This window comes from Homo sapiens, chromosome 16 (assembly GCF_000001405.40).
Source record: "Homo sapiens chromosome 16, GRCh38.p14 Primary Assembly".
Lineage (NCBI taxonomy): Eukaryota > Metazoa > Chordata > Mammalia > Primates > Hominidae > Homo > Homo sapiens.
Window position 1 is genome coordinate 50,691,281 of NC_000016.10, and position 285,801 is coordinate 50,977,081.

Here is a 285,801-nt window from a genome sequence, read left to right on the forward strand (position 1 = left end):
GCGTGGAGAATGGCCAGGAACTCCTGCTATCACCCAGGTGAGAGATGATGGAGATGTGGACCCAGGTGGTAATGGTGCATATGGCAAAAATGGGCTGCAGCTTGGAAATATTTGAAGGCCAAGCTGAAAAATTTGCTCCCAGATTGGATAGTGGGGCTGAGAGAAGATGGGTCGGGTTAAGTGTTCTAGGTTCAGATGTTCTGTCAGTTTTCTTAATTAATTTTCTGTTACTGGGCATTAGGGAGGTTTCTAGCTTCTCACTGCTGTAGGCAAGATGGTGGTGAACATCCTTGTAGATGGTTCTGTGCGCTGCCCAGAATGAATTTTCTAGGGTAGATTCAGTCCTTCTAATGCAGCATTTTCCAACCTTGGCTGACTGTGCACCACCTGCACAGGTATTTACTTGAAAGCGGTATGGGGTAGTGGTTAGAGCATTCATCTGTGCCAGAGGCCTGGGGCAAATCCCCATCTCTGGTGCCAGAGGAAAGGGGGCATCTCGAGGCTGGGGAGGCCCCTGGCAGGAGTGAGAAGTCCTGAGGAGCCCGGGCTTCAGGTCTCAGAGGGGGCCACTGTTTTTTGAGTACCTTCCTCTCTGTGGGACTCAGTTTCCCCATCTTCACCATGCCAGTGAGTGGGTGGGTGTAAGTGAGCGAGTCTGCCTGGAGGATCCTACTGCTGCTCTCTGCACCTCTTAGGGGAATCTCCTGCCTCCTCCTTCTCCCTTGGTGGGCGTGAGATCAAAGTTCAAATGTGTACCTCAGTTTCTGCATCTATAAGTTAGAGGCAATAATAGTCAATACCCTAGAGGTGGAAGTAACTGAGTTACTGTCTGTAAAGACTAGCACATGGTAAACACTTTCTAGATGCCAGTTATTTTCGTTATTTTTAAAAATTGACTTCACATTTTTTAAAACAACCAAATATGAGTTTCAAAAGGAACATTTACATTAACATGTTAAATGGAAAACCGGTGTCATTTGCTCCGGAGAACAGAAGAATGTAAAATAAAATATATTTAATGGAAACAAAAACAATGCTATTAAAGCTAATTAGATAGTTTCAGAGCCAAGTAATCTAGGCAGTGCTAGAAAGGTACTCAAACCCTATTAGTACTAAACTGAGAAATAAACTCCATTCAACATAAACGGAAAAACTGAAAGGAAAATGAAAAAAAAGAACCTTAAATGACCAGTCCACTCTTACCTAACATGTAACCTGTCACACTCTGGAAAAGTTTTCCTAGTTTTGGCTGTGTGTGCGTGTGTGTGTGTGTGTGTGTTGGGAAGTGAGGCGTGTGTTGGGAAGCGATGTGTGTGTTGGGAAGCGATGTGTGTGTGTTGGGAAGTGGGGTGTGTGTATATTGGGAAGCATGTTTGTGTGTGTTGGGAAGCGGTGTGTGTGTTGGGAAGTGGTGTGTGTGGGGTGTGGTGTGTGTGTGTTGGGAAGTGGTGTGTGTGTGGGGTGTGTGTATGTGCACGTGTGTGTTGGGAAGCAGTGTGTGTGGGGTGTGTGTGTGTTGGGAAAGCAGGGAGTGTAGTGTGTGTTTGTGTTGGAAAGTGGTGTGTGTGTGGGGTGTGTGTGTGTGTGCACGTGTGTGTTGGGAAGCGGTGTGTGTGGGGTGTATGTGTTGGGAAAGCAGGGTGTGTGTGTGTTGGGAAGTGGTGTGTGTGTGAGTGTTGGGAAGCAGGGTGTGTGTGTTGGAAGTAGGGGGTGTATGTGTATCGGGAAGCATGTTTGTGGTGGGGGGAAGCAGGGCGTGTGTGTGTGTGTATGTGAGTGTTGGGAAGCAAGGTATGTGTGTTGGGGGAAGCGAGGGCTGTGTGTGTATTGGGAAGCATGTTTGTGTGTGGGGGGAAGCGAGGGCTGTGTGTGTGTATTGGGAAACATGTTTGCGTGTGGGGGGGAAGCAGGGCGTGTGTGTGTGTTGCGAAGCGGTGTGTGTGTGGTGTGTGTGTGTGCGCGTGTGTGCTGGGAAGCGGTGTGTGTGGTGTGTGGTGTGTGTGTGTGTGTATGTGTATGTGTTGGGAAGCGGGTTGTTCCGAGGACTCCCCGATTCCCTCCTGGTTGAAACGTGGCCCAGAAAGAGAGGCACACTGGCTAGGGCACACAGCCAGGGCCGTCCAGCCCCGCAGGAAGCCCCGGTCCTGCCCTGTCCCAGGTAAGCCTGGCCAGCCCTGGAGCCGGCGCTGCGGGGCTGCGGGGCTGCGGGGCTGCGGGGCCACGGGACAGGAGCGGGTGCTGCGGTCCCGGCAGAGCAGGGGCGGGGTCCGGGCGGGGGCGGAGCCGAGCGCCCGCGCACCCGGAGCCGCAGCCCGAGCCGGAGCCGGAGCCGGGAGTCGTGGCCCGGAGTGGGCCTTGGAGTCGGCGCGCAGGCGGCTCGCGGTGAGTGCTGTGCCCAGCGCCTGGGGGTGGGCTGGGGGGAGACTGTGGGCGCCGAGGGTCCCACCCCCGGGACTTGAACACTTGGCTTCTGAGCCGTCCTGGCCGCAGGGCTTGGGCAAGGGTTGCCTCGGTTTCTCCTGGGGGAGTCCCAGAATGTAGATGGGAAGTGAGACGGAAAGGGGGCATCTCGAGGTTGGGGAGGCCCCTGGGCCACTCTTTTGATTTCCTTCCTCTCTGTGGGACTCAGTTTCCCCAGCTTCACCATGCCAGTGAGTGGGTGGGTATAAGTGAGAGAGTCTGCCTGGAGGATCCTGCTGCTGCTCTCTGTACCTCTTATGGGAATCTCCTGCCTCCTCCTTCTCCCTTGTTGGGTGTGAGATCTAAGTTCAAATCCATCCCTTCCCAGACAGCCCACACCAGGACCTGCGAGGCCACATCCCCCAGCTGTTTGCTCTCCTATGCTTCTCAGGTTGATGGAGCAGCCATCTGGTCCTGCTTTCATTCCAACAAACTGAAAAGCCCTCCACCCCAATCCCCCTGGGGAGGACCTCCTGAAGCTGCATGAGGGCTGGGGGCTGGACCCCTGCTTCTGAGTTTGCTCTTTCTGAGCCTCTCCTGCCATGGCCTTGGTTTCCCCATGGGCTGTGACCTAGCCTCCTCCAGGGTCCTTGTTCTACAGAGGGGAAACACCTGCCCTGTCACCCTCCCCTGACCCCTTAGTGAAAAAGACCAGAGTGACATCCCCACCACCTGTACTTGCCTGTCCCGATCACTCAGCCATGGGGCTGCTGGGGCCCCTGAGTTTGTTGGCTGCTCAAGGCCCCTTTGCCTCGCTGCACCCTGGGATCTGAGGCTGGAAGCATCCTCATCCAGCCCACCTCCCTCCTACCCAGTGCAGAGCCCCTCTGTGACACATGCCCAGTGGTGGGGAGCTTATTACTGATGAGGTGGCTTTTTAGTGCCTTGCAGCTCTTGTTTCCTTTAGCTAAAATCTGTGGCTTACAGATTCTACACCTTGGTTCCATGTCTGTCTCCCGGAGCCATGCAGAGCAAGTCAGTTCTTTCATTCTTTCCAGCAGTCATCATTCATGCACTGGATGAGACACGAGACAGAGCAGTAGGAAAATCAGACAAAACCCCCTGCCCTCATGGAGTGCACACTCTAGAAAGGAATGGACAGCAATGAAATAAGTAAATACATGGCGTAGCAGGTGGCGGGAAGTACTACGAGTAAAACAAAGCTGGGAAGCAGGATGGGGTGCTGGGGCTGGGTATTGCATTGTATATAGCACAACCAGGGAAGGCTTCCCCAAGACCACGATAGCTGGGCAAAGTCATAAGGAATTGAGGGGTGAGCCACATGAGTATCTGGGGGGCTGGGAGGCTTTGGTTTTCACTCTGAGCATGATGGGAGCACGGGTTTGGAACAGAGGAGTCACCTGCTTTGACTTGGGGTCTGGCAGGCCCATCTAGCTGTGGGGTGGAGAATGGATCATGGGGGGGGTGGGGTAAGGGCAGAAGGAGAGCCCGTTGAGCGGATCATTGCTGTCATTCTCGGGAGAGACCATGGTGTCTTGCCCATGGCCCAGAGGTGGTTAAAAAAAAGAAAACCAGACATTCAGATTTGGGATATATTTCAAAGGCCGTGTCGATAGGGTTTGGGGTGCAAGAGAAAGGTAGAGTCAAAGATGATTCTGAGTGTTTGGCTCGAGCTTCTGGAGGTTTGAAGCTGCCATGAACTGAAATGGGAGTTGCTTAGCGGAGAGATCAAGAGTTTGGTTTTGTGCTTGTGGAGTTTGAGCTGCCCATTAGGCATCAATGATGAGTAAGCAGTTGGGAAAAGTTAAGGGCGGAGGTTGGAGTTGAAAATAAAACTTTGGGCATCATCACCATATAACTGGTATTTAAAGCCACAAGAGCAGGTGGGCTCATCTAGGGATGGAGTGATATGGAGAAGAGAAGGGGTCTAACCATTGAGTGCTGGGGCCCCCAGTGTTAGGAACCAGCCAAGAAGACAGAAAGAGTGAAAATCAGAGAGTTGGGGTGTCCTGGAGGAAATGAAGAAAATGCCCCAAAGAGGAAGGAGGGAACAAATATGACCAATGCCCCTGGCAGAGCAAGCAGGCTGAGGGCTGAGGATTGAGCAATGGGAGGTCACTGGTGACAGTTTCACTGGAGCTGGATGGGGAACTAGAGGGAATGGGAGGGGATGGGAGGACTTGGGGACAGCAGTACAGGCAACAGACAAGGGGGCCTGCTGTAAAGGGAGCAGATAAATGGGATTGGAGCCAAATGAAGAAGGGGAGTGTCAAGAGAGTGCTTTACTTTTACAATGGAGAATTAGAGTGCATTGTGCACTGGTGGGGGGATTTGATCTCTTAGGGAGAGAACAGTGTTAGGGAGGGAGAATGCAGGATAGCTGGGGGAGGGTGGGGGGCTTGGCCCCAGCAGAGACTCAGGACACTTGGGAAGTTGAGCTTCCCTGGGCTTCCCCTCCTCTCCTGTCTGCAAGGGGTCAGTGGGCTGAGATTTCAGCACTTAAGCAAAGCATTTGCTCTTGGCCCCAGAGAAACCGGGCTGGCTGTGGTCTCAGGAAGGAAGGAGGTGTCCAGGCTCAGGCCTGGGCCTGGGTTTCAGGGAGGGCCCACGTGGGTCGCCCCTTGACCCTCTCTTTCAGCAAGGAAGTGATCCTTTCTCTACATGGGCCTCACCTTGGGGAGGACAATGGTGTCTTTGAAGTTGTAGTAACTGAAGTAGAGATCAAAAGGCAATGCAGATAGACTGACAGATTTCGCCTGAAGAGGGGAAGCCCGACCAGGTAATAAAGGAGTAAGAGGAAGGATGTTAAGGACAATTTTAGGAAACAGATAATGAGTGAATATTTTTTCTCTCTCTTTCCCAATTTAAACTGAAGCAGGAGAAACTGAAGCTAGACATAATGATTAACTTCCCAAGCTGGTGAGCTTCCTGAGCTGGTTAGTGAGAACAGCACTAAGGCCAGGTTCTCCTCCCCAGATGTTTAAGATGAGACAGGACAATGCCTGCTCAGAGACAGGGCCTGGCTGAATTGGCCCTCAGGATTCTCTCTGCTCTGAGGTTTCTGGAAGAAGGCCAGGGCAGAGGTGTGGTGATGTAGCTGCTGGGAGGACAGAGCTCCGAGTCACGTGGCTTGGGCGGGCCTCCCCTTCCTGGTGTCCACAGAAGCCCAACGTCACTAGCTGGGGTGTGTATGGCTCACACGTAGGCCAGGCTGCCCTAGGCTTGGTGTGCAAGGGAGGGGCCCCTACTTACTTGTGGCCTGTCCCCTCGTGAATGTGTCTCATGTCCCCAGTGGGGTTTTTCAGTGAGGGTCATGGTCTCCAGGATGCACAAGGCTTTGTGCCAGAATTGCTTGGAATTGCCTAGTTCTGGAAGGCTGGTTGGCCAACTCTGGCCTCCGGCTTTTCCTTTGGGAATTTCCCTTGAAGGTGGGGTTGGTAGACAGATCCAGGCTCACCAGTCCTGTGCCACTGGGCTTTTGGCGTTCTGCACAAGGCCTACCCGCAGATGCCATGCCTGCTCCCCCAGCCTAATGGGCTTTGATGGGGGAAGAGGGTGGTTCAGCCTCTCACGATGAGGAGGAAAGAGCAAGTGTCCTCCTCGGACATTCTCCGGGTAAGAGGAGCAGGCATTGTCCCGTCCCAGCTTGATCCTCAGCCTTCTTTCATCCTTGGCCGCGACATGCTCCCAGGCCTGGGGTCAGATGGGGAGTGCTGACTCTGTTTCTGGGCTGTTTTCTGGGGAGAATGGGTCGGCGGGTTTTTTTCCCCAGGACCTGGGCAGGGTCAATGGTGGGGGCCGCTGTCGCATCCTTGGCTGGTGTTTCCACAGCTGAGAACCACTCCAGGGCCAAGCCCAGAGCTTATTCTACCCTTTTTTGTCCTCTCTTCCCCTGTCCTCGGCCACCCCACCCTCTTGGCTCCTCTGCTTAGATGTGGGCACAAGGAGGAGAACTCCTTGGCCTGAGAGAACTACCTTAGATCCTGGCTTCCAGTGGCCTCTGCAGGGGGGTACACCCTCTCTCCCAAGCAGCCAGACACACAAGTAACCTCATTGCCTCAGTTTCCCCATCTGACCAGCACAGGGCCCCCTGTGCCCCAGCAGCGTTCTGAGAGATTGGAGCTTTCTCCTTTTGCTTACCTTGGCTACCGTATGAGGACGGATACAGAGTGTTCCCCCCACCCCCAGCCCAGGGGATATTTGATTCATGAACATTCCCTCAGTGTCTTTGTGGGGGACAATGCTGTGCCAGGCTCAGGGATGCCAGGACGAGTAAGACCCAGGCTCCCACGTGGCCCAGGCAGGGAGAGAGACACATAAACAACCATCAGGAAAGAGGTAAAATCCCCAGGCCACTTGGCATCTGCTCCCTTGAGTGTCTGGGAATGTCCCTGATTTATAAAAAGAAGCTGACGGCCCTCTTTGTTGTCCATGCCTACACCCTTTCACTTTCGTTTCTTCGGGGCACTGCAGCAGCCCTTGTCCACAGACCCCATGACAATCGCAGAACTGACCATGCTGAGAGATTTTCTTGGCTGCTCAGGGACCCTGCCAGGGCTTGAAGCTCCTGGAGGGTCACTTGCCCTCAAATTCCCAGAACGCACAGCAGGTCACTGATGATAGCAGTGGCAGCAGTCTGTGCACGGTGGTTTCGAGGGCGTGGGAGGGAGGTGAGGGCCCTAGGGCAAGTGTGTGTGGGAAGTGTTGATGGGGGACAAGGCACCAGAACGCTCGGAAACAACTTAGTTTGCACCGTAATTTTTCACTTCGCCTAGGACAGGACCTTTAGAGCAATATTCTGAGTCTACCCCTTGGAGTAGCAGTGTGCAAAACACACAGCACGGGCTTGGGGCCCCCGTGGGGAACCCAAATGTAAGAGTTAGAGACATGCATTCCGGAGTCATACATGGCTCGTGTTGAAATCCTGACTCTGCCTGTCTAGCTGTGACACATCGTACAAATCACTTAGCTTCTTGGTGCCTCAGTGTCTTCCTCTGTAGAATGGGTAGATCATAGGCACTACTTCAGAGTGGCTGGGAGGGTTCAGTGAATTCCTGCAGGAGAGCACTTAGAATGGCACTTGGTGTGTAGTTTATGCTTAATTAATATTAGCCGTTACTGAAACTGCTGTAGCCTGAATCCAGCCAGCATGAAAGAGCCCCTCTCACCCTGCTTCGAAGAGAATGAATTCCCTGATTGTTTGGAAGATCTCTCTCTCTCTCTCTGTCTTTTTTTTTTTTTTTTGAGAAACGGTCTTGCTCTCTTGCCCAGGCTGGAGCGCAATGGTGCCATCTTGGCTCACTGCAACCTCTGCCTCCCGGGTTCAAGTGATTCTCCTGTCTCAGCCTCCTGAGTAGCTGGGATTACAGGCGCTCGCCACCACGCCTGGCTAATTTTTGTATTTTTAGTAGAGACAGCGTTTCACCGTGTTGGCCGGGCTGGTCTAGCGCTCCTGATCTCAAGTGACCTTGGGAGATCTCTTGCTCCTAATATTACCTCAAGCCTTTTTAAACGTTTTAAGCCGGAGACCAAGCATGGATATGGGAGTTAGGGGTCTTGATTTAATTCTTGGTTGCTTCAAACTCTGTGGAACCTTGAGGTGTTTCTTGCCTTCTCTGGGTCTCAATTTTCACATCTATATGGTGGGGAGCTTGGATTGGGTAATGTCTGAGGCTAGAACCATGGCCAACTCGGGTTCTGCTGGGGCTGACTTGCCCTGGCCTTCCCTGACCACCCTGCATCTGGCTTCTGGAGAAGTCCCGCACTGACCTTGTTCTCCTCCCCAGGTTGTGAAATGTGCTCGCAGGAGGCTTTTCAGGCACAGAGGAGCCAGCTGGTCGAGCTGCTGGTCTCAGGGTCCCTGGAAGGCTTCGAGAGTGTCCTGGACTGGCTGCTGTCCTGGGAGGTCCTCTCCTGGGAGGACTACGAGGGCTTCCACCTCCTGGGCCAGCCTCTCTCCCACTTGGCCAGGCGCCTTCTGGACACCGTCTGGAATAAGGGTACTTGGGCCTGTCAGAAGCTCATCGCGGCTGCCCAAGAAGCCCAGGCCGACAGCCAGTCCCCCAAGCTGCATGGCTGCTGGGACCCCCACTCGCTCCACCCAGCCCGAGACCTGCAGAGTCACCGGCCAGCCATTGTCAGGAGGCTCCACAGCCATGTGGAGAACATGCTGGACCTGGCATGGGAGCGGGGTTTCGTCAGCCAGTATGAATGTGATGAAATCAGGTTGCCGATCTTCACACCGTCCCAGAGGGTGAGGCACTCCTGGTGTGCATCACAGAGTTCTCAGGAAAGGGGTGCTTAGTCACCAAGACTGATTTGTCCTCATGAAGTCAGCCTGTGGGGTAACTTGGTCCATGGGATTTCCCCTAAAAAGGTAGCCAGGCAGGTAAAATTTGCTCTTGACTCTTGGCAGGAAACGTACAACTCTTTCTTTCTTCTTTTCTTTTCTTTTTCTCACTCTGTTACCCTGGCTAGAATGCAGTGGCACAATCATAGCTCACTGTAGCCTTGAATTCCTGCGCTCAAGTGATCTTCTGGCCTTAGAGTAGCTGGGACTACGGCTGCTGTACCACCATGAACAGCTAATTTTTTTTTTTTCTTTTAGAGATGGGGTGTTGCTATGTTGCCCAGGCTGGTCTCCAGCTCCTGGCTTTAAGCAATCCTCCCGCCTTGGCCTCCCAAACTGTTGGGATTGCAGGCATGAGCCACTTTGCCTGGCCAACAGAACACTTCTGCCGAGAGGAAGTGTGTGGTGGCCAGGAACTCAGATTCTGGAGCCAGAATGGTGCAGGCTCAAGGTCAACCCTGTGTGATCTCAGGCTTCCCTATGGAGCCTCTCCAGCCTCAGTCTCCCTTGTTTCAGTTTCCTCATCTACAAAACAATGTTAATAGTCAAATGGTGCCTATCCTATAAGGCTCTTGGGAGGATTCAGTGAGTTAATTTGAGTAATGCTTAGGATAGTGTCTATTACCACTGGCTGCTATTTATTATTTCTGTTATGAGTGATACTCTGTACTTGTACACTTTTATTTCTGTCTGTTTTAAATTAACAGCACAACAGACCATAACACTGCAGTATATTGAATTTATTTTATAATTAACATAGCATATTATAAACTAATATAGCTTAAATGTTTATGTAGGATTTCTGACATGAAATTGCATTAGATCATAGATGTTCAGAGTTGGTATATAACAGCCCCTGAGAATGTAGTAACTCAGCAGAGACCAGAAGGTCAGAGAAATGACCACTGAGTATTTTTGAAACTCTTTTGTTTTCTTCCAAATAGTGATTCTTAGGGCTCCTGAGAGGCAGATGGAACAATCATTAACATTCCACTTTATAAATCGGGAAGTTGAGACCAAGGAAAGTAGTTTGAATAAGCTCACAGTAGTTAATGAGGGGGCCAGTGCTGGACCAATTGGCCAGCACTGGTCATTGACTTATTCATCCATCATTCATTTATTCAGCCAGAATCTATTAGGTGCTTCATACATATTTGCTTAAAGTTTGTTGTGTTCATAGAGCTTTGCACACGGTAGGTACTCCATAAACATTTGTTGATGAAATAAGTGAGTTACTGAATGAATGATTGAATTAGAATGACACTGCAGTGTTAAAATGGGCTGGGTTGGGGAACATTTTAGTTTTTGTTTTTGTCTGTTTTCCAAAAATGTATGTGTTGTTCACATGAGTCTGGATAACCCTAGATTGAGATTGATGACATAAATAAATTTGTCTTCAAGGCTGCACTAAAGCTGGCTCACATGGCTAGGTATTTACAGAGCAGAAGTGGTGCAGTCCTCTCTGATTAGTTGCACGTACAGAAGACATATTCGTTATTGGACTGACCTTAGTTTCTCTTATAATTTGTTAGGGGAATTGAATCAGCCCATCTGAGAAGTTACAAGATTGTGTCTTGTCATCTTTAAAAGTTCAGCAATGTGATGTGGTACAGATGGTCTGAGGGGTTTGGAGAAGGTAGCCTAGATCCCTAGGGCCCAGAGAAGACAGGATGTGAACAGAGGAAGTACATGGATTGGTGAAGAAAAGAAATGGGATAACTCATGGGTCAAAGAAGAAATCATGATGGAAATCAGAAAATATTCAGAACCATACAATAATGAGAATATTATTTATCAAAATCTATTGGATGCAGCTAAAGCAGGACATAGGGGGAAATTTACAACCTTAGGTGCCTAGATTAGGAAAGAAGGAAGGCATTTGTTTATTTATTTGTTTATTTATTTATTTGAGATGGGGGTCTCACTGTGTCACCCAGGCTGCTGGAGTGCAGTAGCACGATCATAAATCACTGAAGTCTCGAACTTCTGGGCTGAAGTGATCCTCCCGCCTCAGCCTTCCAAGTAGGTGGGACACAGGCTAGCACCACCATACCAGGCTAATTTTTTTTTTGTAGACACAGGGTCTTGCTATGTTGAGGTCTCAAACTCCTGGGCTCAAGTAATCCTCCTCCCTCGGCTTCCCAAAGTGCTGGGATTACAGGCATGAGCCACTGCGCCCATCTAAGGCTGAATTTTAATGAGCTAAGAATTCATCTTAAGAAAGGGCTAAATAGACAGCAAAAGCAAACATTGAAGGTTGGGACTGAGCTGAGTGGGTAGCAGGGATGGGAGACAACAGATCTGAGGAGAGCAGGAGATTTTGAAAGGATTGCACTGCCTGAGGTTTAAGCCTTTAGAATCCAGCTCTCTCTGAGCTCCCTTTGAGCTCTGACATTCTGTGACTCTGATTTGGTGGCCTTCCCTTAGTGGCCTTACTGATTTCATTTGGATGGTGCTTGTGGTATATCCAACCAACATGTCTTCCCAAATGGCCTTTTAATTTCCTATAAAGAAGTAGTTGTCATTGATTGCAGGTTAGGGACAGAAAATGCTGTGGAATGAAACAAAATGCAAGTTAAAGAACTAAATTCCAAAAATACCCATTGCTACTATTGACTGAGTGAATTCCTACTGTGTGCCAGACACTGTACCCAGTCCATTCCCTGTATTGTTTTATTTAAGCCTCACAAGGGTATAGTGTGACTACACTGTTTCTTAACAATGAAGAAACTGCCCAAATCGCCCATCTGGGAAGCGGCCCAGCTAGAATTTGAATCCAGGCCTGTTTTCCTCCAGAGCTTGTGCTATTCTCTGTCTGTCATAAAATGTGGGGGCTTTGTGTGGTAAACTTGCTCAGTTGGGCATAGCAGTTGTTAGGAAACCTGAGGCTGGTAACACCAGCTGTAATACCAGCTGTCCGTCTGACTCATGCAACTGTTAAAGTTGATAGGGCTGAGGTGTCAGACTGAGCTCTGAATTGCCTGATTCCTATAACAATATTAACTTAAACATTTTTTAAATTGGGAAATGCACCATGCATACAGAAGAGTGTGTATATTTCATATGTATAGTGTAAACTGTTCCCATCACCCAGGTTAAAAAACAGGATGTTGCCAGTACCTGGGGCCTTCTTTAACTGCAACTGCTAGAGGTAAACACTGGCTTGACTTTTGTGTAAATCATCTCTTTGCCTTTCTTTAATGTTTTAGCATCTTTTAAAATAAATCCCCAAATAATGTATTGTTCTATTTTGAAAAACTGAGTAGCAAGCCAAAAATAGCTGTGTAAAGAAAGGTCACTTAAATTAGGCTGGGTGCAGTGGCTCAAGCCTTTAATCCCAGTACTTTGGGAGGCTGAGGCAGGTGGATCACAAGGTCAGGAGATCGAGACCATCCTGGCCAACATGGAGAAACCCCGTCTCTACTAAAAATACAAAAAATTAGCCAAGAATAGTGGCATGTGCCTGTAGTCCCAGCTACTCGGGAGGCTGAGGCAGGAGAATCGCTTGAACCCGGGAGGCAGATGTTGCAGTGAGCCGAGATCGCACTGCTTGAACCCGGGAGGCAGAGGTTGCAGTGAGCCAAGATCGCACCACTGCACTCTAGCCTGGGTCACAGAGCAAGACTCTGTCTCAAAAAAAAAAAAAAAAAAAAGAAAGGTTACTATTGCCTTTTCTTAGATGAAGGTTCCCAAGGCAGGGAAAGCTAAGTGGAGTCTCAGGGACTTGGTCTGGCTTTTCCTTCCCTGGGAATTTATAAGGACCTCTTCTGGGAAGTCAGTCGGCAATGCCATGAATGAGTCTGGGGAAATATTGGGCTCATTGCAACTGGAGGGTCTGGTAGGACTGATGTGAATTAGGTGCTGTGTCCGGAGGAAAATGGCCAGAGGAAGTGGGCTGCTTTGTACAGTCAGTGGTAAAGTTGCCAAAGGCTATTATAGCTCACAGGAATGGGCCAAGGCTAAACACTCCTGTGGAGTGAAATGAATGTCCTCAGCTGACTGAGGCAGCGGGAGTTGAAAAGAAACGATATTAGTTCATGGTGAAGACAAGTCAAATATAGATAAAGGTTAGGGTCAGGCTTGCCTGGACATCTAGGAGATAACTGCCCTCAACTTGTTTGAATCTTGAGTCACTGCTCCATTTTGTTTGAACTGGTGGCCATCTACTTATAGTATACAGCCATCAACCTGAGATTTCCCTACATGGTCTTCCTGCCTTGGTCTCCTGTATCCTGAATCCTATGGCCTCTTCTTCCCTGGTTTACTACATTTTGCTAGACCGTATCCTCCAGTCAATTCCTTAGAATGAATGTATGAAAGTTAAAATTTCTGAGGTCTCACATGTCTTAAAGTTCCCTCATACTGGATTGATAGTTTGGCTGGGTATAAAATTCTGGGCTGGCCATCATTTTCCTTCAGAATTTTGATTGCATTATTCCATTATCCTCTCTTTTCAATATTGCTTCTAAGAATTCCAAAACCTTTTTTTTTTTTTCTTTTTGAGACAGTGTCTCACTCTGTCACCCAGGCTGGAATGCAGTAGTGTGATCTCAGCTCACTGCAACCTCCACCTCCTGGGTTTAAGTGATTCTTCTTCCTCAGCCTCCTGAGCAGCTGGGATTACAGGCACCCACCACCACACCCTTTAGTAGAGATGGGGTTTTGCTATGTTGGCCAGGCTGGTCTTGAACTTCTGACTTTAGGTGATCTGCCTACTTCGGCCTCCCAAAGTGCTGGGATTAAAGGCGTGAGCCACCACACCCAGCCTCCAAAACCATTTTAAAACTCTTTCTGGAAGCTTTTAAAATTTTCTTTTAGTCCCCAGAATTTTAAAATTTCAATTATGTGCCTTGGTGTTCTTCCATTATGTTAGTCACCCAAGAGGTACTTTCAATCTGGAAACTTCTCTATGTTTTGGGAAATGTTCTTGATTAGTTTACAGGTGATTTCTTCCTCTCCATTTTATCTCTTCTCTTTTCATGAAACTACTATTAATTCAATGTTAGAATTCCTTGACTGATCATTTAATTTTCTTCTATTTTCCATCTCTGTGTCTTTTTGCTCTACTTTTCTATGATAGTCACAGCTCTATCTTTAAACTCTTGAGTTTTTCATTTTTGATGTCATGATTTTAATTTGCAAGGGGTAGGTTTGACTGATTCTTTTTTGTAGTATCTTACTCTTGTTTTATGGATGCAACATCTTCTTTGACTTAAGGATCATAAGATAGGTGGGTTCTTTGTTTGTTTGTTTGACTGTTTTTCACCCTATGTAAACTTTTTCTACAAGTTTCTTTCCCCTTCCCCCCTTTTTGGCTTCTATCTCCCACATTAGATGCTTTCTCTGGGCTCATGATACTCTTTGGTTTTCTTTCTCAAGATTGACAGGTAGGACTTTAAAACTTGTTGAGCATGCGGGTGAAACTTGTCTACCATGAATTTCACTGTAGATATTTTGGAGATTGACAGTGTTTATATCTTTAGATCTCGCCTCCTGGGTTGATCAAGTTATCTGAGTACACCACAGACCTTTTGCCTGGGGATAAACCAGAAATCTGTTTCAGAAACCACTTTGATTCAGTCTTCCTTGTTTTAGTCATTTCCTTCAGTTCCGGAGGTCCCTCATGCTGATCATTCCAGAGCCCTTTACAGATCCTAGGGTACACACTGCATGGTTTTCAACTTTCTTGTTTTGGGGTTAAGATTTGGCTTTCAGGAGTCTCCTCAGTCCGTTACTATTCATTCAATCAGCAAGTCCTTGAGCACCTGATTTGTGCCAGACATTCTTCTAGGTGTTAGGGATACCTCAGTGAACAAAACAGACAAAAATCTTTGTCTTGGAAATACACACACTCCAGTCAGGGGAGAGGGACAATAAGCCAAAGGAAGGAAATTACAGCGTGTGCTAGAAGGTGATAAGTGCTGTAGAAAGTAAGTAAAGTGGGTTTGGGAGTTGAGAGTTTGGGAAGGGGATAAATGATGGCAATTGTAAATAGAGTAGTCAGAGTTCTCACTTAGAAGGTGAAATTCAAGTAAAGACTTGAAGGAGGACAGGGAATTAGCCACATGGATGGCTAGGGGAAGGCTTCCAAGCTGAGAGGACAGCCAGAGCCAAGGCCCAGAGGCAGGAGCATACCTGGTAGTTTTAGGAAACAGGAGGCCAGGATGCTGAGTGGAGTAAGAGGGGGCATGAAAGGAGAAACTTGGGTCCACGTGGTTCTAGACAGGTATTTTTGTCTGTTTTGGGCCCTGAAGGTTACTATTGGACTTGGACTCTTACTCTGAGGAAATAGGGACGCTATTGGGACGTTTGTACAGGAGCAATGTGACCTGAGTTTTGTTTGTAAAGGATTAGACTCTGGCTGTGGCATTAAGGCTAGGCTGTGGGGGCAGGAACAGAAGCAGGGGGACCAGTTTTGCAGCCTGTGCAGCTTTCCAGATAAGCAGGGATTGTGGCTTGGAGGAGGATGGTATAGAGGAGGTGACAAGAAATGACTCTATGTCTGGTATGTAGATATTGGCCACAGATGGCATTTGAGCACTAGAGACCTGGCTGGTCCACATGGAGTTTCCATAAGCACATAATACACATCAGATTTCAAAGACTTAATATGAAAGAAAGAATGAAACGTACCTTGCTATTTCTTTCTTTTTTTTTTTTTTTTGAGACCCAGTCTTGCTCTGTCACCCAGGCTGGAGTGCAGTGGTGTGATCTCGGCTCACTGCAACCTCCGCCTCCCAGGTTCAAGTGATTCTCCTGCCTCAGCCTCCTGAGTACCTGGGACTACAGGCACCTGCCACCACGCCTGGCTAATTTTTTGTATTTTTAGTAGTGATGGGGTTTCACCATGTTGTCCAGGCTGGTCTGGAACTCCGGACCTTAGGGGATCTACCCGCCTTGGCCTCCCAAATTGCTGGGATTACAGGCATGAGCCACCATGCTCAGCCATATCTTGCTATTTTCTACATGGATTACATGTTGAAATGGTAATGTTTTGGCTATTGTGGATTAAATAGAATATATGATTAAAGTTGATTTCATCTATTTCTTTTAACTTTAAAAAATATGTCTGTTAGAGGATTTGAAATTCCACATGCGGCTTGCATTTGTGACCTGCATTTCATTTCTGTGGAACAGTGCCCTTTTTGGGACATGCTTTGAAGGTGGAGTCAACAGGATTTGGCAGATTACAGACGAGAGGCTTCAAGGGTGACTCCAAGACTTCGGGGCAGAGCACCTGGAAGAAAGGGGTTAATATTAGCCAAGATGAGGAAGGCTGTCGGTTTGGCAGGTGCATGGGCAGGTTAGGAGTTTAGTTTTGAATATGTTGGAGGTGTTTATGAAACTTTTAAGTGGAGATGGAAAATAGGCAGTTGGATGTGCAAGTCCAGGGTTCAGGGAGACAGTTCAGGCTGGAGATGAAGATGTGGGAGTCTGAGGAGAGATTGTATTCAAATATTCAATCCATGAGACTTGATGAAATCACTTCTCTTCCAAATGATTTACAGCCTGCAGAATCATTTTCCCTATCTTTGTAGGTTTATGTCTTCATTTTGTTTCATTTATTTTTCAGTTATTCACTGTTTTAGTGAGTTTTGAGTAGGAGCCAGATTGGATGCATGCGTTCAATTCACCATCCAACACTGTATTAACTACTTGAAACTCATGTGGTTGTTCGGTTGTTTTTTTGACCTTTTATTCTGGATGGAAGAGAGATGCTTATGAAGTTGCAGTAATCAGTAAGCCTTCCCACATTGCTCCATCAGCCTTCCTGGAAGAATAATGTCTTCTGCCTTTCCTGTAGGCAAGAAGGCTGCTTGATCTTGCCACGGTGAAAGCGAATGGATTGGCTGCCTTCCTTCTACAACATGTTCAGGAATTACCAGTCCCATTGGCCCTGCCTTTGGAAGGTAGGTGTATGTTCTCAGTTAATCAGAAAGGGAAGGGCAGTCAGTGCAGATCCATGGTTAAGAGCAGAACACACCTCGGTTAACATCCCATATGCTGGCAGTATAGCCTCCCTATGACTCAATTTCCTTGTTTTAAGGCTAGCACCACCCCGTCTCATTGGGATTTTGGGAGCATTAAAAGGACAAAAGCGTGTAATGTTAGCTATTAGCTTTCATTATCTCCCACACAGTATACTGACAATTGGGCTACCATATATTGAGGGCTAACTAAAGGTGTTACTTACCATCCAAACTCTCATTATCTGTACCGAAAAGATATGGACACATGTTTTGAGTTAGGGCTGGTATCTCTTGATCTCTGAAATTTAGCAGCTCACAATGGGAAACTCAAGAACCAAGTGGATCTAGAGACTCTGGTATCCCTCAGTGCCCAGGGTCACCACCCAAACTCAGGAACAGGAGGGGCTTGGACCGCACCACTTGAACATACCAGGCATCCTGCCAGGTGCTTTATGGACAATGTCTACCCTTTGCAACAACCCTGAGAAGTAGGTGGTGTTTTTTTCCACCTTATAGATGTGGAAACTGGGCAGGGAGGTTAAGTGACGAGGGAGGGGAAGATGGGTCTGATTGTAAATTGTCCCCACCTACACTTTCTCTTTTCTTGGGAGAAGAAATGTCAGTTGTAAAGAGAGAGTGCAAGCCTGGCACTCTTTAGGGCTTGTTCCTACACCACTGTAGGGAAAGCTCATTGGCACTGAAGCCCCCTGAGCTGTGTGTGGTGCTGGCAGATGGGTCTATCACCCTGGGCTGTGTCCTCTGGGCAGCAAGCAAGCCTGTGGGCGGGGTGGCTGGAAGTCTGTGCCTGGCACTCGCGAGTGCACCGTCTCATTGAAGAACAGGATCTAAACATCAGTGCGCCACAGCAGGGTGCGCGGCACGGAGTGCAGGCCCTGGTTTGGCCCTTGGTTGAGGTTTGCTGTTGACATCATCAAGCACAGCTAGTCACTGTAAGACCAGGCCAGGGTGCAAGATTCCCCACACTTCTAAAGGTGACAATTGGTGTGTTTATTTCTCTATAAAATGACATTTTTTTTTTCTGGAGAATTTTAGTATCATTGGTGATGACTGGAAAACCTGCATCAGAAATCAGGTCGGAAGAGGAAGATATATATCTGATATGTACTGGAGAGGAAGATATCTATCTTATGGTCTAAGTTCAGGGATCCTGGTATATTCAGAGGGCAGAAAGCTCAGCAATAATCATCAACTCTGGGAACAGAGGTGACATAAACACAGGGCGTCCCCTTTGTGTGACTGCAGATAGTCATCAGTGAGCTCAGAGCTCTATGAAAATTACTTGCTAGTTTTTGGGTTGAAAATAGTGGGCCAGTGTTTGGTTGGGGGCAGTGAGGCTGTGATGGCGGGGGACCATGCCAAGCTCCTACCAGCCTGGGACGCTAAACCAGCACTTCCCCATTTCCTGAAAGGGGAACTAAACTCTGACACAGGAAATGGTTTGCTTGCATTACTTTCAGGATGAGAAAGGAAGAGCACTGGCCTTCCAAACACACCCCGTGCATGAAAACTCTCCCTGCATGGGGTGCATGGGGAGGATGGGGAAGTGGAGGCAGGATCACAGACTCTTGTTCGAGTGCTCAGCTGGGGCACCCCGGTGACCCCGAGGCCTTCCCTTGCTAGGTCCACCCAGATCAATCAGGATCATCTCCCCATCTCGAAGTTTAACTTTATCACATCTCAGAGTTCCTTTTGCCACGTAAGGTAACATATTCACAGGTTCTGAGAATCCGGACATGGACATCTTTGAGGGTCTATTGTTGTGCCTACTATATCCATGAATAATAATGATAATAAGCACCATTTTTTGAGAGTTTGCCATGTCAGATATTCTTTTAAACTGTATTTTATCTCGCTGCCTCCTGAAAAAATCCTTCCAGGTGTATATTGTCCCCATTTTTACAGATGAGAGAACTGAGGCCCAGAAAGGCTAAATGGCTTGCCCAAGTGTATGGTGGACCCAGGTTTTCAAACTCAGGTGTGTCTGGCTTCAGAGACTGGGCTCCTGAGCCCTTAAGCCCTTTGTTCCCCTTTAGAAAAAGTCACCTGAGGCTGAGTGGTGAAGGGATTTATCCAAAGCCACCCGGCCACTATGGCAGGACAGATATCAGAATACAGGTCTTCCGATCCCAGCCCAGAGCCCCTTCCCGTCATCTAGAACTCCTCCTGGTGTCAGTAATGATAACGGCAGTCACTGATGTCTTTTGAGCACTTACTTTGTGTTGAGCACTTACACTGTGCTAAGCACTTGACATAGGTCATCTTAGTTGATCCGTGTAAAACTCTGTGAGGTAGTGACCAACATTTCTCCCACCTTACAGAGGTGGAAACTGAGGGTTAGGAAGTTTCCTTGACTGTCCTCAAAGTGCACAGCTTGTGAATGGAGGAGCCAGGATGGGCGCCCGCTGGCTCTCCTATCCCTTCAGTTATGTCAGCGTCCCCCGCAGCAGCCCATTGTCTGGTTAGGTCCCGTCTTCACCATGGTGCCACCTTCATCTGCCTCTTCTTCTGCCTTCCAGCTGCCACATGCAAGAAGTATATGGCCAAGCTGAGGACCACGGTGTCTGCTCAGTCTCGCTTCCTCAGTACCTATGATGGAGCAGAGACGCTCTGCCTGGAGGACATATACACAGAGAATGTCCTGGAGGTCTGGGCAGATGTGGGCATGGCTGGACCCCCGCAGAAGAGCCCAGCCACCCTGGGCCTGGAGGAGCTCTTCAGCACCCCTGGCCACCTCAATGACGATGCGGACACTGTGCTGGTGGTGGGTGAGGCGGGCAGTGGCAAGAGCACGCTCCTGCAGCGGCTGCACTTGCTGTGGGCTGCAGGGCAAGACTTCCAGGAATTTCTCTTTGTCTTCCCATTCAGCTGCCGGCAGCTGCAGTGCATGGCCAAACCACTCTCTGTGCGGACTCTACTCTTTGAGCACTGCTGTTGGCCTGATGTTGGTCAAGAAGACATCTTCCAGTTACTCCTTGACCACCCTGACCGTGTCCTGTTAACCTTTGATGGCTTTGACGAGTTCAAGTTCAGGTTCACGGATCGTGAACGCCACTGCTCCCCGACCGACCCCACCTCTGTCCAGACCCTGCTCTTCAACCTTCTGCAGGGCAACCTGCTGAAGAATGCCCGCAAGGTGGTGACCAGCCGTCCGGCCGCTGTGTCGGCGTTCCTCAGGAAGTACATCCGCACCGAGTTCAACCTCAAGGGCTTCTCTGAACAGGGCATCGAGCTGTACCTGAGGAAGCGCCATCATGAGCCCGGGGTGGCGGACCGCCTCATCCGCCTGCTCCAAGAGACCTCAGCCCTGCACGGTTTGTGCCACCTGCCTGTCTTCTCATGGATGGTGTCCAAATGCCACCAGGAACTGTTGCTGCAGGAGGGGGGGTCCCCAAAGACCACTACAGATATGTACCTGCTGATTCTGCAGCATTTTCTGCTGCATGCCACCCCCCCAGACTCAGCTTCCCAAGGTCTGGGACCCAGTCTTCTTCGGGGCCGCCTCCCCACCCTCCTGCACCTGGGCAGACTGGCTCTGTGGGGCCTGGGCATGTGCTGCTACGTGTTCTCAGCCCAGCAGCTCCAGGCAGCACAGGTCAGCCCTGATGACATTTCTCTTGGCTTCCTGGTGCGTGCCAAAGGTGTCGTGCCAGGGAGTACGGCGCCCCTGGAATTCCTTCACATCACTTTCCAGTGCTTCTTTGCCGCGTTCTACCTGGCACTCAGTGCTGATGTGCCACCAGCTTTGCTCAGACACCTCTTCAATTGTGGCAGGCCAGGCAACTCACCAATGGCCAGGCTCCTGCCCACGATGTGCATCCAGGCCTCGGAGGGAAAGGACAGCAGCGTGGCAGCTTTGCTGCAGAAGGCCGAGCCGCACAACCTTCAGATCACAGCAGCCTTCCTGGCAGGGCTGTTGTCCCGGGAGCACTGGGGCCTGCTGGCTGAGTGCCAGACATCTGAGAAGGCCCTGCTCCGGCGCCAGGCCTGTGCCCGCTGGTGTCTGGCCCGCAGCCTCCGCAAGCACTTCCACTCCATCCCGCCAGCTGCACCGGGTGAGGCCAAGAGCGTGCATGCCATGCCCGGGTTCATCTGGCTCATCCGGAGCCTGTACGAGATGCAGGAGGAGCGGCTGGCTCGGAAGGCTGCACGTGGCCTGAATGTTGGGCACCTCAAGTTGACATTTTGCAGTGTGGGCCCCACTGAGTGTGCTGCCCTGGCCTTTGTGCTGCAGCACCTCCGGCGGCCCGTGGCCCTGCAGCTGGACTACAACTCTGTGGGTGACATTGGCGTGGAGCAGCTGCTGCCTTGCCTTGGTGTCTGCAAGGCTCTGTAGTGAGTGTTACTGGGCATTGCTGTTCAGGTATGGGGGAGCACCATCAAGGCTAAGTGTGGGAGCACCGAGCTGGGCTCTAGAAGTCTGGGCCCAGCTTCGCCTCTGCCACCCTGCTTTGCAACACTGCCCAGATCCCTTCCCTTCTGGGCCTTAATTTCAATATGTGATGATGACAGCCACACTTTATTGACTGGCCTATGTGCTGGGTCTGGTGCTATGCTTTCCGGAATGACCTCATCTAATCTCTACAACCACCCTGGCGGGTAGGCAGGAATGTTATTATCTCCATTATCCTTGACTTGAGGCTCAGAGAAGTGAAGTAACTTGTCCAGGAAATGGCAGAGCTGGGGTTCACAAATTGCATCATTCTGATTACAGGTTTTCTGCCTCCCACCAGTCTATGGATACACTTCAGAGGCTCCCTGAAAACCTTGAGGTCACTTGCAGAAAGTTTTGTGTAGTATGTGTCCGTATCAGGAACAACACCAAATCAGAGGTGACTTGTGCCCCATCAGAGACTTTAACACCCCAACCAGATGGGAATTTCAGGACCCAAGAAATAGAAAGTGGCTGCAGGGTTACAACTACTGTTGGATTCCTGAGGTAGCACAGTGTCCAAACAGGATTTCAGCACTACCCGTATTGCTTAGAGCCCCAGCCAAAGATGTGAGGTTTTGCCCTTTGGAGAATCTGTGCCCCTGAACTCGGGGGCCTCTTTCCACATCTTGGGGGCAGGCAAGGGCAGAGGGTGTGCCTAGGCCTGCGGATCAGCATGCGACAGATTCCCCAACATCCTTCCAGCTTGAAAGGGGATTGCCCTGCTTCTATTTAGAACCTATAGGAAAGCAGAAGTTCTAGATTGAAGTTAAAATTGATTCCCAGCCTCCAGGGGCTTTGGGCTACACCTGGATGACCTTAATTGACCCTAAGCATGGGACAAACCACTTCCTGAGAGTATTAGGATGGTATACATCTTCTCTGGGGGCAAAGCAACAAGATTTATTTTTCATCATGGACCAAACACATGGATACCCACTAGAAACTGTGTAGTGAATTTTGTTAACCCTGACATAGGGACCATGGTCTTTAGGTTAAAGCATAATAACAACATAATACATAACATATATAGCGAATATATATATGTATTATATGCAATGAATGTAAATATGATTATACCCATCATGGTCTTGGAGGAAACAGATGACACACTTAAAATGGGTGTTTTGAGGAGAGTTTGAAAAACAGATTGTTTACAAGCCATGGGCAGGAGTTAGGAAGAGTGAGAGGGTTGGTGCAGGGGCCTGGGGTTAGTAACAGCTGGGGGAGGGTAGACTTGAAGGGGGAAGGGGAGGGAGACTAATTAGCTGGGGGGAAGGTATGGAGACGGCTGCCTGAGCTTCTGCAAAGTGGAAGAATACCGCTTGGCCCTAACTCCTCACCCCAACTCTTGCTCCTGGCCAGCGCCTTCCACCAGCTGGACCCATCAGGGAGGCCGAGTGGGCTGTCTGCTGGAGTAGTCCCCAGGCATCAGCCTCCCAGGAGCCAGGGACGGGTAGAGAAGGGGGAGAGTGGATCTGGCCAGGCAAATGGAAAACAGCCAGCACCAAACTCTATTTCCCTAGGAGGGAGGATCATGATACTTTGAGTGGGAATTTGGAAACCTGTCTGTTGGAGCAATTTCCCTGATAGAAATAAGAATGTGCATTTTCCTGGGTAGTAGACTCAGTTTTTACCCCAAGAGGCCAGGCATCACTGGCCTGTGTGATCCTCATAGGCCAGTCCATCTCTGGAATTCTTGAATGGATCATCCATCCTTGATTAGGGATGTCCCCGTGATTACCAGGGTGTGCAGAAGGGCTCTGGGAAACCTGTGGGTCTGTCTCTGTGTTCAGAGAAAGGTGAGGGTGGCCTGGTTCTAGCTCATGGTGCTCAGACTGTGGTGTGTAAAGGCACTCGTGGCAATGCAGATTCCTGGGCCTGCCTCTAGTGATTCCCATTCAGTAGGTTTGGGGTGGGGCCCAGGAAATCTATATTTTTCACAGACACCCCTGGTGATTCTGATACAAGTGGTCTCGCCCTGGGAGAACTACTGGTCTGCAGCAACCAGCTTGGTTTTCCATTAGCAATTACTGTCCTTGAGCGAGTTTTACTGCTCTTCACCTTACACACACTAAAACTGCCAAGGCCGTAGGGGAGGGGAAGCAACCATGAGGTTGCTGTGAGTGCACTGTGTGTGTGTGTGTGTGTGTGTGTGTGTGTGTGTGTGTGTATGAGAGAGAGAGAGAGATTGAGAAAGAGAGGAAGGGAGGAAGGGGGAGGGCACAGGCTCCTCTCCCACAGTGCCAACCTGCCTCTCTCCCACTTGAAGTGTTTCCATGCCAACTGAAATCCTCAGCCTCTAGGAAACCCTATATACACAGTGCCCCTATATAGGTTTCTTTAGACTCTGGCTCTCTCAGACTCTAGAGTGATGGCTTTAAAAGTTTTTTGAATGTTACCCACAATGATTGAGAAAGAGAGAGAGAGAGCACGCACCACCATGTAAACATGGAACCTAAGTTTCACAAAATGACTTCGCTTTATGAACTCTGAGACACTCTGCTCTCTTCTGTTCTGTTCTATTTCCATTTTAGAAATGCTGCTCAGGACCTTCAAAATGATTTGCATGACCTGCAACCTGCAGTCTGAAAAATCACTGCACTACAGAAGTGGCCATAAGAGGCCCTGAGGGAGAAGCTGCACAATGTCATGGTTAAGAGTGGGGTTTGGAGCCAAGCCGCCTAGGCTCAAAGCCTTTATGTGCCGTACAACCTTGGCAAAGTCACTTCGCTTGTCTGTGCCTCAGTTTCTTTCTCACGAATGCTCATAATAATGGTTCCCATTTCACTGGCTTGTTGTGAGGATGAAATAGTGTTATTATTGAGAAGTGGTAAGGGTAGTGATCAGTGCTAGCGATCATGATTCTAGGTGACTTTTACTGTGTACCGGGTGCTCACAAGGCTTTATGTGCACAGCCTGGTGAGGCTGATAATACTATTGTTCCCTCTTTTTTTTTTTTTGAGACGGAGTCTCGTTCTGTTGCCCAGGCAGGGGGTACAGTGGCACAATCTCGGCTCATGCAAGCTCTGCCTCCCGGGTTCACGCCATTCTCCTGCCTCAGCCTCCCAAGTAGCTGGGACTACAGGCGCCTGCCACCACGCCCGGCTAATTTTTTTGTATTTTTGGTAGCGACAGGGTTTCACTGTGTTAACCAGGATGGTCTCGATCTCCTGACCTCGTGATCCGCCCGCCTCGGCCTCCCAAAGTGCTGGGATTACAGGCGTGAGCCACCGTGCCCGGCCTGTTCCCTCTTTTATAGATGAAGAGACCAGCAAATAACTAGTAAGTCGCTGATCAGGATCACAATATCCAGCTGAGGCACTCCAGAGCCTGAGCTGTTAACCATTCAGTCAGGGCCTCCCAAGTTTGCCTAAAGATAAAGAATCATGTGCACAGTTGTTAAAATATACAGATTCCTGGGCCCCACCCCGCAGATACTTGATTGCCAGCTCCAGGGTATGGGCCTGAGAATCTGTCTTTTAGGGAAGCTTTCAGATGATGTTGTGATCAGGTGAGTTTTGGGAATGGTGCCCCAAGAGGAGTGGCAGACAGGGCTTGCTCGGCAGGGACTAGCCTGTTGGAGTGGTGCCATTGGGGTTAAGGACTGGGCAGCAGGGCCTCACTAACCACAGCCTATATGCCTGTTTCTGAAGTTTTGGCCACTCTCATCCAGCTGGTCTACTGTCTGCTGACCTAGATGATGGTAAATTGTCCCCAGGGGTAGCCTGTCTAGTTCAGGCTGCACCTTTCGCATATATCAGCTCCTTTCCACCATCATCCCCTTTGTGAGGCTGCTGTGATTATCATGTTCCTTTTGCAGAGATGGAAACATTGCCTCAAATTAGCTCTGTCATTTCCTAAGGATTCCAGGGTTCTTTAGTAGGGGGTCTGGATCCTACGTCCTGGGCCATCCCCATCATAGTGCACCACGTCACCTCCCTGGCCAGGGACCGTGGGGTCTCCACTTTTTTGGGGTGCTCCATCTATGCAGGGTTTCCTGGAAGCACAGATGCTGGCACTTCAGGGATGAATGAAAGTCTTTTTGGGGGATTTGTAGATTTTTTTCTTGTCTTACTAGCTCCATTTTCAAATGTATTTATTTTGTCTCTTTAGTTTGCGCGATAACAATATCTCAGACCGAGGCATCTGCAAGCTCATTGAATGTGCTCTTCACTGCGAGCAATTGCAGAAGTTAGCGTAAGTCAGCCTGGGCTGTGGACAATGGGCTCCAAGTGCCCTGGTCTCACCCCAGGTCGTGCAGCCTGGGAAGCTGTGAGTGATGGGCTGGGGCAGGGGCTGTTTGCATGATGGGGGGTGCAGGTGATTCCTGCCCAGAGGGGAAGGGCAACCCTGGGATTTGGTGCTCACTGTCCAATGTGCTTTGCTTCTGTGTCTCCTCTCTTCTGGAACTGAACAGTCTATTCAACAACAAATTGACTGACGGCTGTGCACACTCCATGGCTAAGCTCCTTGCATGCAGGCAGAACTTCTTGGCATTGAGGTGAGCCCAGGTTTTCCTTATTCCCTGGAAACTATTTTTTGCCCCATTCCTGAGTCAGTCTGATCTGGTCTTGGCCTGGCACTGCCCACACTGGCTCCTGACCTCCTGATTGAATGCAGGGACAGTGTCTCATTTTAAGCAGGGGTTCTCTAATGCTGTGATCTCCCCAGTAAACTCTGGACTAGCTCTGCTGAGGACTTCCTGTCTTTTGACCTTTAGCCCGTAGGGCAAGAAAGCTTTTCTAGGCCCCTTTCCTTTTCTGTGTCTAAGAGTGTCACAGCTTTCTGGGTTTACTGAGTTCCACGATGCATGTTGAGCTCGTCCTGGTGGGGGAGGCATACACAGTTACTTGCCACCCCAGCTGTGGCAGCGAGTTGCTGCAACACTCCCAGGAGGTCCTTTCACCACTCAGAGCATGCAAGGTTTGCAGTCCATCTGGTTCTGCATTTCTGCTACTCCAGTGTCTCCCAGTTTCAACAGGAGTCTCTCTCTCTCCTACCTGATGCCTTTAAATTGCCCCTCTAGCTGGCCGCTGGGTTGGCCTGGCTTCTCTCTCCTTCTCTCTCTCTCAGATATTCTTGCCTCCTGTGATTTGTGAGGCAGTAAAAAAAGACAAAGTAAAGAATTGCTTCCATCTATTCTTTTACCTCTTGGGCTGGGTTTGTGGATGGGAGCCGCCATTTTAAAATGGCGGGCCACATAGCTCAGTCTCGGCAAGGGCTACTGAGATCAGAACCACAGGTGCCAATTTGTACAAAGGACTCAGTCCTGCTACCACTGCCTGATCCCTCAGACTCACAAGCCTGGAATAGGCTGTGGCCAGACCTGGCTGGCCCATCCCTGAGAAGGGTGCTAGTTTCAGAAATGGAGGCTGAGTTTGTGGCCAACACAGTAGTCCTCCGGTATGTGCAGGAGAGATGTTCTAAGACCCCAGTGGATGCCTGAAACCATGGAGAGTATCAAGCCCTACACATACCATGCTTTTCCCAATACCTACACACCTGCAATAAAGTGTAGTTTATAAATTAGGCACAGTAAGAGAGTAATAGCAACTCATAATAAAATAGAACAATTATAACAATCAATGTACTATAATAACACTATGTGAATGTGGACTCTCTCCATCTCCCTCAAAATATCTTCTTGTACTGTACTCACCCTTCTTCTTGGGAAGATGTGTGGTGGTAAAATGCCTGTGTGATGGGAGGAAGTGAGGTGGATGACGCATGCAGCACTGTGCTCTAGCGCTGGGCTGCTGTTGACCTGACCACACTTCAGGAGGAGAATCATCTGCTCCCAGAGATCCCTAATCTTTGAGCAACAATGAGGTCGGCAGCTGGATGTCAGGAGCAGACGATCTTGATGATTACCAAATGGGAGCGTATAGAGCGTGGATGCGCTGGACGGGGGGCTGATTCACGTCCTGGGTGGGATGGAGCTGGATGGCACGTGATCAGAATAGCATGCAATTTAAAATGTATGAATTGTTTATCTCTAGAATTTTCCATTTAATATTTTTGGACTGCAGTTGATTTCAGATAACTGAAACCATAGAAGGCGAAGCTGCGGATAAGCAGGGGGCAGGGATTACCGTATATCATTGTAATAGAGAGCACAGGCTCTGGAGCCAGACTGCCCGAGGTTTGAACCCTCATTAGCTGCGTGACCTCAGGTCAGCCCAATGTCTGTGTGCCTCCGTTTCCCCTTCTGTAGAATGGAGGTAATAACCCTGGCTACCTCACAGGCTGTAGTGATGAGCAAGCAAGTTAATCCACATGAAGGGCTGCACCGTCTGGCAGGGGCTTTATATAGTAAGCGAGTGGCTGAAAGATGATGGGTAAATCACACAAGCACTCAGCTTGTTTCTCCTTATGTGAGTCCGGTCCTCCAAGCAGGGATTCAATGTGCCACCCATTTATTGGGGAAAAGTCCTAAAAGGGGAAGTGGGGAAGGGAGCTGGGGGAGGCTGGGAGGTGTGTCCCTGAGTGAAGGAGAGAGGGAAGGAAGGAAGGTTGAGACTGGGCACCTTGGACTTCAGTGCAGTCCTAAGACATCTTGGCAAGGCTGATGAGGAGTTCTTGAACCAAATTCACCAGGCAGGGGAGCCTGATGTCTCAGGCAGGGGCTGGCAAGTGCAGATGCGAGGATGTTAGATTTTGGAGCACAGCAGCTGGGGCCCTTGGCTACCTCCAAGGAGCTGAGGCTGGAGACCTGAAAGGCGAGTTCTCCTAGCTGCCACACCCCTTCTCCAAGGATACAATAATATCTGCCTTATAGGATTGTTGTGAGCTGAGTGGCTTGACGTTCCTTGAAAGAATGAAAGCGTATAGTTATCCCAGGAAGCCTAGGGTTGCAGGTGAGAGCTCTGGGGCTTCTCCGAAGCTCTCCGAGGTGTCTGGATTCAGTTGCAGCAGGAGCCTTCCTTGCTGGGATCTTCCCCCACCCCTAGCCTTGGCCCTCCCTCTCTCCTTCCTTTCTGGAAGGCTCAGTGGGCCCCACCCCTCCCTCCAGCCACCTGGACCTGCCCAGCGCTCTTGTGCAACAGGTAAAGCCTACCTGTAGCAACAACAGATCTGGGAAGGCTGCAGAGGGCACGATGGGGTCTGGATCGAGGGCGGCTGAGACCAGAGGGAAAGGTGTGACCCTGAGTCACCCTCGCTGTCCCGGGGAAACCACCTCCCAGGACAGCTGCCTACTGTGGCTCCTGCCTGGAATTGTCACACTGCTGTGCAAACAGCGTCCCGCTGCCCCTTTCCCTTTGCTGGGGGAAAATGAAGTTGTGGGAGCCGCTGAGTAAACTAGACCTAGCAGCGAGGGCACCTGATGTGGCTGCTGCCTCCCGGGCAGGTCTTCAATGCTTTCTTCCTGTGTTTCCCTGGCCAGGGCACAGACGGCCCTCCTTTTCTGCCTGCCGCTGTGTTCTCTCAGCCTCCTCTGTCTTCCCTTCCAGGCTGGGGAATAACTACATCACTGCCGCGGGAGCCCAAGTGCTGGCCGAGGGGCTCCGAGGCAACACCTCCTTGCAGTTCCTGGGGTAGGTTGGATTCCAGGAAGAGGGACCTGCATGGAGGGGCTTGGGACTTTTGAGGATTTAGGGGCAGGTGAAACTCTTCAGCCAGGAGGCCCCAGAGGCAGCCCAGCTCCAGTGGGGAGGACAAGCCAGGGAGAGAGTGGGCGGCCCTTGACTGCCACCTTCATACTTGGTCTATGCCTGACAAACAGGAAGTTTGGGATGTTGGGGCTAGGGGAGGACAGTGCCCACGAGCTGGTGACAGGAAGCCCTCTGATCCTCAGGGGGCGCTAGGGCTGTACTTTAGCTGCATATTAAAACCACCTGGAAGCTTCTAAACACTATTGCCAGGCCTCCCACCCCAGACTGATGAAATGCAAATATCTAGGTGCAAGGCCCAGGTATCAGGAGTTTTAAAAAGCTTCCCAGGGGATGTACAGCCAGGGGTGAGGACCCCTGACCTAAGAAAGAGAAGGAAATGGGGAAGGATAGGAAGGCACCCAGGATAAGAGGGGCTGTGCTAGGTCCCTCGGAGCTCTTGCTCCCTGTAGGACCATGCTAGGGCCTGCCAGGGAGGGGAGTACCCCAACCTGCAGCCCCAGGGTGGGCTTCCTCTGTTTGCTAGGCACCCAGGCTTGCACCTGTGCTGTTTCCAGCAGCCTCTCTCCTATCCTGTCATGCCCTAGTGTGAACTGGAGTCCATTTGACAAGAACTGGGAGTTTTAGAACCTGGGACTGTAGGAAGAGAGAATAACCTTAGGGCCTAGGTGTTCCAGCCCATTTCACAGGGAGGCAAGTTGCCCCCAAGCTCAGTTTTTTGTTTTGTTTTGTTTTGTTTGAGATGTAGTCTCACTCTGTTGCCCAGGCTAGAGTGCAGTGGCACGATCTTGGCTCACTGCAACCTCCGCCTCCTTGGTTCAAGCGATTCACCTGCCTCAGCTTCTCAAGTAGCTGGGATTATAGGCACCCACCACCACGCCCAGCTAATTTTTGTATTTTTAGTAGAGACAGGGTTTCACCATGTTGGCCCGGCTGGTCTTGAACTCCTGATCTCAGATGATCCGCCCGCCTCGGCCTCCCAAAGTGCTGGGATTACAGGTGTGAGCCACCGCACCCGGCCCCCAAGCTCAGTTTGAGCCACAAATGGGACTATGTTGCTCTAGAAATCAACATCTTTTCCACACTGCATTAGTAGCAACAGAGTCTAGAACAAAGGAGGCCACAGCCCCACTGAACTCTCTTCTGCTTGAGGTCACATCTGCCACATCAGGGGTATTTACCTCTTTCAACACATATTTATTAGGGCACCTGTCTGGGCCAGGCGTTGTGCTAAAACCCCCAAACGCTGTCATATGATACAAAGTGTTCTGTAACTTGCTTGGTTTTTTTTTTTGTTTGTTTGTTTGTTTTGTTTTGTTTTTGTTGTTGTTTTTTTTTGCTTCGCCATATATTATAGGAATTTTTTTAGGTCATTATGACCTCTTTATTTACTTAATTATCTATTTATTTATTTTACTAATATTTACAGAAAGGGTCTCACTCTGTCACCCAGGCTGGAGTGCAGTGGTTGCAATCATAGCTCATTGTAGCCTTGAACTCCTGAGCTCAAGTGATCTTCCTACCTCGGCCTCCTGAGTAGCTGGGACTACAGGCACAAGCCACCATGCCTGGCCGATATTTTTATGTTTTGTAGAGACGGGGTCTCACTATGTTGCCCAGGCTGGTCTCAAACTCCTGGGCTCAGGTGATCCTCCCTCCTTTGCCTCCCAAAGTATTGGGATTACACAAGTGAGCCACCTTGCTCAGCCTGACCTCATTTTTCAAAGAGCTGCAGAGTGTTACATAATGTATTTAACTGGTCACTTTTTGATGACTATTAAGTTGTTTTCAGGTTTTTTGTTATTACAGTGTCATATCCCTGGGGCACAGAGCAGTGCTGGCACATAGCCAGAGCTCAATCGATACATACCTAATGAATGAAAGTACAGTGGACATCCTAATTCAGCCATTCTTTGCTAACTTGTGTACATACCTGTCCAGGGTAGGTCCCTAGAATACAGTCAATAAGTCAGAAGGTGTGAGTTGGGATCTACCTTTTGGAAAGGGATGTTTTCAAACTACAGTGAGTCAGAGGAGGATGGCCCAGAAGCTGGGGGAGTTGAAGCTGATGGCGTGAAGGAATTAGGGGTGTTAGGAAGAAGCAGGAGATAAAGAGCTAGCTTGCAGAAGAAGTGTTAGACTTGTTATGGGCAGGTACTGGAGGGTAGCTAAGGACTTGTGGGTGGCAGTTACCAGGAAGCGTATCTGAACTAAGTGTCAGAAAAAGTGTCACAACTGTAAATTACTCTTGTCAGTGAGTTCCTGTCCTTAAGGGTTAGGGCTGGGTAGCCCTCTACTATTCTCTAAGTCTGTAATGTAAAGCCACTGAAAACTCTTGGGTTAAGTTTGGCCATCCCACCCAAAAGATGGAGGCAGGTCCACTTTGCTGGGACCAGGAGCCCCAGTGAGGCCACTCTGGGATTGAGTGGTCCTGCCCCTCTGGCTGGGACTGCAGAGGGAGGAGGACTGTTAGTTCATGTCTAGAACACATATCAGGTACTCACTGACACTGTCTGTTGACTCTTTTGGCCTTTTCAGATTCTGGGGCAACAGAGTGGGTGACGAGGGGGCCCAGGCCCTGGCTGAAGCCTTGGGTGATCACCAGAGCTTGAGGTGGCTCAGGTAAGCTTCAGAGTCTATCCTGCAGTTTTCTTGGGGAGATCAGGTGAAGAGGGAGGAGCTGGGGCCAGTTCTGAAGGTCTTTGAACTTTATTTCTACCCCACAATGTTAGGCAATGGAGTAAGGAAAAAAGACCATTGGATTTCAAGAGAGGACACTCGAGTCTTTCTGGGTGACTTGGAAATGTCCCTTGTCCTCTCAGGGTTTTGATACAGTATCTGTAAATTGAAGATATTGGGCTGGATCAGGTACATTTTATCTTAAGGACCAATTCCAATCCATTGGTAGTGGGTGCCCAGTGCACCACATTAAAAAGAATTCTAAGGCTGCACCTGGGCTTAAAGAAGAGCACTATAATCAATTAGTGATGTCTAAAAAAGCTAAAAAAAAAAAAAAAAGAGCACTGCATTCAATTAGTGATGTCTAAAAAGGGTAGAAAAAAAAAAAAAAAGAAAAAAGAAAGAGCACCGCAATCAATTAGTGATGTCTGAAATGGAGCAGACCAGGAGAGCACCACGAATTTTGCCCTCCATAGGTTAGCTCATCTCTGAGGTCTTTCCCTGCTCTGACATACTTTTGTTCCATGATTACCTCCAGCCTGGTGGGGAACAACATTGGCAGTGTGGGTGCCCAAGCCTTGGCACTGATGCTGGCAAAGAACGTCATGCTAGAAGAACTCTGGTGAGTTTGGGGGATTCTCTGCTCTGGGGAAGTGGATCACAATCTCTGTTGATCCCCTGGCCTCATCCATAGGAGCGGTTGTGTGGACAGACAAAGGTGGATGATTGAGTGATTGACTGATTGATTGATTGTGTTTGTCTTTATATGTACTGAGTGGTATGAAGCTTATAGAGCCTGGTATGTACATGCTAATTTTTTTATTTAATAAAATATATGGGTTTGCTGGTTTGGTGACTGCCTCCACATGGCATAAGTGTTAAGAGCACAGACTCTGTAATCAAGCAGGCCGTGATCTTAGGCAAGTTAAATAACAATTTCAGAATCTCAAGTTTCATGTCTGTAAAATGAGGGTAAGAATACTTCCAACCATAAAGGATTTTTGCAAGAATTAGATAAAGTAGTGCCTGTGAAGACCTTAATATAGTGCCTGGCATATTTGTAAGTGCTCCATAAATGTTAAATTAGAATAATGGCAGGGTTACTACTACTATTACTGCTGCTGCTGCTGCTGCTGCTGCTACAACTACTATAGTACTGTGACTACTACTACTAATAAAGTTTTGTTATTTTAAAGTGATTTTGAGTTCCTAGGAGCACTGGGTATTCAAGTCTTAGGTCATTTTGGAAGGTGTAATGGAGTTTTGATAGTTGAAAGAGGAACCATGAATCATGCTTATACTGTTGACCTGAAGCAGATTCTAAGTTTCTCATCCTTTAGATGCCACTAGTATAGTTTTCTGACATGTTCTGGGCAGCTTCAGATTATGTCAGGGAGATAAAATACTGAATGTTTGATTTTCCCGGGAAGCAGAAAGGCACTGCAACATATGGGCATTGCCATAAACAGATTTTATGGATGGACCTTGGCTGTTGCAGGGCTTACTAGCTCTACTCAAGTATGATTGATTCTATCCTGACTGGATTTTGCCACTTGGAATTTCTTAGTAGAGGAGAACCTTGTTATGAGAGCATCAGTTATGATTACTGTTAAAAGAAAAACTTTAGGCAAATTAAATTTAGCAGAACTGGTTTGAACATACAGCAATTTATGAATTGGGCAGCATTCAGAACTGGGAGTGCTCCACCCAGCAAGGTAGGCAAGCAGTATCTATAGACAGGAAAAGGAAGTGATGTACAAAACAGCTTGATTGGTTGCAGCTGGGCATTTGCCTTATATGGGCATGGTGTGATGAGGCATTTTCTTTATATGGATATAGACTGATCAGCTGGTAGACTGTGACTGACTGAAGCCTGGCTGCTGTGATTGGCTAAGACTTAGCTGTTTGTTATAAGGATATGTTGTTAGGTTGCAGTTTGCTACATAGGAACTCAAAGTACAGAGGCAGTCTCAGGCCAAATTTAGTTTAACTATATGTTAAGCTGCAGGTGACAGAATACCTCCATCTATAGAGGTTTAAACAAGGAAAGGGTTTATTTTTTCCTGTATAGGCAGCTGGATGTAGGCAGTGTAGGGTTTGTACAGTGGCTACAAGAGGCCAGGAGGGGTCTCAGCTCTGTCTCATTCTCTTCCTGTTCCATCATTCTTAGCCTGTGACTTCATTCACATGGTTGGTTGTCTCATGATCACAGGATGGCTGCTCCAGGTGCAGCACTACTTCTGTATTCCCGGATTCGATCTATATACCCAGGAAAGCCATCTGGGTTCTCTCCTTTAAAAAGCATTCCTGGAAGCCCCACCTGTCGACTTCCCCTTATGTATCAACCATGTGTATGTCACTTGACCAACCCACTTGTATGTTGTTTGACCAGCCCTGGCTGCAATGGAGAGTGGGAAATACAGTTTTTTCACCAAGTGCATGGCTGTCCAAATGAAATGAGACTTCCATTAATAAGGAAGAAAGGAAAGATGGAGATCAGGAAGCTGGGGGATCAGGGAACTTATTACATTGAGAGCCCTTGGAGTGAATTCTCTTGCAAATATGTCCCTGGAATTGAGAATCCCCACAACGTACTTTATCTGTTCTTTCTTTATCCATGAGTTTGGGTTTTCAGATGTTGGATTTCCTATATGGGGGGCATGTGAGTTCATCATCTTCCATAATCAATGTTGTATCAACTGGATTTTCTCTCTTCTTCTCACCAGCCTGGAGGAGAACCATCTCCAGGATGAAGGTGTATGTTCTCTCGCAGAAGGACTGAAGAAAAATTCAAGTTTGAAAATCCTGAAGTAAGGAACCCATAAGCAGGAAACAGGACAATAATTGCTGGCCTTTGGAAGGGGCATTTCTGAATAAGATCTGGGCCGCTCTCCGCTGGGCTAACTCATGTGAGGTGGCCTGGTAGAACAGCTTGCCTTGGTCTAGGTGGACAAGGATTCCAGTGCAAGTTGTTTATCTGGGAGGTGGTCCCAGTAAATGCTGATAGGAGAGTGGTGAAGTGAGATGGGGAAGTGAAGGTAACCAATAAAGGGGAGTTATCAAGCCAGTTATCAATGAGGGAAATTGGAGCTCAGTACTCTGGGGCACTCCTGGAGCCAGTGCAGAACACACATGGTCACCTACCCAACCAATGGGCAAGAAAGCCATGGCATTTATCCACCAACCCTCTGTCCTTCCTATGTTGATGTGCGCTCATGGGGCACTGATTCTCCAGCACTTCCAGCTCACCCTCACCCAGCTGAACATGCTTCTGGGGTCAGGAGAATGGCCTCAGGCAGAGAGTGGAAGGTCTTCTCTGCAAGCAGTGGCTGGGGAGGTGATGTGATGGGGAGTACTGTGGCCTCCTCCAGTGGCTGACTCAGTGGCTTGGGACTTGTGCCACAAAGAGATGGACAGCTCAGGTGAACATGAACCCACCTAGTGACCATCATGGGTTTGTCAGGGTGCTCTCTGAGGCTGATGCCAAAATTCTTATTTCAAGTAGACCTCAGGAACCCCATCAGATGGCTCCTTTTGCTGGAGGAAAGTGGCATCTGCCTAGGCAAATGTGGTCCTAGGAAAACGCTTGCCTTTAGAGACAGACAGACAGACAGCTGCCTCTGTGAGTGCCAGCTTTGCTGCCAGGCTGCTACCCACTCTGGCGACACTCATTTGTGTTGCTTTCACAAGCTAGGAAGTTTCCAAATATTTGGAGAAAACACTTCCACTAATTATTTGGGTGGAAATGGGCTGGGAAGTTGGGGTGAAGCCCGGATGTGTCTGAGCCAGATGCCAGCTTTGCACTGAGGGTCGGCCTTTGGGAATACCAAGCCCATTATCAACCAGGTGTGGATATGGCAGGTTTGTCTTCCCTCCTTGTCACAGCCTTACTCCACTTGACTCCCATGGATGCCAGGCAATGAGGCTGGGGTTGGTCCCATGCCACCCTGTCATCAGCCTTATTTTTCAGCATCCTAAACTATATCATCCCCCACAAAAATTGAACTTCTGATATATCTTTTATAAAAAAGAGAAATGCCTACATCTTTCTTTTCCAGGCTTAGTTTCTGCCAAGAGTTGGTTGAGAGCCCAGGCTTGCTGGGTGCAGTGGCTCACACCTGTAATCCCAGCACTTTGGGAGGCTGAGGCGGGTGGATCACCTGAAGTGGGGAGTTCCATACCAGCCTGACCAACATGGAGAAACCCCATCTCTACTAAAAATACAAAATTAGCCGGGCGTGGTGGCATACACCTGTAATCCCATCTACTCAGGAAGCTGAGGCAGGAGAATCACTTGAACCTGGGAGGTGGAGGTTGCCATGAGCCAAGATCACACCATTGCACCCTAGACTGGACAAGAGAGAAACTTCCATCTCAAAAAAAAAAAAAAAAAGGATGAGAAAAATAATAATTTAAAAAAAAGAGTCCAGGCTCTGGAACCAGACAGCCTGGGTCTTACCCCTGCTCCACCATTACCAGCCAGTTCTTCTTGGATGAGTGCCTCAGTTGCCTCAAGTGTAAATGGAGATAATGGCTGGACCTTCATTATAGGCCATGAGCATTCACTGAGAGAATGTAGCTAACAAAAGTGAGTTGTAGGTTGGAGCAAAAGTAATTGTGGTTTCAGACCATGAACTTTAAATTATTATAACTAGGCTAAAATACATCTTTATTAATCAAAATAGGAACCATTAAAATCAACACATTTTTGCCAATAAGAAATAAGTTTGTTTATTCCTGTAGCATAAAAATTCATGCTTCGGGATTCAACAAACTCTTGGAAAGCATTTTCTGCATCCTCCTGGTTGTGGAAGCATTTTTCCTGCAGAAAGTTGTCAAGATTCTTGAAGAAATGGTAGTCAGTTGGCTAGAGGTCAGGTAAATATGGCGGATGAGGCAAAACTTCATAGTCCAATTCATTCAACTTTTGAAGCTTTGGTTGTGTGACATGCAGTCGGGTGTTGTCGTGGAGAATTGGACCCTTTCTGTTGACGAATGCCGGCTGCAGGTGTTGCAGTTTTCAGTGCATCTCATTGACTTGCCGAGCATACTTCTCATATGTAATGGTTTCGCAGGGATTCAGAAAGCTGTAGGGGATCAGACTAGCAGCAGACCACCAGTGACCATGACCTTTTTTTTTTGGTGCGAATTTGCCTTTGGGAAGTGCTTTGGAGCTTCTTCTCGGTCCAACCACTGAGCTAGTCATTGCCAGTTGTATAAAATCCACTTTTCATCGCACGTCACAATCAGATCAAGAAATGGTTCGCTGTTGTTGTGTAGAATAAGAGAAGATGACACTTCAAAATGACGATTTTCTTGGTTTTCACTCAGCTCATGAGGCACACACTTATCGAGGTTTTTCACCTTTCCAATTTGCTTCAAATGCTGAATGACCATGGAATGGTCGATGTTGAGTTCTCAAGTAGTTGTAAGAAAATCAGCTTTGATGATTGCTCTCAATTGGTCATTGTCAGCTTCTGATGGCCTGCCAGTACACTCCTCATCTTCAAGGCTCTTATCTCCTTCGCAAAACTTCTTGAACCACCACTGCACTATACGTTAGTTAGCAGTTCCTGGGCCAAATGCATTGCTGATGTTGTGAGTTGTCTCCGCTGCTTTACAACCCATTTTGAATTCAAATAAGAAAATTGCTTGAATTTGCTTTTTGTCTAACATCATTTTCATAGTCTAAAATAAATATAAAATAAACAGAAAGTATTAAGTCATTAGCAAAAAATCATAAAGTGAGAATTGTGCATTAAAATGATGTATAGCATAACCACATTTATTTAAGAATGTATTCCAATATCAAATGGCAAATTTCAACAATGCAAAAACTGCAATTACTTTTGCACCAATCTAATAGAAGTTCAATAAATACTGGCAATTACAATTGGCATTGCCTTAGGGTCAACTTGTAAGACATTCCTGAAATTGTGGGAAAGGGGGAGGACCTGGAGTGGACATTATTGGAAGGCAAAGCTGTAACCAAAAGAGCAACCTGGGAAACACATGACTCCTCTGTTGCTGTCCCTGGCCCTATCCTGTCTCCCCTCCCTGTTGTCAGCTACCTCATATGTTCTCTAATCTCTGTCTCTGTGCCCTCAAAGACCCCCCTGAAAATAGAAATATTACTGCTCATTGGTTATTTTCTATCAATTAAGTACTGTATTAGTCCGTTTTCATGCTGATGATAAAGATATACCCAAGACTGGGCACTTTATGAAAGAAAGAGTTTTATTGAACTTACAGTTCCACGTGGCTGGGGAGGTCTCACAATCATGGCTGAAGGTGAAAGGCACATCTCACATGGCAGCAGACAGGAGAAGAGGGCTTGTTCAGGGAAACTCCCCTTTTTAAAACCATCAGATATCATGAAACTTATTTACTGTAATGAGAACAGGATGGGATTCAATTACCTTCCACTGGGTCGCTCCCACAACACGTGGGAATTCAAGAGATTTGGGTGGGGACACAGCCAAACCATATCAAGTACTGTGCAAGTGTTTTAGGCATGCAGAGAGTGGTGGGTCTTCCCAGCAAGCAGAGTGTGGGGAGGTAATGGGGGACTGGTGGCTGACTTAATGGCCCAGGACCCATGCCACAAGGAGATGGATGGTGGATGTGAATAGGAGCCTGCTTACACCCATCACAATTTAGATTCTTATGCTCGATGGCACGGGTACTCTTTTAGGCCCATTTTACCAATGAGGAGATTGGGACTAATTTGCTCGAGATCAAAAAAGAAGTGGTGTAGGTGGGATTTAAACCCAGGATGTCTAGCACTAAAATGCAGGTACTTAACCACTATCCTAAGGGAGTGGCTACTTAATTTGATAAACTCATCTAGTGAATGGAAGAGAGACGGTTACATTTCACTGATGGTACTGAGCCTTTGTTGATGAGCTCATTGGGAATCTCAGACATGAGCAGGATGTGTCTAAGGGACAGGTGGGCTTCAGTAGACTGGCTAACTCCTGCAGTCTCTTTAACTGGACAGTTTCAAGAGGAAAACCAAGAATCCTTGAAGCTCACCATTGTATCTTCTTTTCCAGGTTGTCCAATAACTGCATCACCTACCTAGGGGCAGAAGCCCTCCTGCAGGCCCTTGAAAGGAATGACACCATCCTGGAAGTCTGGTAAGGCCCCTGGGCAGGCCTGTTTTAGCTCTCCGAACCTCAGTTTTTCTATCTGTAAAATGGGGTGACGGGAGAGAGGAATGGCAGAATTTTGAGGATCCCTTCTGATTCTGACATTCAGTGAGAATGATTCTGCATGTGAAGGATCTGATTCTCTGTCTAAGAAAGAAGTCTTTACCTCTTTAAGTAGGGAGCAATGATTTCATTTTTAAACCTTGACTATTTATTCAGCAACTTCTCTGCTCTATGAGATAGTGTAGGAATGGGGATGTGGTTGAAGAATGAAAAGAAAAGTCAGCTCCCGCCCTCCTAGAAATTGCATCTGCCTTCACAGGTCAAGGATATTGGATCAGACCTTCTGCGGTTCTGAATGGAGATTACACAGGTTAGGAGCAGGTTGCACAGTGTTTCCAATTCTCTATAATTAAAGCCATAGACTTTCATGTATTGAAAAAAGCAAGAATTGCATTCTTGACAGATTCTTTCATTGCCTTAAAAAGAATGACTAGCCTTGGGAGTCTGGGCAGCTGGGTCCAGTGTTGTAGACTTTCTCTCTGCTGAGCCACAGCTTCAAAGATTTGTCCTTCTTGTTTCCAGGGATCTATTTCTCAGACAATAAGTAAAGGCTTTCCCTGGCCTAATGTGCTGTAAGTGAATGCTACTATATATGTTCCAGGCACTGGGCTAGAGACTAATATTTAAAAGCCAGGAAATTTCCTATAGAAAATCTATATCTCAGGGTTTTCTCAAAAGAGCTGGGAACTCTGGATGCCCATTCATGATTCCAGTAGTTAACCAGAGTACAAGAAGGGCTGAGTCTTCTCAGATGGGCAAACCCACTCTGGCTGACTGCAGATCCACCAAGCCTATTGTCTTAGACCAGGACCCTTTGGCAACTCATTCCCATAAGCCTGTGACCCTTGCTTTAAATATGCAGGCCTTGTCTTCTCTCAAAAAGCACATCAAGGCTGCAGCGAATGCAGATATCAAATGATGAAGTTAAAAACAAAAGCTTTGCTGGGCGTGGCAGCTCACACCTGTAATCCTAGCACTTTGGGAGGCTGAGGCAGGAGGATCACTTTAGGCCAGAGGTTCAACACCAGACCTTGTCTCTCAAAAAATAAAAAATTCAGCTGGGTGCGGTGTAGTTCCTAGCCACTTGGGAGGCTGGGATGGAAGGATCCCTTGAACCCAGGAGTTCAAGGCTGCAGTGGGCCATGATTGCATCACTGCACAGGCGACAGAATTAGATCCCATCTCTTAAAAAAATAAAAAATTTAAAAGTGACTTCAAAAATCTATGCTGTGATGGAGAGATTTTTCCTTCTGTATGATTGTGATAGCTCTGTGGCCTATGACGTCATCAGGTTCTGGGCAAAGTGTAGGTTTTCTGTTTCTTTGTTTTTGAAACCATTGCACAGTCCTAAGAAACATCACATTCTGGGTCCTGGGCACCAGCCAACATGAGGTTGATATTTTAAGGGGTCTGATGTTATTTGCTGCCTGTTGATGGAACTTGGGAGGGCACCAGGGTTTGCTCATTGCATTCTTGACAGATTCTCTTATTGCCTTAAAAAGAATCACTGGCCTTGGGGAGTCTGTGGCTGGCTGGGTGCAGTGTTGTGGACTCTCTCTGCAGAGTCATGGAGCCTTGTTCAGAATGCTTCCTGAGCTGCCCTGGTTGGCCAAGGGTAAAAACAGCCCTGACTTCCCTGCAAGAAACACTGCAGCTGGGCCAGAGAGTCAGCCCATCCCAGGCATGGGTTTAAAAAGTGGAGGCTTTTGTTTGAAAGCCCTGCTCTAATTTTGTCCTCACTCAAACCTCTGTTCACTTGATCTGCTTTAGGCTCCGAGGGAACACTTTCTCTCTAGAGGAGGTTGACAAGCTCGGCTGCAGGGACACCAGACTCTTGCTTTGAAGTCTCCGGGAGGATGTTCGTCTCAGTTTGTTTGTGAGCAGGCTGTGAGTTTGGGCCCCAGAGGCTGGGTGACATGTGTTGGCAGCCTCTTCAAAATGAGCCCTGTCCTGCCTAAGGCTGAACTTGTTTTCTGGGAACACCATAGGTCACCTTTATTCTGGCAGAGGAGGGAGCATCAGTGCCCTCCAGGATAGACTTTTCCCAAGCCTACTTTTGCCATTGACTTCTTCCCAAGATTCAATCCCAGGATGTACAAGGACAGCCCCTCCTCCATAGTATGGGACTGGCCTCTGCTGATCCTCCCAGGCTTCCGTGTGGGTCAGTGGGGCCCATGGATGTGCTTGTTAACTGAGTGCCTTTTGGTGGAGAGGCCCGGCCTCTCACAAAAGACCCCTTACCACTGCTCTGATGAAGAGGAGTACACAGAACACATAATTCAGGAAGCAGCTTTCCCCATGTCTCGACTCATCCATCCAGGCCATTCCCCGTCTCTGGTTCCTCCCCTCCTCCTGGACTCCTGCACACGCTCCTTCCTCTGAGGCTGAAATTCAGAATATTAGTGACCTCAGCTTTGATATTTCACTTACAGCACCCCCAACCCTGGCACCCAGGGTGGGAAGGGCTACACCTTAGCCTGCCCTCCTTTCCGGTGTTTAAGACATTTTTGGAAGGGGACACGTGACAGCCGTTTGTTCCCCAAGACATTCTAGGTTTGCAAGAAAAATATGACCACACTCCAGCTGGGATCACATGTGGACTTTTATTTCCAGTGAAATCAGTTACTCTTCAGTTAAGCCTTTGGAAACAGCTCGACTTTAAAAAGCTCCAAATGCAGCTTTAAAAAATTAATCTGGGCCAGAATTTCAAACGGCCTCACTAGGCTTCTGGTTGATGCCTGTGAACTGAACTCTGACAACAGACTTCTGAAATAGACCCACAAGAGGCAGTTCCATTTCATTTGTGCCAGAATGCTTTAGGATGTACAGTTATGGATTGAAAGTTTACAGGAAAAAAAATTAGGCCGTTCCTTCAAAGCAAATGTCTTCCTGGATTATTCAAAATGATGTATGTTGAAGCCTTTGTAAATTGTCAGATGCTGTGCAAATGTTATTATTTTAAACATTATGATGTGTGAAAACTGGTTAATATTTATAGGTCACTTTGTTTTACTGTCTTAAGTTTATACTCTTATAGACAACATGGCCGTGAACTTTATGCTGTAAATAATCAGAGGGGAATAAACTGTTGAGTCAAAACAGCCATCTTCCTTGTGACCAAACATTTAAAAATATTCTGGCTGGGCACAGTGGCTCACGCCTGTAATCCCAGCACTTTGGGAGGCCGAGGTGGGCAGATCACCTGAGGTTGGGGGTTTGAGACCAACCTGACCAACATGGAGAAACCCTGTCTCTACTAAAAATAGTGGAGGTTGCAGTGAGCCAAGATCACACCGTTGTCCTCCAGCCTGGGCAACAAGAGTGGAACTCCATCTCAAATAAATAAAGAAAATAAAAAATAAAAATATTACTAAAACTTGTCAAATTTTAAAGCACAATTTTCTACTTGAAGCGGAGGAAAATGATGTTTTCAACCCGATAATGTATAGCTTAAGGCAAAAGCAATTCTTAGAAAATAGCCAGGCAATCAAAACACTTTTGGCTTCAGTTTAGAAAAGTTTAACCCCGTGAAGTTTTCAGCTGTGCAGGAGCCTCCCCGTACCCAGCCTAAAAGGCTGCAACACATGTGAAAAGGCCCCTTGGCCCCCCTCGATTCCCTCAAAGTGGCTCCAGGAGTCTTTAACAGAAGGATGGAGAAGGTTTACTTATGGCTGGCTCTCCACAGCGAGCAGCCTCTCATGCAGGCCTTGTGTTAAAATAGTGCTTAGCTGCGTTTAATAAGCAAGGGATCAGGTGGTCACCCAGCAAGGTAAAATCCTACTTCCTTGAAAGGTTTTGCGTCTGGCTGACTCGGTGGTGTGGCATCTCCCTGGACCCTGCATGGGAGTGTGTCTATGGGTTTTCTTTGTGATTGGTGCCCTGTTCTGCCCAGACCATTGTTTCTGATACAGCAGATCAGGAGGAAGGTGGTGTTGAGTCTCCTTTCGCTGAGGAGTACACACAGCAGCCCATTTGCATAGCACTGTATTGGGTTGTCAGTTTGTCATCTTTAAATTCATTCAGCAATGAGGCCAGGCATGGTGGCTCATGCCTGTAATCTCAGCACTTTGGGAGGCTGAGGCAGCTGGATCACTTGAGGTCAGAAGTTCAAGACCAGCCTGGCCAACATGGCAAAACCCTGTCTCTAAAAATAGAAGAAGAAAAAAAAAAGTTAGCTGGGTGTGGCAGCGCACGCCTGTAATCCCAGCTACTTGGGAAGCAGAGGCAGGAGAATCGCTTGAATCTTGGAGGAGGAGGTTGCAGTGAGCTGAGATCATGCCACTGCACTCCAGCCTGGGCGACACAGCGAGACTGTCATAAATAAATAAATAAATAAATTCAGCAATGATTTATTAACCAGTTATATTAGGATGACCAGTGGATTGACAAAACAGACATGGTCCTCAAGGTGCTTAGGTGAGGGTGGAGGGAGAGGCAGGCAGAAAACAAGTCAGTTGAAAAAGACATGAAAAAGTCTTCATCCAGGCACTGTGGCTCATGCCTGTAATCTCAGCACTTTGGGAGGCCAAGGTGGGCAGATCACTTGCGGTCGGGAGTTCGAGACCAGCCTGGCCAACATGGTGAAACCCTGTCTCTACTAAAAATACAAAAATTAGCCGGGCATGGTAGCAGGTGCCTGTAATCCCAGCTACTTGGGAGGTTGAAGCAGGAGAACTGCTTGAACCCGGGAGGCAGAGGTTGCAGTGAGCTGAGATCACACTACTGCACTCTAGCCTGGGCAACAGAGCAAGACTCCGTATCAAAAAAAAAAAAAAAAAAGTCTTCAGGCTGTTAAGGGGCTGGTCCGAGACAGGTTGTCTGAGGAGGTGCCAGGTAAGCTGTGTCCCCAAGAATGAGAAAGATATGGCCAAGCAAAGAGTGAGAGGGAAGAAGGGAGCATTCTAGTAATGGGGGACAAGAGGTACAAAGACCCTGGTGAGGGAAGGAGCGTGGTATGCATGGTAGGCTCAATAGTCACTCCCGAACATATGTAGATCCTAATCCCCGGGACCTGGGAATGTTGCCTTACCTGGCAAAAGGGACTTTGGAGGTGGGATTCAGTTAAGGGTCTTGAGATGGGAAGATCATCTTGGATTACCTGGGTGGGTCTTAAATGCAATCGCAGTTTCCTTATAAGAGAAATTTAAAGGACAATGTAAAGCAAAGGGAAATATGACACTGGAGAAGAAAGAAATGTGATCACCAAGTAAGATGCTACACTGCTGGCTCTGAAGGTGGAGGAAGGCGCCATGAGCCAAGGATTGCAGCTCTAGAAGCCAAAGAAGACCAAGAAATAGATTCTCCCCTAGAACCTCTGCAAGCAGCATAGCCCTGCCTGCCTTGGCTCCAGCCCATTTTGGACTTCTGGCTTCCACGACTATAAGGGGATAATTTGTGTCATTTCCTGCAGCAGCCATAGGAAACTAATACACTATGTTGGAGGCAAGCTAAGGGAAAGGTGTCACTAGATGGGTTTGCAGAGGTAGGTAGGACCAGTTCAGGAAAGGTCTCACTGGCCACAGTCAAGAGTTTGGTCTTGATCTTGGAATAATGTCAAGGCCTTGGAAAGTTCTAAGCAGGGGAGATGTGAACCAATTTACAGTTAAAGAAGATCTTGTTTGCTTCTGGGTGGAGATAGGACAGGAATATGTAGGGGTGGGGATGGGAGGCAGAAGAAGTGGGGAGGCTGCCTCAGAGCTATTGCAGGTGAGAGGCGGTTGGCAGTGGAGGTGGAGAGAAGAGGATGGATTCCAGAGACATTTTGGAGGTAGATTCCCAAGAGCCTACGAATGGGTTGGATGGGAGGGATGAGGGAATGGCAAACATCAAGGATGACTCATAGATTTCTGACTTGAGAAACTGGGGGCCTGGGAAAGTTGGGTAGGAAACCAGTTTGGAAGTGGGAGGGAGTTCTGTTTTGAATTGTCAAGTTTGAGACACCGAAATGGGGAAGTTAAGTGGAGACGTCAAAAGATGGTGTGAATTTGGAGCTCGTGGGAAAGGTCACAGCCAGAGATAATAGCGTGGGTGTCCTCAGTGTCAAACTGAGAATGGGGCCCTCGAGTCTGGATGACATGAGCTAGAAAGAGATTATGGAGAAAGAAGAGGTCAAGAGGGTCTAGGTAAGATGGTACTGAGATCTTGATATGTGATTCCTGGTAGAGTTCAGAGTAGGAGAAATTCCCTAATTTTCAAAAGTCCAGCGGATACCACCAAAAGCCTCCTGGGCCTGTGTAGGGAACTAGGGAAGTAGGATTCTTGATTGTAAGCTTCTCTGATAGGGAAGTTACCTGAAAGGTACATGCTCATGGCCAGAAGTTTATCCATGAGCAGACGGATTCCAGTTTTGCAGCTAAGAATACATAATTCTTATGCACAGAAAAACAACGTATTAGAGCAGAATTTTAAAAACAGCCTCAGACTTTCATAATATTCATCATCATCCTGGAAGAAAAAGGATGCCAGTCTGAGGGCCCTTCCCTCCCCATAGCACCAAACAAAAAGCTGAAATGAATACACCCCACAGAAATGTGAGAGTTGGAGTCATATTCCAAGTGGCTGAGCTGAGACTAGCGCTTCATTCCATTGTTGTACCAGGACAGCTTCAAGCCTCCTTATTCACTCCGGTGAGTGGTCCAGCCCAGTGTGTGAAGTGCCCAGTACTCAGGGCAATGCCTGGAAGTGCCCGGGCACGAGAGGATGTGCTGCCTCGGGCCCTAGGTGGAGGGTTCCAGGTGAGCTGTAAGGTCATAAAGGACATTTCCCCTGGAGAATCGCAGGCGGAGATCGCAGCAGGGAAGACTGGCAATCCAGGCTCTTTGATTGGCTTCCCTTGGATCGTTTTTTTCCCTGTAAATTTAATCCCAACCTATTATTATTTCCTGAACAATCCACAGATCCAGTCCCCTAAGCATCACCACTCCCCTGATCACTCACCCTGAAAATGCTTCTTTTCAGGAGTGCTACATCTCTTTCTGCTTTGTAACAACTTCTCGATATCTTCAGTTCCACATCCCCCTGCACCCCTCCCTCTCACCTGCTCTGCCTCCACCCCCAGGAAACAAGGGGGTCCCTTTGGGATCCATCCTTGCCTGGGTTACTGCATCAGTCTCCCTGTTACTGACTTTGACCTGAGGCATGAACCTATTAAAACATAAGTCAGATCAGCTACTGCTCTGATGTAAACCCTCCAGGACTTCTTGTTGGTGCAGGGTAAAAGGTAAGGTCTCATCTGACTTGGACCCCCTGTATCCTCTCTGGCCTCCCCTTTGCCACTCACACCTGTTCTCTGGGCTCCAACCTCACTGGCTTCTTTGCTGTTCCCTGAGCATACCAGGCACATTGCTGAGGACACCAGGCACATTGCTGCTTCCAGACCTCTGCACTCGCCTTTCCCCTCCTATGGGAACACTGTTCCCTGAGACAGTGGTGTGGTTGGCTTCTTCATTTCCTTCCAGTCTTAGTTCAAATGCCACCTACATGAGGTAGTCCTTCCCTGAACAATCTACCTAAATAGCAGTTTCCAGCCACTGCCTGCCTTCCTTTGTATTGTCTTCTCTGCATGAACTACCTGATGCATGGTCATTTTTCCCCTCCCCTAGAATGTCAGCTTCTTGAGAACAGGAACCACGCTCACTGCAGTGTCCTCAGAGTCTACAAAGGTGCCTAGCACATAGTAGGTGCTCAATACATATTTGTTGAATGAAGGAAGGATCCACTTTCTTTATTAAAGGGGGCAGAAAATAGAAGTTGGGGCAGCTTATAAGAATGAGTCACCCTTTTTCTGACATCATTTGTGTCTCCTTGGTAAAGGAGGAAGATTCCCTGGGACATGGAACAATCCCTAATGCATCAACTGCCCAAAATGGGATCCAGATGTAGCAGAAAGTTCCCTTTAATAAAGAGCTTTCTGTGTGTGTTTTAAAAATCAAACATAGAAATTATTTGTCATTGATACCAGCAAATAGCTCAAATGGGAGAGCATGGATTTATAGTTCGGCTGGATTAGTTTAAAGATGATTAAAGTAATCCCCTTTATCTTATCAAAAAGAGCTTTTAGGTGGTCAGAGTAAAAGTCCTCAGACAGAATGTTCAGTTGCACTTGGAATTTCCCTTCCCTAAGAGATAAGCACATCTCAGAGATGGAAGACCTCAGCCCGTTATCCATGGATCAAAACACTGTGCTGGGCTACTGTGGAGAAAGCGCCTGTGACGTATCCTTGCTTGTGCGGATACCTGGTCCAGTTAGCCACTTGGCCTGGTGTTCATTCTGAATGCCCATATTCACAGGATTAGTGGGAAAATGGCTGGAACCATGGGAGGTTGGATGGACATCTGGGAGTTGCCATTTACTAAGATGGGGAGTGCAGAGGGATTGCAGGGGGTGGTGGTGGTGAATATCAGGAGTTCGCTTTTGGCTGTGTTGAGTGGAGATGCTGAGAAGGCAGTAGGATATAAAAGAGACACCAAATTTGGAGAGACTGCAAGTAGGAGGTACCCCGTGGTAGGCACTGGGAAGCATGGAGCAGGGTCTAGTCAATAATCATGACCGGTGCCACTGAGCAGGTTCCCTTGAGTCCTGACGGTGTGTTACTCTATGTCCCATGCCCCTAGCAGGCTACCTGGAGTTCACCGTCCTCCGTGGGGAAAGCTCCATTCAATTCAATAGCTTTATGTTAGGGTCCCGCTGTGTGCAATGAGAGAACTACATAAGACAGCTTAGAATCAGTGTTAGGTCAGGCACAGTGGCTCATGCCTGTAATCCCAGCACTTTGGGAGGCAAAAGCAGGAGGATCACTTGAAGCCAGGAGTTCAAGACCAGCCTGGGCAACATGGTGAGACCCTCATCTCTACTCAAAAGAGAAAAGTTAGCTGGGCATGGTGGTGCGTACCTGTAGTCTCAGCTGCTCAGGAGACTGAGGTGGGAGGATCACTTGAGCCCAGGAGACGGGGGCTGCAGTGAGCTATGATTGTGCCACTGTACTCCAGCCTAGGCAACAGAGTGAGACCCCATCTCAAACAAAAAACAAAAAACAAAAAAAGAACCAGTGTTATGTTCCCTGCAAAACCCTTCACAACTTCCCATTGCTCTTGGGATGGAGAACAACCCCTGTCCTTGGCTCCCAAGGCTCTTTTGTGCCTTCATTGTCTGCGCTCTGCCTCTTCCAGTTTCTTCAACAGGTCATGCACTTTCCTGTTTCCTATTTCTGGAGTGTTCCCCCTCACTCCTGCCTGCCAGTTATCTTTCCCATCTCATCTCAAAGGTGACTTCCTCAAACAGGCCTTCCCTGAGTGGCCAACCTCCCTTTAGGCATGCTCAGAGAGATTCTTCTTCTGAGGCTTACCACAGCCATAATTAAGTAAGTGATCATCTAATGAGTATTTTAGTTTGCCTTTTTTTTTTTTTTTTTTTTTGCCAGAGGGAGTGTGGCATCTCTCTTGTACACTGCTATGTTTCCTGGAACCTGCTCAGTAACACAACCGCTAGTTCCATGAACCCAGGACCAGGCTGGATGGAAGAGGCTGTGGGGTGGTGGATTGAGAGAGGTCATTAGTGAGGGCTGGAGCCCTCTGTGAAGACATGTCTGTAAAGGACTTTGACTAGGTCCTCCATGAAGGGAGGATTTGGAAGGCAGAGATGATGAGCATTTCAGTTGGGGAATCCATTTTAACAGAGGTGGAAAGAGTCTTGGCTTGGAATCAGGGTCTCGGCCCATCTCCTGAGTGACAGGGGCTTGTAATTTACTGTCTTTGGGCCTTCATCTACTACCTGTAAAATGAGAGGCTGGTTCACCAAGGACTGCAAATAATAGCACCATGACACTATCTCCCCATCTTATCCCCTGGCAGATATCTCTCTTCCCGGTGAGCCTGAATATAAGTTCAGAATTAGCTTTAACGCAATGTTCTAAGCAGCCATTCCCAATTGATAGGAAATGATAATTGAGATAAGCCCCATTTGTCAGGCTTGACTTGGATGAAGATCCCTTAGATGAAGTCAGGCCCCGGCACTGATTCAGTGAACGTATGACAGGACAGAGCCTGGGGACGAAAGCCCTATGGAAGTAGAGACCTCAGCAGCACCAAACACCATCAACAGAAAGGACACAAAAATAGGCCGGGCACATTGGCTCATGCCTGTAATCCCAGCACTTTGGGAGGCTGACGCAGGCAGATCACTTGAGGTCAGGAGTTTGAGACCAGCCTGGTCAATATGGTGAAACCTTGTCTCTACTAAAAATACAAAAATTAGCTGGGTGTGGTGGCAGGCACCTGTAATCCCAGCTACTTGGGAGGCTGAGGCAGGAGAATTGCTTGAACCTGGGAGGCGGAGGTTGCAGTGAGCTGAGATCGCACCATTGCACTCCAGCCTAGGCAACAGAGCAAGACTCTGTCTCAAAACAAAGAAACAAACAAACAAACACCCCAGCAACAACAACAACAAAAACAAAAAGAAGGGACATGAAAATATTCTAGTCCAGAGTGGCAAACTCAGATGCCTTAAGGGACCAGTGGATGTAGATCGTGCAGATAAGAGAAGTGGTCCCAGTGGTAACATGAGAATGTTTGCCTTGCCTAAAAGGACCCCAAATCTCTCTCCTTCACATTCTTTTCTCCTTCCTCCTTATCGTATGGGTTAGGCAAAAACAAATTTCAGCTGAAATTTTCTTCCAGACAGTTGGACTGTGACCTCTGAGTCCTACCAGCTTTGTTGGAGAATCCAGATGTAGATGAGAACGGTGTTGCCTAAGGCCACACTTCAAGCCAGGCCCGTTGATTTCCAACTTATGGCTTCCTACAGCAGTGTGGTCATGAAGCCTGGAAAACAGGAAGATAGGAGTGACAAAAGAGGGACAGGAGTAGAATGAGGCTTAGGTTTTCAAAAGATGCTCATTTCATTTTGGATGACTATGGCAAGGAAGAGTGGTGGCCTGTCTACTGCTACTGTTAGTCATCACTCATGTGACTGTTTTTATGTATTCATTGGTTTAAATTCCCTGGATCTCCAGAAACATGTCACTTTCCACTGGGGGAAATTTGTGTCATGATTAAAAACACACACACACACACACACACACACACACACACCCCTCCTCCTTTCTCAGTGTTAATCACCTTCTCCTATAATTAGCACTTAAAATGTCAAAGGAGAAGAAATTAATTAACAGGAGTATCCAGTGCAGCAAGGCTCTAGGACTGATTATAAAAAGCACTTCCTTAAATATTTTGAGTGCTTTTGGGAATCAGAAGCCTCCCTTCTAATTGAAAGATCCTTAACTACACCCTAAGTCCTGGCTGGTGGCCAGGGGTGCGGGGCTGAGTGAGGCGGCGTGTGGAAATCCCTTCTTCACCATCCTTGGGAAAATTCCCTCCAAACTGGGATAGGTGGCAACAGAGGTTCGGAAACAGCAAGCGTCCCAGGCTGAATCTGCGGAGGAGGAAGAGATGAACCTTTCCTGAGCTGGTACTGCGTGCCAGGAACTTTAGCTCGGTATTTTGCCACAATCCTGTAAGACAACCGATACTATGATCTCCATTTTACAGATGAGGACATTGAGGCTCAGCGTGGTTGTGACTTCCTCAGGTCACGCAGCCACTGAATGAAAGCGCCAAAGATTCAAACTGAGGTCTGATTCTAAAGCTTTGCTCTCTCACGGCATCCTGGAATCCTATTTCAACCTTCATCTGGACTCTTAACCCAGCCCAAACCTAAGCGTCTACAGTTTTGACAGCTGAGGCGGGAGCACGGGAGGCGGAGCTGGTGGCAGCGCAGCGCCCCGCCCCGGCTCCAGCATCAGCCAATGGTGACGCGGCACCCACAGCCTTTCGCCCAATCAGCTTGAGCTTCCCGCCTCCATCCGCCGCTCTTCTCTGCCCCGCCCCTTCGCTTTCCCTTTGGTTCCACCGAGCTTGACAGAGCGGAAAGTCCCTTCGGCCGGCGCCGGGCTGGCAGCCATTGGAGGAAGGTCTGTCACAGGGAGGCCCAATCACGGCCCGCTCAGGAGCGCAGCTCGGCCTACGATTGGCTAGCGCGGCGGCTGCCCCCTCCGCCCCCGCTCCCTCCCTCTTCCCTGTGCGGTTCGGAGGCGGGGCAGGTGGGGGCGGGCCCAGGTAGCAGGTTTGGCTGCGCGGGGGCCGCGCGTCGGAGGTAAATACTAGGGCGGTGGGTGTGGGGAGCCGGGGCCGGCCCGGGACGCGGGCTGGGGAGCCGGGGCGAGGGGCGACGCCCCGCCGCCCGAGGTTAGTGAATGAGCGGGCGGCTGGCGGCCGGCGGGCGGCCGGATCCCCTCGGCGCAGCCGCCTGGCCTCAGGGCGTCCGGAGCCGCCGCGGCGACCATCGGGCCCTCGGCGCCGGCCCGTTAGTTGCCCGGGCCCGAGCCGGCCGGGCCCGCGGGTTGCCGAGCCCGCTGACGTCAGCCCGGGTTTCCCCCCCCCACCGGGGCTTCCCCATCCCCCGAGGCTTCCCGGGAGGGCTGCGAGTCCGGGGAGCGTGCGGGGTCGCCACCATCGGGACCCCCAGAGGAGAGAGGACTTGGGGCGGGAGCCGCGCGGGACGCTGTCCCCCTCCCGCCCCCCACCCCATTTACAGATTGGGAGACTGAGGCACAGGCCGCTGGCGGGCCCCGACGGCCACGGTTGGCCTCAGGAGCCCGGGGCTGTGATTCCTACCGACCGCGCCGCGGGGCGTACGTACCGATCGATTTTGCGGGTGTTGGTGGCTCCCGTCCAGGAATGGCAGTCGGGGTTCTGGCCTTGTTAATGGCGTGTTCTGCTTTTTCTTTCAGTTTCCCCCTTTCTAGGGTGAGGATGGTTCTACACAGCCACCCGGAGTTCCTTAGTTGAAAGGTGCGCCCTGCTGTGACAGGTATTCTTTCTTTATGTTTTTCTTTCATGTTAACAATCGAGGGGGGTGGGGGGCGAATGGGGGGCGGGGGCGAAGTCATGAAATCTTCAGGAGATGGTGTTGAGTTTGGTACTCAGCTGGGTCAGCTGCCGGTTATTCATGTACTTGGCATCGTTTCTCTTCCACCCCTTGGCATTTGAATGTTTTAGGATAGTTGTCATCTTCCAGCCACCAAGCCTGTGGCCTTGCAGTCTCCCAGCCCCCATCATCCCTGCCACCTTCTTCTCCTCAATTTTTCCTGGAAAGTTTTATCCTTAGCTCAGCTAAGGAGCATGCCTACCTTGCTTTTGAATTCGGGCTAATTAGGGATCTTAATAAGATTGTTCATTTTGCAATCATTGGCTCTCAGAGAAGCACCCAGGCCTTGAGAGGGTGTTCGTTTGATTGTTGGCTTTCTACACACCCCCTCACGCCCCAAGTAGACTGAATGGCCTTAAGAATTTAGCCTCCCATTCCCCACTGAGCAGTAGGTGGATTTGAACTAGAACAGTATTAGGAGAAAATGATTTGCTGGAAATTCTTATTGAAGTAACACCCAGAACATTCTCTAATATTCTGCTGCAAAATTGTATAGTATTCTTGCAAATAAACCTTCCTCTGGGTGGTAACTTTTGTGAGAAGCAGATAAGGCTTGTTATATAAAGCACAACTAACATTAAGCAGCAATGATTTTTATAGTCTGGCACACCTAAACTGTGGTTTTGTTTGATTTAAGGAAGTCTCCAACACAGGGAGAGAGAAAGGAATAGTTATGTTGTTTATCAAACTATTAGTATTTTGTTCCTGATTTTCACACTATGATTTAAATTAGTTTTTTTTTCATTGGTTGTACAGAATTTATAAGCATCATACATGCTAGTTGAGGCTGTAGGAAGCTAGTATCAAATAAACCTCAAAACAACTTGGTTTCGTAATTGTGAAATTTTCCGTATTTGTTTCTTCTTATATGTATAACAATGAAGTGGTTTAGCATGATTTCATTTTATCTAGAGAATTACTGAAGTTTTAGGCAAAATTCATTAAATACTCCCAATTCCTGAGTCTTTTTCTCTTCTCTTTCTCTTGGTTTAATCCCTTAAACAGGAGGAGGAAATGCAATTTTGTTTTCACTGTTACCACTTGAGTCTTTCATTCATTTCTCTGTATTCAGTGCCTAGCATATGCCAGGCTCTCGTGTGGGCACTGGATAATATAAAAATGAAGGACTTGGGGAATTCACAGTTTGGCAGTGGAGTGGCTAGGTTTAACACTAGAGAGGCAGCAGTATTCCTTGTTCCAGTGGGAATATGCAGATGTGAGAGGCTCTTCTTTTCTTTTTTTTTTTTAACCTTATAAATCCCACTTGTATTAGGGACTGTGTACTTGTGACACAAATTAGTCATTGAGGAAAATTAAAACGGACTCAGTCTTTTTTCTGGCCACGGAATCTCTGTATCTCTATTCTTTAGCTGTTTAGAAATATAACAACTTTGTCTTTTAGTGAGAGATGTTCTCTTTTAAAAGGATGATCATTCTAGCTATCCAGAAGCTTTTGGAAAAAGGCCCACATGTCTTCTTTCTTTGGTGTTCAAGCTGACCTTCCTACCTCTTTGCCATTTATAATTAGGGGCAGAATTAAGTATTGTAAGTTTTATTCTAATTTAAATAGCTTCCTGTGGTTTTTAGAACAAGCAGGATATCTTTGGAGATGCAAAAAGCTCTTGAATTGGATCTGTCTTTGTGAGATCCTTATGAACAATATAACCTGATAACTTGAGAATCAGAAAAACACTGCATCTTCTGGATAAGTTAACCATTGTTAGTTTTCTGTAGCTACTGATGTTCATTTGTACTATATGTTGCCTTTCAGAATGTGGTAATTGTAATCTTTAACATTTTCATGTAAAACATATTTCCTGATCATCTTTCCATTGTCTTCATGGAAAATTGATAAATATTTGTGCCTTCCAACTCTCGTCTTGGTTGAATGACTTCATCTTAATACAAGTAAGTTCCCCTTTACTCAGAATCCAGACCATCAACAAGCTCAGATAACCAGAAATGTTTTCAAATCTATGTGAACCTGAACTGTTCTCCTTCATCAGCGTCCTTAAAGGAAAGGCCTTCTGTTCAACATGGCTTTAGGGTTAAACATATTATTGTGTTTCAACTCGTTGGTAATTTTCATTCAGTATTTATTACCAAGATATTCATAATCACACAGTTATCCAGCCTGAAGTAAGATAGTATTTAGATGAGTCATTTGTGATATACTCACTCAAAGTGATTCAACCTGCAAAATAATAAGAGAATACAAGTGAAAATTTCTCCCTTCACACTGACCCCTCACCCCCACCTGCCCTACGGTGACTTTGAATTTAGCTGTGCTTCTTTTTCCTTCAGTTGTCTTACTGTTCCCTAGGCCTTTACTTAAAGGCAGAAGCTGAGTGAATGTGGATTGATGTTGGGTTTTTTTTTGTGTGTGTTCTCTCTTTCCTCTTTGTTTTTTTTTTTTTTTTTTTTTTTGAGACCAGGTCTTGCTCTGTCACCCAGGCTGGAGTACAGTGGTGTGATCATAGCTCTCTTCAGCCTGGACCTCCTGGGCTCTAGCGATCTTCCCATCCTCCAGAGTAGCTGGGACCCTGAGTAGCTGGGCCCACAGGCAGACACCACCACACCCGGCTAATTTTCTTTTCTTTTTTTTTCTTCCTTTTGGGACAGGCTCTCATTCTGTCACCCAGGCAGGAGTGCGGTAGTGCTATCACAGCTCACTAAAGCCTTGAACTCCAGGGCTTAGGGGATCCTCCCACTTCAGCCTCCAAAGTGCTGGGATTACAGGAGTGAGCCACTGTGCCTAGCCTAGATGATGTAGTTTTCAGTATCTAACTCTGTACTGAAAGCGTAAAAAATACCAAACTAACAAACCAACCTTCTTGATGATAAATAACTCATTTACAATGTGATTTAGATCTTTCCCTTCATATTGTGTTGAGTCAGTTTTTACTGCTTGGGGTACCTAAGACTTTAACTATTTAACTACTATGCACATCCCAGTGAAAGTAGACTGTTGGTGTTATATTCACTTCTACAGTGGGGAGAAATGTATGTTAGCATATTTTTATTGCAATACTGGTATTTTGAGTACATAAAATAAATATATATATATAATGGAGTGTGTATATATGTGAGAGAGTGTGTGACAGGGTCTTGCTTTTTCACCCAGGCTGAAGTGCGGTGGCGTGATCATGGCTTGCTGCAGTCCCTCCCTCCAGGGCTCAAGCCATCCTCCCACCTCAGCCTCACAAGTAGCTGGGACTACAGGCACATGCCATCACACCTGGCTAACTTTTGTACTTTTTGTAGAAATGAGGTTTCACTGTGTTGCACAGGCTGGTCTCAAACTCCTGGGCTCAAGCTGTCCACTCACCTTGGCTTCCCAAAGTGTTGGGATTACAGGCGTGAGTCACTGTGCCTGGCCGAGAATATTAGTGATCATTCAGTTGATTGCCTTGTATATCTCTAGACTCGAGCCGTAAAGTTTCCCATTCAACTTTCTCTATCAGTTGCAGTGAAGAGAATCAATTTTTAATAAGAGAGTTTCAAACTTGTTCTTAATATATTCTTTCTGAAAGAGGAAAGGCTGTATCCTTTATTTTTGGATAATGCTTTTGAAATATTTGATAACTTGTGCTTGACTATTTTAGTTGTCTAACATGACCCATCCTATTGCTAAGTCTAAGCTCATTTCCACTTGTGCTAATGAAAGTTAGGAAAAAAGTTACCACTCCTTGTAGAGTTCACTTTAAAATATGGTACTTGAAAGCTATAGTTTATTACCCTAAAACATTTTTATAAACCTAGCAGTTATATCAATTTTTACTGTGGATTCTCTTCCTTAAATTATTTCAGAAAGCAAGCTTATAATCAAATTTATTTAACATAATGTCCTAATGCACATATAGTAATTTAGTTTTGTCTTAATAATAGATTATTAGCATTAATGATTTTTATTTTAAATTGTGACATGAATAGTTAAGCTACAGGACCAATAGAGTAGGAGCTGTTGGTATAAAGCAATTATTAAGATTCAGGGAAGTTTCTGATTGTAATATTTGAAGACATTGTTCTTAGGAATTTTAAAAAAGAATTTCTTTTCAAAATAGAATTACTTTACCTTTTTCAAAAAAATTTTGGCCCTAAAAATCTAAATACATTTTAAAGAGAACCAAAACAACAGCTCGTTTTTTTGAAAGTTGCTTTTTGACTGTCTTAACCTTCTGCTAGTGACCAGACTCTCTATTCAATAAAGCCTATGTGCCCTTTGCTCCTAAAGACCCTTTCAGAATGTATGCATTCCTCTTTTCACGATTGTTGCTTTGTGTTTTCAAACACACAAACATATTTCACTACCTGGCTTCTCAGAACTGATTCGAAGCGATAAGTTGGAAAGCAACAAGGCCGTAAAAGGAGTCAAATGCATACAGCAGGAAACCACAGAAAATGGCTGATTGCAAGGGAAAACTCTAGACAGTAGATCTGTAGAAAGCATTCGCGACCTCAGGAAGCATAAGATACAGCCTTTTAACAAAATAACAGCCTTGCAGATCAAGAGTTATGCAAAATAATTTACAGTCATAATGATACATCAATGATCAAGAAAAAAATAAGGACATTTTCTTGTGGAAAGTGTTGACATGTTAAAAGCATTTTGGTCAAAAAGAACCAACACTTCAGTTTGGTCCTTTAAAGGAATCCAACCAAATTGAGGGGTTGGATAGCTGTTTGGGCAGCCCTTATAAGGAGTTTTGTTTATATTGTGTCAAGATAGAGGTTTCCACAGGTGTCTTATATAAGTGGCAAATATAAATTGATCCCATTCTTGCTGAAGTAGACAGTGCCCTCAAGTGGAATTAAAACAAACACACCACAAAAAAGAAGAAAAGAGAACCACTTCATGCTACCTCTGCTTTTACCCTCACTGAGTGTTACACAGATATTTCAGTCATGTTGGTTTGAAGGAGGTGCCTAACCTGTATCCTGTCTTGGCTAAACCACATGTCTCATGCTGGCTTGTAGAGGGAGAGACTTTTAGGAACGTTACCATTATGGAATACTTCATTATCTAGCAGTGCTTTCTAAAAGAAGTGTTCCACTGTGTATAGATTTGCCAGGTTGTTTGATCATTAAGTGATTAAATCTAAAATTTGGTTCTTTAGGAGTATTTATTTTTTAATTGCTAGAATAAAATAAATATGATAGTGCTATCAATTGCAGCCATTACCCAGAATAATGGAAATGGATACCTCTATCTCAAGGAAGGATGAAATGAAAGTACTGTCTTTGGAAACCAGATAGCCACATTCTTATGACAGGGATACCTAGGAAGTATTGTTTTCAGCAGAAAATTAATTAAAATAATGAAGTAAAGTCTCAGTTTAAATTAATGAAATTGTGTAGTTTTTTAACCATCAGTTAAAATAGGTTTGAGAATGAGCCTACTTCATTGGAAAGATTATTATTCTTGTAAAAATTTTAAATGAGGACCAGGTGCAGTTGCTCATGCCTGTAATCCTAGAACCTTGGAAGGCCAAGGTGGGAGGATCATTTGAGTCCAGGAGTTTGAAACTGCAGTGAGCTATGATCGCACCAATGTACCCAAGCCTGGGTGACAGAGCGAGACCCTGTCTTAAAAATAAATAAATAAAATAAAAATAAATGAAAATTTGAAAAAGAAATAATAGAAAGAAATTATAATGCAGTTATATCATGATATTCCCTTGCTATGTAGTACAAGTTTTGATGCTACAAAATTGATTTTTAAAATATTTTTAATATAGTCATATTATAATATCTGATATTTGCGATTTGAGAAATCAGATAACTATGATTAATGTGATGAACATTGCCCATCTTCAGAAAAAATATATGAAATGAAGTTGAGTCAGAGGTAAAATGTTCCATTATCACAATATGGCCATATCATAGCTATCATTTATAGGCATGAGCCACACAGCTCAGCCCGAAACGCTACTTTTAAAAGTTTATTAGTGTCAGAATATGGGACAGGCCTGGTGGCTTACGACTGTAATCCCAGTGCGTTGGGAGGCCAAGACAGGAGGATTGTTTGAGCCCAGGAGTTCAAGACCAGCTTAGGCAACATAGTGAGACCCTGTCTCTACAAAAAATAGAAAGCTTAGCTGTGTGTGGTGATATGCGTCTATAATACCAGTTACTCGGGAGGCTGAGGTAGGAGGATCACTTGAGCCTGGAAGGTCTTGGCCACAGTGAACTGTGATTGTGCCACTGCAGTCCAGCATGGGCAACAAGAGTGAGACCCTGTCTCAAAACAAATAAATAAAAATAAATTAAAAAAAGTTAGAATATGTATATAAGGGTAATCTTTAAAAGTTTTTACTAGAATCTGATTTTATAAATTTCAGTGTCTTGGAAGCAAACATTGTGTTGTCTTTGAAAGTACTTTACAATTGGATTTCATTAATTAAATATGCACAGTTACAGTAGATAAAAGTAATACAGTATGTATGTCTTTTAGCCCTTTTAGATATTTTTTGAAAATATTTCATTTGTGTGTATGTGTTTACTGGTCAAATGAAAATTTTAAAAGTCTTCAGTCTTAATTTTCAGTCATGTAGAATGAAGTCTAAAGTTTATTTTTGCTTTTTCACTAGGCATTTTGATTTCCTTTCTTTTTACAGCATGGACACCACGTTGCTGAAAACATGCTTTGGGACTGCCACTGAATTTATCTTTTGCGGTTTTATGACAAAGTTATTAGTAGTTTCCCTTTTTTGAATTAGTATTTTGAAGTTAATATCACAATGAGTTCAGGCTTATGGAGCCAAGAAAAAGTCACTTCACCCTACTGGGAAGAGCGGATTTTTTACTTGCTTCTTCAAGAATGCAGCGTTACAGACAAACAAACACAAAAGCTCCTTAAAGTACCGAAGGGAAGTATAGGACAGTATATTCAAGATCGTTCTGTGGGGCATTCAAGGATTCCTTCTGCAAAAGGCAAGAAAAATCAGATTGGATTAAAAATTCTAGAGCAACCTCATGCAGTTCTCTTTGTTGATGAAAAGGATGTTGTAGAGATAAATGAAAAGTTCACAGAGTTACTTTTGGCAATTACCAATTGTGAGGAGAGGTTCAGCCTGTTTAAAAACAGAAACAGACTAAGTAAAGGCCTCCAAATAGACGTGGGCTGTCCTGTGAAAGTACAGCTGAGATCTGGGGAAGAAAAATTTCCTGGAGTTGTACGCTTCAGAGGACCCCTGTTAGCAGAGAGGACAGTCTCCGGAATATTCTTTGGAGTTGAATTGCTGGTAAGTTTGATAAACCATTTTAGTAGTGTGTTTGTTTGTGTTCATGTGTGTCTGTGTATTTGTATGCACATACATATTTTTCTCCTTAAATACGAAATAAATTTTCCCAAGAGTCTTCTGTAATTTTTAATATTCATCATCCTTGCTGATGAATCCATGTTGTGGTTGAATCCATAATCCAAAACTTGCTTATAGTTGTCACTGATAATATGTGTGAAAATCACCTTGGCGTTTATTTCTGTTGGAAAGAGACCCAAGAACTCTGTGATATGTTTCCAAGCTTAATATTCATTCTTGAGAACTTAAATGTCAATTATATTTTGACATTCTTGCAAATAGAATTGTATGCCTTCTTTGCTTCTTGATTTAATTTCTTTTGTTTACTTTTTAATGATGAATTGCGAAGATGTAAAGATGATGTCGAAACTTAAAAAACTATGTACTATGGTAGGAACATACAAAGAGATTCACCTGGCTATTGCAGACATATATATTTTAGAAATTTTAACATTGCCTGTATTAAACATGAACGCTACCAGTTGTAAATAGTTACATAAAAAATTGTTAATTACCTTGCGTTATCATCTATAGGTTTCTTAGTTCTTCTTAATGTATGTTATTAAATAACAATTTAGATATAAGATTTTTGAAAAAAAAGTTGCAGAAATTTAAACTTGCTTATAATTGTCCCCGATAATATATGTGAAAATCCTTAGAATTTATTTCTACCGGAAGGAGACCCAAGAATGCTGTGATATGTTTCCAAACTTAATATTCATTCACAAGAACTGAAATGCCAATTACATTTTGACACTCTTGCCAATAGAATTGCATGTCTTCTTTGCTTCTTGATTTAATTTTTTTTAAAAGCAGTGATTGTAAACAATTAGGAATTTGAATCCCAGTTAAGCCATTTACTAGCTGGGTTGCCAGGTTACTTAACAAAGCTACTTAACTTCTCTCATTCTGCATCCTTACCTGTACAATGGTGTTAATAGTACATGACTTGTAGTGTTTTTGTGGTACATTGATGCAGGATTTAAGCACAGTGACTGACAATAAGTGCTTAATGAATGGAGCTAACATTACTGCTATTTTAAAGTAACATTTTCTTTTTATAACCAAATTAATGTTAGAATCACAACGTGGAATTCAGCCTAGCTTTCTCATGATAGAGTTATGAATTGAAATTATCAGATAATATTATTTCAGCATCAGATACAACTTCTTATTTTTTAAAACACTCTAAATCCAACAGAAACTGCTAATAATTGTATTTCTTATTATATGTATCATTTAGAAATTTTCCAGAGTGATTTTCCTGAAATCCCTAGAGTGAACCCCTTTTCCTATGGATCGTCTTTCTATATCTATTTCTTTCCCTTCTCTCTTAAAAACTAGGAAGAAGGTCGTGGTCAAGGTTTCACTGACGGGGTGTACCAAGGGAAACAGCTTTTTCAGTGTGATGAAGATTGTGGCGTGTTTGTTGCATTGGACAAGCTAGAACTCATAGAAGATGATGACACTGCATTGGAAAGTGATTACGCAGGTCCTGGGGACACAATGCAGGTCGAACTTCCTCCTTTGGAAATAAACTCCAGAGTTTCTTTGAAGGTTGGAGAAACAATAGAATCTGGAACAGTTATATTCTGTGATGTTTTGCCAGGAAAAGAAAGCTTAGGATATTTTGTTGGTGTGGACATGGTAAGAAAATTTTGGATTAAATATCTTTGTGATATATATATTAGTTTATATATATATGTATATATATATATAAACATATATATACACACATATATATACACACATATATATGTATAGTTTATATATATATGTATTAGTTTTAGGACCAATTTACTTGCAAATTGAACACTTTGAATATTTAACATGATCTAATTTGGAGTACTTTAAAGAACATGTTCTAATTTATCTTTGGTAAAGGAGCATTGAAATAGAACAGGGGTCTAGATACAGATTACATTTACTTTTTTTTCCCATTTGAATAAACTAGAATAATGTTCTCTATCTTTAAATTTGCCTTATTGTAGCTGACCAGTAGACAAAACAAAACAAGACAAAACACAATTATATTACTTGAAGTCCTATTTTTCTTTATTTTGAAACAGTTTTTTGGGGTACTCCATTTTTTTGTGATATTCTACACAATTTAATGGCTGATCTGATTTTAATAATTAGTATAATAATCATTTATAGAAAATACCTGAGTAGAGGAAAACCACATTGATTTTGAGGAATAGACAATCAGAATATCTCATAGGATTTCATTCATTTTAAAAACCTTTTTTAATTGTGGTAAAATATACATAACAAAATTTATCACTTAAGCATTTTTAAGTGTGCATACAGTGGCATTAAGTGTATTCACATTGTTGTACTGTCACCTGTTCATCTCCAGAACTTTTTCATCATCCCAAACCGAAACTCTGTGCCTGTTTTAACAGTAACTGCCCACTTTCCCCAACCTCTGCTAACCACAATTTCTTCTGATTTCTCTGTCTGAATTTGCCGGTTCTAGGCTCCTCATAAGAGTGGAATCATACAACATTTGACCTTTTGTTTGTGTCACTTATTTTTAATGTTTCCTTACAATCATACTTTTTAATAATGGATCCATTCCAGTGTGGTTCATTGGATTATACCTGTGGCACTGAAAGAATAAGAAGAGAAAGGCTGAGACCATTTTTATCATATATTGAACATATGGGCAAGACTTTGTTATGTATAAAGAAGGAAATTCATATGGAATTACTGAACACTAGAATGAGTTAGGAGGCGATGTGAGTAGTAATCTCTTATACTCACAATGGGGATGCTTTTAGTCATCATTTTTATCTGCTCAGGTATACTTTTTGGTTGGTAAGGTAATGTTCTAGTGTAATGGTTTCCTGTGCTTGAAAATTCCAGGAAATTCTATCTGATACTCATTGGTTAGTTACTAAACAAACGTTTACTCTTAACATGTGAAAAGTTAGAACCAGAGTAAAACATGTATGCCCCTCAGGATAGCTGACAGTAAAGCACTCCTTTTAACCAATATTCTTTAAATAGTAATTCAGTCTTTATTTCAAGGAGAATTGTGGCCTTCATGGAGGGAAGATTGGAGAAAGAGGGCCACTGGTCATTGGGGTTGGTCTCCCCTTGCATCAGGCTCTTTACCTTGGGCCTCAAACTTGGCAGAAGCTGTTTAGGGTTTAGGCCTTGCCTTTTTCAGATGGCGGTCTGGGGTCAGCTTGTTTACCTGAGGCAAGCTGCCTAGAGATTTGCCCTGCCAGCTTCTCTCCTTGCCTCCATCTGTCCCATAGCTGACTTGTGCAGATATTCATTCCAAACACTTCTATTATAGTCCTTAAGAGGAAAGTTCTGGCAAATGCTAGAACTTCTTTCTTTATCTCCTTTTCCTTCTATTCATCCTTTATTTCCAGGGACATTTTAGCATGCCATGCACATTGGTGCCCAGGGCAGTTGTCTGACTGGCCCGTCTACTGATGTAGTTCCCTGTACAGCACAGTGCTAGTTGGCACTATATTAGAATATCAGATAATTAAATATAAACATCTCCATCTTGGAGAAGATTCCTATATGCTCATAAATGACAAAAGAACAATTAGAAAATAGACTTTTTATGTACAGAAAGGCATACAGAAGTTCAGATGGACTATTTAAATGCTCAGGGAATATGAAGAACTTAGGGCTAATTAGAGGCAGGTTTCTGGGTGAAATAATATATTATTAATGAAACTTCCTGTGCAAAATACTGTCTTTTTAAACCTCAAATGGGTGTTATCCTACAGATTAGTATTTATTGTTCAGTAAAGTATGAAAAAAACACTTTCAATTCTTTGCTTATCTGGGGGTTTACTATCACTTGGTTATTCTTGAATCTCATTTCCCTAAAGAAAAAAATGAACAAACCAATGAAAAAAGCAAAACCTTATTACTATGGCAACTATTCCTAATGTATTCTTTCTTTCTTTTAGGTAAAATTGTTAACATTTACCAATGTAAAATATTTTGGAGGATTCTTTATGGAAAATACAGACTTCCACATTTACATTTCATTGAGGAGGATTTTAATGTTTATTATTTAATTTCTAGGATAACCCTATTGGCAACTGGGATGGAAGATTTGATGGAGTGCAGCTTTGTAGTTTTGCGTGTGTTGAAAGTACAATTCTATTGCACATCAATGATATCATCCCAGGTATGTTTTCTTTGTTTTATACATTTATAAGGCAAACTTTATTTTTTAATTTTTTATTTTTTTATATCAATATGTTTTGGGGGAACAGGTGGTGTTTGGTTACATGGATAAGTTCTTTCGTGGTGATTTCTGAGATTTTGGTGCACCCGTCACCCGAGAAGTATACTCCGTACCCCATGTGTAGTCTTTTACCCCTTGCCACCCCCCATTCTTTCCCCCTGAGTCCCCAAAGTCCAATGTATTATTCTTACACCTTTGAATCCTCATAGCTTAGCTCCTACATATAAGTGAGAACATACAGTGTTTGGCTTTCCATTCCTGAGTTATTATACTTCTCTTAGAATAATAGCCTCCAATTCCATCCAGGTTGCTGTGAATGCCATTATTTCATTCCTTTTTACGGCTGAGTAGTATTCCATGGTGTATGTATATATATACACACACACATATGTATATATATATACGCATATATACATATACACACATATATGTATACATATATACACACATATGTATATATACACACATATATACATATACACACATATATGTATACATATATACATATATATGTATATATACATATATATGTATATATACATATATATGTATATATACATATATATGTATATATACATATAGATATGTATACATATACACACATATATACATACATATATACACACATATACACATGTGTATATATACACACGTGTACATATGTGTGTATATACACACGTGTACATATGTGTGTGTATATACACACGTGTACATATGTGTGTGTATATACACACGTGTACATATGTGTGTATATACACACATATGTGTACTACATTTTCTTTATCGACTTGTTCATTGATGGGCATTTGGGCTGGTTCCATATTTTTGCAATTGCAGATTGTGCTGCTGTAAACGTGCATGTGCAAGTATCTTTTTCCTATAATCACTTTTTTTCCTTGGGTAGACTCCTAGTAGTGGGATTGCTGGATCAAACGCTAGAGCTACTTTTATCTTTAAGGAATCCCCACACTGTTTTCCACAGTGGTTGTACTAGTTTATATTTCCACCAACAGTGTAAAAATGTTCCCTTTTCACCACATCCATGCCAACATCTATTCTTTTTTGATTTTTTGATTATGGCCATTCTTGCAAGAGTGAGGTGGTATCACATTGTGGTTTCGATTTGCATTTCCCTGATAATTGATGATGCTGAGCATTTTCCCATATGCTTGTTGGCTATTTGTATATCTTCTTTTGATAATTGTCTAAAAGTGGGCTAATGTCCTTAGCCCATTTTTTGATGGGATTGTTTTTTTCTTGCTGATTTGTTTGAGTTCTTTGTAGATTCTATATATTAGTTCTTTGTAGGATGTATAGATTGTGAAGATTTTCTCCCACTCTACTGATTATTTCTTTTGCTGTGTAGAAGCCTTTTAGTTTAATTAAGTCTCATCTATTTATCATTTTTGTTGCATTTGCTTTCGGGTTCTTGGTCATGAAGTCTTTGCTTAAGCCAATGTCTAGAAGGATTTTTCCAATGTTATCCTCTAGAATCTTTATGGTTTCAGGTCTTAGATTTAAGTCTTTGATCCCTCTATAAGGCAAGCTTTCTAATATATATTTTGAGTACATAAATGTAAGCTTCAAGATATATTTTTAGAACTTGACTTTTATATTATGGAATTGTTATTAAATAGGATATCCTTTACCCTCAAATGAAAATAATTAAGATTTTTGTTTCCAGACGTATATGAGTATAAGGGTGGCATTAATATGTTTTCATTCACTTTTTCATCACCTGTCCATTCTTAGTGGGGGAAAAACCCTTCCTGTTAATTAGAAGGATCGGAAAATGTAATAAACTGCTACCTGAGTGAGAGCTTGGTTTAAACTAGAAGGCTTTACACAGACATTGGTCATCTAATCTAATCTAATGTACTGTGGAGAAGATTCTTGCTGGATAACCTGTGAGATCCCTTTTAGTTTTGAGAAGGTGTGATTGATCAGGGATCAGGACTCTAGTCAGAAATAGATTGCTCAACTTTACATTTAGAAGAAAAATCAAGCAATCTTTTATTTTGCCTCTAACAAGTAGCACCTAGTGTCTGCTGTCAGGTAATTGACAATTTCTGTTGATAACAGCATCAACAGTTTCATCCCCCTGCTGTTAGTGGAACTCTCTGTGATACAGGCTAGTGCAATAAAGCCAACAGTGGCAGTCAGAGATGGTGATTCTCATTGAGCATTATGCAAGTCTGATTAAAATGTCAGAAGGCCTGCAGGCAGACTGTAGCCAGGAATGTACCAGGCCCTGAGTTAGACGACTTAATACTTTTTTACATTCTTAACAAACTTATAATGTAAGTCTTAATGATCCCCATTTCGCTGATAAAAAGCTGGGGCTCGGATGGACAACAATTACCAAAATCAAAGTAAATAGTAGAGCCAGAATTTAAATCCACACCTGTCTGATTAGAAAGCTGTGCTCTTTTCAGTACCTCCCCACCCCAAATCCTATCTGTATATTTAGGATGTGAAGACCTGCATAGAAAACCATACTTCTCAGTCTCACATGTATACTTGGGAATATTGTTTCCATGGAGATATATTTTGTCTCTAATTCTATAAAAGCTGAATTTTGCTATAGCAAGGATCACAATTGAATAAGCAAACTGAATTGTTTTTTTTTCAGGTCATTTCAGGTCCTCAGTTTCTTTTGTTGTAAAAATGAAAGGGCTAATACTAGATGATTCTTAAGGTTCCTTTTAGCGTGCACTGTTTGCGCTTCCTGTTTTCCTGTTGCTGAAGCAAGTAATCAATGCTTGTTTTTCAAGTTAGGGCATGCTTTCTGCTTTAGTTTTTAGCTTTACAGCAACAGCACATTAATTTAGTTGGAGGTATAGGATTCAAATGATAGCTTTATTTCAATTTTACTTCTTCAAAGTGTGACATACTTTGCTTTACTTGATGTTTGTAAAATCAATTTTTAATTTATTGCAAATTGAATTCCTAGCTATTTTTTATTTTGCTTCCCTTTGGGAACAAATGATTTACATTCAGGAAAAAGCATATATGTGCTTGATATTTTACTTGGCAAAATTTAATTTAGTTTTTCATGATTTTTTTTTTTGAGACGGGGTCTCGCTTTGTCGCCCAGGGTGGAGTGCAGTGGCGTGGTCTCTGCTCACTGCAAGCTCCGACTCCTGGGTCCACGCCATTCTCCTGCCTCAGCCTCCCGAGTAGCTGGGACCACAGGCGCCCGCCACCACGCCCGGCTAATGTTTTGTATCTTTAGTAGAGATGGGGTTTCATCGTGTTAGCCAGGATGGTCTCAATCTCCTGACCTCATGATCCACCCGCCTCGGCCTCCCAAAGTGCTGGGACTACAGGCGTGAGCCACTGCGCCCGGCCTAGTTTTTCATGATTGTTAATGGAGATAATACAATTTATTTTATGAATTAAAGTACTTTTAAATATTATAATAAATGCTTATGGTTTACAAAACAGTTTAATAAAAGGCCATTCCTTCATTCAAATATTATTAAGCCCTTACCTAGATGTTGGGGATATAGTAGGAAGCAAAACTGGTAAAAATTCTTCTCGTGTGGAGTTTTCATTCTAGTGAGTGGAGACAGACAGTAAATATGTAATGTGTATGATCAATTACATGATAATAAGATGAAAAATGATAAACACAGTGAGGAGGAAGGGAGCACTAGGTTGTAGGGCGGGATTTTTCGATTTCATGTAGGGTAGTTCTGATAAACCTTCTAATAAGGTGACATTTGAGCTGTTGACATGAAGGAAGTTTGGGAGAGAACATGTGGATTCCGAGGGAGAGCCCAAGGCCGCAGCCAGCGTGGCCAGTTTGAGCAATGTGAAGAGTTGACTGTGGCTGCGGCAGATGGAGTGAGGGAGAAAGTTGTAGGAGCCGCAGTGGGAGCTGGAACAGGTAGTGCTCAGTGGGCTGTTGTGTGGATTCTTGGCTTTCATAGTGACAGAGGTGGGGAGCTATAGGTGGGTTTTGAACAAAGGACAACTCACCCTAATTTGCATTTTTAAATGATCTCTCTGGCTGCCTGTTAAGAATAAACTAGACAGAGGACAGAAACAGGGAGACCAGGAAGGAGACTGTTGTAGTTATCCACGTGAGAGACGGTGGTGGCTGGGACTGGGGTGGTATGAAGAGGATGGTAAGTGAAGGATTTGGATATAATGTAAAGATCCCATCAAGATTTGCAGATGGGTTGGGTGTGAGGTTTGAGAGAGAGAACAGAATCAAGGATGATTCCAAGGTTTGGACTGAGCAACTGGTAGGCTGGAGAGGCAATTTACCCAGGTGGGAAAGACAACAGGAAGAGCATGCGTCGGGGAGTGGGAGTTGGAAGTCAGGATCTTGGTTTTGATCATGTTAAAATTGAGTTAGCTATTAAACAATTTCATTTGAATGTTTATGTTAATATTATACGAATTCATGTTTAATCCTTAAAAATGGGCAATGTGCTCATCATTTTCATATTTAAGAAACTTTTGGCTGGGTGCAGTGGCTTATTCCTGTAATCTCAGCACTTTAGGAAGCCGAAGTGGGCAGATCACGTGAGGTCAGGAGTTCGAGACCAGCTTGGCCAACATGGCGAACCCCCCCGTCTCTACTAAAAATACAAAAATTAGCCAGGCGTGGTGGCGGTCACCTGTAGTCCCAGCTACTCAGGAGGCTGAGGCCAGGAGAATCGCTTGAACCTGGGAGGTGGAGGTTGCAGTGAGCTGAGATTGTGCCATTGCACTCCAACCTGGGTGACAGAGCGAGACTCCATCTCAAAAAAGAAACTTTTTACTGTAGAATGTATTTGCAAAAGTATATATAACAACATATATTAAGAATAATAATGAACACTCATGAAACTGACCATCTAGGTTAAGAAACAGAACATTAGAAGTACCTTGAAAACCACCTGCAATACCTTGTTTTCATTATAATTGCAATCTCTCCCTAGAGGTGACCATTATTCTGATTTTTTCATTAATTATTTCCTTGCTTTTTATAATTTAATTATATCTCTGTAGCTAAACAATATACTGTTTAGCCTGCTTTTGAACTTAATGTAGTTAAAATCTTACTGATTTTTAAATTACTTGCATCATTTACTTAAAATGTATTTTGAGATTCTTTTCTGTGGATGAGGGCATTAGTAGTTTGTTCACTCTCACTGCTTCATAGTATATTTCGTCATGTGACTATCCCACAGTTTGGTGCCCATTGTAATATTAATGGACGCTTGGGTTTTAGGTTGTTTCCACCTCCTTTTCCACACTTGGTACTGATTAAAATTTTTGCCAGCCTGACAGCTGAGAAATGGTATCTCAAGGTGGTTTAAAAGTTTGTAGTTCCCTGATTACAAGTAGGATTGAACAGCCTTTTATATGTTTATACAACATTTGTGTCTTCTATTAAACACGTATTTTTTGCCTGTTTTTCTGTTGAGTTGCTCATTTATTGATTCATGAGTTCTCTAGTTTTAGAATTTTAATAAAACATCTTTTAATGTTTTGTTATGACATTTTAAACAGAAAAACTGAAAATTTTATATTGAGCATCCTTATGCATATCATCTAGATCCTACAATCAACATCTTACTTGCTTTATATGTATCTGTCCACCTCTCTATTCACGTACTTATCCGTCACGTTTTCTTGTGCATTTCACATTAAGTTGCAGATACCAGTTCACTTCCTCCTAAATACTTCAGTGTGCATCTAATTAACTAGAGATAAGTATTTAGGGTTTTCTTTTTCATTTCAGATAGAAGTCACACATATAATGACATACATATGGATTTATTTGGGTTCTAACTAATATATATATACCCTTGAATTAGAAACCTCTATCAAGTTATTAAAACAATTTTAAGAAGAAATCATTCATGTATCTCAAATCAAAATTAAAAAGTACAATAAAATATCTCATTTCCATTTTTATCCCCTCTGCCTCAGTTGCCTGCTTACTCCATCCTTCGTTTCTCACTAGTCACAGTTTTTATGAATTTCTTATATATCTTTCCAGTGTTTCTTTATACAATATAAATATTCTTATTCCCCCTTCCCTTTTAATTCAAGAAGTGTAGTAGATACACTATTCTGCTGTTTGCTTTATTCTCTTAATTTTATATGTTAGAACTCTTTGTATATTTGCAAACAGAGGTTCTTGTTTTTTATAGTGTATAATTTTCCATTGTACGGAAAAAAATTTCATAATTTATTTAACCAGTTTCCTATCAATGGACATTTGGGTTGTTTCTGACTTTTTGATATTGCACACAATGTTACCGTAACCTGTACATGTCTGTTTCCCACATGTGCTAGCATATCTGGAGGATATATATATTCCCAGAAGTGGAGTTGCTTGATGAAAGGGCGTATGCGTTGGTATTGTTCTGGATATTGTTAATTGCCTTCAGTCGTAGATATAACAATTTATATTCCTGCCAGTAGAATACAAGGGGGAACTTATAGCTTTCCCATGAGAGTGTGTTACTAACTTTTTTCCCAATCTGATAGATAAAAAATATATTTCAGTGTATATAATACATTTGCAAATAGAAATTTGCATTTCTCTGAGTGATGTTGAACATTTTTGCATATGATTAAGGGCAATTTTTCTTTCTGTGAACTGTTTGCATCTGTTGCCTATTTTTAAATTGGGTTAGGTTATTGGCCTTTTTTCTCACTGATTTCTTCATGTGTTAGGGTGGCAAACTCTTCTGTGATGCGAGATGCAAATGTTGCCCACTCTTCCACCCTCATTTGTCATTTGTCTTTTTTTAAAATTGCTTATTTTTCTGGTCACCCTCATTTGTTTTTATTGTGGTAAAATATACCTAACAGGATGTACCATTTTAACAATTTTTAAGTGTATAATTCAGTGTAAGTATGTTTACAGTTGTGCAACCATCACCACTATCTATTTCCAGAAATCTTGTTCATTATCCCAAATAGAAACTCTATACTCATGAAGAGATAGCTGCCGGTTCCTCTTTCCCTCCAGCCTCTGCTCATCTCTGTTCTCTGCTCTCTGTCCTTATGACTTTGCTTACTCTGGGTATCTCATATTAGTGGAATCATACATATGTCCTTTGGAGCTGGTGCATTTCACTTGGTGTGATGTTTTTGACTTTGGTGCTTTTTGCCTTGCAGGATTTATAAAATTTTTATGCTGTTGTATTCTTTTAGTTTTAATAGATTCTGGATTTTGAGTTACTGTAAGGTTATAAAGGAATTTCCCTGTGTTTTCTTCTAGTACTCTGTGGTTTTAGTACATATCTCTATATCTATCTATCTATCTATCTATCTATCTATATCTTTGACCCATTTCTGTTTTATGTGGTATATGATGTGAAATATAAATCCAATCTAGTTTTTATTTTTGCCCACAGGTAGAAGATACCCTGTTGTCTTAGTATCATTTATTAAAAAGTCCCTCTTTACTGGTTTGAGAGGCCACTTTCATCATACTAAATTTCCACGTGTAGCGTGGTATATTTCTGGACTTTCTATTCTGTCTTCCCACGTTTCAATACCACATTGTTCTTAATGATTTTTAAAAAATTGTATATATTCATGGGGTACAAGTGTAATTGTGCTACACTACTGTATTGCATTGTGGTGAGGTCAGGGCCTTCAGCACATCCATCACTGGAGCAATGCACATTATACCCACCAAGCAACCTCCCATCATCCACCCCCCGCCACCCCAAGCCCCCTTTATTCATCTTTCCACACTCTGCTTCCACGTGTGATTCTTTATGTGTTTTAATATTATTAACACTAGTCTCCTCTCACTGTTCTTTTGAATTTTCCTGTTCTATACTGTTTTCAAAATAGTAGTCTTCTTGATAGTTTTGCGTTTTTACATTTAAGTGTGTTATTCACTTAGATTTGGTTTTGAACAGGATATGAAATATGGGTACAGATATCCAATTTGACCTTCCATGCTTGCTGCGTATAAATCAAGTTTCCAGATGTACACGTGTGGATCTTTCTGAGCCCTGTCATTTCCCTACACTAAAGCCTATCCATAGCTTTAGAAGTCTTGGTAGCTGTGAGAGTACATTTCCATTGTTTGTTTTCTTAATGAATGTCTTGGCTATTGTTAGCCTTTGGGCTTCATTGTAAGTTTAACTATCAGCTTCTCAAATACTATAAGAGAGTTCTGTTAGGATTTTGGAATTGCAATTAATCTGTAGAACAATTGGAGGAGAATTGACATTTCTATGATATTAAAACTTCTAATATATAAACCTTGTGTATCCTTTCATTTATTTAATTTCCTTTTGGTAAAATTTTATAATTTTCTCCATGAAGAGCTTACTTGCATTTTGATGCATTATAAAGCATATTTTCTAACAGTGTCATGCTGATGTAGAAATACAATTGACTTTTTTTTTAGAAAACAGCTTTACTGAGATCTAGTTTATAATTCACTCAGAGTGTACAAATCAGTGCATTTTAGTGCATTTACAGACATGTGCAATTGTCAAGATAATTTTAGAACATTTTCATCACCTCTAAAAGAAACGCTGCACCCCTTAGTGATCATCTCCCAAACCCTTCATCCTTGTTTAGTCCTAAGCAACTACCAGTCTACTTCTGTCTCTGCATATTTGCCTTTTCTGGACATTTCATTTAAATGGAATCACATTATATGTGGTCTTTTGTGATTTACTTTTTTCACTTAGCATAATGTTTTCAAGGTTCCTCCATGTTGTAGCATGTGCCAGAATTTCCGTCCTTCTTAAGGCAGAATAATATTCCATTGTATGGACACATCACATGTTGTTTATTAATCAGTAGATAGATATTTAGGTTTTTTTTTCACCTTTTGGCTAAAATGAATAATGCTGCTACAAACATGCATGTACAAGTTGTTGTGTGGACATATGCTTTTGTTTCTCTTGGGTTTATATCTAGGAGTGGAATTGCTGAGTCATATGATAACTCTATGTTTAACCATTTGTGGAACTGCCAGACTGTTTCCCAAAGCAGCCACACCATTTTACATTCCTACTAGCAGTGTGTAAGCGTTTTGGTTTCTTCATGTCCTTGTCAATACTTGTTATTATCTGACTTTTTTATTCTAGCCATCCTAGTGGGAATGAAGTCATTTTCAATTGACTTTCGTGTGCTGATTTTTCTTACAAACAGACTTACTAAAATATCTTATTCACAATCCATGGATTACTTATAAAATATTCAGTCATTATAGTTTGCACATAATAACAGTTTTGCCTCTTCTGAATTCTTTTATTTTTAAAAATGGTTTCTTACTGTCCTAGCTAGGACCTCTAAATACAATATTGAATAGAAGTAGTGATGGAAGGCATCTTGGCCTTTTTTTCTGATCTTAAAGAAAATGCTTTCAACATTTCATTATTAAATGTGATGTTTGCTATAGAGTTTTATTGTTGTATCTGTCATTTATCAGGTTAGAGAAGTTACCTACTGTTCCTAGTTTTCTAACAGTTTTATCATGAATTGATGTTGAATTTTATCAACCCCTTTTTCTCTATTGAGATAATCCTATTTTCTTTTAATCTGCTAATTTTCTTATATTGAATCAACCTTACATCCATGATGTAAACCCAACCTCCTCATGATTCATACTTTGCTTGGTCCAGTTTGCTAGTATTTGCATCCTGTTTTTAAAATCTCTGTTTATAAGAGATATTGGCCTATACTTTTTCCCTTTTAGCTGTCCTTGTCTGGTTTTGGAATCAAAGTCGTGCTTGTCTCATAAAGTACCTGGGAAAGGTTTCTTTTATTTTGTTATTTGAAAGAGTTTATGTGAGATTAGAATTACCTATTCCTTGACTATTTGACAAAGCTTCTTTTTGTGGAAATGTTTAGCTACTGATGAAATATCCTTTAACATTTGTTTGTTTTTGATTGTCTTTTGCAAGTTTTATTTTTTATGAATGTATCCATTTAATTCATTTTCAAAGCTTTGGGCATAATGTTGTTTATAAAAGCCTCTTAATTTTCTGTTCAACCTCAGCAGCATCTGCCCTTGTGTTCCTATTTTCATCCAAAATGTTAATCATTTGTGCTTTCTTATATTCTTCACCAATCTTACCAGTGGTTTCTGACTTTCATTTTTTCAAAGGACCAACTTTTGGCTTTCTTAATTCTTTCTAGATATACTTGTTATTGTTTAAAATATGCTACTATTTTTACTGTGTAACTAGTGCATTTTTTAGGTCTAAGCCCGTAGTTCTCAGCCTGGGATGCTTTTGTCTCCTGGGGACATTTGGCAGTGTCTGGAGATTTTTGATTGCCACATCTGAGGTGAGAGTACTACTGGCCTCTAATGCATGGAGACCAGTGATGCTTCTAAACTTCCTACAGTGCACAGGGCAGCCCTACACAACACAGAATTATCTGGTTCAGAACCTTAGTAGAACTGAGCTTGAGACACTGTGTCCTAAGCAAATTCTAGGAGTTATGCTCATTTTATAATGTTAACTTGCTGGATAGCTATGGGGGAATCACTTGAAAAACAAATTTTCTTTCATTATTTATGTATTCTTGCAGGGATAACCAATTCTATGCTAATATTGTTTTTCCCAGAGTAACATGGCTAAATGTAATTTCACTTGTCTTACGAAATCAAATACAGGCATACCTAATTTTATAGCGCTTTTCTTTATTGTGCTTCACAGATATGTGTTTTTTATTAATTGAAGGTTTGTGGCAATTCTGCTTTGGGCAAGTCTGTCAATGCCATTTTTCCAATAGCATGTGCACACTTCGTGTCTCTGTGTCACATTTTGGTAATTCCTGCAATATTTCAAACTTTTTCATTATTATTATATCTGTTATGGTGATCTGTAATCAATGATCTTTGAGGTGACTATTGAAATTGTTTTAAGGCACCACAAACCACACCCATATAAGATGACAAACTCCACTGATAAATGTTGTGTGTATTCTGACTGCTCCACTGACTAGTGGGGCCTCTGTCTCTCTCACTCCTTGGGCCTCCCTATTTCCTGATACCCAAAAATATTAAAATTAGGCCAAGTCATAATCCTACAATGGCCTCTAAGTGTTCCAGTGAAAGAGAGAGTTGCATATCTCTCACTTTAAATCAAAAGCTAGAAATGATTAAGCTTAGTGAGGAAGGTATGTTGAAAACCGAGAGAGACTGAAAACTAGGCCTCTTGTGCCAAAGTTAGCTAAGTTGTGAATGCAAAGGAATATTTCCTGAAGGAAATTAAAAGTGCTACTTTAGTGAACACATGAATGATAAAAAAGCAAAACAGCCTTATTGCTGATATGGAGAAAGGTTTAGTTATCTGGATAGAAGATCAAACCAGCACATTCCCTTAAGCCAAAGCCTAATCCAGAGCAAGGCCCTAACTCTCTTCAATTCTGAAAGGCTGAGAGAGGTAAGAAAGCTGCAGAAGAAAAGTTGGAAGCTCGCACAGGTTGGTTCATAAACTTTAAGGAAAGATGTCATCACCATAACAGAAAAGTGCAAGATGAAGCAGCAAGTGCTGATATAGAAACTGCTGCAAGTTATCAGAAGATCTAGCTAAGTTAATTGATGAAAGTGGCTACATTAAATAAAAGATTTTCAGTGTAGGCAAAACAGCCTTCTATTGGAAGAAGATACCATCTAAGACTTTCATAGCTGAGATGAGTAGTCAATGCCTGGCTTCAAAGCTTCAAAGGATAGGCTGACTCTTTTGTTAGGGGTTAATGCAGTTGGTGACTTTAAGTTGAAGCCAGGATTCTGAAAATCCCAAAATCCTTAAGAATTATGCTAAATCTACTCTGCCTGTGCTCTATAAATGGAACAACAAAGACTGGATGACAACACATGTGTTTATAGCATGCTTAACTGAATATTTTAAGTCTACTGTTGAGACCTACTGCTCAGAAAAAGGATTCCTTTCAAAACATTACTGTTCATTGATGATGCAACTGGTCACTCAAAAGCTTTGATGGAGATGCACAAGGAGATTAATGTTGTTTTCATGCTTGCTAGCACAATAACTGTTCTGCAGCATATGGATCAAGGAGTAATTTCTATTTGCAAGTTTTATTTAAGAAATACATTCTGTAAGGCTGCCATAGATCAGGATTCCTCTGACAGACTGGGCAAAGTCAATTGAAAACTGTCTGAAAAGGATTCACCATTCTAGATGCCATCAAGAACATTCATGATTTATGGGAGGAGGTCAAAATATCAACATTAACAGGAGTTTGGGAGAAGTTGATTCCAACCCTCATGGATGACTTTGAGGGACTGAAGATTTCAGTGGAAAAAATAACTGTAGATGTGGTGGAAGTAGCAAAAGAGCTAGAACTAGAGGTGGAGCCTGAAAATGTACTTGACTGAATTGCTATAATCTCATGATCAAACTTGAGCGGATGAAGAAAGGAAAAGTGGTTCATTGAGATGACATCAACTCCTGGTGAGGATATTGTGAACATCGTTGAGATGACAACAAAGGATTTAGAATATTCCATAAACTTAGTAAAGAAGCAGCAGGGCTTGGGAGAGGATTAACTCCAGTTTTGAAAGAACTTCTATTGTGAGTAAAATGCTATCAAGCAGTATCACATGCTACAGAGAAATCTTTTATGAAAGAAAGAGCCAACTTCATTGTTGTCTTATTTTAGGAAATTGCCACGGTCACTCCAACTTTCAGCAACCATCACCGTGATCAGTCAGCACCCATCCACACTGAGGCAAGAGCCTCCACCAGCAAAAAGACTATGACTCCTTGAAGGCTCAGATAATCATTAACATTTTTTAGCAATGAAATATTTTTAAAATTAAGGTATATACATTATTTTCAATAACATAATGGTATTGCACACGTAATGGACTACAGTATAGTGTAAACATAGCTTTCATATGCACTGGGAAACAAAAACACTTGTGTGACTTGCTTTATTGTGATATTTGCTTTATTGTGGTGGTCTGGAACAGAACCTACAATATCTCCAGGGTGTGCCTGTGTGGGTTTGTGGGTTTCAATTTTTTTTTTTTTTAATTTCCATAGAGTACTTTTGAAAGCTCAAAAAATAATTAAAAAAAAAAGCATTTTAGATTGAAAGTAACCGTTCTCTTTACCTACCTTAATTGCATTTCTTTGAATTTTACATTTTACAACTGAATGCAATTCATTATACTGAATAAGTTAGGAGACTAGGGAAATCATTAGTTTAGTATTATAATTTAAGATTGAGATACCTGAACTATGAAGTTGGCTTATGTATAATTGATTGTTTTTCTCAGTTGGCTGTAGAATAAATACTTGAAGTGCTTTCTCCCACACACACACTCTAGAGCTGTATTTCCTTCTGTCTATTTTTTCCACATCTCAATTTGGTTTGAAATGTAAATTATCTTGGGTTCTACAGTAGCACTTAAAAAGCAAAGCAAAGAAAAAAACCACCCTTTCTATTTTTCCTGGAATATAACCTGACAAGGAATTCTTCATTAGTAGTATTTATCTTAAAAACATTTACGGTTTTGTTTTATTAAAATATTGGTGGAGGATTGAGATAATTAAAATTAGTTACATGAATATCTTGGGCGTCACTTGTCAGGCACACTTTGATCTTCTAAATCAGTAGTTATCATTGTCATTATTGCTGGCTCAGAGCAGTGAAGAGAAAGAAAAAGAATGATATTTTTTTTTCTTTTAAAGCTTGATTTTCATAAACCCTCAATAGGAGATAATTAAGAATGATACCAGCATTTATAACATAATACATAAATTACACTTATTTGTCAACAAAATAAAGCTTGCAAATAGACTTTAAAAACTAAAGTTGTTTAAATGAAAATTAATTTAGTTTACTTAAATGAGTCTTCATCTGCCTTTCATGTCATCATTAGGACTCTTTTCTTGAGGGGAAAAAAAAGTCAAAGTGTCTCCTTTAGTTCCTTAGTTTCTTTTTCTTGCCCAATTACCTTCATCCGTGAAACAAAATTAATATTTACAGCATTTAAAAAAGAAAAAAGATTCTTTTCAGAGCAGTTGAATGGCTGGGAAGCTTAGGAAAGAATTCTTTCTAGTCAATTGCTTGTAATAGTTGGCTTCTGAAGGATACCTTTGATTGAAAGATGCAGGAATCTTAAACCTGTTATAAAATTGTTTCTCTCTTATATTTCTGTTCTAAATGGTTAAAAACACTGCTAACATATCTAATTTGACATTATGTTCATGTTCTTGAAGTTGTTATGATGAAGCATATCAATTAGCACCACCCCAAAATTATACATTTCGGTTTTTCTAGTTCAACCTGTGTCTTCTGTTCTAGTTGTGGGGGTTGGGAGTATAATGCTGTTTTTTTGACGATCTCTACGATCAAGATAGTGAACATATCCATCACCCCAAAATATGTCCCTTGGGATCCCTCCCTCTGCCTCTTCCTGTCCTCTCAACCCCCTACATTCAGACAACCACTGGTCTTCTTTACATCAGTATACACTTGTTCACATTTTTAAGGATTTTACAAAAGTGGAATAACTCAGAATGCATTCTTTTTTGTCTGGCTTATTTCACTCGACATAATTATTTTTTATTCATCCATGTTGTCCTTTTTATTGTTGATATGGTTATATTAGTTTCTATATCCATTCACTTGTTGATGGACACTTGAGTTTTTTTCAGTTTTTGGCTATTATGAATAATGCTGCTATGAAAATTTGTGTACGAATCTTTGTATGGACATATGCCTTCATTTCACTTGGGTACTTACCTAGATGTGGAATGGCTGGTAATATCATAGGTGACTGTTAACTTAAATAAAACCCCCAAACCTTCCAAGCTGTGTTTCCAAAGTGGTTGCATTATTTTACATTCCCAGAAGCAGTATATGAGAGATACAGTTCTTCCATATCTTTGCCAACACTTGGTATGATCAGTTTTTTAAATTTTAGTAACATCTAATTGTGGTTTTACTCTGCGCTTCATTGGTGACCAGTGATATCAAACATCTTTCCATGTGCATATTTGTCATCTGTATATCTTCTTTGGTTTAGTATCTGTGAAAGTCTTTGGCCGATTATTAATTGTTTCTTTATGATTGGGTTTTGAGAGTTATTTATAAATTTTGAATACAAACCCTTTTGCAGATATATGCTTTACAGCATTTCAGATTATTATAGATTCACATGCAGAGAGAGGGACCCTGTGTGCCCTTTAGCCAATTTTTCCCAGCGGTAACATTAACATGTTGTAAAACAAGACGTGTGCAACATCACAACCAGAATGTTGACCCTGATACAATCAAGAAGCAGAACATTCCCATCCCACAAAGATCTCTTATCTTGCCCTTTTACTGCCGCACAAATTCCCTCTTCCTCCTGCCCCATCCTTAACCTCTGACAACCACTCATCTGCTGTCGATTTCTGTAATTCAGTCATTTCAAGAATGTTACATAAATGGAGTTGTACAGTATGTAACCTTTTGAGACTGGCTCTTTTTTCACTGAGCATAATTCTCTGGAGATTTATCTACATTATTTTATATATATCCATGGATTGTTCCTGTTTATTCCTGAGTAATATTCCATATTATGGATGTATCAGTTTGTTTAACTGTTTAGCTGTTGAAGGACATCTGGTTTGTTTCCAGTTTTTGGCTATTATGAATAATGCTTTTATAAATATTTGTGTGTAGTTTCCTGAGTGCACATAAATCTTTATTTCTTGACATAATTGTCCAAGTGCGTATTCGGTGATATTTGCAAATTTAGTTTCTTAAGAAACCGCTAAACTGTTTTCCAGAGTGACTGTACTCTTACTTTACCACTGGCAATATATGGGTAATCTGGTTTCTCTGTATCCTTTCCAGCATTTGATGTTGTCCCTATTTTTAATTTTAGCCATTCAGAGAGATTTGTAGTTGTATTTCACTGTGATTTTGATTTGAATTTACCTGATGGCTGCTGATGTTGAACATCGTTCCGTGTACTCACTGTCATCTGTATATATTCTTTTTCTTTCTTTCTTTTTTTTTTTTTTGAGATGGAGTCTTGCTCTGTTCACCCAGGCTGGAGTATAGTGGCGTGATCTCGGCTCACTGTAACCTCCACCTCCTGGGTTCAAGTGATTCTCCTGCCTCAGCCTCCCAAGTAGCTGGGATTACAGGTGTGCGCCCCCGAGCCCAGCTAATTTTTGTGTTCTTAGTAGAGAGAGGGTTTCACCATGTTGGCCAGGCTGGTCTCGAACTCCTGACCTCAAGTGATCCACCTGCCTCGGCTTCCCAAAGTGCTGGGATTACAGGCATGAGCCCCTGCACCCAGCCTTCGTATATATTCTTGAGTGAAAGGTGTCCTCATCTCTTTTGCCCAGGTTCTCATTGGATCCTGTGCTTTTTTACTGTTGAGTTTTGAGAAGTCTTTATGTATTCTAGATACTAATTCTTTGTTCAATATATGGTTTGCACATTTTATTTCCCAATGTGTAGCTTGTCTTTTCATCCTCTTAATAGGGTCTTTCACAGAGTACAAGATTTTTATTTTTATGAAGTCCAATTTATAGTTTTTCTTGTGTGGGTCAAGCTTTTGTGTCAAGTTCGACAACTTTTGTTTAGCTCTACATATGGAAGATTTTCTCCTAAGTTTTTAAAAATTGAAATGTAATATGTTGTGCAACCCTCACCACTATCCAGTTCCAGAACATTTTCATGGGAACCCAGTACCCATTAAGCAGTTACTTCCCATTGTCTCTTACCCTGAGACCCTGACAACCACTGATCTGCTTTCTATCTCTACAGATTTGCCTATTCTGGACATTTCACATAAATAGAATAAAAGATATGTGGCTTTTGTGTCTGGCTTCTTCAGTTAAGCATAATCTTTTCAAGGTTCATCCGTATGATAGCAAAATCAGTACTCTAACCTTCTTTATGGTTGAATAATATTCCAATAAATGGATCTGCCGTATTTTGTTTAGCCATTTTTCAGTCGATGGACGTCAGTTTCTAGTTTTTGACTATTATTAAAAATGCTGCTGTGAACATTCATATACAAGTTATTCTGTGGACATCTGTTTTCAGTTCTGTTGGGTACTCCCTAGGAGTAGAATTGCTGGGTCATGTGGTGACTGTGTGTTTAGTCATTTGTGGAACTGCCAAATGGTTTTCTGAAGGAGCTGCACCATTTACTTTTCCAGCCACAATGTATGAGGGTTCTAATTTCTTTGCATCCTTGTTCTCTGTTTTCCAAAAAGTTTCATAGATTTACTTTTTACATTTAAGTCTATAATCTATTTTGAGTTAATTTGGTATAAGTTGTGAGACTTAAGTAGAATTTTTTTTTAAAAAATCTATGGATATCTAATTGTTCCATCACTATTTGTTGAAAAGACTCTTTCTTCCATTGAATTATTTTTCTACCTTTGTCAAAATTCAGTTGGGTATATTTATGTGGGTCTATTTCTTGGTTCTCCATTCTGTTCCATTGATCTGTGTGTCTGTCCTACTGCCCATACCACAGTCTCGATCACTGCGGCTAACTAGTAAGTCTTGCAATCTATTAAACTAATTCCTCCTACTTTATTCTTTTCCAAAATTATTTTAGTTATTCTAGATCTTTTGCCTTTCCATATGCATTTTAGAGTAATCTTGTGTACATCTATACAAAATCTTCTTGAGATTTTGATAGGAATTACATTAAACCTGTATATAACTTTGGGGAGAATTGATATCCTTTGGCTAGAGAGAGCAAAACTTTGGTTGGGGCCTTCTTTTGTCTATGCCTATTGATGTTTCCAGGGTGCTGATTTTTTTATCTCTAAGTATGGGATAAGAATGTAGTCAAGAAGAAAACCCAGAGGGAAATCTCTGTGATGTTATTTCTTAGGTCTTGAGGTTCCTAGCTGGTCTACCTTCTCATCTCTACCTTTCAAAGTCTTCTTATATTTGTTTTATATATTATGTCTAGAGATTTTAGTTGTACTTAGCAAAAGAAATAGGAAGTACATCTACTTTATCTTCCCAGAAGTAGAAGTTGCACCTTCCTTTTTAACTTAACAATAGATATTAGAGATTATTTCATATTAGTACATAAGTTGTATACTTGGTCTTTTGTTTAAATCATTGAATTATATTTCATTTTATGCATGTACCATAATTTTTGAACCAGCCTCCTACTGATGAGCATTTAGGTTGTTTTCAATCTTTTGCTGTTATAAACAGTGCTTCAGTGAATAACTTTGTATCTGTGTATCAGTTAGCATGTGTGCCAGTATAAAAAGATAACTTCCTAGGAGTAGAATTGCTATGCATTTTACATTTTGATAGACAGTAATACATGGCTTTCATAGAGATTGCTTGTCAATCGGAGTCACCATGAATGTTGCCTGTATAGGCAGTACTCCTGGTCCTATGAGACAGTTAGAGCTGGAGCCCTGAAGAAGGATAATTTGAAGCACCAGATATCAGCATGCAACTTTTGGTGTTATCTATATGGCACCTTCAAGCATTTCTTGAAGAATTTTTCATATACTATTATGGAAAATATTTATTCTGAGCAGGAACCCAACCTTTTAGAGATTTTTGAATAGTTGCTATGTAGGATATTTCTGGCATCGGGTTTAATAATACCTCATTCTACTCAAGTAAACTGTATTTTCTTCACAAGATTTCTGTGGATGTTAAATTCTCATTTGAGTCTGAATTATGCTCTTGTGGCTGCTGATGTTAAGCGGTACATTAATTAAACAATTTCTCTTAATTTACTGGGTCATTCAAATTCATAGACATTTCATTTGATTTGAACAATAACTTGTTCACTAGTTTATTGTTATGATTTCCTGCTCAAGATTCTCCAAGGGATTTTTCTTTTTCTGGTTAAATCAACAAGTGATGGATAAGCTGTGAATTTTATCATTTAAATGCAATCTTGCTGTGTATACATAATGGATACTTTTGGTTTGGTTTCTTTTGCTGAACACAATGTCCATGTTGCCCTGTTTATCAGTAGTTTGTTCCTTTTTTATTGCTATGTAGTATTCCATTGTATGAATAGACCATAATTTGTTTCTCTATTCTTCTGTAGAATAGCTTGTTTCCAGCTTTTGATTAGAATGAATAGGGCTGCTCTGTACATTTTTACTCATGCTGTTTGGTGGAATTATCTTCTATATCTTTTAATATCTTTAATCAGGTTTGTTTTAATCACACAAAATTGCCAGCTGAATTTATCTTACCTTGCTTTCCATCCCATATTTATCTTTTTCTGAGTTGGTAATCACTTATAATTCATTTAACTTTGAAAGCTTTGCTTCATGACCCAAGTAGTTTTGGGCCATGAACACAGTTGTGACAAAGTAATAAGAAATATTTGGTGTGTAATTGCTGGAGGGCAATTAGAGGTGGTTTGTGCCCCTTTGTCTGTATAGAATTCTGATGGAATGTCTTCTTCTTCAGAGCTGATATTTGACCCCCTCTCAGACAGCCTTTGACAGAAGGTAGCCACAGTTTCCAACTCCAGTGCCCCCCTGCTCACATTCCTAATCTTTGGAGCTCCTCCCTAGTGTCACCTGCAGAACTGTCACCACCGGCCATCCAGTTGGCTCTCCAGTCCTGCCAGGCTACCTTCAAAGCCTAACAAAGGGAAGAGCACTTGCTTCATTTGTTATAATGGTTACTAACTATATAATGGATCTATATCGTGGTATACATGTGAACATACTTTAAAAATGTTATATGCAGTTAATTACAGTTAATAGTGGGAGTTGTTTTTCTTTAGGAAATTTATATGCTATAATTTAGGAACTCTTCTCAGTGACTAAGATTTTCCTTCTGAAGTATCTGTCATGGGTGCTATTTAAAGATATCTGAATGACAACATCATAAAAGAACAGTGGTCTCCTCTTTCATCAAGGGATACTTCCAAGACCCCCAGTGGATACCTGAAACTATGGATAGTACTGAACCCTACGTATACTGTGTTTTTCCTCTACATTCATGCCTCTGATAAAGTTTAATTTATATATTAGGCACAATAAGATATTGAAAACAATAATCAGAGAAGAGACAATAATAACAATATGGCAACATCACTACTCGTGTACTTCAGGACTATTATTAAGTAAAATAAGGGTGACTTGAATGTAAGCACTGTGATACTGCAATAGTTGATCTGATGACTGAGGTGGCTACTAAGTGACTAACAAGGCAGGGAGTAGACACAGTGTGGAGATGCTGGACGGGGATGGGTTACGTCAGGGGTTATGGATTAGGATGGTGCAAGATTTCGTTATAATACTCAAAACAGCATGCAACTTAAAACTTACGAATTGTCTGTTTCTGCAATTTTTTATTTAATATTTTTGGACAGTGGTTGACTGTGGGTAACTGATACCGTGGAAGGTAAAAGTGTGGATAAGTGGGGACCACAGTATTAGTACATAGCTTTTCTCTTATTATATCACTTGATCGAAATCGTGGTTAATTGGTATAATTTTTGAATTAAAATATTTTCATATTCTATTGGATCATATTATGAGATGTTTAAGATATAGTTTAATAACACATCCCCCTCCTCTTTCAACCATGGAAAAAAGTTACCAAGTATTTACATATAATTCATTTAGTAAATTTCCTCTTTTTTTAAGAAAAGTCTTTTCCTTGTGTTTAAAATGTAAAAATTTTCCTATTTCTTTCTTTCTGTCCTCAAATCCACTGTGGGTGATATCGTTTTTGCTGACACACAGCTTTATCAGGTATGACTCCTAAGTGTCGTGTTGGACTCCACGGATGTATTGTTGAATTTTTCAAAGGAAGAACTTTTCACACTGCCTCTTCTACATTCCCTTGATCAGTATTTAGGAGTATTCTATGATCATTGCTGGGCTTTAAGGTCTAGAGTGGTCTTTGTATTCAAAACAAGTTTGCCACACTTATTACACCTATATTTCAGAAATAATTGTGAGTGTTTTCTTCAAATATATTATTGTTGTGTGTCTCTGGCTTTCTGTATTTTTAATCTATGCATAATTCTCTATGTTTTCCTCTTTTATATGTATAAGTGTTTGTATACACATCTGTGTTATTCTTAACATATATGTTTTTAAAAACAGATATATGTTCTTAACCAGAACTTTCTTTCCTAACCATGATACATATTCCTAACCAGGCTTTTTTCAAACTGTGTTCATGAAATAATATTAATCTGAGATGCTAAGCAAAGTGGCACAAAAATTTTTATCAATAAGTTTATTTTGTTTCTCCCTGAGCAGTTCACAATGCACATTAGCATATTAAAGGCTCTGGTTCCGTGCAGTAAAGAAATTGTTTATCTTTGTTTATCTCAGCATCTTCAAGAAATATTTGAGTTCGAAACACTTCATAATACACAGGGGTGTTCTAAGCCTGCTGATTTGGGAAATGCTGTAAAAAACCGAGTAAGATTTTCTTTGTAGTGTTTTAAGAGATCAAATAAAATTGACTACAAGTGATTAAATTTTCAAGAGGTTAAAGCATTTAGCTGAATTGTATTTTGAGAGGGTATTTTCTTATAGAAATTACATTTTGAAATACAGCATTGGTTTTTTCCCCCATAGTATTATCTTTTTCAATACTTTTGATGGCCTTTAAAAGGCATTTGTAAAACTAAAAATTCTGCCTTTTTGTGGAAAGAGGGTTTTTTTATTTTGTTACTGTCATTCCTTGTTTCTCTTCTATAAGAATTTGCCTTTATCTTTAAAAAACATGCTTACTGTTTCAGAGAGTGTGACGCAGGAAAGGAGGCCTCCCAAACTTGCCTTTATGTCAAGAGGTGTTGGGGACAAAGGTTCATCCAGTCATAATAAACCAAAGGCTACAGGTATGGATTAATAGCATATAACCTTTAGTAATTTGCATAATGCCTAACTTGCCATAGCATTAAAAAAGATTATAAGCTATTACTTCTGAACATGTATGTAGACTTTTTTTCTTTCAAACATTTTTAGTAGTGAAACTAAAGTTTGTATATAAATACTGTTGCTTAAGCCAAGTGTTCCCAGCCTTTTTTACCTCAGGAAGAGTTCCCCATAGGGTCTTGTGTGTTTTGCTGGTCTATAATCAAATGGTTTTTGGAACTCCTTACTTGGAATATTTGTATGTATAGTTTAGGATTGCAACTGTGTAAAATAATCCTATATGGATAATGTTATATAGGATAAAGTATACTAGAGGTTAATTAAATGGATTTTGCTAACTAGATTTGGTACAAATTAAATCCCAAACTGCTAAGCAAAAATTTCTTCTCTTTCCCAGAAGCTTCCTCACAATATGTGTGGAGCTTACAGCTCTTTTTTTTGTTAGCTTCCACATACTTCATAGATTTATAGAATAGTAGTTATACAAGCCAAAGAGCTCATTAAAAAGGCTCTGAGAATTTTTGTTAACTCAGATGCGAGTTAGGAAAAGAATATTTTTTCCTCAATTATTACAATTTTGGCTCATTTAAAAGGAAATTGTACTTTAAGAATTATTTTATGTGACATTGGGGCCTGGGAGACTTAGGATTAATTGCAGGATATATAGGTAACAGTCTTTTTTATGTTAACCTATAGATCTATATAGGATAGCTCAAACTTGCTACTCTCACTTAAATAGAAACAGACTAAAGATTTTCTTAAGCTATGGCATGTTAATTGTATTGTAGTAGATCTTAAAGTTATAAAATGTACAGCTACCTGCTTTAATTTGAAAAGGGAAATCAGCTTTTTTGTGGGTTCTGGAGAGCCCACTGCCCTCCACTGTGTGTGGTATGTCCTTGAATTAATACTGAGGCAGGGTAATGTCATGAAATGGCTGTGGCATAGCTACACTCGCCCTCTCACGTATAATAAATCCAATCTGTAAGAAATAATAGTGCTTGATTTTTTCAAAGACACAAGGAATTTGATGACCAAAAATTCCAAAATGTTTAAAACTTAACTATTTTTAAATGTAATTTGTGTATTGATTTATATATAGAATTTGAGGATTACCTTCTTTTAAAATAATAGGTTAAATTTGTGAACCAATGGGTCTATGAAATGAAGCTGGAGAATGGTGATTTTGACATTTAGAAATAAGCTGTGGTACATGGAACAATTTCTTAAAGCAGTTCATTTTTTTTAAAAATGAGTGGGCTTTTCTTTTAACTTACTCCTGTTTCCCTCCTATCTTGACTTTTGGGCTGAAAAATATTTTTAATATTGTCAAAATGGTTACCAAATTTTTAAAAGCTGAAGACAGTTAAAAAACATATTGTGTTTATATACATTTATTGGTTATGTAAACAGTTATTAACATCATATTCATAATAATTTCTCTTACTAAAAAAAAACTTTGATGCTATATTGACTTTATTTTTAAATGAAACTTTTCTTGTTCCTATAGGATCTACCTCAGACCCTGGAAATAGAAACAGATCTGAATTATTTTATACCTTAAATGGGTCTTCTGTTGACTCACAACCACAATCCAAATCAAAAAATACATGGTACATTGATGAAGGTAATCAGTAATTTTAGTGTTCTTTATAATGATCCTTTCTTTCTAACTCATCAGAGAAAAATGGTTTTTTATATCAATATTTGTAGTTTTTGGAAACAGAATAAGTAGACCGCTCTTTGTAATATTGCTGAACTAAAATATTGTACACAGTTTGAACCGTACTGCTGTTAAGATTATTAAAATGTTTAAGAAATGTATTAGTAATTTGTTCTTTTCCTTTAACTGCTGATCTATTTAGGGTGGAAGATTTCTGTCTGGTTCCTTCCTGACCTCTTTAAAGCACTCCCTTTTAAAAAATTTTATCTTCCCTTGGTCCTGGGACATCATTTTCACCTAGTTTATTCTCTTCTTTGTTCATTTGTTCAACAAATATTTATTGAGTGCTTATGATTGCCAGGCATTCTTTTAGGCATCAAGATGAAAATGGTGAGAAAAAATAGACATGGTTCATGCCCTTTGTGAGTTTGCAGTTGTTAAGTTGTTGAGATAGAAATTAGTCAAACAACCACAGACACAGTAGAGTTGCCTTGGTGGTGTGTGCAGTGAAGGTGCATGATGCTGTGAGAATACACCAAAGATGATTTTTCTCAGGGTCTTAGGGGTGTTTCTTTGGGGCAGTGACACATGCTTAGGTTTACCAGAGGAGTGACAGATGACAAAGTGAAAGGGGCTAGAACTTCCTCGGGAGAAGAAATAGCATAGGGAAAGTCCTCCTGGAAGAATGGAAGCTAGTGTTTGCCAGGGACTAGAACACAGACAGAGGCATGACATTCATGAGATGAGAATGGAAAGGCAAACAGGCCTGACTCTGTGGTCTCCCAGCCTTTAGAGTTTTGCCTGCCACATTTGTTTTTAAGGCACCTGGAGCTGATTTTCATGTAAAGTATGAGTAGGATTCCTGTTTAATTTTTTTTTAAAAATATGGATAACCAATTATCTCAACAGCATTTAGTAAGAAGTTCATTCTTTTGTCATTGATCTGCAATACCTGCCTGTCAGCTGTATTAGTCATTTTAAGAAAATAGCTTTTGGCTGTGGCTCTCTTTATCATGTGTTTGGTTTCTCTTAAATTACATTCTGTGTTTGTGTTTATTCTGGCTTTGAACTTCTTATTGTATGTTTGTTTTCTCTCTTCTGTTGTTTCTGTTCTTTAGTTTATTCTTCTCTACTTTTTTGAGGGTTATTCTGTTCTTTTAACTTCCCAAGTTGTATGCTGAGTTCATATTTAGCTTTTGTTTTTTTCTGAAATAAGCAATGAAGTCTATAAAATTCCCTTATAAGTATTAATTTAGCCATGTTTCACAAGGATTCTTTCTTTCTTTGTTACTTTTTCTCTCTTTTTTCTTTATTGTTAAAACGTATTATTTCTTTTTTGATCCATTAGATATATAGAAGCGTTTCTTAAGGTTTTCGGTATCTTTTTGTACTGCCTTCTCAATTAATTGTATTTTGGACAAAGACTATCACGTATACGATACCCGCTGATAATAGATTTTTTTGGTTTGAACAGTTGGGTGCCATTGACTGAGGTGCATAAATATGGAGGTGGAGAGAGGAGCGAGAACACTGTTGGAGATAATAACTTTGTGATGCCTATGAGAGTACTATTAATAGCAGGGAGGTCAGGTGGGCAGTTGGACTAGATCTGTATATAAATTTTTAGAAATGTAAGACAGAGTCAATATCCTTGAATACATTTCTGTAATTAGGAATAATTTTTTAGTTGCAGAAGACCCTGCAAAATCTCTTACAGAGATATCTACAGACTTTGACCGTTCTTCACCACCACTCCAGCCTCCTCCTGTGAACTCACTGACCACCGAGAACAGATTCCACTCTTTACCATTCAGTCTCACCAAGATGCCCAATACCAATGGAAGTATTGGCCACAGTCCACTTTCTCTGTCAGCCCAGTCTGTAATGGAAGAGCTAAACACTGCACCCGTCCAAGAGAGTCCACCCTTGGCCATGCCTCCTGGGAACTCACATGGTCTAGAAGTGGGCTCATTGGCTGAAGTTAAGGAGAACCCTCCTTTCTATGGGGTAATCCGTTGGATCGGTCAGCCACCAGGACTGAATGAAGTGCTCGCTGGACTGGAACTGGTAATTTAACTTGACCCAAAAATTTCAATTTTTTTCTCTGTGAGGTTTTGTGCAGATTTCGCCCTATTATATGCTTTTTGACAAACTGTTATATTTGTCAGAAAAGCTATCACTGCAGAATAATTTTCTCACCATGTTTTCTGACTTCCCTTTGCCGCCCCTGAAGCTTGCGACCCACTTGTCCTAATGTTAGTTGATTTATGTTCAAGGAATGAAAGTTGATTTTTAGGCCAATCGATTTAGGCTCCTTATATTAAACAGAATTTAGTAAATCAAGCAAATTTGCCATCAGCTTTTCTCTTTCTTCTTCAGCCCCTTCCCCTGGTCAGTTCTAATAATTATATCACTGGCTTTAAAGTTAATCACCATTTTTAGAGATCTTTTGAGACCTTTGCTAGAGGGAAAGGTTTTCCCTTTAGAGATCAGGAGAACATATCATTTGATATTTTGTAATCAGGAAAGGAGAAGTTGAGTATGTTTAGGATTTATTTAGAGATGGGGTCTCACTCTGTCACCCAGACTGGAGTGCAGTAGCACGGTCAGGGCTCACTGCAGCCTCGACCTCCTGGGCTCAAGCTATTCTCCTGCCTCAGTCACCTGAGTAGCTGGAATTACAGACATGTACCATCATGCTTGGTAATTTTTTGTATTTTTAGTAGAGACAGGGTTTTGCCATGTTGCCCAGGCTGGTCTCAAACTCCTGGACTCAAGTGATCTGCCCGCCTTGGCCTCCTAAAGTGCTAGGATTATGGGCATGAGCCACCACACCTGGCCAATTTAAATATATTTCTTTTTTTTTTTTTCTTGTTTGTTTCCATGCTAGTGAATACTATCTTATGGGGCATGGTGGGGAGGCAAGAATGAGGGTTAAAATAAATAGCCTTCTCCTTCCCTGCCTGTTTTAATGCTTGTAGAAATGGTGCGGGAAAGCCCGTTTAACCAGGGGAGGTTGAAGCATATATTCTGAAAGGAAATACAAGAAGGACTTCATGCTGGATTAAGGAAGTCACTTCTTAAATCAGTAGCTGTGGGCTGAAGCACTGATTACTCAACTCCTTTTTCTTGATGAGGTTCTCAGTACAGGTGCGAAGAGGGAGTGGTGAGAAAGGGTATACTAGAAACAGGTCTTAGAAACCTTAGTTCTTTGTATACTATCTCTGTAAGGCACGGTATAATGCATATTGAAGCATTTCTTTTTCAGGAAGATGAGTGTGCAGGCTGTACGGATGGAACCTTCAGAGGCACTCGGTATTTCACCTGTGCCCTGAAGAAGGCGCTGTTTGTGAAACTGAAGAGCTGCAGGCCTGACTCTAGGTTTGCATCATTGCAGCCGGTTTCCAATCAGATTGAGCGCTGTAACTCTTTAGGTATTTGGATGCTTTTTGTTTACTTAACAACCTGGAATGACTCTAATTCTAATCTCATATCATGTTATATTAGGTGATGGTGACAGTGTTTTAATATATTTCTTGCCAACGCTCATTAAGCTTTAAATCAGTAAAAATGTTGCATGGTGTATAAGAAAGTTGTTTTAAGAGGGGACATCTTAAAAAAGTATTAGGACGTGCGTTTGGGACTTATAAAGTGAATAATAGTGTGGTTTGTTTTTCTCTTCCTGTTGATGACAGACATTTAGTTTTCAGCAATACTAGTGGTAGAAATTGAAATGTAACCTTCTTTTTTTTTTTTACTGACTTCCCTCACAGTGTCTTGTTTACAGCAGTGAGTGTATCTTACAAAGAAATCAGCATTTTAGTGTAAGAAGTAGATTTCAACTGATTGCTGGAGGACAGCTCTCCTCATCATGTGTAATTGGTGGCAGTTTCCTGGTGCTGTTCCTTTCCACTTCTACATAATAGTGGAAAAGCATCTTGGGGCTTCAGCAGGTGCAAACAGGAAAGCCATCTTTATGAAAAACACTCTTATTATGTTGAAATAGTACTTTGGAATTTTCATTTTCTTTTCAAACTTGAAAGTGAAGCAACTTCAGATAAATAGTGAAATATTTGGGAAACATATTTTACTTGACAGATGCTTTTTACACATAATACTCTAAAGTGTGTTTTTAAATCTTGGAGGAAATGAAGTTGAAAATGAACAATAGCAATTTTTATAAGCCAAGTCAAATAGCAGTTAACCAAAGCCTACTTTCCACTTAAAGAAAAAATTTTGCATCAAAATACAAAAACATTTTAAAATGAAAAAATATTTATGGGAATACATATTGTAATAGTTTAAAAGAATTCTTTTCATTTACTTTTTTTAAAAAAATCTTTTCAGCATTTGGAGGCTACTTAAGTGAAGTAGTAGAAGAAAATACTCCACCAAAAATGGAAAAAGAAGGCTTGGAGATAATGATTGGGAAGAAGAAAGGCATCCAGGGTCATTACAATTCTTGTTACTTAGACTCAACCTTATTCTGGTAAGTTTAAAAAGAATGCAATAGGTATAGATAGTGCCATGAGGCAGGGACACATACCGGTGTGTGTGTGTGTGTGCGTGTGAGTGTGTGTGAAAGAAACTGCCATCTGCCTCTGAGTAGAGAAACTGGATGACTGTGGGTCAGGATTGAAAGGGAGATTTGCTTTTTATGACATACTCCTTTTAAGCTTTTGAATGTTGTCTCATGTTTCTGTGTCCAGAAAGGTGAATGATATTGGTACAATGGAATAGATATACAGAGGGTATCTGGGAAATCTTTGTGCATGTCTCAAACAACATAACTTGCAGTAAAGCCATTGGCTGTTATGTGCTGTATTTCTTTTAGTAGGTAAAGGCAGTCATAAAACTACTGTCTTTAAAAAAACGATTTTCAGTAGCAGCACTGCTGCCCTCATATATGCAATTTTTTCCAAAGTGGAACAACTTAAGATTTTTTTTTTTTTTTTTTTTTTTTTTGAGACAGAGTCTCACTCTGTCCCCCAGGCTGGAATGCAGCGGCACAATCTGGGCTCATTGCAACCTCTGCCTCCCAGGTTCAAGCGATTCTCTTGACTCAGCCTCCTGAGTAGCTGGGATTACAGGTGTGAACCACCACTTCTGGCTAACTTTCTTTTTTGTATTTTCAGTAGAGACGGGGGTTTCACCACGTTGGCCAGGCTGGTCTCGAACGTCTCACCTCAAATGATCTACCCGCCTTGGCCTCCCAAAGTGCTTGGGATTACGGGCATGAGCCACCACGCCCAGCCTTAACATTGCAAGGATCTTTAAGCTCTGGAAATTGAACCAAGAATCTTTAGGCTCTGAGGATTGTAGACTGGGCTAAATTGAGAGTAGCCTGCCAGTTCTGTAGCCATATGATAAGAATTAGGAAGTTAATATGGGATGTTAACATTTTTAAAGTAGGAAGAAGAATAAAGTGGCGGCCATTTTATTTGCAGAATACTTTGACAAAAACAAACCTTGTAGCATTGATATAATATTCTTTAGATTTCCTGATAAAAATCTATATTAGCTAAATTTTCTTTTTCTTTGATAACAGCAAGTTACTGCTGTCACTCGTTTATTTTTTTGAGAAGGAGTCTCGCTGTGTCGCCCAGGCTGGAATGCAGTGACGTGATCTCGGCTCACTGGAACCTCCACCTCCCGGGTTCAAGCGATTCTCCTATCTCAGCCTCCCAAGTAGCTGGGACTTCAGGTGCACTCCATCATGCCTGGCTAATTTTTGTATTTTTAGTAGAGACGGGGTTTCACCATATTGGTCAGGCTGGTCTCAAACTCCTGACCTCAGGTGATTCACCCGTCTCGGCCTCCCAAAGTTCTGGGATTGCAGGCATGAGCCACCGCACCTGGCCTGTTAGTCACTCATAAGTGATTTTAGCATTTAAAGAAATTTATTAATGTAATAGATCTTTGCAAAGGGGCATGGGGAGAGGGAAGTGGGGCACTGAATAGTGCTTGCCTCGGGAAGTCGTTTCCAAATGCTGTCCTCTGTTGTCTGTTTGTAATTTGACTGATATTTGTAGTCTCTCTATCAACTTTTGCAAAGAAGTTTTCTTTCTTAATATTCTGTTGGCACGTTGTTATCCTTTAACACTGCCAATCTGCCGTTTGCTTTCTCAGTATTATTGGTGTTGTCCTTAACATGGAAGGATCTGTAGGTCCTGATGATTGAACCATGGGTATCTTCACAGGGGTCCTGGTACCTGTGTTAATGAAAAACACAAATTGTTATGTTATTTGTTCTCCAGACTTTACTTATTTTCCTCTTCTAATTCTGTTAAAAATCTGTTTCTTGAAAAATATGTTTACAGCATGAAGAAAATTATCCTTTTTCTTTTGCAGCTTATTTGCTTTTAGTTCTGTTCTGGACACTGTGTTACTTAGACCCAAAGAAAAGAACGATGTAGAATATTATAGTGAAACCCAAGAGCTACTGAGGACAGAAATTGTTAATCCTCTGAGAATGTAAGTAGAAAACAAATTGCTATTTTGCCTTTACATGGTGTTCTATTTGCTGTTTTCTGGTATAGTAATTAATTTATACCTTGTCTTCATGTAATAAGAGATGGGTGAAAATTAGTTCTTATGGTAAAATATTACGTTTTTAAACCTTTGGTCCTTGTACTTTTTTGCTTATTTAATTTCTTAAATGTGGCCAAGGTGTAGAACATAGCATATTCCATGAAATGATTTAACCTATTTTGCTAGAGTAAACTATAATTTAGCAATTGCAGTATGTTTAGGAAAGCTAATACATAATACTTAGGATTCTTATCTTTTGAAATAGTTTATTCCAACACTTCTGCTACAAGTAATCATGCTTATTAGTTAAATTGGTGTAGTCTAGCTTCTTAAATCTGAAAGAAAAGGAGAAAGGGAAATTCTTTATAGAATAGCTAGTGTTTAATACTTTGGACTAGCAACAGATGAGATGTATTTTAGTACCATATTTTTTGGTTAAAGGAATATATTTGGCCTCTTTCCACCTGCCTTAAAAAGGTGATTCTTTTTCCATTTCCTACTTTAGGAATTATAAATATGTCTTTTTATGGCCACAGGAAGCAATTTGTAATGGTACAAGCACAAGTGACAGGAGATATCTAGTAAAGACTTTGAATAAGTGGTAGTAGTGATATGTGATAATGTCACATTATAAAATTTAAACTATGAAGAATTAGGACCATAGATCATAAAACAAATTTGTTCATTCAGGAATATAGAGAGAAAGTGATTTATTTAAAGTCCATATTAAGATAAATTTGAATCCTTTTATATACTGTTCTTATTTATCAATTAAAGTAAAAAATAGTTTGATATCAAATTTGAACCAAAAAAGCAGAATACTCAAATACAATGAGGATTCCAAATTATCTGCTATATCACATGACTAGGAAAGTAAATTATAAGAGAATAAATTTCCTCACTTATATCTTTTGCTTTCTTTAAATTCTGTAATGATTTCTCTAATGATCTTACTCTTTAAGATAATTGTGAATCTTGATTTTCACATCAACTATTTTGTCTTATGCAAATTTTTAAACATACGATTTTTTTCCCCCAAGTAATTGATACTGGAACAAGACAGGTCAAACCCGAAACTCTAAGGCATGTTAACACCTCCTTCCTAGAAGAGAGGAAGAATAAACATTCTTTGGATCCTATTGTTCAGCCAGTTAAGAATCATAGTTAATCACACTTTCTTACCCTGTCCACGGTAAGAAACTGGTCAGATGCCCTGTTGTGATCAGGATTCCCTGTGTCTGTAGCATTCATATCTGTATATAGCTGACTGGTTTTATTTGGTGCTGAAATCTCTGCTTTTCTTCAGAGACCCTGTCTTTTTAACCTTACTCATTTTGTATTCCCAGTGGCTGACAGGTTACGTTACTATGTAAGTGGTAGATTCTCAGTCTGTATTGGTTGCAGGAAACTAATGAGTGAATGAATAGTATAAAAAGTGGATATAAAATTAGCTAGTTCTGACTTGTCCTTAGTAAACTTATGGTAGCCGCCAAGTTCTCCTCTGAAGCCATTTTTAGAATTACAAATTTAAAGTGATATTAAACTGATTGAATGTGTCTTGCATTCAGACAAAGAAGAGAGAAAATGTCATCATTATGCCAATTGGTTTGATTGCAGATTTTAGATTTTCAGTTTCTTATAAATTCCCTTTCCCATTTCCCTTGGTGGCTGTTTCACACTTCAGTATTAAAAGGATATTCTCTCTCAAAATTGTATATTCTGCTTTATAAAGTAAATGCTTTAATTTCCCAAGCAAATATTATTTAAAAAATCAGTCACAGCAAACCTAAAAATTTTTTATCTTAGTGTATGACAGTTACTTGTAGAGCATATAATAGTGTCTAGGATAATTCTGGTTCTAGATCTTTAATTTTGCAAACTTCAAGAAGAAGCTTATCATTGTTTTCTTCAAAAATAATTGTCTAACCTATTGATTTATGACATACTGGAGTTGTATAAGAAATGTGTTGGCCAGGTGTGGTGGCGCACACCTGTAATCCCAGCACTTTGGGAGGCCGAGGTGGGCGGATCACTTGAGGCCAGGAGTTCAAGAGCAGCCTGGCCAACATGGTGAAACCCTGTTTCTACTAAAAATACAAAAATTAGCTGGATGTGGTGGTGCACGCCTGTAATTCCAGCTACTTTGGTGGCTGAGGCATGAGAATCTCTTGAGCCTGGAAGGCGGAGGTTGCAGTGAGCTGAGATCGGGCCACTGCACACTCCAGCCTGAGTGATAGAGTGAGACTCTATCTCAAAAAAAAAAAAGAAAAAAAGAAATATGTGATTAAGATGTGTTATATAATTTAATACATGCCAATATCAATTAATAGTTTTTTACTAACTTAGATATGGATATGTGTGTGCCACAAAAATTATGAAACTGAGGAAAATACTTGAAAAGGTGGAGGCTGCATCAGGATTTACCTCTGAAGAAAAAGGTGACCATCTTAACTTATATGCGTTAAAAATAACTGAAGAGCATATTCACATGTCAAAGTATTAGCTGAAATGTGTGTCTGTGTAGTTGGGGGGTTTTCTTTTAAATTAGAAATTTCTTTTTATGTGATATATGGTTAGCTCCTCTTTTTGTAAATTCTTCCTCTCTTCTAAAAGTGATTGATGATGTGGAATAATGAACTCCTTTAAGAAGCTGGCTGGTTCTAGTATATTAAATGCTTAAATAAAAAGTCCTTTCCTTTCCACCTAGCAATGATATTCTCAGTTGTTTCTCTCTTGTGGTGCAGAGTTGCATTGGGTTTTCTACATTTTCCCACTGAGTCTTCCCTGTTGTAAAAGGGAGTTAGAAAGCTGCTAACTAGGATTAAGTTTATAGTCAGGGAACAGTGTTATAATCTCTTCCTAGCTAATGGGCTTACTCAAAGATTCACCACCTGACTTTGAATTTGTCAGCAGCATACTGTAAACAGCTGTAATGTTCAGAGGCTTGCAGGAAAAAACAGAGCATACTTCAGATTGTACTCCATTTACCTTAACCCCTCCAAAGGAAATAACAGCTATTTCATTATGTGCAATGTGTTACACCCTTTCAAATGTAATAAACTCACAACAAAATTGAAACATAATACTTGATTATAACTTATTAAATGTCTTTTATGTTTTTCCTTTGTCAGGAAAACTTGAAAACTGTGCTTTTAATTGAAATAATATTGGATGAATGAAACTGAATTCAGTATTAAAATTTGACTGTTAGAAATGAAAAATAAAATGATTTAAAAATTTTGCCTGTGACTTATTTGATTTTTAAATTTTCTCCTAGATCCTGAGGAATTCTTGAATATTCTGTTTCATCATATTTTAAGGGTAGAACCTTTGCTAAAAATAAGGTAACCTTTAAATTGTTCTAGAAGCATTGGAAAAATAGACAATTCTCATTTCTACTGCCATTATTCAACAGACATGATTTCCAGAATGATTTCTTAATATTGTATTTGTTTAGGGCTCTTAATAGGCTAGGGGAATATCATGCAAGTTAATTTTATTTGTTGTCCTTGCCACAGTACCATAGTTTACTTGAAGATCAAATCCAATGTAAATTTATACTACAATTTTTAACCCTAGCGATAAGTATTATTGCAAATCATTTTCTTTTGAAACTGTATATATATTTTCATAATTTCAATTAATGAACCTTTTAAGAAAAAATATCTCATTCTAACTTAATCAGACACTTCAAGAAGACTGTTTTCTGTCTACTCATCACTCAAAAAATTTAGTCTTAAATTAGCTTTCCTGTTTTTAGTTGTATAACTTTGTCTCCCCTCCCCACCCACCATGTTGAATGAAAGCCTTGTTTAATGTAGTAAAGTTCTTAATGAAATGTTCTAAATGACTGAACGTTCCAGGTAGTTTGAATGTTCTCAGTCTAAACAATGGACCTTTTTACATTTTAGCTTGGGTTTCTCTGTTGAGAATCTTAGTAATATCCTATACACTTCCCTAAAAGCTAAGCATAGACGAGCACTCTTCCTCATCTCTGTGTCTTAAAGTGATATTGTTTGATGCCACTGTTGAACTGATGGGTGAGGAGAATAGAGGGAGGCTGGGTGGTGCCATGGCTGTGGTTTGATATTGTTTGGGAAGTTCTTATGAATGAAATGAGACTGATACATAACCATCAAGAGTTCATATTATCTGTTCAAAGATGATAATAGCCATATGTACACCTAAAAATCCTAGAGAATGGCCTAAAAATTACTACAATTAGCAAAATAATTCATAATTTGTCTATGTAAAATATCCATGGAAAAATCAATAGCATTTCTGTATACCTTCAAGCAAATATGAAAAAGTAATTTAATACTTCATGAAAGTATAAAATACCAAGAAATCAATTTTATTGAGATAGATTTTTTTTAAAAGACTTATACAGAGCTAAAAGGGTTTTGATTAATTAGTGAGAAAGATTACGTTCTGGGTAGGACAATTAAATAATTTAAAGATGATTACATAATAATTTGCACACAAGCAAGATCTTAACATACTTCAGGAAAGTGGATTTAGAGTTCTCTACAAAATGAAGTGGGAAAAAATCTTGAAGAATGCTTTTAAAATAGATTTCTATTATAAGCTACGAAGGCAAAGCAATAGACTTTAAAATAGTGTGTGATACTAGCATATGATTAGAAATATGGATCAATGGGGCCAAATAGAAAGCTCAGAAATAGAATTAACTGTATGTAGAATTTCAGTATCTTATAAGTCAACTTTCAAACAGAAATGGGAAAGGAAAGATATGTTTAATACATGATGTAGGAAACCTAGAAGGCACTTTGGGAGAAAAAAGTCAATTTGGTTTTTCATTTTAAAGAGATAAATTTCAGATGCTTAAAACAGTTGTTTTCATCGTTTTTACCCTTTTTCTAGCCTACACACTTATGGAATGTAATACACGCCCAGTAATAACATAGGTTGAATACTGAGTGATCCTCAGAGTGGGTAGGGAGGGATCAGGGCATCTCTGAATATATCTCAGAGTCTGAATGCCTTGTGGGACTTGAAAGGGCCCTGGGAAGTTCTTACACCCCCTGAAGGGTACACTGTCCCCTTCACCCCTGCAAACAACCTCTTCATATTGAGAATCACTTTTTAAAGATTATAAATATTCTAAGTTGGCTCTTTTTCAAGAGTAATTCTTCCCCTCCACTAGCATTTCATTTTGACAGACAGAGTCAGCAGATGCAACAAATAGGAGGATAAGTACCTTAAAAAAAATCTAAAATAATTAAATAGTCTAAAAGAGACTATAAGATGTTCTTAAATGATTGAAGAGACAAAAGAACTAGATGACAATGAAAGGTAAAACAGATTTGATAAACAGAATCAAATAACCAAAGACAGAATCTCCAGAAATAGAAACCATATCATGATGTTACCTCATTGATGCAGTGTGCACAGCTGAAGAGAGAATTGCTCATTTGGAAGACAGAGCTGAGGAAAGTACCCAGAATGTTGCACAAAGGGATAAAGAGTTAGAAAACAAGAAAGAGAGGATAATAGACATGGAATATGGATTCTAACTGGAGTTCCAGAAGGAGATACTAGAGAGAATAGGGAAAAGGCAATGTTTCAACAGATAATAGCTGAATAAATTTTAGAATTTTTGATAGACTGAAATTCTAAGAATAAAAATATTCAGAATTTCTGAGCAGGAAGAACCAGGACTAAATTACCATTCAGAGACTTACTATAGGATGTACTTCAGTAAAACAAAACTGAGTTTAGAATAAAGGAGTGGGATGCAAGAAACAAGGGAAAGTCAAGAAATTAGTAAATTGTCTTCTCCATCCTCATTTCTGCCTTCTTTCCCTCAGTGTTTGCAATGCAGTGGTCCGTTCAACCACCAGCCCTCCTCCCCTGCTGCCATTATTATGATTACAACTACTTACCTCTACTACTTCCTGGTTTCTTATTTTCCTCTCTTATTTTTTTTTTCCTGTAAACTGTTAATTTTCTATGCTTTTTGGCTTTCACAGAAAAATTCTGGTCTTTTGTCATAGTCATCAACAACTGATTAAAACATTGGTATATCATAGCCTTCAGGTTTTTTGATTATCATCTGTTTGTATTTGTTGTGGGTCTCCAGAATCTCCTGTTTTGTTATCAATTAAATTTTGTTTATTTGGGGATATAAGTTGCTTTGGGAAGCTGAGAATTTTTGCAGGCTGATCTCTGAATAGCTGAGTTTTTTTTTTTTAAGTGAAAACTATGTTAATATTTTCTCCTAAAAATCTTAAAATCTAGATATAAGTTTAGATGTAAATAGTCTAACTTTATATCCAGAAATTCTGCTGAAAAGGTAAATAGTAAACTTAAGGATTATTAGTCCTTCTGGTAGAGTTAAAGACTAATGGCATGCTATAGTAAAATATTTAGGAGGAAAGATGCTCAAAATATAAGAGTAACACTGTGATTGGCATATGGTAGGTGCTTACTTGGTATTTGTTGAATAAATGAGTGACTATCAGACAGCATGCTTTAGCAGAAAGAATGGTAAGCAGTGGTTAGGGCCCCTAGATTCTTTACCCAGCTCTGCTTTTGACTTGCTGAGAAGTCATTCTCCTTCCCTAGATCTCAGCGCCTTCATTTTAGAAATGAAAAGTTCGATCTAGAAGGTCTGCTAAGGGTCTGTCACATCCAGCATATAATAATTTATTTTCAGGCATTAAATACAGTTTGCTGCTTTCTAGATTTGGGCAGTGAAGTTGCACTAAGTGATTTACCTTTTGGTTAGTTCTGTTCACACAGTGCTTCTTGATTGAGATTATTATTCCATTATTTTTTTCCTAATCACTAGGAGAACTTTCCAGTCTAAAAACTAAGCAAAATAAATCATTTATAAGGTCTTGTGCCTGAGCACATTTAATTATTTTATCCAAATCATTTATTTCTCTCTGTTGTTCTGACTATCCAAAGCTACACCATCAATTTTATGGTTTTTCTGTTCTCAAATACTGCTGGGACAACTTAACATTTTGATTTAAGCATTTGATAAATAGGTTGTATGTATTTTTTTCTCTGCGTGTTTTTAGATCAGCAGGTCAAAAGGTACAAGATTGTTACTTCTATCAAATTTTTATGGAAAAAAATGAGAAAGTTGGCGTTCCCACAATTCAGCAGTTGTTAGAATGGTCTTTTATCAACAGTAACCTGAAATTTGCAGAGGTTAGTGATACTCACCTGTGGTATTTTATGTGAAAGTCTGTGGGAGTCTTAAGACTATTGGTAGTTTCAGTATCTATTGATTTTAACTAGCTGAGAAAAGTTTGAAACACAAACTGTTAAGAAACACAAATTTTAAAAAGTATGCAGTGTTTCAACTTTGCCTTTACAGAAAATGTCTTAGAATTAAGATTGAATTTTTTGGATTTCTGCTGCCAAAGAAAACACCAAGCTAATCTGCGTAACTTGAAAACTTTTAGGTAGTTTAAAGCAAAAGGAGACTTACGTTTTTTAAAATGCCATTTTATGCAAGCATATTATCCAAATACATCAAAATATAATGTTTACTTCCCCCCTTCATTAAGAGACAAAATGTCAATAAATTCATTTATATTTGCTAATGAACCAGTGATAGAAATTATTTTTCTTTTATTGTCCAAGAATCTCAGTAATTTTAATAGTATATGCTTGTGGTTTATTTTGATTGTATTCATTTCTGAAGTCATTTTTGGTAAAACCTTAACAGCCACAGTTATTTATTTGTTGAAATATAATGAGTAGTATCCTTCTGTGATGACATTTTCTGTATTATATTTGCAAAAACAATCTGTCCAAAACCTTTAATAAATATAAACCCAAATAAAATGCCATGATTTTATTTGAGACTCAAGATTATTGAACTCTGTGACCTCTAGGTGCTGGTGTGCCCCTGCGATCATGAGCCACTTGAAGACTTGTGGCTTATTGGTGTCCTCTGTCCACAGCCCATGGTCACGTGTGGATCCTGTTTCATAGGACACCAATATTAAGGCAGAACTGTTTTGTTTGACAGCCATGACTATTTTGGTTTCATAGGGAAAAGTGTTTTTTTTAACACTTTGATTCTAAAAATATCTGTCTTTTTTATAGGCACCATCATGTCTGATTATTCAGATGCCTCGATTTGGAAAAGACTTTAAACTATTTAAAAAAATTTTTCCTTCTCTGGAATTAAATATAACAGATTTACTTGAAGACAGTAAGTATGAGATTTTTTTAGTTTGTTTTGTTGGTTTTGTGGAAATTGTCAGATAATTCTCATCAGTTGTGGGTTAGACTCTAACTGGACACAGTATTTCCCAAGGCAATTCAGTATCTGAAGAGCCTGGAAATATGAAACCAGTCATTTTATTTCTAGGAATTTATTCTGAGAAAACACAAATGAAAATAAATATTTGATATGCAAATATACTTATTATTATATGATTAAGAAATTAGAAACAACTTGAATGTTAACCAGAGGAGAATGGTTAAATGAGTGTGTATCTAACAATTAAACTACTGCCATTAAAATTCATGGTTTTGAAGACCAATGTGTATGAAATGGTCATGATGTAATATTAAGTGGAAAGGTAAGTACGTTGATATATTCTACAAAAGGAGCCATATACACACACACACACACACACACACACACACACATGCATATATACCTATGTAAATATTCAGTATGAAATTATTAGAGAAAATTCATAATCATATTGACAGTGGTTATCTTCTGCCAACTAAAATTGTAGATGCTTTTAGTTTTCTCCATTATACTTTCTTGTATCTTTGAATTTTCATCAATGGGTATTTTATAATGAAGGGAAAAATACTCTAGGAGACACTATTTAGAAAAACTATTTGGTCCAAAAAAATGTTTTTAAAGATATTTCAAATACTAACTGAGAGCTTAAGCAGATGGAAGAGAAAGAGACTTTTTTGAAGCCATGAACATTGTCCTTTTTAAAGCCTAACTTTTCTTTACATCTTCTTCATGAAAGAATGCATTTTTTTTAAAGTCCTCTTAACTTCCCTTCCCCTTCTCACATTTCAGCTCCCAGACAGTGCCGGATATGTGGAGGGCTTGCAATGTATGAGTGTAGAGAATGCTACGACGATCCGGACATCTCAGCTGGAAAAATCAAGCAGTTTTGTAAAACCTGCAACACTCAAGTGAGCTTCCCTTCACTTAATGGATAAACTTTTGTTGAACAGTAACTTATTTATAGTTGAAAACACAATGCTCGTTTTGGAAAGTTTTTTAAAATCATAATTAACGGTTAAAAATTCACAATAAAATGGTATTGCTTTTGCCTTTTCTGTTTACTTGAGAGCTGTTGGTGAAGTACTTGATTGCTATAAGGGATGTATTTAGTAAGAGTAAGGAAGCCCATTCACTTGACACATTGAGTTTCTCTCATTAATGACATTTTTTTTTTTTTTTTTTTGAGACTGAGAGACTGAGAGAGACTAATGCCCAGGCTGGAGTGCAGTGGCACGATCTCGGCCCACTGCAACCTCCGCCTCCGGGATTTAAATGATTCTCCTGCCTCAGCCTCCCGAGTAGCTGGGACTGCAGGCGCCTGCCACCACGCCCAGCTAATTTTTGTATTTTTAACAGAGACAGGGTTTCACCATCTTGATCAGGCTGGTCTTGAACTCCTGACCTCGTGATCCACCAGCCTCGGCCTAATGACATTCTTTTCATGGTCCATTTTAGGTCCACCTTCATCCGAAGAGGCTGAATCATAAATATAACCCAGTGTCACTTCCCAAAGACTTACCCGACTGGGACTGGAGACACGGCTGCATCCCTTGCCAGAATATGGAGTTATTTGCTGTTCTCTGCATAGAAACAAGCCACTATGTTGCTTTTGTGAAGTATGGGAAGGACGATTCTGCCTGGCTCTTCTTTGACAGCATGGCCGATCGGGATGGTACTGAAAACGCCTTTCTTCTGCATGTGGCACAGGGTTCTGGTTTGTAGTGGGACAGTTTGTAGTGGGATCGCCTGTTCTGAGTGATATTTTCTGAGAAAATCCTTTCAGGATTATTCTGGTGACAACAGTCTTATATCTTGGATTGCATTAACAACCTTGCTAGCTGAACTAAGGAATAATATGCTGTGTTTTTTTTTTTCCTTTTTTGAGATGGAGTCTCACTCTGTCACCCAGGCTGGAGTGCAGCAGCGTGATCTTGGCTCATTGCAACCTCCACCTCTCAGGTTCAAGCAATCCTCCCACCTCAGCCTCCTGAGTAGCTGGGACTACACGCATATGCCACCATGCCTGGCTAATTTTTGTATTTTTAGTAGAGATGGGCTTCTGCCATGTTGCCCAAGCTGGTCTCAAATTCCTGGCCTCAAGTGATTAACCCTCCTTTTCCTCTCGATGTGCTGGGATTACAAGAGGAGCCAGTGCACCCAGCCTCATATTGTGATATTTTGACATGCATATGCTCTTTTTTTAAAAAAAAGAATCCTAAAATTCTTATTTCAGCCCTGAGGGATCTTATTTCCAGCTTCGCTGTCTTCTTTCAGGCCCCTCTCATTTTTGTAGGAGCCACGGTAGCTGTTTATTGAGCACCATTAAGTCATTCTACCTAAATCCTGGCAAGATGGGGATTATTCCTGTTTTTCTGTTATTAAAGCTGAGGTTTAAGGGGCTTGAGGTATTGTAGTTTGTGTTTAACTCAGTCTTTCTGATCTCAGTGCATATGTTTTTTTGTACTAAACCATGTTATCTTCCAATTGCCAAAAGCTGAGAGCAGAAGTAAACATCCTTTTCAGAAAAGTAAAGCCTCTTCTGCATGTAGTATCTTTCTCCCTGAAGTGGGGAATAGGCTGCAGTTGCCAGGCCACTTTCTAGGATGCTTAATCATTATTTAACTAATGCTTAATGAATGCCAGGCAGGATAGTGGGTTGTAGGTAAGAAATGTTTGTTAAAGCAGCCCTGCCTCTACCTATAAGGAGTTTGCAGGTTAAGACCAGGCCTGGGCAAGGTTGTGAGGTGTGACTCTCATGTTCCTCCATTCTTATACCCTATTTTTCCTTTAGCTGCTCTCTCAGATCCAGCCCCCACGGCCTTCTGGTGTGGCCCTCCAGTAGCCTAAGACATTCCCTGTGGCAGCCTCTTGAACAGAGGCCCAGGCCCTAGATCAAGAGTTCTCCACCTTTTCTCAGTTCTCTGATGCTTGAGGGATACATCCCAGCCCCATCTGTAGATGTGCCCCCAACCCAGTTAACATTTGCACTAAACAGCGTAACACAACAGCATAGGTTTGGAAAAGCCACTGAGGTAACCCAGAGGAGCCTTTCCTGGAATCTCTGAAATCACACCCCAGAGCACCTTCATCAGGGCCTGGTGATGTGTCAAACAAACTGTATTAGAGTTGCGTAAGGATGTGTTTAAAGTGTAGGGAGCTATAATAGCGTTCATTTGACTAGATCTATTCCAAATTGGACAGTCTTATGGTGAAGTGTGCTGGGTGGCTTGTGTCTGGGAGGAAATGAAATGTGAGGAACAGAGTGTCGTCTACATATGTATTGATAATATGATTCAGAGAGAAGTCTGGAAAGTAGGTTGGGGGCTTACCTCAGAATTCGTGTCCTTTTACCAGGTTTATTCACTGTTGGCCCCAGAATCCTTTCAGAAACCAAGAAATGAGAATATGTCAAGGGTTAAAGGAGGCTTTCACTTCCAGAAATCAGAAGTAAAATAAAGGCTTTTAGAGCCTGAAATTAGCTTTTTGGAAATGATAGGATTATAAAATCACTGGCAAAAGGGTTTAGAACTTGACTGCCCTATAAAGAGTTCTTCCTCTGTGCCATAGGTGGTCAGAATGGCTTCAACATTCCTCAAGTCACCCCATGCCCAGAAGTAGGAGAGTACTTGAAGATGTCTCTGGAAGACCTGCATTCCTTGGACTCCAGGAGAATCCAAGGCTGTGCACGAAGACTGCTTTGTGATGCATATATGTGCATGTACCAGAGTCCAACAATGAGTTTGTACAAATAACTGGGGTCATCGGGAAAGGCAAAGAAACTGAAGGCAGAGTCCTAACGTTGCATCTTATTCGAGCTGGCAGTTCTGTTCACGTCCATTGCCGGCAATGGATGTCTTTGTGGTGATGATCCTTCAGAAAAGGATGCCTCTGTTTAAAAACAAATTGCTTTTGTGTCCCTGAAGTATTTAATAAGAAGCATTTTGCACTCTAGAAAGTATGTTTGTGTTGGTTTTTTAAGAAGTCTAAATGAAGTTATTAATACCTGAAGCTTTAAGTTAAGTGCATTGATCATATGATATTTTTGGAAGCATACAATTTTAATTGTGGAAGTTTAAAGCCTCTTTTAGTCCATTGAGAATGTAAATAAATGTGTCTTCTTTATGGACCAAGGATATGAAATCATTTTTCTTTTGTAGCTAACGGTTGCCTTGAGGAAGAAATAATTTGGTTTTATTAAGAGTCTACTCTCAATCCAGTTATTAGAGATGTACTGAGTTTGATTTGTTAATCCTTTCTATATACTGCTGATCTTGCATGTCTACAATCTGCTCAGTTTTTCTGTGTTTCTGCAATAGTGGTCAGAAAAATACTTAAATTCCCTTAATGGTGTTGTTTTCTATTTGTTCTGGTTTTGAGATAAATGAGTGATTCTGTCCCCAAATGTCCATTTTTGAAGTGATTTTCCTGGAGGATTAGGGTATTTAGCAGTTGAAGCTCTTCATTCATAGTAGTTACTGTCAGCTAACAGGTTTTTTAAGGCTTTTAACTATTAATATTTTATGGAATGGGGCAAAGTAAATTGATGAAAGAATTGGAGTGATAATAGTCCTTTACAAACATACAGTCCATAAGAAAATGAATTTGGCATATAGAATTATTACAATTTCCTGGGAGAGATGGATATTTAAACCTCTATTATTTTAGACAAGACTGTCTAGAACTTAAGTTTGATCTGTCAGCCAGTACTCCCATTAAATTCAGTGTAGTTTCACTTGATAGAATCAGATATGTTATCGAAATGTTAGCAGCAGCTTCATCCTCCTTCTGATTAAAGTAAGTAGAAATGGGATGTTTTGTTTAATAACAGCCATAGTGTGTGTTTAGACCACAGCGGATGTTGTAGACCAGGACCATAGATGATACATGTCAGTGCTGTGGAATGTGCATTCTCTGAGTGTTGTTTTGTGGTATCATTGTCTTTCCTGAATGACTTTCTAACTGTGCAGAAAGGCAGAAAAGTCATCATATGTATATGTCATATGACTTTATAAAATATTTAATGTGACAAAAAGTGGAAAGAATCTTTACAAACCCTGCAATTACTTTTTTAAAGGCACTTTTACTCTTTGGTTTTATCATTCCATTTTGCTAATATTTACTAGCTTTATAAATTACAGTAAGGTACAAAAACTCATCTTGTAATATTTTCATTTTTGAAGTGAAAAAGTACATATATTTTGCACAAGGTTTTATACTGCTAAGTGCTTGGTTGGGGTGGTGAGATGATGATTAGATCAGGGGTGAGGCTGAGAGACTCTGGGTTTAGGGCTAGCCCTGCCTCCATCTCCCTTGGGTAAAATGAAGGGTGTGGGGTAAAAGATGCATAAGGCCTTTTCTAGCTCTGACAGCCTAGAAGTCCAATCACCCTGTAATAAATATGTGTTGAATGAAGAAATGGGTGAATGAGCTTGTCAATGTGATTTTAAAAAATTGACTACCTGGAGGAATGATTAGGAATCTAAATGAAGCCAGCCCTCGGTATCTGCAGGTTTCTCATCCATGGATTCAACCAACTGCAAATGGAAAATACGATTTTTTTTAAAAAAAGGATGGTTACATCCGTATTGAACATGTACAGACTTTTTTCTTGTCATTATTCTCTGAACAATACAAGAACTCTTTATGTAGCATTTACATTTATTAGGTATTATAAGTAATCTAGAGATTATTTAATTAAAATATACAGGAGGATGTGTGTCAGTTATATGCAAATTCTGTACCATTTTGTATCAGGGAATTGAGCATCTTCAGATGTTGGTATCTGCAGGGATCCTGGAACCAAACCCCTGCAGATACTAAGGGCTGACGATCTAGGTAAGACTGGATTTAACAGTTGGAAAAAAAAAAAAAAAAGGAGAGAGAAGACAGTTCCTTTCCTGTAGAAATTAAAACAAAATACAAATTGAGGAAGCTCTGCTACCCAGGCTGTCATGGTAGAGAACTTGAAGAAGACCTGTTTGGATGGACACCTGGTTTCAAAAGTCAGGTGTGGAGACTGTTAAATGGGAGGGCCTCATCCATAAATGATTTCTGGCAACGTCTTCTTCAGGTGGAGCTTGACGTCTTTTTAATGTTACTTGGGGAGGGAGTGCTCATTAAGGGATGCCAGGGCCAGCTCTGGTGGTTCCTGGGGAGGCTGCGTCCTTCCCTGCTTCTGCATGTCATGAGGCAGCAGGAAGGTTTCCCCTGCACCTGTCTGTCCTGGCTCCCTCTGGGTAGCCCCCTACTGTTCTGTGCTTCAGCACAGCCTGGTTTGTCAAGAGGCACATAGTTGGGGCTGGGCTGCATGGCACAGGGGCTTATGTGCCTGCTGGTTATTTAATTTTCAGCCTTAAGTTTTCTTTAATATTTTCCTGTTGGCTATTTAAAGGTTTTGGTTATCTTTTATTCCTTATCTACAATCAAGATGACAATGTAATTGAATTATCTTATTTATAACACGGTTCGTGATTCATGATTCATGATTACAAGTAGAAAATATGTCATGTTCCTCACCTCCAAATAAATATGTGTGTGTCTGTGTGTGTGTATATATGTATGTGGCGGAGAGGGAGAGAGTGGGGAAGGAGAGCAGTGTTATCATACATAGAGAGGCTAAATGTGTCCCATCCCTCACTGTCAGCTTTATAAAGGAGTTTGACTCCATCCACAGAAGAATGTTTTATAAGACTAGGAAAACACGTTGAAAACTAGGATAAACAGCAACAAAAATCAACTAAATATGTTGTTACTGTTGCTAAGGATTTTCTCCTTAGAATAATTTAGGATTTTTAAAAATTTCTGTTTGCCAAATGCTGTAGATAAATGGCCAGATTCTTCCTATCCCTAGGATTCCTTTATTATTTTTTTTCACAGATTTTGAGAACAAGGGGGAGAGATAGTATGGAAGATTAAGATTCCATTAATCTTATAGAACTGTGTTGTCACCCAAATTCCTGCTTGTTTGAACATGGCATCTTCATAGATTCAGGATTCACTACCCTCTATAGCTGGATCTTGAAAATTATCTGGCCAGATAATTTTGCATCTGCTTGGATGATTGTAGACTGAGATGTGAGTGGAGGATAAAGTATTAGACTTTTGCTGAGTAACTGCCAACCAAGAAGTATTTATCGGACACTTACTAGGTGCCTAGGATTGTATCAGAGGGAATATGAAATGTGTCCCTGCCCTACCTAGTTTTAACGACAGAATATCTATTAAAGGCTACTTAGCTGAAGGGTAAGGGTGACAGGTCTAGGGGAAGCTTTGGGAGGTGGTGTGCTGTGACAGAAAAAGTGGCAGAGTAGGGACGAGAGACCTGCATTCTAGCCCTGTTTCTGTCACTTGCTCTGTACACTTAGACAACAGCTTGACCTCTTGAGCTTTAGTTTCCTCCTCTGCATAATGAGAGGGTTAGACTACTGAATTGTATGGGAAAAAAATACAAATTCCTGGGTCCTAGGCCATGCCTGCTGAATCCGACTGTTCAGGAAGAGGCCTAGGAAATCTGTGAGGGAATCCCCAGGGGAATCTCGTGACCAGCCAGGTGTGAAATCTGCTAACTGGAAGATCTCAAAGCTTCCTTCACTTTTTGTGATTTTGTGGTCATGTAACGTTACTGTATTATTCTACGTAAATGTGGGTACTTGGATGTTTATCATACTGTTTCTCTGTGTTTACATACTAATTTGTGTAAGAAATGCATTTTAGTCTGTGTACCTCAACCTGCTGTTTGTTTCCTAGAGGTGTTAGTAGTCTTTAAATACAAGTAAGACTTAAGAGGATATTTGATGTTATTTACCTGGATATTTTCTTCCCCTTTTATTTATTTAGAGGAAATTGAGATTCTAGGAGCCAAAAAAATGAAAACAAAATTCTAAGGCAAAGTTAAAGAAAAAAATTACATTATTTCTTACCATTTGCTACTTTATAATGAAAATTTAAAAATTATATGGGAAGATTTTTCTCTGGGATAACAAATCCTTGTCATAAAGTAAGAGGTCTTTTTAAAGTAGGTAGGCTATAAGGCCTGTAATTTAAAATAATACTCCTTTCTCTAGGGTTTGGTGCAATTCTCCATTAATGAAGATAACATTTGAATTCCCCAAAGCAGGTGAGGAGTCGGGGAGGAGAAAGCGATGTTAAAATGAAAACTCACTGCAAAAGAGGAGGCAGAGGAAGAAGGAATGTAAACCCCTTAAAGCAGATGTGTGTGGGGCCTTATGAAGACCAGGATTCTGCGGGTGTCAGGGGATTGCCCCTCTTGACAGAGACTAGGGTTTTAGACTGAGGCTTCCTGCAGGGTGTTCGCATTGCCCTTCTCCGTTCCCCTTCAGACCTTTCTGGGGAGAAGAGGTGGGAGGAGGGGAGAAAGACTGTTCATCTTATTCTGAATCCTGGAGCAGCTGAAGGTTTTCTCTTGAGTCAGGATGCAGTGGTAATGCATTAACCAGCAAGTGTGGCCAAGGATAATGAAAAAGTGGGAAAGGAAGGTCCTCCTCCTCCCTGATTGTAGCATCCAGCAGTCTCTGTAGCCAGGTTACTCAAGAACCACATTTGATTTCCTGGCCCTTTGCCTTGGCAGTGATGGCATTTTTATTTCACTGTGTTTTAAAGTCTTCATTTATTTTTATAACATGGGTTAGGGAGAAGGGCCACAAATGGAGGGATTGTCCTTTCAAGCACCACAGCTTCAGATAAAATTAGTACTTTCAAATATTGTCCACTTTAACTTAAAAAATTCTAGAGGGATTATATTGGAGACTCAACTGCCCTTGGTTTTAGTTTATAAAATGGCCTAGTACTGTGGAATTTTAATTTTAGAAAGTCTTAGCATCAGATCATAAACATTCATTAAAAGAACTCACATCCCATCTGAAACTTCCCAGGGGAGTTGGGATTCTTAGTAGATTGGTAGAAAGGGGCTCATTTTCTACTGCATTTCCCATTTTTGGTATCTTGTTCAGCATGTTTTATTTTTATTTCTTGTCTGCAGAACATCCTATATTTATGAGAACATTCTTTAAGAAGACCACCACATAGAATACCCCTTCCTATCAGCTCGCTCTGATTTAGCCTTAATTTTGTTAAATTTTTTAGAGATGAATGAAGTGCTGCTGTGGAAAGAAATGTACATATACTATTTCTGTATCATTAAAATTACATTTTTATGGTTCCTTTTCCTGGATTTCTTTGAGGGAAGGGTTTTGGGTTATGAGAAGGCTGGAATTGGGTCTCTACAACACTTTAAGTTTTTGCTGTGGTAAGATTTCTTTGAGGAAATGCTATACCTGGGCACACCTCTGTGTCTTGATCAAGCCTCTACCACCATTACAATTGCTTTAGAAAACCTCACACACTTACCCTGTTCTGGGAGATGTGCCAGCGGCATTATGATGCTGTGTGGCTTCTTGATCTAGCCAAGTAATTCTGACCTCTGATGCTTGTTAAAGCTCAGCTGCTCCAGCCTCCAAGCCACTCCAGCCAGAAGTTGTCCCCCGCTGCTTCATTCCATCATCTATAAACATGAACCCAACACTGTTGCCTAAGGAGTAGTGTGTCCCATTCTTTTTTCTTTTTTTTGAGATGGAGTCTCGCTCTGTCGCCCCAGTTGGAGTGCAGTGGTGTGATGTCGGCTCGCTGCAATCTCTGTCTTTCAGGTTCCAGCGATTCTCCTGCCTCAGCCTCCCAAGTAGCTGGAATTACAGGCGTGCACCACCATGCCTGGCTAATTTTTTTGTGTTTTTAGTAGAGACAGGGTTTCACCATGTTGACCAGGCTGGTCTCAAACTCCTGACCTCAAGTGATCTGCCTGCCTGGGCCTCCCAAAGTGCTGGGATTATAGGCGTGAGCCACCACACCTGGCCAGTAGTGTGTCCCATTCTACCACAGCTTCCACAGAGGCAGTTAAATATTTTACTTTTTTGTGATAACCAGAGGAATGGTCGCACGATGTACTGTGTATTGAAATTCCTACTTTAGTCTTCTTTTAGGTAACAGATCAACCTTCCTTGGAAATTATTTGGAGTTTAAGTCACTTAATGTGCCATGATAGGAAAGCTAGAATGGTCTGAGTTGGTAATACTGGTATTGACAATACATTGAAGAACATTTCTGTTTCAGAACCCCATGGGTGGATATGCGTGCTTATATCCAAACAATGCTGTTCTGACATCACTGATCTTCCTTGTCAGATTCAAGGGTTGGCACACTTTTTCATAGTCGCCACTCCTTGTGACTCTGTTTGGGTCTGTTACCGTGACGGCGACAGTACATACCTTGTGCCCATCTGCGGATCTGGACAGTTGTGAAAACAAGTCCTTGTCAGAAGAAAGCTGGCCTGGCCGAAGGAGGAGCCACTGGCCCTCCCCTAAGCCCCTTTTTCTGACTTGCTGAGGCATGTTCTTCCTCATTATCACCTCATTATCAAACTTCGAGCAGCAGTTCTCCATTCAATCCTGGTTGCATGTTGAATTCACACAGGGAGATTTTAAAGACGCCAGTGCCTGTGCACACCCCAGACCTATTGGAATCTCTGAAGATGGGGCCAGACAGTGGGTCCTTGTCAAAGCTCCTTATGCATTTCTGTTTCAGAACCCCATGGGTGGATATGCATGCTGATATCCAAACAATGCTGTTATGACATCACTGATCTTCCTTGTCAGATTCAAGGGTTGGCACACTTTTTCATAGTCCCCACTCCTTGTGACTGTGCAACCAGGATTGGGAACCAGTTGTCAGGAGGAATGGAGTTTTCTGAGGGAGACAGAATCAACTTGGCATTCCCTGGTGGAACATTCTGCCCTGCAGAAAGAGAATGTGGACATGAACGAGCTCCTAAGGGAAAGTAGAAAATTTATTGTAAAGCTACCAGCCCAGTCCCTTGAGGAAGAACTCAGGGAATATATGGGGAATGTGTTCCAGAGGCAGGAGAGAGAATTTAGAAGTAGGATGAAAATTACACTATTTGTGAAGAGGACTTAAAAGATGTCCTTAAATGGGCATGATGATGACGCTAATCTCTTTGTTTAGGAAATATTTCAGAGATAAGCCTCAGATGTATAAAAAGAAAGGAGAGAGCTCACCAAGTTGATTAGGGAAGAAAGAAGGCAGGAGAAATCTTGGGGAGGGACTGTTTTGGGGCAAGCTTTCAAGCCTGTCTTTGCACTGAACTGTGGGCAGTCAGGTCTCTGTGGGCTGCCAGCTTCAGTAGACTGCTTGGAGTGTGGATTTATTGGAGAGGAGGTAGATTCTGAGGTCTAATGAGAGTAATTAGGGGAGTGAAGACTGAAATGGATATTATAAGAATAGTGTAATTCTCCCAGCAGACTGACCCTTATTACAAAAGCGCGACTGAAATTTGCAAGTTGCGTCCACTCTTTTGACTGTACCACTTTACTAGGAGTTAATGAAAACCTTTAAATTCCGTGTATGAAATCACCTTACAACTAACACACAAATCTGTTTAAACACCTAATATGGCCTTTTCCAAACTAAGTAGTTTGAAGTTACACTGGGGTTTGAAGAGTTGGTGAGGAAGTTGACTGTACCACGGATGCCTCCCTGAGTCCCTCTCCTCCAGTCCTCCCCAACTTTAGCAGACTTTGGAAGCGACCCCTCAGGCCTTGCCTTGCAGGTTCTATTTGGTGGCAGGCAAGACTCAGCAGCCTGTAGTAAATGCAGTCAGGCCTCAGGCCATGATGAGTGGCTTCTTCGCTGTGCCTTCTTATTGGCTCCAGGGAGGCGAGGCTGCTCCTGGGTTAGTGCGTGGTGGGGTGATGACACTGGAATATACTGTGTTTTAAACAAATGTGCGTTTTGTTGGGTCCGGCCATCTCTGTAAACTTCAGACTGTTTTGTTCCGATGTATTTCTGAACTGTGCCCTGTAGGTCGCCCATTGGGGGTGGGATGGGCCTCTGCAGGTTGGAAGGACTAAGTGTGGTTTCAGGTTTCTGTTCAGAGGTCACCTCCCTGAAGAGGCCTTCACAGACCACATTAGCCAGGGGTGTGCTGGAATGTTTAACAACCAGCTCTTGGGGGCTGAGGGGCAACCCTGTTTGTAGCCTCTGCTGATTTGGTGGTATAAATACCCCCACCACGGCCAATTGCAAGCTACCAAAATGACACCTTTCAAGGAACTAGGGAAGACTTATATAGTAGGATTAACACAAGTACATAGCATTTCCGCCATACAGATACGATAGACATAAAACCACGGTGGCAAACAGCAGCCCGTGAACCAAACCAGCTCAGCACCTGATTTTGTGAATCACATTTGATTGGAACACAGTCATGACCATTTATCTAAGTACAGGTTGAATATCCCTTATCTGAAATGTTTGAGACCAGAAGTGTTTCAGGTTTCAGATGTTTTTGGATTTGGGAATATTTGCAGTACCAGATGAGCAGCCCTAACCCAGAAATCCAAAATCCAAAATGCCCCAATGAGCATTTCCTTTGAGTGTCATGTTGGTGCTCAAGAAGTTTTGGATTTTGGAGCATTTCAGATATTTGGATTAGGGAGCATTTAAGATTTTTCAGATTAGAGATGCTCAGTCTATATTATCAATGCTTTTGTGCTACAATGGCTGAGTCAAATAGTTTTGACTGAACCCTTATGGCTCACGCAGTCATTAAATGGCCCTTCCCAGAAACAGTTTGCTTACCTTTGGCACAGAAAATGGTAAAATATAAAATAATTAGGAAGTAATGAGTTGCGAGTATTTGTTACCTTTATTTTAAGTATAATTTCATTTTAAGTTTATATAATTTGTAAGTTTATATACTTTGTTAGCTTAATAATTCAATAATAGATCCATCCAAGAACTGACTCGCAAAATTCCTGAAAATTTAATAATGGGCTCTTGTGAGCCATGGATGCCAGCTCCAGTTTACTTCTGCCATCATCTCAAACACACCTACAGGCACATATAGACTCCTGTGCGCTTCATTTTCTCCACAGCACTGATCCCCTGGCTGCATGGCTTATCGTGGGCTCCTCAGGACCTCCCCTAGTCCCTTTAATTGTCTTTCCTTACCACCTTGATCAGTGCCTGGCACAAACCTCCCGCCTCAGCCTCCTCAGTAGTTGGGACTGCAGGTGCACACCACCATGCCCAGCTGGCTTTTTACATTTTTGTAGAGAGGGGGCTCTCGCTATGTTGTCCAGGCTGTTTCAGCCTTTTATTCGTGGAAGCCCCACTGTCTATTGTCAGTGTGCTCAGAATTAGATTACTGTCCCCATTTCTTTTGAGAAAGCACAAGACGTCTCAGTCTCTAGTTCCCCAAATAATGCTTCCTCTCAGAAGTGGAGACATCGTAGGACTCCCCTGCTAGGGCTTTGATGAACTTTGAATGAAACCATGCACGGAAAGTGCTTATCACAGTGCCTGGCACTCCGTAGCCCCTGAGTAAACAGCAGCCACCAGTGGCAGCAGCAGCAGCATTAGTACTAATATCGTAAACATGAACTTGAGAGACAGGGTGCAAGTCTAATCAGCAGTTCTCTTTCTGCCTCTCATCTCCCTCCACGATCCTATTTTAAGCCACACTCTTTATCCTTTAGATGGTTTTATGAGATTGAGATTTTTCTCAGGCATCTTGTCCCTGAGTGCAGCAGCGCCATCTTGTGGTCATTACTGGTTATGGCGCTGTCCTAGATCTAAGCTCCCAAACTCCGAGCCGCAGCCAGAACCCAGGCTTGGGAGGCAGCAGGGATTTTGAAAGCCAATGTGGCAGTCGGGCCAACACACCAGATTACACACTACACCCTAAGAGGGTTTAAGTTTCCTCTGCGTCATTTCGGGACAGCTGCTTAGTGTTGACCATTTCTGTTTGTGGCTGTCCTCTCTCATAATGGGCTCTGTCTTGCCCTTTCTCTGCATCTGCTGCTCCCTCTGTCTTGAGCTTTCAGGCACCGTCTACAAACGGGGTTTAAAATGAGCTAGCGCCATCTACTGGGCGAATGCCGTAAGGTCGGTTGTGAGGTCCCGGAATCTGCAAAGGAATGAATGAATTACAAATCTGTGGCTTTATGGGGGGAATGTCGGTACGTAATAGGATTCTGATGTCACCTCCCTTTATTTGCGACCCTTTCTCAGTGTAAGCCTCATATCTACTGTGTTAACTTTAGTACAGGTTACTTTGTCAGGATCCCAATGTGAAAATCAACCACACTGTCTTCAGTGCTTCCCAGAGAGGGGTCTTTGGACCAACCTGCGTCGTAGTCATCCAGGGACATTTAAGAATGCAGGCTCCGGCTGGGCGTGGTGGCTCTCACCTGTAATTCCAGCGCTTTGAGAGGCTGAGGCGGGCAGGGCTTGAGGCCAGGACTTTAAGACCAGCCTGGGCAACACAGCAAGACCTTGTCTCTACAAAAATACAATAATAACAATAAAAATTAGACAGGTGTAATGATGCACTTCTGTAGTCCTAGCTACTTGGGAGGCTGAGGCTTGAGGATCACTTGAGCCCAGGAGTTGGAGGCTGTAGTGAGCTATGATCACACCACTGCACTTCACCCTGGGCGACAGAGCAAGACTCTGTCTCTAAAAAAGAGAATTTGGTCTTGGAGGCCCTGTGCAAAATCTACAGCATCAAGCTCTCAGGGTAGGGCCCTGGAATGTGCATTTTGAACACTTCCCCCTTTTCCCACCAAGAGAATCGGGCACACGCTGAAGTGTGAGAACCACTGCCATTATGGAGAAGAGGCTTCCCGCCCCCTCACCTGCCACTCTAGAAATCCAGAGAAGAGATTCCACTTGGATTAAGACTTGCATAAGTGGGGAGTTGAGTCCAGTCTCTTTCCCCCACTGCAATACCCTGTTGCGGTGACATGTAATAATAATAAAAAGACTTGCATGAACTCCTTTCTGTGCAAATGAGAGCAAGCATCTCTGACAAAACCACAGTGCCCCTGTCGCTCATTTTGTGTGTGGTTTCAGTGATAACAGACCCAAAGTCCTGGGACCAGCATCTGGCACACCATGGGGGCTCAAATGGGTCACTACTGCTGCTGTTACCTGTGTGAGGCCGGCTGGAGGCCTCCTCAGCATTCCTCACCCCCTCCCATCCACCTCTGCTTGGGAGGTGGGGGAAAATGGTTTATACTTTCATATCAAGGCTCGGCCTGCCACCTCGGGCCCTTCTCCCAGAGCAGGGCTCACTTCAAGCAAAGCACACAGCCATGTTGGAAAGATTCCAGTACTGAGGTCACCCCCTTCCTGGGTGGCACCTCTCTGAGCCTCAGTTTTCCCATTCCTAATACAGAGAATTGTATTAGAGTCTGTGCTGTCCCTTCCAGCTCTGACGTTCAGGGTGGCTCAGTGCTTTGGAAGCCCCTTCCCCATGTGGCACTTCCATGGTGTCTGGGTCTGGTGTGTGCAGAGACCCCCCCCCTCAGAATGCTGATTTCTCTTGCTTTGGTTCTTTCTCTGCCTGCTACCCCTAACCCATTTTGCACAAATTGTGAGCCATGTAGGTGCCCGATACACGAGTGCTTGGTTTTCAAAAGCCTTCATATTGTGCATACCTCATCCCCAGCAATTCTGTTGCTGGGAAATTTTTCTAAGGCAATCATGATCGCAGATGTGCCCAAGATTAGCCATCAGACTCCGAGCAGCACTGTTTATAATGCTGGCCAAACCTGAAAAAGTTAAATGTGCAGGACTGTAATAAATTATGGTACAGCTAGACTATACCATAACCATTAACCATGTGCAGTCATTAATGATTCTTCTGGAATGTAATTTTTTTAAGGACATGAGCAAAAATTCACACTATATTAGGTGAAAAAAGTGGATTATTAAAAACTTATGTATGATAATAGATCTAATTTTGTGTATACAAAAATTTGTGGCTGGGCATGATGGTTCATGCCTGTAATCCCAGCACTTTGGGAGGCTGAGGTGGGCGGATCACCTGGGGTCAGGAGTTTGAGACCAGCCTGACCAATATGGTGAAACCCCATCTCTACTAAAAATAAAAAAATTAGCCGGGCTGTGGTGGCATGCCGGTAATCCCAGCTACTCAGGAGGCTGAGGCAGGAGAATTGCTTGAATGCAGAAGGCAGATGTTGCAGTGAGCCGAGATCGCGCCACTGGACTCCAGCCTGGGTGGTGACAGAGGGAGACCCTGTCTCAAAAAAAAAAAAAAAAAAAAAAATATTGTGCATGTACTGAAAAATTTGCTTGCAGGGAATACATTGATTCCTGAGATGACAGTGACTGCGGATGACTTTCATGTTTGTGTTTTTCTCTTGTCGGTATTATCTAAATTAAAATCCGTGGTTGACTGAATGGCAGGATGTGCAGGGAGGGTTGTCAGGAAGGGGCCATTTATCAGAAGGAGAGAACAGACACCAGAAAGGGCATGGGCTGTCAATCAAATACCGTTGAGGTGTTTGGGAGTGTGGAGTGGTCACCTCTGAGGCCATTTGCATGATAAAGACCCATGTGAACTTCCACCAGTTTTGAAAAGAGACCTGGCCATCCTGGGAAGAAAAAGACTGTCTGGAAGGGCAGTGGCTGGGCCCCTGGAGATCAGAGGCTTTTATGACTCCCTGGAGGGAATGCATTGCAGCTGGCATGGAGGGTGAGGCTGCCAAGAGCTCACCACATCAAAGGGGTGGGCATGGCAGTGGGGGGCTCTGGGGTGCACCAATGGTTTCGATCAAAACAGGAGCCATGCCCAGACCAGGAGGAGCGTTCTGTGTGGTGAGGGTCCTGTAGAGGATAGCATACGGAATAAACGTCAGGATCACACTGGGGAGACTGACGCAGCTGAGCCAGGAGGCAAGGAAGAAAGAGGAAGACTGTATTCTGTCCAGTTGGTATAAAAATCAAACTCAGCCAGCATCGCCCTCTGCTTTATGTTCAACTCTCCAGGTAGCCACCTAGAAAACCTTTTCACACCCATTGTCCCCACCCTCTGAGTAGACAGAATGGAGAGTTTTATTTCACAGCTGGAGAAACTAGGGCTAAAGGAGCTCAATGATCTCACTGGTGTTACTTCCTAACCAGACCTGTGCTGTGGGACTGTCCCGCAGGACGAAAGCAGCAGCTAGGCGTGACCATGGGGAGCCCCCTTGCCCCATAGGTAAATGCCGTCACCCTTTCCCAGCCTCAGATGATAGGGGTTCTGGGACAGAGAGACCCTGAACATAGAGTGCTGTGGGGAGTGGCGCATGCCTGGAACATGCTGTGTGGACAGAGGAGGTGGGAGAGATGAGGTGGTTTGGGCTAAGTAGAAGAGCAACTGTGGGAGGGACTGCATTCTGGAAACCCCAGAGCAGGGGATGAGGAAGAAATTGATCAAGCAATCCTCCCAGCTCGACCTCCCAAAGTCCTAGGATTACAAGCTTGAGCCACTGTGCCTGGCCTACCTGGATTGTGGTGTGTGTATCTGCTCTCTGGGCCTCAGTTTCCCCATTTGGTGAACATTGGGCCCTGGGTTAGGTGCTTCCTATATATGCTCCCTTATTCTTGTGAGAACTTCATCCCTAATTATCTGATGAGAAAGCTGAGGGTCAGGCAGAGCCAGTGGGACTTGAAGTCAGGGCCACCTGCCTCTAGTAGCCTGGCATTGACTCTAAAAATGACGAGTGGGAGGAGGGCAGGTTGGTCCAAGATGATTCCCTCAGCTCCTGCCTGCTTCTGCGGTCTCTCTGGAGATGCCTGCAAGGCTCTGCTGGGCCCCAGCACTGTCCCCTCAGCTAGGGAGCAGTTGGCAGGGTTCCCACTGTTCAGTCAGGTAAGGGCCTGCTGCTCTTCAGTGTGGCCTGTGTTTGGTGCCCATCCTATAGCCCAGAGTGCCAAGAGAGCATGCCATCTACCCTGCCTGGGAGGGCGGCCTTGTGCTTAGCTTGAGTTTTATTTCCTCCAGCCCCTGGTAGCCCCTTCGCCCCTGCCAGCCTATCTGCTGTGGGTGTGGGCTCCAGCTCTGTCATATTCTGTCCGTGTCCAGGGCTATGCACAGAGCCACAGTGCTGGCGAGGAGGGGCGCTGCCAGGGGTGGCCCAGAATCTAGACCCTGAATGGCACTGGGGAAGCATGGGCTGCTCCCTTTTCCTTTCTCTCTTTGTTACTGAGATGCACCTTGTTATCGTAAAGGGCACTGGGCCCCTGTATAGGGCTCAAGGAAATTTACATTTCCACACACTCTTGCAGCCATACATTAGGTCAACCTGGGGACCTTTCCCAGCACCTCCAAGGCTCCTTCTGCTCCCCCAAGTCAAGTTACCTCCCTGCACCAGTGATTACCACTATTTTGACTTCTGTCACTGTAGATCCCTGTTGCCAGGTTTTGAACTTATGTAAAGGGAGTCATAGATCGTGCACACTTCAGGTAGTGTCTGATGTCATGCTGTGTGCATCCTTCAGACTGTCTCTGTTGTGTATGTCAGTGATTCTACTTCATAGCTATGTGATGCTCTCTTACGTAAATATACAATCGTTTATTTATGGTTCTCATACTGATGGAAAGGGGCATTGCTGACAGTTTGGGGCTACTACACATGACCCTACTGTGATCCTTCTTGAATTGGTGGATTTTAGCTTTAGGAGAGACAGCTGCAGACTTTTCCAAAGTTTACACTCCTTCCTTCTTTCATTATTATTTTTTAACCAACTCCACTGAGGTGTAATTTACATACAGTAACATACACATATTTTAAGTAAGCAGTTAGATGAGTTTTGACACATTCATGAATTTATTTTTTATGAGACCAGGATCTCACTATGTTGCCCAAGCTAGTCTCGAACTCCTGGGCTCAAGCGATCCTCCTGCCTCAGCCTCCCAAGTATCTGGGACTACAGGCATGCACCACCATGCCCAGCCAATTTTAAAAATTTTTCGTAGAGAAGGTGATCTTGTTATGTTGCCCAGGCTGGTCTTGAATTCCTGACCTCAAGTGATCCTCCTGCCTGGGCATCCGGAAGCTCTATTACAGGCATGAGCCACCACTCTGGGATCTGACAAACTTTCTGTAGTGTTGAAGTTCAGTGACTTGGAGTAGTCACCTCCAGCTCAAGGTGCATGTGCCTGTGTGTTTTCTCCTTTTTTTGATAAAACCCAGGCTCAGCACAGGGTCGAGAAAAAGACTGAAAGTCAGCCCAGAAAGCAGTGTAGAAAGTAGAAAGCTAGTCTGGACTACCATTAGCATCAAGGACCTCAGTCACTGGAGCCATTGAGATGGGTCCACCCCTTCTCCCTCTCTTTCTCTCTCTCTCTTTTTCTTTCTTTAATTCATTAGCAAGAGGGTCTGTCTCACTATGTTGCCCAGGCTGGAAAACCTGGGCTCAAGCAACCCTCCCATCTCAGCCTCCCAGTCCCAGCTCAATCTTTCTTTTTAAAGTTGGAGAATTTTCTAAAGTTCTCCAACTTTAAAGGCTGCTGCCTAGGGAGGCAGGGCTGCACCCACGGGCAGAGTTAGAGGCAGAGCTGGAACAGAACCCCAGCATGGGAAGTCCGTGTTCACGGGGGGCCATTTCACCCTGGGACATTGTAGGGCAGCTCGAGGCTCTGACTAGGGAGGCCCAGCGCCTGGGGCTGGCGCTTGGTCCGAGCTCTGCAGGCTTTCCTGGGTGGAGAGGAGCCTCTTCCTGCCATGCACACCAGGCCTTCCTTAAGTGACTCAAACACCAATCTTCCTTGGGCTTCCTGAACTGTGAGGATTCCACAGTCTGGCAGGGCTGGTGGCCTCAGCCGTACACTCTGCAGCCAAGAGGGCTCTAGCTCCTGATTCCACCCTGTCCCTCAGCGGCTCCCCAGTGCTCTTCCAGGCCTTAGGCCTGCACCATCCCCACCTCTCCCTCCTCACCAACCTGCCACCTCCTGCCTCAGGTGGACACACTCAGGAGGAAGTCAAGCCTGTCCCTATACAAAAGCCATATTCCCAGGCACTTGCCTGAGTAGAGACGAAGTCTCAGCTCCTTCTACGTGAGCCCGAGGTGCCCACGGTCCCCACACCCCCTCCAGGAGTCCTTGCATTTGCGCAATGCTTTATACTCATCTGTCAGCTCGGCAGTGGGTCCCCCAGAGGGTGAAAACCACATTGTCCCTGTCTCATCAGCAACCAGAACAGGGGGCACCAACTGTGGCCTCCTCCCATATTTGTCGGGAGACTGAATGATTCTCAGGAAGCTGCGCGGCCACCGGCCATTTCACATGGGCATTTCCAAGCTGGGTGCTTTTTGCACCATGCTATTTTGGGCGGGAAGACTTTTCCAGTCCCTTTCTCCTTGGCATGCCACAGAAGAATTTCCTTCACCCACATCTGGATCATCTAGAATTACCCAGTTCAGCCTGTTGCTTTCAATGGCAAACGTCCAGTGCATGGTGTTGGCTCATTTTCATCCCCACTGTCTAGGAGCCCTTGAGCCTTGAGCTTTGGTTCACTATGGGCAGTCTCTTCCCTCCAGGCCTTGGCTAGAGCCAGGCAGGGACAGTGCCCACTCAGGGGCCGATCCACCTCGCTGGGGGCCACCAGTTCGAGCTGGGTGCTCTGTGAAACCAGTCATACCCAAGCTACTGGACTCTGGTCACTCCATGATCCTTGGCAAGATGTCTGTCTATGAACCGCAGTCCCTCTATCTGTAAAATGAAGGATCCTAGACTGGGACTCTCAAGCTCACTTGCCTACAGGGGCCAGGCAGGTACCTTAGGGAAGGGAGAAGGTTGGAGTGTTGGTGGAGAGCTGATATGGTAAAGGAAAGGAAGAAGCAGGCCAGTATATTCTGATTTTTTTTTTTTTTTTTGAGACGGAGTCTCGCTCTGCTGCCCAGGCTGGAGTGCAGTGGTGCGATCTCAGCTCACTGCAACCTCCACCTCCCGGGGTCAAGCAGTTCTCTGCCTCAGCCTCCTGCGTAGCAGTGAGTGCCACCATGCCTGGCTAATTTTTTTGTATTTTTAATAGAGACAGGGTTTCGCCATCTTAGCCAGGCTTGTCTTGAACTCCCGACCTCGTGATCCACCCGCCTCGGCCTCCCAAAGTGCTGGGATTACAGGCGTAAGCCACCGCACCTGGCCTATGTTCTGATTTTTCAGACGAAGTCAGAAATTTCTAAGAGAAGCAAAAGTTCCTGATCTGTACAAATCTGGCAACTTTTCTTTTTTTTAACTCTGTATGTGCCAGACGCGTTTAAGCCAGAGCAGCTCCATCTTGAATAAGGGCTGGGTAAAATGAGGCTGAGACCTACTGGGCTGCATTCCCAGCAGGTTAAGGCATTCTAAGTCACAAGATGAGCTAAGAGGTCGGCACAAAATACAGGTCACAAAGACCTTGCAGATAAAACAGGTTGTGGTAAAGGAGCCGGCCAAAACCCACCTAAACCAAGGTGGCGACAAAAGTGACCTCTGGTTGTCCTCACTGCTCATTATGAACTAATTACAAAGTATCATCATGTTAAAGACACTCCCACCAACGCCATGACAGTTTACAAATGCCATGGCAACATCTGGAAGCTACCCATATGGCCTAAAAAGGGGAGGAACCCTCGGTTCAGTGAAATCTCTGCCTCTTTCCTGGAAAACTCATGAATAATCTACCCCTTGTTTAGCATATGACCAAGAAATAACTATAAGTATACTCAGTCAAGCAGCCCATGATGCTGCTCTGCCTTTGAAGTAGCCATTCTTTTATGCCTTTACTTTCCTAATAAACTTGCTTTCACTTTACTCTATGGATTCACCTCAAATTCTTTCTTGTGCTAGATCCAAGAACCCTTTCTTGGGGTCTGGATTGGGACCCCTGTCCTGTAACATATGGACCAGCTATTTGAGCTCTGGCCTAGACATCCTGCTCTATATACCTTCCCCCTGGGGGATTGGTGGGTGGTGGCAGGGCGGGAACCCCAGAAAGGTGCAGGGCTTGAATTCTGACTACACCTGCCTCTCCCCACACACCAGCTGTCATGTCACAGGCACCCTTTGCAGTGTGATCGCCTTCCTTTTGGGGCGCCCGAGCTAGCATATGAATTTTTGATCAGCTTGCCTTTTGAATGAGTTGACTATCATGAATAACAGGGCAAAGGGCGCCAGCATTGTGTCTTTAACTATAACTGTTCCAATTAATTATGGGTGTAATTAGCATACATCGTGAGCAGCCCTGGAAAATAATACTTCATGGGTTATAGATGCCCTGGCAGCTGTAACATGAAGTGTGATACCGGGCTGGGGTAGAGATAGTTATTAATAAATTACTCCCATTGTCAGAGACCCTTATTTATACAAATTAGCAGGGGATACATAATCAACTTTAACTGTATAATTTATAATAATTGATTTCATTTTGACTGACCACCAGTCGCTTACCAAATACCCTCGGAAGAAAAATTGCCCTATTAGGGTAAGTTTAATCCTAAACATAGCTAATGAATCCTATTACTTTAAGGTCATATTTGAAGCTTTTGTTAATTGTCAGAACCATTTTAAATTGATTAGAGTTAAATTAAATCAATGTAATGTTTAGAAAAACAATATTTCTAATGGATGAGGCCAGGCTGACCTCGAATAAACATATTTATCAACCGATTCCTGCTGACGAGAAGGGGAACAGCTGGGCCCATAAGTCACATTTGTCTATAATATGGGAAATGTCACCAGACAATTAGTTATGTCAGGTAATGAATAGGGAGCACGGGGACTCCCCTCTGGCAGCTGGTGTGGATGGGGTAGAATGTTCCAGACCTGAGCCCCTGGCTGCACCCCTCTGGATGGTCTTTGTTTCCCCAACCTAAACCGAACGCTTCTCAGCTTCCTCATTCACCTCCCTGGATGCTCACCTGGTCCACATTCCCTCCCTGCCCTGTCCCCAGTCTCTCAGGCTCTAGTGCTCTGGCCTTCCACCCGGAGCTGGGAAGCCACCTGTCTTCCCCGTCCACACCTACTCATCCTGTTACAGGAAAGGGGTCCCGATCCAGACCCAAGGGAGCATTCTTGGATATCACACAAGAAAGAATTCGGGGCAAATCCATAGAGTAAAGTGAAAGCAAGATTATTAAGAAAGTAAAGGAATAAAATAATGGCTAGTCCATAGACAGAGTAGCCCCAAGGGCTGCTGGTTGTCCATATTTATGGTTATTTCTTGATGATATGCTAAACAAGGGGTGGATTATTCATGCCTCCTCTTTCTAGACCGTATAGGCTAACTTCCTGAGGTTGCCATGGCATTTGTAAACTGTCATGGCCCTGGTGGGAGTGTAGCAGTGAGGACGATCAGAGGTTACTCTCAGTGCCATCTTGGTTTTGGTGGGTTTTGGCTGACTTCTTTACTGCAAATTGTTTTATCAGCAAGGTCTTTATGACCTGTATGTTGTGCCGACCTCGTACCTCATCCTGTGGCTTAGAATGCCTTACCATCTGGGAATGCAGCCCAGTAGGTCTCAGCCTTATTTTACCCAGCCCCTATTCAAGATGGAGTCGCTCTGGTTCACACACCTCTGACAGTCCCTCACCATCCCCTGGGTTTTGCTCAGGTATCACTGCCTCGGGGAAGCCTTCCCTGACCCCCATTCTCCAACAACCTCCCAAGGATGAGCTGTCAGGGCAACATGGGTACCCTTCTCAGCTGTCGTTTTTCCATCCGTGTGATTCCAACACCAGGCTTCAAGCCCCATGAGAGCAGCCCTGTGTCACTTCCTTAGCCCTGGGTCTCGGATTCTGAGCCCTGATGGAATGCCATGAGGACCTGCTGAATGAATGAAGGAGTGAAGGATGCAGGACTGATATTGGGCTACTCGGAGAATGTCATCTACTGCTTACAGAACATTTACCAAACACCAAGTATTTTACATACATTCAGCTAGTTTTTGAGACATTCTTGAGAGGTGGGGCCTGGTACTTCCATTTTATAAAAGAAATAACTCATCCAAGATGTCTTGGCTAAGCGTGAAGAAGATAGGATTCAAACTCAGGTCCAAGCTGGGTGCAATGGCTCATGCCTGTAATCCCAGCACTTCAAGAGGCCGAGGTGGGAGTGTTGCTTGAGTCCAAGAGTTCGAGACCAGCCTAGGGAACATACTGAGTGAGACCTTGTCTTTACAAAACAAAAGACAAAAAACAACAACAAATTAGCTGGGCATGTGGTGGCATGTACCTGTGGCCTCAGCTACTGGGGAGGCTGAGGCAGGAGGATCGCTTGAGCCCAGGAGTTGGAGGCTGCAGTAAGATGTGATTGTGCTGCTGTACCCCAGCCTGGATGAAAGAGCAAGACCCTGTCTCTAAAAATCAGTCAATCAATAAACAAACAAAAAAACTCAGGTCCAAGAAAATCCAAAGCCCTTTCTGAAGCCTTTGCCTGGTCAGCCAGGATTCCTGCAGGAAACAGCATGGGGACCTCGAGGAAAGGTTTGGATTTCCAGAGGGAGGCCGAATGGATCCTCTGGGCTAACTCCTGAGAGAACCAAATCTGGGCAGGAGAAGCAGATGTCGGGGAGAGGAAAGAGCTGGTTCATTCCAGTGGCCCCTGCTTCTTCCCTAGCCCAGAGGGGTGGTCCCTGGTTGGGGTGGTGCATAGGGTGGAATTCCTGCCAGACATCCGGACCTGCGGTAAGTCCTCGATGGGAAATGTATTCACCGTGTTACCTTGGGAGCATCACTGTGGCCTCGGTTTCCAGGGCTGTGAAATGAGTTCCCAGCCACAGCACTGCTCAGAGGAAAGGCATGGCGGGAGCAGGCTCATGATGTGCACTGGGGAAGCCCCTCCTCTCCTCTGTCCCCGTTACTTCTGTCACCCTGGATTAGCGGCAGGAGGTGGGGATCTCTGCCTTTACCTAGCTTCTGCTTGGCACCTTGGAATGGAGGTGGCCAGCAGGCTGGGATCTTTCAAGCCTGCTGAAGCCTGAAAGAGGGGCCCTCAAACGGACCAAGGTGCTTAGGATAGGAAAGGCACTCAGACTCCCCACACAGGGAATAAAGATTCAGAAAAGATTCAGAAACTCACAGGCACATGCCACCACACCCAGCTAATTTTTGTATTTTTAGTAGAGAAAAGGTTTCTCCATGTTGGCCATGCTGATCTCAAACTCCTGACCTCAGGTGATCCACCTGCCTCGGCCTCCCAAAGTGCGGGGATTATAGGCATGAGCCAGTGCGCCTGGCCTTGCATGTGCCGTCTCTACAGTTGGTTCTGTGCTTCGCTTTATGAATTGAATCATACAATTCGGAGACTGCCAATCAATAGTAGCATATAATAAGGGTGTCTTCATTTTTGTAAGCAGTTGCTTGGTGTTTTATTGCTTGGTTGTGCTGTCATTTATTTAGCCATTTAGATTGTTTCCAGGCTGTAGCTGCTGCTTCCTCTTCCTCCTCCTCCTCCTCCTCTGAAACGGCTTTTCCAGGTGCTTTTTGTAGTAAACTCACTCTGGGCTGTCCTGAAAATCTGCCCACATGCCAAGTGGTCATTGAGGGAAAGAACATTTCTTTTTAGGCAGAGTCTCACTTTATTGCCCAGGCTGGAGTGCAGGGGCATGATCTCGGCTCACTGCAACCTCCACCTCCCAGGTTCAAGCGATTGTTATGCCTCAGCCTCCCAGTAGCTGAGATTAAAAGTGCCCGCCACCATGCCTGGCTAATTTTTGTATTTTTAGTAGAGACGGGGTTTCGTCATGATGGCCAGGCTGGTCTTGAACTCCGGACCTCAAACAATCTGCCCGCCTCAGCCTCCCAAAGTTCTGGGATTACAGGCTTGAGCCACGGTGGCTGGCCAGCATTTCTTTATCAAACCCGAATCCTTCTACATCCCACACCTGCCGTTGGAGGAAACATGATGTCGCTTTGCAGAGGTTGCTGTGGTGGGCGGGAGGGATCGTGGTGGGCAGGTGAACAGCTGAGGGATAGTAGGGGCCTCAGGGAGAGGAGTCCTGTCTGTTATAAGTGGCCCCTGAGTGTGCCAGGCACTTCACAGCCCTGTACTGATCAATACAGAGCACTTTGATCAGCTTATTCCAGATACAGCAAGGGCTAGGTTCTGACATGTGGTTACCTGGGAGGGAGGGAACAGGAGCCAGGGAGGATATAACAGGGAGTGCATCAGAGAGTTGAGAAGAGTCTGGTGGGTAAGGGCTGCAAGCTCAGGCTGCCTGAGAAGTCCCACAATCTGCCATCTGCAAGCCCTTTGGGCTTGGGCTGGAACTCTAGTTCCAGTGGCTCAGAGTGTACCCTCAGGGGCCCCATTCCTGCCCCTGAGGGTACACCATTCCCTCAAGGGCTGGAATGGGGTGGTCTGTGTCTCCAAGGAAGTTCTACCCCTTCTAGGAGAAGCAATAGAGATTGCGAACCATAGCCTTTTCCCTGTTTTGTGGGTCATAGAGTGGAGGTTGCAAACTCAAGGCCTGCCTGCATGAGGCTTGCAAAAACTTGTGAAAAGTTGCCAGCCATGGTGGTTAATTTCATGTACCAACTTGAGTGGGTTAGTGGGTCCCCAGATTAAACACTGCTTCTGGGTGTGTCTGTGAGGGTGTTCCAGGCAAGATTCGCATTTGCATCCGTGAACTCGCTTAAGCAATTGTGGGTGGGGGACATCCGATCCTTTGAGGGCCTGAATAGAATTTTAAAAAGAGAAAAATCCACCCCCACTTTTTTCTGGCCTCACAGCTTGAGCTGGGACATCTTGTTCTCATCTCCTGCCCTCAGACTGGGATTGACTCCACCTGCTCTCCCAGGACAGCCACTGGTGTAGTTCCAGTCCAAGCCCAAAGGGCTTGCAGATGGCAGACTGAGGGGCTCCTCGGGCTCCCTAATAGAAGGAGCCAGTTGCTCATAATAAACCCCTCTGTCTCTGTCTGTCTCTCTGTCTCTCCCACTCTCTCTCTGTATATGGAAACACACACATGTATATTCTATTGGTTCTGTTTCTCTGGAGAACTCTAATTAAATCAGTGTTTAAGAAAATGGAAGATTTCACACAAAATCTGGATCTTCAGCCTTTCTCGAAAAAACTGGAGGAGTTGGCACATCAGGCACTGTTATCTACAAGGGCACCCAGGGGCAGCAGAGGACCCCCACGATCAGCCCTGAGCTCTGCCATTCTCCGCAGTCCCCACCTGGCTGCTTGCTAGGGCCTGGACACCAGACATAATTAAGTTTGCAATCCTTAGCATAAAGGGAAGGCCATCGGGGTCCACGTATCCTGCCTCCCGGGCTGGTTCCTTCTGAGGGGTATCAGGGAAGGAACTGGTCCAGGCCTCTCTCCTGGGCTTGTGGATGGCTGTCTTCTCCCTGCATCTCTTTACGAGGCTTTCTGTCAATGCCTCTGTCTCTCTGTCCAAATGTTCCCTTTTTATAAGGACATCAGTCATATTGGATTAGGGCCCATCCTAATATGCTCATTCTAACTTGAGTACTTCTGTAAAGACCATATGTCTGAATAAGGTCACATCTAGGGGACTGGGGAATAGGACTCTAACATGTCTTTTTTTGGAGGGGAAACAAGTTAACCTATAACAGGTGGCTTTAGGAATCAACTTCATTTGTCCAAATGAATTATAGTTATTTCGCTTTCTCCTCCATGACATCGAACTCTGCTGACACCCTAGGTCAGGGATGACTTGTATATCACCGCTCTCACAGCAGACATCATTAACTGATCATCGAACTTTTGCATTGAGCCTGGCTGTGACCTCAGAATCCTTCTAAACACAGCTCTCCTGGTACCTACTACAAATCTGTTTATCGTGTCTGACCTGTGCCTTGCTCTGTTATGTGTTGCTTCTGTCTTGCTTGGTTCAATTCTGTTTCCTCTGCTTAGGAATGCTCTTAAAGCCCAATTCAGGTGTCTGCTTTCTCCCTTTGTATAGCCTTCCCTGATTATCCAAGCAAAGAATATCTCTCCTTCCATGTGCACCAATGCACTGGTTCTGAAATTGTCCCTGTAGGAAGGGCCCTCATTGGAAGAAAGAGACTTGGGGATGGGTTTGCATAAACTTTGCCCGGGAGTCAGAAAAGCCCAATTATTTACATTAAAGTAAGGGGGATGGGCTGGTGGAAATGGGAAGGAGGACCAACACCCCCAGCCCCTTATGCTCAGTACTTAGTACTCACCCTGCTTGTCTCATTCATTGCATCCTGAAAATTATCTGTGCAGAGAATGAGAATTTATGTCAACCTGAAAATGACAGCCTGCTTTCCCTTTGAAGGAGGGCTTCGGCCTATTCCTGGAGTGGTTTGAGGGGAGGGTGGATGTTCCCCAGATATATATAAATTACCCTCTCCTTCAGAGAGTGGAGATTTAGCAGTTGTGTTTTCCTAAGACAAGGCCTTCCCTGCTCTTAAGAAATGGGAAATTCAGTTTTTGGCTTTCTAATAACTTGAGCTCTGGGTTCTAGTATCACATGGAGATTTTTTCTGATTGGCTACTTAGCGGAAGGAGAAGAGGTAAACCAGGAGCGAGGAGCTGATCCCTCCAAGCCATTCTCCAAAAGTAGAGTCTGGGTGAGGTTCAACAGCAGCTTCCCCAAAGATATGTCCACTCTGAACCTCAGAAGTGGCCTTATCTGGAATAAGGATTTCTGCAGATGCGATTAAGACTAGGGCCTCAAGGTGATCTTATACCTGGATTAGGGCCCTAATGCTGATGACAAGTATCCTGATAAGAGACAGAAAAGAAGACACACAGGGCAGGTGTGGTGGCTCACACCTGTAATCCCAGGATTTTGGGAGGCTGAGGTGGGTGGATCACCTGAGGTCAGGAATTCAAGACCAGCCTGGCCAACATGGTGAAACCCATCTCTACTAAAATTACAAAAATTAGCTGGGCATAGTGGCGGGTGCCTGTAATCCTAGCTACTTGGGAGGCTGAGGCAGGAGAATCACTTGAACCCAGGAGGTGGAGGTTGCAGTGAGCTGAGATGGCGCCATTGCACTCCAGCCTGGGCGACAAGAACGAAACTCCATCTCAAAGTAAATAAATAAATAAAAATTAAAAAGAAAAGGAAAGAAAAGGAGACACACAGGAGAGAAACAGATGTGAAAATGGAGACAAAAATGGGAGCACTGAGTCCACCAGCCAAGGGATGCCCAGGGCTGCCAGCAGGCGTCAGTAGCCAGAGAGACAGGAACTGTTAGCACTTAGGGAACCTGTCTGAGTCACGTAGCATCAAATGTCACTGGCAGCAAATCCATATGGATCTGTAGCAGCCTCATTTCTTGCCTCCTCAGAAGAAAGAATTCAACTGAGGGGCATAAGGCAGCGTGAGAGACCAAGGCAAATTTTAGAGCAAGAGTGAAAGTTTATTAAAAGGTTTTAGGGCAGGAATGAAAGGAAGTAAATTACACTTGGAAGAGGGCCAAGCGGGTGAGTTGAGAGTCAAGTGTGTTATTTGACCTTTGACTTAGGGTTTCATACTTCCGGGGTCTTGCATTCCTTCTCCCCTGATTCTTCCACTGGGTTGGGCTGTCCACATGTGCAGTGGCCTGACAGCACTTAGAGGGGGCCGCATGTGTGTGTGTTTACTGAAGTTGTGTGCATGCTCAGTTGAGGCGTATTCCTAGAAGGTCATATACCAGGTAAACTCTGCCATTTTGCCTCTAAGTGCTCATGCTTAAGCCCACTCGCCCACTCCTGAGATCTTATTGGGAAGCTGCTGATCACCAGTTTCAGGTGTTTCTGTTTATTGGGAGACAGTCTTTCCCTGGCGCCGGCTGTGACCAATTATTATTTTAGAGAGACAGCTTAATAACTATCTGACCATCACCTGATGGTCGCCTGACACTCCTGGTGGGGGTGACCCTCTCCTGCTCTGCTCGTATCTGACTAACTACCGACTATGACAGAATAGATTTTCCCACCAAGCCTCAGAAGGAGCGTGGTCTTGCCAACACCTTGATTTCAGGCTTCCTGCCTCCAGAAATGTAAGAGAACACATTTCTGTTGTTTTAAGCCACTAAGTTTGTGGTCATTTGTTACAGCAGCCCAAGGAAACTAATACACTGGGTCACCATTTTTATTGACCTCACAGTAGTTAACACACTGATGAAAAGACTCTGGGTGAGGCAGAACTGTGAGGCCCACAGCAGAGGTTCAAAAAGGGTGGTGTGTTTTTGTGCCCTTCACAGCTTCTCAAGCCCCATGCGCTGTCTTCTCCGGGTATCCTCCGGGTTTGCTGTCTGCCCTGTCGGATCCTGGAGTGGCTTCAGACGGAGGGCTTTCCTTCGAGAGGGCAAAGGAAGATAGCTTTCGGAGGAGGGAGAGGGAGTAGGGCAGAGTGGACACTGGCGGAAAGGAGAAGAATGGGGGTATGGGGAAAAAGGGAAGAGGAGGGTTGGGTGCCAAAGCTCATGCCTGTAATACCAGCACTTTGGGAGGCCGAGGCAGGAGGATTACTTGTGGCCAGGAGTTCTGAAGCCTGGGCAACATAGCGAGACCTCCATCTCTAAATAAAATAAAATAAAATAAAAAATCAGCTGCACATGGTGGTGCACACCTGTAGTCCCAGCTACTTAGGAGGCTGAGGCAGCAGGATCACTTGAGTCCAGGGAGGCAGTGAGCTGTGACTGTGTCACTGCACTCCAGCCTGGGTAACAGAGTGGGATCCTATCTCTAAAAATAAAAAGAAAGAGAAAAGAAAAGGTTGACTGGAGCTCTGAAGTCTGAGGCCCCCCAAAATGAGGCTGTTGTTCAGGTCCAGGTTGGTGGTTGTAAGGGGTACTGCAGGGTGCCCCAAGACCAGTTGGGTCTGAGCCCTTGCCCACCTGATTCCAAATAGCTCCTTTGCGCCCATTGCAGACCCTGAAATTCCACTATTAAATTCTCTTGGAAGACCTGGGGTGGAGGTGAGTTCTATAGCAATTACAACTCAGTGTTGTCTTCCTTTATAAATCACATCCGCAATGCAGGTTGGCTACATCCAATTCCGGCATTTTAAAGGCTGAGTGACAAAGACACATGTGAAGCAATCTGAATACATAAGCCTGGATTTCTATGACGTTTTCTCCTAACATTTATACTTGTCTTGTTCATCTTTATTTCCATGACAAATTTTTTGTCCACTGCTTTCATAGGGAACACCACATTTTAAAAGCAAATTATAGTTATGGCATCTTTTACAAACATTCAAATTAGTTTAAAAAATGTTTTCCACTCATATTTCATTGGTTGAATATTATTTAATTAATGCTATAGAAACTCCAAAGAGTGAAAAATGGAACTAGCATTTGACCCAGCAAATACCACCACTGGATATCTACGCAACGGAAAAGAAATCATTTTATCAAAAAGATATCTGCACTTGTATGTTTATTGTAGCACTGTTCACAATAGCATAGTTATGGAGTCAACCTAGGCACCCATCCACGGTGGACTGGATTAAAAAAATGTGGTACATATACACCTTGGAATACTTTACAGCCATTAAAAATGAATTCATGTCCTTTGCAGCAACATGGATGCAGCTGGAGGTTATTGTCCTAAGTGAATTAATGAAGAAACAGAAAATCAAATACTGCATATTCTCACTTATAAGTGGGAGCTCAAAAATGGGTACACATGGACATAAAGATGGAAACAATAGATACTGGGGTCTCCAAAAGTGTGGGGAGAGAGGGAAGAGGGCAAGGATTGAAAAACTGCCTATTGGGTACTATGTTCACTGTTTGGGTGATGGGTTCAATAGACGCTTGAACCCCAGAATTATGCAATATACCCTGTAACAAACCTACACATGCACCCCTGAATATAAAATTTTTTAGAAAGCCACAGAAACTCAGTAAGAAACGCCAGCATTACATGGGTCTGGGAACATATACAATTGATATTGGTCAACTTCCAACTCAAATGGCGGGTGGGTACAGAAGTGAGTTTGTGACTAGACCAGAGCTTCCCAACCTTAGATTTGAATGATGAGAGTGTAACTGGGGAGTTGGGGAGGGAGTTTTACATATATAGGAACACATCTGGGGAAAATATCATGGGAACAATTGGGGGGTCTGATTGAAAATGCAGATTCGGAGTCGGCTGGCCTGAGGTGGGGTGTGCGGGGCTGCATTGATGAAGCCCCCCAGGCTGTGCTGGTCCTGCTGGTCTGGAGACCACACTTTGAGGAAAGAGGGGGAAGAGCAACTTCTCAGCCTTAGTGGTGAGTAAGCTCCGGGTGGAGAGGGAGAACGAGTCAGTTCGCAGTGGCCATTAGGAGGACTCTTGCTCTGAGCACACTTCTGCTTTCCCATCCTTTTCCCATTCATTGCTTTCAGTTCTGGTCTTGGAACCATGCAGGATAAATCACTAAATCACATAAGCTTCATGAGAATAGGGTCAGCTTACAGCCTTGCAGGTAGCTAGAATGCCTTAAAAGTTTTATTTTTTTCAGGTTTATTAAGGTGTAATTGACATACAGTAAAAATCACTTTTAAAATGTGTACAGTTCAATGAGTTTTGACAATATATATAGTCATGTGACAGCCGCAATTGAGAGATAAAGCATTTCCTGCAAGCAAGAAAAGTTCCTCTTGTCCCTTTTCTGTTCAGTCTCCTTTCTTCACCCCCAGTCCCCGGCAACCACTGATTTGATTTCTGTTCTTACAGTTTTGCCTTTTCCTGAACATCATATTCACGAAATCATACAAATTGGGTCTGGCTTCTTTTAGTTACCATAATGTTTTTGACATTTATTCATATTGTTATATAGATCAGTAGTTCGTTCTTTTTATTGCTAAGCAGTATTTCATTATATCCATCTATTAATGGGTTTGGGGGTTGTTTCTACTGTAAGCTAATGTAAGTAATGCTGTCATGAACATTTGGCCACAGATCTTTGTGTGGACATAGGTTTTCATTTCTCCTGGTAAAAGCCTGGAAGTGGAATCACTGGGTCATGAGGTCAGGGTATGCATCACTTTACCAAAGACTGGCAAAATGGTTGCCAAGAGAGTTCCAGTTGCTCCACGTTCTCACCACGGCTAATATTGTCAGTCTTTTTAATCTGAGCTATTTTAGTATGTGTGTCATAATATCTCATTGTGGTTTTCATTTGCATTTCTTTAATGACTAACAGTGTTGAGCTTCTTTTCATGGGGTTATTTGCCATTCCTACATCTTTCTTGGTGTAGTATCTGTTCATATTTTTGCCCAATTTTTAAATCGAATTCTTTGTCTTCTTGTGTTGTAAAGAGTTCTATATATTATTCTAGATACAAGCCCTCTCTTTATCCAGTGTTTCTAAATATGTTTTAAAATATTGCCCCTCAAGAGCCTTTTTAGACATTTTTTCCTAACGTCTCCCCCCATCCACTATGAAATGTAAATAACAGCCATATCATATATCTATTTATATACCATGATCCTTTGCAGGCTCACATATCATTATAATATCTAAAATTTTTAGCCACCAAGAACAAATTTTTGCCCCCTCAATGATATCACCTCCATTGAGAATGCATACAGTTATCAGATATGTGTTTTGCAAACATTTGTTCTCAATTTGTGACTTGTTTTTTTCATTTTTCTTAATATCTTTCGAAGAGCAGAGTTTTACATTTTTATGAAGTCCAATTTATCATTTTTTTATGACTTAAGCGTGTTGTTTTCTATCTAGGAATTATTGGTCAAAACCCAGGTCATGTATATTTTCTCCTAGAAGTTTTAAATCTTTAGCTCTTACATTTAAGTGGGTGAACCATTCCAAGTTACTTTTTGTATATGGTGCAACATAAGGGTTAAGTTTCCACTTCTTTTGAAATGAATGCCCCATTTTCTAGCACTATTATTGAAAATACAATATTTCCTCATTCAGTTACCTTGGTACTTTGTCAAAAATAAATTGACCATGGAGGTGTAGGTCTATTTCTGGACTCTTCATTCCATTCCATTGATCTATATGACTTTCATTATGCAAACACTACACCATCTCATCTGCAATTAGATAGCATTAATCCTCTAGCTTTGCTGTTCTTTTTTGAAATTGTTTTGGCTGTTCTAGGTCATTCATTGTTTTATGTAAATTTAGAATCAGCTTGACAATGTCCACAAAAAGCTAGCTAGAATTTGGACTGGGATTACATTGGATGTACAGAAATATTTGGGAAGTGTATTAGTCAAGGTTTTCCAGAGAAACAGAACCAACAGGATGTGTGTGTGTGTGTATGTGTGTGTGTGTGTGTGTGTGTATAACATATATATATTTATATTTATTATAAGGAATTGGCTCACATGATTATGGAGGCTGGAAATTCCAAATTTGCAGTGTGGTCTGGCAGGCTGAGACCCAGGAGAGCTGTTGGTGCAGATGAGGTCTGGAGGCAGTCTGCTGTAGAATTCCTTCTTGCTAGGGCAGGTCGAACTTTTCGTTCTATTAGGGCTCCAACTGATTGAATGAGATCCACCCCCATGAAGAAATGCAATCCGCTTATCAAAGTCCACCCATTTAAATGCTAATCTCATTCAAAAACATCCTCCAAGTTGACACCTAGAATTAACTATTGCAGGGAGGATTGACATTTTAACAATACTGAGTTTTTTGATCCATGAACCTGGTTTATCTGTATTCATTTTGGTCTTTTATAAAAATTTTTTTTCAGCAATGTTTTATAGTTTTCAGCATATAAATCCTGCATAGATATCATTAGGTTTATCCATAATTATTTCATGCTTTTTGAAGCAACTGTAATTTTTTTAAATTTAAATATTCAACTGTTAATTTCTAGTATACAGAAATGTCATTGATTTTTGTACAGTGATCTTGCAACCTGTGACCATGCTAACTAAACTCACGTAGATTTCTTTAAATATATATGATCATATTGATTATAAATAAAGACAGTTTTATTTCTTCTTTTTGAATATGTTTGTTTTTTATTTCTTTTGCTTTCCTTATTGCACTGGTTAGAACCTTTAGTACGATGTTGAACAGAAGTGGTAAAAATGGGAATTTTTTTCTTTAGTTTTTGTCTTTTTTTAATATTAACCAGGTCCTCACCAGACAGATAATGAGAATTTTTTGAATCTCTGTTATTAGATCTTTTGAGATGATCATTTCATTTTCTTTCCAGCTTATTGATGTGGTGAATTTACACATTTTTGGATGTTAATCCAATCTTGTATTTCTGGGTTAAACCCCACTTAGTCATGATGTAGTATCCTTTCTATATATTTTATTTTATTTTATTTTGCTGAATTTTATTTGCTCATGTTTTAATAAATATTTTTGAGTCTATGTTCATGGGTGACATTGTCTGTAGTTTTCTTGTTGTATCTTTGTCTGGTTTTGATATCAGGGCAATGTCGGCCTCAAAATGAGTTGAAAAGTATTACCTTCTCTTCTGCTTTATAGAAAAGTAGTGTTTCTTCATTGAATGTTTGGTAGATTTCACCAGTGAAACCATCTGAGCCCGAAGTTTTGTTTGTGAGAAGGTTTTAAACAATGAATCAAATTTCTTTAAAAGTTATATGAAAAGCTATTTCTTGTCAGATAAGCCCTGGTAGTTTGTGTCTTTTAAGGCTTTTTTCCATTTCATCTAAATTGTCAAATTTGTTGGTAAAGTCACCCTTAATATTACCTCTTTAACATTCTGATTTCCATAGGGTCTATCGTTGTGTACCTGCTTTCATTCCTAATATTGGCAATTTGTGTTTTCTGTCTTCTTTCTTGATCACTGTCTAAAGGTTTGTTGATTTTATTGACCTTTTCAAAGAACTAGGTTTTTGCTTTATTGATTTTTCCTATTTTCTCATGTTTTATCTTACTGATTTCTGTCCTAATTTTTATTTACTTTCTTCCATTTTGGTTTAATTTTCTCTCCTTTTTTTTCTTTCTTTCTTTTCCTTCCTTCCTTCCTCCCTTCCTTCCTTCCTTCCTTCCTTCCCTCCCTCCTTCCTTCCTTCCCTCCCTCCTTCCCTCCCTTCCTTCCTTCCTTCTTCTCTTCTCTTTCTTTTCTTCTTCTTCTTCTTTTTTTTTTTTGACAGAGTTTTGCTCTGTCACCCAGGCTGGAGCACAGTGGTGTGATATCAGCTCACTGCAACCTCCACTTCCTGGGTTCAAGCAATTTTCCTGCCCCAGCCTCCTGAGTAGCTGGGATTACACGTGCGTGTCACCATGCCTGGCTAATTTTTGTATTTTTAGTAGAGACGGGTTTCACCACATTGGCCAGGCTGGTCTCAAACTCCTGACCTCGTGATCCACCCATCTCAGCCTCCCAAAGTGTTGGGACTACAGGCGTGAGCCACATTTTTCTAGTTCCCTAAGGTGGAGGCTGAAGTTATTAATTCGAGATCTTACTACTTTTCTAATGCCAGTACCATGGGGTCTATGGAGTCACATGGTCCAAGCTACAGAACTTGTAGCATAGCCTGGACCTGCTGCAGAGCCCTCTCTTGCTTTGAGCCTCACTTAAGACTAGCATGTTTCCTTACAAGTCATTGAATGGGCAAGAGCAGTATCCCCCAGTGTTGGAGTATGCGTCCTTCAATTCGGACTGGTCTACCAAGCACTGGGGATTTTTCCTTAGTGGTAGGAATTGCACAGTACAATAACTTTACTTTATTTTGGAGGGGATTGATATTATTTGCATGCATGTGCCCACCCAAATCTCATGTCAAATTGTAATCTCTAATGTTGGAGGTGGGGCCTGGTGGGAAGTGACTGGATTGTGGGGGCGTATTTCTCATGAGTGGTTTAGCACTATCCCCTTGGTGCTGTCCTCATGACAGTGAGTGAATTCTCTCGAGATATGATTGTTTAAAAGTCTGTGGCACCTTCTCTCTCTCTCTCTCTCTCTTCCTCCCTGCTCTGGCCATGTGACATGCTTGCTTCCCCTTCTGCTTCTGCCATGATTGTAAGCTTCCTGAGGCCTCCGCAGAAGCTGAGCAGATGTTAGCACCATGCTTCCTGTAAAGCCTGCAGAACCATGAGCCAATCATACCTCTTTTCTTTGTAAATTACTCAGGTTCAGCTATTTCTTTACAGCAATACAAGAATCACCTAATACAGGGATGCTCCACTGCTGCAGACCACTGGCCCCTAGAAACTTTGCTGATACATACCTGGGATTTCTTACTTCCCATCCTTTGGACAGCATGTATCTTACCCAGGCATCCCGATGACTTGTCTCTTCTTGCTCATCTGATCCAATTAACGTATCATACAGGGAAGTAATTTCAGCTCACTGCTGAAATTGATACAGGGAAGTAATTTCAGTTTCTTTGTGAAGTGTCCAGATTGCCTAGGTCACATTATGGACTACATTATGGCAGAAATCAGAATTACCATATTCCAGGGCAGGATTATCAATATATGCTATTATCCATTGGATGTAGATGCAAACAGCTTCTGATCCTCATTTGTGATGGGCACGTGTAGTGGGTTAAATGATGCACCTGCCCCCACCCCACCAAAGAAAAGATATGCCCACCTGGAACCTAGAACTGTGGACTTATTTGGAATAAAGGTCTTGGCAGATATAATTAAATAAAGGATCTCAAGATACGATCATCTTGGATTAGGGTAGGCCCTAAATCCAATGATAAATTTCCTTATAAGAGAAGAGAGAGGAATACATACAGGAGAGGACAGAGATTGGAGTGATGTGTCTACAAGCCAAGAAATGCCAAAGACAGCCGGCAGCCACCAGGAGAGGAAGGACTCTTCCCTAGAGCCTCCAGAGGCAGCCTACTGACCCCTTGACTTCAGACCACTGGCCTCTAGAACTGTGAGAGAATAAATTTCTGTTGTTTTAAGTCATTAAGTTTGTGGTAATTTGTTATGGCAGTCCCAGGAAACAAACAACAGTATTGGAAAGAACACGTTTGGCAGATCAGAAATAAATTGCAAACCACATAGCTGAGGTTGTGTTAGTCTGCTGTAGTAAACAGACCTCCTTTGGCATAGGAACTGCAATTCAGCCACCACTTCGTTGATCCTTTCGTCCATCATCTGCAGTGAGAGCTCTGGCATCTCAGCTTCATTTAATGAGGGCCAATGTGAGCTTTTTCCAAGCTTCTAAGAGCCATCCCAGCTATGTATTAGACCCATCCCTGGAAGCCTCGCCGGGGTGTTAAATTCCATGGCAAAGGAGAGGGCTCCCTTGTCAACAAATGTTCCTTTATTCAGTGATAAATTCTGTCCACCTTGACCCAGCATCCTCAGGATCCACTCCTGGGCATGCCCTCCCAGTCCTGCCAGGGCATGTCCACTAGTACCTGCAGAGTCTTTTACTTAGAAACTTTCCCATTCCTAAGCAGGCCTCACACAGTTGACTCATGCTGAGACTTGGCCCTACAGATTAGACTGGTGGCGGGGAGAGGAGGTGACAGCAGATACGGAGGAGGCCAGTGCTGCTTTATAAAAATCCTCATTTGGGGCTTCTTGGATAGTCTCCTAACAGGGTGGACAGGCCGCTTCTGCAGACCCAGAGGACCCAAAGTTCTCAAGTACATGTACTCAAATGCACTTACCCCAAGTTCCAGATTCCTGCAGCTTCTCCATCAGAGGTCTGACTTTGGTGTAGAAAACTTGCCTAGGCTTAGAATTAGAATTTAAATTTCCTTAAAGTTGCAACTCTTATCCTTAAGTCCTTTCCTCATATCCTTAAGGCCAGGGCCTGGGAGCCAGCTGTCTGCCTCCCCAGCTGTGGGAGATGAGAGTTTCTATAATGCTGGCAATGGGGCTCTCAGACCCTCATGTTTTGCTTCACATTGTGATTGATGGCCCTGAGTCTGTCTTTTCCTCTTCTTAAGGCATGATTGGCATTCACTGGTGGGCACCCAATTCTACAGTCTTTATAAGAACTCTTTTTCCCATACCTCTCAAACATCAAAGCTCTTGCACAGGGCAGTGCACCTTTTCCACCTGTATCCCATGCCCTGGGTGTATTACAGGTAGAATCTTAGCAACAATCACTGCCTGCCATTTACCACTGTACACTAAGCACCGGTGATGGGGCTATGATTTCTAGCCATCTAGGGACTTCAGAATCCTATCCTTCTCATCTATTTCCTAGGATCACTCCTGGTGCCAAATATATTAGCTTGGGTTCCCTAAAAGCAGAGCTTGAGAAAGGAATTCAAGGAGCACATGATTAATCAGGGGAGTTTTTCAGGAAAATCCTGTAAGGGAGGGAATTAGGCACAATAAGACAAGGGAGAGAGCAGAACAAGGAAGCAAACCTCAAGCAAAGCCCAGTCTTGGTCTGAGCCATGGTGATAAGAGCCCTGAAGCTCTGAATCACATTGATCAGTCAGTCATTAGCTGTGGGCTGCCCTTGCTGTGTGTTGGGGTCCAACTTCCAGGTCATGGTCCCTGTCATGAGCTGAAGGCAATTCTCCAGGGAAGGGTGCAGCTGGTGCAAACTCACTGGAGTCCAGAAAGGCGATCTGGGAGGGGAAAAACAGCATCCTACAGACCCCAGGTAATTCATAGCCTCCATAATTCACAAGTTCTTTCTCCATGAGGTGGTAAGTGGCAATTTTATATTCTTGGAATGCCACATACCTATAATGATAGTAATTTTTTTCAGCAATGTTTCTGACATTTTTACAGAGCATGCACTTCTAAATTAGTGACACACCATGGTGATGTTTGGCCTTCTTCAGAATAACTTTATCCTTTCCCTTCTCTGGCCCAGAGCTATTGATTTTTAGGTGGTTATTTTATTTTATTCTTTTTTTTTTTTTTGAGACGGAGTGTCTCTCTGTCACCCAGGCTGGAGTGCAGTGGCACAATCTTGGCTCACTGCAACCTCTGCCTCCTGGGTTCAAGCGATTCTCCTACCTCAGCCTCCCGAATAGCTGAGATTACAGGTGTGTGCCACCACACCTGGCTAATTTTTTGTACTTTTAGTAGAGACAGGGTTCCACTGTGTTAGCCAGGATGGTCTCCATCTCCTGACCTTGTGATCCACCCACCTCGGCATCCCAAAGTGCTGGGAGCCACTGCGCCTGGCCTATTTTATTCCTTTTCTTAGCACAAACTCTAGCACAACCACGACCCTTGAATCAATGCTTGGATAATGTTCCTAGAAGATTACAAAATATTTTGAATCACAAGATCAGTTAATGTTAAAGATAATATGCACTAGTCACCAAAGATACTGTTGGAAGTTGTGATAGGGGAACAATAGCATGGGTCACACAATAATGACAAAGGACAGCACGTCCTTCTTTTCACCAGCTAGAGGCATTGCCATGTTGCACTTGGAAATGCAGTTTCAACTCACCAGCCTACCAGTTTGAAAGTTATGGAATTCTTGATGAGTTGCCAAGTTATGCAATTCTTGATGAGTTGTCAATCCCCCCATTTGGGAGGATTTCACATTTTGTATGTAACATGAGGACATTATTATTTTTATATTACGTAGTTTCAAAATCACATCATTCAAATGCACATGTGGTGTTGTGTTCTAATACTTTTCTGGATTTGTCTTTTACATTTAGCTTCTTAATCCAGTAGGAACTTACTTTTATATATGATGTGAGGTAGGGATCCAACGTTTTCTTTCTGTTTTCCAATGGAACTCCAGATGTCACAATCTCATGTATCGGAAACACCATAATTTTCTTGATTTTTCCTATAAATAGCCTTCCATTCTAGACTTTCTATTCTGCTTCTTTGATTTCTTTGCCTGGTCTTATCAGCTTCATGTTCTTGTATCCACTTAATGGTCTCTTTTAAAATTTGGTAGAATATGCAAACACTTGTTTTTCTTTTTCAAATTTTTCTTGTCTATTCTCTTGAATTTTCTTTTTCAAATGAATTTTAGTGTCGACTTGCCCAGTTTCATAAAAAATCCTGTAGGGATAGTGGTTGGGATGGTATTGAATTTATAGTTTAATTTGAGGGGATTTGACATTTTTACAATATTGAGTGTTTCCATCCAGGTGTTTGGTTATGCCTTTCCATTTATTCAGGTCTTCTTTTATGTCCCACAGTAAATTTTTATAGTTTTCTTCACATAGGTCCTGAACGTTTCTTGGTAGGTTTATTCCTAGGTATTTTATATATATTTTTTGTTTTCATTGTGAATGAGACTAGAGGGTTTCTGGGATTGTACTTACATCATAACAGGATTGTTTATGCGTGGAGAAAAAGAAATGTTTCTTGCTCCTGAATGAAGGTGCCTGTACCTCACTGTGGCAAATCAGTGGATAAAACTGATTGCAGATGCGGGTTCCCTTTTTTTACTGTGCAATCCTTCAGTTTTGACCTGGACCTGGAGCTAAATGCTGCTGCAGTCTCCTGTTTGGGTATGGGGGTGGGTGTCGGCTCCATTGGTTCCAATGAAAACCAATTCTGAACACAGTTATTTTGCTAATTTCTCTGCCAATCGCTCCACCCCCTCCTCTTTGTATTTGTTTACTCTGAACCCAAGTACCCTGGATCTTCTCTTACTTCCTCAGTAGCTCTGGCCATAGTGGTTGGCTGTGGTTTCCGCCAATCCTGCCAACCCAGTCCCATCTGCTTTCCATCTTCCAGGAATTGCAGACAAGTTCTTGTTTTTCCACATGTGGTTATAGATTCATTTTGTCTTTTAAATATGGCTTTTCTTTTGAGGAATTGGGGCAGGAGGACAGGTAGCTGGCTAGGCCTGTGTTGTCCTCCTGAGTCTATCATCTTGTGTACTCATTTTTCTTAAGTCAGGAGAGTCTTAGCCATGTTTCCATGGTGATGTGGTGGCCAGTAGGGGAAAAGGGAGGTTGAAGATGCAGAGAAGAGGTGACAATGGCTGCAGCGAAGTCCCTGGGAGAACATGAGGACTTGAAGTTCAGGTGGTGGGCTAGCTTAGGACAGGCAGGACAGGTCAAGAGCAGGCATAGGTGTAGGTGTGTTCCCAGGTTTGGTGGCAGGAAATGAACTGTGCTTCCATTTGTTCCTTCTGTGTTCCCTGTGAGATGGAACTTGAGGTTGTCATAGGCAGAAGGAGAGAGTTGAAGAGTAGAGCCAAGGAGCTCTAGAGAGGGGAGGATGTTTGAGATCACCCCTGTGAAGAGTGTGACAGAGAGCCACTTACGGACACAGAGGCTTCCTGGGTCACCCTGAGGCCACCCCTAGGATCAGATGCCCAGCCCAGAGAGGCTGCCCTGGCCAGTCCGGAAATACTCTTAGAAGAGTGCTGGTTGGGATGTGGAGAAGCTTGACAAGGTTCTGATTAACCTTTTCTACTGGGGATTCTCTTCACAAGGCCCAAGTGGACCAGAACTCAGCGGGCTGGGTTCAAGTCCTCATGGGGCCGCTTAGCAGCTGTGGGATGCTGGGAAGCCATGGCCCTCTCTAAGCCTCTTGTTCTCTCCTTTACTGAGGCAGTGGGGGCATTGACCTCATGGGGCAGCTATGAATAATTTACTGTGAACAACACTGGGACATGGCAGGGGGAGAATGTTGAAAAATTTGGTGGGGGCATTGTTATGAACTGGGCGGGGATACTTACGCCCTTATCATTTATTTTTACGTATCGAAAAACATTACTCGTAAAATCTAGAAAGAGAGTGATTGAGATGGGTAATACCATCACCCTCTGGCTAAGCTATGAAGCTGCCTCTTTTTTCCACCACACTTTGGGGGCCCTTTCCCCCAGTGCCTTGGTGTCCCCTCAATGCCAGCACATCCAATTTCTCTTCCGTCCTCTGCTCACAGATATGGATCTGGTATCAGTCATCTACATCTTAGGGGCAGTTTCTTAGACACTTGGGGGTCTGGAGGGGACACAGAAGCTCTTACTACTGATATTGCAAACCACTCTCCCATCCCCAAGCATCCAGTTTTGACATGGAAACCTCTTGAGGCCAGGTTGTTTTGCAAGGTAAGCCCAGAACACTCAAGCCCAAGCAGAAGACCACGCTCCTTTGAAACTGCATTTCTGCCATTTGGTTGTGGGATTGTTCAGGGGTGGTGTTTGAGATTGGGCGCCTTCTCCCTGCAGGCTCACCAGGCAACCACGGATTCCACTTGCCCCTGAATTAGATGGGTTGCTGGGGGTGCCCAGGCTTATCCCTGTGTGCCCACCTTGACAGGTAAGCTGTGACAGGGCCTCTCTGCTTTGGGCATAACTAACTTTATCCATAGAAGTTCTCAAGCATTGCTGGCTGTATCTGTACCTCACTCCTAGAAAGCAGGAGCTGCTCAAATACAAGTTGGTGTAATCACAGGGAAAGCCGAGCTTTGGCCGGCACGATCTGAAGTTTCTGCTGCCTGGGCCGTCAGCTCAGAGCCGGTGCTGTTTGTCAGCACCAAGCTCAACCACTGAGTGGGACTTTCTGGAGCATCCCAAGAGAAAAGTGAGACTTCAGTAGAGGACACAGAAACCTGTGCCCAGTGGGGGCAATCGGGAAACTTCAATGTGTGACTCGTTCTTTTCCAAAATTCCTCTTTTCCCCTTATTTAATTTTTTTTTCAGAAAAACGTGTGATTTTATATGCTTTTCTCTGCATGTATTAAACAAATTGCACAGCTGAATAGCTTTTCTTAAAACCTGGACATTCACCAAAAAGAAGTTTGCCAGCACAGACAATTAAGCTTTCTTCTTTGAACAATGGAGTGACTGACTGGCACATTTGAAATGCAAGCGTGTTTTTTTATTCCACTGTTCATCCTTCAAGCTGATAAACAGCAACAATGGGAAACAGCTGGGACAGGAAAACATTTGAGTTTGTATTTTCAAAGCAAGCAAGAAAGAAACCCGTCAGTGTGGGCCAGATCCCGTCTTCCGCCTGAGGGCGAGCCGGCATTTGGGGAGGGAAAAAAATACTATACATATTTCTAATCAAACATTACATATTTATTAATGTGCAGCTGGTGCATTGTATTCCGAGGGTTGGTGGTGGGAGTGTCTCTCCCCCCACCCCCACGCCACCCGCCTTGTTCCTCTAATGTGTCTTGCCTGGCAGGCTGGTATTGTTCTGTAACTGACATTACTTTATAAGAATCAGAGCTGCGCACATTTAATAGGAGTTATGGAGACAATTGCTCTCTGAGCGGTTGGGGTCTCTGTGACGTAGGTGCCATCTGAGCCTCAGTTTCTGTTCTGGGAGTGGACAGAATGGGCAATGGAGGTATTTTTAGGCAGATGTACCTGAGATACTGTTGATGGGGAAGCCCCCAGCACCTTCACTGCCACCCCTACACCACAGCCTGGGTCCCATCCATGAAGGCCATGGCTCCTGCCCACATGTCTGTGCTCTCTCTAAACGTGGGAACAAATTTATTTTGATGCTTATTGAGATTAAACTTGCTGCGCATTTCATCGGGAACAGGGGTTGGATCTGTTCATTAGGTGGGGAGGCTCACCTTGTCAATTTCCATTGAGCACTGGCAAAAGCGACCACTTTATCATCATTTGTCAGCAGCCTCGACAGGTTTTACTCAGCTCTGATTCCTCCTGGGCCCTGCTGTCATAACTTCATTGGCTTTATGGTAGCAGCTGAGTTCCCTTAGGTAATTGTCTAATAGATCTATTTTGCCTTAATATTGGTAATTCACTAAATGTAAAAGAACGCAGAAGAGAGGCTGAAACATTAAACACCAGACATGCCACACACTCCTGCAACAACCCCAGCCCCACCCTAAACTACTGTCTCCATCCATCTTTGGAAATCCCATTATATTTAGTAGGAGGGGATTGGTCTTTTTCAGCTTTGAAAAATTGGAGCTGAGACTTCAGCCTCCCTCTGGTCTTATGGGCCAAAGGAATTTAACATGGGATCGTGGAAAGGGCTCTGGGCCAGGGCTCAGGGGCATGTGGCTCCTGGGGCCCAGGGCTGGCAGCACCTTTTTCCTTTTTGGGCCTCAGTCTTCCTATCTGTTTATCAGCAGGATGCCAAGGTTCTCACCCTCAGGATCACATGGGGGCCAAGCAGCAATGGAGATGGGCTAGTGAGCTGGATGGGGACGGTGGCAAGCTGGAGGGCACATGCCTCTCTGCCTGGAGGGGCAGCCACTACAGGTTGCCTTGGGCCAATGCAGGCCTGGTGGACCCAGAGGCTTAAGTTTTAATTTTATTTTACTATATTTTTCTTTTCCTGTTTTTATTTGGTTTGTTTGTTTGTTTTTTGTTTTGAGACATGATCTCACTCTGTTGCCCAGACTGGAGTGCAGTGGTTCGATCACAGCTTACTGCAGCAATTGTAGTCCCTCTGGGCTCAAGCAATCCCACGACCTTAGCCTCTGAGTAGCTGGGACTACAGGTGCGTGCCACCATACCCAACCTTTTTTTTTTTTTTTTTTTTTTTGTAGAGATGGAGTCTTACTATGTTGCCCAGGCTGGTCTTGAACTCTTGGACACAAGTGATCCTCTCTCCTTGGCCTCCCAAAGTGCTGGGATTACAGGCATGAGCCACTGTGCCCCACTGAGGTTTGGATTTTTAAACAAAAACTAGGATTCTAAATTTATATGTCTACTGTTTTAATGTTTTAGTACTGGCACTGAATTTAAAAAAGCATTCTTAATAAAATAAAATGTCTGCTGGCAATGATGAGTTATGGTGATGACAATGGTGATTAATGATAGCTAACATTAGTGAGCGCTCATCATGTATCAGGGTCAGTTTTGGACTGGTTTCATCCTTACAACAATGCTAAAAGACATGTCCTGGTGTTGTCCCTGTTTCACAGGTGAGGAAATGGAAGCACAGTGAGTAACTTGCCCAAGATCACTGTCTTTGCTGCTCAGTTGATTGGGTAATTGACTTCCAGGAAATTAGAGATCTACTGACAAGGTACCCTGGGCCTGCGTGGAAAATATGACATCAAGATAGATTTCCTGGCAAAGGCCAACTTATTACAACATTCCACTTAGAAAAAAAATCTATGCACTTAAAAAAAACCACAGCCAGGCACAGTGGCTCATGCCTATAATCCTAGCAGTTTGGGAGGCTGAGGCAGGAGGATTGCATTAGATCAAGAGTTTGAGACCAGCCTGGGTAACACAGCAAGACTGTCTGTACAAAAAATATTTAAAAAACCAGCCATGCCTGGTGGTGCACACCTGTAGTTCTAGCTACTTGGGAGGCTGAGGTGGGAGGATAGTTGGAGCCCAGGAGTTCGAGGCTTCAGTGAGCTATGACTGCACCATTGCACTCCAGCCTGGGTGACAGAGCGAGACCCTGTCTCAAAAAACAAAAACAAAAAAACCAACACACTTGTTTTCTGGAAGATTTTACCTATATACTACCACTGTCCTTCAGAACCATGGGTTTTCCTTAAGTAGCAGGGAATAACCATGTTGATTACTAAGTCGCAGGCCAGAAGGAAAGAACTTGACTTGGGATTTCCTGAATTTATTACAGCGTACTTTATTTCATAGGCTAAAACTGTGTCTTAGGTTCAATGAACTATGTGAAAACTCTGGCTGGTCCACTCCCCATAACTCAGCCCTTTGGCCTCCTGACTGGACATTTCCCTGAAATATATTAGGTCCAGCTGGGCATGGTGGCTCATGCCTGTAATCCCAGCACTTTAGAAGGCCAAAGCCAGAGGATCACCTGAGTCCAGGAGTTTGAAAACAGTTTGTGCAACATAGTGATACCCTGTCTCTAAAAAGAAAAAAAAATTAGGTCCTTCATAAACATTTGTGGGATGAATGTTTTAATTACAAATTTTAATATAGGGTGTTTTTAACAGGATTTCTTTCTTTCTTTTTTTTCTTTGTTAAACAGTCACTGTGTTTATTTCCTGCCATTATCTCTGGATGTCATTTTTTGCACAGACTGTCACAGACCAACATGATGTGTGCATACATTTACGTGTGGTTCGATATACACATATGCGCCTGCAATGCTTCTGTGTGAGTCAACATACATGTATGCACACACTTACATGTAGCTCAATACACATGTACATGTGCAATGCACACACCAACATGTGGTTTAATATACACGTGTGCATACACTCACATGTGGATCAACACACATGTGCACTCACATGCAACTTAACACACACAAGCACACTTACCTGTGGTAGAACACACACATGTAAATCCTTGCATATGGCTTAACACACGTGGGCAATGTGCACATTTACACATAGTCCAGCCTATACATGTGCACATGCTTACATGTGATTTGATATGTATGGGTGTATATACTTCATTTGGTTCAGATATACCTGCAGGGTGGGGATTTTATTGTATCCCTGAGTGATTCCTGTCCCAGGCTTAGCAGTGATGAAATGAGTTTCTCTCACCCTAGCACCAGGGAGAAGGATAGGGAGGTATTTCTCTTCCTCACTTGAGCCAGGATCTGCGGCTGTCCCAGTGAATGTTTGACATTGGCCGATACTCAGCATTACCAGGAGGTGGTGGACGATGTTCACTGGTTGGCATCACCATTCCGGGGGAGAACCCTTCGACTGTGCACCGTTCTATGCATAGAGTTCGTCATGGAAGTCCAGTTCCAACATTGCTGATGGGCCAATGAAGGGAGGTGGGGTTTTCTGGGCTGCGAGGTTTTCTGGGCTGCAATGTGGAGGTCAGCCACACAGTGAGCCAGCATCCCGTGTGTACAGCATGTGTACATGCATACAACGCAGTGGATGCTGACGAGGGTGTGCAGGCCAGTGTAGGATGGCTCTGGGATGGAAGGAGCATCTCTCATGCACCTGTGCAGGTGCAACGTGTCCTCTGCTGGCTTGACGTGGACGCTCCCCAGTACCAGAGAATGGCAGCAGCTTTGTGCCCCTGCAAGCCCTGATTCGAGAGGAGGCTGGAGGCGTGCTGTCTCCGGCTGAGGATGGAGGTATCTCCCTAGGGGAAGCAGGGAGTGGTCAGCACCTTGGGGAATGGGAGCTATTAACCTTTCAACCTGGCTTGCATTTCTTTCCAGGATGTCCTGTCTTCTTGTAAAGGAAGTGGCAGATCTTCAGGCAGGGGGCAGCAGATTCTGTTAGACTAAGACTGTGGCAGTAGGCAGGGTGGGAGCAGGAGGTCCTGTCCCTCAAACCCACTACAGATGCAAGGGTAGAAAGATCAAAGGGGGTGCAGTTGAGGAGAGGGGAATGGTCACCCCAGAAGATAACTGAGTAAAATAATAATAATTGTTGATAATGTCATCCCAGCCCTTACTATATACCCATTTCTGTGATAGGTGCTTTTCATAGATAATTTCTAAGCCTGCCAATGACTCTTTGAGTTGATATCTTTAATATCTGGGCACATTTCTCCATTAATGTAACCAAGAAATTAAATCAATCTATGCGAAGGTCCATGGCATGTATGTGCGGACTCTGTTTTGGAAGCCAGGGCTATATGACTCCACAGCCCTTTTCTGTCCCCAGAAGACCACCACCTCCAGTCCCCCGCGTCATTTCAGGACCTGCCACTCTGGTGTCCTGGTTCTTAAGGCTGGTGGAAAAGTAAGCTGGGTTCAGGGACCAGCCTGTCTTGCTCAGGACCTCCAAGGAGGCCAGAGCTGTTTCTCCCGTTTGGAGAGGGAGATCCTAGCCTTTCTCAATACTTTTTGATTTCTGGGAAAGGAGAAGTTGGAAGGCCGCCTCGCCTCCTGTCTCGGTGGCGTTCAAGGTTATCCAGACAGCGGTCTGCGGGTTTCATTTGCAAGTCACTGCGCGGCGCATGCAGAAGCAGCCGCGGGCCGGCGGGGCGCGCAGATAAGGTCTGGGGGCGTGGGTTTCGGGCTGTACCTGCATTATCGCGGCTTCCTTAAGCTCGGATGAATATGTAAATCTCTCGCTGCAGCCTTCCGGTGCCGCAGTCGCAGCCGTGGGGGCCGCCTCCGCTGTAGCAATTCCGAGGGTAAAATTGATTAATATTTGTTTTCAAAATGACACGCGGTGATGTATGGGCCCTGTTACAACTTAAATTAATACTTTAAAGAGATGAATGGTCTCTACCGAGGGTGTTAAAGTTCAAGCCCAGGGAATTTGCATATTTATATTACAGCCAACTGATAGTAATTGTGGGAACGGCCTGTAATGCTGTTCGTTTGTCATTTTCAGCGGGGTGTGCTTCTGCCGGGGACCTCATTAACTCAGAAGGCCTCAGCCCCTCAGCCCTGCAGGACACGGGCTGGCGGCCCGGCGCCCAGGGCTTGTGGTCAGGGCACCGTCCTGCCTTGTGGGCTTCTGGAGGCTGAGTGCCTTCAGGCCTGGCCACCTGGCTTGGGAGGTGAAGACAGGTGCCCCGAGCCTGCCGACCTCACCTCCTGCTCGGCTGTAAATCCCTTCCTAATGTAGCCAGAATCCCTTCTTACTATGTGTGATGCCAACCACCATCTGAGCCACCTTCGAGTCACTTATGGCCATACTTCCCTCTTAGCTAAAGTTCTCCCAGAAGTACATCTTCAGACAAGTTTCCCCCAAGTGCTTTCTCCCGGAGGTGGTCCCAGGAAGCAGTGGTAGAGGAGAGAAGGACCGCACACGGGGTACGTCACCAAGCAGGTGACAGCTGTGGGCAACTGGGGTGCAGTCCTGCTAGGGATCCTGGGGCGGCACTGTGGGGCACACTTTGGGATTGTCCCACCTGGAGGTGGGGAAGCTGCGGTCTTCTCTTCAACTCCATTTGTCATTGGCTGAGGGCTGTTCCCTGGGGGTGTTAATTCCCAGCACCTCCTGCTGCCTGAGAACCTGCTGCAAAAGCCCGGGGGTGGAGAGTCCCGGATGCTGCTACCGGGCCGATGGCCTGTGCGGGATGACGGGTGGTGGGGAAGGCCAGCATCTCCTAGCGGGCCTCTCGGTGTCCGCCATCCCCACTTGTCCTCCACTCAATAGCCAGGCTGATCCTTTAGAAACAGGAGTCAGGCCAGGTCACTCTTCCGCTCAAAACTCTTCCCTGGCTTCCTCTTTCTCTTTGGAGTAAAAACCAAATTCCTTGCCATGGCCGGCGAGGCCCCTGTGGTCTGGCTCGGCCTTCCTCACCGACCTCGCCTCCCCCTCCATCCCTCTCTCTTCCTCCCCTGCGTCCACAGCAGCCTCCTTGCAGTTCCCCTAACACTCCAGCCAAGCTGCTGCCTCAGAGCCTTTGCTTCCACTCTCCTCTTTCTCCGGAACCTGCCTCTGCCTCCCAGTCACTGGACATGACTCAGTCTCTCACTTCTACTCAACAGTCACCTTCTCAGTGATACTTCCCCTAACCTCTGCGGTTATGATTTCATCCCCTACCCTGCACCCCACAGTGCGTGCATCTCCTCTGCCCTGCTCACTGTCCAACAGATGACATATTGATTTATCTTGTTTATTGTTTGTCTCTCCCTCTGGAATTTGAGCTCTGTGAGGGCAGGGACTTGTATTTTCACTGCTATGTCCCCAGCACTGAGCACAGTCCCTGGAGTGTCACAGACACGCAGTAAATCTGTGTTGAATGAATAAATGAATGAATGAAGGTGGGCCCAGTAGTGACTGTGTGGTGGCTTCCACTGCCTGGGTGTGATGGCCAGGGTCAGGCCAGGTGAGGAGACCCAGCAGACAGGACCAGCTTCATGTGAGTGTGACCCATGCAGGCCCCATGCTTAGTTTAATGTCCTTAATTAAATGTAACTGTCTTGAACTTTTTTAGAGACTGTATTTTTAGAGCAGTTTTAGGTTTCAACAAAACAGAGCAGAAGGTACAGAGATTTCCCGTATACACCCCACCCTACACATGCACTGCCTCCCCCATTAGCATCCCCATCAGAGGGGTCCATTTGTGTCAGTGAACCTACATTGGTTCATCATTATCACCGGACTCCATAGTTTACATGAGGTTCACTCTGGGTGTTATACATTCTATGAGTTTGGACAAATATATAATGACATGCATTCATCATTATAACATACAGAAGAGTTTCACTGCCCTAAAAATACTGTGCTCTGCATATTCACCCCTCCCTACCCCAACTCCTGACAATCACTGACCTCTTTACTCTCTCCACAGTTTTGCCGTTTCCAGTATGTCGTAGAGTTGAAATCATACCATATGGAGCCTGTTCAGATGGGCTTCTTTCAGTTAGTCACATGCGTTTAAAGTTTCTCCATGTTGTTTTATGGCTTGGTAAGTCATTTCTTTTTAGTGCTGAGTAATATTCTGTTGTCTGGATGTACCATGGTTTATTTATCCATTCGCTACTGACAGACACCCGGATTGCTTCCAAGTTTTGGCAATTATGAATGAAGCTGGTATAAACATCTGTGTGCAGGTTTTGGGACAGACATAAGTTTTCAGCTTTTTTTGGTAAATACCAAGGAGTACAATTGATTGTTGTATGGTAATGGTATGCTTAGTTTTCTAAGAAACTGCCAGACTGTCTCCCACAGTGCCTGGACACTTTATATTCCCAATAGCAATGAAGGAGAGTCCCTATTGACTCCATCCTCACCAGTATTTGGTGCTATCACTGTTCTGGATTTTGGCCATTCCAACAGGCACATAGTGGTATCTCATAGTTTTAATTTGCATTTCCCTGATGACATAAGATGCGGAGCATCTTTTCATAGGCTAGTTGCCATCTGTGTATCTTCTTTGACGAGGTGTCTTTCAGAGTCTTTGGCTAATTTTTTAATTGAATTGTTCATTTCTTATTTTTGAGTTTTAAGAGTCCTTTGCATATTTGGGATACTAGTCTTTTATCAGACGTGTCTTTTTCAAACATTTTCTCCAAGTCAGTGGCTTGCCTTCTTATTCTCTTGACAGTTGTCTTGAAATTTTTAACAATTTTAGAATAAAGGACTTTGCATTTTCATTTTGCACTGGGCCTCACAAATTATTAGCCAGTCTAGCATGCAAGGTTACTAGAGGTTAGTTCATTCTGTGGCTGTGCTAAGCATTGGGTCTGGGAAGAAACTTTGCAAGGAATTTCTAGCTAGTGCTGCCACTAGTGATAGTAGTCTCCCTCTTAGAGGTGTTTGGGGGGACAGAAGAGCCCATTGCCAACAATCTCAGAATGTGTGCCATCTGCTACCTGCCATGTGGTGAAAGTGAAGTTGCTTTATTTCTCATGTGCATGCACCTCCCAAAAGCCTAGGTGGGCAGACTCATGGACACACACATTTTTTTTTGGTTTATTTTGCAAAATTTAATTGCAAAATTAGCTGCAGTTTTCTACCCTGCTCTCCCTCCAGGGCAGTGTGACTTTGCAACTTTTCCCATCAAGAAGTGGAATCTGTTTATTTTTCCACCACTTGAACTGAGTTGTTTTGGCCAACAGAATACATTAGAAGTGATATGTGCCCGTTCCCAGCTCTCTCCTTTGTGAACTTTGTCTTCATCTTGAGAACAAGCCTGGGCTAGCTTGCTAGAGGATCAGAGACCCTGTGGAGCAGAGAAGAGTCAGCAAAGGCGTCCTAGCCAGAGTGAGATCAGTAAAGCCATCAGCACTACTGCAGCTGACCACAGATGCCTCATGGAGTCCTATTGTGCCTGGCTTAGATTAAAGAACTGCCCGTTTGACCTGTAGTCTTGTGTACAATAATAAATAGTTGTTAGATAAGCCACCGAATTGGGGCCAGTTTGCTATAAATCATTATTGTGGCAATAGATAATTGATGTGCGGCTCCTACTTCGCTAACCACTTGTTTGCACATGAGCACATGGCCACATATTTGCACATCTATACTGAACCAGCTCAGACCCCCAGTGGATTTTGTGGGTACAGAAGGGGGCCAGAGGAGCAGAGGGAGACTGGGTCTCACCCTCATGCTTGGTGGTAGAAGAAATCAAGTCTAAGGGGAAGAAACATGGAGTACGTGTAGGTCTGTGTGCTGTTGGCCTCTGCCTTGCTTGCCTTGGGGTCCTCTGGATGTGGGGAGAAGGAGAGGTTGCTTCTTGCTTGAGGGGCTGGGAATTAGTTCACCTTGAGGAGCGTGTGGTGTCACTGGGCACAGGGGGCTATGCATTGTTGAGGCAGGGGCTCCAATCTCTCCCTTGAAGATTCAAGGAGGGGAAAGATAGCCCCAGGTTTGAAAAAACTGGTGGGAAGTGGGAAGGAAAAGACATGGCCCTGCACCCAGAGCAGTTCCATGAGCAGTTTCATGGGAGCAGGAGTCTGTGACAAGTGACAAGGTCTGAGCTGGTGGTCACATCACTGAGAACTGTCTAGGGCCAACCTGTACAGGATGAGCCAGTTTTCAAAGGGGAGGCTGGAAGATGAGGGCTACCCAGCCCAAGTCACCAACTGGGTGGTGGGCACAACACTCACACACACTCATATACACACACTCACAAACACACACATACACACACAAAGCATAAGCAGGACAGAAGGCAGATAGCACTTTTAGTTTAAAAATATATTTTTTTGGGGAAAAATTTCAAGTCTATCTGAAGTTGCAAGGATAGTACAATGAATGCCCAGCTACAATTACCTAGATTCAACAATTGTTAGCATTTTGTCACATTTCTTTCTGTCTCTTTCTACATGTGTATATTATTGTTATGATGATTGCTGATGCCTTTGAGAGAAAGTACAAATATCATGGCCCTTCACACCTACACACTTCAGAGGATATCTGAGAACAGCACTTTCTCTTAGGTATCACAGTATAATGATCAAACTTAGGAAAGTTAACACTGACTTTATTGTTATCTAATGTAGTGTTCATATTCAAATTTTGCCAATTATTTCAGTAAAGACCTCTAAGGCATTTTCCTCCCAAATATAGACATATATTTGAGACAGGGTCTCACTCTCTTGCCCAGGCTGGAGTGCAGTGGTGTGATCATAGCTCACTGCAGCCTTGAACTTTTGGGCTCAAGTGATCCTCCTGCCTTAGCTTACTGAGTAGCTGGCAGGTACCACCACACCCCATTAATTACCTTTTTTTTTTTTTTTTTGTAGAGACAGGGTCTTGCTATCTTGAGCAGGCTGGATCCACCCCCAGCCCAGATATAACATGCAGCTGAGAGCCAAGAGTGGCATTCACACCCCTTTCACCTGGAACAGTGCCTGAGCCCCCACCCATGTCCTGCTCTCCCCTTTGTCATTCACAACTTTGGAATTGCTAGTGGTTCAGGGAAGTTGCTTTGTTGGATGTTCCTCCACCTGGATCTGTCTGATAGTTTCCTTGTGATTATATTCAGGGAATGCACTTTTGGCAGAATGCTGGACGCATCTTTTGTGAGAACATCCTTTAAGATGGCGGAGTGTGTGTCCTGGCCATGGTGAGGCTTTCTGACCTCTGGCTCCAATTTACCTCTCCAGATTACCTTCCTGCCCTGAGGCCAAGAGGTCTTCTTCTCCTGAGTCCATCTGATAGAGTGACATGGGTCTGGAGCTTAAGTCCTGGGCTCAAATTCCAGCTGTAACACTTGCTCTGTGGTCTTGGGTACATTACATAATGTTGAGTACATTGGACCTCCATTTGCTTAACTGCATGATGGGGATAATAGTCCCTGCCTCCTATGATTGTTATCTGAATGAAATAAACTAATTTATGTAACATATTTGGGTGGTACCTGAAGTAGCAAATATATATGATAGCTATTAATGCAGTTTATTAAATATTTCTGGCTTCCTGACTTGCACAAATGTGGTAGAATTGCACTTTTTACTCTCCTTGAAGCTAGGGGAATGGTACTAGCCCTGGCCAATGAATTATTTGCAGAAATTATGGAAGTCATTTCCTAGACCAGATTATTTAACTGCAGGTATAAGATACCCCCTGATTTCTCTTTCTTTGTGGCAAAGTGACCATCAGCTTTTGAGATGGTGGCTGCTTCACTTGCCCTGGTCTTTGAGTAACTATAATGGGCAGCGTTTCCTCCCACCCTTCCTCCAGTGCCAACCTGCAATGAACAAGTAGCATGAGCAAGAAATAAAACTTGGCTGTTTTAAGCCACGAAAATTGTGGGCTTGTTACTGCAGCATAACCTGGTTTATTCTGCCTCATACAGCACTACAAGAATGTTGGACATTGTTACCATCACTGTCGTTCTTAACATTATCCTTCCTATTTTCTGTGACCATCTTGCTCAAAGCCTTTCTACCATGTTGTGATGATCTGTTCAGGTTCTACCTCCTCTTCCCATCCCTTACTGTGAGTTCTTTAAGCACAGGATCCATGTCTCTCTCTCTCTCTGTCTCTCTCTCTCCTTTTAAATTAGAGACAGGTTCTTTCTTTGTCACCCAGGCTGGAGTGCAGTGGTGTGATTGCTCATTGAAACCTCGAACTCCTGGGCTTAAGTGATCCTTCCACCTCAGCCTCCTGAGTAGCTGGTTCTATAGGAGGTGTGCACCACCACGCCTGGCTGGTTTTTTTTTTTTTTTTTTGGTTGTCGTTGTTGTTTTTGAGACAGGATCTCACTATGCTTCCCAGGCTGGTCTTGAACTCCTGGACTCAAGCAATCCTTCTGCCTTGGCCTTCCATAGTGTTGGGATACAGGCATGAGCCACTGTGCTCAGCCTCTTTTTGTCTCTGGAATCCTAAAACCCCATCATAGGGCCAGTCACAGACTTGATGGTCCATGCTCAGTAAGTGATTGTTTAAATGTCACTGGAGAAATCTGAGTTATAACTTCTTAAATGGCTTGGCTTTGATTTCAGCATTTTTAATTGTGCAAACAATATCATAGCAACAGCCATAAAAATAAAAGGCAAAAAAAAAGTCATTTGCAATTCCCCTAAAATTAAGGCCTTGTCCCATGCTTTTGTGTCTGTCTTCCCGAATGTATGTTTTGCAGTTGCATTTTCAGCCAGACGGCATTTTGTATCCTGTCTTTTTCTCCACTTCAAATACTACCAGGGCCAGGCATGATGGCTCACGCCTATAATCCCAGCACTTTGGGAGGCTGAGGTGGGGGAATCACTCGAGCCTAGGAGTTTGAGACCAGTCTGGGCAACACAGTGAGACCCCATCTCTAAAAATAATACTTTCAAGAGGACACATTTCTATCAAATACGTAAGACCTTTATTTTAGAGGCTGCGTATATTCCATGGGGTAGATGCACCCCTGATGGCTTAGAGGGGCTCTGACTTTTTGGACATTTGAATGTTTTCCAATTCTTTGCTGCTTCAGCCAACACTGCTGTGAATATCTGTTCATCAGGTGTTTTCACTGACCCCATACCTCTTCAGGAAGGATGGATCTCAAGACACTCTCAGAACTCCCACTTTGAATACAACATTCTAGTGTATCATGTCTCCTTCCCCCATCTCCCATGCTCAAGGAGAAAAATATTAGGGGGTCGTCTAAGTGCTGCTTCCATCACTAAAAGATTTAATCTTGTTATTAAAATAAGCTCTGTCACTTTTAAACTTTGCCTAAAGTTTTCCTTTTTATTTGATGAGTTATCTGCTCATATTTGGAGCCCTTTCTGAAACAGTCTCATGATTTGCTTTTCCCTGTTTCCATTTCAAGCGATGTGGACATAACATTGCTCAAGCCCAGGTTAACATCGGTTGTAGCTTTTAATTTATCCCATTGTTTACTTTCTTAAACTGCTTCTCTTTGTATTCCTTCTTGTATTCTCTTTGTTCCTACCAACAGCATTAGCAGTTGGCATTCTTTCTTGGGACTTTTTGTCATGGAGAAACAAGCTTTCAACTTTTCACGAGAATGGTCCTGTATAGGTAAATGAGTATTGAACAACCAAGACAGGTGGAGTCCTGGAGTTGGTGGGAGGTCCACTCTGCTCCCTCCAAACTGGGTGGCACAGGAGGCCTCTTTGTACCTCACTCAAATGGCAAATCAGCCACTTCATTGATCGCTCCAGTAGGAGGTGGTGTGTGGTGCCTCCCTGAAAGTTCAGAGCAGAGCATGTGTCTGGGAGGAAAGGTCAAAGCTCCTGTCCATGGCCCCTGTGCAACTGTGAGTGCCGTAAGCTTAGGGCCCACATCTGTCCTGCTGTGTGTTGCCAGGACCCAGCTCAGGGCCTGGCTTAGAGCAGATGCCCAGTGATTGATTGTTGAGTGAATCAGCGACTGATAGGAGAAGACTTCCAGGAAGAGCAGGCATCTGCACTGGGTCTTGTCAGGTGGAGTCTATGGAAGGGAGTGGGGAGGGAGGATGAAGACAGAAAGGGATTTCAGTAGGGCCTTGTTCAGCACATAGCACAGATTGTGTGTGTGTGTGTGCATGCGTGCACATGCGTGTGCATGGCTTGGCTTCAGTTCCACTTGGGGTTGGGTAGAGAAGTCATTCATTAATTCATTCAACAAATGTATTTAGCCCAACAAATGTTGGGAAAACCAACATTATCTCCTTTCAGTTCTCACCATGTGTCATGTACTGTGCCAGGGCACAGTTATTACAGGGCCTTCCTTGACAGTGAGAAGGGTCAGGCGTTGCCAAATCCAAGGTCATGAATATTTACTCCTATGTTTTCTTCTTAGAGTTTTATAGTTTTAGCTCTTACATTGAGGTCTTTGATCCATTTTCAGTTAATTTTTTTTGGGAGGGGGACGGAGTCTCGCTCTGTCACTGAGGCTGGAATGCAGTGGCACTATCTTGGCTCACTGCAACCTCTGCCTCCTGGGTTCCAGCGATTCTCCTGCCTCAGCCTCCCGAGTATCTGGGATTACAGGTGCCCACCACCATGCCCAGCTGATTTTTTTGTATTTTTAGTAGAGATAGGGCTTAACTATGTCGGCCAGGCTGATCTCGAACTCCTGACCTCAGGTGATCTGCCTGCCCCGGCCTCCCAAAGTGCTGGGATTACAGGTGTGAGCCACTGCACCCGGCCTAAATTTTTATATATAGTGTGAGGTAAGTGTCCGACTTCCCTCTTTTTTATGTAGATATCTAGTTGTCCCGGTACCATTTATTGAAAAGACTGTTCTTTCCCCATTGGATGGTATTGGCACCCTTATTAAAAATCAGTTGACCATAGATGTATAAGTTTACTTATAGATTCTCAATTCTCTTCCATTGATCTATATGTCTGTCCTTATACCAGGACCACACTGTCCTTGATTACTGTTGCTTGTAATAAGTTTTGAAGTCAGGAAGTGTGAGTCTACCTTCTTTCTTCTTTTCCAAGATTGTTTCAGCTGTCTGTGGTCCTTTGAAATTCTATATGAAGTTTAGAATCCCCTTGTCAATTTCTATAAAGAAGTTTTCCGGGATTCTGAAGGGGACTGTGTTGAATCTGTAGATCAGTTTGGGGAGTATCATCATCTAAATAGTGTTAAGTCTTCTGATCATGAACATGGGATGTTTTCCAAATTATTTAGATCTCCTTTAATTTCTTTCAACAATGTTTTGTAGTTTTCAGGTACAAATCCTGTGCTGCTTTTGTTACATTCATTCCGAAGCATTTTATTCTTTTTGGTGCTGTTGTTAATACAATTGTTTTTAAAATGTCATTTATTAAATTGTTCTTTACAAGTGCAACACAAATTGATTTTTATGTATTGATCTTATGTCCTGCAACTTGCTGAATTCATTTATTCATTTTAATAGCTTTTTAGTGAATTCCTTAGGATTTTCTGTATACAAGATCATGTCATCTGTGCATAGAGGTAGCTTTACTTTTTCATTTCCATTCTGAATGTTTTCTATTTCTTTTACATCTAATGCCCTGGCGAAAAACTCCAGTACAATGTTGAATAGAAGTATTGAAAGCAGAAATCCTTGTCTGGTTCCTGATCTTAGGGGAAAGCATACTGTCTTTCACCATTAAGTATGACATTAACTGTGGATTTTTGGGCAGATGCCCTATAACAGGTTGAGGGAGTTTCCTTCCATTCTTAGTCTCTCGAGTGTTTTTTATCATGAAAGAGTGTTGGATTTTGTTAAGTGGATTTCCTGTGTTATTTGAGAGGATCTTGTGATTTTTGTTTTTTATTCTATTATATGATGTATTGTGTTAATTGATTTTCAGATGCTGAAAATCAACTTAGCATTCCTGAATACATCCCACTTGACCATGGTATATAATTTTTCTTATATGTTGTGTACTTGGTTTGCTAATACTTTTGTTGGAGATTTTTACATGCATACTTGTAAGACATATTGGTCTGTAGTTTTTTTTTCTTGTGATATTCCCTCTGCCTATAATCTTCCTAGAATTCCCCCCAGAGTTCAGATCAACCATCTAGGCTCCCATGTGCTACAATAGCCTGGGCCAAATTACCAGCTGCCCCCACTGGGAAGAGCACCAAAGCATCTTTGCAAACATCTACCCAAGTGTCTGGGGAGGCAGGACTGACTGGCATTGGCTGACTATTGGGTCTTTTTACATGTATTCTCTCATTTGACCCTCTCAGCAACTTGTGAATGTAGTCATGTATGCCCATGGTACTGGTGGGGAAGCTGTACATGATAGATCCATGGACTGCTCCGAGAACCAAGGCTTTTGATGATATCTCACTATACAACAAATCTGTAGTCAGTTTTATTTCAGTTTATTGTTATTTCAGAGAATAATGTAACAAACATCCCTACTCGCACCATTCAGCCATTAACATTTCTCATATTTGCTTTCAGTATTTTTTTCTTCAGTGAAATAAGGTATTATGAATAAAGCTGAAGGTCATTTAACTACTCTCCTGCTCCAATTCTGTAGAGACCATGATTCTTCCATTTTGGTGGTTATCCTTCTAGATAGACCATTTTTCTACTTTTATATATGTAAATATGTGTTTAAAATAGCAGACACTATTTTGTGCATTTATGTTCTCCATAATTTTTATTTCATGCACACAAATATTTACATATCTTTATGAATTTGGAGTTTTTAGGTTGTTGTTTCTTTTACAAAAATGGATCATTTTGTACATACTTTTCTGCTTTTTGCTTTTCTTACTCATCAGTATCTTGAGGAAATTCCCTATTGTTTGGCATAGCTCTAATACATTCTTCTTAGTGTCTGTATAACATTCATATTATCCATCCATTTGCCTTTTGATAGGCATCTCCTAATCTGGTGAACAACTGTATGACAAGCACATATCTATTCCCAGGTACCAGGGTTTTAATTTTTATAAGATACATTTCCAAGAGAGAGAGTTTCAAGTCAAAGGATATATGTATTTTTACATTCTAATGGCTGTTGCTGGAATGCATTCCAAAAAGCCTAAAATACTTCCCATTTACCCTGGTTTTGAACAAGGGTACTCATTTTCCCACATCTCCTTGGCAGTAGATGTTACTTAATATTTTTGCCAGTCTGGCAGATGAAAAATGATATCTCACTGTTATTTCAATTTGTATAGCCCTGAATTTGAACATCTTTTCATGCGCTTTTTGACCTTTTGAATTTGGTTTTCTGTGATTTGCTAATTCCTGTCCTTATCTCAATTTAAAATTAAAAAATAATTCTTCTATTGGTAACAGTTCATTAATATATTATAAATATTAACCTTTTTTCTTTGTATTGCACATATTTTCTTGACTCTTTTATGGTCTAAATTGACCGTGTGATCTGATGCTGTATAAAAGTTTTAATTTTTATATTATAAATTTTTTTGATCATAGAAAAATTATTTTTCTTCTGAGCTTTCAGGTTTTTCTAAGAAAATCACCTATATTTATTCTTGAAATTGTTGAAAAGACCAATGGAGTAGTATGCTGCTGGCTTTGTTATGTAAAACTGTAGTGATTCATTTTGGTGTGTAAGGGCCAATTCAAGGAGGAGGAGGATGATAATTCACTCAGTAAATATTTATTCATGCTTTACTATTAATGAGGTTCCTCGTATAAGCACAATATATGTATTAGTTCATTGATTTCTCATAACACTCTGTGAGGTGGATGCCATTATTACTTATTTCCAATTTATAAATAGGAACACTGAAGCACAGAGAGGTTAAGGAACTTTCTTAATATTGCAAAGCCATAAGTGGCAGAGCTCCCTCTCTCTACAACCCATACTCATAACCACTGGGTGTTTAGTTAAAGAGGAGGGTGGGGGTCTGCACAGTCTCAGAAACAGGCTCTGACAAAAGAAAAACAGGCTGTCGATGGAAACAGAAACCAAAAGGGTGGTTGGTATGGGCTCATCAGAAAGGGCTGCACTTACAGGGGATGAAAGCTCTACCTAGGATGGGGATCTTGCTAACCACAGATTGACATCTACCCCATGTTATGTACAGCTCCTGGTTTTATGGGCCCAGAGGCAGGGCTGGTGATCAGGGGCACTCCATGTGCCATGTTGTCAGCTTGATCAATATCACTGTCTTGGATGGCTGGCAACCCATACTCTACCTACTTGTGATGGTTAACTTTATATGTCAACTTGACTGGGCTATGGGGTGCCTAGATATTCGGTCAAACATTATTCTGGATACTTCTGTGAGGGTGTTTCTTGAGGAGATTAACATTTAAATTGGTAGACTGACTACAGCCATCTGGCCTCTATAAATGTAGATGGGCCTCATCCAATCAGTTGAAGAACGGAATAGAAATAAAGGCTGATCCTCTGCCAAATAAGGAAGAATTGTCCAGCAGACTGCCTAACGACTTCATCGGCACCACTGGCTGCACCTGCCGGCCCACACTGCAGATTTGGACTTGCCCATCTCCATAATTGCATGAGACAATTCCTTACAATAAATTACTTTATCTATCTACACACTCACACACACACACACACACACACACACACACTATTGCTTCTTTCTCTGGAGAGCCCTGACTAATACACTGCTGAACTGAAGATATTTGCTATGCTCCTTAGGTGGTGTGCATGGAACAGGCTCTAGTTCTAATGGGAAGACCATCTGTAAAGTTTCTTTTCTGCTAGGCAGGGGCTACTAGTTTGTAAAGGCAAAGACTTTTTTTGGGCAGCAGCATGACAGATTTGGATTAGACATTGCGAAAAACTTCCAGGAGGTGAAAAGTACTATGGCACATTCAAAGGGAAGAGTAAAAGGAATTCTGTTTGTTTGTGGTTGAGGGCATGAGGGCAAGAGGACAGAGGGATGACTGAAATGATCTTTTTAGAGCTTTTCTGGTTTTGGGGAATGATCCAGGAGGCAGCAATTGTTGCCCCTAATAATGTGACCACCTAGAAAGCGTCATGTTTTCATTCCCCATACTCAAGAATGAACACTCCTGCTAAGTTGCAAAGATGCTGAGGGGTTCCCAGGGTCATGATTAGATGGGATTACCAGGCTTGGGCTGGGCCTCCTGGGATGTGGACAGTGAGATGGACAGTTGCAGCCTCAACCCTCTGGTGGGCTGTTCTGTACAGCATGCATATTCTCAGGAGAGAAAAAAGGAAGGGGAGAGAGTTTTTTATTTTTCATGTGAGAACTCCACTCCAGGCCTGGGTAGGTGCTTTTCTTACAGTGAGATGTTTTTTTAATTTTTATTGTATTTATTTATTTATTTTTGAGATGGAGTCTTACCCTGTCACCAGGCTGGAGTTCAATGGTGCGGTCTCAGCTCACTGCAACCTCCGCCTCCCGGGTTCAAGCGATTCTCCTGCGTCAGCCTCCCGAGTAGCTGGGACTACAGGCGTGTGCCACCACACCTGGCTAATTTTTGTATTTTTAGTAGAGATGGGGTTTTGCTATGTTGGCCAGGCTTGTCATGAACTCCTGACCTTGTGATCCACCTGCCTCGGCCTTCCAAAGTGCTGGGATTACAGGCGTCAGTCACCGCGCCCAGCCTACAGTGAGAATGTTAATCCTCATATTATCTCTTTGAAGTGGGGGTTGCTTTGAAAAATACACATTGGTTTATATGATTATTGCAAATTTAATGCTTGTTCCTTATAAGATGGTTAGAGAGCACATAGGTATATAAAGTAAAAAGTGGAATTCCTGCCTCCTGTTCCATGCCCCTACCCCTTATAGTGACTATCTTGAGTAATGTTGAAGGCATCCTTTTCAACTTTCTACAAGTACAAACAATATGTGCACATAAGGGTTTTAAAAAATAGTGTGGGAGAATAGACATAACATACAATTTACTATTTTTACCATTACTGCCATCCTTCTCCAGAACTTTTTCATCTTCCCCAACTGAAACTCTATTTCCATTAAATAATAACTCCCCATTCCCCTCTCTCCCAGCCCCTGGCAACAACCATTACTTTCTATATCTATGAATCTGATTACTCTCAGTACCTCCTGTAAGTGGAATCATATAATATTTGTCCTTTTATGTCTGGCTTATTAACTTGGCATAATGTTTTCGAAATTCATCCATATTATTGCATGTATCAGAATTTTATTCCTTTATAGGGCTGAATAATATTCGATTGTCTGGATATACCACATTTTAAAAAACCCATTCATTCATCAATGGACATTTGAGTTGTTTCCACCTTTTGGCTACTGTAATAAAAAGCTACATGAGCTTTTATAAGGGCTCATGTGCTTAGATAGGGCCCACCTGTTTAATCCAGGCTGCCCTCCCCACCTCAAAGTCCACAGCCTAAATTCCATCTGCCAGTTCTGCTTGCCATGCTGCTGTGAACATAGGGGTATTAGATATCCGTTTGAATTCCTGCTTTCAATTCTTTTGGGTATAAGCCCAGAAGTGGAATGAATAAATCCACATAATTCTATGTTTTATATCTTTAGAACCTATGTAGCATATTCTACAGTAGCCAAACCATTTCTCATTGTCACTAGCAAGGTGCAAAGGTTCTAATTTCTCCAATGCTTGTTATTTTCTACTTTTTTGATAAGAGCTATCCTAATGAGTGTGAAGTGGTATCTCATTGTGGCAACAAAGGGTTTTCATTTCACAAAATGGAATTGTATGGTGTACGTTGGTCATCAATCCTTCACTTAAAAAGTCCAGCCTGGTGCCTTTTTATAGCAGCACATACAAGTTGCCTCTTTTATGGTCCATACTCTTGTTTTACAGGTGAAGAAACTGTGGCTTGGTGATTTCAGAGGACACAGCAGTTCCTTCTGGGAAAGGGGTTGGAAGCCCCCGATTCAGTTACTAGAGCTGCGCAATACCTAAATTGGCGGCAGAAAACAGCCATTTGTTCACCCCCTCTGCAGGTCAGGAGTGGGAAGAGAGCTTGTCTCTGTTCCCTGATGTCGAGGGCCTCAGAAGGAAACCTCAATGGCTGCTATATTTTCAATTGCTGCTGTGACAAATTACCACAAACATGGAGACTTAAAACTATCCCAGTTTATTATCTTACAATTGTTATGGGTTGGACGTCCTGTGGGCTTGAGTGGGTATCTGCTTAGAGTCTCACAAGGCTGAACTCAGGGCGTGGCAGGGGAGAGTCCATTTTCTTGCTCATTCAGACTGTTGGGAAAATTAATTTCCTTGCAATTGCTGGGCTGTTTTCTTGCTGGCAGTACTCCAATGAAGAGGCAGCCTGCATCCCTTGGCTTGGAGCCCCATTCCTCCATTTTCAAAGGTAGCCACAGCAGGTCGAGCCTCTCTTCCTTTTAAGTCTCTTCTGCCCTTTCTGATTACATCTCTCTGCCCCTCCAATTCTGTTTGCCAGCTGTCTGGCAGCTGAGGAAATGTTCTTTGCTTGTATAAGGGCTCATGTGCTTAGATAGGGCCCACCTGTGTAATCCAGGCTGCCCTCCCCACCTCAAGCTCCACACCCTAAATTCCATCTGCCAGCTCTGCTTGCCATGTGATGTAGCAGATTCACAGGTTCCAGGAATTAGGGCATGGAAATCTTTGTGAGACGGGAGGGGGCATTATTCTGCTGGGTGCTGGACTCATTTGAAGGCTCATTCATACACGTGGCTGTGGGTAATCTTGGCTGTTGGCTGAAACCTTGGCTGGGGCAGCCAACTGGACCCATATGGTCTGTCCATGTGACTGGGCTTCCTTACAATGTGGAGCCTGGGTTCCAAGGGTAAGAAGAAGGGGAGAAAAAGTGAGAGAAAGAGAAAGAGAGAGAGAGGGAGAGGGAGAGGGAGAGGGAGAGAGAGACAGAGAGAGACAAAGGGAAGCTGTATCTACATCTTAGCCTTAGAAGTCACATAGCAAGACTTCCTTCTTAGTGAGTTTTAAGGAAGTAGAAATAGACTGTAACTCCTCCACTTCTTTTTCCTTTTTTATATTTTTGTAAGATGGGATCTCCCCATGTTGCTCAGGCTGGTCTCGAACTCCTGGGCTCAAGCAATCCTCTCGCCTCGGCCTCTGAAAGTGCTGGGATTACAGGCATAAGCCACACACAGGGCCTTTCCAGTCCTTGATGGGATGTGATGATGTTCTCTTCAAGACCACATGGGACTGAAAATATTTTGGAAAATACAGCTTGCCATATCCTCCTAGATAGCACTAATGACAACAACACAACATTCACTGAGTTCTTACCAAGTCCCAGGCTCTGTTCTAAACATTTTACCTGCGTTCTCTAATTATAACCCTCACTGCCACCTTGCGATGTAAATATTCGCCTTGTCCACATATGCAGATGTGGGAACTGAAGCACAAAAGGGGAGCCCTAGCAGGCTTGGTGGATGGCTGGGTGTAGGGGAACAGATTGCTGAAGAAGTAGAGCTGGGGGAAGCGAGGCTGGGGAATGTGAGGGAGAGGAAGCATGCAGGGAGGAGTCTGGGGTAAGAGTGGTGGGCAAGGCTGGGCAGCCCCACACTGGAGCCAGGCTTTGAAGGACAGATCAAACTTGGGTCAGTGGTGGTGGGAAGGGTGTTCTGTGTGTAGCGCATGGACTGAATCAAAGTATGCATTACAGCTGTGTGGGCACGTTGTCTGAGTGTAGAGAAGTGGTGGGGTATTAAGGAGAAGCAGTGGAGGCCGGGAATGTCGGCTGGGATGTGCAGATCTTCTGCTGGGGGACCTGGGAGCTACAGCAGGTGTAAAAGTAGGGCTGATGGCAAGAAGGGCTTTTCTGTTCTGGAAGGGCAGTCTAGGGGTCAGGGACAGCGACTGAATTTGGGATCATGTTTGGTATGAGGCCATATATTTATCTCTAAGCAATGCCCACTCCACTCCCCATTCTCTTCAGTCCTGGAGTGAAGAAAGCTCTGTGGGCCCCCTAAGGTCTCCACACAATGTGCTGAAGGCCAGCTGGGCATGGGGTCAGTGGGAATGCATAGTGAGTTGGGCTGCCAAAGCCTCGGGCTGCCTCCCTTTCCTGCCCAGCTGGGAGACTCGCCTTATCGTGCTTTGGCGATGGTGGCAGGGCTGCCTGCGTCCCCCAGGTTCTGCAGGGCTGTCTCTCCTCTTTGCATGCCTCTTTTTGCCTCTATGTCTCTGTTTTCCTCTGCAGTTCTCATCCCCTCCTCCCACTTGCAGCAATGCGTCTCTGACCCAAGTCTGAGCCCCTTTTAAAGATGAAGAGATGGAGGCCCAGAGAATCTTGGTCCCAGGCCTCTTCAGGAAAGCTGACTTCAGGGCTTTGGGGCAGTCAGTGTGCTGAATTCCCTGTAGAATCTTCTGTGCTAGACCGAAAGCCATTCAGCAAAGCTCACAGCACTTGCCGGGCTAGCTCTGAACTCAGAGTGGCATCAGAGGCACCGCCCCCCCCGTCCCCCCCCCCCCCGCCAAGGAGCATGGTCGGGCACTTGCAAAGGTTCAGGCTCTGCATCCACATGCCTAGGTGCCAGAGCTCTGCCAGTCACTAGCTGTATGACCTTGGGCAAGTCATTTGACTTCTCTGTGCCTGAGTTTCCTTATCTGTAAAATGGGGGTAACAAAAGTATCGACCTCATGGGATTATGTGAGGATGAAAAGGCTTGATGCATGTAAAGTGCTTTGGAGAGTTCCTGGCCCCTGGTAAGAACTACAAAAATATTTCTAGGCAGATAAATATAAACATATTTTTAAAAATATACAATAAAGCCTAGTGGTTTAGAGCATAGGCTCTTCAGTTTGATGCATTCAGCACTTCCTGTGAGATCACAGGCAGGTTATTTAGTCTCCCTTAACATCTCTGAGCCTCAATTTCCTTATCTGCAAAATGGCAATTAGACAGAGTTGGAATAAGAATCGAATGAGATCATGCAACTAAAGTGCCTAGCAGACAGTGAGCGCTCAGTGAACAGGTTCATCAGGTCCCTCTCCCACACCAGGCCAAGGGCAGGAAGAGCTGCCGCTTTGGCCAGTGGAGGGTGGGTAGAGGTGGGTGGTATCTCACTGGAGCATCAGGGGCAGGTCTGGTGGGAGCCTAACCCTGAGCCTTCCTCATCTCCCTCATCAAGATGGGTGACAGGTGCTGGGGACCTGAGAATCGGGGCCTTCCATGCTGACCTGGCCAACAGAGCTCCCCTGGTCTTCCTCTGGGACATCTGAGCCAGGAGCCGGAACCCGGGAGCTGGCTGGGGCACGGCTCTGACCTTTGAACTGTGAGGTGCACTTGGGGCCTCTGCTCCTTTTGCACTGTGTTTTCTTCCTGCATGGCCTCCAGACTGGCTCTGCCTCACCCTCAAACTCCAACCCACATCCCCAGCGGCTGCCAAAGGTCTCTGCTGCTTGTCCCACGGTCGGTCCAGCCTATGCAGCCTTTGCCCTCCTTCCCCAGACCTCATTTCCAAATGGAAAATCTTGGCATTGGATGTGGCCTTCAGGTATTTGTCCCTTATTCCCTTCCCCTCTTTTGGGGAATCTCCTTCCAACCAAGGGTCCTGCCTCCCTTCCCCAGGGCAGATCATGTGACTTTTATAGGCCAATCAGGAGACCTCTCCTGCCTGGAAAGAGGGATTGGTCCAGAACTGAACATGTGATTCGCGGATGGCCAATTGGAGTTTCTTCTGGGGAGATTGCTAGGGATGTGGGGAGAGAGAGGGTCTTCGAAATCAGCAGCTGAAGGACCATCCTTCCTGTTATTGGGAACCAGCCCGCCTGGTGTCAGAGCTGATGCAGAGGAGAGCTGAGACATGGAGAGAGAGGCGGGTTTTTGAGGACACTGCTTGAACCCCTGAATCCAGCCATGCCTGAAGGTGGTGTTTGGCTCCCAGTTATATAAGTCAATCAATTAATTCTCTCTCACTCTCTCTCTCTCTCTTTTTTTTTTTTTTTTCTGGAGCCGGTTTGAATTGGGTTTTATTACTCTCAGCCCAAAGAGTTCTGACTAACTCAGAGCCATATTTGGTGCCCCTTCTTCTACCATCCATCTGCCCATGTCCCTTCCTAATCTTTTTCTTTCTCATCTCCTGATCCTTCACTGTGGTTTGAGCTTTTAGGCTACTTCTTGCCAGTGGGTAGGAGAGGAGATGAGATGAGGGAAAGGAAGACAGAGTGGAAGGACGGAGGTGATGGAATGGGGAGGCAGAGGTGTGTCATGCGAGTCCAGGGAGGCTGAAAACCAAGGATGTGGCTGCAGCAACCCCATAGATGTGCACAGCTCTCATCAGCCTGCTCATTTTAGAGAGAAGAAAATAGACACAGAGAGGTCGAGTGACTTGTTAAAGGACACACAGCTAGGAAGTGGCAGAAGCGGGGTTAGAATCTGGGTCTTTTGACTTTAAACTCTGTTAACACAAAGCCTCAGGCTGTCAGAGGGAAAGGGCCCTCACTCAAGCTTCTCATTAGGCAGATTAGAAAATCTGAGGCCCAGATGGAATAGAGGCTGGGTCACTGTCCCCCCAGTGGTGATTTATGGGATGCATGGCAGAGGTGCAAATGTGTACACACACACACATAGGCACACACACAGACAAACCCTCCTATCCGAGTTCTCAGGGAGTCAGTAAAACCATTCAGGGTGATGGGAATGGGTGAATTGGAGGCACAGTCAGGAGCATAAACAAAAGCTCCTTAATAAAATATTAAACAAAGGCCAGACCCCTTCTCCACCCATCCCCACCCATGCCTGCTCCCCAGAGGCCTCTACATTAACTTCCAGTCTTGTCTCCACACCAGTGCCCCATATCTCTAAATAATGCATGTCTGCCACTATTTCCTGATTCATCAGTTTTGGACATTATCTATTGACTTTCCAAGATGATGGATGAGAATTTTGCTCCCACTCATACCCCCTCCACTCCACCACATTCTCCCATTATTAATTTTTGGTGCTTCTAGTTGGAGGCACTAGACCTTTCTAGTGGAGGACTAACTTGGAGGACTAGACCCGCGCCTTTGTTTCTGGGTCATGCAATGCTAGAAGCATCTCCTGAAGCTTTCAAAGCTCTTCTTGGTAAGATGAGGCTCTCCAGGCCCTTGCCCTCCCTGCAGTTCTACAAGCCCCCTCTCCTGGTGGCCAATCACATCCTGCAGGGACCAGACAGTCACGAGTGTCATAGGACCCTGGGCCTTGGGTCTCTGAGCTCATGTTCCATCACTCCACTCAGTCTTTTCTCTCGTGTTCTGTCTCCCATCCCAGGCTCTGCCACAGGCCCCTGCAAGGAGAGGGAGTATCAGCCTGGTCAGAAATCCTGTGGCTTTCCTGGGGACATTCTGCTTCTTGGGGTCTTATGGCCCAAGGATTTCTAATGTTGCCTCCCCACTCCTTCTGCATCATCACTTTGAAATAGAAATGAAGGTCTCCAGTGGGCTTGCTCTTCTTTTGAAATTATCTGGCTTCATTATGTCATTAGAAAAAGAGAGAACCAAAACACCCCAAAGACTGACAGGCAGTTTGACAAGTGTCAGCAGTCAAAGTCTGAATCCGTCCTCTGAGTTTGCAATCACTTAGCTCCCCCCCCTTTACCTTTAAAATAAGAACAATGGGGTCTTTTGTGGGGTTTGTTGCTTCTGCTGGGCCCTTCTGAGTCACTGCATATTTTTATGCGTTCAGTAATATAGTGTGAGTCATTCTCCAGCTTGGGGGTATTTTGGGACTTGTGGTGTTTTACTTACAATTGCAGAAAAAAATCAAATATTACAGAGGTGATAAAAAATACAGCAAATTCATATGACCCAGCTCAGTGTGCATAAAATTCCAGGACGGGAAAGAGAGCCACGGCATGAGGTCATTGCCAAGGGTTCTTTGGGGAATGTGGTTAAGGTACAACCCATTTTTTTTGCTGAAGTCAAATAAGGGGGTGATTTTAACATTCCTAAGAAATCTTCTTAGGCCAAAGGTTGAAGGTGCCAGTCTTCATCCCATTCGCAAGAGTCCAAAGAGGGGAGGAAGTTCCTCCCTCAACGAGAGCTGTTTATTCCAGATTTTCTAGTTTCTAGACTGGGGTGTTGGCTGTGGGAAGGGGGTTGGATGGAAGCAGGGATGGAGAGGATGGTGCTGAAGCTGTTTCCCCAAATGCGCCATGGCTTCAGCTCATCCGGCTCTGACAGAGCCCCCATCTCAAGAAGCTGGGGGTGACAGTGGCTGAGTCAGGCTGGTGAAAGGGCTGAGGCGGGTGCATTTGCCTTGAGAAACTTTAGGGAGAGATGAAGGAATGCTGAGTGTCCCCAAGGGGATTCTGTCATAATGGAGAAACCGAGTCACAGTTGAGCAGCTCCTTACAGGTGATGTGTCATGGAACCAGGCACTAAAGCAGGGATGAATATCACTTTTCCCCCACCAGAATGTCCCCCTTACTGCTCTGTTCCCTCTATTATACCACACACCTTGGACGAGCCACTTCCCTACTGTGGGCATTGGTTTCCCCATCTGTAACAGTGAACTAGATGATTGACAAGGCTGACCCAGCTGGATGCTCTGCTTTTCTGACATGATCTAGGCTGCTGAGACTAGAACCCTTGTTCCTCCGGGAGCCCAAGTGTGCAGGGCACCGAGGCAGGTCCTAGGGAGTGAGGTGTGGCCCAGGTATTGGGGTTGCAGCATTAATTGCATTCTGAGCACATGTCTACCTCTCAGAGCTGCGGGGCCTGTCTCTTTCTATTAGTTTAACAAGCCCTGGTATTAATGAGATTGCTCTATAATTGAACCTTTTCACGGGTCCCTCGGTAATGAAATTATGCTAATTTGCATTCAGCACCACCAGGCATCCATCACGCGGGACCAGCCGGGAGCGGCCGGTGAGGCGGCGTGAATGCGCCGCTAATTATCACCGAAATGAACAAACCCAGCAGTATTATTATTTCATCTTCTGCCCCATCCCTTCCTCACTACCCGCCTCCCCCACCCCATCTATATTTTTGTCTTTTCATTCACATGACTGCCGGGGCAGGGGTGGGAGAGGGTGGGAGAGGGTGCCGGGGAGGATGCCGCCTCTCCACTGTGTGGCAGCATGGACCAGGGAACAGCACAGGCCCAGGACTGCCCGCGGGCTCCGTGGGTGCAGGCGTGGGGCATGTGTGCACGTGTGTGCAAGAACCCATGCTGCTTCTCAGCCCGTGTGCAGCGTGTGCTGGTGTCTGGGTGTGCAAACCAACTGCATTTATTCGTGAGGCTGGGTATGTCAGAGTGTGAACCTAACCTTGGGTGTATGTCTGTGCTGTTGCGATGCAGGCATGCTTCTGTCTGGGCAGGTCTGTCTGCTTGTGTGGGAGTGTGTGTGTGTCCTTGTGAAAGCGGTGTGTGTGTCACTGTCCTGGCTGGGGGTCACAGTGTGTGTCTCTGCTGAGGGCCTGAGTGCGTGTGTGTGTGTGTTTTTGCCAGTGTGCATATCTGTTTTAGTGGGAATCTCAGCAAATATCTGTGCTTGTGTCATTGTGTGTGAGTGTGCGGTATAGACGTTAGTACATTTGTGCATGGGGCCTGGCACATCAGTGTGTGTTATAAGGTGTGTGTTTGGGATGACTGGTGTGGTGTCTGTGTTGGTGTGAGTAGGTTCTCAGTGTGTGTCTCTATGTGCCTATGTCAGTGTTTAGATGGTGTGAATATGTGTGTGAGCATCTGGCCTTGTGTTTGGGAACATCCACTTACCTGGCCTCGGAATGGTGTCTGGGAAACCCAATGGCCTGGGAATGGTGGCTCACTGAAATGGCTACACCCATAATGGCTCTTGGTGAAGGGACAGGGCCACCATGACAAGGGGGCAACTACAGTGCCCTCCTTCCCATTCGCTGAGCCCCAAGGAATCCTCCTGGTCTCTCAGGTGAACAAAGAATAGTTCAGATTGATTTTCTGGCCAGGCCTGCTGGATGGAGGCTTGGAGGAGAAATTTTATTTGATTCAGAGAAAATATTTTGATATTCCTTTTTAACCTGAGTATGTGCAGTAAGATTCACTCTGGCTTCGTTGGGTAAACATTTCTTGGGTGCCCCTCTGTGCCAGGCCTGCTGGGTGCTTGGGGCCAATGGACTGGGAGGGAAAGAGGCCACTGAAATCCTCTCCGGTGTCTATTAGGGCAGAGGCGAAGCTCCTAATAAGAACGTGTCCTGGTTCTGCTAGCAACCAGGTATTGACTTTGGGCGAGACTCTCTCCCTTCTCAGAGACTCAGTTTTCCTGGCTATAAAATGGGAGTTGGAGACACATTGGCTAAGATGAATTCTAAGATCCCTTCTAGCAATGGAATGCCATGGCTCTGAGAGTTGTACTTGGGGAGCTGCTTTTACTGTGTGGTGAATAAAAGTCTGGACTTTGGAGACAGTCAGCTCTGAGCTTGAGCAAGTTAATTAATTTTTCTGATTCTCCATTTCCTTTCCACAAAACATTTATAATAATATATGTTATTATATGTTTGTGTTGTGGCTAAATCAATAATGTGCTGGTAAATGTATAACAACCAGCTTGATAAAAAAGTTGCATGTATATATGTAAGTTAATTATAAAACTTACTGATACAAAGGAATGTAATACAGAATTTACAAATAATAAAGTATACAGTTCTTTTTATGATAAATTCCATATGGCCAGTTGATTCTCCAAGAATTCTTTTGTTGATTTTTGTCAAACTCTCCTATTCATAGACAACCTACAGTTGCAATTGACAAATGAGTATAGTTCTGACATGAATATTTGTTGGTATTTTTGTTTTTTTTTTTAAATGAGGAAGATATAAGTGAAACAACTAAAATATCTATCAAAAATTTAATTTTTTGTCATCAGCATAAGAGACTTCTTGTTGAATTGATGATTAATATCATTTTCTTTCTTTTCTTTTTTTTTGTTTTTCCAGAGACACAGCCTTGCTCTGTTGCCCAAGCTGGGGTACAGTGGTATGATCATAGCTCACTGCCACCTTGAACTCCTGAGATCAAGCGATCCTCCTGCCTCGGCTTCCAACTAGCTAGAACTACACACTTGTCACCCCATATGGCTAATTTTTAATTTTTTTTTTAAGAGCCGGGGTCTTGTTATGTTGCCCAGGCTGGTCTTGAGCTCCTGGTCTCAAGTGATTCTCCTGCTTCAGCCTCCCAAAGTGCTGGGATTATAGGTGTGAACCACTGCTCCTAGCTTTCATCAGTTTCTTGAAGTCCAGATCATCCATAAAACAATAAATCAAGCCCTGCTTTGTGGTGTTTGCTGATTTCCACGGTGTAAAGACTTCTACTATGGCCAGTTTAAAACAACATGATGTCACTAACCCTGAAGTGGGGAAGAGATGCACAGGAGCACACAAGCACATACTATTTTCACTATAAAGTTACAATAGATATAAATAACCCCAAGAGCACGGATCATAGGAGAATAATTAGAAAGTGATGATTTTTAAGAATTACTAACTTTTGTTTTTAATATAATTTATTTGATTGTAAATTTATATGATTTGATTTTTAATGGTAGATGTATTTAACAACCCACTGACACTTTTTTTTTTTTGGAAAATTGAACTATTGACCTTTGCAAGCTGGTATGAACGACCTCCAGCATAGACACTGAATGGGATAAAATAATGCAAGACCTAATACATTTTAGTTACTCAAAATAATTTAGCTATTATTGTTAGTAGTAGTAGTAGTGATAGTGATACTACATAAGTAGTATTTTAACACTACTTCTTACCCACTAAGAGATATCTGCCCTGTAACATGTTGATTTAGTCACAAATTGTGACTAATTTTCTTCATTTGTGAAATGGAGTTCACAATCCTGTCTCTATTTCCTAGAAGTCTCAGTGAAATGTATGGAAACACTTTGGGAATGCTATGTGTCTGGAAACTGGGTAGGGCCAGGTAAAGCCACAGAGACAGCAGCAAGTATAGGCAGCTTATACTTGTGATGTGTGTGTGTATGTGTGTACAAATACTTTTAAGATATTGAGATAAAATGTCAAACACTGGAGTGCACACATCTGAAGTCTACAATTTGGGCTTTGACAAGTGTGTGACTGATAACATTTCCATCACTGTAGGGGGTTCCCTAATGCCCTTTTCCAGTTCAGTCCTTCCACTCCCACCATAGGCTATGAATGTTCTTATTTTTGTCAACATAGATCCATTTTGTCTGTTTTTGAACTTAATATACAATCATCCATCATTTAACAACGGAGAATTGCTCTGAGCAATACATTGGTAGGTGATTTTGTTATTGCGTGAACATTACAGAGTGTACTTACACAAACCTGTATGGTATAGCCTACTACATACACACCTAGGCTATCTGGTATAGCCTATTGCTTCTAGGTTACAAACATGTAGTGCACGTATACTGTACTGAATGCCACAGGCAATTGTAACATAGTGGTATTTGTGCATCCAAACATAGCTAAATATAGGAAAGGTACAGTGAAAATATGAAATAATCTTACGAAACCATCATCATTGACTGAGACATCATTATACAGTGCATGACTGTAAATGCAGTCATACATGTGTAATCTTTTATGTCTGGCTTAGTTTGCCCAACATTATGTTATTGAATCCATCCATATTTAGCATGTATCAGTAGTTCTTTAGTTTTGCTTGCTGAGTATCCCACTTGTAATTCACTTATTAATGGACATTGGGGTGGTTTCCAGTTTGGGGCTATTATAACTAAAATTTCTATGAGCATTCTTACACATGTATTTGGGGGACCACATATATTTTCATCTCCTTTGGGTAAATACTACCTACGAGTAGAATTGCTTGGTCATTGGTAAGATTTACTTCAGACACCTACCTAGGGTGGTTGTACTAATTTATATACCCACTATCAATGTGTGGGACTTCTGGCTGCTCCAGATTTCTGCCAATATTTAGTGTTGTCAGTGTTTTTAATTTTAGTTATTATCGTGGGTGTGTAGAAGTATCTCATGTGGTTATAATTTGTATTTCCTTGAAGACCAATAACATTGAGCAATTTTTTGCAAGTGTATTCTATGACATTTACATATGTTCCTTCATTAAGTGCCTATTCAAATTTGTGCTTATTGTTTATTGAATTGTTAATATCTGTTATTATTGAGTTGTAGGACTTCCTTATATATCATAATTTTTAGCCTTTCATCAAGGATTTGTTTTGCAAATATTTTCTCCCAGACCATGGCTTGCCTATTAATATTATTAACAAGACCTTTTGATGACCATTTAAAAAAGTTGATGGATTCTAAGTTATTATTTTTTCTCTATTGTTATTGTTGTTTATATCTTATCTAATGAATTTTTGCCTACCCCCCAGGTAGTGAAGATAGTCTTCTGTGCTTTTTTTCTACATTTTTATAGTTTTAGCTTTTACATTTAAGTCTATGATCTATCTCAATTTGTGTACGGTGTGAGGTAGGGGTTAAAGTTCCCTTTCCACCTTCTATTTATACAGTTGTTTCAGCACTATTTGTTGAGAAAACTTCTTTCTTTAAGTTGCCTGGATGACTTTCTTGAGAATCAAATGATTGTATATGTGTGAATCTTCTTCTGGTCTCTCTATTCTATTCTATTGATCAATTTTTCTATACTTTTCATTACTATACTATTTTGGTTATTATGGCTTTATAGGAAATCTTGAAATCAAATCATATGAATGCTTCAATTTTGTCTTTTTTCTCTCTCAAAATTGTTTTGGCTATTCAAGCTCCTTTGAATTTTGATGTAAATTTAGGAATCAACTTGTAAATCTATACAAAAATAAACTTTCTGGGATTTTGATTGAGACTGTCTTGAATATTTATATTAATTCTGGGACAATGGACATCTTAACAACATTGAGCTTTCAATCTATGAACATGGTATATCTATTTATTGAGGCCTGATTTCATTCCCCACAGCAAAGTTTTTTAGTTTTTGGTGTGGAGTTTTGTTCATATGTTGTTACATTTATTCCTTATTATGTTTTATATATTATGGCAATGGTATAATTTTTAAATTTATTTACAATAGTAGTATTTTATTTACTATTATATACAAATATAATTGTTTTTTGTATATTAACCTTGTTTCCTGCAATCTTATTCAATCCACCTCTTAGTTTGAATAGTATTTTTGGTAGGTTGCTTAGGATTTTTCTATCTAAACAATCATTGTCTAAGGCAGCTCAGGCTGTCAAAACAAAATACCATAAACTGGGTGGCTCAAACAACAGACATTGGCTGGGTGCCATGGCTCAGGCCTGTAAGGCCAGCACTTTGGGAGGCCAAGGTGAGTGGATCACCTGAGGTCAGGAGTTCAAGGCTAGCCTGGTCAACATGTTGAAACCCTGTCTCTACTAAAAATGCAAAAATTAGCCAGGCATGGTGGTGCACCTCTATAATCCCAGCTACTCAAGAAGCTGAGTGGGAGAATTGCTTGAACCTGGCAGGCAGAGGTTGCAGTGAGCCAAGATGGTGCCACTGCCTTCCAGCCTGGGCAACAGAGCAAGACTCCGTCAAACAAAAACAAAAACAAAAACAAGAAAACCTAGACATTTATTTCTCAGTTCTGGAGGCTGGTAACTGTATCACCAGATTTGGTTCTTGGTGAGGGCCCTCTTTCTGGCTTGCAAATGACTACCTTCTCTTTGTAGCTTCACATGGCAGAGAGAGGACACTGATATTTCTTCCTCTAAGAAGTGGTGGCAGTACTTATATGGGTACTAATCCCATCATAAGGGCTTCACCGTCCTGAGCTCATCTAAATCTAATTACCTCACAAAAGTCTCACCTCCTAATACTATCACATTGGGGGGTTGAAGCTTCAACATAGCCTCCTCCTCCTGAGGAGGAGACATAAATATTTAGTCAATAATAATAATGTAATCTAGAAATAAATGTAACTATTTCTTCTTGATATTTATGGCTTTCAATTAGTTTTCCTCTTCTTTAAAAAAAAATGTTTTTTAAGCCTACAGCACCCGGTATTCCCTTGAAGTCTCCCATCCAAGCACTAACCAGGCCTGACCCTGCTTAGGTTCATAAGATCAGATGAGATAGGGCATATTCATGGTGATATGGCTAATACACACACACACACACACACACACACACACACACACACACGATATTTTAGGACGAAAGATGTTGCTAAATAAATTCTTTTTCTTACCTCCATTGCACTGACAAAAATCCCCAATACATACTGAATAGAAATACTTAGAAGAGACATACTTGCCTTGTTCTCGATCTCTGCAAGGAAGTATTAAATATTTTGTCATAAGTATGATCCTTATTGTAGGTTTGTTTGTTTTTAGTTTCCTTTTATTACGTAGAGGAAAGTTTTCTTCTATTTCTAGTTTCTTGCTAGCTTTTGAGTGGGTGTTAAATTTGTTAAATGATTTTTATGAATCTATTAAGATGATCATATAGTTTTTCCTCTATTTTGTTAATGTGGTAAATTACATGGCTTGCCTTTCAAATATAAAATGAATCTTGCATGCAGAAATACATTTCATTTTGTTGACATAATGTATTATCCTTTTTATATATTGCTGTATTCTATTTGTTAATATTTTGTTAATGATTTGAACTTATGGATACGAGGGAGATTGTACATATTGTGCAATTTTCTTTTATTATAATATTGGCATCTAGATTTTTTGTGGTATCTTATCTTTTTATTGTGGTAAAATGAACATAACATAAAATTCACCATTTTAACTATCTTAAAGTGTACAATTCAGTGGCATTTAGAATTTGCATAATGTTTTGCAACCATCACCATGATCTAGTTCAAGATCATTTTCACCAACCCCAAAGAAAATCCTATATAACAACTCCTAATCCTTTTCTGCCTTTTGTCCTGTAGCAACCAGTAATATGTTTTCTGAACCTATGGATCTGTCTTTATATCCTAGATATTTCATACAAATGAATTATACAGTATATGGCTTTTGTGCCTAGTTCTCTCACTTAGCATCATAATGTTTAAGACATGTATCAATGTTGTAACTTGTATCAGGACTATATTACCTTTTGTGGTTGAGTAATATCCCATTATATGAATATCCCATATTTTGTTTATTTATTCATCAATTGATGAACATTTGGGTATTTTTACCTTTTGTCTATTGTGAATATTGCTACTATGAACATTTGTGTACAAGCTTTTGTTTGAAAACCTATTTCCAATTCTCTTGGGTATACACCTAGGAGTGGACGGGCTGGGTCAGACGGTAATTCGATGCTTAACTTATTGAAGAACTGCCAAACTGCTTTCCAAAGTGGCTGCACCATTTTACATTTCCACCAGCAGTTCATGAGGGCTTCACATTCTCCACATTCTCACCAAAACTTGTTATTTTCCATTTGTTTTATTATAGCCAACCTAGGGATAACTCATTGTAGTTTTGATTTGCATTTTGTTTATGATTAATGCCATTGAACATTATTTCATGTGCTTCTTGGGATTTTCTATATCTTCCTAAGAAAATGATTATTCAAGTCCTTTTCCCACATTTTGATTGAATTGTCTTTTGCTTGTTGAGTTATAAGATAATACATATTAGATACTATACTTAGCAGATATATTATTTGCAAATATTTTCTTTAATTTTTAAGATTTTTTATCGCTCTCTTGATAGTGTTCTTTGATGCAGAAAAGTTTCTAATTTTGATTAATTCCAATTTATCCATTTTTTTCTTTTGTTGCTTGTGTTTTCGGTATTATATCTAAAAAGCCATTGCCAAATTCAAAGTCATGAAGACTTAGCCTTACGTTTTCTTCTGAGAGTATTATTGTTTTAGCTTTTACATTTAGGTCTTTGATCTATTTTGAGGTAATTTTTGTATAACGTGTGAAGCAAGGGTCCAACTGAATTCTTTTGCTTGCAGATATGCAGTCATTCAGCATACTTGTTGAAAACTCTATGCTTTTTCCCATCGAATGATCTTGGTTGGCACCCTTGTCAAAACAATTGACCATAGATGTAGTGGTTTTATTTTCATGTTTTGATTATAGACCATTCTCAATTCTATTCTATTGACCTATACATGTATCCTATGGCAGTACCACTCTATTTTGATCTATGACTTTGTGGTGAGTTTTGAAAACAGGAAACATGAATATTACAAATGTATTATTCTTTTTCAGGATTTTCTGGTTATTCGGGGTTCCTTGCAATTCCACATGAATTTTAAGTCAGGTTTTTCGTTTTTTGCATAAAAGGCCATTGGGGTTTTGATAGGGATTGCATTGAATCTGTAGATTACTTTGGGTAATATTGACATTTTAACTATTTTAACTCTTCAAATCTATAAACACAAGATGTTTTTTCATTTATTTAGGGCTTCTTTTATTTTTCAGCAGTGTTTTATAGTTTTTAGTGTCAGTCTTGCATCTCCTTGGTTAAATTTATTACTAGGTATTCTTTTTCATACTATTAAAAATGGAATTGTTTCTTTTTTCTTTCTTTTCTTTTTTCTTTTTTTTTTTTTGAGATAGAGTCTCACTCTGTTGCCCAGGCTGGGGCGCAGTGGCAAAATCTCGGCTCACTGCAACCTCCACCTCCCAGGTTCATGCAATTCTTCTGCCTCTGTCTCCCTGGTAGCTGGGACCACAGGCGTGTGCCACCACTCCTGGCTAATTTTTTGTATATTTAGTAGAGAGAGGTTTCACTGTATTAGCCAGGATGGTCTCCATCTCCTTACCTCGTGATCCACCTGCCTTGGCCTCTCAAAGTGCTGGGATTACAGGTGTGAGCCACTGCCCCCCACTGGAATTGTTTCTTAACTTTACATATTATTCATTGCTAGTGTATAGAAATACCACTTATTTTTGTGTGTTGATCTTGTATACTACAACTTTGCTGAATTTATTAGCTTCACTTGATTATTTTTGTAGATTCTTTCGAGTTCTCTATACGTAAGATCATGTCATTTGTGAACAGAGTTAGTTTTACTCCTTTCCAATTTTGGTGACTTCATTTCTTTTTCTTGCCTAATTACTCTGGCTAGAACTATTTCAATTTTGAATATAAGTGAGGAAAACAAGAATCTTTGTCTTGTTCTTGATCTTAGGGAGACAGCTATTAATTTTTCACCTTTGACTATGATATAAGCTGTGGGTTTTTCATAGATGCCCCTTAACTGGTTGAAAAGCTTCCCTTCTTTTCCTAGTTGTATTATGAAAGGATGTTGGATTATGTCAAATACTTTTTCTGTATAAGTTGAGATGATTGTGTGGGTTTTTTTTGCCCCTTCATTCTGTTAATGTGGTATATTACATTGATTTTCATATATTGAGCCACTCTTTCATTCCAGGAATAAATATCACTTGGTCCAAATCCAAATATGCTGTTGGATTTACATATATATTCATAAGGTATATTACCTGAAGCTTTCTTTTCTTGTGATATTTTTATCTAGATTTGGTGTCAGGGAAATGCTGACCCCATAGAATAAGTAAGAAATGCTTCCTCCTTTTCAAATTTCTGGAAGAATTTGAGAAGGACTGGTATTGATTCTTCCTTTAATGTTTGCTAGAATTTACCAGTGGGTATGTCTGGTTCTAGGCTTTTCTTTTTTGGGAGATTTTGATTAACTGATTTCATCTCTTTACTTGTTATAGGTCTGTTGAGATTTCTATTTCTTCTTGAGTCAGTTTAGGTAATTTGTATCCTTCTAGGAATTTGTCCATTTAATCTGGGTTACATGTTTGGCATGTAATTGTTTACTTAATCTCTTTTTAATTCCTTTATTTCCCAGTAAGGTCAGTAACAATTCCCTTATTTTCATTCCTGTGATTTCTTCTTTGATTCATGGGTTATTCAGAAGTGTGTTGTACAATTTCCAAATGTTTGGGGATTATTAAAGTATCTTATTGTTATTGATTGCTAAATTAATTTCATTGTTGTCAGAGATTATACTCTGTAAAATTTCAATCATTTGAAATTGATTGGATTTATTTTCTGGCCAAATATATAGTCTATTTTGGTAACTGTGTCATGTGCACCCACAAAAGATGTTTATTATGCAGTTGTTGGGTGTAATGTTTTCATGAATTTCTAGTAAATCAAATTGGTTGATATTATTTTTCACATACTCTTATATTTTGTCTAACTAGTATGAGAAGCATTTTATAATAAGTTACTATGATTGTGGATTTGTCTATTTTTTCCTAGTTATGTCAGCTTTTGTTTCATGTATTTTAAAATTTATTTTTAGGCTTATAGGCATTTATAATTGTCATATCTTTCTAATGAATTCCCCTTTTGTAATTATGAAATGTGCTCACTTATTTCTAGAAATACTCTGTCTTAAAGTCTATTTTTCTGATAATATAGCTACAGCAGCTTTCTTATGTTTATTGTTTGCGTAGTATATCTTTTTTCTCTTTCCTTTTAATTGTTGTCTTAATATTTAAAATATTTCTTTTGTAGGAATAGAGTTGGTCTTGTTTGTGTGATTCAGAATGACAACAGCTGCCTTTTAACTGGAGTGTTTAAAGCATTTACACTTAATGTAATTATTGCTATGACTGGGTTTAAACCTATGATCTTATATTTGTTTTCTATTTCACTGACTTTTTACTTCTGCCTTCCCTGTCTGCTTCATTTTGGGCATACAGCATACTTTTATATTCTATGTCGTTTTATTTTATTTATTCTCTTTTTAGCTCTATCTCTTTCTATTTTTAGCTATCCTCCTCATCATAGCCTACTTAGAATTAATACTCTATAAATTCACTTAAAATTTAAGTGAAATTTTAACTTTAATTTTAATTTTAACTACGACTTCACTTTAAATTTAAGTGAAACCCTGTAACACTACAATTCCATTTATCTTTAATGTTCTTTCTGTTTTCACATATACTATTTCTATATATGTTGTAATTCCACAAAACAATGCTATTATTTTTGTTTTAAATAGTCAGTTGTCTGTTACAAAACTGAAGAGAGGAAAAGATAATCATTTATGCTTAGCCACTTATTTATTATTTCCAGTGCTCTTTATTTTTTCCTCAATAACTGAATTTCCATCTGATTTAATTACCCCCAAGCCTAAATTACTTTTGAAAGCATTTGTGTTTGTGTTTGTGTGTGTGTGTGTGTGTGTTTGTGTGTGTGTTGAAAGTCTGTTGACAAGGAATTCTCTCAGCTTTTGTTTATCTGCAAATGTCTATTTCACCCTTATTTTGAGCAACATTTTTGCTAGATATACAATTCTGAATACATATATATATATGTGTGTGTGTGTGTGTGTGTATATATATATTTCTTTCACCATCTTAAAATATGTCCTTTAAAAACATTTATTGTATTTACTCTTGGGGTCTGCTGAGATCTTGGATCTTTCAGCTGATGCTTTTCATGAAATTTGGGAAATAATCTTTTAAACATTTTTCCTGTCCTATTCTCTCTCATCACTCTGGGACCCCAATAGCATGTGTCTAACTATTCAGTAAACTATTTAATATTATCCCACAGGTGATGGGGCTCTGTTAATTTTTTAAGTGTTTTCTTTCTGTTCTTCAAATTGGATATTTTCACTGATCTAGCCTCAAGTTCATTGGCTTTTTCTACAATATCTAATATGATTCTAAATATTCACTAATTTTAGTGAATATTTCATTTCATTATATTATGTTTCTTAGTTCTAGAATTTCATTTTGTTCCTTTGTAGTTTGTATTTGAGTCCTTATTTTTCATTCATCATGTCCATGTTTTTGTTTAAATTGTTAAACATATTTATAATAGCTGTTTTCAAGTCCTTGGATGTTAATTCCAACTTCTGAACCTCTCAAGGTTGTCTGTTTTTTTGTTGATTTTGGGTCACTTTTGCCTACATTTTTGCATGTGTAGTAATTTTTATTGTGTTCTGAATATTCTGAATTTTGTTGTCATCCTTTAAATGATGTTGATTTTGTTATGGAAGGCAGTTGAACTACTGGTGGAGTCTTTTGATTCTGTTGGACTGAATTTTATTTTTTGTTAGAGTACATCTATTTAGGTTTTGTCCTTAGTGTTAGGACATGGTTCTTTCTCTAAGATGTGGTCCTTACCTTTTATGCATAGACTTTCTGATTTCTCAGCTGAATGGCTGAGGTGCTCAGTGAGGGTTTCTTCATTCTGGCTGGGCCAGAACCCCCTACACTTTGTAGCCTCTGGTATCACCATTCAGCGCTCAGCCTTCAGCAGCAGCTGTCAACTAGGCTTGCAGAGGCTCACTGTGTATATCCATAGCACATCTATTGGTCAAGGATCTTCAGGGAGTGTGTCCCAAAAGAAACTTCAGGGTCTTATTGTTAACACATCCCCCCATACTCTAATGTCCTGGCTTGAAAACCCGGAGTCATTCAGGCTGGTGAAATGCCCAAGGGAAGAACTTGGGAAAGGGAAAAGTCTTCTACAGAGTGCTTCCTACCACTTTCCAGCTATGTGAACAGGACAACTTGCCTAATTTCCCCATGACTCAGTTTAATCACTTGCAAAATGAGGATAATAGTAGTACCCAACTGATAGGGTCATATTGAAAGCTAAATGAGATAATACACGTGTGATGCTTAGAACAGGGTCTAGCACATAGTAGGTGCTGTCTAGGAATTATCTGCTATTTTTCTTCCTGGCTCTGCAGAGCTTGTCTGTAGCTCATGCAAGTAGTGGCAGCATTTGAAAGATGAAGCTTCATGGTAAGAGAAGCTCATTCTGTATCCTTGTGCTGAGCAGCATTAGAAGCTTTCTGGGGCATTTATAGGCTAGGAAGTTGTCTTAGTTCATTTGTGCTGTTATTACAGAATACATAAGACAGTGTTTTGCCCAGCATACCCAAGAGAATGCTGGATTTGTGCACAATTGTAACAAAAATTGCCATTTACTGGGCATTTGACATGGGCCAGGAACCTTGCTGACGACTTCTGTGCATTACCTCCAGTCCTTAAAGCATTTCTGTAGGTGGCTTTCATGAGCCTGTGTGGGTGTGTGTGTGTGCACGTGTGCGTGCGTGTGTGTGTTGCTATTTAATCTTTTCATTTCCAGCATACAGTTCCCTGTTAATTCCTTTGGGCAAAGAGCATTTAGCTGACTTCTTCTGATTTTTATTCTGCAGCACTGGGGACAGGCCTGCACATATAGGAGTAGACACAAATATTATTTGGAAGAGAAAAGTGGACCCAAACAGCCTTGGTTACCCTCACACTTCAGCATTCTCAGCGTGCCAAGCTCCAGATTAATCCTAGTCTGAAGGAAACTTAGGACCAGAGGTCCTTGGAGGCCACCGTGTATAATGCTTTCATTTTAGAAAATGGGGAAACTGAGGCCCAGAGGGGGGAAGCCTTGTACTAGGCCGAGCAGAATCGTAAATGCTTTCAATGTTCAGATGTCGGGGCATATAGAACAGGGCTTCTCACGCTTGGCTGCATTTTAGGATCATCTGGGAGAATTTAAAAAACCCTGATATCCAGGTCACAGCACAGACCAAAGAAAACAACTTCTGGAGTGAAACCTGGTCATCAACAGTTTTAAAATCTGCCCAGGTGATTCCAATGTGGGGCCAACTTTGAGAACCAGGGCTTTAGAGAGCACAGGCACCAGCAGTTTCCAATCTGTCTCCCAGGAAACCCAGTGGTTTGCAGAGTTATTTCAGAGGGTGCTGGCAGATAGGATAAGGACAGGGAGTCTCCAGACCTTCTTGTTTTGCCTTAATCAAAGGCTCTGCTTGCATCTGTTTTGTTTATTGCTCCCTTATAAAGTATCACTTGATACTTTACAAAGTGGCCCCTGCAATGCATCCCTAGGTCCATTCCTCCAACTTTGCAGATGGAGGAAGAGGTGACCTGTTCAACACCACATCAAGACCCTGAGAGAACCAGGACTTAGACCCCATCTCCTGACTCTCGGCCCGAGTTCTTCAGCCACCCTCTGATCCCAAATTCTTTTCTTTTGAAATGATGCAAGTCCTGCAAGTTCCCCCCCAAAGCATCCACATGTTCCCTCTTAATCCCGCTGGCATATCCACGCTCTCCTGTGGACCAAATTGTTTGTTTTGGGTTCTGCAGATTAATCAAGGATAGCTGGTGGTCATGGGGCATTTTGGATATAGAGATTATGTAGGAGGCTGTGAGTTGGGGGGGGTAGCAACTGACATCTAATTAGCCTTCATTTTAAGTCTCGATGCAGCAATTATGACTTCTGAATAGCAGTGGTTGTTACTGAGGATGGTCGCTTAAGCAGTGCACATAATTATTATAATTACTGTGTACCTAATGATGCCTAATAAGGAGCAACATTGCACAGAGGCGCGGTTGTTGCTCAGCCTGGTGGTCTGGGCTCTGGAGGGGGAGCAGCCGGGGTTCCGATGCTTGTGTGGGACTGTTTTGTAGGGACACCAGGCTGCCTGTTGGAGACTAGGGGCTGCAGAGTGCACAGGAAGGGAAAGCTCCCAGAGTGCACAGGAAGGGAAAGCTGTGCTGGCATCAGCTCAGAGGCAATGAGTGTGGAAGTTGCTAAGCTGGAGCTGTCCTCCTTCAACCATTGACTTCTAGGTTTTGCTTAGATCCATGCTAATTCCAGGGCTTATGGGAACTCTGCTTGGGGAAGGCACAAATGGATAGCCTTCATGGATGGAGTGTGTGTGTGTGTGTGTGTATGTGTGCATGTATTAATGAAAAATAACCACAAATCTTTATAGAGGGTGCACTACGTGCAAAGCGCTTTACATTTGCTATCTCATTTAATTTTTACAACAACCCCATTTCACAAAGGGGGTAATTGGGGTCCAAGAATAAACACAGCTAGCATTTATTAAACACTTGAATATCTGCCAGGCGCTGTACATACATGATTTCACCTGATTCCCACAACAATGCCATGAGATAGAAATTATTATCATTGCTTTCTTATTTATTCCTGTCCTACAGACGAGAAGCTGAGACACAGAGAGTGAAGACTTCCAAGGTCATTCAGCTGATACGTGGCAGAGCCAAGATTTAAATCCAAGCAGCTGAACCTTCCTTCCCTCCCTAACCAATACTGTATTTATTAACTAGCATATGCCAGGCACAGGCCAAAGCAGATTACATTCTAGTTTAGGGACACCAAACAAAATCAGATAAGCAAATAAATACATATTATCAATTATAGCAGGATATATAGCAGGATAGCAGGATGAGGAGGTGGACAGGAAGAGAGATGAGAGGAGGGTCTATTGTAAGGAGGATATACAGTGAAGAACTCAATAATCACGTGACATTTGAACAGAGGCTTGAATGTAGTGAGAGGAACAGCTGCGTATTAGGTTGGTGCAAAAGTTGGAGCCTGATCCTCTAAGGCCTTCTAGAACAGGATAATCTCTTGGTATTTTATTCCAAATGTATTGGGAAGCCCTAGGAGGGTATTGAGCAGGACGTTGTGTCTCAGAAGATGGCATGAGAATATTCCCAATGATCTGGCTAAAAATCTGGTGTAGCTCACCCCATCAGTGCCCCGCCCATATCCCCTGGGCACTCACCTTTAGACCTGAAGGCTGCTTACTGCAAAGTCCAGCAGCTCTGCACAGTGCGACAGAGGGGGACCCAGCTCCTTAGCCGCTCAGGTCTGAGATGGCTGCTCCACTCTGTCTCCCCAAAGTTCTCAGCAGGAGTAAGCTGCTCCCCACATGGAAGTCCTGTGCCTTCTCCATGGACAGAGCGCTTCCGCAACGTTTGCAGAGCTTGTCCTTCTCTCACCTCCACCTGCCCCTGGCTTTGGGCACCCATCAGGCAAGCGTGCTGCTCCCTCAAGACCTTTCCTCCCCTGCTCACCCCCATCTATTTGGCCCAAACACTGTTCTAATTTCCAGTTCCTTGAAGAGAGGTTCTGATTGGCTCATCTCGCTTGGAAGGCCCCACCCCTTCTGCACAGTCCAATCAATGGCGCTGGGGGTGGAGCCTGGTGGTAGAAAGGGGCCTCTTCTGCGCTGTTGTTGGGGCCGACACTCAGAGGAGGCGGGGCCAGGGTTTCATCAGGTTCTGGGGTTCCGGGACCCCCATTTGCCCAGTTTACAAACTCCCCATCTGGTACTTTCACTGCGCCTGGCACAGAATGAGTGCTTAATACAAACCATAATTCAGATAATCCGAGTTCCTGCCTCTACTTCTCCATCTACCAGCTGGGTGACTTTGGGTAAATCGCCTGGGATCTCTGTCAGTTTCCTCTTACGTTAAGTGGGAACAAGGACTATACCCCTGAGGTTGGCAGGTGGAGGCATCTCATCAGGGATGTGAATCAGCATGAGCTCTCATGTACTAGGCATCTAGGAGAAGATGCTGATATTCATGTTGGGCTAATTATAACCATTAGTACTAGGGACTACCGCCCCCGACCTAGGACAGCTCTGGAGCTGCCCTTTTTCTCCCCGCCCCCATCCACGCCCCTCCCCAATCCATGCTCTGCGCTGCTGTGCTGGGACCTTGCCTTCCAGTTAATAGGGGTATTGTCCCCGCCCTGCGGGAACAAGGCGAGCTCAGCTGGCCTTAGTCACAGGTCAATTGCTTCATACAAATCCGCAGGGATCCGCGGATGCTGTGACAAGGGGCGGGCGAGGGAGGGCTCCGCGTCAGGGGCAGACAGCTCCAGGTGCTGGAGGCTGCCGCGCGGAGAGGTCCGCCCAGCCAGGATGTGCGTTGTCCTGAGAATCGAATTACCCGGAACCCCAGAGCTCACCCTCTCTGAAGGAGAGCAGGTGCCTCCTGAGAGCAGGGCTTCTCTACCTTGGGGCACTATGAACATTCTGAGTGGGGTAAGTGTTTACTGTGGGAGGCCCTATTCATGGCAGGAGGTTTAGCAATCTCCCTGGCCTCTAGCCACTAGATGACAATAGCACCCCTGCCACACCCACTGTGTAACAACCAAAAATGTCTCCAGACATTGCCAAATGCCCCCTGGGTCGGGGACGAGAGGGCAAAAGCAGCCCCAGTTGGGAGCCACTGCTTTAGAGAATGGAGCTTGGAGCTGATTTCTGGGACAAATCCCATGGGATAGCCAGGACGTGCACCTGGGTAAGGCTGGAGGAGGGTATGAAAAAGGGGAGGGCTTAGGCCCTGACCAGAAAGCATCCCAGTACCGGGTAGAGATGAGGACCCCAAGTAGTGCTAAGTGGCAGCACTGCAGATGCAGAGGGTTGGAGCATGGCTTCATGGGAGGTGGTGTTCCTGGAGGAGGTGAGAAGTAGGCTGGCCTCAGGCAAGGAGGTGGAGGGGATACTCCAGGTGTTGGAAACAGCCTGAGCAAGGGCCCTGGGGTATGAAGTGAGCGTGAGACCGTATGAAGATCAGACACAGGCTGGGATCTGTCAGGGCAGGAAATGGAAATAATATTAATAGCAATAAACTGTGACCTTGATTTTTGAGTAATGGCCATGTGCCACATTCTGTTCTGAGCAGGTTACTCGTGTCATTTCATTTAGTCCTCAAAAATCTCTACAAGGTAGATTTGATTATTATTCTCATCTTGCAAGTGAGGAAACCACGGCCTCCAGATGTTTCGGGGTTCACCAGTGCACACAGCCTATAAAGGCAGGTTCACACTTCAAAGCCAGGCTATTGACCTGGCTTCACTCCTTGCCCTCAGAGCCACACCCCTCTGGGTGGGCTTGGGAGGGTGAACACAGCAGCCTTCTCCTAATTCCCTGAAGGTGGGATCAGGGCTAATCCATCAAGCGAATGAATGAACACATGAATAAGTGAATGCATGAATAGAGAAAGACTCTGGTCTGCTGTGTGTCCTGCTCCTCAGGCAGAAATCACCTTCCCACCCTACTCCTGGCCCCACCCAGCACCCCCAGCTCTCTCCCTAGGTACTCTTTCACTTTGGAAACATTCACAGGGCTTGGAGCATGCTCTGGCATGAGAGCCCCACGAAATGCGGGTTTTCTTTGATCCCCTAGCTGGGTCATGTAGAAAGAAGAGAAAGAGAGAAAGATCTAGACACCAAGAACTTCTAAGTGATGTAAACACCAGAGCAGCCGCCGAGAGCGCTCACTGCTTGTGTTGGTCTGCTAGGGTTGCCACAACAAAATACCATAGCCTGGGTGGCTTAAGACAGAAATGCATTTTCTCAGAGTCCTGGAGGCTGGAAGTCTGAGATAGAGGAATCAACAGGGGCGGTTTCCTCTGAGGCTTCTTTCCTAGGCTTGCAGATGGCACTCTTCTCACTGTGACCTCACATGGTCCTCCCTCTGTCTGTCTGTGTCCTAATCTCCTTTTCTTTTAAGGACGCTTGTCAGATTGGATTAGGGCCCACCCCAATGACCTCATTTAACCTGAATTGCTTCTTTAAAGGCCTTATCTCCAAATACAGCCACCTTCTGAGGTCCTGGGGGTTAGGACTTCAACATACAAAGTATGAGGGTACAATTCGGTTCATAATGTTGGTTTATTTCGCAGGCGCCCTGAACGAGTGCCCAGATGCTTGTGAGGCCCAGATCTTGGGGTGTGCAGCCAGGAAGGGCTCTGCTAGCTTTCCCACCTCCCTCCTGACCTCTTCTGCCCCTCACTGGACCCAGCCCGTTGGCTTCAGGATGGGCCCCACGGGACATGCTTTCATGGAACCTGAGGAAAGAATGCACTTACAACAGCGCCGGGAGCACAGAGGCTTCCCACTACCCTTTCCGAGAAGCACGTCTATTTTCTCTAATTTATTCAGTGCCGCTGTGCGTGTGTGGCCTCTCAGGTAAAGAGTGATTTCAGCTAACATGCACCATGCCTGCCACCTACCTGTACTGGAGATTTCAGACTGATGCCTCCCTTGGGTCTCCAGGGAACTTTCTGATTCAAATTCCATTTGACACAGATTCTGAAAGTGTGCCTTGCGAGGGCCCTGGCCTGCCATCCTCATTATACTCAGAAGCCCAGAAGTAGCAGTGGCAGGGGCACCCTGGAAGCCCCGGGGTTCTCATTAGGTGACAGATGCCACCACAGGCCTCTGCCATTTGCCAAGCTTCCTATTACAAGCCACCTGGGAACATTCACTCAGGGCTTTTTCAGACAGAGCTGCACATCTGGCACTATCTTGAGTCTGTGCCTCTGGGGACCCCGTCTGTACTCAGTTTCCCTATCTGCAAAATGAAAAACATAATACTTATTTCTCAGGGATGAATAGAGATAATTCAGCATGTTTTTCAAATTTCAGTGTGTTGCCTGCGCCCTCATGAGTTTTACTATGACCACATGCCACCTGTACCATTATGTTTATTTTATTTTTTAGAGATGGAAGGTCTCATTCTGTTGCCCAGGCTGTAGGGCAGTGGTGCTATCCGTAGTTCACTGCATCTTCAAACTCCCGGGCTCAAGGGATCCTCTCACCTTAGTCTCTAGTACTACAGGTACACACTACCAAACTTGGCTGACTCCTTTATTTATATAGAGATGAGGTCTCGCTATGTTGCCTAGGCAGCTCTGGAACTCCTGGCCTCAAGCCATACTCCCATCTTGGCCTCCCAAACTGTTGGGATTACAGACATAAGCCACCACACCCAACTTCATTATTTATTTAATTAATATTTCCTTAAATGAATCCATGTTGAAAGACTTGAGCTGATCTATTTCAAAAGGAAATTTTTATATTATTAGCATTAGAGGAAAATTGATATCACTTGTCACAAATGCAAAGCAATAAGAAAAGACAAAGAAGACGACGTCATAACTGTTTATCTGTGTACCAACTAAACTCATGATGAAGAGCCATGCTGTGCCTCCTGTGCTTTTGGAAGCACATGAATATAAAGGATGCCTAGGGTCTGGCACATAGTAAGTACTCAATGAATGATCACTGCTATGAAGAAAATGAGGCCAACGTGGTGTCGGCCCTTGGAAACATTTCTCTGAGTTGGTCAAGGGGAACAATTTTGCTCCAAGAAACTGTCATATTTATTCTTCTCTGATAATTAGAGCTCCACAATTTATCATGGTCGTAAGTTGCAAAAATGGCAACAACCATCACTCTTCCCAATAAGAAGTGAAGTCCATTTCCTGCCCCTAAAATCTGGTCTGGCCTTGTGACTTGCTTCAGCCAATGGAACATAGCAGGAGTGCTGGTATACCAGTTCTAAGCCTAGAGGAAGAGGCTTTCCAAGGGGCCTGACAGCTTCTGCTTTCTCGGGCCCCTGCTATCACCATGTGAACAAGCCTGGGTTGGCCTGCTGCTGGATGAGAGGCCATGTAGAACCCAGCCAAGGTGTCCCAGTTAAGGCCATCTCAGAGCAGCCAGCACCCAGCACCCAGCAGCCTGCCATTGGTCTCCAGATGCACGCATGAGCCCAACCAAGATCAGCCAATCCTGCCTCAGACCAGCAGAACTGTGCAGCCCAGCCTGAGATTTGTGAGGAGTGACAAATGGTGTTTTCAGCTTCTAGATGTTGGGGAGATTTGTTATGCAGCAACAGCTGGCCTTCCCATTTTGTCTTGTTTGTTGCGATGGTGCCCAGTCATAGCAGCTCCATTTGTGCTAGAATTATTTATCTATTTCCTCTTCTTAATTGTCTTCCCTTCCTTTTTCACTCCTTTGTGTGTGTTTTTGAAAGACACCTCAAGTATCTTTGGAAAGGAGCTGGATATAGATAATAAATTGAAAATCGAACTGAGAGTTGGTCTGAGAGTCCCTGCCATTCTTGAGGCTAGCCTGTGGGGACACGAGGAAGCATGGAAGATGGACAGCGGTGGTTTTGGTGACAAGGGGATCTTTTCTCTGCAGTGCCCACTTTGTTCATCTCTGCTCACTGGGGGAGCCAGGACACGGATCCAGGTTTTCTGACTCCAGGTCTCAGGCTTGCTCCATAGCGCCACCTGCTGGTGACGGCAATCGGTGTGGCGGGATGGGCTGGGGGAGGCGGGATGGGCTGGGGGAGGCGGGATGGGCTGGGGGAGGCGGGATGGGCTGGGGGAGGCGGGATGGGCTGGGGGAGGCGGGATGGGGGTTTGCTCCTGGCATTACCACTGGGCTCTTTCTGTTTGCTGGGCACAGGTAGGCACCCAAATCAAGACTCAGATTTCCTCATCTCAGAAGTTGTCCACTTCTTCTCCGACCTCCACGGTAACTCGGAACCACACCGTGGAGTTATCCCTGTGTCCTCTTTCTCGGAAGTTCCACATCCAACCCCTCAGCAGGTCTCAGCGGCACTCTCACCACCTCCTCTGCTCTGTTCCTGTTTCTCTTGGATGGTCGAATGTTTCCTAAGGAGTGTCTGCTGCTTCACGCTTGCCCCCTGGAGTGGCATCTAAAAGGTGCAGGTCAGATGAATCTTTCTTCTGCCAGGGCTCCCGGCTTAGCCAAGGAAAAGCACAAGTCCCTGACCATATCCTGCAAAATTCCACATCTGGGAACTCAGGCATATCAGGCCTGGTCTCTTTTTCTTCTTCCTTTTAAAATAACGAATACATTGACATGCCCCTTATTACACCATGCTGAAATGAAATTCATAGGCAATATCACCTATCTATAGACACAATTTACATAAATCCATGTAAGCCACATAATGCCCTAATTGTATTCTAGAGGAGAATTAAAAGGAAACGAATTTATAATAAAATAATAGTTATCTCAGCATGTAAATATTCCAGCCCAACTCTTCTGAAAAACACAATGAAGGTGTCAAAGCCCCCTCTGCAGGTAGACTTTCTAAGAATGGGACACGACAAATACAGTTTGGCGCCCACTCAGTGATTCAAACTCCATGAAGGGCATGGCTTTCACTGATGGAGTCCTCATGAAGGTGATCAGCTCCTGATAAAGCCCCCAGAATAACAGAGCATAACCTCCGCTTGATCCACACACAAGCAGCAGCCCCAGAAATCTCAGTGTTTAATGAAATTGAGCAAAACATGAACACAAAACCAAAAATAACCCCACATTCCTTTGGGTTAAATGTGAAATCAAGTTAGGTTCCAGGCTCCAAATTCTATCTAGGTTTTTTACCTGCCTTGATATATGTTGGATAATTCTTTGTGTGAGGAGCTGTCCACACATCACAAAGGTTCTAGCATGTGGGCCTCTACCCACTAAATGCCATTAACACCCCCAATCTTTGTGATGACCAAAAACAGGCCTACAAATTTATAACCTTCCCACCACTCACCTATAATCTGGCTGTTCTGGATTCCACCCCAACTTCTTTCCTGCTATATTCCTCCTCACCTACTGCATTCCAGCCCTACTGGCCTCCTGACCTATGAGTTTATCTGGGAGAAGAATGTTCTAGGCAGAGGGAATATTCAGTGCAAATATCCTGGGGTGGAAATGTGCCTGTCTTGGTCCAAGAACAGTAAAGAAGCCAGTGTGGCCTTAGCAGGGTGAGTGAAGGGTAGAGAAGTCGGAGATGAAATTAGAGGCAGCAGGGCCCAGAATGAGGGACCTGCGAGGTTGTTAAAGGGACTGACATTTTAAATTCAAATTGATGGCTTATTTTGAAATGTCAGGAGATTTTGCAAAACTGAGCCTGCATTTCTGCATAGCAACCATTGGTGAGGCTTGTTCCCTGTGGCAGGGCTGTCTCCTCTTCAATTTGCCACAAGCCCCACCCATCCCTATTGCCTCATGCATCCACCTGCTTTGCTCGTGTACATTGCCTGTCTGCCCCATAGGGATATGAGGTTACAAAGTCTCCCCACAGGGGAAAGGGTGAGGGGAAAGATAGTGAATATGGGTGTGGAGGGAGAAGGCAGTTTTCCCCCTTCCCTCCTCTGGGGAGCACAAGGCCAGGCTTTTCTGGGAAGGGACTCTGGGAGGCTGTGGGTGAGGTCTCCTCTCTGACACTGCTCTGCATGCTCCACTCCCAGGTCACCTGCTGAGAAGGCATCTCTGCAGGGGAGGCCGAGGCAAGGGCACCCATGGGGACGCCTCGAGGAAATAGTGAAAATGTTTTCCCAGGGAAAGCCAACACTGCCATTTGTTTTAGTTGCTTAAATTATATGTGTTATTTATTTTTTAAGTGGTCTGTCATTATTGGTGAATGGGGAAGCCACCCAGCCTCACAATGCAACCAAAATTTTAGATATTGCTATGTAGTTATTAACGAATGAGCTTTTCATCTTTGGAAAATGTGCTGTGCATGAAGCCCAGGGGGCTGGGTTTCTTGTTATTGGGTAATTATAGCCCATGAGGAGGGGGTGGCCTGGGTCTTCAGCAGCAGGCGGGGTGGGACTTTTCAGGCTCTCTGCATGGTGGCTCAGCCATCCATTCGTATATTTATTCAAACATGCATATTGGGCGCCTACTGTGTATGAGGTGCTGCTCCAGATACTGAGAGCAATGATATTAATATAAAGAATAAAGCCACCACTTTCATCATGCTTACTGTGTGCCAGGCACTGTTCTGAGTGCTGTACCTATATTAACTCATTTCATTATCCAAACAACCCAGCAGGTAGCATTTTCCCCATTTTACAGATGTGGAAACTGAGGCACAGAGAGACAGGAACAAGAGACACTGGCTTCATGTATGCATAAGAAATTTCCATGCAATGGAGAAAAATCCAGCAGAATTATATGACAGAGAGGGCCTGGAAGGGGCCACCTGTAGATAGGGTGGTCAGGGAAGGCCTCCCTGGGGGAGGTGGTGGGGAGAAGGAGACAACTATGGAGAGATGTTAGTGCTACCCGTGGCGAATCCCTATGGGTCTGCAGAACCTCAATTCTTGCCTCATCAGAAGAAACAATCCCACTGAGTAGGCATAAGACAGAAGGAGAGACCGAGGAAAGTCTTTAGAGCAGGAATGAACGTTTATTAAAAAGTTTTAGAGTGGGAACAGAATGAAGGCAAGCATATTTGGAAGAGGGCCAAGTGGGCAACTTGAAAGACAAGTGCCCTGTTTGACCTTTGAATTGGGGTCTTATATGTGGGCATACTTCTGGGGTCCGGCTTCTCTTCTCCCCTGATTCTTCCATTGGGGTGGGCTGTCTGCATGCACAGCAGCCTGCCAGCGCTTGGGAGGGGACCATGCACAGTATATTTACTGAAGTTGTACGTGTGCTTACTTGAGGCGTTCTTCCCTTACCAGTCAAATGTCCCTGGAAGGTCATATACCAAGTAAATGCTGCCATTTTGCCTCTTAGCGCGCATGCTTGAGTCCACTTGCCCAACTCTGGGATCTTATCAGGAAGCTGCTGATCACCAGTTTCAGATGTTTTCAGCTATTGGGAGACTGCTTTTCTCTGGCGCTGGCTGCGACCAGTTATTACTTCAGAGAAACAGAAAGAAGGAAGCTGGGGCCGAGGGAATGTGGTTTTGCTGTAAAAATCTGACTGCACTCAGAGCCTGGGACTTTCTAACCGGCATGTGATGGTCCTGGGTGGGGGGCCTTGGCTGCTAAGCTGGAGGCTGGGGTCAGGGCATGGCTGGGAATAGCGGTCTCTCAGGGTGCAGAGAGGACACTCAGGCACTTGAGTTGACCCTCACTTGTGGGTGGCTGGACAAGGAGGTGCTGAGGCCTCAGGCGGGGTTTCTCAAGGCAGAATTAAGGGCCACCTCCCCCATCCCCTACTCCCACCCTCTCCACTTAGGAATTCCCTGTGGTGTTTTTTTTTTTTTTTTTTTTTAACATATGCAGATTTATGGGCTTCACCAGATCCTTCTAATGCTAAATATTAATGGCATTTGCAGTCTGGAGCAGAGGAGCTGGGTGGGGGCACTGGGAGCTGAACACATCCCTGGACACGGCTGTCTCACTGGAGGGGGTTGAGTTCTGCAGAGAGAACCCTAAATGCAGAACCAGGACCGAGGGGCACACGTTCTAGGAAGAAATTTTAATTCAAGTTACTCAAGGATTTTGTAAAGGCTGGAGCTGTCCAAAAGCTGGAAGACGTGGACTCTAGGGTCAGGCAGACCAGATTGAGTCTTTGCTTGACCACTCTTGGTTGTCAGACCAAGGGACTTAACTTCCTGTTGCCTGAGCTTTCTCAGCAATAGAATGGGGACAAACACAGCAGCCACTCATAAGAGTGAAATGAGTTAACACATGGACAGTGCCTAGAACACTGCACACAGTAAGTGCTCAATAAATGTCAGCTGTAGTCATCCGCACATTCTTATTACTGGCAATAGAAGGACTTGCCTTTACAGGCAGATCAACCTCTTGTGAGGACGGAAGCAGACTCTAATGCCCCTTGTTGCTGATTCAAGGGGCCTCTGGAAGACCCTTCCACCCTAAAGTGATGTTTCCAACTGTCCTCTATTGCCACGGGCTAAAATGGCAATGGCTTTTGCTTCCCTGCTCTGGGGTCTCTCTGGGAAGCTCTAGAAAACTGGGAGAATAAACAGATCCAGCCTGGCCACAAGGGACTCTCTCACCATCAGATGCCATTAACCAACGGAGTGTCCTTCCCCATCACTTGGGAATCACAAAGTCACCAGAATTCTTACGCCTTTGAGAAAGGGTGTGCCATGCCGGTCGGTAGTGTGACTTGTACTGGATCAAAGTCTCTCTCTGGAGGAAGCTGGGCCCAGGGACTGCTCACTGCCAGAGAACATTTCAGCCTTCCCTCTGAGACTGGGTTCTTTCTGCTGAGAGCCTGTGGAGGCTGAGATGGCCAGGTGGGGAGTGATGATTGATGATGGTGATGATGATGATGATGATGATGATGATGATGATGATGGTGACGGTAAAGATGAAAAAGAAGAGAAAATCATAAAGATGGCAACCATTACTATTGTTCTTTCTCACTCCGCTGAGCACTCACAATGTATCAGACACAGCATTCAGGGTGCTTCCCCATTCATTATCCCAGCTAATCCTTGCAGCAACCTTTATGAGGTGCGTGCTGTCGTCTCTACTTTATTTAAGAGAGAAAATGAGGCTGGTGGAGTTGAAGCTCCATGTTCAAGGCTCCAGGCAAGCAGGAGCTGGAGCCGGATTAGAGCCCAGTTCTGGGCATCCACGCCTTTAACCGCTAAGCCATGCTGTCTCAATGTAGCCACCCCAGCAGCCTTGGCCCAGTGGGCCGGTAAGGCTGGCTTGTTGAGAAAGGGACACTGGTATAGGGCATACCCTTGGTGTCAATGGGGTGAGTTTGAGAGATGGGACCGTTGAGGACTGAGGAATGTGAAAGGCAAGACTTTTTAGCAGAAGCTGCCTCTAAGGAGAGGCCTCCTTCATCACCCTGCTCAGACTGCACTCCACCCTTGGCATTCCACACTCCCTTGGTACTGCAAGACAAGGCAATGATAACCACTCGATTTCAACTGAAATCACTTGTTTTTTCCCCCTTCCCAACTGGGCTCTCCCCTGAGACCCAGGTGTTAATGAAATCAAACAAATGAAAATGGGTAAATTATTGCAAAGCTATGAACACCTCCACAGGGCCACGCCTCACTAGTTTCCAATACCACCTCATTCTGGAGGCTGCCGGAGGAGCTGAAGCAATTTTGTCCCATGGGTGAGGTGGTGGAAGGAAGGGACAAAAGAGACAAGATATTGCAATCAGAAGGTCGCTGACCCAGGCTTTTGTATAATTATAGAATTTCATTTCGGGCCAACTGGATGGACGACTGAGCTTGTTGGCAAATTAGTGGTGAAAAATAAAGCAATTTTTAGCGTCCTTGAAAGAGTTGCCACTCCAGTGAAGTGTCAGGGCCCCAGAGTCGGGGAGGAAGGGATGGATGGAGAAGAGGGGCCTAGGTTGGAAGCAGCTAATCATTTGAACTCATGAGGCAGAGACGTTTTAGTTGGGGATCTGGGTGAACATGCCCCTTGCTGCCCAAGGGGATGATCCTGACTACCTTTGGGGTGTGTCTTCAGGATAGAAGGTGCTGAGACATGAATCTGGCCTGAACTGCCCTCTTCCTAGAATGATTCTCCAAGAATCAGGTGCGGAGATTTTTCTTTTTTCTAAGTAGTGTCCAGACCAGTCTGACATATAACCCTGGCTTTGCCTTGACATGACCAAGGACAAGCCTCTTAGTCTTTCTGAACCTCAGTTTTAATTATTTTGTTAAAATGGAGAACAGGAACATTCACCACATGAGATTAGCCCAGTTGATTATAGATGAGAAAGTACTTTACACATTAAAATGAAATATGGTTTTGCTTGATATTATTCTTTCCACGCTTTTATTATGAACATTGCTTTTTATTTTTAGCAAATAGATTTGGCCTCTTGCCTTATCACCAATTACCTTTATTATTATTATTGTTGTTGCTATATCTGCCCATGGATCCACTCTATAATTATTTTGTTGACACTTTTTTTTAGATTGTCTTACTTTTGCAATTTTCACTTAAATACCCCTTCTAGCTTTATGTTAAGCCAAAATATACATGAACATACTGGTTTCTTTTCTTTCTTTCTTTCTTTTTTTTCTGAGACAGAATCTCTCTCTGTTTCTCAGGCTGGAGTGCAATGGTGTGGTCTTGGCTCACCACAACCTCTGCCTCCTGGATTCAAGGGATTCTCCTGCCTCAGCCTCCCAAGTAGCTGGGATTATGGGCATCCACCACCACACCTGGCTAATTTTTTGTATTTTTAGTAGAGACGAGGTTTCACCATGTTGGCCAGTCAGGTCTCGAACTCCTGACCTCTGGTGATCAGTTCGCCTTGGCCTCCCAAAGTGCTGAGATTACAGGTGTGAGCCACCACGCCCAGTTCACAGTCTGGATTATTAATGACCCTATTTCAGATCAAAAGTTCCTGAGGATTGGAGAGAGGGACAAGACTTGCCTGAAGACATACAGTCAGGCAGTGGTAGAGCCAGGACTCGAACTCAGAATCCTGTGACCCCCAAAGTGCTGTGTCCTCTCCATGAATGGACCAGACCACAGAGGCTGGGAAGTGGTGTCATTACTCTCTTCCTTTCCCCATAATTAACCAGTTGGGGAAGGTGAGATAAACCAAAGCTGAACTAGGTACCCACAAGGGTTTACATTAGCCTTAGCCCATTCAGGGTTTTCCACTCATATCACACAGAGCTTTTGTGTGTTGGTGAGCCAGGCCAGGTGAGCCTTGAGAAGTGATGTGGTTCTTGATGTTTCAGGGGAAGTAAAGAGGGAAATCGTGATGTCTTTGAATTTTAGGACAAGATGGGGGGAAACTGCAGCTGGATTTATATATAGGCTCTCCAGTGGGGCCATATGTGGGCATCTAGGGATAAGTGGTGGCAGGAAGATCACCTGCCGTTAGCCCAATGATAATTTGATCACAGATAGGTACCTCTGGGAGGCTCCCAAAATAATTGGAGACATAAGAGAATTCCCAGGAAGAGAACTAAAGAGCACCCCTGCTCTCTAGAAACTGGGAGCAGAGGGAAATCATGGGATGGTTAGAGAATAGTATGAGATGGCATGTGAGAGAGTAACAGAAGATGTTACAAGATCCTAGGAGCAGTTGGCATTTTGAGGAAGGAGAGACTGGGACATTGGGGTAACCTGGGATGGCTACCTGGGATGGCTGCCTGGAGGAGGTGAGACTTTATCAGGGATTTGGGAGGAGAGTACATTAGCCAGAACGTTTAGCTACAAAGATCAGAAAGTGCATCTTGACCTGGTTAAAGCAAAGTTAAAAAAAGAAAAAAAAGAAAAAAAAAACCTTATGTTTTGTTTTGTTTGTGGCTCATATAAACACTACGCTCAGGGTGAAGCCTATGAACCCAGGTGCTACAAAACTGTGGTCCACGCTGTGGCCGTGTGTTCATTTCTTAGCTCTGCCTCCCCTGGGTTGGGGTGGTTATTTAGCAGCTTGCTACATGGGGCTGTAAAGATGCCCCTGGCAACTCCAGTTTTCAAGGTCCTTGTATCCTGTGTCTCAAAGCATACCTGCAGGATTTTAATATACGGAGGTGGCCACGGGATGACACAAAGGGGTCAATGGCATTGAAATAAGACCTTTGTTACTGAACAGCTCATGAGAGAAGGGGCATACTACACCACAAGAGGCCTCAGAGAGAAGCATCAGTTTTGGTCAGGAGGCAGAGGGAGTGAGGGGGAAGCCTCTGCCAGAGCCTTTATTAGGGTTTCCTCAGGCAAGGCAAGGCATTGGGTATGGGTGTGGGGGGTAGTTAGTTTAGAATTGGCTATTCTGAATAATTCTGTCAGGCTTTGGGGCATAGGGACTTGTGTCTAGTGGTCTGGTACTTGAGCTTGGGTTGATTTGGGGCAGGGGAAATATTGCCTTGGGGAGTGAGAGTTGAATAAAGGAGGTGTTTAGGGGTATGGACTCAGGGTTGGTTGGTTTGCATATGAAAGGCGTGTAGTCAGGTGGAGTTTATTATCTCTAGGAATCAGCTAGTCCTGGGAGAGGCAGTTTCTCTCCAGTTAGAGAGGCCACAAATGCCAGAGCATCAATACTACAGAAAATAAGCAAATATTGTTAATACAATTGGCCCAATGAGTGGATGCCCAATAGATGAATACCGACTCTAAGAAAACACAGGACATCCTGCGAGCATCTTTTTCTTCCTAGCTTTGATGGGATGGAGTCCTGTGATTGGTCAGTCCTGAGAGACGCACCTACGCCGGGAAGGCCAGGCCAACCTCGTTGGGAACACAGGAACATGTTACTGCAATGGTTGGAGGGATGATGATGATGCTTGGCTGAAAACCCTGTGTCTAGGGGAGAGAAAGGATTCTGCTGTGGTGGGCTGAGGGCAGGGGCATTTCAGACATAGGAGGAAGAGGCAGGACAGAGATGTTAGCCATTTATGAAACAGTCTTCATACATTACTGTCTTCAAACTATCTTGCCTGCTCCTTCCCTTGTCAATATCTCAGATGAATGGGTTAGCTTTCCTGTTAACTTCTGTAATTGACTCATTTTCAGGTATTAAAATGTCCAGCCTAGTTTCTATCAAATCCAGTCTTGCAGCCTTTTCCAGTCTTCTTCCTTCCTCTTGTCTCAGCTTGACTTGAGCTGGAATCCTGGAGGAGGGGAGGTTGGGGAACTGGGACTGTCTGGCATCTTCCTCCCTCCTTGCCCTCTTATCTGCTGCTGTGGGTGTTCTGTCCCCTGTGTGTGAGCCCTGAGGTGAGAGGACAGATGTTATCCTGGATAGGCTGTTACAAGGCATCAATTCTATCAGGGAGTGGCATCTTCTGTTGGCTTTCATGGGGCATCATGGTTTTCTCAGGAAGGATCTCTGTGTGACACTATTTCTGGGTATGGGTTTCCTGTTCTCTGGGTGACCTCATGGGACCTTTCTCTCGCTCCCCTTTCTTGCAGGATACCCTACAACTAACAGGCATGATGCCATCAAGACATCTTGAGCCTGGCTACCTCCCGTGGCCTGTATTTTGTCCACAGGAAACTCGCGCAGTCTCACTACAGCAAATTGAGGTGGTATGGGGTGCCTGCTGCTGCCTCTCTCTTCACCTTTCCACAGAGGGCTGCCCCAGCCTGACTCCCACTTCCAGAGTTTCTCCAGGTAAGAAATGGGTGTGAATCTCTGTACATATACGCTGTGGTGGGCATGCACCTCTCCTTGCTGTCATATTCCATGGGGTGAAAGTCGCAGTTAGCACCTGTCACTTTCTTCCTGTGGGCTCTGCTCAATGTACCAGGGGAGCTGACATGCCTGGGAATAGGAGTCTGTGGATAAATACCCCAGCTTCCTTGACTTTATTTGGGACACAGTGTGTGCATGATAGTCATCAATGGGTTTGAGCTCCAGTTGCCCACAATGGTCCCTGCTCATTAATGCATGCTGTATTGGCTTCCTTTCCATCCTTCTCTCATTTTCCTACTTCCCTCTCAGTACTTCCTGGAATATTTCTCAAACTGCTGTACTTGAGTCTTTAGCACAGGGTCTGATTCCAGGGGGAACCCAGCCTAAGACATGTGTCCTTAAGCTCCCAAGTACACACTCCCAGGATGGTTCTTATCTCATCTCATCCTATCCTAGTTGAGGGTGGAATGGGGCTCCCAGATTCCACAGCTCAGCAAGCCACCAGCCATGGGTATCAGGCTGGTCCCTGAAGCCAATCTCTTGAGCAACCTCCTATGCTTGGTGGCTGCTGTGCCTTCCATGCCTTGTCCCTTTCTGTACCTCTTCCTGAGTCACAGTGCTCTCTGCCCAGGGTGACAACTCTCAAAGCTGACTATCTTTTTACTTCCCCATATTTCTCTCAAACATTTACTCCTCTCCTTATATAGATTGGAGTGGGTGATGGGGATACTCTTAGGTCTTAGTGGGTGACCTGTTAGGCCACCTCTTAAGAAGTCTGAGGGTGTGTGTCCTGCAGCTCCTCTATAGAATATGGGGCACTTATCACTTATCTTATGACAAATTTAGCTCAGGGACTTAGTCAGAGAGAAAAGTCCCACTCACCAGCTTGTTTCAAAATACAGTTGATGCACATACACCTACCCTGAGACCCCGCAATTCTACTCCTTCATATGCACCCAACAGAAATGTGCTTGTATGTTCATCAACAGACACATACAAGAAGGCTTATGGCAGTGCTATTGGTGATATCACAAAACTGGAAAAAAAGCCAATGCCCATAGACTGTAAAAGAGATTATTATATTGTGATATAATCATACGGTGGGTTACTACTCAGCAATGAGAATTCATGAACTACAACCTCATGTAAAACCATGGATGAAACTCACAAACATGGTTGGGGCAAAGAAGCCAGACACAAAGGCATATATACTGCGTGATTCCACTTATAAAGAGTTCGAAGTCAAACAAAATTTACCTGTGATGTAGAAGTCAGGCTCATGCTTATCTTTAGAAGGGAGGCATTGACTGGGAGGTACCACGAGATGAGCTTCTGGAGAGCTGACCATGTTTCATTTCTTGACCTGGGTGATGGATGTCTGGGTGTGTTTACTTCATGCAAATTAATCCATCAATACACTCAGGATTTGTGCATCTTTATTACATATGGCATGCTTCAATTTCTGTATTAATATATGAATACCAGGCCAGTATAAACCTGCTGGGAGCATGCTAAGCCTGACAAGAGGAGAAAGAGGTCTCATTCTGAGGGAGTTGCATGAATGAGCAAGTAAGTACTGTCAGGAGGCAAGAGAATACCTCTGGGATAGGATTTCTGCAGTGTTTGATCAAAAGTCCAGAACATATAACTGAACAAGTAAGAATTCATTGAATTGACATCACTCTCTTGGAATGTAAGATTTAATACCCTTGCAAAAGCCTGAGGAGATGGGACAAACTCACTGCTAAAGAAGCTTCTAGAAGCCTAGAGAAGGCAATGGCCCATACTGAGATGAAGTAGAAATAGCTGAGTTTCCCCGGCAGGAGGAAAAAACCTGAGGGAAAGGGACATGCAGTATATGAGGCCAGAAGGCCCATAGAGGATATGTTTCATTGGAGGACCCAGAGGACACACCATTCACCAATAACATTAGGAATGCACTGGTGAGAAGCACACCAGTCTCCCAAGTAACTCATTGTTGGTTCTCCTCTGCAGATTAAGGCTGCTGATAGGAGAGACAGATGCAGAACTGGACCATTAGGAAGATGATGACTTCCTAATATATCAGAAGCCAGAGGGCTACAATTATCATAAAGACTGGCAAGGTCAGAAGGGCTGCAATGGTGGCTTGAACTGAGAGCATGGATAACAGAGCCTGGCGTCCTTAGAGGCAAAATATTTAGGCAGCCAATAAGGCTGCTGCCTAACATTTACAAACAGAAGGCAAATATGGAGGAACAGAGGTGGAGAACTTCTGCTTTCAGCCAAGATGGAGTAGCAAGTTTCAGATTTGCTCTTGTTCCTGAAACAACCAAAAATACACAAAATAAGTGAAACATTAGTTTTCTAGACATGACAATTTAGGCAATGAAGAGGAATAACCTTTCAGAAATGGGAATCAAATGAAGGGAGCCCTATGAGTGCCCCATCTTATTACCTTGAGAGATTTTCCAGTTTATGGCACAGAAAGGGGAAACTCAGGTAGACTCTCGAGTTCAGAAGGCAGAGTTCAAAGTTGGGAGAGAAAAAGGCAGTTAGAGTTTGCAGGATGGTACACTGGAGAAGAGAATGCTGCACAGGGGGATAACTCTAGAGGTCTACGGAAGGATTCCCTCAAGTATTCAGAAAAGAACTGATAAATACCTATGTGTCAGGAAACTGACCAGGGCTAGGGATAGAACCATCCGAAATGATTGTAAGGAATAGCACTCCATACTCACATAGGGCTGGAAATAGTGCTTGTTTCCATTAGCCATAAGGGAAAACCTAAAGATTCATGAGGCATTGGGTAGAATACACAGAAGGGTCTTGACTCAGTTGTGTGGAATAATTTGCTGTAGATTGGACATTGTTCTGGTTCTGCCTAATGAATCTTAAAAGCAAGACCCTGAAGGATCAAACTGTTTCTGCATAACTGAACTGTATCCAAAACAAAGCTCAAGAATATTTTTAGGAATTAAAAAATCCAGCATACACAAAAGTGAAATCCACAATGCTTGGCATTCAATAAAATATTACTATGCATGAAAAAAAGCATTAAAATATCTCCCATAATAAGGAGAAAAATCAGGCAAATAAAATTGACCAAAACTGACACAGAAGTTAGAATTAGCGGACATTAGTTAATATTTAATAATTAGTATGGACATATTTTAAAAGTTAAGTAGTGATATGCAATAGAAAAAATGATCCAAATTGAACTTCTAAGTCTCATAGTACAATATGTGAGATAAAAAATACACTGCATAAGATCAATGGTATATTAGATACTGCAGAAGAAAGGATTAGTGACTTGAAGACATAGCAATAGAATCTATCTGAGCTGAAATACACAGAAAAAAGGCAACAAGAACAAAAACAAACAGAGCATCAGTGAACTGCGGGACAACTTTATGTGACCTCTTATATGTAGAGTACTCAAAGGAGAGGAGAGAGAAGTATGGATAAAAACTTTGAAAAGTAATGGCTAAAATATTTCCCAAATTTGATAAAAACTATAAACCCACGGATTCAAGAAATTCCACAAAATTGAAGCACAGGAAACATGAAGAAATCCATAACAAGGCAGATCATAATCAAACTACTCAAAACTGGTTGTAAAAAGAAAGTCTTAAAAGCAGCCAGAGGGGAGAGAAAAAGAGTCTTGGTATACACAGATAAAGACAATGGTGACAGAAGATTTCTTGTTGGAAACAATGCAAATGGGAAGATAGTGGAGCAATATTTTTTAAAAGCAAAGGAAAAAACATATCAACTTAGAATTCTATACTCAGAAAAAATATCTTTCAAAGGAAGGAGAAGTGGCCCAAGTTGAGAATATGTAGAGATTCCTGGACAGAGGCCAATAGCCTGGCTTCCTGGTCAGAGTCCTGGAAGGAAAAGGATGAAAGGATTGGAGACAAGGAGGTCTGAGGTTGAGACATATGGATGGACATATGGACATTGGTGTGAACTCTGAAGATTTTTTTTATCACATATTAACTCTGACAAGAAGCTATCCACCACAGAAGAGGCACTGAATAAGAAGACAAAATGACTCAGCCAGTTGACTTTAATCACCCTTCATCATTGGCCACCCCAGAACTGGCAGAATGGACAAATGAATAGAATGGTCATGATTGTAGAGATAAAGGTTAGTATGGGTCTCATTATGAATTTCCACTAAGGAAAGACAATGTAGCTACTGCTGCTACTGAATACCTAACTTGCCAGCACCATGGACCAATACTGAGCCTCTAGATCTGGCACTATTCCTCAAGGAGAACACTGAGCCACTTGGTAGCAAGTTGACTACATTGGGCCCCTTCTATTCTAGAAGGACCAGTGGCTCAACCTTATAGGATAGATACCTGTTACAGGTATAGTTCTGCCTTTCTGCCTGCAGAGTCTCAGCTGGCACAACTATTCAGGGATTTGTAGAATTCTTGATTCACAGACATGGAATCCCACACAATGTAGCATCTGTCTAGGGAACCCATTTTATAGTGAAGAAGGTGTAAAATTGAGTCAGTGACCATAGGGTCTACTGGTTATATCACATACCATATCATCCAGAAAGAGCTGGCCTCATAGAGTGCTAGAATGGCCTTCCAAATGCACAAGTAAGTGCCAGCTTGGAGGCAAGGCCATCAGATGCCATCTTTCAGAATGCAATACATGCATTCTATCAGAGATCCCTGGGTCCCAGATAGGAAAAGTACATGGACTCAGGAACCAAAGAATGGGAACATCCCTTAACATTATTCCCACTGACCCTGCAGGGAACTTTATGCTTTCCATCCTCCCAACTGTGGACTCTGCTGGGATTAAAGATTTTGGTTCCCAAAGAGGATATACTCTTGCCAGGGACACAGCAAGTATACCATTGAATTACAAAACTACCACTGCTACAAGGGTGCTTTAAATACTTTGTATCCAGGGGCCAGCAGGTAAGAGAGGAGTCACCATCATGGCAGAGATAATTGATCCTATCATCAGGAAGCGACAGAGCTGCTAGTACACAATGGGGATGAAGAGGAATATGTGTGGAACTTGGTATTCCCTTTCCCCATTGTAACAGTGAAGGAACACATGCAGAAAACACAACGTAAGAAATGCATGATAAGGCCGGTTATGGTGGCTCACACCTGTAATCCCAGCACTTTGAGAGGCCAAGATGGGCAGATCGCTTGAGCCCAGGAATTCAAGACCAGCCTGGGCAACATGGCAAAACCCCGTTTCTACAAAAAATACAAAAATTAGCCAGGCATGGTTCACCTGCAATCCCAGTTACTTGGGATTTGTTGCTTGGATGCATCTGTAATCCCAGTTACTTGGGAGGCTGAGGTGGGAGGATGGCTTTAGCCGGGAGGCAGAGTTTGCAGCAAGCCGAGATCACGCCATAGCACTCCAGCCTGGGTGAGAGAGCGAGACTCTGTCTCAAAATTGTACCTAAATTGGTACACCTTCTCTGCCCAACTCTCCTAAACACCTTCCCTTCTATATTTCTTCACTGTGGGGTTCTATTTTCCCTTTCATGGATCTGATCCTAATTAGTGATTGTTTTATATTTCCGTGTGTGTGTGTGTATGTGTGTGTGTGTGGTCCTGCTCCTTCGAAATGTGAAGTTTGTGCGGACAGGATGCTTTGAAGGATACCTGCATTGTTTACTGCTGTGCCCATGGTACCTGGCACATGACAGGCATTCATAGTTCCCGTGGGCCTCTCTTTCTGAGGGGACACTTAGAAGAAGGGAGGTGGCAGGATGAGCTACAACACCCATTGCTCCATTGATCTCAGGACCACAAATGGTACCCATCTTCTTCCTCTTCCACTACCTTTCCTAAATTCCTCCCACCTTCTCCAGGTCTTGATGACTTGTTGGTGGTGTGATACCTGTTAAATGAATGTTCAATAAATGGTGGGAAAATTGAGGAAGCACACATTAAACATATAACAATGCTTTGAAAAAACCCAAGTGCTCTACTTTCCAGAAGTGCCCACTCAGTGATCTGGTAGTATTTCCAGCCTCAATCACCAAGGCTCTCCCTGTGGCTGTTTGGAGCATGGGCCCAGGCCCCAGCATGGGGAGGCACCAGCTGGGAGGATGCTGAAGCCTCCTGGCTGCATTTCACCAGAGGCCAGATACACATTCATAAGGTTGAGATGATGAGCCATCCTCTTGCTGGAGTGGGTACTTTAGGAACATTACCCCTTGAAAAGCATCTCTCTGGGATAAATGCTGAACAGGGTGTTTATCTTCAGAATGCGAAATGTATGAAGTGCTGTAATTAAACCAGCAGGGGTGGGGATGGAGCACTAGCTCCAAACAGTTTCTTTGAAGATGAAAGTCATTAGATTTCAATGAAAATCTAGGATGCAGCATCCCACTGACACAAGAATATTTAACCTACATCCTAGAGCAGGGCAAGCAATTGATAGTATGATTGATAATAACTTGATTGCAGTAATTGCGAAGGGGAATTTGAAAATGGTTAGATTAGCAAGAAGCAGGCAATGAGTTGATGGGATCTTTGTGGAGCCAAATTTTCCTAGAATGTTGAATGTTGAAGTTTCTCCACGTTCTTTTTTTTTTTTCAGCCAGGAGAATCCTGAAATCTCTGTAAATAAGCAATCCAGGAGCCAGAGAATCATGGGATCTCATATAAACAAATCATCAAGGAAAAACACAGCCAGAGTCTCCATTTGGTAAACCTCCGTGACTGGGGATCCCCGGCCACCCAGAAAGCAGTATTGCCTGCCATGCATGTCATCACTGATTTTTACTGCTGCAGCAGACTCCGTCAGACCTGCCTGCTGCTTCAGCGAATTGTTCAGTGCACACCACCAGCTACCTGCTGTAAGCATTCACACTCCTCTACCTGCCTGGCAGCATTTCTCAGCTGAACACAGGCCAGGCCAGAAGTGCCAGGGATTTAATGCCCTTAGAAGTAGCTCTCTACCAATGACAAATGGAGCTGGTGGATACATTCTCAGCTTCCTCCCCTCTCAGGTGGAACAGCCCTGAGATGTGCTCTATGCAATCTCCCACAAGTCCCCAGCAGGCTCAAGCTCCCATTGTCCAACCCTGGTAACCTGCTCATTGACACCCCTGTCTTGCCTTCCCTTCCTGGCCTCACTTTCTCACTCTCTTACTGTTGCCTCCTGAGATCGCATCCAAAATAAATGACCTGCACCCAGATCTGTGTCTCACAGTCTGCCTCTGGGGGAACTCAAAGTAAGATAACTGTCGAGTGTTTTCAAGGGTGAGATGCAAACCATGGACAAATGGTTCAGCTGGGGCACTGAAAGGGCTGCCAACTGCAGTACCAGGCCTTACCTCCTGACCTGTGCATGGCCATGGGAGGGTGGGGATGCGTGAGGAAGTTATCTCCTGACTTGCATCACTGCAGAGGGCTGGAAGTGCTGGATACTGTGGTTAGGCACCAGGGGAGGCCCTCAGGGTTTCAAGGCAGTGGTAATGAACCAATAAGCACAGAATTATTTCAATATTTTGTCTGATGGAGCTATGCCAATGATTGCTGTTTATCAATTCTGAATATATTTGAAATTTATAAAAATTATTTCAGTCACTTCTGGGGTCAGGGAAGTAATAGAAGTGAATGAAGCAGGCTAAGTGTAAGAAAAATCAAGCAGCTGACCCAGTGTGGTGACTTACGCCTGTAATCCCAGCACTTTGGGAGGCCTAGGCAGGTGGATCACTTGAGGTCAGGAGGTTGAGACCAGCCTGGCCAACATGGCAAAACCCCGTCTCTACTAAAAATACAAAAATTATCTGGGCATGGTCGTGGGCGCCTATAATCCCAGCAGTGAACCAAGATCGTTCCACTGCACTCCAGCCTGGCTGACAAAGCAAGAGTCTGTCAAAAATAAATAAAGAAAGAAAGAAAGAAAGAAAGAAAGAAAGAAAGAAAGAAAGAAAGAAAGAAAGAAAGAAAGGAGGGAGGGAAGGCAGGCAGGCAGGAAGGAAGGGAAAGAGAGAAAGAAATAAGAGGAAAGAAAGAAACAAAGAAAGAAAGAAAGAAAGAAATCATGCACCCACATGGACACATGGATATTTATTTTTCCATTTGATTGACGGGGTAGAGAAACACAGCAGCCAGCACAAGCTCGCTGACAAATGTCAGTGATGGCAGGGTGTTGGGAGACAACAGGGTGGAGACAGGAGTGTCCTTGCCTTTCTTAAAGGGGCGACCATGTCTCACTCCAATCAGTTGTTACCTTGTGAGATATGGGCCTGGTGGTGCCAGCTTTCTAAGAGACTTAGAAATTTTAGATTCTTGGCCAAGCATGGTGGCTCACGCTTGTAATCCCAGCACTTTGGGAAGCTGAGGCAGGCGGATTACGAGGTCAGGAGATCAAGACCATCCTGTCTAATATGGTGAAACCCCGTCTCTACTACAAATACAAAAAATTAGCCGGGCGTGGTGGCAGGCACCTGTAGTTCCAGCTACTTGGGAGACCGAGGCAGGAGAATCACTTGAACCCAGGAGGCAGAGGTTGCAGTGAGCCGAGATCACACCACTGCACTCCAGCCTGGGCGACAGAGCGAGACTTCATCTCAAAATAATTAATTAATTAAAAAAAAGAAAGTTTGGATTCTTATATGACATTCTTCAGTTTCAAATAATTTAAAACCACTATGTGAGCCAAGTGAAACATAAGTGTGTGCTGGTCCAATGAGCAGGCTGCCAGTTGGTGACCTCTGTCTTAAAGAGTGGATTTGAATTCAAAATTGCCTCCCATTAACTGGCATCCCCCACTGGGTGGTGTTGCTGACCTTGCCTCTGTCTCTACCCTCCTCTCACTGAGCTTCCTCCTAAGTTGCTTGCATCTGATCCCTTGCACTTTTGTATGTGGAGACACAGAATGCAAAGGGCTGAAGCCCGGCTGGGACCTGCCTTCCTTGGTTATCTGTTCCTAACCAGATATACTGCAGGACCTCTCTGCACATGGAGAGAGTTATGTCAAGGAGGCCTGAGTGGAGACTTCCTGAAAATGATGCTGCTGAGGGAGGAGGCGCTGAAGATGGGTCTGGATTCATGGTTGAGGGAGCTATGGAGTTTAGCTTGGAGAAGACTCTGTGTGTGTGCATTATGTGTGTGCAGGTGTGTATATGCATGTGTGTGTGTGCCTGTGTATGTGGTGGTGGAGGCGGAAGAGTGGCAGAGGAAAGCAGGCAGATAGCTGAGAGTTACCTTCATATGTCTAAAAGGAGAAGAAGGCACCTTTCTTCCTACAACTCAAAACTAAGATTAAAAGTAGAAGAGAGAAGGTCAAGCTTGCTGGTTTTTGTTTTCTTTTTTTCCCATTGCACAAATTCTCAAAAGCTTAGTTGAGAGTGACAGATTTGCAACTCAGGCTGACCTAAGCAGTAAAGGGAGATTACTGGTTTATGTTACGACAGGGGAAGATGGACTTCAGGGATTGCTGGATACAGGTGCTCAATTATATTAGCATTTTCTCTCTCTCTCCCTCAGTCCCTTCATCTCTCTGCTCTATTTTCCTCTGGACCAGCTCCATTTTCAGGCAGGTTCTCCCCTTTTGGTGATAAGACAGCTGCAAGTATCTCTGGATACATATCATCACAACTTTTATTGCTTCCCTAATGGCTCAAGAAGTCTCAGGTAAATCTACCCATAAGTCAATCCTAGAGCTAGGGGGAATGGAATGTGCCGGTCAGGTGGGCTTAGAGCATGCACCCATCCCTGGAGCTAGTGGAGGTGGGCTTAGCTTCACCAAACTACATGAATTGAGAATAGGGAGGGATGGTTTGGAAAGGAAAACCAGAATGCCTTTGCCAGAGGAAGAAGAAGAAGGCATGGCCAATAGTATGGTAGAAACCACCAAAATCTACTAGATCCATCATGAAAAATCAAGTGACATTACAGAAACCCTGAAAGAGGAGAGACAAAAATATTCATCTCTAACCTTATCACTGGAACTCAACTATAGGTAATATTTTAAATTGAATTTTGCCCCCCAACACCTTTACACTTCTAATTTATTTTAAATTTATGTGTAAACATAGTAACACACATTTGCTATCTTGCTTGTTTTCCAACCCCGAGTCTTTTTTTCCCGAGTTGCTAGAGATTCCTCATTGACATCATTCTTTACTTATTTAGAGGCAAGGTCTTACTCTGTCACCCAGGCTAATGTGCAGTGGCACAATCACAACTCACTGCAGCCTCAAATTCCAAGTGACCCTCCTGCCTCAGTCTCCCAAATATCTGGGACTACGGGCGTGTGCCACCACACCCAGTTAATTTTTCTATTTTTTATATAGGTGGGGTCTAGTTATGTTGCCCAGGCTGGTCTCAAACTCCTAGCATCAAGAGATCCTCCCACCTTGGCCTCCTAAAGGGCTGGGATAACAGGCATGAGCCACCACACCCAGCTGGCTTTTCTATTTTTGAATGGTTCTCATATAAATGCCTACATAGTGTCCTTGATTTTGCCTCTTGACTTGAAAAGCTGGAAAATATTTATTATCTGGATCTTTACAGGAAAAGTTTTCAGATCCCTGGCTTGGAAAAACACCAGATAAGAGATTCGTCTCCTGAAATGGGCAATGTGTTTATGATCACTAGGGAGAAATAAATATTCCTCCTTTTTAGGGGAGAAACAATGAAATAACCATCATTCTTAATGAATGAAGGTGACAACCTCCCAGGCACTGGAGGGGTACTCCTGGGTCTGCACAGCCTCTTGTCAGGGAGGCTATGGAGGGAGGAATCCCGTCATGAGTGGGAGGCTGGAACCCAGGACTTCTGAGGATTTGGTGATGTGACTCCAAGTCTGTGACCTCCTTTCTCTGGTCACCATAGAGGGAGGGCTTGGGAGAATGGCTTTGGCCAAACGGGGCAGATGCTGCTCCAGTCCTCACCCTCTCCTGGAGTTTGACTCCAAGGCCTGGAGGGGGCCAGGTGTTTGCAGGGCTCAGTGGCCGGCCAGCACTTTGAGGAACTGCTACCTGCTGACAGCATCTCAGTTGAGAGGCCTCCCAGATCTCGTGCTCCACCACTTCACGAAACAGGAAACTCCGAGGCCTGTGGAAAGAGCTTGCTCTTTGGGAAAACTGAACACCCAGCTCAATGAGGAGCCACCATCAGGAACTTTGGAGATTTAGCCTAAACTCAGAGGTAGCTACTTTGATAGCTTGGTGATTTGAGGAATAATGTTACAAGCTTTGTGGATCAAACGTCTCACAATACCTTGCAATTTTTTTAGGAGAGGCAGATGGCTGCAATGAACCTCAAAAGGTCAACCAGTCCAGGAATGATAAGTCATCTCATGTGTTAATTCTGATTAGGTGCACGGTGTTAAGAGAGATTCTGAGGCTGCATTCTGGTTCAGGGGAAATTAGATTGACTAGTAATGTCTGCCATGGTCTTTCGATGCTAAAGTGATGGTGTGCATGTCAAGAACTTGGTATTCTTGGTATAGTTTAAACTGTGTTCCTTGCCCAGAGTCACTGCTCCTTTCTCTGCTCTATTATTTCTAGATTCTCCATCCACCCATCCCTTTAATGATGCAGTTTTGTGTACCTTTATGCACTAAGTGCCAGGACATAGTAAGGAATAAAACACATACCAGTTCTCAAACAGCTCAAGGGTCCCATCAAGGCTTTTGAGAATCTGCACATTAAAGCTTCACTCCCTGGGCTGGACAAGGTGGTTCATTCCTGTAAATCCAACACTTTGGGAGGCTAAGGTGGGAGGATCGCTTCAGCCCAAGAGTTCAAGACCAGCCTGGGCAAGATAGTGATATATTATCTCTACAAAAAATAAAACAATTAGCCAGGTGTGGTGGGGCACGCCTGTGGTCCCAGCTACTCAGGAGGTTGAGACAGCAAGATTGCTTGAGCCCAGGAGGTCAAGGCTGCAGTGAGCCATGATCACACATGCACTCCAGCCTGGGTGACAGAGCAAGACCTTATCTCATATATATACACCTCACACCCAGGAAGCCAGCAGGGAGGAGGAGAACTCAGCCCTCAGGCAATGGAGATGAGGTCTCCAGAAACTCAGCAACGTGGGGTGATAATTTAGTGAACTTACCAAAAACTTATTTGGAAAGCATGATGATGGCAGATATTTGTGAGCCCCGGAAGCACAGGAGGGTCCCTGCTTCGGTTAGACTGGAACTTCCTTTCTCTGAGGAGTGACAGGTGGGGCTGCCGTAGGGTGGAGGGCCTGATTTCTTCATCCTATTTCATCCAGTCATCCCCCATTTGGCAGTAGAGCTTACACTGTCTTTGGTATAGAGTAGGTTAGAGCCTTGACAGTTCCAGCAGCTTCCGCTTATGAGAACTAAAGAACTTTAAGGGAAGCACAACGTCAACCCTGTACATGCAGCGGTCCACCAGGCTAGCCTAGCTGGACCAACCGACTGCCCAGCCTTCTGCATCACATCACATCACATCAGCCCACTCACATCAGCTTAGAGATATACAGAACCTCTCCCAGCCTCAGTTCCCCTCTCTGTCACAGGGAGGCTGGGGAGGCCTCCCTCATAAGGCGAGTGAGAGGATGCAGGAAGACCTGGATTTATCCAAGAGCCAGGCCCTCCTGGCCCTCGCCCCCCTCCCCATTTTCTGCCGCCCTTGCCTGTGGTTTCCGTTTGGGGGGATTATCAGAGGAACCCAGTCTCAAAGTTAATTCTCTTAATGAATTGTAAATAACCAGGCCAGTATGGAAAATGCTAACGATCCCCTTTGAAATTCTAAGCATGTCTGGCTCCAGTTTACAGGCAATCCTCTGAAGAGGCTTGGGGTTGATGCTGTCACTGTCTTAGGAGGGGCGTGTGGAGCTCTAGCTGGCGTGGCCCAGTGGGGCCCAGCAATGCCAGACAAGGCCGGGGCTTTGAAGAGCTCTGCTCAGTGCCCTGCAGGGGTGCGTGTCCATGGCTGTAGGGCAAAGACGCTGGGGTCGTCTGCATGGCCAGCCCACCCTGACCTTCCCCCTAACCCCCTACTCTTTTAAAAATAATTTTAGCTTTTATTTTAGATTTAAGGGGTACATGTGCAGGCTTATTACATGAATATATTATGTGATGCTACGGTTTGGGTATAATTGAATCTGTCACCCAGGAAGTGAGTATAGTCCCCATCAGTTAGTTTTGCAGACTTTGCCCCTCTCATTCTCTCCCCCATCTACTAGTCCCCAGTGTCTACTGTTGCCATCTTTATGCCCATGAGTACCCAGTGTTTAGCTTTCACTTATGAGTGAGAACATGCAATATTTGGTTTTCTGTTCCCACATTAATTCACTTAGGATAATGGCCTCAAGCTGCATCCATGTTGCTGCAAAGGATATGATATTGTTCTTTATTATGGCTGCATAGTATTCCATGGTGTATATGTACCACATTTTCTTTATCTGATTGACCATTGATGGATACCCGTGTTGGTTCCACGTCTTCGCTGTTGTGAATAGCACTGCAATGAACATATGAGTGCATGTGTCTTTTTGACAGGACGATTTATTTTCCTTTGTGTATATACCCAGTAATGGGATTGCTGGGTCGAATGGTAGTTCCATGTTTTTTTTTTTTGCTCTTATTAAGAATATATCATAGTAAATTTTTGAGTTTCTTTTGTATCTTGATGTTGGTATGATAAAAGGACATAGCAATGTCAGTATTGATGAATGATAGTTCTGTTTTAAGGTCTTTGAGAAATCTCCAAACAGGTTTCCACAGTAGCTGAACTAATTTACATTCCCATCAACAGGGTATAAGAGTTCGCTTTTCACTGCAGCTTCACCAGCATCTGTTGTTTTTTGACTCTTTAAAGATAGGTAGGCCCCCACTCTTTTCCAGCTATGTCACCCCCCATTTTGTTGTCATCCCTCTCTTTCCCATCAGCCTGTGAAGCCAGAGATAGGGCTGACTTTGGTCTTGAGTTTGCCATTAATTGGCCTGTGAACTTAGGCAGGTCATTTTCTCTCTCTGGAGCTTCAGTTTCTTCATCTGTATAAGAAACTAGACCAAGGGTTGCAAACTTAAAAGCCTCAGAGCTGGGCAGGTAATGCAGATTGATGAGAGCAGGCTGTGGGCCAGCTGCCACTCAGTGAGAGCTGATGGCTACCACGTGAAAATGCCGACCCAACATCATCAGTTCTGATTTTTTAAAAGAGAAATTGTAATTTTTATGCAAAATCTCCTCATTGAAAAATACTGGCAACTAATGTTTAAGCATTTAAACACTACATAGGTCAAGCAGAACCTGGGTGTGCGCTGATTACTGTCTGCGGATCTCCAGTTTGAGACTCTGGCCTTGCAGCCCTGCCTGTCAAAGGTCTTCGGATTTATTTTTAGGGCTGAGGCCCTCACTCTGCCCTCACAACCCCAGGTACCCCCAGCTCTATTCCTCCTGCTTGGAGCACTGTACTAGTTGTGAGATTTTTTGGTGGTTTTTTTTGAGACAGGGTCTGGTTCTGTTGCCCAGGCTGGAGTGCAGTGGCACAATCTCTCCACTCACTGCAACCTCCACCTCCCAGGCTCAAGCAATTCTCCCACCTTGGCCTCTCGAGTAGCTGGGACTATAGGCTCATGCCACCACGCCCGGCTAATTGTTTTGTTTTTTTTTTTTGTATTTTTCATATAGACAGGTTTCGCCATGCTGCCCAGGCTGGTCTCTAACTCCGTAGCTCAAGGGATCTGCCTGTCTTGCCTCAGGCTCTCAAAGTGCTGGGATTACAGGTGTGAGCCACTGTGCCCGGCTGGTCTTAGATATTTGGTTTCTACTTTCGCATCCTCTTGAATTCAGGTGTAGTCATGTGACTTACTTTGACCATTAACGGGAACAGATGTAACATGTGCCACATAGAAACAGAAGCATGGAGAACTAGCAGAAGCGACCTCATGCTCTATTTCCCTCTGCCACAGGGCCTAGGATTGTTCCAGGTGCTGGCAACCCATCCACCGGGCTCCCAGAGGACAACAATGCAAAGCAGAGCCCATTTTGCCTTGCAAGGGACACATAGAGTGAATGAGAGTTCATGTATGTTTGTTATTGCAGCATAACTGATCCTATCCTGTTACCATTTTCCTCTTACCCATAGCTGTTGGGTTCATGGCTGGTCTTCTAGAGGCCAGAGAGACAGCTGGACAGTAGCAGCAGATGGCAATGGCAGCCCTCAATTTGATTTGCTTTTTTCTCTGCTGTGTCTCCAGTGTGTGGCCCAGGGCTTGGCACATAGCAGGTGCTCAATAAACATTTGTTAAATGAATAAATGTATTGGCATGTAGGAGGGTTTCAGCCATCTGGTTGGGTGGCCATGAAGGCCAAGGGAGGCTGCAATCAACTGTTGTGTATGGGTGGAGCTTGGCTGGGTCTCTGACAGTCTTTTCTTGGTTTTCAATATCTCCCAAAGTTCTGGAGGAAGTCAGGCCCTGCCTTCAGGGTTCATGCTCCTAAACCCTAGGCTATGGGCAGACTGGAAAGGTCCGTGCATGTGATTCTAGGGCAAGCTCTGTTCTTTGCATGCCATGAGGCCCAGGGCAAATCCCTTGTTCCTTCTCTTCTCTGCTTCCTCATCCCAACCTCCACTCATTTGAGTGCTGCCTTCACAACTACTGTCACAGTTGTGTGTCACCTTAATGAGAATTGACTTAATGCTTTTTATTTCTTTCCTTACATGCTTTATTTACATCCTAAGCAACATTTCTAATATGTATTAAAATAAATCTATAGCTGGGCAAAACTTAACATCATTCTTGAATCATTTGTCTCCTTTTCATTTTTTTTTTTGTTTAGGAACAGAGTCTTGCTCTGTTGCCCAGGCTGGAGTGTAGTGGTGTGATCACTGCTCACTGCAGCCTTGAACTCCTAGGCCCAAGCAATCCTTCCAACTCAGCCTCCTGAGCAGCTGGGATTACAGGCATGCACCACCATGCCCAGCTAGTTTTTAAATTTTTTGTAGAGACAGGGTCTTGCTATGTTGCTCAGGCTGATCTTGAACTACTGAGCTCAAAGGGTCCTCCTGCCTCACGCTGGGATTACAGGCGTGAGTCAAAGTGCTTGGCCCATTTTTCTGCCTCTTATGCCATATTAGATTTCAATGTTCTGTCAACACAGCCTCAAAAACATGTCCCTGCTCTCCGGCTGCTGTCATTCTCTGCCCTGCTGCTGGGCACCCTTAAGTTCCCTAACTCCAGCCACACTGGCCTGCCCTATGCCCCTGAATCTTGCCAAGCTCCTTCCTGCTGTGCCGTCTTTGCACAGCTCTTTTCTCTGCCAGTAATGCCCTTTCCCCAAGTCTTCTCCTGGCCGGATCCTTGGCATTATTTAGGTTTCGGTTTAAGTGCCACCTCCTCACAGAGGTCTGCCCTGATCTTGCCGTCTAAAGTAGCTTTAGAATACCCATCTCACCTCCTTATTTTATTTGTTCATTGCCTTTATCACTGCCAGCTATTTTCTTGCCCATTTATAGGTTAATTGTCTCTTTCCACTAGAACAGGATTTCTCAACCTCAGCTCTATTGACATTTGGAGCCAGATTATTCTTTGTTTTGGGGGATTGTCCTGTTTGGCAGCTTCCTCCAACACATTCTCTACCTCCAGAAGCCAGCAGCACCCCCTCCATGGTTGTGACAATCAAAAATGTCTCCTGCAGGGGTGTGGGCAAAATCATGCCTGGGTGTCAAGAATCACTGCTGTAGAATGTGAATGTCACCAAGACAATGATCTCCCTTGTTCAGCTCTGCACCCCCCACGCCCAGGACACTGTACAGTAAGTAATAGTGGAACTGAATAAATTGGTGAAAGAATCATTAAAATGGAGGGAAATAACTTGAGTAGCACCTGAAGTAATGTCGATGCCCTCAAGGGTCTGCAAGTCACGTTAGGGGAAATGCAGAGAGTGTCACCTCTAAGGTCACGTCCAGCTTAAAGAACAACTCTGAAATTCTCCCAGACCGAAGGTCTCCATGGAGGCCGGGGCAAGCCTGAGAGGGCTGGCTCTAAGCATCCTGATGGGCTGTCAGTTTTTAATGCAAAACTGAAAGAAAAGTTTGCAGCCACGACAGGGCACAATCTGAAGAAGATAAATCACAGTTACTTGCGGCCGGCTGACAGCAGTTTAAGCCGCTGCAATCATCGGGCTCCAAGGGAGAAGCTTCTTTTATCTTACTAAATGCAAAAAGTAGAGCTGAAATTGGCAATATCGTGGCCCTCTCAGCGGCTGGGCTTTTTACATAAATATCAGCAAGCAGTAAGTAAATTCTGTTGACGAAATGTAATAAAACAAAGACTGTTTCAAATATGATCATTCCCTGATGTATTCTGAAGCCTCGTCCCACTCACTTATTGCACGCTGCTGAGATTATAAGGTTTGCTTTTATCTGTCAGAAATCAATATTTCAAACATCGGATAAAAGAGGAAATTGAACTGGGAATAGGCTGAAGTGCTGTAAAAACTACAAAGCACAATTATCAAAAAGCACTTAAAGTGCTTAATAGGACACACATATAAAAATGCTCAAATTAATGTCAGGGAGCCATAATGAGAACTTTTCCTATGCTTTTTCATCTCCATGCAGAGTAATTTGAAGGCTGGCCAGTCCATCAATATGGTTTTCGATTTCTATGATGCCCCGAGGACCCTGATCTCTGCATTTGTTAGAAATGAGCCATTACATATGATTGGTTAATATTTCAGTTTATTGAAGATACATTATTTTGTATGGAGTGTTTAAGTTGTTGAGGTTTAACCATTACAAACAGTTATGACAAAAATAGATCCAGGGGTAAACAGCCTCCACAGTCATGCTTTTAATAAGCACAGCCATAACTAGGAAATTGGATTTCCAGGAGCTGGGAGACAGGAGGGGGGAAAGTTGCAGAGACATGGGAAGGAATGGGAAGGACCCTCAGTTCTTCTCTGCACCCATAACACTTATCAGAAAATTGATGAGGATATCTTTTTTTTAAACCAAATATTGTTTGGTTATTTTGTTGATTTCCTCTTAAAATAGAGGAACATTTCATCCCTTCTAGTAATCATAAACATATTTGCCCCTTTCTAGAGAGGAATCTTTTCTCTGGTGTCTTTCCAGGCCAGGGATCTGGAAACTTTTTCTGTAAAGAGCCAGATAGTAAATATTTTCATCTTTGTAGCTCAAGAGGCAAAATCAAGGATACTACGGAGGCGCTTACATGAGAACCATTAAAAAATGGAGAAGCCAGTCTTTGCTTGTGGGCTGTATCAAGATAGAGGGCGACCCCTATTTGTTTGAGGATCCCTTTGCTAGGCAGAAACGTGTGCTTACATAACTTTCATAATAGTTTGTGTCATTGTCGGGGCAGAGGCATAGGATAAAATAAATCTACAGCCACCTGGCCTGGCCTGTAAGACCCTGTGACCTGTTACCCGCCCTGCCCAACACCTTCCCTCCCCTCCACTCCCGCGCCCCTCACCACTGTGCTCCAGCCCCTGGGCCTTTGCTCTGCTGCTTGGTTTCTCTTCCCAAGACTTGCATTTTTAATTCCTTCTGCCTGGCATATTCTCTCCCCAACACCTTCTGGGGTGGCTGGTTCCTTCTGGAGCTTCAGATCTTGGTTCAAATGACCCTTGCTTGAGAGGCCTTCCTAGGCCACCTGGTTCTGCCCTCCAATGCACTCCAGCGTGCATTCCCATTCAGATTTTATTTATTTGTTCAGTTGTTTCTTACCTATCACCTCCCTCCTTCAAGAGCAGCCACCACATCTGATTTGTTCACCTCTGTATCCTCTGGACCAAGCACAAAATGTTTTTGAATATGGTTTCCAATGTCTATTTCAACTGTTTCAAGTTCAGAGTCTCCAGGCTCAATAACTATATGCTGAATAAGTGAATGAATGAATGACAATTTATTATCCCTCTTGGGTAGCTGGTCCCAGTTTGCTGACAAGAAAGACCATAGTCAAGAGACTTTCTCTCATTCCTAGATGCATGTCTCTCTAAGAAAGGTAATTTCTTGCATTTTGTTCATGGTGTTCCTTTTGCCTGGGGTCCAATTTTCCTCTCTTCCCTCCAACCCCAGCTCATCCATGCATATCCAAATCCTCCTCATTCCTTACCTGGATAAATGACCATTCCTCCAGGAAGCCCTCCTTGATCTTCCAGTCACGATAATGCTGGCCTGCTTGGGGCTCCTCATGTGTCCGTGTCTCACACACAGCCTATCATGTGGCTGGGCTCACCTGGGGGCAGGGTCCCCTCCATTCCTCTCCCTTACAGAGCCTTGCATGAAGGGGTTGGGTCAGGGTCGGGTCAGGACTAGCAGCTCGACAGCCAATGGGTGATGGCACCAAACTCCAGAGTCAAGACCTGCACTCAGTTTTGTCTCTAAATCACGCCACCAAGGATTCATACAGCAAAATTGGTCTTGGAGCTCAAGCCATGATCTATGTCGTGGTGTCAATAAATGTTCTCAGGCCTGCAGTCAGGTTTGAGATCTATACAAGGTTCTGCATGGAAAGGGGGTGGGAATGGCTAGGGAGAGTCAATCTGGAAGTTGTCTGGAAAAGAGGCATGAAGTTAGGGAATGTTCGTCTATGTGTTTGGTAACTGGCCTCTGACAGCTGAGCCTTTCTGTTTACACCTCTGCAAACATGCAGGTCTATGTCCTTAGATTTGAAGGTGTCCCTCTTAGCATGTAGACTGTGGAAGGAGGAGGCTCTATTGCTGCTGGAAGGAGGTGAGGGGGAAGGGTAAAGGTGAGCTCTCTTTGCTCAGTTGTGTACTTGAACATGGGATGCAGAGCCTGTGTCTGCCTGGAGCTCACATCTTCTCCAGAAGAAGTTTTCTCTGGCTTGGGGGAGAGAATGCCACTGTTCGGAAAGAAATTGCCTTTGGTGTGAGCAGAGAAAAGGGAACGATGTCAAATATGAACAGAGGTTTTCCTCAGGAGGCTGGTGCAATGTGAGCCTTACTTTCTCTTGGTGTTCTATCAGTCTACAACAGCTGGCAAGTCCTCGCATCATTTTTGTTTTCTTTAAAATGAGAAGGTGGAGGGTGAACCTGGTGCTCATAAGCCCTGCCTCGCCTGGTGCACATTTGCTGGCATGAGGTGGAACAGGGTGGGTATTCATGTAGCTACAATATCAGAGCTCTATAGATTGCGATTGGCAGAAACCAAAGTCAAACTAGCAGAAGCCCAGAGAGGCTGAATCCGAGAAGGGCTGGACAGTCAAGTGCATAAAAGGACGGAGATACATCTGGGCCTCAGGACAATGAGACCAGGGGTTCAAACTCTGTCCCCCATTAATTCAGCAATGCAACCAGCACCTGCTGGGTGCCTTCTATGTGCTGGGCACCTACCAGAATCTGAGTAGACAGGAGTGAAAAAAATCATTGTGGCCCTCGCCCTCATGGGCTGACAACCAGCTTCTCTGTGTGCATCGACATCTTCAATGCTCATTCCTTCCTGGCCAGCCTTCTGCACCCAGTGAAAACATGGCTGCAGACAATGGGGACAACTCACAACTGCATGATGCTATCTCATTCCAGGTCCAAACATCCGGGAGAAAAAAGGAAGCAGTGCCCATTGCGAGACCAATCCCTTAGGACCAGGGCTGAAGTCTCACTGTATGAACATGGAGGTTTCATTAGGTACTGTGGATAGAACCCCATTTTAGAGTTGGAGAAATCAAGTCTCCAAAATGTGATTAGTTTGCCAAAGATGACACAGTGTTAGCGTCAGGATTCAAACTCCAGTCAATCTGACCCCATACCCTATGCTGTCTCTATAACAATATAATCAAGGAGATTGGATGCTACAAGTCTGAAGACTTGGACAAGAGGGTTGGCTCCTCCATTAGGGGGTGCAGGGCCATGGTGGAGATGTGGAGGAGAGACAGGAGTGTGCTAAGTGAGGTAGCAGGGGCAGTGGCTGGGCATGTCTTTGTCCAGATGGGGAGGGGCCGGTTGCAACCTTAGGGTGGGTCAGAACACAGGTGAGAATGCTCCCGGGTGCCATGGGGGCCAGTGCTCGCCCTCTAGATGAGAGACTTTCTGCAGCGTCACACCTACCCAGAGAAAGAGCCTTGGCACTGCAGAGCTGGGTCCCATGCATTGTTCCAAAGTAGCTCTGCCCCACAGTAGAGTGAGGAGGGCTCGTCCTGCAGGGACCATAGAATTGCACTTTTCAAAGCTGCAAAGTGCCTCTCAAAGAGGAGATAATGGGAGAAAGGAGATGTCTGCACCCACAAAGGAGGAGCATTACTCTAAGTAGAGGATTTTGTAATTATATCCATTTGAAATAATCAAGCATTTCCACCTATTAAGGGAACCTAAAGGAGGTGCTGGAGAAAGTGATCCAGCCATTTCCCAGGGCTGCTCCTCATTGTTCACATGAAGAAAAGGAGCTGCAAATATAGATTGGTCTCTCGGTGAAAGGAGGCGGAAGTCAATGGAGCAGAGGAGGAGGGAGGGCTGGGTCACTGTGCCCTGGCAGCCACAGAGCCTGCAACAGGCCAGGCATTTGCTTGAAAGGGATGGTTGGGCACTGTGGTGGGGCCAGCAGGGTCCATGGGGGGATTTTAGAGCAGTGCTGTCCAAGAGAACTTTCTGGGATGCAGTACATGGTCTCTCATACTGTGCTGTGGACAGGGTGCCTGCTACCCACCAGAAGTTGTTGAGCACTTAAAATTTGGCTAGTGTGACTAAGGAGCCAAAATTTTAATTGTATTTAAATTTAATTCATTTAGTGAATTAAACTAGTGGCTCCCATAGTGGACAGTGAAGAGGCAGAGAGAGTTGCAGGTAGTAGGCTCTGGTTGCTTATCTCCTAAGATCAGTACCTGCAGGTGCAAGGCCTCAAGTGTCTACAGGGTCTGGACAGGTGATGTCAAGATGAATGAGGTTATTAGGTAAATAAACAAAAATCTCATTTCTCTTGTAACATGCCACCCTTTTGGCCCATCTTTGGTTTTCCCATGTTTGAGAGACATCAGATAAGCAATAGGCCTGGTTCTCTATCAAAAAGTGGGCTCAGGGCTACAGAAATCAGGGAGAAGTAGAGGCTCACACCACGAGGACTAACAGAACTTCTCTGTGGTCAAATCCAGAGCAAAAGGCTACCAGTTGCAACCTCTGATGCAACACCTCTTTCCATCTTAGAGAGGAGGAAGAGGAGGGTCAAAGTGGGTCAGAGACTTGGACAAAGTTGGTGGTAGACCCACCTAGGACTAAAGTTCAGATTTTTTTTCATTCTCAGCCAGGGTAAAATATTAATAGTGAACAATCATCATCATAGCACTAGACTATTGTTTTCCACTGTGGCCTCAAAAATGGGAAGATTGTTTACTGTGCTCATACTACCTGCCTGATCTTGTGCTAGGTGCCAGGAAATCAACCATGAATTAGAAGCATGAGAAGCTTGACAGGCATTCAGCATCCTGGATCCTCCTCCAGCAAAAACAAGATCAGGCATGAGATGGCAACTCACCTACCCTTCCAAGGACACTTTTCAAGTGTGTCTTTTGGAGTCATAGCAGTAGAATGAAGAAAAGAAAAAGAAAAGCAAACCCTGACCCAGGTGCTTTTAACCTGTGTGATTTTGGGCAACTCCTTTTATTTCTCTGAGCCTCAGTCTCCTCGTCTGGAAATTGGGATCATAGTCCTATTTCATGAGGGAAGATCGAATGGCAAAACATATGTGAGAGTGTCTAGCATAGCAGGTGCTTTATAAATGTTAGAGGAAAGGGAAGTTAGGACATGATTTAAATATATCCCATCAGTAGAGGCCAAGGTAAAATATTAATAGTGAACAATCATCATCACTATTAATATTTCTCTCTTTCTGGGGGATCCCCAGCCATAGCCCTCTTCATATGCTAGGAGATTCCACTCCATGTGACCCTTAGGGGACAGAGTCCGTCACCCACCAGAGTGGCTGACACTTTCCTGCCCCCCTTGCAGGAGGCAGAGGCATATAACCTGGTCCTGACCAATGACCTGCATCTGCCACAAATTTACCAGGACCCATGCCAAGAAGAAGCAGGAATGGACTGCTTCAGCAGCGCCCACAGTGTTGGGTGGCCAGAGCCTGGTTCCAGCTGTGGGATATGGTATTTTGTGGTGGCAGCAGGGACTACCCTACTGGACTGGGGAGACCTTCACTCTGGCTCCTTGCACACACTTCCTTCCCCAGCCCTCCCAAGAAGTCTGGGATGCTTTCAACATAGTCTTAAAAATTCTCTTTCTGCTTAAATCAGCTAGTCCATTTCTGTTGATTGCAACTGCGGTTCTAAGTGATACCCTTTCCTTTAAGGTTTAATCTGAGCAACCTTGTCCATCAAGTGCAGGAAACGAGTTCAAGGGCATTTGACTGTTTGCCACCCTGGCCCCTCTGTCATGAGGTTGCGTAGGTAAGTGGGCATTGCTAGAAGACACGGAGACATTCATTAGCGAACTGACCCCTTGTAAAACGAGTCCTCCTCGAACAAACAGCCCTCTCCTCTCATCTTGATACCCATTTGTTGTGTTAAAGAATCCTGGGCTCTGACACCAAGCCACTGGCCAATGATGGCCTGCTAGAGGAAGAAAACCATTGTCGGGAACAGCAATAGGAAAAGGGATTCAATATCCCATGTTCAATAATTGATCGCCAAGTCATTTAAATGTCATAGGTGAAGACTGGATTTTGGAAAACTGATGCAGCCTTTGAATAGTTTTGCCCAAATCGCCCACTATGTAACTGTGAAAATCTATCACGAGGGGAAGCATGATATATATAGTGGTGAAATAGTTTTGACTTAAAAAATAAACCCCAAATTGATAGTTTTCTTTATTCTAAGATTTAACACTACTGTATTACATTTATTGCCTATATTTTATTTCATAGAACATAAAATGAAATTTTTCTAAGTCTTAGTTTCAGTTTTCAAGATAAGACCCCACTTATTTATCTACTGACGATGAAGAAATGCTGGCTTCCATGTTAAATAGCTTTTAACAGGAACCTGTTGCCCTTGGACAACAAAGATATTTGGGAACAGCCTCTCTATGCCTAGCCCTAGCCAGCCCACATCCCAGGTGACCACAATGCCCTCCAAACTGTGATCTACTTGTCTTCTGGTACATCATCCCCCTAATGAGGCCCTTCCCAGCCTGGCTGGTGTCCCACGCAGACCTGGGCTGTAAAGACCAAAATGCTTGGCTCTCTGGCTGAGTTTGCCCCCGGCCCTTCATATTACCGCCTGACCCCTCCATCTCGAGCAGGAACTAGGCAGGGCAGCCGCAGCTGCTCAGCAGCCCCGGGCCACCCAGGAATTCTGGTCACCGCAGCTGCTCTAATTACTTTTTCCTCCTGCCTCCTGCTCGGGCCGTCTGCATGCTGATGGTGCAGGGCCGGGTCTCCACTGGATTGGAGTGGTATTTTTTTAGCGTCCCAACCAGTGTGTCCAGTTGACTGAGACATTTCGGGGAAGAAGCAGGTGCATTTACTTTTCAAGTATTATTTTACTAATCAATTGAAAAATTACCTTCATGAATGACAGAAGTGCAGACCTTTGGAGTATTTCATTAAAGGGAGCAAACATTAATTACGAATCCAGCCCAACCTTGCACAGACATAAATTATGGGCCTGATCTATTTTCTCTGTGCTTAATTGCAAGCAGTGACTAGTTCTTTAAATTATTATCTGCTAGGCCTCCAATGAAAAGAGAATTTATGGAGTGATATCCCGAGGCCTTGCTGGTGCCTACGCTGCTGCTCTGTGGGGATAGATGGAGAAGGAGAAGGCCACATCAGAGGAGCCGGGGTGGCATAGGTGCCCTAGGGAATGTGTCACATCCTTTCAAAGAATGGAGAAGGGAACAATTTCCACCACTGTATTTCTAAGTCTCTGATCTGGTGTCTCAGGAGTTGGCCTGGGTCCCACTGAAATGGGTGAATTAGAGACAGATGCCCCTCCCTCGGTTCACTTACAGCCATCTGCCAGAAAGCAGGCATAAAAACTGTACCAATCTAGGCTAACCATGCAGTAAGTGGTGCCCCCTGCAGTTGTGCAATGCAACTTGCAGAGCTGTACAGGGTGGCCCTTGGGGATGGCCATTAGTCCAAATTAAGCTCTCTCTGCCTTTCAGATGATATCTGTCTTGCTGTAACCCCCACCCTTGCTTCATTGACACAACTGGTGGGTAAATATCTTTGAGTGGGCAGAAGTTTAGGATTTATCCTGGAGGAACTGACCTCTACTTTAAAGGCATGACTCAAATCATGAAGACCTTTGAGTTTTACGGGAGCACCCACTTGTAGGCAGGGCCTGGTCATAGTGACTCCTGTCTTGGACGCTTTCTCTGGAAGTTAGTAGTCCCCATATTGGGCACCCCAGACAGCAACATGGAGGATCAGGATATTCCTAGGGGAGAAATTTGGCCAGAGTTGGAGATGAGATGGGGAGGGACAGCTGGCCTGGGCTCCTGGCTTTTGCTAGGGGAGTGGATGCTGGTCTCTAGTGAGCAACTCCTCTGTGAACCCGGAGCAGGTATACTTGCTGTCCTAAAAATAGTCCTGGTGAATGTGAGTCCATCGATTGGGAAGCACACTCGCAGCCCCTTCTCTCTGAATGGGATAGGGGCATGGTGAACAGTCTCAGCTGACTCCTTTACCACTGGCCTGAGGTTCCTGGACAACCTGGACTCACCAGAGAGGGCCCCAGGCCACAGAACTGCAGGGTGAGACCAGGGTAGGATGAGACACTGCCTCTCACTGTCTGAGCCTGGGCCATTTGCCATTGGGTTGAATGAAGAGTGGCCAATGGGAGAAACAGTGAGTGACCCTCTTCCATGTGGGTGTTCAGGCATCTACAGCACCAGGTATGTCAAAAAGCCCTTCCAAACCTGAATCCAATCATGGCTTAGCTCCGGCCCTCTCATCATCCTGGTGCCTTTAAGGGTTTGGCATCTCAGGCTATTTTTTAGCCCCTGGAGTGGATGTTTCCATGACGTTTTCCCTCAGTCATTTGGTTTATGGCATTTTCCCCAACAATGACAGATCTAAGGCCAACTGGACAGGGCCCAAAAGTAGCCAGAGTACTGCAACAAGATTACCAGGTGCCAGGGGTCTACAAAAAAACCCACGAAAGTTCTGGCACAGGTGTGTTTGACTGCCTGAAAAAAATAAACGGAAAACATGATAGAAAAATGATATTGTTCAAAATCATGAAGCAGATGATCTCTTAGTGGGATCCACATTTCCTTCTATCAGTCAGAGTCTTGGCTGAAACCAATGGCACACTCGGACTGGGCAACTAAGATAGTTTAATACAGGGGCTCTTTACAGAGGAATGGGCCCACCTGGGATGGAGCAGCACACGGGGCTCGGAACAGCATTGAACAATGACCTCCCCGAGACCTAACACAGTGAGGGAAGAGGACAATTGCTAGATGCTGGAGGCAGAGGGCTGTGTGAAGAGGGCAGCTGGCAGGAACCTTGGTGATCCCGGTGGGGGCAGGGATATGGTCATGTCCACGACAACTCTGGGGGACAGGTCTGCTAGTGCTGCCCATCAGTTGAGTCCAACTAGAAGCCAAAAGGCATGGGATCCCAGGTCTCCAGTTCATTTATCTGAAGGGGCCCAGAGCCGAGAGGGAAAGCGTGGAGAGAGGATTTGAGCAGCCAAAGAAGATGCCCAGCATATTTGCCCTTGACTCAGTTTGGAGGTACCACTGACATTCACATTGACATTGAGGTGTTGAGCTCCCCTGGCTCTTGACCCCACCTGCTGCCACACGGCCTCCTCAGTCCTATAAATCTCTCCCTCTCCAAGTATTTCAGAGAGTTCTCAGGGGAAGTCTTACGCATGCTCACAAACAAGTCTTTTCTAGTTGGGTATGACCACTGCTCTGGGCACCACTGACAATGCATTGGAGCCTTGCTGTGCAAAGCTTCATGGTGGTCTGCAAAGAAGTGAGGGAGAAGGCCTCTCCCACCCTGAGCTACACCTGCCAGAGGAGTCCCAAAGCAATGACAAGTTCTCCCACATCTTGAGTACAGTCTGGAGTGAAATATCCTTTGCAGTTTTTACCTTCAGCTCTCTTGCTGTCAGGACTCTGATGCTAGTGTGCAAAGCTTCCCCAGAAGACATATCAGGGACAAACTGCTCCCCTCATCATATTCAGAATCTTAATTCCTTCCTTAATACCCTATAACCAAGGTTTTCTTCCCTGATCGAGCTGGTCCTACTTGAATCTCTTTATCAGGATAGGCTGTCTCAGGACGCCATGGAACTTTTAGACCCACCACCCAGTCTTCAAATTCATCTGAATCCTGGTGTGGTTTCAAACAAGGAAGCTCACTATATAAGAAACTATCACATGTTACCTTGTCTTTTGTGTTACAAAATTTCATCATATCCCTGCTACATGAATTCACAAAAATAAATTTTTTCTTCAGGACTCAGTTTCTTCATTTGCTAAGTGGGGATAATAGTTTCTACCCTCTTGGGGTCATTGTGAGGATTACGTAAGATAATAAATGTCAAGTGCTTAGCACAATCTCTAGAACATATCTATTTTCTATTTTGCATAAAATTTGAAGCATATTAACAGTACACATTATCAGTCAGTTTCTTTCAGGAATAGAAACCCATCTCACGGTGACTGTAGCATACATTTATCAATCCTTTAGGCTGTCTTATGTTTGAACCCCCTTCTCATGTTTGGGGAATTCCCCACGTTTTGAAGCAAAGCCTGTCTTCCACTGTAGTAATGGGAAAATGCCCTCTGTTCACTTTCCCAGCCTCCATTGCAGCTAGAGTATGGTTGCATGACCTAAGCCTTCATCGGTAAAGATATACCTGCCCTAGGCTTTCCAAAAGACAAGGAGAAGCAGGCACTTTGTGGAATCCATTCCACAAAAGACAGTGACCATGGTGTTAGCTATATTCAACCCCAGCAGCAGCATCAGGGGTGCCAATGAGCAAGGTGAGATACAAGTGCTCAGTGTCACCTTCAATGGTGTCCCCCCAGTTCCAATTCGGTGGCATAAATCTGGCATTGTTCTGAGCGGTGTAGTCCCAGTCCTGGCTCTCCTGCCCTCGTGGAGTGTCTGTGAGCAATTACTACCCTTTTAATGCATTCCTTCTCAGTTTTGAGTTAGCCAGAGAAGATGTCTATTGTTTATGACTAAAAGCCCTGATTGAAACACTAGCTGAATTAAGGAAGATAATGGTAGCTGTTATTACAAAGAGGCTTAGGAATTTTGGTGGCTTAACATATAGGAAGTTTACTTTTCATTTACCTCAGTCTCAATGGCAGTGGACACAAACTTCCAATGTCATTTTCAGCATGTGGCTCCCAAGATCATCCTAGATGTTTTGACATTTAATCAGTGGATGGAAGAAAAGAGTGTGAAAGATTGCACAGAAGGTTTTGGTGGAAGCGCTATACTTCACTTCTGCCTCCAATTGCATTGGCCAGAACTCAGTCGCCTGGTACCACCTAGTTGTAAGGATGCTGAAAAATATTGTCCTTAACTGGGAAATTGCTTCCCAGTGAAAACTCCACAAATCTCTGCTGGCTGTCTCTGCCATTGGGTAAACCAGTTACAGGGAATTTATTGCTCCCTATGACTGAAAAGTGCAGAGGATTTAGTCTCAGGAATGGCTGCATCTACGAGTCCAAAAAACATATTCCATCAAGACTCAGTGTCTCCCCAGCTCTTATTTCCCTCCCCATCATTGTGTGGACTCATTAAGAGAGAGGCTCTCTAGCTCAGTAGCAAGATGCCTGCCAGCAGCTCCAGAATAACATCTTACCGGCATAACGAAACCAATGGAAATACAGTGTCTCTTTCCCCATAGTTTCAGCCAAAGTCCCAGGGCTGACTCTCATTGGATCATCTTGAGTCACATGTCCTTCCCTGAACCAATCACTATGACCAGGGAGATGAAACAAGCAGATTGGCAGGCATGTGCTTACCTGGCTTGGAAGCAAACAGATTCAACTGGTACCTAAATCTCATGTACTCAGAGTGGGAAGGAAGAGGGTGGCTCCCCAAAGAGAAATGTAGTTGCTTTTACCAGAACAGAAAATGGCAAAAGCAATCATTGTCTACCAAACGTACATAGACATTTGCTCTTGGCTGTGGCTCTCAGAGGAATATTCCTGGGACTTGGCGGGGCTCATCCTGGAGTTGAGCCTTAATTAATACATGGAAGATGTTTCCAACATTGGGATTTTTAACATAGAGAATAACAGCCTAGGCATGTCTAGGCACCCCAAACAAAACATTTCCTTTTTTTTTTTTTTTTTTTTGTTAATTTATTATCTGTGTCCTGGCTTTGGCTCTATCACTTTTCTCACATGTGACCTTGAATAACTTTTTCCCATTCTGTGAAGTTGGGGAAGATATGATGTGATAACATCTGAGCTCCCTCCAACTCTGACATTCCAGGGATCTATGGAAAGCAGTCTTTCTGCTGGTTTTTGTTTAAATCCAGCAAACCCAGCCTGTGTCTTATCTGCACAAACAGGAAAATTAAATGAACACTGGGTTGGTGGTGGGGATTCTTGCTAATCTTTGCTTTGTTTCTGTAGAATAATTCAATTTAGCAATTCAATTCTACAAATATTTATTGATTGACTATCAGAGTCAAGATAAGCCCAGCATTTGGATAATTATTTTTATGTTTAAAAAAAGCTGTTCTCTGTTAATTTCCAGTGTGAGCTGTACATGTGGGAAAGAGCCAGGGCAAGTGAGGAGATTCCATTCTACAGATAAAGATGCTGAGGCCATGTGCAATGTTAAATCCAGCTGGTACAACTTTTGTCTGCCTCTCCTGGGCATAGCTGTAATTTTACATTTATGCATGTGATAATTTGATTACTGCTGGTCTTTCCCACGAAGGCGTTTGCTCTAGAAGGGGAGGGATCTAGGCTGTTTCTGCACCTAACACAGTGCCTGGCACATAGCAGATACTCAACAAATGTTTGTTGAATAAATGCATGAATGAAAGAGAGAAGGAAGGAGGGATGGAGGGAGGAAGGAAGGAAAGAAGGAAAGAAGGGAAGAAAGGGAGGGAGGGAAGAAAAGAAAGACAGAAGAAGAGAGGAATGAAAGAAGGAAGGTAGGAAGAAGAAGGGAAGGAGAAAAAGAGGGAGGATGGAAGGAAAGGAGAAAGGAAGAAATCAAGAAACTATTAAAAGATCTGCTTGTAACTCTCTGTGGGATCTCGGCCAAACCCTTTTCCTCTGTGACTCAATTTCCTTCTCTGTCAAATGAATAGTGATTTCCCAGCAGGCTTTACATCAGGGTTGTGCCTGACACTGAATGGCAATACGATTGCCCTGGCTGTGCCCCAGATTTCCTAATTCAGAAACACGAAGGGTGGGATCCAGTTGTCTGCATTTTTAGCAAGCTCCCAGGTGATTCTGAAACCATCCCCACAGAGTTGACAAGAATTGCATGCCAGCTTCTAGACAGAAATAGAGTTAGAATTAAGCATTTATCAGGCTGTACTTTGGCCCACTTCCTTGTTGCTAAAAGTCATGTAGCACTAGATCTTGACCATTGCAACCCCATTGTTGCTATAGATAGGGTTTGTGACACTGGGATCCTAAGACTGTTTGAGAATTGATTTGCATCCTCATTGTTCCTACAGGCAAGATCTCTGACATTAGAATCATAAGACTTTTGCTTAAAGATTGCTTAAGATGTTTTTGGACCCCGAATTCCAGCAACCAGTTTGGAGACCCTTCCAGAGGAACGGGATCAGCATGAGAACACGGCCTCATCCTCTCCCAGTCCCATGACTTCACCTGCACTTTTCAACCAACCGGCCCACTACAAAATCCTTAAAACCCCAACTCCAAACTCCTCCAGAGATGGATCTGAGGTTTCCTCTCATCTCACTCGGTGACCCTATGACTAAATCTCTTTCTCTGCTGCAACCCGGTGTTTCAGTATATTGATTTGCTGTGTACATCACGCAACAAAGCTGTTCCGGTTACAGTTCTACTGCAGCTTGCTAGTCCCCAGACATTTGTAACTAGTAGGCAAGAAAGCCTCTCAAAACCTGTCCAGTTCTGACATCCGGGGATTTCCAAGTGATGCCCACACCAAGTCCACATGAGCTCCTCCCCCTCCCCCACTCCCCACCTGCCAGGCTGGCCTCTTTGTTCTACTGAGATGATACCAGATAGACTTGCCCTGGCAGCTCCCATTGCCTCATCCCCCTCCAGAAAGCACCAGGTAATTTGTGTCAGATTTTATTCTCATCTCTTTATCTTTCCCTTCCATCTCTGGGTTTTTTTGGGGGCAAACTCCTGAATCTCACCTTTAGATCACAGTAGTCCCATGCTGTGCAAATTACATGGGGACTTGCTCACACCAGTTGGGGCCCACCACCTTCTCAAGGAGCTGCACACTTTAATCAAGGTGCAAGGTACAGCTCAGCCATTTCCGTAGCTGGAGAGAGACAATGGGTCCAGCGACTGGCGGGCTGCAAATGCCAGGAAAGGGAGAAGGCACTCTGGCACCACAACAAGCACAAATGGCAGTATTTGCCAAGCCCAGAGTCTTCCCCTTTGGACAGACAAGCAGCCCTGGGAGGGATCATAGCTCAATCATGTAGCGACAGCTACCCTTTCAGAGTGCAGAAGCTTCTGCCACACTGTTTTGATGGTGGTGTGGGGAGTGGGAAGAACCCTGCAGGGAGCATAGGCTGTACTCGGAGCCTCAGTTTGCAATCACACCCCATGATCTGCCCACATCATGGACACATATGAAAGCAAAAGAGAAAAAGATGGAAATGTGATCAAACCGTCCACATGGTGCTCATGCTAACTTATCTCACCTCCCCAGTCAAGTTGTACCCCCACTGACCACAGCCCAGTAGTGCGAACAGATGGCTATTTGCACAGTTACTTGGGCACTTGTTATTTCTATCCCAGTGAAGTGCACTTCCCAAGGACAGGTGGTCCTCACGTTGTTCATCTATGTTCTCCCTGAATATATCAGGCAGTGAGGAAAAAGTGACTGAGGACAAGGCTGAAAGTCAATGGTCCTGCCGGCTGACTTTCTTCCGGGGTGACTGACTATGGTTCCAAAGTCCCGCATCTCACTCTCAGCACCCATGAAGCGGACACCCTGTATTCAAGGAAAATTGACTTTGGATTGAGTTCATACAAAACCAGAGAGTGGGGAGCAATGTTTCTCAGAACTCAAGTGAAAAAAACATAATGTAGTTAATATTAAATAAGGAGATTGGGCAACCCTGTCCCCCCGTTTCTTTTTCATGGTTTGTGCTGATGTGTCCTTGATCAGGGCCTGTTTTTCTTATGATTAATGAATGACTCACCTTGAGCTGCTTTCTGCGTATTCCATACTCATTATGAATTTGAAGCAGTCATGTCAAACTTGGCACCCAAAAGAAATGCTCAGGAATTTAGGGAAAAAATGTTGATAGCTCAGAAGCCTTTCAGGGGTAAAAGGATGTTGGGAGAGCACTTTCCCAGCCTGCAAGTTCCCAACTATGATCTCTAAGTTTGCAATTATCCCAAAGCCATGAACTTATTGGATGTGTATCATATGCCAGGTACTGTTCTGTCCTCACAGAAGGCTTGAAATAAATAAATGCAGTCACCATCAACATGCACACACAAACAAGTCACATTTTAGCTTGAGCCCTTGTTCTGCCTGAAACTCTACTTTCTGAGTGAGCTTGGCAAGTTTCTTCCCTTCTGTGGCCTCAGTTTTTCCTCCTGTATAATGGGGCTTTCTCTAAGGTTCTTCCAGCTCTTCTATGCCCAGATTTCCTGAGCTGAAAGAATAAACAGAAGATGTTCTAGGTGTGGGCAGAGCTGGGCTGGCTCTCCTGCTGCTGCTGATCCCTTACCACTAGGCCCTGAGGGGACCCCATGAGTTTCCATCAGGACAGTCAGGGAATTGGATTAGATGGACATGAGATGGAATCTGGCCCACCAGGTGCTTTGTATTTTGTTCAGCATTAAAGGTAATGATGACCGAATGCATCCAGTCTCCAAGTGGGTCCATAGGCCAACCACTCACTGGAGGCCAAACACTACTTTGTCCAGTCACCCATACTGCTTACCTGTCTGGTCCTGAGTGTGTGATCCCGGATTAGCCATCTCTTTGAGTCCTCACTTCTCTATCATTTTGTGGTTCTAAGAAAGGGTAGAGAGAGGTGTCAGATCTGGCATTGCCCTCCCTGCCAGAATGAAGGTCTGGATTCCTAGTGGAGTATCTGCAGGGCACCTCTCCAGCTGTCAGGTCCTCCTGTCTGTGGTCTCCACTCACCAAAGCTCAGGGGTACTCAGCAGCTCCCAGCCACCTTGCTCATCTCCTACCTGCCTGCTCTGGAGGACTGCACAGCCCGGGGACATGGAAAAAACCTGAGTTCGGAATGAATGGTGAGCAGTCATCCCTGCTTTTCCAATGGACCTTCAAACTGGCTTCTTTAGGGCAGAGGCTGGGCACAGGGATCCCTGAGGCCTGATGCAGGTGTGCAGCGAGGCTGGAGCCAGTCTCCAGATGCAGCGTTGGAACATTGCTCTTCCATCCCTGCTCCAGAGCCCCCTTGATCTTATATAAGCCTCAGGGCTTCTGTCTTCCTATCTGCTATAGGAGGGGCTTAAAATTGACCCACTCATTCATTCCTCTAACAGTCCTGGAGTCTGAGTGTCAAGGTAGGAGGGGCCTTGAAAGTCCTTTGGCTAAAAACACTCTTTTTTTTTTTTTTTTTTTTTTTTGAGACGGAGTCTCGCTCTGTCGCCCAGGCTGGAGTGCAGTGGCGGGATCTCGGCTCACTGCAAGCTCCGCCTCCCGGGTTCACGCCATTCTCCTGCCTCCCTCAGCCTCCCAAGTAGCTGGGACTACAGGCGCCCGCCACTACACCCGGCTAATTTTTTGTATTTTTTTTTAGTAGAAACGGGGTTTCACCGTTTTAGCCGGGATGGTCTCGATCTCCTGACCTCGGGATCCGCCCGCCTCGGCCTCCCAAAGTGCTGGGATTACAGGCGTGAGCCACCGCGCCCGGCCGGCTAAAAACACTCTTATCCTGGAGGACCTAACACACCCCGCTGAGTGCCCACACAACTCCAGCTTATTTATTAAGTGCCTACCATGTGCCAGGCAGGGGCAAGACACTTGGACTAAGAAGTTCCTGCCTTTTAGGATTTAAATTGCAAATGATTACCAAAGGCAAAAATCTATGTGATGTCAGGGAGAGGCATTCTGTATAGGACTGAAGTTTCGGAGAAGAGAAGAGCTCCATCTTCTTGGCAGATCAAGGCTGTGGCATTTGAGGGATGGGTTTTCTGGTGTAGGTAGGGAATGACCTGAGCAAACGTGTGGAGGCAGCCCTATGCCCAGTGTTTGCCTGGAAGGGTGAAGAGTTCAGTCTGGCTGGAGCCCAGGATGTTTGGAGTGGGTGTTGCGAGGCAGCTGAAAGGTGATTTAGGGACCCGAGGACTTGCATAATAATCTGCTGAATGAATACAACACACTCCAGTTTCCTAAGTTCTTCGCAGACATTCTCTCATTTGATTTCTGAGGCAAGACTGTGGGATTTGGGGCTGGGCTGGCTCTCCAGTGGAAAGGATTCCCTAGAACCACAAGACTGATGGTTCCTGGAGCCAGGCTGGCTCCTGCATGTTCAGGACTGATGGTTCCTGGAGCCAGGCTGGCTCCTGCATGTTCAGGACTGATGGTTCCTGGAGCCAGGCTGGCTCCTGCATGTTCAGGACTGATGGTTCCTGGAGCCAGGCTGGCTCCTGCATGTTCAGGACTGATGGTTCCTGGAGCCAGGCTGGCTCCTGCATGTTCAGGACTGATGGTTCCTGGAGCCAGGCTGGCTCCTGCATGTTCAGGACTGATGGTTCCTGGAGCCAGGCTGGCTCCTGCATGTTCAGGACTGATGGTTCCTGGAGCCAGGCTGGCTCCTGCATGTTCAGGACTGATGGTTCCTGGAGCCAGGCTGGCTCCTGCATGTTCAGGACTGATGGTTCCTGGAGCCTAGGGGCTGCCATAACAAGGGATGGCACACTTCCTTGTTGTTGTTGTTGTTGAGACAGAGTCTTGCTCTTGTCGCCCAGGCTGGAGTGCAATGGCACGATCTTGGCTCACTGCAACCTCTGCCTCTCGGGTTCAAGTGATTCTCCTGCCTCAGCCTCCGGAGTAGCTGGGACTACAGGCGTGCAACACCACACCCAGCTAATTTTTGTATTTTTAGTAGAGACGGGGTTTTACCATGTTGACCAGGCTGGTCTCGATCCCCTGACCTCAAGTAATCCACCTGCCTCGGCCTCCCAAAGTGCTGGGATTACAGGCATGAGCCACTGCACCCGGCCATGGGATGGCACACTTCTGATGTCTGAAACTGAGGTGACAGCAGGGCCATGCTCCGTCTGAAGACTCTAAGGAACAATCCTTCCCTGCCTCCTCCCACTTCCATTGCATGCTGGCAATCTATGCATTTCTTGGCTTGCAGCTGCATTGCTACAGTCTCTGCCTCGGTCATCACATGAATTTTTTTTCCTCCTCTGTGGCTGTCTCTGTATGTCCTCTTCTCTTCTTTTAAGGACACCTCATATTGGATTTAGGACCCACCCTCAACCAGAATGACCTCATCTTAACTACAGTGGATCCTCATTCTTCATGAATTCCATATTTGCTATTTACCTCCTCACTAAAATTTATTTGTTAAGCTCGAAATCAATACATGTGGTCATCTGCAGATATACACAGAGCAGTGGAAAATGTGGGTTGCCCACTGTGCATGTTCCCAACTGAGGTCCAGTAAGGTGGTGCTCTGCTTTCTTGGTTCACCTCTCTCAAAAACAAGTGCCTTTCTTGCACTTTATTTAGTGCTGTGTTTTTCGCATGTTTGTACTTTCTGTTGGTGAATTCGCTGTTTGAAATGACCCCGAAGTGTAGCGCTAAAGTGCTGTCTAGTGTTCCTATGTGCGAGAAGGCTGCGATGTGCCTTATGGAGAATATACGTGTTAGAGAAGCTTTGTCCAGGTACGAGTTATAGCGCAGTCGGCTTTGAGTTCAATGAATGAATCAACAATATATATTAAATAAGATGTCCTCAAGTGGAAGCACGCAAAAAAATGCACATGGGGCCAGGAGTGGTGGCTCATGCCTGTAATCTCAGCACTTCGGGAGGCTGAGGAGGGCAGATCACCTGAGGTCAGGAGTTCGAGACCAGCCTGGCCAACATGGTAAAACCCTGACTCTACTAAAAATACAGAAATTAGCCAGGTGTGGTGGCAGGTGGCCTGTAATCCCAGCTACTCCGGAGGCTGAGGCAGGAGAATTGCTTGAACCCGGGAGGCAGAGGTTGCAGTGAGCCAAGATGGTGCCACTGCACTCCAGCCTGGACAACAGAGCTAGATTCCGCCTCAAAAAAAAAACAAAAACAAAAACAAAAAAACAAAACAAAAAAAAAAAAACAACGCATGATTGGTTAGAGAAAACACTGTGACCAGAGGCTTGAAGGAAGTTAACTCTGTTTCACCTAGGAGAAGTGGTTTAGAATTCTCTAACTCAGTGTTTGCGGTGACTTCATAGAGCATAACTACTATAATAACAAAAACAGACTGAAATCACATTTCCAAAGGCCCTGAAATAGGATAAGTTCCCATTCTGAGGTTCCAGATGGTCATGAATTTTGGGGGGACATTATTCAACCCAGTCTAGACTCCAATTTTAGGCTCTGTCTCCGTTACACCAGTAATTTTCTGAACTGGCCAATCATCCAAGTCTCCCTGGGACCTTGTTAAGAATGCAGAGTTTTAGGGCTCACACCCAAGATTATAATTCAATCAGTTCGGAAAATGCAATTGAAATCTACATTTTCACAAAACCCTGGTCAGTGTGATGACTGCTACTCCAGCCTGGGGACCCCTAGATGTCACTTACTCCTCTCTGGACTTCAGTGTCTCTTTCTGTTTCCAATTCCTGCAAGAGAAGGACACAGGAACAACCCTCTCTCCTGGGGACTCTTGGGGCTCAGCCTCACCCACTGAGTTTATGATGAGGAGGAGATTCTAACAGTCCTTTGGACCCCACTTCAGTCATAAATGGACATAAAATTATGAGCTCAAGGATCTCAAGCCTCCCAAGCCAGTCCTGCTATCTCCGGACAGTTGATGGCCTCGTTTTTGCCAGGGTAGGTTCTATAGGAAGTGTAACCTGTGCTGAATTCCTCCAGGGGAATCTTGGGTGCCAACCATGAGAAACGCAGCAGCAAGTGCTCCAGCTCTGTGACAGGGATCCGGTGTACCAGTCTCAACTGAGCAAGCCCCTAGCTCTTGCTGAACTGGCGTTTATTTCTGTAATATGAACATATTGATACTAGCTGTCACAGAGGGTTTTGTGAGGATTAAATTAGAAAATGCCATAAAATCTCCTTGGCAGCATCATGAGCTTGGGATAAAGGTTAAGCACTGGCAGCAGTACCATATTCTTAAATATCTGTATCTTCACATTGCTCTATTTTTTTCCCAATGTACTTTTGTGTTTATTTTCTCATTTGGTTCTCTTGGGAACCCTATGAAACAGGCAAGTTGGCATTTTCTTATCTGAATACCACCTCTTCCCCGCATTTTAACTTTCTGGATTCATTTCCTGAAACCAAAAGAATTTGTAAAAAAGAAAGACCTCTGGAGGAATCAAAGGAGATTGCAACTAATTCACAAATGCCCCTTCTTGCTTAGAAACTCTTGACTCTCACTTTACACCCAATTTTAACAAGAACTGTTTCATGTTAAAAGTAATTAGAAGTGGTTCCTTAGAGATGAATTGGTGTTAGGTGAAGGTTCCTCAATGACAGCAGCAAGGAAGGACAACTGAATATGGAGGCAGGGGAGAGGGAGATCATGCTTCAAAAATAAGACAAAGTGACTCAAGAATGACTATGGGGCTTTTTTGTTTAAGGGTATGGAGTTTCAGGCTTGTGAATGACCACAAGGACCTCACTGCACAGTCACTTTTTGGAAGATGAGAACTTTGGAAATGGTGTAATTTTGGGAAGAGCATATGCCTTCAGTTAGGCTTACCTGGGATTGAACCCCACCCCTTCAGTGTCTTCAATACCAGCCCTGTGATCTTAGACAAGTTAATCAACTTCACCAGAGCCTTTGTTTCTGCATCTGTACAATGGGAGAATAGTACCCATGAGGCAGAGTTAGATGATTGGAGGTAATGATGTTTGCAAAGCATCTATCACAGTGCCTGGCACTAGCATTTTACAATGACATATTACATTAATATAATATTCAACAATTTCCAAAGCATTTCCACACATGCTGTCTCATTTGATCCTCACAATAATCTTGTATCCATCCATCCACCCATCCATCTGTCTGTCCGTCCGTCCATCAGTCCATCTGTTCATCCATCCATCCATCCATCCATCTATCCATCCATCCATCCATCTGTTCATCCTTTTATCTATCCTGTGATTGGCACTGTCTAGTAATGCAGTTGTGAACAAAACACACAGTAAACCCCCACCCTTGAGAACTTAGCAACTGGTAGGAGAGACAGACCACAGACAGGTGAGGAATCAATTTAATAGTTATATGTAAGGTGCAAATTTTGTAACAGAACTAAACAGAATGCTGAGAGAGGGAAAGAGATAATGAATGGGGAAACCCTAGTGAGAGAAAGTAGGCACAGATGGCCTGGCCAAGAGGATCATATTTAAGCCAAAATCAAGAAGGGGCAGCCTTCTTGATTGCAAAATCAAGAAGGGGCAGCCTTCTTGATTGCAAAATCAAGAAGGGGCAGCCTTCTTGATTGCAAAATCAAGAAAAGGCAGCCTTCTTGATTGCAAAATCAAGAAAAGGGCATTTTAGGTAAAGGAAACATATCCAAAGGCCCTCCAGTGGAGAAGCTTGGATTATTGTATTCATTCATCACCCAGCTACTTAGAATCACTAAGGCATAGCTAGTCTGTGAGGCTTTTCTTTTCTTTTGTATCTGAGGAACCCAAGAAGTTACATGTGAGCTCAAGGTCATGGGCCAGGAAATAGACCACTCAGTACTTGAGCCCTGGCTATTGTTCCCTAGACAGGCCACTGCAGGAGATCAGGAGTGGCCTCTGAAGGCATCAAGATGCCTTCTATAATATTATAAGAGATTTCCATCGTTTGGCTAGAAAAAGATGAATTGGGGCATCTGTTGAGGATAAAAGATATCGTTGTCTGGTGTATTACCTGAAGGGTATAAATGTCCCCCTCCTGATCTCTCCCTGGTATATGATGTGTTGCTTTACAATTATCCCCTTGCGCATGCGGGAGAAGCTGAGGCCAGGAGAGACAAAGAAACTTGGCCCCATCACGTGGAGGGTTTCAGATGGGGTCCAACCCTGGCTTCCGGCTGCTTTTCTAGGATTGCCTCCTCCACTGATCAAGCGACAGCTTACCTGCCCCCTTCATGAGAATCCCAGAAGGCCAGCCCCAGTTGCCTCCTGTCTCCAACCAGTGTGGCTTTTATCACATGTTCCTTTGTTGGTTTTCCAACCCAGACCAAACCAGGTCACTTAGGTGTTAGTATGACAAAGTACAATGGCCTGCATTCGTGTCCTTTCTTCCAAGAACGATGCAACCAGGATTATTGATAAGCCAGGCTGCCTGTTGATCTTTGCTGATGCTAGTCATCCTGTGGTTTCTGACTTTTCACCAAAGTTGTCCAGAATGATTTGTGGTTTGGCCATTAATCTGTAACCAAGTATTTCCCTGCTGATTTGAAGAAAGCAATGAAACCTACTGTCTGTGCAAAGGGCTAACAGTAAAGCAACACATCAGTACATCACTTACTTGGCCAACATGCGGATGTCAGCTGCTCACAGGAGCCTTTCCTAGTGTTTCCAGGGACCCTGCTTCTTTCCGAGAAGGGAGCCTTCAGGGACAAAGATGTAGGAAAGGAACAGTGGTAATGACCCCCATCTGTTTTAGTCTAACTTAGCTCTTGCAGCAGATGAATGCCAAATTTTGTGTGTCCCTGACATGCCCGGCTGTGTTCCAAGGCAAGAGAGCAATGATGTCCTGACTTGTGGCCCAGTGGCGCATCCACAGGCTTGGCATGCCTTGGTCAAGCCATTGCACCTCTGTCAAAGCGGTTGCCCTAGGCCCATCACTGCAGACCCCAGATCCCCCGCCTCCTTTCTGACCAGAGATCAGGGGGATGTGTAACTCTGACATCAACTCTGATTGGATCTGTACCCAGATCAATGGTGATTGTGGCTGTGGGTGAACGAGGTACTCCTGGGATGAAACTTTGGGCTCCTGGCCTCGCCTGCTCACAGGGGTTTCAGAGGCTGCCCTGCAGGGATCATTCTTCAGAGCTGCTCGGAGTTGAGCTTCGGACTCAGACAAACCTAGGGTGCTCTCTCTACCACGTGATGGTGAGTGAGTTACCCCTCCTTCTGGTGTCTCAGTTTCCTCATCTGCAAAATGGGAAACTTGCGGCACTCATTGCTCAAGGCTTCTGTAAGGATGAAATGAAATAACATACCCATTAGCTGGTATAGTAAGTTGTAAGCAAATACCAGTGAAGAGTCTTATTTAGGCTGGGCACGGTGGCTCACGCCTGTAATCCCAGCACTTTAGGAGGCCGAGACGGGCGGATCATGAGGTCAGGAGATCGAGACTATCCTGGATAACATGGTGAAACCCCGTCTCTACTAAAAATACAAAAAAATTAGCCAGGCGTGGTGGTGGGCACCTGTAGTCCCAGCTACTCGGGAGGCTGAGGCAGGAGAATGGCATGAACCCAGGAGGCGGAGCTTGCAGTGAGCTGAGATTGCGCCACTGCACTCCAGCCTGGGCGACAGAGTGAGACTCCACCTCAAAAAAAAAAAAAGAGTCTTATTTAAGGGTCGATTTTCCCAGCCCCTGGCTCCTGGCCACTGGCTTTGAAAGGGGTGATGAATGAGGGAGAGTTGGCTTGGCCTTGCTGCTGTCCAGCAGCCCATGGCCCTGGAGACATGGAGCCACCCAGAGGACACACAGGAGCTGAACCCACAGCAGTGGCTATTGACTCAGTTCAAGATGCCGTATAACTGCCCCAAGTCCATGATCACAGCAACTCTCTAGCAGATTCTGTGGATGCCTCATCCTCCATCCCCTTGGCCCATCTGAGCTGACTTGAAGTTGCAGATAGCTCCTGGTAGGCAGACAGCATCCACCCAACACTGTCTTCCTCTTTGTCTTTCTTCTTTTCTTGGGCACCAAGGGAGCTTGCTTGGGTTAAATGCGTGTGTGCACCCCGGCAGTGTGTGTGTGTGTGTGTGTGTGTGCGCGCGCGTGCATGCACGCACACATGCATACACATGCATGCATGCCTGCGTATGCTTCAGCCAATGGGGATCAGAGTCAGTGGCTAAATGGTCCAGCCTCTCCATCCTCCAGGACATGATTCTGAAGTGTCTTTCACACAGTTCCACCGAGTCCCAGTGGGATCAAGCCCCAGTTGCTCACGGCAGTACCAGATCATGGACAGACCTAATATGGCTTTCCTCCCTTCATTGTCTCGGTTTCTCCCTGCCTTGCTTGTGCTTCCTGGGATCACCTCCCAAATAAACCATCTGCATCCAACTAGGGTCTGTTCTTAGAGGAACTTAAGACAGCCCTGAAAGTCCTGCCCCAAGTTTCTGGGACCAGGTGTCCCCTGGAGCCTCAGCTAAGGGCTTCACCCTGGCCCTTCTGTGGGCTGGCTGTGCCAGAAGACAGATATTATGTCAGCCTCCTTCTAACGGGCACTCAGCACCTCATCCCTCCACACTGTGTACCATGATTGGGCCTCTTGCTCCAAAACTGTCCCCTACCCATGCACAGCAAGGCCACTCTGTGACCTGGCTGAACCCTCAGGGTTGGTGCACAGGTCAGCAGACACCTGGTGGGAAGGTGATACTTCTGCTCCTCTCACCAGAGGAGAGAGGGCAAAGGCCGGAGATGCCTTTCTGTGTACAGACTCGTGGATAGACGGATGTCTTCAGAAGCCTGAATTCCTGGGTTTTTAAAGGACTATGTGAAGCATGGCCTACATGAAGCATTTTGAAGTACGCAGAGCTACTCTCAGCCCGACAGCCTCTTTCTTATGCCTCCATCTAGCAGTGTTCAGGTGTCATGTTACTCAGAGGGGGGTGGTGGAGTGAAATTGGGACATGTGGAGCTAAGAAGGCGTCACATTGGAGGGCTTCTCAGAGACAGACAACACCTGTGGCTCCGGCTGCCACTCCCAAGTCCACTCTCATGATCAACACAGCCCATTGATTCCCCCTTTTCCCCTCTGGGTCCCATTGTCACTTTAGGGTCTCCTTGGACAATGAATGGGAGGGCAAGGCCAGGAAGAGGCGGGCAGAGCTCTGGGGAGACAGGGATGAACAAGACAGACATGTTTCCTGCTCTGGGGCAGCTTGCAGACTAATGAGAGTAGATAAAAATGAACACACATGCAAGATCATTTCAGGTCGTGTTGGGTCCCATGAAGAAAATAAACCAGAGTAATGTGAGAGAAAGTGATGAGTGAGGGAAAGAGTACTTTAAGTAAGCAGGCCAAGAGAGATCAATCCGAGGGGGTGACTTTGGGCTGTGGCCAGTGTGACCTGGTGGAGTCAGCCAGGTAAAGATCTTGAACGGTGTTCCAGGCGAGAGGCATAACAAAGGCAGAGGCCTTGAGGTTGGAGGCTTGGGGTGTTCCAGAGCTAGAGAGTAGGACAAATGGGGACAAGGGGTGAAGGTCATAGCAAGAAATGAGATCAGGAAGAACAGCAGGCCAGGTGACCACGGGCCATGAGGACGAGCTGCATAATTCCATCAAAGGACACAGAGAAGTCACTGGGGGAATTTGCAGCAGCGGAATTATATGACCGTATTTGTGTTATTTACCTTTTTCATGATTAAGAGTTGAGGTATAAAATACATTCAGGAAGTGTGTAAGTGCACACATCTTAGTGAGCATGCAATAAATTTCCATCATATGTGCACTTGTGTTGCCTTAGGGTCAAAATCCAGGATATTTCTAGCACCCCAGAGATTAGTGTTTCTAAAAGATCCCTCTGGCTGCTCCATGGAGAAAGCATTGCAGGGGGCCGAGAGTTGAAACAGGGACACCAGTTAGAGGCAAAGTTTGGTCATCTAGGCTTAAATTAGGGCAGATGCAGGGATACAAGGGACTTTCAAGACTTTTTTGCTGATAAAGCCAAGAAGAGTTGCTGATGGGCAGACAAAGATGACTAAGAGCAAGAGGATTAGAGAAGACAATCAGATTCATTTGGCTTCAAGAATTAGGTGGGCTCGTGCACTGTTGTTAGGAATGTAAATTAGTACAGGCATTAGAGAAAACGGAAGGCTCCTTAGAAAACTAAAAGGAGAACTGATCCAGCAATTGCACTTCCGAGTTGATACGGTTCGGCTGTGTACCCACCCAATCTCATCTTGAATTATTGCTCCTCTAATTCCCACCTGTTGTGGAAGGGCCCCAGTGGGAGATGACTGCATCATGGGGGCTGTTTCCCCCATACTGTTCTGGTGGTAGTGAATAAGTCTCACGAGATCTGATGGTTTGATAAGGGGTTTCCCTTTCACTTGACTCTCATTCTCTCTTGTCTGTCACCATGTAAGATGTGCCTATCACCTTCCGCCATGATTGTGAGGCCTCCCCAGACACGTGGAACTGTGAGTTCGTGAAATCTCTTTTTCTTTATAAATGACCCAGTCTCAGGTATGCCTTCATCAGCAGCAGGAAAACGGACTAATACATAAGTATATGTCCAAAGGACGGGAAATCAATATGTTGAAGGGATATCTGCACTCCCGTGGTCACTGCAGCTCTAACCACAGTAGCCAAGATATGGAAGCAACCTAAGTCTTCATCAATAAATGAATGCATAGAGAAAATGTGGCATATTTGCAGTGAAATACTATTCAGCCTTAAAAAAGAAGGAATCTCTGTCATTTGCAATAATATGGATGAAATTAGAGCACATGCCAAATAAAATAAGCCAGGCCCAGAAAGACAAATACTGCATGATCTCAGTTACATATGGCGTCTGAAACAGTTGAACTCATAGAAACAGAGTAGACTGGTGGTTTCCAGAGGCTGGAATGTGAGGAGATTGGGAAGATGTTGGGCAAAGGATACAGAGTTTCAGTAAGACAGGAGGAATAAGTTCAAGAGATCCATTGAATATAACATGATGGATAGTGGTGACTGCAGTTAATAACAATATATTGTATACTTGAAAATTGCTAAGAGAGTAGATTTTAAGTGTTGTCACCACGAAAACAAAAGATGTGAGGTAATGAGTATGTTAAATAGCTTGATTTAATTATTCTACCATGTATGCATATATGAAAACATCATGTTGTATACCATAAATATGTATAATTTTACTTGTCTATTAAAAATAATTGTAATTAAAAATGATACAGCAAACTATGGAAAACAGTTTGGCAGTTCCCCAAAAGACTTAAAAAAGAAAGGAATGGGCCAGGCATGGTGACTCACACTTGTCATCTAAGCACTTTTGAAGGCCGAGGCAGGAGGATCGCTTGAACCCAGGAGTTCAAGACCATCTTGGGCTACATAGTAAGACACTGTCTCTACAAAATATTTAAAAATTAGGGCATAGTGGCACATACCTGTAGTCCCAGCAACTTGGCTTAGGTGGGAGGATCACTTGAACCCAGGAGGTTGAGGCTGCAGTGAGCCGTGATCATATCACTGTACTCCAGCCTAAATGACAGAGAGAGACTCTGTCTCAAACAAAACAAAACAAAACAAAACAAAACAGAAAAAAAATAATAAAATAAAAGAACAAGGTGAATTGTAGGGCCATGAGGCAGATAGAGGAAGGAATGCGTTGGGGTCAGATGCAATAGCTTAGGTGGTTAAGGTAGGTAGTCCCTCGAACTGGCTAATGCAGGAGTGCCTCTGGCCACCCTCTGCCTCCCCCTGACCCCAGAGCAGAGTCCCCAGGAGATGAGCCCCAAGATGGTGGGATCTGACAACAGAAGTCCCTGATGGCCTTTAGGACATAAGAACACAGCCCCTGGCTAGCCTGATGGCATCAGCAGAGGTGGGGAGGACGGCTTTGAGTGGACACTGCCTCTCTCTCGGCTGTGTCCCTTGGAAACCTGGGTCACTGGAAGGAGAGGTGGTGGGCGGGAAGGAACGTCTGCTTGTCACCCATGAGCCATCTGCTCACTAATGCAAACAGCCCTGTTTGTCAGGTGAGGCAAGGAAAAATGACTGGGGCAGCCCCACCGCGTAGCCCAGGGAGAGGGGTCTCTGGACCCATGAGGTAATCCTGCCGATGATGTATGGCCCGGAGAAGAGTTGGGTTAATGATCTTCCACGGGACCCGGGAGTAAAACACAGTAATTTCATAATACAGCCTGTGATGGATTAAGGCGTGTTAATACCAGGAGTATACATTAAGGGAAATGATCTCACTGGCATACTAAATGGCAAAATAAAAGCACTTTTAGAAACTTCCATGATTAATTAGTCTGCCCTTTTAGTTCTGTACCATGATAAAGTAAAGCTCACTTCTCCTGGTCACCTCCCAGGCAATTCCTCTAAAGCTCCCTGGCCCTCCCACACCCCCGAGGAGGCCAGCCTGGGGTGAGAGCTCAGACCTGCAGGCTGGGACATAGCCTCACATCCTCTGCCTTGGATGCAAGTCATCATCATCATCATCTTCATCATCCCCATTAGGAGAAGTTACCAAGCTCTTAGTGTGTTGATCCACCTGAAACTGCCAGTGTTTGATTATTTGAGATTGATTTGAGATTCCACAGAGATCGCAGTTCAACCTAATCACATGGTTTGGTTTATACTGTGGGTGAAGCTCTTTGCAAAGGAGAGGCATGCAGAGCTGAGAAATGTGGACTCTGCTGTCATGCTGTCTAGTGTGGACCTCAGCTCCTCTACCTGCCAGCTGCGCAATCTTGGGCAAGGTATAGAACCTCTTTATGCCTCAGTTTTCTCTACAAAATGGGGATAATATGAAAACTACCCCATGTGGCTATGGAGATACAAGGAGGTGATTTATTTAACACGAGTTCATATGGTATTTACTGCATAGCAGGCACTGCAAATGCATGCCCAGGACTTTCAGCAGCCCTGCCACATAGTAAGTGCCCAGTCAATGTTAGCTACTGATATGCTGGCTCTGTCAATACCACTCAGCTGCCCAGAGAGGCAGTAATCATTGACATCCCCATTTCACAGGTAGGAAAAGCTGAGGCACAGAGTTCATGGGTTGCTGAAGCTCCTATTAAAGGGCAAGGTCAGAATTAGATCCAGACAGGCTGACCTATGAGTCTTTCATCAGTGTGCTTCCCGAACACCCTTGTCCCCAGCTCCCTCTCCTTGGGAGGAAATGTCTGCTTTAGTTCTTCTCAGAGGTGGCAACTCTATAACCTGAGTCAGGAAGAGCCTCTGAGCTTGCATTGAGGCATTTCCCATCTGGATGCTGCTTTTGTTGTTGGAAGAGCCTCCTGGAAGCCAGATCCACACCATTGAGGATCCCCATATTGGAGACAGCTGCCAGAGATCCAGAGTAAAGGCTCAACAACGCCACTTACTCACTGGGATACTCCGGGTGAGCCGCCTGCCTTAGTCTCCTCACCCTCCAGGGTCATGGTGAGACATTAAAAAGACAAGGCAAGAGGAGGCTTTGCAGCCTTCACAGTAAAGAACAGATGTGAGGTGGGATTAACGATCCCTGCTGACAGGCCAATGGGGAGCCTTCCCCACAGTCTTGCTGCCCGCCCTCTGCTGCAGGAGCACTAAGGAAAGTTCTTTCCTGAGCAGCGGCGGCCATGGCAAGCAGCTGGCTTCCAGCCAAGCCTACCTTCCATCTGGCTCTTCCCAGGCTCCCAGTCTACCTGGCTGGCATCCACAGGAGTCTTCATGCAGATTGCTTCACCTGCTGAGATGCCAATAACTGATGGCTCATCAGACAGCTCCCCTGTGTCACCCTGGAAACTTCCTGCATCTTATAGACCTCATTAGCCTCCTTCTTAATCATTCATCCCTTTAACAATGACTGGGTGTCCACTCCTGCTTGGGCCAGCTGGGGTGCATCAAGAATACAACAGAACAGTTCCTGGCCCTTGTGGAGCTTATATTCAAGTGGCAGTAGGCAGATACTGGCCACCCATTTCAGGGCTTATTGAGAGAAGATAGGAACAGAATTCTATCTCCAGAGAATATCCAGGGCAAGCATGGTAAACTCCTACACTTCCCACGTCTGGGCAAGGAGCATCAGTGGATGCAGCAGGTCAGATGGGATGCAAAAGGGAGTGGTGAAGACTGCAGTGCTCTGAGATCACGTTTCTGTCTACAGGAGGTGGCTATTGCTCAACTCCAGCCAATGGCTGCCACGTGGGAATGTAGGCCCAGTGGTCCTATCTAGAGAATTTGGAAATCCTGATATGTTTCTGGAAATTTTCTGATTTTTAAATATTAGCAATTAATTCAAAAATGTTTTAACATCATTGAGTTAAGTGAAACCCATCTGCTCACCAGATCTGGACCACACCCTGGCAGTCAGTAACATCTGGTTCAGGGCATCGTTGTGCACCACTGTTGATTGACTGGGCCCTTTGCTTGTGTACAGCACTCTACAGTGTGTACAACACTTTCCCAGAGAAGACCTCATTTTGTGCTCGTAACAGCCTGGGGAGGAACAGTGTCACCAGGTGTCCCTTCAGTGAACGTGATCTGAGACCAGACATGCACCAGTCATTCTACTAGGCAAGGGTATATTTGGCAAATGATACATCAGAGGAGTTGAGCGACTCAAATGTGCTGTGACCAGCAGGGAATTCTTTCCGGTATTGAAAAGAGTTTCTCTCTTATCTCTGCAAGACCCAAACATAAATCCTGTAGCTGCCGCTGAGATTGAGAGGCCCAGAGCTTGACTCCCTGGGTTCACTCCTAGCTGTAGTGTTCTGTCATGAGCATGCAAAGTGGCAACGATAATAGCAACAGGACCTACGTCATAGGGCTGTTATGAGGATACACCACAACGATGCACTTAAGTGCTTCCTTCAGTGTCAGCACTCAGTGAGTATTGCCATTCTCGTGGGGGATTTTACATTTTTGGAAATGGTGTTAATTGGAAATTTTAATGATATGAGCCAATGCCTATTATGCAATGTTAAATTTTTAAAAAGCAGGCACCAGATAGGCTAACTTTATTTTTGTATTCATAGGCCAAATGCTGGAAAGAAGCAGAAAGGGAGATGCATAAAAACAGGAGTAATTTGAGGTACTAGGATTCTGGCTGATTTTAATTTTCTACATTATAACTTTCTAAGTTTTCTATAGTAAGCATGTGTTGATTTGAAATCAGTGCAGGATAATTTATTTTTTAAAATTAGGTTCCCAGTCTTCCGGAAAACAAAAAAATTCAGCTTTAACCTTTCCCTCCCTACCCGGCCAACTGCTTTCCAGAGAGCCCCCTACTGTCAGAAGTCCCACTCTGTCTTGCATTCCCAAGGCCATCTGAAGGGTAGGTTCCTGGGCACCATTCTCTCTGCAATCCCTGAGGAGACGGGTCCCATGACTTTCTGACCCAGTCCCCAAACCAGAACATACACAATCCAGTCCCAAACCCAATCACCCTTGCTTGCCAGTAGGTCCCACCAGGGCAGGGGTCTGTCAGAAGAAGTCATCCTGCCCCACCCTCCACAAGCCAGAAGACAGAGGAGCCCGTTGCAGATTCATCCTTCCCACTGCCCAGGGCAGAGGCACCAGAATTGGCCTGTTAACATTAACGTCTCAGAAAGTCCTTAGATTATTTGCTGGCATAGACTGAGTACTATACAGTTTGATTATTTATTTCCTACTTTTTACAAAGCTCCTAGGAGTGCCAAAAAAAAGGAAAGGAGAAAACCAGGAGCAACCTGTCTCTTTTTCTACGTGCATGTGCACTAATGAATGAATGAACGGATGAATGAGTGATGCAGGCTGCTGTGGAATCTTTGCCTTTGCTGTGAGACCATGGGCTCCTGAAAGCGAATTCATTTCCTCTAAATCACATACCTGTTGGGTGGGGGGACGGGGGAGGGATAGCATTAGGAGATATACCTAATGCTAAATGACGAGTTAACGGGTGCAGCACACCAGCATGGCACATGTATACATGTAACTAACCTGCACATTGTGCACATGTACCCTAAAACTTAAAGTATAATAATAATAAAATTAAATTTAAAAAAAGAGGAAAAAAAAAGAAAAATAAATCCACCGTCTGAATGTGCTTCTTTTAAAAATATGGAAGATGTGCAGATTGTACAGACAGACAAATATAGCTTTTAAGAGTATAAAGTTCTGGCCTAAAATTACATTTAATCATTGTTACCTTTTAGACTTTGTAGGAAATAACAGTACAGAAGTGTGGCTTTCAAATTAGCATTTGAAAGTGTCTGTGAGGTAGGTGAGGGTTTTCACAAACTTTTTTTATTTTTCCTGAGCCTTGAACCGCATGCCAAAAACCATGGGGTTTTCAGCCTAAAATTGTATGACATTTATTTGCAATAAAAAAATTAGGTTGATCAGTTATTATTCAAAGTCATTGGTTAGACTTTGAATACAAATTTTCCACCCACCCACCCCAAATTTATTTTTTTATAAAGGGCAGGTAAATTTTGAGCTCCACTCCTCGTCTTGACCTATCATTGGTGCTGAGGCCCAAGAAGAAATGCAAAATACGATGGAAGAGTCATTCACCTCATTATAGGACAACATCAGTGGTGCTTCCTTAGCCTCTTAATTCATTTCTTCTAGTCTTTCTTGTCACATCCACTTGCTTTATAGCTTACTAACTTGCAAGTTATAGTTGTAATTTATGGTCAAAATTGAGTGGTAGCAAATCAAAGAATATTTCCATTGATTACCCTAAATTGTCTAATCTCCTGTATGTTTTTAGAACTTGATTGGGTGGTATTTACTGATTGCCTTCATCTGATTTAAAAATCAATCAATAGCAACAATGAGTGCTGGGGGATAAATTGAGTCTAATGCAGCCTAACCGCGGCAAATATCCATCAGCCAGCTACGCACAATCACATCTGCGGGCAGTTTTAATACATAAACCAAAACGGCCTGGAGCTGGGCGTCCTGGGCAGATGCTCTGAAAATTTCTGCTGGCGTCTCATGCCTCTTGCGTTGTCTATTTAGGGTGATTGCCCTCTGTTAAAATGAACATATTTCACTACAATAAAGCTGTAGCAAGGGAGATAAAAACGAGATCTGATTGCATTTCAAGTCTTGCTAGTCCATCTTGTTCTCCCACACCCTCTGAGGATATTACTGGGAATTAACATAACTCCAGCCTTTTCTTGTTAACTGCACTATCCCAGAGAGAAACACTCATGTGCTCGTGCGTTAATTCATCCCTTCGACACTCATGCACATCTGTTTTTATTTTCTTCCAGTGTTTTCTGAGCATTTTCTATGGGACAGTCACGGTGCAGGGCATTTTGATCTGTTACAGCATTTAGTACTTACACAAAACCATGGGAGGGGGTGAGTTCCGTAGTATAGATGAGCAACTGAGGCTCCAGTGAATTCAGCAGCTGGCCCAAGATCGTGTGGTCAGGTAAGTGAGAAAGCTGGGTCTTTGGGCTATACACCTAACCATGTCCTAAATGCAGGACATCCTGGAGAATGAAAAGGGGACCAAGTCCAAGTCCTCTGAGGAACTTAAATCTAGTTGGTAGCCAAGCCTGTACATAATTCACAATAGGACAAAGTGGGATGAAATTGTGCTGCAATTGTCATGTGAGTCACCAGTCATGGGGCAATAAGGAGGCAGAAAGAGTAAATTGTAACTCAGGGACTGAAGAGTTGGAAATATCATATTATGGTTTTTTGGACTGTCTAGAGATGGCTGGGCCCTAGTTAAAAAAAAAAATCAGGCTGTCCAGCAAGGGCAGATGAAGCATAATTTTTCCATGTGTTTATCTGTGTTGATGTGCAAAGTGGCTGAGCCCCCTTTGACCCCTAGGCCTGGGAATTTGTTCTGGTTCCCCCGCCACACTCATCCACCCCTGGGGAAACCTGGGAGGTCTGTGTGCTCGACCTGTTCTTTATAATAGTGAACACCTTTAACCACGGGACTCTGGAGGGAAGCCCTCTGATGTTACAATAAACTTTAGAGGGGTTTTGAAGACAGGAATTAGGAAGACTCTCACCTACCCATTCTTTAATTGAGAAATGCCACTTGACCTCACTGGAAGTCTTTATATATAAGTACAAGCAAATACATCAAAATGCTCAATTTTACCCTAAGTAAAAGCTTACCCATACTTGGAGAGAATTCCAGGTAATGCTCATCTGCCTCGGAATCAGAGTCAAACTAATTTCCCAAGAAAATGACAAGTCCTTGAGAACTAGGGCAGCACTGGGCAGAATGTGCATGGGATTAGACCTGCCGCCTCCACGAGAGCCACTTCCCAGGCCTACAAAGCTGCTCCAGCCAGCTGGTGAACATCAGCTTATCAGGCCCAAGAGAATGGCTTCATATGCATTAACATTAGATACCAAATGGGACAGCCCCACAAGCCAGGAGCTGTTCTGTGTTGTAGTTCAAAGAGGATCAGTGACTTTGCAAGTGAAAAACCTGACCTAACTTAAGGAATGATTCATGGATCTTGGAATTGGTAGAAACTTCCACAGGCGTCCACCCTATTCCATTAGATTGTTAGAGATCTCAGAACATCACATCACCTTTTCTTCTTCAAAAATATGGTTAGACCCTTATCACAGGGCTGTAAACCTCAGCAGGGCCATGGTTCCCACCTTGTTCCTTGAGACACTCAATATGTCTTTTTGAATGAGTTATTGAACATTTTCCCACCACCAGGCTCTGTTTTATAGACACATTGATGATTGGCCACGCTTTTCCTGGTACCCTCAGTGGCAGGGATTGGATACTTGGAATTCACTCTTTCCTTTATACTTGCCTGGTACTGTCTGCTTCTTTCCCTGTTAAGTCCCCTTGGCTGAGACTGCTGGTTGTCTGCAATATATCTTCTCTCTCTTCTTCTGTAGTAAGAAAAACCTTACATTTTAGCTGGGCATAGAATAAAGTGTACATTTACCAGCCTCCCTTGCAGGTAATTGTGGCCAGGTGAGTAAATTTAGTTTATAAGACAGAGGTGAAATTTTGCAGCTTTCTCTGAGTCTTCTTTTAAAATGAGTTGGCATGCCACATAAAAACATGGACGTGTTTACAGCAGCTTCATTCATAATTATTGGAAACTAGAAACAACTAAGATGTTCTTGTGATGAGAATGACACTTTATCTCTGTTGTCTCCCTCCCCAAATCTGTAACTCCACTCTAATCATGAGAAAAACAGCAGAAATTTCCAGTTGAGGGACATTTTGCAAAATACCTGATCACTGCTCCTCAAAACTGTCAAGGTCATCAAAAACATGGGAAGTCTGCGAAATGGTCACAGCCAAGAGGAGACTAAGAAGACATGATAACTAATCGTAAAATTGTGTCTTGAATGAGATCCTGGCACAGAAAAAAGAACATTAGGTAAAAACTAAGGATATTTAACAAAGTATGGAGTTTAGTTAATAATAGTGTATCAATCCTGGTTTATTAATTTTGAGAAATGTACCATATGAACATAAGATGTTAATAGTAGGGGGAATTGGACTGTGGATGCTATGAGAACTCTCTGTACTATCTTCACAACTTTTCTATAAATAAAAATTTCATAATTAAAAAAAAAAGAGTTGGCCTGTACTCTGTCCCAATATCTCTTGTCTATTTCTTTGTGTTACTTCCTGGAACATTGGATCTGTTGGCCGCCATCTTGGAACATACAGACAATGCAGCCCCCACGACCCCAATGATGGTGGAGCAGTGATTGGGAAGGAAACTGGGTCCCTGGGGACTTTGTGCTGCTGAGCAGCCACACCAGGCCCGGACGGCTGACTTCCCGGCTTTTATGTAAAAGAGAGATAAAGTATGACCTTGTTGAAGTCTTGTTATTTTAGGTCTCTGTTTCTCACAGCCAAATCCAATCCTCATGGACACTGTCCTTTGCTTGTTTTTCTTTTGGACACAGGTCCCTTGGGTGGAGACACAGACTCTTCTGTGGGGATGGGGGGCTCAGGGCCTAGCCCACTTGACACTCTCCACTCAAGAGGCTATCGAGGCCCTTCTGCATGATGCACAGCGTGGAGACCACCACTCTGTGCCATTGGTGTTATGACTGTTTGGTTTTATGGGAGTCAATGGACCACAGTGCCTTAGAGAATCTGAGAGGTGATGTGTCGTCACCTGGGGAAATTGAGGCCTCAAGAGAGGAATAGACCCAGCATTTTAGAACTGGAACTAGAAGCCCATTGCCATGCCTCCTGACATCATCATCTGTCCACTGCACCAGTAGTTTCTGGATTGGTTCCAGAGAGCCCTAAGGGCTCCAGAGACACAAAATGGTGGAAAGGGAGCATGACCGGGGGTGGGTGGCCAGTTGGGCAAAGCCCAGGTTCTCAGCCTTCATATAAGGCAGAGCAGCTGACTTTGTCTATGTCATCTATGTCATATATTATACTTCTGCTAGGGTCTGATGATAAAAGTAAAAATAATATGTAAGTAACAATGTGTCAAACTCACTGCAGTTGTTATGTTGATGCTCAATGTTTATTGAGCATCTACTATGCCTGTAGAGATTGTGGAAACATCACTGTCACGCTGCCAAAAAGTCATACTAATAATACTTCTACCTGCATTATTTCATCAAATTCTCATCATGAATATGCAAGGTAGGTGTTAGTAGCCTTATTTTAAACATGGAGAAACTGAAGTTCCAAGAGGTGAAGTAACTCACCAGCTGCAACACTCAGATTTGCTTGATCCAAAGACTGTCCTAACCACTAAACCACACTGCCCTCTCTGTTGTGAGAAGTTAGGAGACCTGGGACCCTACCAATAGCTGGCTTGCCATGTAGCCCCATGCAGGATCCTTGCCTTCAGTGCCCTTCAGAGTCTATTACCACCTGTTACCAAAGGGGGTGGCATCTGATGGTCCCTCCATCAATCAGTGACCAGAGGCCCAAGAAGTCAGCTTGCAAGGAGCTTGGAGCCTTCCCTGCTGTCACCTCCTCTTCTTTTCTGCCCCAGCCACAGTCCCAGCCACCAGCACCTCTGGGTGGCACCCACCCTTCTGTCTTCCTCACAGAAGCCTGACAGAAAGGGTCACCTTCTTGCTCTGCTATAGAGTCACCATCAAGTGTGAACACTTCCAGGTTGGCGGAGGGCTGTCCATGACCAGCACATCCATCTATCTGCCATCAAGAGGCATACCCATCACTTACATGCACTCACCCCCAAGATGTTGGGGTGGGCGTCATTTTTAAAAAATTGCAATAAGGCCATTACCATCATTAGGCCCACCTGAGAGAGCCTCTCTTGATGATGGAAGAGGTTTCAACTCTCCAGCCTCCTCCGCGGCGGGTCATTAGTTAAAAGGGGAGGGTGTGTGGGGGTGCGGGGAGGGGCGCTGGGGTGGCAGGCCAGGTCTGGACCACAGGGCTCCCTTTGGAGAAAGGAGCTGGAGACAAATGATTCGAGTCTGAATTCCATATACACCGGAGATTGCTTATCGATCCACATCAGAATATGCGGGCTGGCCCCGAGGACCGGCTGAGTATTTTCCCAGGGAGTTAATAACGTGGCGGCCGAGCTGTCTTGTCCAATTCACTGAAGCCAGGCCTCTAATCAGGACCGAGTTTCTTATTTTGAGAATTCTTGCCACTTGTGAGTGCTGCCTCCCTTCCACTCTGCTGGCCCCTGTCAGTGATTGAAATGACAGCCCGTGGATGGGGAGGCTAATCAAATTGTTTATTATCGACCTAAATCAATATGTATAGATTGTCGAAACATCACTGTCACACTGCCAAAAAGTCATACTAATAATTCCCTGCCTGCAGATGTAATCCAGCAGCGATTTCTCCGACTTGAATTACATCTGAATTTAGAGGAGTGAAAACAATTATAATGGGAAGTGGGATGAGGGGGGTGCGGACGGAACCCTGTGCTAGGCAGCGTGTTTACACAACTCAGTAGAACTGCATTAGGTATTAATGATGAAATGTCACTTTGGCCTGCTTAAATATGAGTCCTCAGCTGGGAAGAGAGTCAAAGAAAACCTGCAAGAGGAAAGCAAGAGAGAAAGATCTAAGGGAAGTGCTCTCCAAGGGCCAAGGGCTGTGCTCTGCAGGGAAGGGTGGAGGGTGTGGGCTATCAAGACACAGTGATATATATTGCATAGTTGTGGGCTATATGTGGGCTATCAAGACACAGTGATATATATTGCATAGTTGTGGGCTATATGTGGGCTATCTACTGGGGAGACACAGCCATGCAGGCAACAGCAGCTGCATGAACACACTCTCCTTTTCCTTCTGGATTCAGTAAACTGGCATGGCTTTACTTCTTCCCAGAGGGGAGTTTGAGCAGGGAGACAGGGAGAATTCAAGGGACTAAACACCAGGCTAATTGAGCACCTTGAATGTGTGTGCTCTTTAGAACCAGGCCACTGCTAGCCAATGCGAAGTGAGTCTTGTTAAGAATTGGGCCAGCCGCCATGGCTCACGCCTATAATCCCAGCACTTTGGGGGGCCAAGGCAGGAGGATGGTTTGAGGCCAGGAGTTTGAGACCAGCCTGGGCAACATAGCGAGACCTGGTCTCTACAAAAAATTTAAAAATTAGCCGGGCATGGTGGTGTGCACTTCCAGTCCCAGCTACTCTGGAGGCTGAGGTGGGAGGATTGCTTGAGCTCAGGAGTTCCAGGCTGCAGTGAGATATGATTATGCCATTGCACTATAGCCTGGGCAATAGAGCAAGACCCCACCTATAAAAAAATAATAAATACATAAATAAAAATAAAAAAAGAATGTGGAAAGGTGCCTCTCCAGGTGGATGCATTAGAAGGTATCCTCTCTGGGCTGGTATAAGCACACAGATGCAAGGCCTGACCCTATGAGCTTTGTGGGGGTTGCAGTCTCCTCACCTGGAGGAGAGCACTACACAAATGGAGCACTGCCTCTAGGAGCCTGTCCACGCTGGTCCACAGGGCTTTCCCTGCATGAGCTCCTTTAATTCTCATCATGATCCCATGAGGTCGATGGTGTTATTTTCCTTGATTTCTAGATAGGGAAACTGAGGCACCACAAAGTTAGGTAATTTGTCCACAGTCATCACTACCAAGTGGCAAAGCTGGGATTTGAACTCTGGGAATTCGCTGCCAGATCCTGTTCTCTTAACCAGGACAGTCTGGGTCAGGGCTGGCTGTGGGGAAATTTGTTCAGCAGGCAATATGGAGGGTCTACCCTGGTTGGCCTTTGCCCTTGATGGCATGGTCTCCCCTTCTCTGCCTTCCTCAGCCTGCTCCCCATCTGGGAGGGTGCTGAGACGCTCACTAGACATTTAGCTATGGCTTCAGGCCAATTGTTATTAAGCATCCAATTTTCCTCTGTAAGATGGGAGGAATTGTCCCAAAGGCTGCCTCCCAGGCCTGTCAGGAGAGTTGAAGGAGATGAGATGAAACGCCATGCTTTGCAATCCCCAGAAACCACAGGACAGAAGGAGGCTCTTATGAGCATTGTGGGACCCTCCAAGGGAAAGTGAGTTCCTTCACTTGGAGGTAGGGAGAGGGCCAGTTCCAGGGCGATGGCCTCACCCACGGCCACACATGGCCCCTGCAGGCCCTGCTGCCTTGTTGATCTGTTAGAGGTTGGGATGCTCCCCAGAGCTGCCAGTGCCCATACCTGTGTGAGGTGGATGCTCATAAACTCTCCAGTCACTCTTTCAGAGTGTGCCACTTGTTTCCCACGGGAACTCATCCTCACTGGCACATGTAGCATGTCCCTTGTGCTCCAATTCCATGGTACCCAGGAATTGGTACCCAGGTATTCCAGGTAACCACGGCTGTGAGGTGTCACAGCACAGAGAATGTCCCAGGGCCAAATATGGCTGGTATATTCCACCCCCACCATTTTCCTTGAATCTGGGCCTGGTGTCCACATTCCATCTTTGCCCTGGGAGCCACTTCCAGTGCAGGCATTAGGTGGAGGCATTGGAATACATTAGGAAAGGTACCTTCATTTGTAGGTGGGATTGTAGAAGGGGCCTGATTAGGGAAAGCTCAGCCCCTGTGCTCCTTCCTCACTGTGAGTTGCAGGAATAACATCCTCCTGCTTCCTGTCTTGGCTGCCGCTTACAACTGGAAGGCTGGAGCAGACAAGCCAGGAACCCCAGTCTGAAGTTCACTGGCACATTCTGTGCATAGGCTGAGCTGTGCCACATAAAACTTATCGTGGGCTGTCCCCTGCATGGGCAGAGTTTGCACTCAACAGCAGAAAGAAACACAGGCAGATTTTCAGAATTCTTTTGGTACCCTGACAAACCTCGGCCATGACTTCTTAAGACTTCAAGTCTTAAGAAGTGACCTGCTTCTGGTTTTCCCATGCCTGGCTTGAACAGATGCTATTTGCCCAGATGCCATTTGTGTGTTTGTTTTTTTTACTGAAACATGGAAAATCACCTCTAGGCTGCCTCGCACTCCACTTCATGTGGTCCAAAGTAGCCGAAGGGCAATTTCAGACCCCAGAAAGCCCGAGTTCACTTTGCAATTTCCCAGCCTTTCAGGTTCAAGTGGGTTCTAAACTTGGCAAATGCATTTCCCCTGTCCCTAGAGGGAAAAAATAAAAACCACCAGCAAAAATACATTACACTGGGCATTATATTTCTGTGACGGAAATAACTCATTTTCATGACACACTATAATAATAGCAAATTATGGTACACAATGAATCCATTCTCATTAAAGTCTGTATGGAGAAAAGCAAAGAATACAAAATGTATACAATTGTTTAAAGGAAAAATGCCATGTAATATAAAAGATATTCTAATCGCTATTTCTAATTACAAAGAAGAGAAAATCACTAAAAAATTTTTACAGCATCTAATTACCAAAAAAAAAAAAGCCAGAACCACAAAATAACTCTCTATAAAATTAATAATGAAGGAGGACTTCAAATGACTGTAGTTTCTCAAAATTGCTCTTCCTCCAATTGAGAAATGTACAGGGAATAGTTGGCAGAACTGTGTGTGACATTGGCTTTCAAGCGGTTCTTTGTGTGAGATTAGTTGTGATTACCTCTGTGTGCCAGGTGCCCGGCTAGGAGTCTGCATGCAAAGGACCTCGTTTCATCCTCAGGCAACCCTACTTGTTAGGCTTGGCTATCCTCCTTTATCCTTGGGTAAACTGAGGATCAGAGAGATTTAGTAACTTACCCAACGTATTGGCTATCCCTACATTGTGGTCGGCCCACCACAATGCATGATATGCCTATTGTCCTATGATGATCATTACAAAGGCATCTTTTTTGTCAGGTGGGACAATACATTCTATGGTCACCCAACCATAGTCACTCAGCCAAGAGGGCTGGAAGTCAGGACTTGAATCTGGGACCTTGGCTTTAAAGGTCTAGAACTTTTGTGCTAGAGATGACTCCCTCTGAACCACATGACAATGCAGGAATACCACCTAATCCTCCTTGAGCAAGTCTTTCTATGTGACACCATCAGCTGAAGGAAGATACCTGAAATGTCCCCTTGAAGCTTTCATAACCAACCCCCAAGCTGCAGGATGTGCAGTGGAGCAGAAGGGACAAGGCCAGGAGCAGGAAGCTGGCAAGGAGGCCACTATAATCAGGTGGACACAAGATGGTCATGTGGACAAAACGAAGGCTGCTGGGAAGAGGACAGTGGAGATAGAGAGCTGTGGATCGATTGGGTTGCATGTAACCAGCAGAAGTCTCATGACTTGGTGACACTTTGGAGGGTGGTATTGTCCCCAGAATTTCTGCTTGGTTATCTGGGTGAGTGGTGGGACCACGAACAGAGATGTGGAAACAGGAGGAGGAGCAGGCCTGGGTATGGAAAGCAAAGGGTTGAGATCTGGACATGTTGAGTTTGACAATGCAACTCTCCACGCGGCGGTCACTTGGATGGCAGCTGAAACTTGTGCCCAGGCAGACTCTGGAATCACTGCTGTCCACCCCACCACGAACCTGCTCCAGCCCCTTTGGTCACTAGCTCAGTAAATGGCCACACAATTCTACCTGGATGCTCAAGTCAAAATGCAAAGTGTCATCCTAACAGCTATTTCTTGCCTTCACACATGACCCCTGCTCCATCAGCAAATTATTTCAGCTCCTCCTTCACAATGCATGCAGGATCCAGCCACCTCCCATCTCCTCTACTGCTCCCTCCTGCTCCAAGCCATGGCTGTGGAGCACCTGGTTCCTGCAACAGCCTCCAAGTGGGCTGCTGGTCCCATCTCAGCCTTCTAGAGTCTATTCTGCATGCAGCAGGTGAAATGATATTTTTACAACATAAATCAGATTATGTCATGACACTGTTCACAACCCTTCCCTGGTTTCTCATATCACCCAGTTTTGTGGGTTTAAATTGTGGTCCCCCAAAAGCTATGCTGAAGTCCTAACCCCCAATACCACAGAATATAATGTAGGGTCATTGTAAATGTAATTAGTTAAGATGAGGTCATACTGGAGTAGGGTGGACGCTTAATCCCATGATGAGTGTCTTAGAAGACTCGGACACACAGAGAGAACACCATGTGATGACAGAGGCAGAAATTGGAGTGAGGCAGCTGCAAGCCTGGGATTCACAGTCACCACCAGGAAGAGGCAAGGAAGAAGTTTACCTAGTGCTCCACAGGGAGCATGACCTAGTGACACCTTGACACAGGACTTCCAGTCTCCAGAAGTGGGAGAGAACAAATTTCTATTGTTTTAAACCATCAGTTTGTGACGCTTGCTACAGAAACCCTAGGACATTAATATGCCTAGAATAAAATCCAAAGTCCCCTGGCTCCTAAGACTTCTTGTGAAATGGCCTCTGCCCACCCATCTGCCAGGAGCTCCTCCCGCCACTGCCTCCCTCCCTCTTTCCAGCTGTACAGCTCCTAGACAGAGCCTGATCCTGCCTGGGGCTTCTGTGCTCCTGCATGGGATGGTTGCCTCCACCTCTCTTCAGGGCCCATACTCCCTTACCTCCTCCAAGTCTCTGATCTAATGGCAGCCCCAGCCAGAGGCCTCTAGCAGCCGCCATGTCTAAAGCTGCCTAGGACAGCTGCCAGTTCTACCAGCCTTTTGATGAACTTTTCTCTTTCTCATAGCAATGATTATTTTCATAGTCATTATCATTACCTGAAATTATAGTTTTAAAGTCTTAATAGAAATGTATCACCCCCATTAGAATGTAAGCTCTTGAAGAGCGTGGTTTTTGCCTGCCAGGACCTGGCATACAGGGGTGGCTATCCACCAGATAGTGTGGACTGTGCGTGTTGTCTCATTTAATCTTCACAACATCTCTGTGATGAAAGCAATTAAAACTATCAGTTACAGTGGTTTTATTCCATGTCAGGTGGTGTTCTAAGTGTGTTCATTTAATCCTCACAGCAACCCTATTAATGTCCTCATTTTATAGATGAGAAAGCTGGAGCACAGAGAACTTGAGAAACTCACCCAAGATCACACAGCTACTAGTACGTGGTCAAGTCAGAGTTTGCGTGGAGCCAGCTAGGATACAACATGCCCTTCACTTCGACCTGATCCCGACTCTGGGAACATCAGGAACTCGGCTCATGATGTCACAGCAGCACTAAGCTACTAAGACTACCACGTCTCAACCCCCAAAACAAAATAAACAAAACAAAACGAAAAAGCACCCACAGCATTTTCTCTTCCTCTTTTTATTTCCATCTGCATTTGTCCTGCTGGAGATCTCCCTAGAAAGAGTCTCACAAAGGACTGGAATTTTCTAAAGGAATTCTGACAGCAGAGGTGGGCACTGGGGAATGGAGTCCAATAGCCTCAGCCCCGGGTATGGCTTTATGGCCACACGGTGACAGAATTGTCCTGACCTGTTCTCTTCCATCCTCTATCACTATTTCCTTCCCCTGCCTTTTATCCACATCTCCACTCACATCCTGGGCTGATGGGACTGGAGCTTGCCTCAGCTGAGACCTGTCTGCTACCAGTAGGAAAGCAGAGACCAAGGGACCACGCATCTTATAGCTAATGTGTATGTGTAATGTAGTTGAGTATTGTTATGTATCTTATTCCTGCTGAAGAACTGTTATGAAAAGGATAATTATCATACAATGAAACAAAGCTACCTGGTAGCTCAATTTGGCCCTTTAATACAGTTGCTTTGTTTTGCACAGCCTTCCTGTGTCTTCCCAGATTGTAAACACCCTGAAAGCAGAGGAGGGGGCTTTCATTTCTACATGATCCACCAAACTCCATGTTAAGAGCAAATGCATTTCCCCTCCAATGTGGTAACCTGGAAACCGGCTCATTGCTTACAGCTTGAAAATCAGCTCCTCTGGAAAAGCCCTACTCACTTGTCTCAAAGACCTTTGGGTGTCTTTGAAGCCCACTCTCTCACCCCATCCACTGCTCCCTCCAAACCTTCCCACTCCGTGTGCTGACCTGACCTCTCCTCATCAACATGGGTGTTTCTGCAAGATGATACTGCCCATTGCTCACTGCTTGGTGACAAAATATTGTTTTACAGTGATAAGCATCTCGTAAGACAATATTTGGAAAGTTATTATCTCAATGTCTCTGGTTGAGGACATGGAATGATATCACCCAAAACCAGATCTGCTCTGTTTGCAGCCAGCAACTGGGGCAGCTGGGGACAAGATATATGAGGTATCAGGGGGCTTGATCTTCCAGTGATTCACTATGGATTGGTGCCCACATGCCTGATAAGGTCTTTTCAGAACCTAAAGGGGAAACTGTGACACTTTGCAGGGATCCAGGGAGGAGAGAATTTGAGTGGCGAAGCTTGGGTAATACGATCCCCAGTGACAAATAAATTTCTTCAGAAAGCTGTTAATGTTTATATGGCCTGCTGTTGGGCTGGAGAAGATATATATATATATTTTCTTTTTTTTTTTTTTCAGATGGAGTCTCACTCTGTCGCCTAGGCTGGAGTGCAGTGGCGCGATCTCGGCTCACTGCAAGCTCCACCTCCCGGGTTCACACCATTCTCCTGCCTCAGCCTCCAGAGTAGCTGGGACTACAGGTGCTGGCCACCACACCCGGCTAATTTTTTGTATTTTTAGTAGAGATGGGGTTTCACCATGTTAGCCAGGATGGTCTTGATCTCCTGACCTTGTGATCCTCGGCCTCCCAAAGTGCTGGGATTACAGGCGTGAGCCACCGTGCCCGGCAGAGAAGATATTTCTTTTAGTGACCAGCGCCATGTTTCTGTTGTCCACATTCAACAAGTTCTTTGGACTCAAACTCCAGGGAAGGTTCAGAGACCTTGGGGGTCTGAGATCTTTTCTTGTCACTTCACCTCCAAGCAAGAGCGAGGTCCCATCATTCGTCACCTGCCTCAGGGTAGCCACTGACAGCTGGCCTTGTCTAAGTCACACATCTTGCAGACTCTAGCACAGGGTTCCTCAAACCTAGCACTACTGACATCTGGGATGGATAGTTCTTTATTGCTTGGGTGGGGAGGGAGCGGCTGTCCGATGCATTGCAGGACATTTAAGCAGCATCCCTGGCCTCTACTCACTAGATGCCAGTAGAGACTTCCTCTAGTTGTGACAACCAAAACATGTTTCCAGATATTTCCAAATATCCCTTGGGGAAGGGTGGGGTGGGCAACATTAACCCCAGTTGAGAACCACTGCTGTAGAGTGACAAAGCATCCTGACTCTCACCATCCCATCTGAACAGTGCAAACATTCTGGCAGAGTGTTTAAATAAGAATCATTTTCCTTTTTTAAACAGCATGTTCTGACGTTCAGAGAGATTGGGTGAGCATCACTAGGTCAAATAGCAGTTGAGTAGAGGAGCTGAGTGCAGAAGCCCAGCCACAGGCTAATTTTGGTATGACTCTAACCCCTCTTTCAGTAATGGGCCTCTGCTGGAGTTTGAGTGTTTGAGGTCCCACTGAAACTCATGTTGAAATCTGTCATTGTGATGGTACTGGGAGGTGGAAGCTGTAAGAAGTTTATCTCCATGCTCATGAATGGACTAATATTGCTATTGTGGGAGTGGGTTTGCCTGTCTCCTCCTCCATTTTGTCCTTGTGCCTTCGGCCACAGGATGATGCAGCGAGAAGGTTCTCACCAGATGCGGGAACCTTGATCTTAGACTTTCCAGCCTCTGGAGCTATGAGGAAATACATTTCTGTTCTTTATGAGTTACCAAGTCTGTGTATTTTCATTACAGCAGCACTGAAAGGACCAGGACAGCCTCCCTCACTGTCTTGCCAATGCATCTTCAGCTTACCTGCGCTCATGCCCTATCTTCTCACAGATCCTGAAAATTCCACCTGAAAAGCCTCGTTCACTCTTCTGATGCAAGAGCCATCATGAAGCCATAAGTAGGAAGTGAGGGGAAAATCTAACCCAGGGCACTTTCTGGAGTCTTCCTGGCAGCCTTCAGTTAATGATTCCTAAGCTGATTCCTCCAGAGCCTAACCTTTACCCTCACCTTTTCTCTGAATGAGAGATCTAAATCCTAGAGGAGAGAAAAGACCACAAGCTGCCTGGAATACTAAGGGCACTGCCTGATCAATAAAGAAATGGAACAGAAAATAAAATAGGTATCTTCTACTCTTAGATATATTTGTTATAACCAGGAATGTTTCTGTAACTTGTATTGCCCAGGTCCTCCCAGCGGAGGTCACCTCCTCAGCCACTACCCACGTTCTGCTTCCTCCTGATGATGCAGGACCCAGCCCTCTGCAAAGCTCCACTCCCCCAGGTGTTTCTGGAAGGTTGGCAGGGGGTGTATCACTCATGCTCATGAATCAGTGAGCCCATGTGCCCACCTGACACCACTAACCTTTTGCTATGACCATTTTAGAGCCCTGGCTCATCCCAGGGATCATGGAGAAGAATATGTATTATCTTAGAAGAATATGTGAATTATAGATTAAACATCTATCTTACTTGGGATATTCATATGTGTTTCAAGGAGTGGTTTTCAAACTGGGTTCAGAGAAACCCTCAGAGTTCCCAGACATGCCTCAGTGGTTACCTATTGGGCCCCAAGTGTAGAGAAGATGGGGAATGGATAAGCTCCAAGTATCTGCTTCCCATGCACTCAGAGCTCTGCTTTTTATACACAGTACATCCCGGGGGGGTGCAGGTCACAGAGCATTTCACTTGAAGACAGGTTTCTGCTGTTTCTAGAAAGTGGGAAAGCCACTGTCCTAAATGATAATGTCTAACTAGTTAATCAAATAAGATTAATATTTAAATTAAAAGAAAAATGGTGAGATATAAGAAATTATAAAAATTATAAGAAAAAAACTTGGAGTCCATCAGAAGTAAGTTGAGTCTAGTGGATGAGAAGGGGACACATAGGCTCTTGGGATGCTATGATCTTTTATTTCTTGAGCTGAACAGTGGTCACACAGTTGCGCTCAATCTGTGATAATTCACTGGGTTATGCCAGGGATTAGTGTCCTCCTTGGTGTGGGCTGGTATAACAGCACACCATAGACTAGATGGCTTAAACAACAAACGTGTACTTCTCAGAGTCCTAGAGGCTGCAAGTTCAAGATCAACGTGCGGCACATTTGGTGTCTGGTGAGGGCCTCTTCCTGGCTTATAGGCAGTCACTGTTATGTCTGTAAACCCCCATAGCTCATATGTCGAAACCTCTGATGTATGTGTACCCCATAAATTTATATGTTGAAATCGAATCCCCAACATGATAATGTTAAGAGATGGGCCTTTTGGAGGGGATTAAGTCATGAGGGATCCACCATCACGGATGGGATCAGTGCCCTCATGAAAGAGGCCTGAGGGAGCTTATTTGCCCCTTTGGCCATATGAGGACACATAGAAGGCATCATCTATGAGGAACAAGCCCTCATCAGACACCTAATCTTTTCTTACCTTGATCTTGGACTTCCCAGTCTTCAGAACTTTGAGCAATAAATTTCTGTTGCTTATCAATTGCCCAGTCTAAGGTATATTGTTATAGCAGCCCTAATGGACTTAGACAGCCACCTTAGACAACCCTCATATGGCTGAGAGAGAGCTCCTGCGTCTTCCTCCTTTTATTTTTATTTACTTGTTTATTTTTATTTTTATTTGTTTTTATTTATTTTTTGGGACAGAGTCTCACTCTATCACCCAGGCTGGAGTGCAGTGGCATGATTACAGGCATGCACCACCATGCCCGGCTAATTTTTGTATTTTCAGTAAGGATGGGGTTTCACCATGTTGGTCAGGATGGCCTTGAACTCCTGACCTCATGATCCACCTGCCTTGGCCTCCCAAAGTGCTGAGATTACAGGCATGAGCCACCATGCCTGGCCTTTCTAGATCTTTTATAGGTTTTTTTTTTTTTTTAACCTGTAAAATGAGACTCCATTTCTATTTTTATTTGATGAAACATGTTTTGTCTATTTTATTTTATCTTTTGAAACAAAGTCTAGCTCTATCACCCAGCTAGAGAGCAGTGTCATGATTGTGGCTCACTGCAGCCTTGACCTCCCCAGCTCAAACAATTCTCCCATCTCAGTCTCCTGAGTAGCTGGGATCATAGGGGCACACCACCATGCCCAGTTAATTTTTTTTTTTTATGTTTTATAGAAACAGGGTCTCACTTTGTTGCTCAGGCTTGTCTCAAACTCCTGGGCTCAAGCAATCCTCCTGCCTTGTCCTCCCAAAATGTTGGGATTACAAGTGTGAGCCACCACACTGGCCTTAATTTTATTTTTAAATCAAAGTATAATATACATACGGAAATGGGCAGGTATCATACACATATAACCCAAGGGTTGGCTTTCTTTCTGGAAAGAGCCAGGTAGAAAATATTTTCTACATTGCAGGCTATACAATCTCTGTTGCAACTCTTCAACTCTCCCTTTGTAGCATGAAAACAGTGATATGCCATATGTAATTAATAAACATGGCTGTGTTTCAATAAAACTTTATTTGCAAGAACAGGCAGCTGGTCACAGTTGATCTCCTAGCCATAGTTTTCCAACCTTATTTATCTCCCAAAGGAGATTTCCTTTGGGAGATAAATAAGGTTAGATTTGATCTTGAGGGTGAGAAACTTATGATAGGATTAATATCCTCATAAAAGAAGAAAGAGGCCAGGTGAGGTGGCTCATACCTGTAATCCCAGCACTTTGGGAGGCGGAGGTGGGCAGATCACCTGAGGTCATGAGTTCGAGACCAGCCTGACCAACATGGTGAAACCCCCATCTCTACTAAAAACACAAAAATTAGCCGGGTGTGGTGGCACACACCTGTAATCCCAGTTACTCGGGAGGCTGAGGCAGGAGAATCGCTTGAACCCGGGAGGCAGAGGTTGCAGTGAGCTGAGATCTTGCCACTGCACTCCAGCCTGGGCAACAGAGTGAGACTCTGTCTCAAAAAAAAAAAAAAAAAAAAAAAAGAAAGAAAAGAAAAGAAAAAAAAAATCTAGAAAGGAAGCAAACTCATTTGCCTAAGACCATGGCAAAATCACTAAAACCATCTAGTACTTTCTCCAAAGCTGCATACCAGCAACATCTCACAACTATTGAGCATGTAGATCTGGGAGACCCTAGGGATGTCAGCAGGCTCCCATGGGCTGATGGAGACCTAAGTCTGGCTCCTCCTCCTCTGCTGTAAGAGTTGTAATGGGAAACCTCTGCCGGGAAGGGCTGGAAGTGGGGGGTGAGGGCTGCATAAGGACACTCCTCACTATGGACAAGGGAAATAGCCTGTGACAATTCAACCCCAGAAGTTAGGACCTCTGGGAAGCTGCCAAGGTGAGGTTGACCTGGGTCAGCCCTTGGGAATGGACAACATTCTGCTCACAAATACAGGGCCACTGGGAAAGGGTCATGCTAGGTGCATGCTTGAACTTTGTTAAGGAAAGTTGGAGACTGACAGGTTTTTCCAGTGGCTGGTCCAAGCTAGCCTAGTGGGGAGTGGAGGTCTGTGGCATGTGGCTTGCTGTTTGGGAGAGGAAACCCACACTGTGTGCCAGGACTAGGCTGGGAGCTTCAGGTACCCTTCCTCCCTCAGTCCCTTGCCTGGGGTATGGGAGCACAGCCATCCTCATCTTGTCCATTTTACAGTGAGGAAATTGAGATTCAGGGAGGACAAATATTTCCCCTATCAGTGCAGCTGGAATTGGAATCCTGCCATTAAGCTGGGAGAACAAAGTGTGCGGAGATCCTGAATTCCTATGAAGAAAATAAGAAATTGTGTATTAACTGTTCTCTAAGTATTTGGACCCTGCATGGTGCAGTTTTGTTGCAAAGGCTGGAAGAAGATGGCAGCTCCTTCTGTCCTAGTTCCTAAGCCTCTGTCAATTGTGCTTCCAATTTCTCACCCAAAAGAAACCAAAGTATTTCTTCTTGGGGTTCTTTCAACAAGCTCAAAGTCTTCCAAAGAGCAGTGAGAAGACTCAATTTGGATGTGGATTCCTCCCTGGAGTGTTCTAGACCAAGAAAGAGGAAATAACAAAATACTGAAATAGTGAATTGGGCAGATGGACGCTCCGCATCCACTGTACCAGAGGCAGGTGATGGAAGACAGAACGAGCTAAATTTGCTGTCTGTAAAATATTAGGAAAGAGGAACTCAAGAGAAAGCTGGGTCATTTTCAGAAGATACAGACCTCCTTGGGCTTAATGAAGAAAAATATTAACAGAAATCTAAGGCACACACACATACTCCCATCTGGCAATAATCAAATGCCTAAAATAGGCTTATATTGCTGCCATCTGGCCATGGAAGGTGGTGATTCTCACTGCCCAATGCAGAGCCGCCCCTCCATCACACCTTGAAATCCTGGGGCAGGCTGGAGAGCCTGAGAATTCCCCAGCCACAGAAACAGGGGCAGAGGTCTCATCTGCGGAGATGGGAGGAGGCTGGGACAGAGGCAACCTGTGCTTTCAAGTAGTGAGAAAAGAGACTAATTTCCCATTTATAGCAATGTTATAGAGTTGCTGACCCCAATAAATGAATTTAAGTTTTATTTATTCAGAACAAGCCTCTTCAAAAAAATTCAATATTATAGTACAGGAGGCACGTGGATATGAAGAAAATTGTGAAGATAGTACACAAAGAAAAATGGCGGAAGTTTGGGATTCACATTTATACATAAGAGTGTACAGAACAGGCCAGGAAGATGAAAGGATCCAGGAGTTTGCAAAACGATGTGTGATGCAACAGAATTTCTGACTCCTTCAAGTGGTTTCCTGGGCAATGAAGTTCAACCGGTGCCCGGCAAATTGCCTTTTTGCATAAAAGACCCCAGAGAACGAGTTAGAACTCGGAAGCTTTGCAATGAGTTAGGAACTATAAACTTGATAGGTCTGTGGTTTCCCACCCCCCAGCCCCCACACCCTTTTCCTTTTCTGTGTGGCTTCTCCCTGGCCAAAAAAAAAAAAAAAAAAAAAAAAAAGGAAAAGAAAAGAAAAGAATATTTGTGTGTAGTTGCATATTTTTCTGGAAACCTGTTTCTGAACTGTATCATAACTTCCAGTAATAACCCGTTCCTGTGGTTCAGATATCTTTTATTAGCCTATTTTAGGCATTTGATTATTGCCTGACTAATAATAATAGGGACTCGTTTTGTCAAAGAGCAGGCTGGAAGATCTAGTGTAAATCGTAGTGTATAATTGCTCAGTGACTGCCATTGAAAATTCCTAGTTACTGGAGTAAAGGAGCATCTCTCTTAGGTGCAAGAAGCTAGTTTTTCTTGTAATAATAATTAGGCTGTGAGACACCCAGAGAGCAAACTTAATTGTAAAGAAAAGGGAAAAGAAAGAAAAAGAGAGGGGAAAATCATGAAAACACCTGTTGGGCTCCTTCACATTGCCTGGGAGAGAAGTTCAGCCAGAATCTAGGAGGAGCCTTGGACTAGCTGCATGTCCAGTCCGCAGCCAGTGGCCCTGGTGGCAGGTGGCAGGTAACTTCGGGGTGAGCACGCAATCCCTTTGAGACAGGCAGTGAGCAGTGGGCCTGGGGTCCACTCTGATGAAAGTTTACAGAATTTCAGTATTCCTCCAGCCTACTCACAGTGCATGCACACACACACACACACAGACCTAGAAGGTTTTGGAATGGTCGGTCCTGTGGGGCTGAAAGTCACTGGACATCTGGGGGAGCTTTCTACCTTTTGGTGACCAAGGAGCTATAACATGTAGGAAAACTTCCTAACTAGAAACACCCTTTCCAGCCCAGTCACTATGCTGGATCCCTTCTGAAGGACTCACCATTTCCGAATATCTGAGTGATGAGGGGGCGTGGGGCAACAGTGTCAAGGCCTACATGGTGTGACTTTGGGATTGCCTGGATTCTACCTAGGGGCAAAATTCTCTCTCCCCTGCCTTGTCCTGGAGCCTGAAATTCTGAACATTTTGGGTTAGGTGTGGATATTTCTGTGACTGGAGACTGATGTTTTCGGATGTTTCATTCTGATAGATGAGAAAGCTCCTATTTCATGTTTGTTCCTGTGTCTAGTAAAATAAATCAAGAACTCAAGACATAGATGCTAGCACTTAAATTGTGCCAAAAATGTGCCCACAGTGTTGTAAGTTCTTAACATGTATTAATTCATTTAACTCCACATCCATGAGCTAAGAACTATCATTATGCCGACCTTACAGACTGGAAAGCAGAGGTCAGGAGAGATGAGGCAAAGTGCCTTTGCCTGATAGGTGGCTGAGAAGGATCCAAGGTTGGTGGCTGGGCCTCAGCATCTATAGGCTTGCCCTGGCACAGTGCTGCCTGGCTCATCCTTGGTTTTAGAAGTAAATACCACATCTCCTCTTTTTCTCTTCCTGGACAAAATATTCTGGGACCAGAGCTAGGGGTGGGAGGGGTAGATGTGGAAGCATTGTTCTGTCATGTTGACCCTGTAGGTAGAAGGCTGCTATGCATAGTCCTCTTTTGGGCTGGCACAGCACTTTACAGTGTACGTTGTCCATCCTTTCACGTCCATGACTTTATTTTATCCTGGCTCAACTATACCCAGCCAGGATTCCCAAGAAATATATTACCTGTCTCCCTCAGTTTCTCTTTATTATCAAACTGTGTATGTCAGGAAACTTCTGCAGGCCTTTTTTTTTTTTTGACAGAGTTTCTTGTCACCCAGGCTGAAGTACAATGGTGTGATCTCAGCTCACTGCAACATTTGCCTCCCTGGTTCAAGAGATTCTCCTGTCTCAGCCTCCCGAGTAGCTGGGATTACAGGCACAAGCCACCAGGCCCGGCTAATTTTCATATTTTTGATAGACATGGGGTTTCACCATGTTGGTGAGGCTGGTCTTGAACTCCTGACCTCAGGCGATCTGCCTGCCTCAGCCTCCTAAAGTGCTGGGATTACAGGCGTGAGCCACTGCACCCAGCTGGCCATAAACTTTTTAAAGAGGAACCAGGCTTTATGTTTCAAAACCAGGACAACCAATAGGCACTTCCAGTCCACTTATTAAGGGTGAGACCTTGGGCTGATCCCGTAATTTGTCTGGGCCTCAGTTTGTTCTGTGACATGGGAATGAGAAGTCTCCTTTGCTGACTGGAAGAACTCACACGCCCAACTCATCTCCTCCTCATCCTACAGGAGTCAGTCTGAAGGTGCCCCAGGCTGATTTGGGATCCCCATGGGCTCCCATAGCCCCCTTTGTTTCCCCCAGAGAACCTAGATGACTCTCATGTTATCTGCACTGTCATTGTTGGATGCCTTCCCCACTGGACTGCCTGTTCCTGGAAGCTGTGGCTCACTTTTGAACTTGGACAAAGTTTAATTCATCTTTGGAGAAACAGCTATGAGCTGATGGTCATTTTTCCTTTGAGATTTAACTACAATTGGTTGAATTCTTCATTCCCTCATTGATGAGAAAGCTAGCATAACCCTCAATATCTTGAAGGATTCTTATGTCTTATCTACTCTTCTCTTAAATCCAAATTCTTGCTTCTGAATTCCTGCTTTCTTCTCTCTGTTTTGCACCTGTCTCACTAGCTGAAGGTTAGCCAAGATTTAGCAAAAATAAATACAGGAAAAACAGTTAAATTTGAATTTCAGATAAACAATGAATTTTTTTTAGTATAAGTATGTCCCGTGAAATACTGGGGACATTCTTATGTTAAACAATTATTGACTGTTTATCTGAGATTTATATTTACCTGAAAACCCTATATGTTACCTTGCATCTCTCTGCCGGCCCATCTCCACATGACATCACCTCTCTAGGAATTGTTGATATTATCATTCCTCAAAGGACCATCAGCTGAAGACTGCCCATCTAACATGTGGTTCTGAGTTTGGGAGAAGTGGAGGGTGGGCGAGATGGCAAGGAGCAGAGCAAGCAACCTCTTGTTGGAAGCTCTGCATCCCTGTTCTTAACTGTTCTTGGTTATTCCCAAGACTAGTAAGCCTTTCCCTGGTGATGTTTTCTGAAGGGCTCCAGCCTCCAGCCATGCTGCTGGGACCCCATCTCTGTGCTTTGCATTTTGTGTTCAATGTCTGAAAACCAAAATGTCTGTTGTCCTATGATGTGGTGACTCTGCAGCCCATGCCCCAGGTAAACTCCAGGTCCAGCTTGGCACCAAGGAAACCTCACCAACCAAAGTGCTTTGTGGGACAAAGGGCTTTAATGCTGAGACTTCAGTCCATACAGTAGCCATGGAAAAAGATATTTTAATGTGAGGAGTCTGGGGTCCTGCTCTACCTCACAGAGGGATGGCTTCTTTCAAGAAAAATGATGCAAAGGAAAGCAAGTGACATGTAAATGTTTCTCTTCTTTAGGAAAAAGAAGTAATGCTTATCAAGCATCTTCTATATACCAAGCATGATATTGCAAAGAGACAACCAATAGGCTGTATCCAGGTAGCAGATGCATTCTTCTTAGACCTGTTCAGTACTTAAGAGTATTTGAGCTGATATTTAAATTTTATGAATTTCATGTAAAAGTCTGAATTTCCAGCCTCCTTGAAAAAAATCAAAGCTGTGGCCACATTGGGAGCACCATTGGTTGGGTCTGAGTAGAGCTGGTCTTTAGGCTTTATGCTGTGTAGGCCACGTGCTCTCCACTCTACCCCCACTCCCCACCAGTCCCTATTATCCTGATGCTTCTGCCCTAAACATGTTCTGGGTGCTTTACATATTGATCTAGTTTAATCCTCATCGTCAATTATTAGACAGTGCCATGAACTGAATTGCAGCTCTCCAAAATTCATATGTGACCGTATTTGGAGATAAAGCTCCCAAGGAAGTAATTACAGTTAAATGAGTTTATTAGTTTGGGACCCTGCTCTGATAGGTAGTAGCCTCCTTTATTAAAAAGAGCGAGATAGTGCACACAAAGAGATCATGTGAGCACCCAATGAGATAGCAGCTCTACCTAAGAGAAGAGGCCTCAGAATGAAACTTACCTGCTGGCACCTTGAACTTGGAGCCTTCAGAACTATTATGAGAAAACACATTTCTGTTTGAGCCACTCAGTTTACAGTATTTTGTTATGGCAGCCTGAGCCAACTAATACAGATGGGTATATTATAGTTATCTTACAGATGTGAAATTAGAAGTCAAGAAGTTGAATAAGTTGCATGTGTAAAAAGTAGCAGAGATGGGTTAAAATCCAGGTTTTTCTGATCAAAGCAAGGTATTCTCTGAAGGTTAGGGCTTATGTGCCGCAGGACCTCTCCCCCAGTGGATCACTGGTCTGTCCCCTGCCCCTTTACATTCCCCGTCTGGCCTCATAGGCTTATTATCCTAAAAGGTCCTGCCAACTCCAGCATCCATTGGCTTCTGGGAAACTGCTCCCCTTGTGCAGCCATTGACCTTGTAACTGTCACCGAATGCCTGGCTTAGCACCCCTGCTCCGTGAGATCTGCCTTGACCCCTTTGTATGAATGCTCATTCCACAGCCTGCTCAGCACTTTGCAGCACTTTGTCTATGCTCCTGCCCTGATGGCACTTCCCATGGGTTGCCTGATAGTAGAGATGAGTGTCAAGCATCTGTCCCCTTGAAGGCAGGGCCAGCTCTCAGCCACCCTAGTATATAGCTTAGGTCAGATGATGAAATGCCTCCCAATGCTGGGCAGGGCCCCTCAGTGGGAGAAACTGGTCGAGTTCAGAGATGAGAGTGTCGAGGGGACTGTGGTTGGTGGGAGAGTTCAAGCCCTGTCTATAGGGAGCTTCTGCTACTTGGTTCCCAGTGTTTGTTGCCATGAGGGTGTGTGCCCAGGGTGGCCAAGTCTGGCTTTTTTCAACAGCAGTCAGAAATCCAGATTAACCTGTTTCTAACACTTAAAGGTTGGCCATGATTTCTTATTTTTCTGAACTCTGCACAGATCAAACACAGTACATCGAGGCTCACGTTACAGTTGGTCATGGATTTGGACCCAGTCTGTGGATCCTGCAGTGATGGCTGGGCTGGTTCTCAGCACCCAGTAGGTCTGTGGATGGGAGAAGGTGACAGAAAGTTGCACCAGGCAGTCACCGTCCAGGACCCGGCTGCTCTGGGAAAGCCCGCCTGGCCTTTCCCTACCTCCCCGGCCAAGCCCAACAAAAGAACAGAGCTGTGGACTGGGCTTCCTACCCCAGCCCGATTTTTGACCCAGTAATTGACTTTTTCTCTGGATCCTCCAGTGCAGCTCCTGCTGCTTCTCCTCTGAGCCAGTGAGGCAGGAAGCCAAGGCCTCTCTGGAAGGCCCTGAGATCCTGGTGGAGGTTGCCTGGGCGAAGCTTCCATGGGGAGCACTTCCAGCCTGAAAAGCTAGTGGTCTTTCTCCCTTGAGTCACCACTCTGAGCCTCCCATGGCCTCCCCACTCAGAGCTGCAGGCACTGGACATGGTAGATTTAGGCTCCTGTGGACAATTTGGGTTTGCAAGTATTTAGTGGCCAGATCTTCATAGTGCTTTCTACAGAACATTGCAAATCTGATGTGGTAGAGAAAGTCATATAGTATATATAGTATATAATATAGTTATAAAGGGCAACCAGAACAGGGAGTCCTCAGGCCACAGGGCTTTGTTGGCCCTGGCCTATCCAACTTCAGAAGGGGTGGACCTTAGCTTGGAAAGCCACCAGGGAATGCCAGGAGGTTCCCCATGCATGAAAATATTTTCCTCAGTGCACTGCAATGGTCCTCCTGGTTCTAACTCTCTAAGAGGCTGTTTCCCTGATGTCCCTTGAGCTATAAGATGCTGAAGTACCCTGGCATGGAGAAGGATAGAGAGAGTTCCTGCTTCCCCACTCCAGCTGTGTCTGAGCCAGCATGGCCTCTGCCTACAACTCAATGGAGCACATGAAGAGCACTGTGCCCAGGTGTGGGTGCAGAGGGCAGGTGCCAGGGAGAGCAGGCTGGACCAGTTCACTACAGCAAAGCCACAGGGCAGCAAACAGTTGAAAGGAGAGGGCTTGGAGTCAGGCAGATCTGAACTTCAACCTCCAGTGGTTCCATTATGAGACTTCGAGACCTAGGGTAAGTCATCAAACTCCTCTCACTTCAGTTTTCAGTTCTGTAAATCAGAGATATTGAACTACCTACCTCATAGGGGAGGTTCAGTCCACAAACAGTGCTTAGCAGAGTGCCAGGCACACGATAAGCACTTAATACATGGTGGCTGCTACAATTAAAACCCATTCAGGCCAGGCACGGTGGCTCAGGCCTGTTATCTTAGCACTTTAGGAGGCCGAGGCGGGCTGATCCCTTGAGGCCAGGAGTTCGAGACCAGCCTGGCCAACATGATGAAATCCCATCTGTACTAGAATACTAAAAGTACAAAAATTATTTGGGCATGGTGGCGCACACCTGTGATCCCAGCTACTCAGGAGCCTGAGGCAGGAGAGTCCCTTGAACCCGGGAGGTGGAGGTTGAAGTGAGCTGAGATTGCACCACTGAGCGAGGCTCGGTCAACAAATAAACAAACCCATTCAGTGAGGCAGTTTTGGAAGACTGATTTGGTTGTATTTGCAAAATTACCAAAGTCATACCTTTCGACTCAGCTGATAACTTTAACTGGAGCCAAGAATCAGTCCTAAGGAAAAAACACTGGTTGAGTATCCCTTACCTGAAATGCTTGGGACCAGAAATGATTTGGATTTCAGGTTTTTTTGTTTGCTTGTTTGTTTTTTTGATTTTCAAATACTGGCATTATACTTACCAGTTGAGCATCCGAAATTTGTAACCTGAAGTGTTCCACTGAGCATGTCTTTTGAGCATCATGTTGGCACTCTAAATATTTCAAAGTTTGGAGCATTTTTGATTTTGAATTTTCATATTAGAGGTACTCAACCTGGGCGGGGCACAGTGGCTCACACCTGTAATCCCAGCACTTTGGGAGGCCAAAGTGGGCATATCACCTGAGGTCAGGAGTTCAAGGCCAGTCTGGCCAACATGGCGAAACTTTGTCTCTACTAAAAATACAAAAATTAGCCAGTAGTGGTGGTGGGCACCTGTAATCCCAGCTACTCAGGACGCTGAGGCAGGAGAACTGCTTGAACCCAGGAGGCAGAGGTTGCACTAAGCTGAGATCACGCCACTGCAGTCTAGCTCGGGCGACAGAGCAAGACTCCGTCAAAGAAAAAAAAAAGGTACTCAATCTGTACTAAACATGAAAAGATGTTTTATCTACAAAGATGTTCATCGGAGCATTCTTTGTGGTAGTGAAAAGGTGAAATGACTGAAATGTCCAACACTAAGGGGATGGTTATCACAAAAGTGATAATACATCTCCCATTTATTGAGTGCCTTCCATGCAACAGACATTAAACTTACATTGTTTCACTTACTCCTCATGACAGTGATGCTTTCCCCATCTAAGAGATGAGGAAACGGGACAGAAGAGGATGTCCCCAGCTGGAAGTCACAGGCTGAGATTTATCATGACCCAATCACAACACATAGATGAGTGGCTGCTGGTGGTTGTTGAGGGTGGAGGAAGCTGAGAAACAGAAGCGCATTCTCCCCAAGATGTGCCTTTCAAGGGTCGTTAAGACTAAGATGGAAAGAAGTGGGTGGGATGTGATCAACATCTCTGTTGTCAGAGCTAAGTCTTGGGAGGAGGAAGCCAAATGTTGGCATCTGTTTCCAGGGCTTGCCTGTCCACCAACCAATGGTGCAAATGAACTGATTTCAACCAAGAGACTGGCAGAGGTGTCTGCAGGGTGAAAGGAGTCAGCAAGGGATGAGCTGGGCTGCTCCCCATACCCAGAGCTTTGCCCTGTTGTCACCCTAGGGCTGAAGGGGAGAAGAGAAAGTAGTGCTTGCCAGTAAAAACTAGAAGTGGAGGAAGGGCCACCTGGTGGGAGGTGTCATCATGCAAGGATTCAGTTCCTAGTAGAGACACAACAATAAAGCAAGGAGGGACCCAGGGAGAAATTATCCACCTTCTCTCTCTGCTCACCTGCTCATCTCCTGCTCTATCAGCCAAGCCTGACCAGAAGCCAGAGGGTAAGGAAGCTGGGATATGTGGTCCCCAACAATTAACCTCAAGGCTGAGAACAGAGCAGAGAATAAGTCCAGGAGGAGGGCTAACAGAATAACCAGTGTTGCATAACACCAGAGTGCCTTTCTGGGGAATACATGAGATAACTAGATAACTTTGAAAAGTTAAAAACCGCAAAGGTGAGGTATTTGTGTTGAGCTGGTAGGACACAATTATATCATCTTTTAGTTTTCATTACTCAGCTAACACCGAGACTGTGCTGACCTGAACCTACTCACCGGGGAGAGGTGCTTGACATGGTCCTTGCCATCAGATGTTTATAATCTAGTTGGGGAGACAGAGAGAAGAAAACAGATAAAATAAGGAAATTGCAATGCAAGTGATGAGATGAATACTAACATCAGAGTGTGCATGCCAGCATTGAGGACTGGGAAGGGGAAGGAGGGGCAGGCCAGTTGCCTGGTGGTAGGTTGCCAGGGGCAGGGTCCAGGAGAACTGGATTCTAGCCCTGTGGGCCTTCGGGCAAGTCACTCCTTCCCTCTGAACTGCAGTTTCCTCATCTATAACATGAAGAGAAGCCTTCCCACCTCATTGCTCTCCAGGATGAGGTGAAAATAAGTGATGAGGTGAGTGTCCCACCACTTTAGAAAGATAAAACTCAGCTTATGATGACCATGGAGGCCTAAGCTCCCTGTGACACCATTATCCTCATTCAGCTCCGAGACACTTTCTGGGCTTTCTGTAGAATTTGTTCTCTTATGAAGATGGAGGATGAGAGGGGATCATTACCCTTGGGTTAACTGGAAGACCTTGGCTTACTTTCCCTTATGGTCCCAGATGTGTGAGCCTGACAATGATTTCTCTTAATTTTTTATTTAAAAACTTGGGCTAGAGAATATGAGGGAGTGAATCACATGGCTTCAAATCTCTTCTAACTCTGAAACTCCAAGTTCCTCCACTTTGGGATCCCTGGCTTTCTAAAAACAACATGAAAAACAATCATCTGCCCTTCTATGCAACCAATAAAAACATTATCCATCCATCCATCCACTCACCCACCCATTTCTCATTCATTCATCTATTCATCTGCTCATTATCCATCCATCACCTACCCATCTATCATCCATCCATCCATCCACCTATCATCCACCCGTTCATCACCCATCTATCCATTACCTATCCATTTATACACGCATACATGTATCCATCATGTATACCTACACATGCCAAGTCCTGTGCCAGGCCCCATGGGTGAAACAAGAGCAAGAGTTCTGCCCTCAAAAAGCTTCTCATCTGGCAGAGGAGCTATGAAAAACTCAACAAGAGGCAAAATCCACTAGAAAGCAGGGTGAATATAACTGAGTAGTGAGTGACCCAGACAGGAAAAGTTCAGAAAAGAGTGAGACCACTGGAAGCTTCCAGAGAAGAAGTGGCCTTCCCAGACAACTGGTGTCTGGACACAGCCCTAAAGAAGAAGGGTTTCAACTTGATCCTGGGCTCCTGAGGCCAGGGACTTCTCATGCTCCATGGCGCCCCATCCTAGGCTGGGCCAGAGGACAGTGAGAAATCTTGTCTTCGAAGGGCATGTTCCTAAGCTGGACCCAGTTTCCTTTCCAGCAAGCAACTCTGATCAAATCTTTTCTTGGGCTGGACTTTTAGCCTCTATTCTGCTGACCAGCCCCAGCACTGCAAACATCTTTTAAACTCTCTTTGGAAACAAGGGGAGGCAGATGGGAGCTGGAAGTTGCAGGACAAGAATCCAGCCCACACTACTTTGACCTGGAGGTGCATTCATGGAGTAGCCCCACACACTGAAGGCTGACCCCCTTTCTGCCTGGCAAATGCACTTTTTGCTTTCCTGGCTTGGCCATAAATAACCCAGCCACCTCTAATTTGGCCTCCAATACCCTGACCAGCCGTGATTTATTCACAGACCAAAACAGGCATCTCTAATTTGCTAACCAATCGCTGCAATTCTGGCCTCTCCAACCAATAATTCTGCCATCTCTAATTTGCCAATAAATAATTCTGCAGCCTCAAATTTACTAACCAATAATGTGACCAATTTGCTGACCAATGGTTGTGTCAAGGCATAATGGTGCCCCTAGCAGATGGCAATTTGCTAAGCAATATTCGGACCTTTCCCCCTTTAGCAATAAAGAACCTTCGCAATCTTTGAATTCGGAATCCATTGCTTTGCTTGGAAGGATGCTCCAGGCTGCTGAGCTGCAGAAGGCTCCTCCCCAAAGCTTGTGCTTACCTCTACATCCTCTTTCTCCTTCTCTCTCTCTCTCTCTTTCCTTCTCTCTCTCTCTCTCTCCTTCTCTGTCTCTCTCTTCTCTCTTTCCTGCAATCACAGTTAGTGTCTTGGAATATGAGAGATGTCTTGGCATGTTCATTTTAAATATGGAGCTGTTGAGACCCAGAGAGAGATAGTGACTTGACCAAGATCACACAGCAAGGTCATAGTAGAGCTAGGATTGAAACACAGGTCTCTGGGCTGCCAATCAAATATCCCAACTACACTATCCAGAAGCAGACTTCCTTCCTCAGGGAATCTACACCAAGGAGCAGGTTGACTCTGGCTGGGCCAGGTGCCATCAGACTTTGGTTTGTCCTTGGCCAAGTTCCTCTAGTGCCAAGGGAGGGAGGAAGTTGACCCTGCTGACCTCACCACCTAGGGGGTCTGAGAGCTGGACAGGAAGGAGATTAGCTGTGCCACACAGAGGTCTTGGCCCGGTTTCAGTCCCAGGAAATGCTGGCTGTCAGCAGAAACCAAGAGCCAAATCCCACATCCCTTAAGGGAGTTGGCACCCACATTTCCCAGAATGAGTAAGAACAAGAGTTCAGGAAAGTAAAGCAGATATCCCTCCCCCAGCAGGTCCTGGGGATGAGGCACGATGGCCCCAAGAAAACACAGGAGATGCCTTAGCACAGAAAAACCTAACCATGTCTGGGGCCAAGGGGAGCCATTTAGAGGAACATCCACTTGGTCCCTTCCCCACTTCCCAGGTCAGAGGTGAGTCTAAGCTGGCCCTTCCCAAATATTGGTGCAGTTAAGAAGGACAACACCTAATTCGGCTGTTTCTGCCCTTTCATCTGAAAAGGTCTATGTGACTCATTTTTATGCTCATGGCTCTTTTCAGAAGTTAAAGCAAAGTAAAACCAACAACAGTGCTTTGAGAATTGGGGGGAGGATTCCTAGGGATGTCAGAACATGCCTGGACCCCCTCTGAGTGCCACTGAACCTGTCTAAGGGACTGCATTTTGAGAGCAGGGAGGTGGTGATGGGGGCAGGTGGGCCTGTGATCTATTTTGGGACACTGAGGGTTTTCCCCGTAAGGGACACATCCCCTGCAGTACTGATGCCCTCAGGAACAAGTCCTCTTCCAGTGCTGTGCCAAGTCTGGGCCGGCAAGGAGAATGGAACCAGGTGGAAGCAAGAGTGGAATAAATGGTGGCCGAGAGAGGAGAAAAGCAGTAGCTCAGTGTCAGCACAGAATCTCTTGGCTCTGAGGGGCTGTCTGGGGATTGCATTTTATTCTTTAGGTCTGGGAACCTGCTGCCCTCCATCTCCAAGTCCTGAGCAGGAGAAAATGGAGAAATTGGAGCAGCCAGGCTCTGGTTAGACTCTGGGGAGAGGTTCCTTGAGGGCAGATCAGCAGATTCTAGTATATTTTAGAAGGGATGACACAGTAAGTTATATTCATTGCATGTATCCGATTTCTGCCCTCCTAGGGTGGACATTAAACACTGAAGAGCTGATTTGGATTTTGTCCTGGTCTAGTGACAGATCTCAGCTCAGATGTCACCTCTTCTGGGCAGAGTGGATTGGGTGCCTACTCTATTTCTTCTGATTCTGGCATTTCTTAGCCTTCAAAGCGTCTGTTGGATCGTGAATCCTTTCCTCACTGCACTGTGAGCTCCTGGAGGCCAAGGCTGGGATCTGTAATCCATTCATTCCCTTGTCTGTTGTTGCATCTCTGAGACCCAGCATGTGCTGGTCCTGAGGTCAGAGCCAGCAAGCATTTGCTGAATCATTGGATAGTGAAGGTTCTTTGTCCAGCTTGGACTCTCAGATGTGTCTGTCGGAGGTTCTCTAAGCAAGTGAAGTTTCCCCGAAAGCAGAGCCTGAGACAAAGGCTTATGATCAAGAAGTTTATTAAGGAAGTGACACCAGGGAGCAAGAATGCAAGACAAGTAGCAAGAGACAGAGAAGGCAGGAAGACCCATGCAAAGCTGCTTTATGTTGTTGGTCACTAATATGGATGACTGAACTTGATCCCCTGGCGATCTGGCAAACCTTAGAGCATGCATATCAGAAGTGCTGCCCAGAGGATGGAAGGGGGAAGCAAGAATCCATTGATGTTCATGCTCTTTGGTCAAGGGCATGAATGTCCAGGTTGTGCATGCATGAGTGCTGCCTATCCCATGAGATGGTGTGAGAGAAACTTCAGCAGGAAGTGAGACCAATGGGGCATAGCGCCAAGTGAGGTGCTGCCAGATGGCACTTGTGCCAAGTGCTTGCAGCCTGCATACAACTGGGTGCTGCAGTAGTGTCTAGAGAGGGAGGTGAGGCTGAGGCGTCTTGAAGTGTCACACAAGCAGCATCTGATACATAGATCTTCCCCTCTTTAGCAAAGGAGTAGATAGGGGGCACTCCGAGAGCCAGAAAGGAAGGTGGGAGTGGCCCATCACCAGCTTCCCATGGGGTGCTGCTGCTGGGCACTCCACCATCTGCAAGTTGGTGTTGACTGCTGGCCCCATCTTATAGATATGAGGATCACATCCGGGGCCAGCACCCCTGCCAGGTGCTCCTCACCCTCACTTCTCAGGAACACATTCAGCCCCATGGAGACTCTCCCAGGCCCCTTCCCCACTTTGGCTCACCTGCGCCTATTATCGGCCACTGGGTCCCTAGCATTAGTTTCCTTTCCCTCTTAGAGAGAGAGGAAAAAAAAAAGCAACAGAGGTGTGGTCAGCTCAGCTAGGAAACCACTTTGAATCTTCACCCAGGCCTGAGCACTGATAAGAGTGTATGTAACATTGGGGTCACCTCCACAGAGCACCTCATAGACATAATTTAATTTTTTTAAATAGGGAAACAAGATTTCAAGGCTAAAATTGGGCTGGACAGCAGAGGAAGAGAGTGGCTGGGTGCCTTAAACTTGCAAAGGGAAGAGGTCTGGTTTACAGCCCTGCTGCTAAACGTATCTGTTCTCACTAAGTGATGCAGCACCTCGAGCACTGTGGTAATAGAGCCACAAAATGGCAGGAAAAGAGGCAGTAGACGCAAAAGGAGGAAAGGCTGTCATGCAAAGGGTGCGACTAGAAATAGGGGAACCACAGGGAGAGCAACTTGGGCAAGGACAGGGAAATTCAGAAACCAGCTCTAAGGAGACAAGCAGGGGCCATAGGGCAGGTGCCCATAGGGACCACATGGGCACCGCAGGGCAGGCTGGGCTTGGTGCACCAGGGACAGTAGACAGCAGTGGGGACTGTGGCCAACTGCAGAACGCAAGCCTCATCTGAAGGGGCAGATGCTGACCTACTCCAGTCAATTGCCGCCATGAGCAAATGTGGGTGATGCAGAATCTTCCCATTTCTAAAGAGAAGGTTTAAATCAGATTTTTAAGCAAAATCTCTTGCTTTAAAAACGTTATCCACAAATTTTCAGAAAATATTACGCAGGACAGACAAAACACCCACCAAGGGCCATATTCAGCTCTCAGGCAGCCAATTCTTAACCACTGTGGGAAAGAACACGTCCACAACAACCCCAATGTCTTCCCCACCCTTCACCCCTCTGACAAACCCAGTCGGCAAATAGGGCAACTCTGGGACTAGGGGACTGGGTGGTCAACCTTGCTAACAAACTGTGTAATTATTACTTGTGGGTTTGGGGTTTATCAGTTGTGTCTTCCCTGGACCCTCTCACCTTCGATAACTATAAACTCCACAGGACAGTTTTCTTCTCTTTTGTTTACTGATGGATCCCACACACCTAATAAAGTGCCCAACATGTAGTAGATGCTAGGTGCACAATAAGTGTCTGTTTCGTGAGTGAATGACAGAAAGAGCCAGATGAGCGTCATTTCATTTCTTTTTTTTTTTTCTTTTTTTTTGAGACGGAGTGTCGCTCTGTCACCAGGCTGGAGTGCGGTGGTGCAACCTCAGCTCACTGCAACCTCCGCCTCCTGGGTTCAAGTGATTCTCCTGCCTCGGCCTCCCAAGTAGCTGGGACTACAGGTGTGCACCACCACGCCCAGCTAATTTTTGTATTTTTGGTAGAGACGGGGTTTCACCATGTTGGCCAGGATGGTGTTGATCTCTTGACCTTGTGATCTGCCTGCCTCAGCCTCCCAAAGTGCTGGGATTACAGGCATGAGCCACTGCGCCTGGCCTGGTGAGCGTCTTTTCTAACAAGCCTGACAGGCAAGCTCTCCTTCCCCAGATAATCATACTCTCCCTGCGCAGGGAACTGTACAAACTCAAAATAAACGGACCACGAAAGTCCAGGCTTCCCTTTTTCCTCTTCAGCAGGGTGCTATGGCTGGTGGGAAGTGGGACCGGACCTCTTGAAGTCTCCAAACCATAGGCTGGGATTGCACACAGCATATCTGCCAGAGTCTAAGGAGGAGAGAGGCAGACAGAGGAGCGGAGGAGAGAAAAGAGAAAGAAAAATTGTCCCATGCCTGCAACGGTCAAAATGC

The 285,801-nt window shown here is 44.1% G+C and overlaps 2 protein-coding genes, 4 long non-coding RNA genes, 1 other non-coding gene and 1 pseudogene across 75 annotated transcripts, besides 18 other annotated features; 5 read left to right on the forward strand and 3 right to left on the reverse strand.

Annotated features, from left to right (window-relative positions):
- Positions 2,046 to 2,555: a silencer, noted in NCBI's record as "silent region_7489". NCBI's record gives its function as "represses an Ori minimal core promoter by ATAC-STARR-seq in GM12878 lymphoblastoid cells {active_cell/tissue: GM12878}" and the evidence as "EXISTENCE:reporter gene assay evidence [ECO:0000049][PMID:35858748]".
- NOD2 (nucleotide binding oligomerization domain containing 2) lies at positions 2,326 to 41,795 on the forward strand. 18 transcript variants are annotated; one of them, NR_163434.1, is made up of 13 exons: positions 2,326 to 2,382; positions 8,208 to 8,674; positions 16,575 to 16,680; positions 19,278 to 21,093; positions 24,329 to 24,475; positions 25,307 to 25,390; positions 25,611 to 25,694; positions 28,645 to 28,728; positions 31,342 to 31,425; positions 32,021 to 32,104; positions 34,209 to 34,292; positions 38,538 to 38,621; positions 40,467 to 41,795. NR_163434.1 is itself a non-coding variant. In NM_001370466.1 (12 exons), the coding sequence occupies exons 2-12, from the start codon at positions 8,216 to 8,218 to the stop codon at positions 40,537 to 40,539; spliced, it is 3,042 nt and encodes a 1,013-aa protein (NP_001357395.1). In that variant the 5' UTR covers positions 2,326 to 2,382; positions 8,208 to 8,215; the 3' UTR covers positions 40,540 to 41,795. The 18 variants fall into 18 exon arrangements, 15 of the variants coding, with proteins under 15 accessions (NP_001357395.1, XP_047290409.1, XP_006721305.1 ...); NM_001370466.1 differs by lacking the exon at positions 24,329 to 24,475; XM_047434453.1 differs by lacking the exons at positions 8,208 to 8,674; positions 24,329 to 24,475 and adding an exon at positions 18,664 to 18,736.
- Positions 2,926 to 2,975: an enhancer, noted in NCBI's record as "active region_10822". NCBI's record gives its function as "activates an Ori minimal core promoter by ATAC-STARR-seq in GM12878 lymphoblastoid cells {active_cell/tissue: GM12878}" and the evidence as "EXISTENCE:reporter gene assay evidence [ECO:0000049][PMID:35858748]".
- Positions 3,216 to 3,295: an enhancer, noted in NCBI's record as "active region_10823". NCBI's record gives its function as "activates an Ori minimal core promoter by ATAC-STARR-seq in GM12878 lymphoblastoid cells {active_cell/tissue: GM12878}" and the evidence as "EXISTENCE:reporter gene assay evidence [ECO:0000049][PMID:35858748]".
- Positions 5,200 to 5,249: an enhancer, noted in NCBI's record as "active region_10824". NCBI's record gives its function as "activates an Ori minimal core promoter by ATAC-STARR-seq in GM12878 lymphoblastoid cells {active_cell/tissue: GM12878}" and the evidence as "EXISTENCE:reporter gene assay evidence [ECO:0000049][PMID:35858748]".
- Positions 6,601 to 6,960: an enhancer, noted in NCBI's record as "active region_10825". NCBI's record gives its function as "activates an Ori minimal core promoter by ATAC-STARR-seq in GM12878 lymphoblastoid cells {active_cell/tissue: GM12878}" and the evidence as "EXISTENCE:reporter gene assay evidence [ECO:0000049][PMID:35858748]".
- Positions 14,458 to 14,752: a silencer, noted in NCBI's record as "tiled region #14141; K562 Repressive non-DNase unmatched - State 23:Low". NCBI's record gives its function as "represses a minimal TATA promoter and a strong SV40 promoter by Sharpr-MPRA in K562 cells {active_cell/tissue: K562}" and the evidence as "EXISTENCE:reporter gene assay evidence [ECO:0000049][PMID:27701403]".
- Positions 18,127 to 18,336: a silencer, noted in NCBI's record as "silent region_7490". NCBI's record gives its function as "represses an Ori minimal core promoter by ATAC-STARR-seq in GM12878 lymphoblastoid cells {active_cell/tissue: GM12878}" and the evidence as "EXISTENCE:reporter gene assay evidence [ECO:0000049][PMID:35858748]".
- Positions 18,745 to 18,950: a silencer, noted in NCBI's record as "fragment chr16:50743936-50744141 (GRCh37/hg19 assembly coordinates)". NCBI's record gives its function as "represses an EF-1alpha promoter that drives an FKBP-Casp9 reporter gene in an ReSE screen in HepG2 liver carcinoma cells {active_cell/tissue: HepG2}" and the evidence as "EXISTENCE:reporter gene assay evidence [ECO:0000049][PMID:32094911]".
- Positions 32,651 to 32,710: an enhancer, noted in NCBI's record as "active region_10826". NCBI's record gives its function as "activates an Ori minimal core promoter by ATAC-STARR-seq in GM12878 lymphoblastoid cells {active_cell/tissue: GM12878}" and the evidence as "EXISTENCE:reporter gene assay evidence [ECO:0000049][PMID:35858748]".
- CYLD-AS1 (CYLD antisense RNA 1) lies at positions 36,135 to 51,467 on the reverse strand. 7 transcript variants are annotated; one of them, NR_184279.1, is made up of 7 exons: positions 51,391 to 51,467; positions 50,048 to 50,124; positions 49,400 to 49,514; positions 40,938 to 41,080; positions 38,563 to 38,673; positions 37,733 to 37,870; positions 36,135 to 37,170 (listed from the first exon to the last, which is right to left on the reverse strand). It is a non-coding gene; the product is annotated as a CYLD antisense RNA 1 (long non-coding RNA). The 7 variants fall into 7 exon arrangements; NR_184278.1 differs by having other exon boundaries at positions 49,400 to 50,124; NR_184274.1 differs by lacking the exons at positions 36,135 to 37,170; positions 37,733 to 37,870; positions 38,563 to 38,673; positions 40,938 to 41,080 and adding an exon at positions 43,030 to 45,545.
- Positions 42,238 to 42,532: a silencer, noted in NCBI's record as "tiled region #1297; K562 Repressive non-DNase unmatched - State 21:Repr". NCBI's record gives its function as "represses a minimal TATA promoter and a strong SV40 promoter by Sharpr-MPRA in K562 cells {active_cell/tissue: K562}" and the evidence as "EXISTENCE:reporter gene assay evidence [ECO:0000049][PMID:27701403]".
- Positions 44,543 to 44,592: an enhancer, noted in NCBI's record as "active region_10827". NCBI's record gives its function as "activates an Ori minimal core promoter by ATAC-STARR-seq in GM12878 lymphoblastoid cells {active_cell/tissue: GM12878}" and the evidence as "EXISTENCE:reporter gene assay evidence [ECO:0000049][PMID:35858748]".
- Positions 50,621 to 51,220: a silencer, noted in NCBI's record as "silent region_7491". NCBI's record gives its function as "represses an Ori minimal core promoter by ATAC-STARR-seq in GM12878 lymphoblastoid cells {active_cell/tissue: GM12878}" and the evidence as "EXISTENCE:reporter gene assay evidence [ECO:0000049][PMID:35858748]".
- CYLD (CYLD lysine 63 deubiquitinase) lies at positions 50,806 to 110,655 on the forward strand. 26 transcript variants are annotated; one of them, NM_015247.3, is made up of 20 exons: positions 50,806 to 50,844; positions 51,482 to 51,561; positions 53,450 to 53,586; positions 58,296 to 58,922; positions 60,324 to 60,626; positions 63,039 to 63,144; positions 83,886 to 83,894; positions 84,899 to 84,997; positions 86,545 to 86,661; positions 88,385 to 88,764; positions 89,966 to 90,131; positions 91,045 to 91,186; positions 93,049 to 93,171; positions 95,575 to 95,666; positions 96,506 to 96,572; positions 100,278 to 100,410; positions 101,317 to 101,425; positions 102,266 to 102,384; positions 102,932 to 103,148; positions 105,044 to 110,655. In NM_015247.3, exons 4-20 carry the CDS (start codon positions 58,419 to 58,421, stop codon positions 105,226 to 105,228), a joined length of 2,871 nt encoding a protein of 956 aa, NP_056062.1. In that variant the 5' UTR covers positions 50,806 to 50,844; positions 51,482 to 51,561; positions 53,450 to 53,586; positions 58,296 to 58,418; the 3' UTR covers positions 105,229 to 110,655. The 26 variants fall into 26 exon arrangements, 24 of the variants coding, with proteins under 24 accessions (NP_056062.1, XP_047289612.1, NP_001365674.1 ...); XR_007064858.1 differs by lacking the exons at positions 53,450 to 53,586; positions 83,886 to 83,894 and having other exon boundaries at positions 105,044 to 109,592; positions 110,475 to 110,655; XM_047433656.1 differs by lacking the exon at positions 83,886 to 83,894 and having other exon boundaries at positions 58,269 to 58,922.
- MIR3181 (microRNA 3181) lies at positions 51,025 to 51,097 on the forward strand. Its single transcript, NR_130462.1, has one exon. It is a non-coding gene; the product is annotated as a microRNA 3181 (primary transcript).
- Positions 51,461 to 51,560: an enhancer, noted in NCBI's record as "active region_10828". NCBI's record gives its function as "activates an Ori minimal core promoter by ATAC-STARR-seq in GM12878 lymphoblastoid cells {active_cell/tissue: GM12878}" and the evidence as "EXISTENCE:reporter gene assay evidence [ECO:0000049][PMID:35858748]".
- Positions 87,166 to 87,325: a silencer, noted in NCBI's record as "silent region_7492". NCBI's record gives its function as "represses an Ori minimal core promoter by ATAC-STARR-seq in GM12878 lymphoblastoid cells {active_cell/tissue: GM12878}" and the evidence as "EXISTENCE:reporter gene assay evidence [ECO:0000049][PMID:35858748]".
- On the reverse strand, positions 92,579 to 112,065 carry CYLD-AS2 (CYLD antisense RNA 2). Its single transcript, NR_187251.1, has 3 exons — positions 111,757 to 112,065; positions 110,843 to 110,996; positions 92,579 to 92,909 (listed from the first exon to the last, which is right to left on the reverse strand). It is a non-coding gene; the product is annotated as a CYLD antisense RNA 2 (long non-coding RNA).
- LINC02168 (long intergenic non-protein coding RNA 2168) lies at positions 115,392 to 116,349 on the forward strand. The gene is made up of 2 exons (NR_146573.1): positions 115,392 to 115,527; positions 116,138 to 116,349. It is a non-coding gene; the product is annotated as a long intergenic non-protein coding RNA 2168 (long non-coding RNA).
- Positions 117,862 to 118,861: an enhancer, noted in NCBI's record as "H3K4me1 hESC enhancer chr16:50843053-50844052 (GRCh37/hg19 assembly coordinates)". NCBI's record gives its function as "activates a minimal SCP1, AML or CMV promoter by ChIP-STARR-seq in naive H9 embryonic stem cells {active_cell/tissue: H9 hESC(naive)}" and the evidence as "EXISTENCE:reporter gene assay evidence [ECO:0000049][PMID:30033119]".
- Positions 118,688 to 118,797: an enhancer, noted in NCBI's record as "active region_10829". NCBI's record gives its function as "activates an Ori minimal core promoter by ATAC-STARR-seq in GM12878 lymphoblastoid cells {active_cell/tissue: GM12878}" and the evidence as "EXISTENCE:reporter gene assay evidence [ECO:0000049][PMID:35858748]".
- Positions 144,501 to 145,907: an enhancer, noted in NCBI's record as "VISTA enhancer hs162". NCBI's record gives its function as "enhancer in: eye[4/8]" and the evidence as "EXISTENCE:transgenic organism evidence [ECO:0001131][PMID:17130149]".
- LINC02128 (long intergenic non-protein coding RNA 2128) lies at positions 148,776 to 209,781 on the forward strand. 21 transcript variants are annotated; one of them, NR_184287.1, is made up of 6 exons: positions 149,932 to 150,134; positions 152,250 to 152,366; positions 192,932 to 193,042; positions 193,202 to 193,461; positions 202,381 to 202,582; positions 209,183 to 209,781. It is a non-coding gene; the product is annotated as a long intergenic non-protein coding RNA 2128 (long non-coding RNA). The 21 variants fall into 21 exon arrangements; NR_184292.1 differs by lacking the exons at positions 149,932 to 150,134; positions 152,250 to 152,366 and adding exons at positions 188,897 to 189,240; positions 190,627 to 190,912 and having other exon boundaries at positions 193,202 to 193,467; NR_184293.1 differs by lacking the exons at positions 149,932 to 150,134; positions 152,250 to 152,366 and adding exons at positions 188,897 to 188,981; positions 190,627 to 190,912.
- On the reverse strand, positions 178,175 to 178,295 carry RNA5SP426 (RNA, 5S ribosomal pseudogene 426; annotated as a pseudogene).
- Positions 187,610 to 188,521: an enhancer, noted in NCBI's record as "H3K4me1 hESC enhancer chr16:50912801-50913712 (GRCh37/hg19 assembly coordinates)". NCBI's record gives its function as "activates a minimal SCP1, AML or CMV promoter by ChIP-STARR-seq in naive H9 embryonic stem cells {active_cell/tissue: H9 hESC(naive)}" and the evidence as "EXISTENCE:reporter gene assay evidence [ECO:0000049][PMID:30033119]".
- Positions 209,782 to 285,801: the final 76,020 nt, after the last annotated feature.

Excerpts from the sequence above, each read along its gene's own strand:
- NOD2 (NM_022162.3), top strand. The coding sequence starts at position 5,964 with ATGGGGGAAGAGGGTGGTTCAGCCTCTCACGATGAGGAGGAAAGAGCA. Across the intron at positions 21,094-25,306 it reads GGTGTCTGCAAGGCTCTGTA|TTTGCGCGATAACAATATCT; the intron begins GTGAGTGTTACT and ends TTGTCTCTTTAG. Across the intron at positions 38,622-40,466 it reads GACACCATCCTGGAAGTCTG|GCTCCGAGGGAACACTTTCT; the intron begins GTAAGGCCCCTG and ends GATCTGCTTTAG.
- CYLD (NM_015247.3), top strand. The coding sequence starts at position 58,419 with ATGAGTTCAGGCTTATGGAGCCAAGAAAAAGTCACTTCACCCTACTGG. Across the intron at positions 91,187-93,048 it reads TTAGACTCAACCTTATTCTG|CTTATTTGCTTTTAGTTCTG; the intron begins GTAAGTTTAAAA and ends TTTCTTTTGCAG. Across the intron at positions 93,172-95,574 it reads ATTGTTAATCCTCTGAGAAT|ATATGGATATGTGTGTGCCA; the intron begins GTAAGTAGAAAA and ends TTACTAACTTAG.